The sequence below is a fragment of the Myxocyprinus asiaticus genome, chromosome 4, assembly GCF_019703515.2.
Source record: "Myxocyprinus asiaticus isolate MX2 ecotype Aquarium Trade chromosome 4, UBuf_Myxa_2, whole genome shotgun sequence".
Taxonomy (NCBI): Eukaryota; Metazoa; Chordata; class Actinopteri; order Cypriniformes; family Catostomidae; genus Myxocyprinus; species Myxocyprinus asiaticus.
Window position 1 is genome coordinate 26,439,572 of NC_059347.1, and position 258,461 is coordinate 26,698,032.

General features: G+C 39.0%; 4 protein-coding genes and 3 pseudogenes across 15 annotated transcripts; 4 read left to right on the forward strand and 3 right to left on the reverse strand.

Moving 5' to 3' along the window:
* The first annotated feature begins 261 nt into the window (after positions 1–261).
* Positions 262–20,236, forward strand: LOC127434545 (centrosomal protein POC5-like). 3 transcript variants are annotated; one of them, XM_051687361.1, is made up of 13 exons: positions 263–507; positions 964–1,047; positions 1,182–1,326; positions 1,482–1,571; positions 3,592–3,776; positions 3,860–4,036; positions 8,640–8,744; positions 12,107–12,286; positions 12,444–12,609; positions 18,078–18,223; positions 18,887–19,015; positions 19,230–19,406; positions 19,514–20,236. In XM_051687361.1, exons 2-13 carry the CDS (start codon positions 964–966, stop codon positions 19,658–19,660), a joined length of 1,731 nt encoding a protein of 576 aa, XP_051543321.1. In that variant the 5' UTR covers positions 263–507; the 3' UTR covers positions 19,661–20,236. The 3 variants fall into 3 exon arrangements, with proteins under 3 accessions (XP_051543331.1, XP_051543321.1, XP_051543323.1); XM_051687363.1 differs by having other exon boundaries at positions 12,113–12,286; XM_051687371.1 differs by lacking the exon at positions 19,514–20,236 and having other exon boundaries at positions 262–507; positions 18,887–19,105; positions 19,230–19,360.
* Positions 20,237–24,295: 4,059 nt separating this feature from the next.
* Positions 24,296–28,486, reverse strand: LOC127439725 (ankyrin repeat and death domain-containing protein 1B-like; annotated as a pseudogene).
* Positions 28,445–35,931, reverse strand: LOC127434591 (DNA polymerase kappa-like). The gene is made up of 11 exons (XM_051687429.1): positions 35,399–35,931; positions 35,172–35,291; positions 31,357–31,488; positions 31,093–31,255; positions 30,728–30,925; positions 30,443–30,567; positions 30,195–30,361; positions 30,053–30,085; positions 29,778–29,874; positions 29,316–29,487; positions 28,445–28,514 (listed from the first exon to the last, which is right to left on the reverse strand). The coding sequence occupies exons 1-11, from the start codon at positions 35,531–35,533 to the stop codon at positions 28,489–28,491; spliced, it is 1,368 nt and encodes a 455-aa protein (XP_051543389.1). The 5' UTR covers positions 35,534–35,931; the 3' UTR covers positions 28,445–28,488.
* Positions 35,932–46,207: 10,276 nt separating this feature from the next.
* Positions 46,208–52,965, forward strand: LOC127434575 (uncharacterized). 2 transcript variants are annotated; one of them, XM_051687403.1, is made up of 8 exons: positions 46,208–46,581; positions 46,742–46,853; positions 47,350–47,513; positions 47,938–48,092; positions 48,214–48,361; positions 48,628–48,785; positions 49,412–49,592; positions 52,040–52,965. In XM_051687403.1, the coding sequence occupies exons 1-7, from the start codon at positions 46,530–46,532 to the stop codon at positions 49,550–49,552; spliced, it is 930 nt and encodes a 309-aa protein (XP_051543363.1). In that variant the 5' UTR covers positions 46,208–46,529; the 3' UTR covers positions 49,553–49,592; positions 52,040–52,965. The 2 variants fall into 2 exon arrangements, with proteins under 2 accessions (XP_051543363.1, XP_051543354.1); XM_051687394.1 differs by having other exon boundaries at positions 49,412–49,513.
* A 22,807-nt stretch (positions 52,966–75,772) lies between these two features.
* On the forward strand, positions 75,773–163,797 carry LOC127434489 (electrogenic sodium bicarbonate cotransporter 1-like). 9 transcript variants are annotated; one of them, XM_051687350.1, is made up of 27 exons: positions 75,775–76,229; positions 76,400–76,492; positions 81,039–81,112; positions 88,392–88,565; positions 109,984–110,119; positions 111,734–111,894; positions 114,677–114,856; positions 123,146–123,222; positions 129,850–130,007; positions 130,265–130,352; positions 130,567–130,721; positions 133,866–133,979; positions 138,926–139,100; positions 140,044–140,177; positions 140,601–140,872; positions 143,366–143,436; positions 146,441–146,626; positions 147,661–147,774; positions 148,365–148,526; positions 152,193–152,371; positions 155,723–155,795; positions 155,897–155,965; positions 157,247–157,420; positions 158,324–158,488; positions 159,109–159,202; positions 160,165–160,244; positions 162,210–163,797. In XM_051687350.1, exons 2-26 carry the CDS (start codon positions 76,476–76,478, stop codon positions 160,206–160,208), a joined length of 3,246 nt encoding a protein of 1,081 aa, XP_051543310.1. In that variant the 5' UTR covers positions 75,775–76,229; positions 76,400–76,475; the 3' UTR covers positions 160,209–160,244; positions 162,210–163,797. The 9 variants fall into 9 exon arrangements, with proteins under 9 accessions (XP_051543308.1, XP_051543310.1, XP_051543311.1 ...); XM_051687351.1 differs by having other exon boundaries at positions 75,776–76,229; positions 114,677–114,829; XM_051687348.1 differs by lacking the exon at positions 159,109–159,202 and having other exon boundaries at positions 75,773–76,229.
* An 8,518-nt stretch (positions 163,798–172,315) lies between these two features.
* LOC127439726 (vitamin D-binding protein-like) lies at positions 172,316–216,140 on the reverse strand (annotated as a pseudogene).
* Positions 216,141–252,917: 36,777 nt separating this feature from the next.
* LOC127434568 (uncharacterized) lies at positions 252,918–254,335 on the forward strand (annotated as a pseudogene).
* Positions 254,336–258,461: the final 4,126 nt, after the last annotated feature.

Here is a 258,461-nt window from a genome sequence, read left to right on the forward strand (position 1 = left end):
CTGCTAAATAAGGCGGAAACGCGTCATCACAGTTGTGATAAAGGTCGAGGGACAGAGCTCTTGATATGGGTACTTTGACGGGAGCATGGTTTTACCGTTTGAATGTACCCTTCACTAAAAGTCTTGTGAAAGGGCCCTTTGTGGAAAAAAACGACCCTTCGAGTGGCGTCCCCTTCCTGAAGTGCCCTTCAAGGGCGCATAAATGTCGAGTTTTTGGAACGATACAGCAACAGACGCTTCTGCGTCTCCGTTACCACGGAAACGTTCTATCCAATCAAAATAGCCAAGATGGACGCATCAGATTTCAAACCAATCACGTCAGCTTTTACTGCAGTGGCTAACAGTTTGAAACAGTACTTTTAACAGTAAATTAGGCAGGTTGACGGCTTTCGTTGTGTTGAGGAGCTGTTAACAGAGCAACAGGTCCCTTTAAATCTCGTGTAGACTGTAACGGCAGTACAGTTGTATCTTCCTATCGCGGCCCACATGCTGTAAGGAGGCAGAAAGGTAACGTGGAATTTCTATTGACCTTTGTACTAACTGAGTGAATGGCTGTTTATGTTGTCTTCCTGAGTGACTAAAATGAAATAAAAGATCACGTGTCGGCATTTGGCTGTATTATAATGAACGTAAACATACATAAATGTTGGCAAGTAAACTGTTACTTACGTTGTCGAGAAATCATTGCTACTAATGTTGCTACGACATACGTTACTAAGTACAACTTCTGTTCTTCGAGTTATTAATTATTAGTTGTATTTTGAGTAAAGCTTTTTTTTCTAATAGGTCGGTTCTTTTCCCTATACAAATGATTTGGTAGTGTTAGATAAGTTATGGAGATGTTAAGTTTTAGACATAGAATAGCAATAAAGTGTAAGCTTGTCTCCTTAATCAAAACATGTATCCTGTAGGAATTAATGGGCACTTTTTGAACTCATGTTATAAATCCGTTCTCTGTTTCAGATGTCCTCAGATGAAGGGGAGAGCAGTAGTCCCGTGTTACCAAGAGATTCAGACAGAGGCAGCTCAGTTTCCTCTGAACTTCAGGTAAGAGTTCCTCCAGATCTCCACCATCACAAAAAATGCTGATGTGTTCTGACATAACTGCTTTTCTTTGATCTATGTCTATTAAATGATAGTTTGCTTATTCTTCCCTCTCTTTGTTTTGTTTTTTTCTTCAGGATGAATATGAAGAACTTCTTCGGAATGCTGTTGTGACTCCCAAATGTGTACCAAGCCATCCATCACAGCTTTTGAGCACAACTCAACTCTCCAGGAGTTCACAGCATTCTACTAAAATGGATACAGCAGCTCAACCTCCTGCAGGTATGAAAGTTTCTTTACTAGCTTGCATAGTGCTATAGGATTCTCTCATTAGCAATAAATTGCAGACGATTATTCAGTGCAAAGTGCAAACAATGTTTATGGATTGCATGTTAAACTGGTACTACCATAAGTGTTGTTCCCCTCTGTTATTTCAGATAATGAAGCACACTCAAACACTGAAGTGACATTGACCAGGGAAACTCCTTCCTTAGAGAAATCCAGACCACCAAGTTGCATATCTGAGGGTAAAGTCATGAGACCAAATGAAGTGGAATCTCTCAGCCCTCCCATTTCTTTTACATTTCTGAAAAATGTTACACCTTCAGTTTTAGCGACGACCATTTATTGGGGTATTTTAATTCACAGAATATTTAAAACAACAAGCTTCTAGAGGCCACGTGTTCATGATTTTACCAGTCTTAAATGGAATAGTTCACACTAAAATATTTTAACTCCCCCTCACGTTCCAGTGAGGTTTGATGTTATTGGCTTAGTCACAATGATTTGATTGGAGAGTGAATATTAACTTAAACATCTTTGTGTTCATCAAACAAAGTGATTGTATGGCTTGTAGGGCTAGGCGATATGACGATATACAGTATATTGTGGTGACGATATTAAGTGTCAGTTGATAGAGATTTTGCTAAATCATGTATATCGCGATATGTAAATAACCATGTACGCAGCATGGGCTTATCTATCAATGGGCAGGGCTTCACGTGAGACTGAGAGAATTTAAGAAACATGGACAGGGTTTAAAAAATATTTGGCGGCCGCCCAAGCAAATTCAGTTACATTCATCTCGTGTTCAGGTTCTACGTCTCATCTGGTGCACACATCTGAGTGTTTCATGTGAGCATCGCGTGTGCTCTCTCTGGAGCACACAAGTGCACTCGAGTCCAGCAGGATTCCTGATATTTAAAGGAGAGCGCAGAGCAGGATCACGTGCGCTACTTAATAATTTTTGACCCAGGAAAAACCCTGAGATAAACAACTCTACAGAACGGGACGACTCCCAAACAAGTCAAGAAAATGAAGAGTTGTTTTTTATTAAAACAGGTGCAACATCTGTGGCGTTGGTTCACAAAACCCAACACGGAGCAGAAAAATATAAAATGCAAACTGCGTCGCACGACGAAAGTCACTCGTAATAAAAGCAATTTGTTTACTTTTATTTTATTTTTCTGCAAGAAGTGTTTATTTCTGTTGCATTCTTTTTGTTTCTTGTGTATTATTCTCTGTTGTATTGCTTTGGGAAGATCTCAAGTTTCTTGAGGAGAGTTTATAATCATATTGGTCAACAACATATCAGACTGAAATGTGGCATAATGTGAAATTTAGCATTGTAGTAAGAATGATTTATAACCAAGTTGTTGTTTTTTATTTTTTACTTTGACTATTGTCAAGCTCTAAATAAAGAGAAAATTATATAATAGGAAATATTTGAAAGTATTTAATTCACTGACAGAATTACCCAAAATAGACATTACAATATGGTTATTTAATACATAAGCAAATTTTTGTTGATTTTCCCAAAAAATTGACTATATCATGATATATATCATTATCGTGTGATAAAATTACTCATATCGTGATATAAGATTTTGGTCATATCGCCCACCCTCAATGGCTTTTAAAACAGCACACAAGTCATATTGATTCATTTTACTGTGGTTTTACTATTAAACCATTTTATTAAAACTAATAAAACCAACTTTTATTGTTTTTTATTTTTAATTATTGTTTTTTTTTTTTTTACCTTTTACCGCCCTAAGTCACTATTCAGTTTCATGGTGAAAAGATGTGAAGATATAAAAAAAACGAAAAAAAAATCCTGTGTTTTCCATGGGAAAAAAGAAAGTCATGGGTTTGAAATGACCTGAATACATAAAGTAAATAATGACAGATTTTACATTTTGGGGGGAACTATTCCTTTAATCGTGGTAGAATCACTGCCTCTCGTGGTTATTTTTTTACAATTATTTTTTTATTTTTTTTAAGCAGCAGCAACAGAAATATTGTAAAAGACAACAATGGTCAATAAATTGTTAAAATGATTAAAAAAATATGATCACAATAAAATGGCAATCAGTATAGTTCTTTAGACTAAATGCAGGCTGTTTACAGTTGTCAAAGAACATATCAACTTGCATCAATATAGAATGTGCAGTCACTTGTGCATTTACTTACAATTTTACAATGGCTTCAAATGAGATCAGAATGTAGAGTGGAACTATCTGTTTTGTAATACTGTTTTTACTGCAGGTGAGAGCATAGCAGCCAGGTCTGTTGCATCTGAGGAAAGATCAGAGAGGGCACAGACCAGGTCAGACAGATCAAGACAGAGCAGCCCTGATGGTCTGATCACTGTCATGACTGAGATGTTCATCTCGGAGGAAAACCTGAATAAGATGGAGAACATTTTGGACATCTGGAGCACGAACATAAAGGTTTGCATTACAATAGGATTTTAATTAGTGTTGTACCTTATCATGAAAAACATTGCAGAAATTGTTTTGCGGTCTGTGTGTAGAGTAATGTGATGATGGAGCTGAGGAAGTGGAAACTGGCCTTTGTGGAGCAACACAGACTGGAGCTTAAGAAGGAGAGGGAGAAACATGCTGCCCAAATGGCAGCTGTAAATGCTGAGATGGACAGATTCAAAGATCTGCTCAACACCTATGAGATCTCTAACCAGAGGAAAGATGAGGTAAATGAGAAATTGACACTAACACTTCAGTGTTATGTATTGGAATCAATAGGCCAGTCCAGAGGCACATACAAGGTAACCAGTTATTTCACCAGTTATAATGCTTTGGGATGCATTATATGGGATACAAAATGTTAGGATGATACGTTATGATGGATATACACCACTACCAGTAAAATGTTCAAACTATGAAATAACAAATTGAATTATGGGCATTACGCAGTGACCAAACAATGTAAAAAAAACAAAAAAACAGCTCTCTTATATTTTAGCTTTTTCAAAGTAGCAACCCTTTGCCTTGATTACAGTGTTAGTTTTGTAAATTAATTGATCATACATAGCCACAATTTATATCTGTCTAAAAAAAAAAAAAAAAAAAAAAAAGTAATTTAAAGCATTTAGGCATATGCCTTCAAAGCGTTATTATGATCATGAGACACATACAGTGCATTCAGAAAGTATTCAGACCCCTTCATTTTTTTCATATTTTGTTATGTTGCAGCTTTATGCTAAAATGCTTTAAATTATTTATTTTTTCACATGAATCTACACTCCATACCCCATAATGATAAAGCAAAAACCAGATTTTTGATAACTTGCAAGTTTTTAAAAAGAAAAAAAAAAATGAAATATCACATTGACATAAGTATTCAGACCTTTAACTCAGTACTTGTTTGAAGCACCTTTGGCAGCGATTACAGCCTCAAGTCTTTTTGGGTATGATGCGACAAGCTTTGCACTCCTGTATTTGGGGATTTTCTGCTATTCTTCTCTGCAGATCCTCTCAAGCTCTGTCAGGTTGGATGGGGACCATCGGTGGACAGCCATTTTCAGGTCTCTCCAGAGATGTTCTTGAGGTTTTTGCTCTGATATGCATTTTCAGCTGTGAGAACTTATATAGATAGGTGTGTGCCTTTCCAAATCAATTGAATTTGCCACAGGTGGACTCCAATCAAAGTGCAGAAACATCTCAAAGATGATCCAGAGAAATGGGATGCACCTGAGCTAAATATCAAGTGCCATAGCAAAGGGTCAGAATACTTATGTCAATGTGAAATTTAAGTTTTTTTCTTTAATAAATTTGTAAAGTTATCAAAAGTCTGTTTTTTTGCTTTGTCATTATGGGGTATGGAATATAGATTGATGTGAAAAAAAAGAAATTATAATAATTTAAAGCATTTTAGCATAAGGCTGCAACATAACAAAATGTGAAAAAACGGAGGGGTCTGAATACTTACTGAATGCACTGTAAATGAAATTAAGTGGAGTTTGACCAATATTGGATTTTGCCGATACCAATTACTTAGCTTGTGGATAAGTCTGATAACCAAGTACTTGACCGATTGTTTTTAAAATCGATTTATTGAATGTTTAAAAATGTCTTTGTCTTCTCTTACTGTAAAGGGCACAGACACAGAGGCAACAGGATTCCAAAATTAATAAAATCCCAGATGCAGTTTGTTGTGCAACCAAAATTACAATAGTAATAATAAAAAATAAGATTTGGTGCATAATGCGGGACTTTTAAGCATGAACAAGCCCGAAATACACTGGAGACTCTTATTTTGAGTCCACAAAAAAAAAACAAAAAAAACTATTGGCTACTATCTGTGTTGATTTTTTTTTTTTTTTACCAATAACCGATAGTTCCAAAAAGCAACTATGGCTCTGATTAATCGGTAAAACAGATATATTCGTTGACCTCTACAATCAAGTGTCTAAACTTTAGACTGGTAGTATACACTCACCGAGCACTTTATTAGGAACACCTGTACACCTACTTATTCATGCGATTATCTAATCAGCCAATCATGTGGCAGCAGTGCAATGCATAAAATCATGCAGATACGGTTCAGGGGCTTCAGCCTTCTGTCAGCTAAGAACATACAACCTCATCTTTCTGTTCTTGGCTGACAGAAGTGGAACCCAATGTGGTCTTCTGCTGTTGTAGCCCGTCCGCCTTGTTCAGTGGCCCCCTAAATTGGAGTGGTAGAATGGTGGTATTCTCATTTTCCATTCCACTGAATGTTCAGTGACCCCACATCATAATAAATATACCAAACAATTGATATTTAAACAAAACATCAATACATTATGACTGCATAATAATATTTAGCAGGGTAAAGTTTAATTTAAGTTCAATATTTATTAAATATTCCTTTGTGGTTCATAAGAGATCCACACATTGTCCTAAAAGGTCACTGGTGTCCAAGTGTTCAATGCAACTGCCTTGCATGTTCTGTCTTAAACACTTATTAAAAAAACAAACAAAAAAAAAAACATTTACACATTCTAAAGATTGCAAATTGTATGCATAACTTGCACTTTAATTGAATTAATTAATGAATGAATACTTGGACACCCAGACGGCCCCTTACAAGCGCTAGTTAATGAAAGCTCATCGGAGCATTTTTAGGCATAATTCTCCAGCTACAACAAGCGTTGACTGTTTGAGTTCAGTGTTTATGCCTGTATGATATAGTCACATATTCTTTAACCTAATTGTGCTAATGATATCGATATCGGCTCCAGAGAGCGTGGGTAGGAGAAACCAAATGTCAAACGAATAACGAGCCAACAGTGTGTTAGTTTTGCATCTTTGGACCTGCCAGCTTCAGGTTCAGTTCTACTTAATTTGAATTATACAGTACATGCTAGTGTAAATGTAAGTGTAAGTTAAGTTACTTTTATAGCACAATTTCCCACGTTATTATCATGAAACCCAATCTGGATCTGATCTGAATGCACCTGAGACCAACTTGTTAGAGATCGCTTTCATTTGGCAAGCATTCATTATTCATTATTTTTTCTGTATCTGTCAGGTTTTCATTTCTGGAACAATATACTGTACACACTTATTTTATTTATAATGAGGAATTTTTTTCCCCACTGTCTTTAATTTAATGTTTTGCACTATACAATGCAGAAAAAAAGACAAATGTAGTGCAACAAGTTTGGCAAAATAAACAATGAAGTGACTCTGATGAAACAGCATGCAGGATCAGATGTAAAGTAACAGGTATGAAGAAACAGATGTTAGTGTTATACAGGGCCACACCGCACCTGCAATGGCAAATTTATTATGAATACACTTAAAAACATAAAATTGGAACCCTTGTAAACCACCCCACAAAAGCCCAAATAAAGCCCAACACACTTTAACCTAATAATATATACAGATTAATATTGGTACTGTTGGGTATGGGCGCAAGAATAAAAAGCAGAAAGAGAGAACAAAGATGCAGAGTTGATCCTGCTGCTTCTCTTGTAAACAAAATACAAGAGAAGCACTTAATAGTTTACAGGGAAGATAACAAACACAACGTCCTCTTTATGAACACCATTTATCAATCAAATACTTAACACGTGGCACACCAATCACAAGGGAGAGGCACACATGTGCTTAATAACGGAGAATTGAGCTTAATATTAGAAATTGCATTCTCTAATAAGAGGCTCCCATTAAGCATGCTCAATAAAGAATGCGCATAGACACTCACAGACATAATAATGGTAAAAAAACATATTAAAGCCATCTTATTGATCACTTATAATTACAATGCATGCAACCTTTTAAAACTCATAGTAATTGATATAGATACATTTAAAAATTCACTTGTTACACTGGACCATTTAAAATGAACTAGTGAATTTATAATTGTGCTTAAAAATTCTTAAAAGGATCTTAAAACAAGAACACCCTTACATGCTGATTATAGCCTACTGATTAAATTCTTACCTAAAATCTTTATGTAGCCTATCATTCATTTTACCCAAGAATTTTACTGCATTCTAAGAACAGCATGGCAACATGGCTTAAAATTTGTGGGTAAAACCAGAATGTTAGGGTGTATTATTGACTAATTGAAACAATTGTCATGAGCCTGTTTGTTTATATATTTTAAAATTACAATTTCAAAATTTTTACTCAAATTTGGTGAATCTTTGGTTGTCTTTAAATAATTGCATGTCCGCAAATATTAAAACCACAAATGAGGGGCCTGGGTAGCTTGGCAAGTAAAGACGCTGACTACCACACATGGAGTCACAAGTTCGAATCCAGGGCATGCTGAGTGACTCCAGTCAGGCTTCCTAAGCAACCAATTGGCCCAGTTGATATAAGATGCGCAGACTGACTGTCTCAAATGCAGAGATTCGTCCTTCGCCACCCGGATTGAGGTGAGTCAATATGCCACCACGAGGACCTAGAGCGCATTGGGAATTGGGCATGCCAAATTGGGGAGAAAAGGGGAGAAAATCCCCCCCCCCCCCCAAAAAAAAAAGAAAACCCTCAAATGATGTTTTATATGTGTACAGGGGACATTTAAGGTATAATACAGTTGCCCCGCTACAAGCACACCCAGCCCCACCCTGGGCACCCCCAGTCAAAATGGTCTAGAACCGCCCCTGTGTATACCCCACACAATATGTGTGGCATATATTGTGTGGCTGTCTCCAAATCACAATTTTCAACAAAGTAAACTTTTTTTTTTTTTTTTTTCTGTGTAGGTCTAAATATAACCTACATTGTGAACTTAAAAATATGACCTTAAGTCTTTGCTTTTCAGTTTGTTATTTCCTCTTTGACTTTTGCCATCTTCAGGTGATAATGAATCTGAGCAGGGCGGTTGACAGGCAGAGAGAGAAACTGGAGCTGATGAGGAGTTTCACCCAGTGGAGGTTAAAGCACTGTGCTGCTAGAGAGGAGGTGAGACAGGGGCAGTACAGAATGACAGCACACATACTCACAAGGCAGAGGTTTTTCAGACACTTGTTTACTTGTGTCATATTGATTGTGAGATTTATTCATAGTTTGACAGACTTGTGTTTTCCATCTTGTGTCACCTCATGGGAGTTTATAAGAAATACATTTATTTTCTGTCTCTTTCATTTTTAGAGTATCTGTCACATGGTAATAAATGAAATTAAAAAGTTCTGAGCATCTTTAATGATGCTGCAATTATTATTTGTTTTACGACAATTACTTTTATAACCAGACAGTAGCTGTGTCCGAAATCACGTACTGTTTGGGTATGTAATGTTTTTTATTAAGGGTGCACTTCTCGACTGGGAAAACAGTACGTTCTTTAGGTGTGCATGCGAGTAGTACGAATAGATTCTGGACAAACTTAATCCGGGAACGTGGGCATTATCCCATGACCCATATATATAACGTAATAACAAAAACCCTGAAAGTAGTCTACTCTGGTTTTGTTAAAAAAGCTTAATTTAAGTTCGAATCCAGGGCGTACTGAGTGACTCCAGTCAGGCTTCCTATGCAACCAATTGGCCCAGTTGCTAGGGTGGGTAGAGTCATGTTGGGTTAACCTCCTCGTGGTCGCTATAATGTGGTTCTCGCTCTCGGTGGGATGCGTGATGAGTTGTGTGTGGATGCCGCAGAGAATAGCGTGAGCCTCCACACGCGCTAGGTCTAAGATGCCGCGGATTGACTGTCTCAGATGCAGAGGCAACTGAGAATTGTCCTCTGCCATCCGGATTGAGGCGAGTCACTATGCCACCACGAGGACCTAGAGGGCATTGGGCATACCAAATTGGGGAGAAAATCCCCCCCAAAAAAACAAGCATAATTTAAGACAAGGAGCAACATTCTTGATTATATATATATATATATATATATACACACACAGTGCATCCGGAAAGTATTCACAGCGCTTCACTTTTTCCACATTTTGTTATGTTACAGCCTTATTCCAAAATGGATTAAATTCATTATTTTCCTCAAAATTCTACAAACAATACCCCATAATGACAACGTGAAAGAAGTTTGTTAGAAATCTTTGCAAATTTATAAAAAAATAAATAAAATAAAAATCACATGTACATAATTATTCACAGCCTTTGCTCAATACTTTGTTGAAGCAACTTTGGCACCAATTACAGCCTCAAGTCTTTTTGAGTATGATGCTACAAGCTTGGCACACCTATTTTTGGGCAGTTTCTCCCATTCTTCTTTGCAGGACCTCTCAAGCTCCATCAGGTTAGATGGGGAGCATCGGTGCACAGCCATTTTCAGATCTCTCCAGAGATGTTCAATCGGGTTCAAGTCTGGGCTCTGGCTGGGCCACTCAAGGACATTCACAGAGTTGTCCCGGAGCCACTCCTTTGTTATCTTGGCTGTGTGCTTAGGGTCGTTGTCTTGTTGGAAGATTAACCTTCATCCCAGTCTGAGGTCCAGAGCGCTCTGGAGCAGGTTTTCATCAAGGATGTCTCTGTACATTGCTGCATTCATCTTTCCCTCGATCCTGACTAGTCTCCAAGTTCCCGCTGCTGAAAAACAACCCCACAGCATGATGCTGCCACCACCATGCTTCACTGTAGGGATGGTATTGGCCAGGTGATGAGCGGTGCCTGGTTTCCTCCAGACATGACGCTTGCCATTCAGGCCAAAGAGTTCATTCTTTGTTTCTCATGGTCTGAGAGTCCTTCAGGTGGCAAACTCCAGGCGGGCTGTCATGTGCCTTTTACTGAGGAGTGGCTTCTGTCTGGCTACTCTACCATACAGGCCTGATTGGTGGATTGCTGCAGAGATGGTCATTCTTCTGGAAGGTTCTCCTCTCTCCACAGAGAAATTCTGGAGCTCTGTCAGAGTGACCATCGGGTTCTTGGTCACCTCCCTGACTAAGGCCCTTCTCCCCCAATCGCTCAGTTTGGCCAGGCGGCCAGCTCTAGGAAGAGTCCTGGTGGTTCCAAACTTCTTCCATTTACGGATGATGGAGGCCACTGTGCTCATTGGCACCTTCGATGCTGCAGAAATTTTTCTGTACCCTTCCCCAGATCTGTGCCTCGATACAATCCTGTCTTGGAGGTCTACAGATAATTCCTAGGACTTCATGGCTTGGTTTGTGCCCTGACATGCACTGTTAACTGTGGGACCTTATATAGACAGGTGTGTGCCTTTCCAAATCATCCAATCAACTGAATTTACCACAGGTGGACTCCAATCAAGTTGTAGTTCTCGTGTCAAAGAGTCAAAGACATTCCACTGATCATCAAGGATGATCAGTAGAAACGATGCACCTGAGCTCAATTTTGAGTGTCATGGCAAAGGCTGTGAATACTTTTGTACATGCGATTTTTATTTTTTTTATTATTTTTTTTTTTTAATAAATTTGCAAAGATTTCAAACAAACTTCTTTTACATTGTCATTATGGGGTATTGTTTGTAGAATTTTGAGGAAAATAATGAATTTAATCCATTTTGGAATAAGGCTGTAACATAACAAAATGTGGAAAAAGTGAAGCGCTGTGAATACTTTCCGGATGCACTGTGTGTATATATATATATATATATATATATATATATATATATATATATATATATATATATATATATATATATATATATATATTTATCATTTACAGTTGAAAGAACCATCTGACTTGCTGTTCTCTGACTTTATTTTATTAAATTTTTTATCCAACGTTTGAAAGTGATGTCTCCTCAACTCCTGAGGGATTTTGGGATAGTTAAAGTGTCGATCCGTACTTAAATCTCGCTTGAAATAGTCTGGGTATTTCTCACATACTATTTTTTAAATACTGAGGATTCGGACATTGGCATACTGTTTTTGGCATACTATATAGTAAAGTAATGATATGCAGATGCAGCACGTGACGTCATATTACATTTTTTATTTAATATATTAGCATAATTTATATTGTTTTTAAAACGTCCTTTTGAGTTGACACAGCATCTTAAAAACGCGGTTCTCATGTCAAAGAGTCAAAGACATCCATGTAGTGTATGTTTACATTTGAAAAACTATTAAAAAAACATTGCAAAATGGACACAAAAATGTATTCGGTGTGAACGGCCCGAAGGACTGTATCTGCAAGAGCATTTCATTTTACGGTGATTTGTAATATTTCAGTTGCATATGGACAACAAGTTGTGTTGAAGTTTTGGTAAATCAGTCAAGCCTTCTTTTTTGTGCCATAAGTATGACCATTAATCCATGTTCAGTCACAATTATTAAAAATTATTTCATTCAGAATTCAAACACAAAATTCAAAACCATTTCAATTGGTCTTAATGGCTGTGTGTGCCAGGCGCAGGGTAGCAGGATGGCCGAGCAGCACTATCATTTGCAGCTGAAGAGGAAGGTGTGGGCAGGCTGGCACTCACTCATTCAGAACAGGTGGCGAGAGCGTGTGGAGAGAGCATGTTGTGCCAGGGCAGAGGACGTCTGCATACAGCTCTCTGCAGACTATGAGGCCAAGATGGCACAGGTGAGTGTAGCCCATATCAGGACCTTAGTAAAACAATACATTAATCTTTTAGTTTCGTCAGGGTAGTTTTGTTTTGGATGTCTACTGTTGATGTTAGTGATTTGTGTAACATGATGTGGACATACTAAATATCAAGTTTTGTGTGTGTATTTCTAAGCATGTAGAGGAGCTCCAGAGAGCTCAATCTGAGATCCAGAGGCTGCACAGAGAGCGAGAGCGTTATGAGGACTCAATGAAGAAAGCTTTCATGCGTGGGGTCTGTGCGCTAAACATCGAAGCCCTTAGCATGTTTAACACTGCAGAAGCGGGTAGACTGGACCGTGGTAAGATAATACAGTGGTTCATCTTAAATCATGCGATAATGATCTGATTTTCAAAGGCACAATGTTGATGTGATTGTTGCATAATTAATGTTAATGTTATGAAAAATACCTTTAATAAACGGTGATTCCCATATATTATGATTCATGTTCCCTACTCACAAAACAGTTTTGCATGTAATAAAACCTCTGCATATTAGGGCTCAAGTGTTGGAAAATTATGAATTTGACAAATGGCCATTTCTAAATAATTTAACAAGCCCCAGGTAGGCAACTAACGTTTGAATGGCAGCTAAATCAGATTGATTTCAGGAAAGGTTTTACTAATCAAAAGTTTCATATTCCTGCATCCTAATAAAGCTGTTTCCCTGCAGTCACCCAGAATGAAGCTGTAGTTGCAGCATGTAGCTAATATATACAGTGAAATAAGCAGACAGCAGTTCATTTTAAAATTATTATTATTTATTTATTTTTATTTTTTTTTAAATGTTAAAATAATTTTTCCTAATGTGCATTGACAACTTAAGTAAACCATTCATAGGTTGATAAACACTTATATAAACACTGTTGTGATTTTTGACATTGCTCTGTTTGTTTGAGTGTTCAGTCATATCAACCTGAATTTTAAAAACCTGAGTTTTTATATACACTGGTGGCCAAAAGTTTGGAATAATGTACAGATTTTGCTCTTATGGAAATAAATTGGTACTTTTATTCACCAAAGTGGCATTCAACTGATCACAATGTCAGGACATTAATAACGTGAAAAATTACTATTACAATTTGAAAAAAAAATTCAGAACTTCTTAAACTACTTCAAAAAGTTATCAAAAACTCCTCCATGTGCAGCAATGACAGCTTTGCAGATCCTTGGCATTCTAGCTGTCAGTTTGTTCAGATACTCAGGTGACATTTCACTCCACACTTCCTGTAGCACTTGCCATAGATGTGGCTGTCTTGTCGGGCACTTCTCACGCACCTTACAGTCTAGCTGATCCCACAAAAGCTCAATGGGGTTAAGATCCATAACACTCTTTTCCAATTATCTGTTGTCCAATGTCTGTTTCTTTGCCGACTCTAACCTTTTCTTTTTGTTTTTCTGTTTCAAAAGTGGCTTTTTCTTTGCAGTTCTTCCCAATAAGGCCTGCACCCCTGAGTCTTCTCTTTACTGTTGTACATGAAACTGGTGTTGAGCGGTGTAAAGGGGGTACAAGGGAAAGGAGGCGGCGAGAACCGGCTTAACAATATAAATAATATTTAATTAAATAAAAAGACACACAAACCCATACAGGGCAGCTGCCCATAATTTTCTCTCTCTCGAGCTGCCGTCTTCGGTCGCCTTTATCCCTCACTCGCCTCATCATCGTCATTCCGCCCGGCCCCGCCCTCCTCCGCGCTACTAGCGGGTAGAATTCAATGAAGCTGTCAGCTGAGGACATGTGAGGTATCTATTTCTCAAACTAGAGACTCTGATGTACTTATCCTCTTGTTTAGTTGTATATCTGGGCCTTCCACATCTCTTTCTGTTCTTTTTAGAGTCAGTTGTCCTTTGTCTTTGAAGATTGTAGTGTACACCTTTGTATGAAATCTTCAGTTTTTTTTTTTTGTCAATTTCAAGCATAGTATAAACTTAATTCCTCAAAACAATGATTGACTGACGAGTTTCTAGAGAAAACTGTTTCTTTTTTTGCCATTTTTGACCTAATATTGACATTAAAACATGCCAGTCTATTGCATACTGTGGCAACTCAAAAACAAACACAAAGACAATGTTAAGCTTCATTTAACGAACCAAATACCTTTCAATTGTATTTGATATAATGGCAAGTGATTTTCTAGTACCAAATTAGCAATTTAGCATGATTACTCAAGGATAAGGTGTTGGAGGGATGGCTGCTGGAAATCTGGCTTGTCTAGATTTGATCAAAAATTATTTTTCAAATAGTGATGGTGCTGTATTTTTACATCAGTAATGTCCTGGCTATACTTTGTGATCAGTTGAATGGCACTTTGGTGAATTAAAGTACCAATTTCCTTCCGATACAGCAAAATCTGTACATTATTCCAAACTTTTGGCCACGCGTGTGTGTGTGTATATATATATATATATATATATATATATATATATATATATATATATATATATATATATATATATATATATATATATATATATATATATATATATATATATATATAATATATATATATATATATATATATATATATATATATTATTAGTCCACAAGCATCACCCAACCAACCTGAACATTCTGGAGCAAATCTGCCGTGAAGAATGGGCCAAAATCACTTTGTCACTGTGTGCAAAGCTGGTACATATGTACCCCAAAAGACTTAAAGCATTTATTGCAGCAAAAGGTGACTCCACCAAATATTAATGTGTGGGGGTTGAATACTTATGCAAGCAAGATATTTCAGTTTTTTATTTTGCATTATAATATTTCCCCCAAAAAAACAATGTCACCTTTCAGTTTCAATGTTTTAAAATAAAATATCAATCAGAATGAAATTTCAGTGTACCATTTGTAATTTGGTAATATGAGAGAATTGGTCAGGGGTCTGAATACTATTGCAAGGCACTGTGTATATATATATATACATATATATTTGACCGATCAGCCACAACATTAAAACCACCTGCCTAATATTGTGTTGGTCCCCCTCATGCCGCCAAAATAGCGCCAAACCCGGATCTCAGAATAGCATTCTGAGATGCTATTCTTCTCACCACAATTGTACAGAGCGGTTATCTGAGTTACCGTAGACTTTGTCAGTTCGAATCAGTCTGGCCATTCTCTGTTGACCTCTCTCATCAACAAGGCATTTCCATCCACAGAACTGCCACTCACTGGATGTTTTTTGTTTTTGGCACCATTCGGAGTAAATTCTGGAGACTGTTGTACGTGAAAATCCCGGGGATCAGCAGTTACAGAAATACTCAAACTAGCCCATCTGGCACCAACAATCATGCCACGGTCCAAATCATTCTGATGGTTGATGTGAACATTAACTAAAGCTCCTGACCCGTATCTGCGTGATTTTATGCACTGCACTGCTGCCACACGATTGGCTGATTAGATAATCGCATGGATGAATGTTGGTACCAGACAGGCTGGTTTGAGTATTTCTGTAACTGCTGATCTCCTGTGATTTTCACGCAGGGCAAATACTTTTTCACAGAGGCCCAGTTGGTATTGGATAACTTTTTTGCTTCAATAAATAACATTATCATTTAAAAACTGTATTTTGTGTTTACTCAGATTACCTTCGTTTTATGTTAGATTTTGTTTGAATTTTTGAAACAATTTTGTATGAGACATACAAAAACAGAAGAAATCAGGATGGGGAAAATACTTTCCACAGCACGGTGTATGTATATATATATATATATATATACACACACACACACACACACACACAGTTGAAGTCATAAGTTTACATACACTTAGGTTGAAGTCATTAACAACATTTTTTTTTTTTAACCACTCCACAGATTTCATATTAGCAAACTATAGTTTTGGCAAGTCGTTTAGGACATCTACTTTGTGCATTTACATGAGTAATTTTTCCAACAATTGTTTACAGACAGATTGTTTCACTTTTAATTGACTATATCACAATTCCAGTGGGTCAGAAGTTTACATACACTAAGTTAACTGTGCCTTTAAGCAGCTTGGAACATTCCAGAAAATTGTCAAGCCTAATTTAGCTTCTGATAGGCTAATTGGAGTCAATTGGAGGTGTACCTGTAGATGTATTTTAAGGCCTGCCTTCAAACTCAGTGCCTCCAAACTCAGTGCCTCTTTGCTTGACATCATGGGAAAATCAAAAAAATCAGCCAAGACCTCAGAAAAAAATTGTGGACCTCCACAAGTCTGGTTCATCCTTAAGAGCAATTTCCAAATGCCTGAAGGTACCACATTCATCTGTTCAAACAATAGTATGCAAGTATAAACACCATGGGACCACGAAGCCATCATACCGCTCAGGAAGGAGACGCATTCTGTCTCCTAGAGATGAACGTAGTTTGGTGCGAAAAGTGCAAATCAATACCAGAACAACAGCAAAGGACCTTGTGAAGATGCTGGAGGAAACAGGTGGACAAGTATCTATATCCACAGTAAAACAAGTCCTATATCGACATAACCTGAAAGGCTGCTTAGCAAGAAAGAAGCCACTGCTCCAAAACTGGCATAAAAAAACCAGACTACAGTTTGCAAGTGCATATGGGGACAAAGATCTTACTTCTTGGAGAAATGTAATCTGGTCTGATGAAACAAAAATTTAACTGTTTGGCCATAATTACCATCGTTATGTTTGAAGGAAAAAGGGTGAGGCTTGCAAGCCGAAGAACACCATCCCAACCGTGAAGCATGGGGGTGGTAGCACATGTTTTGGGGGTGCTTTGCTGCAAGAGGGACTGGTGCACTTCACAAAATAGATGCCATCATGAGGAAGGAAAATGATGTGGATATATTGAAGCAACATCTCAAGACATCAGCCAGGAAGTTAAAGCTCGGTCACAAATGGGTCTTCCAAATAGACAATGACCTCAAGCGTACTTCCAAAGTTGTGGCAAAATGGCTTTAGGACAACAAAGTCAAGGTATTGGAGTTGCCATCACAAAGCCCTGACCTCAATCTGATGGAAAATTTGTGGGCAGAATTGAAAAAGCGTGTGCGAGCAAGGAGGCCTACAAACCTGACAGTTACACCAGTTCTGTCTGGAGCAATGGGCCAAAATTCCAGCAACTTATTGTGAGAAGCTTGTGGAAGGCTACCCAGAACGTTTGACCCAAGTTAAATGATGTAAAGGCAATGCTACCAAATGCTAACAAAGTGTATGTAAACTTCAGACCCACTGGGAATGTGATGAAAGAAATAAAAGCTGAAATAAATAATTCTCTCTACTATTATCCTGACATTTCATATTCTTAAAATAAAGTAGTGATCCTAACTGACCTAAGACAGGGAATGTTTTCTACGATTAAATGTCAGGAAGTTTAAATGTATTTGGCTAAGGTGTATGTAAACTTCTGACTTTATATATATATATATATATATATATATAAAGTATATTTTTAACAAGTTGCTTTGTAAGGATTTCAACAGTTGTCAGTTTTGTCCAGCACATACAGTCACATGTTTGTGGTAGTTGTAGTCCTTATGTAACAACTTGTAACCACAGACCTTCTTTAATTCAAATTCAAAACTGCCATTATAAAGGCCCATTAAAAATTCCTGACGGAAACCATGGCTTGGAAATCCTATCTGTCTACAGGATTTTAGGTCTAAAACCTGAACAGCGCTATAGGCCCCGGCAAACTGTCATCATATTTGAGGTCAACACAAAGAAATCTGTTGTCTAATGTTCAAAGCTATAGATTAGTCTTGATGCAGTGTTATCATTCCAGATTGCACCATTAATCTGGTCCCAATAATTTCTTGTAGATGCTCCATATCCAGGGGATGAGCCAAGCACCAGCTCATTGGCCAATCACCCACCAAGGACAGTCTCGTCTGCACGGCTCAGTCCAATAGTCATGGAGACTCCAATACAGCTGGCCCCCTCCCACAGCTATACAGAGGATGCAGAGGCAAGACACAGACTGGCTGGATAGGATTCTAATTGGTTTCTTGTTCACAAGCAGTATCACATGCAACAATATGATGATAATGATTAAAAATCAGCTTATACAAATGTTTATTCGAACATGAGAAAACTTTCATGAGATTTGAAATTATTAGATTTTTGTCTAGTTTTGACATCAAAATGTAAAGAGGCATGTGCACATCTTTTGTGGATATTGGAAAAGCCGGTTGCTACACTAGTTAAGGTGTTTATATGAAAATCAAAATCGGTGTAACGGGCAAAAATTTTGTGTGTGCCAATTGGTATTTGCGTATACCATTTATTAATTTACCTTGATAAAAGAACCATTTCAGAGGTTTACATGACTTTACACATTGTTGGCTGATTACACATAATGGGTATAAGATGGTGCATGTAAACCTGCTAATTGTTGCGAAATGTGTATGGTATGATGAAAAGCACTTTATTTGAAGATCAGGCTTGGAGCATTATTTTTATTAGGTTGCTCCTGTAAAATGCAAATTTGCCCAGCCAATTTCCCATAATCATCCACTTTTTTCAGGACCTTTTCAAAATTACCATATTTTGGGCCTAATTGTATTTTTCCTAAAACAATTAACATTATGCCATAATCTTTTTATTGTTTTATTCGTCTCTCTTTTTATAGGAGCAGTTTGTCTCTCAGTCCGGCTCAAGCACAGTGCCAAGAAAAGAAACTGTTCTTTCAACCACAGTGGTGAACACTACCGTACCAACAGGGGGCAGTACAACCTCTATGAGACACGTACTACCAGATGTAACTGCAAGCATTTTCTATGAATATTTAGTTGGAACCTGCTGGAAGCATTTATTAGTTTTAAAATAGGACTTTGCCCTCTCTCAAAATGTATGTTAATCGTGGTGACATTTATACTTTTATAGACTAAATATGCTGAAATCTAGTTGCTTTTAATGGCATTACTATTGTTTGTTTTTACTACTGCTTGTTTCTAAAATTTTCTCTTCTTTAGGTAAACACACAGATAGTAACAGCTGGTAAGCAAAAAGCCTCTAAAACGGTTACTGCTCGTTTGACAGGACGGGCAGAGCCTCACCGAGTAGGACGGCCCCCTGGCACCCTGCATGTTATGGGTGTGGCCCCTCCTATGAGTTCCGTCATCGTTGAAAGACACCACCCTGTCACTCAGGTATCAGGGAACATGCCTACAAGTGTCTAACTACACATGAGGATATCCGAACATCAAACACAATAGTGAGTTTGATCAGTGCTCATTCCCTTTTTCTTCCTATACAGCTCACAGTTGGCCAGGCAACAGCAGCTAAATTCCCTCACTCCGCTCTTCAGAGTCAGACTGTTTCAAGCAGCAAGAGCTCCTTCAGACAGCCCAGAGGCCCTTCCTCCTCCACCTTTGACATACACTCCATCAAAGTAGTGGACTAACACACATAATCGCTCATTTGTCTGTCAGGCCTAGAGTCTGGATACCTCTTTATACAGTACACATGGTATATGATTTCTCATGCACTAATGTTTGGCTTTACAAGTCTGGAAATGTCAAAGTATCATTAGTTTAAATTAAAAAGGCTGTTTATTCAGCTTTAAATGAGGTTAATACATTTTTAGTACTACATTTTTTTATTTTTATGAAACATGTTGGAAATGAAGGTAAGGTGTTTTGATACTACAATTGCCAAATGTTTTTATTTTAATTGTATTTTTTTTATACAATAGTAATTTGTTTTAATTGACAAAACATTTATTATAGGGTGTAGTTTATTTATTATTGTTGATTGCAGTTGTCACCATTCACTTGATAATGTATTAAATGCAGCTCGAACATTAATTTGTTTGACATAACATAGCCATAATCATAATCTGCAACAATTTATTCATTGTTTCAGATCAGTCAAGTACTGTTTTTGTTTATAGTATACTTTCAATTCACATGTATTGAAAATAAGTTTCTGGATCTCAAAGTCTGTAAAATAAAGCATTGTTGTTGTTTTGTTTTGTTCATAGCAGTCTTTTTATTTTTGTGTAGCATCTTGGACTCATGAAATTGTGCATTTCCGTGCATCAATGTCTGTTCCTTCCATTCTTATTTTTTCTAGGATTAAGACAAAATGTATACAACAAGACGTTGGCTATTTTTTTCCAGCTAATTTAATTGCACTAGGTATATAAAAGAAGCATGTGAAAAACATTCAAATAACTGGACAATTTAAATTACATATATATTTTATAAGCTTTTTTTGCCTTTTGTAAGGTATAAATATCTAGAGAACAGAAAGAAGTTCCTCGTAGAGGCCTTTGTCTGGGCTGCTCCCTCCGATCATGATTCCATGTAGCCAGATCAGAAGCATTCTGTTCCTGTGCTCTTGGAAACTGATAGGACGCACACAATACGAGTAGTTGTAGAACAGTTCACCCCAAAATTTTAATTCTTTCATCATTTACTCACCATTATGCCATCTCAAACTCATATGAATTACTTTTATACGTTTGTTCAAACACAAAAACATTTGTGATGGAGATATGATGTGGTTTTGTCCATACAAAGAAACACTTCCAAGCTCCAAAAAAGGATATAAATGCAGCATGAAAGTAATCCATATGACCCATGTAGTTTAATGCGAAGCTATACTATTGGTTTTGGATGAGAACAGACCAAAGTGAAACTCCTTTTTCACTATAAATCTTGAATCTGAAGTCGTCTAGGTGCGATCATGATTTGAAGCTAGATTACACTTCCTCTCGCTTGACGCACACAAAGAGCACTGTACACGCACTCTGCCCAGAGCTTCTACGTCAAGGGGATGAGCCTTCAAGTTCAGCAAAACAAAGCGTGGCATTACGCTAGCAAGGAGACCAAAGGCTGATCGTTTTGAAGGGGTGCCATTGGAGAAGATGCTTCCTTTATTATTTTATTATGCTGGATAATCTGCTTTTGTGAGGAAACAGTTCATCACTTAATGATCTGACCTGACCACCTGTCCGTTAATCTTAAGTATGTTTTACACTAAGTCCTTTTGCAGTGAACCATGTGTGGAGTTTACATCGATAAAATTTATGTTTTATAAGAGAAGCCACAGACAATTTTGCAACAGGCAGGTATCAGTTTATGGCTCTACCCATTCCTTTGTATAGTATCCGCAAATGGTGATATACTGTCGTAACACCCTGAACGCAGTTCATTGACGTTAGGTCTATTAAATTATTGGATTAGAAGACTCACGTGACCCAAGTTGACCATTCCCTTCACAATAAGCTTCTCTTATTGTGAAGCTACTGAATCTCTGCTCTCCCCATGTACACATGCTCTACACATGCGTCAAGACAAGAAAGTGCAATCGAACTTCAAATCATGATTGCACATTATATTAAGATCTGTGAAGATGATGTAAGCCGGGTCTTTCGGAAACAAAAGATGAGGAAAGCTTCAGGCCCAGATGGCGTCTCACCAGTGTGTCTTCGATCCTGTGCTAACCAGCTGGCCCTCATCTTCACACAGATCTTCAATAGATCACTGGAGCAGTGTGAAGTCCCAGGCTGCTTCAAACGCTCAATCATTATTCCTGTCCCAAAAAAGCAAAAATCACAGGACTTAATGACTACAGACCTGTCGCCCTGACATCTGTGGTCATGAAATCATTTGAGAGACTGGTGTTGGCCCACCTGAAGGACATCACTGGACACTTTCTAGATCCCCTTCAATTTGCTTATCGAGCAAACAGGTCTGTGGATGGTGCAGTCAACATGGGATTGCATCATATCCTGCAACATCTGGACAGACCAGGGACATATGCAAGGATCCTTTTTATGGACTTCAGTTTGGCTTTCAACACCATCATCCCAGCTATACTCCAGAATAAATTACACCAACTCTCTGTTCCCGTGTCTATCTGTCAGTGGTTTACCAGCTTTCTGACGGACAGGCAGCAGCTTGTGAGACAGGGGAAACTCACTTCCAGCACCTGTACAATCAGCACTGGTGCCCCCCAGGGATGTGTGCTCTCCCCACTACTCTTCTCCCTCTACACCAATGACTGCATGGCCAAGGACCCCTCTGTCAAGCTCCTGAAGTTTGCAGATGACACCACTGTCATTGGCCTCATCCGAGATGACGATGAGTCTGCATACAAAAGGGAGGTTGAACAGCTGGCTGTCTGGTGCATTCAAAACTACCTTGAGCTGAACATGCTCAAAACGGTGGAGATGATTGTGGACTTTAGGAGGAACACCCCAACACTGACCCCCCTCACCATTCTAAACAGCACTGTGGCAGCAGTGGAGTCATTCAGGTTCCTGGGCACTACCATCTCACAGGACCTGAAGTGGGAGACACACATTGACTCCATTGTGAAAAAGGTCCAGCAGAGGTTGTACTTCCTTCACCAGCTGAGGAAATTCAACCTGCCACAGGCACTGCTGATAAAGTTCTACTCAGCAGTCATTGAGTCTATCCTCTGCACTTCAATAACTGTCTGGTTTGGTTCAGCTACGAAATCAGACATCAGAAGACTACAAAGGACAGTTTGGACTGCTGAGAGGATTATGGGTTGCCCCCTGCCCCCCCTTCAAGAACACTTCCAGAGTGAGGAAAAAGGCTGGAAAAATCACTCTGGACCCCACTCACCCTGCCCATTACCTTTTTGAACTGTTGCCTTCTGGCCGACGCTTCAGAGCTCTGAGCACCAGAACCGTCAGGTACAGGAACAGTTTTTTCCCTCAGGCTATTCATCTCATGAACAGTTAAACTGCCCTATTGAGCAATAACTATGTACAATACACAGTTTAGTCTTTCTTATTTATCCAACACATCCAACCTCTTCTGCCATTTCATTCCTCTGGAAAAAAAAAAAAAAAAAACATTTGCAAATGTACATAACAGATTGTATTTGCGCTGTACATAACAGATAACAGATTTGTATTAGATTTGCACTACGTATGTGTATGTGTGTATGTGTTATTTTTTATGTTTTATTATTATCTATGTCTTGCTGCTGTTTTTGTATTGTTTTTGTATTGTTGTACACTGGAAGCTCCTGTCACCAAGACAAATTCCTTGTATGTGTAAGCATACTTGGCAATAAAGCTGATTCTGATCTAATTCTGATATCTTGATTGGTTCTCAACTAAAACCGATCGTATCACTACAGAAGACATGGATTAAGCCACTTGAATTGTATGGATTATCGTTATTCCTGCTTTATGTCCTTTTAGGAGCTTGGAAGTGTTGGGACCCATTGACTTGCATTTTATTGATATAAACACATCATATCTCTATCAATCTTCTTTTGTGTTCTGCAGAAGAAATAAGTCACAAGTTTGAGAGAGCATAATGGTGAGTAAATTATGAGAGAATTATCATTTTTGTGTGTATTTCATTGAAATCAAATATTCTACCAAGAGAATTTTAATATACATTAAAGGTAATTAAATCACTGGGCCTCATTCATGAAACATGTGCAAAAGAAAATTTCACATTCAGTTCAATGCAACAATTACATAATTGTTTTCACTAAAGATTACACAGACATTTGTTCTCATGTTGCATGAAAAGGTCCACAGATTGTTTTTCATTCTGTTAGATTATAAGATATTGTTAAATTTCTAAAAACTGATAAGAAAAATAACAAAATGCAAAGACCTGTCCATTGCTCCTCTATGGCAGCCACTTGATCTGTGAACTCCCAGAACACTGCCAGTTTCTTTCAGTTGTTGTGCTTGAGGTGTTTGTATGCAAGATCCAATATTATATCACAGATATAATATATCACGGATATACCAACAGCGCAGAAAATATTGTTAGTTCCGTGTTCATTGTGGTGCTCATTTGTGGTCCAGAATGAACAATGACAGCAATCACTGTTGACATATCCAACCCTTGTGCAAATAAATCTGCTGTGGTGACATTTAAGAATGGAATTATACATGCTTTGATATCACACTACCCCTCCCACTTTGGGTTTAATAGAGAATGACTGAGGTTATGGCAGGGTGTAACAATTATTGGTTGGAACATTTTCTTCCCACTCTTTAACAACACACAGTGTTATTTTTTTACTGTTTCCTTTAGCCAACATCGAAAATCAGAATACCAACCAGTTGAAATGTATGTTTCCATTTGAAATATCTCTCCGCTTTGATGATCATATCCACAATGATCACCATATTTCCCCTGGCTGCAACTCTGAGAGCTGTCTTACGTTGCTATGACAGAAAATATGTACATAAAAACTCTTCCCTCAATGTGGACGTAACATATTTCTCTATTGCCTTTTTGAATTGTTATCAGGTACTGTGAAATGTCAGACACAGTCTGTCACCCAGTCTTGAATTTCAAGATCCACCCCAGCTTTCAGAATCATCTCCACCACATCCACCTTCCCCATCTCAGCGGCAATACGGAGCACAGTCTGCCCCATCTGAGTGTGTTGAATAATAATTCATGCTGAAACACAGGAACACTATGTCAAATGTTACTTCAGATGAAAGTAAGGAACTCACATGATCTGTTACATCTGGGTCACAGCTAGCTTCTTGTAAGGTTTGGATTACTGGAATATGACCGTTCTTCACCGCTACATGGAATGGAGTCTGCAAATGCTGCAATGATCAATCAATCTTAATTGTTTAAGTGGCTTCCAATATGGCTTATCCAATCAGAATTTACAGTCTGAACCATTTGTTTTATAATTCTACACTCTTACCTTGAAGGAAATAAATGATACTTGTTAAAAAGTTCAGTACTGAGACTCAAAAAAAAAAAAAAAAAAGTTCCCCCTTTCACAGACTGGATGTAGAGGGCTGCTTACAGGTAACCATTCTGTAAGAGACGGTGTTAAATGCTGAATATTTTTGTACAGTACTTCAAAGATCCTCAACCTATTCTCAGTGGTGGAAGAGACCCTTGCCCTCAATATCTAATACTACAAAATGTTAATCTAAAAAATATGGTAACATTTAAAGTATATTAACTTGTTTGATTCAAGTCACAAATATTATTTAACATGTCTGAATCAACCTGACTAGATTCCACCAACAAATCTAATTTTAAGGGTTAGGTCTGGTAGAAATAGGTCTTTAAATTTGTAGTGTAGGAGTAACGGTAAAAAGGAACGTTAAAAATCATCATCTCTGCACACAGTACATACTAAGGTGAAGATGTTTGGGCCACAGTCTGCCTCTAGCAGGGTCTGTACACAGTCTTCATAAACTCTTTCTGCCGCAAAATACAGAGCGATCTGTCCAGCCTACAGATACAACTAAATAAATCAAGTGAACACTTTGATTAATGTGAGTGTCATTCTCATTCATGTTATGTATGATTCTGGAAGTGTTGCTTAGCTTGTACCAAAAAGTCTTTATATTACAGTATGTTGGACAGTTTACCTGGTTGACCTCATTGCAAATGTCAAAAGTAGCTGCAGAACTTCACGGTGACCGTTCCTGACTGCCAGGTGCAAAGGTGTGTTCCCAACCTGTCAAAAATGGTTGAGAATGACAGTCAAAACCAGGTCCATTGATATCATAATTTGATTTTCCTGATGGGCAAAAGCACAGTACACAGTATAAACACAGTGCCTGGCATCTCAGTAACGATGTAGGATTTTTTTTGCACTTATGACTTCTACAATGTGCAATGTGATTTCTGCAATATGATCATAACTTACAGTGCATTCAGAAAGTATTCAGACCCCTTCATTTTTTCACATTTTGTTATGTTGCAGCCTTTGGATCTTCTATGAGATGTTTCTACACTTTGATTGGAGTCCACCTGTGGCAAATTCAATTGATTGGACGTGATTTGGAAAGGCACACACCTGTCTATATAAAGTCTCACAGCTGAAAATGAATATCAGAGCAAAAACCAAACCATGAGGTCAAAGGAACTGCCTTCAGAGCTCAGAGACAGGATTGTGTCCAGGCACAGATCTGGGGAAGGCTACAAAAAATTGTTGCAACATACCCAAAAAGACTTGAGGCTGTAATTGCTGCCAAAGATGCTTTAACTAAGTACTGAGTTAAGGGTCTGAATACCTATGCCAATGTGATATTTCAGTTTTTTATTTTTAGATGTGAAATTTGCAAAGTTATCAAAAATCTGTTTTTTGATTTGTCATTATGGGGTATGGAGTGTAGATTGATGTGAAAAAAATAATAATAATTTAAAGCATTTTAGCATAAAGCTGCAACATAACAAAATGTGAAAAAGTGAAGGAGTCTGAATACTTTCTGGATGCACTGTATGTTTCCAACATTACCCAGTGTCACAGAGTTCACCCTCATCCATATCTTATGCACTCAAATTACTTGCTTTCCTCCTGAAAATTGTTACAGCCACAAAATGCACTTTTTTTGTAAGCTGCCTAGTTAATGAGATAACTTTAAATAAACATTTAAATATCCACTACATAGACAAAAGTATGTGTAAACCTTCTAAATTAATGGATTTGGTTATATCTGCTACTCCCACTTCTAGCAGATGTAAAAAATCAAGCATGCAGCCATGCAATCTCATAAACATATTTAGTAGAAATGTTTTTTTTAGAAGAAATCCCCTATATATATATACACTATATTGCCAAAAGTATTCGCTCACCCATCCACATAATTGAATTCAGGTGTTCCAATCACTTCCATGGCCACAGGTGTATAAAATGAAGCACCTAGGCATGCAGACTGCTTCTACAAACATTTGTGAAAGAATGGGCCGCTCTCAGGAGCTCAGTGAATTCTAGTGTGGTACTGTGATAGGATGCCACCTTTGCAACAAGTCCAGTCGTGAAATTTCCTCGCTACTAAATATTCCACAGTCAACTGTCAGTGGTATTATAACAAAGTGGAAGCGATTGGGAATGACAGCAACTCAGCCACGAAGTGGTAGGCCATGTAAAATGACAGAGCGGGGTCAGCGGATGCTGAGGCGCATAGTGCACAGAGGTCGCCAACTTTCTGCAGAGTCAATCGCTACAGACCTCCAAAGTTCATGTGGCCTTCAGATTAGCTCAAGAACAGTGCGTAGAGAGCTTCATGGAATGGGTTTCCATGGCCGAGCAGCTGCATCCAAGCCATACATCACCAAGTGCAATGCAAAGCGTCGGATGCAGTGGTGTAAAGCACGCCACCACTGGACTCTAGAGCAGTGGAGACACATTCTCTGGAGTGACGAATCACGCTTCTCCATCTGACAATCTGATGGACGAGTCTGGGTTTGGCAGTTGCCAGGAGAACGGTACTTGTCTGACTGCATTGTGCCAACTGTGAAGTTTGGTGGAGGGGGATTATGGTGTGGGGTTGTTTTTCAGGAGCTGGGCTTGGCCCCTTAGTTCCAGTGAAAGGAACTCTGAATGCTTCAGCATACCAAGAGATTTTGGACAATTCCATGCTCCCAACATTGTGGGAACAGTTTGGGGATGGCCCCTACCTGTTCCAACGTGACTGCGCACCAGTGCACAAAGCAAGGTCCATAAAGACATGGATGAGCAAGTTTGGTGTGGAAGAACTTGACTGGCCTGCACAGAGTCCTGACCTCAACCCGACAGAGCACCTTTGGGATGAATTAGAGCAAAGACTGCAAGCCAGGCCTTCTCGTCCAACATCAGTGTCTGACCTCACAAATGCGCTTCTGGAAGAATGGTCAAAAATTCCCATAAACACACTCCTAAACCTTGTGGAAAGCCTTCCCAGAAGAGTTGAAGCTGTTATAGCTGCAAAGGGTGGGCCGACGTCATATTAAACCCTATGGATTAAGAATGGGATCTCACTTAAGTTCATATGCGTCTAAAGACAGATGAGCAAATACTTTTGGCAATATAGTGTGTATATATATATATAATAAAACAATTTGACAAAGATCACATCACAAATGCTCAATATCAAGTTAACTGAAGGATCTAACTGAACGAGGTTATAAGTAAACCTTATTTTCCTCCAAGGTGGCCATGTTGTAAGGTTCCTCCATCAGCATCTGTAGCATCCTAACACATCCATGTGCTGCAGCCAGGGCAAAAGGCCTATTACCATACTGGCAGAAATAAACAGCAGGTGCACCTTTATGTTTGAGTGTTTAAAAGGTTGCAAATGTGTATATCATTAAAACCCTTTTTACTCCTTCCCCCAACTGAACCTCTAGTTTTGACTTTTTCATTTATTATTATTGCCGTTTTGGTAATAAGAGGAGCTGGTCGTTCCTTACTTTGCTTTTTTGTCAAGTTCTCGCATTTGCAGGTCAACAACAGTGTGATCCACAATATCAGTGTGGATCACAATGCCTCATGTTCATTCCCTCCTAAACACAGAATGATTTTAGTTGTTACACTCTAATGTCTAACATCTCTAATATCCATTATGCATAACAAACTTTATCAGTGGTTCACAACTGTTGGGTCAGGCCCCAACAATGGATGTCTGTTTTGAGTAAGTCATATGAGTTTGTAAACTCAATCAAATACTTAGGCTTTAGAAGGGAAATGCTTTGACACTGTACCCGGTTGTACATCATTGTACATTGAGACGTTACCATCAACAATTTGGTGACTGTAGTACATTTATTGTGACCGTGGTGTATTTAAAAAATAAATAAAATACTGTCATTTTACTTTTGTCTGCATTTTCAAAATAGCCCAAATGGCCATAAAAACCATGAACCTAGCAACACCATTTCTGGTTTGTGTACAGCGCTCTGCACATGGGTTTGGTCTGTTTCTAACCCAAAGAAATCGTATCGCTTCAGAAGACAAGGATTAAACCACTTGAGTTGTATCTATTACTTTTATGCCTTTCTATGCCTTTATGTCCTTTTTGGAGCTTGAAAGTTTTGGACCCCCATTGACATACATTCTATGGACAAAAACACTTAATATATTCTTCAAAATATTTTTTTTTTGTATTCCGCAGAAGGTAGTCAAACGAGTGTGAGATGGCATGAGGGAAAGTAAATATCAGAATTATCAATGTTGGGTTAACTATTCCTTAAACAGAAACAAATCAAAACATCAACTAAAATCCTAGGTCTTATGTTAGGTTTTCATAAAAAATGTAAGAACAAGTGGAATAAAACTTTGGTAATCATGTAAGGTGTAATGTATACCCATAAGTCTCAACTTTAGTGGCTGAGGGCTGACACTGTCAATCTCAACTTTGAGAAGGTCCTTCGCAGCAGCAAAGATCTCCTCCTCAGTGTAGACAGCATACTGCAGCGTAAACGCTTTGGTCTTCAACTCAAAATTTACATTCTTCAACTTCAAAGTAACAGTTTTGCCCTATAGTACAAACCCAAATATTCTCTATTATTGTCATGCAAATCTTTTGGCACTGTATTAATTATATTTAGGCAGTTAAGAGCAAACTTCCAGAAATCTTTCTACAATAATATGCATCATCTGAGTGTCATTTAAAAACAGTTCCCTAAGCTACTCAAATAAATAGTAATGCATCTACAAAATATATATCAATATTGATCTCATTGATGACCTCGCATACATGGTACACATAGTGCAACTGCAACAGTCACTTCTACGGGAGTTACTGCGGAGGGGTTATACATCAGCACCTTGAGGCCCTCCCTCTGTAAGTCCTGTGCTAGATCATGACAGAGTTCCCTGCATACAGAATACTGCTCCTCTGCATCGCTCATCTCCCCAAAAGTCCTGAAAGAAAGGGGGAAATGTGGTTGACACAAATTAAATATGAGGAAGATGTGGTATGAAAAAGAGAAACAGACTATTGACTTAATATTTACTGAAAGGTTTGGGTCTGTTGCATGTGCTAAAGACACAAAGAGACAAAATCTAATTTATTTTACAACTACAAAAAGGACTAGATTACCTCTCAGTGCTCATGCTTTTTCTTTCTGAGTCCCTGAAACAAAAGACCAGATTCCCCCATAAAATATTAGCATACACTTCTAAATGCACTTAACTACCCCTATGCAAGTTAATATGCATACTTATGCATTAACACTGCACACCTCTCAATAAACGTGGAGCCCAAACCCAGAGATATGTGAAGAAAATGATGCCATGATGTTTCCGAAAAAAGCAGGGATAATAGCGCCATCTGCTGGCCAAGTTGGGAGCAGCTGACGATACCTAAAGCAGCCAGCATCTTCTCAGTTACCTTTCCAACACCAGATACCTGCAAGTAATTACAGATAATATTAGGCCACTTAAATGAGAATCTATGCATACATGTGGACAAATGGAGAAAAGGGTGGACCTTTCTGACTGGAAGATCTTTGATAAAATCCATCACAAGTTGTCTCTCAGGAGGAATTCTGTACTGGCCATTGGGCTTGTTCTTATCGCTGCATACTTTTGCAAGCATCATGTTTGGGGCAATGCCTACAACCGAGATCAAACAAGGGGAAAAAAACAAACAAGGGAAGTGTTCAGGAAAACAGCAATTATTTTTGCCATTCCAATCGCTAGCGGCTCAGAAATTACACACTTTAAGTTTGCAAAGGGTAAAAAACTAAACATTAAGTAATATCCACTCTCTCACCTGCACTGGCTGTTAGAGATGTTTTCTGCTCAATACGAAAGCGCATTTCCCTCACAGCCTCCTCTGCACTCCTTCCAAACACTTCTGCTTTTCCACTGGCCCCACACAAAGTGGGAGAGGAGCTGGGACTCTCCACAAACAGCACAGGGGACAGTCCATCTATCTGTGACTCAACCCTAGACCTGTCTGCATCATTCTCTTCTCATCAGAACAAAGAATATAAATTATGCTCATATAATGATACAAAATAAAAACAGACTTTCATTACCAAAGCTTTTATCAGGTAAAAACTCTCTGGATTCTCTTTTAAGTGCTCTGGACAGTACAAACTGTACACTAATTATTTATTTAAAAAAAGCACAAACCAATTCTCAGTAATGCACCTTTCTTGGCACCACTCATGCAATGTGTTCTCATGGACTCAGGCCAGTGCTTCCGCTGTTCCAGGTGCTCAGTGATGTCCAAATAAGCCTCATCCAGACTCATAGGCATAAAATGAGGATCGTAGTCTGAAAAGATCTCCCGTACCTGTAAGAGAGACCAAAGCATTCAGCAACAGCATTAACTCTGACTACTACTGTTATGATAATGTTTGATAGTTTAAGACTAAGATTAAGATTAAAATTTACCTGAGCACTCACGGCTCTGTATTTGTCAAAGTTGATGGGCATGATGACAAGGTTTGGGCAGAGCTTCTTAGCAATAAAGCCAGGCATGGCAGCACGGACACCAAATCTCCTAGCATGGTAATTGGAGGTTGACTGAAAATGATAAAGATTGTCATAGCTGTCATTACACTAGATGCTCTGTGAGGTTTCACTTTGACTATGTTGACACAGCAGCTGAATGTGGCCCAAATCAGATTTTTTTCACACATAACAGATCTGTTAATTGGATGACATTGTGAACAGCCATTAGCGCATTGAATCTATTCATCCATCCACTTTCGACCGCTCATCCGGGACTAGGTCGCGGTGGCAGCAGACTAAGCAAAGTAGCCCATGCGTCCTTTTCCCCGGCCACATACTCCATCTTATCCTGGGGGATCCCGAGGCGTTCCCAGGCCAGCCGAGAGATATAATCCCTCCAGCATGTTCTGAGTCTTCCCCTTGGCCTCCTCCCAGTTTGACATGCCCGAAACACCTCGCAGGAAGTGCGTCCAGGAGGCATCCTAATCAGATGCTCGAACCAATCAACTGGCTCCTTTCAACGCAGACGAGCAACAGTTCTACTCCGAGCCCCTCTCCGATGTCAGAGCTTCGCACCCTATCCCTTAGGGTGAGCCCTGACACCCTATGAAGAAAGCTCATTTTGGCCGCTTGTATTCGCAATTTTATTCTTTCGGTCACTACCCAAAGCTCTTGGCCATAGGTGAGGGTTGGAACGTACACCACCTGGTAAATTTAGAGCTTTGCCTTCAGGCTCAGCTCCTTCGTCACCACCACAGTCCGGCATAGCGACCGCATTACTGCAGACGCTGCACTGATTTGCCTGTCGATATCACACTCCAACTTTCCCTAACTTGTGACAAGATCCCGAGATACATGAACTCCTCCACTTGGGGCAGCTGCTCTCTCCCTACCTGAAGAGAGCAATCCACCCTTTTTCGGCAGATAACCATGGCCTCAGACTTGGTTGCTGACCCTCATCCCAACCGCTTCACATTCGATTACAAACCTCCCAAGTGCGCGCTGGAGGTCACAGCATGATGATGCCACCAGGACCACATCATCTGAAAATAGCAGGGATGTAATCCTGAGGGCCCCAAACTGGACACACCTCACACCTCGGCTGCACCTTGAGATCCTATCCATGAATATCACAAACAGGATCGGTGACCAGGGACAGCCCTGTCGGAGTCCAATGCCCACTGTGAACAAGCTTGATTTAATGCCGAGGATGCTGACACAGTTCTCGCATTGGTTATACTGAATGGCACGCACTAGCAGCCCGATACCCCATACTCCCGCAGCGTCCCCCACAGGACATCCCGAGGGACACGGTTGTATGCCTTTTCGAAGTCCACAAAACACATGTAAACTGGATGAGCAAACTCCCACGCCCCCCTCAAGGTAAAGGATCCACTGTTTCACGACTGGGATGGAATCCGCAACGTTCCTCCTCAATCTGAAGTTCAACAATTGGTTGGATTCTCCTCTCCAGAACCCTGGCATAACCATCACACCTGTCTGCCAATCCCTAGGTGCCACCCCAGACCTCCAGACAATGCTGAAAAGGCGTGTCAGCCATGATAGCCCAACAACATCCAGGGGCCTTCAGCATCTCAGGGCGAATCTCATCCACCCCTGGCACATTTCCACTTCATAGCTCTTTCACTACCTCAGTGACCTCTGCCAGGGAAATGGGTGTCAAGCCCCCCAAGCCCTCTGTCCCTGCCTCCTCCACAGAGTGCGTGTTAGTCAGGTTTAGGAGTTCCTCAAAGTGTTCCTTCCACCACTCGTCTATATCGCCAAGTGAGGTCAACAGTTCCCCGCCCCAGCCAACAACAGCCTGGACAAATCACTGCTTTCCACGCCTGAGCCGTCTTAACGGTTGGCCAGAACCTCTCTGAAGCTGACCAAAAGTCCTTCTCCATGGCCTCCCCAACTCCTCCCACACCCAGGTTTTCGCTTCCACAATCGCTGCCCCTGCAGTCCTTCTGGCCTGCCGGTACCTGTCAGCTGAGTCCGGAGTTCTGTGGGCTAAACAATCCCGAAAAATCTCCTCCTTTAGACTGATGGCTTCCTTCACCGCAGGTGTCCACCAGCGGGTTCTAGAATTGCAATCCCAACAGGCACCAACATCCTTCCAGCCACAGCTCACAACCCAATCCGTTTGGGTTTGCTCGGTTGACAGCTCAGCTCCTCTCTTCACCCGAGTGTCCAGAACATACAGCCGCATTTCTGATGATACGACAATGAAGTCGATCATCGATCTTTGGCCTAAGGTGCTCTGGTACCAAGTACACTTATGAACAACCTTATGTTTGAACATGGTGTTTGTTATGGCCAATCCATGACTAGCACAGAAGTCCAATAACAGAACACCGCTCTTGGTTCCAGAGACAGAACAGTGTGTAGAGGTGAGTCCAACTATATCTAACTGGTATCTCTCAACCTCACACACTAATTCTGGTTCCTTCCCCTCAAGTGAGGTCACATTCCATGTTCCAAAAGCCAGTTTCTGTAAGGTCTAGTCCGCACAGGCCCCCGCCTTCGCCTGCTACCCATTGGGCACCAGTTCCCTATTTCTCTCCATGCAGGTGGTGGGCCCACAAGGGGGCAGCCCCACGTTGTTTTTTTCGCGTTAAGCCCGGCTGGGCCCCATGGGTCAAAGCCCGGCCACCAAGGTTTCCCTTTTCTGGGCAAGGTCACTTTTCTTCCTGCTGGCCACATCATAGGGGAGTTTTGGATTGAATTTGACATTTTCAAATCCAACCTGGGCCACTTTCATAAATGGAAATAAATCAGAATGGAAATTTTTCCCCAATGTGCCTTCAGTGTGAACAGCCAGGTCAGATTTAATGAGATTTTTACATCAATCTAGCTCAACATTTGTTATTTGCACATTTGATTATACAGACATGGTATTGTTTAAAACTTCTGATTGCAAGTAATTTCTTTATAGTTACTGCATTCCATTTCTTTTTATGGAAATAAAATAAAATTATAGACTCAACTGTTGGTTTCAGTGATTCGTTTAGATTACACTTAGTGAAATGAGCATGAGAGGAACCAGAGATAGATTGGCATCCTGTAAATGGTCTGCTCTCGCAGAAAACAGTTTCTGTATTTCTCAAACTGCATCAAAACGGGAATGCAAGCAAGTCAAAGAAAATCTGAGTATTTAACAACTTTTACTTTACACACAGTATATGAAATGCTGTTTTTCCTGCTGTCCTTCAGTTTTATGAAGTGTTTTGCTCTTAAGTAATATTACACTCTTGAGCTTTTTTTAAATATTGTTTGTGAATAACCAGGTGATGAAAAAGCCCAACACTAATATATTTCATGGTATACTAGGCTAAATTTCACAAAAATATGTCCAGTCATATTTCACCCAAAAATCTAAAAAGAAAAATTGTTCATTGTTTCATTACTATTAAGGACATTCCCCACCCCCAATTATCATTACCATAAAGCTCCATGATGTTTTACTTTTGAGACTAAAATTCTATTTACTCTCAATTATGATTCTGTAAAAGAGTAGGCTGATGAAAGTCATCCAGTCGGGACACTCTTTTATTATTAAAAGCAGTGCAACAAACACTACCATAATGTGTAAACAGTATATACCAGACTATACTTTATATAAAAAAAAATTTTTTTTTTTTAATCTCATTATGGTAGTAAGAATGACATTTTTCACATTACAGTAATGAAAGTTCAGGGGGGAAATCGTGTCTCTGGGGAATCCAATCATAACATTACAATCAGCTGATTACCTCTGCTTGTGCTTGCTGCATTTGTTCTTTAGAGATTTTTGCTTTTTGCTCCATCATCCTTTCGATACGCTGATTCACCTGTCGCTCCTTTTTTAGTTCATTCTCATAAAATTTAGATCCCTGTCATTCAAAATAATTCAAATCTAGGAGTAAAATAAAGATGCTACAAGCCTTGGTAAACTTGTTAAAAAAATACAATAAATTGTGTTAGCATGAATAAATAAAACCTTGGAGGCCTCCAGAATGATCTTGTTGATCTTGTCTCTGTCCAGTCCTTCCATACCAGCCTTATTATCATTGAGAGCGATCCTGGAGAGAAGATGTTCTCTAGTGCCGCTGCTCCCAGCATCCTGAAGGTCCATCTTTCTGCTTTAACAACCTGTTCCACCTTTAACGGGGAAACATGTGCTACTTTCACCCGACTCAATACATTGACAAACTAACCGTTATGGATGATGACAAACTAAAATCTGCGTACAGTGAACGAGTGTCATATTCAACATGGATCATATTTGGTAGAAGTGGGATTTCAGAATGATCTACAAATTACAACTTTTCTATGGCGTTTAGTTCGATGAACATTAAAGGACGAACAGATGTCACAAACATTGTATAGCATTTTAGAGTATTAATTTAGTTACTCGGCAATCTCATGTACGCACATAACCAAAAACGCATTCATAAAAATTTTTTTAGGATTTACGAATTAAACTGAAACAAAAATAAACAGCCGTCAGTTGCCATCGTCGCCATTTTTGAATGTCTCCTTCTGGGAGTGTAAATTAATGTCTCTATCGCCATATGCAGTATATGTCCATAACCTAGAAATGAAATCACTACACTTGTCAGGGAACTAAATCTTTTATGCTCCTTAACAATAGATGCTTATGATTTTTAAAAGAAACGCTTGCATCTAAAACATGATGTAAAGCAGTTTTTCAAAATATAAGCTAGTGGTTAAAAGGATGTAATTTTATAAACTATATGCTGTATATGTATATGTGCATGGTGTTTCACAGTTGCAATTGATTATTCAACCCTCCCAAGACAGTAAGGATTTACAAAGGTAAGCTTTTCTGATGACCCAGAATTTTTAAACTTTACATCTATATCAGTTGAGTGACACATTCAAAGTCATAGTGTGAATATATAACCTAATATCCTAATATTTCTAAATAGCAGGATTTTTTTTAAATTTTTTTTTTTTTTATTTAAATACAGCCATTGTAGCGAAAGGCTACCTTATACTGTTAGAGCTAGCTTGAATCGCAGTGAACCAGGTGTGTCGGTCAGAACACCACAGAGGAAAGTAGCAGTTTGAACAGGTTTATTTTCACAGATGCGGTATAATCAAATCAGAGAGGGGAGTCAGCCTTTACATGCACATCAGTCAGTTCCTACTAACAGGATGTGGACAGATAGACTTGAGGACTGCAGTGGGCCCAAAGTGGTGTATGTGATAGAGACAAGGAGGCCTCCTTGGAAACATCCAGAGGAATGAATACTCTCTGCTCAGTATAGGCTCTGGGACCACTGCTAATAAGCATACACGGGTTGCTGAGAATGATGGGAGGCGTGAGCCAGTTAGAGGGAGAACTTAAGTACTGTCTTTCACAGATCTTGTCTTCTTGAGATGCTGGGTACATATCAGTAGAAGCATGAGATGTATGATTGTGGTGGACGGTGTGGTTTCTCCTGCCAGAAACAAAGAGCAATATTCTAATAAAACCTCCATTACAAGTATTATTATGCATACACAACTATAGGCTGCTCCCCTCTTACAGTAACATAATGATGTATAAACACTTAGTATACCAGTGCATCCACTATTATTAATTATCCAAACGACTTATAGCATTATAAACATTATAACTCAGAACATTGTAAATCAACAGGTGTGTTACAAGAATAGCATGTAGATAATAGAATTATCACGCAACATTGAACTGCTAATAACTGCGTCATCACTGATAAAGCCGAGCATCAATCAGTTAACATTGCAGGTTTATATGTACTCACTCTTATAGGACGCACACAACACAAATTACATCCAAACTGTGGCTGATATTAATGACGATGCACGTCTTCAACACTAGTTTAAGCAGAAAACCCGATCGCGAGCAGTGGCGGAGGCAGTCTGCCGATCTCCGAGTAATGAACAGCGTTTCTTCCGGCTATCCGCGATAAGCGCGTTTTCATGATAAAAGTCCCCATACTGGCTAGCACGACAGCGCTCTGACACTCTCTCTATCGCCTTTTGCACAGCCGCCCCCAAATTGCGTGCAATTTGCTCATGTAAAGGCGTATTCTTAATCTGGAGTCGTTGATAGGCATTCCTTTTCCTCCTCAGCATCCGGTATGACTGGAAGAGCAATAAGCCGAGCAACGGGCCGGGTGTAGACTTTGTCTTTAACTTGTACATCTACAGATCGTACATGCCCATCCACACTGGGATGTACTTTAACCACTCTGCCAACTGGCCAGAGTGCCCGGGGAAACTGGGGGTCCATCAACAAGACTACTGAACCTACTGTCAGATCGGCTGGGGTACCATGCCACTTCTGTCTGCATTGAAGGGTTGGCAGGTAGCACCTGATGAATCTCGCCCAGAAGTGATCTGCTAGGACTTGGCAGTGTCGCCATCTTCGCCGGCTCAGTCCCTCACTTTTAGGGTACACCACTGTAGGTAGCGCTCCATCCAGCCGCCCCATCAAGAGGACATTTGGAGTCACAGCATCCAAGTCGGCAACACTGGAGGAGGTGTAACCCAGCGGTTTCGAGTTCAGTATAGCCTCGACCTCTAGTAGCACTGTAAGCAATACTTCTTCAGAGGCAGGTTGAACTCCAATGACAGTATACAGCGCAGTCTTAACAGATTTGATCTCCCTCTCCCACGTACCCCCGAAGTGGGGAGCTGCAGGGGGATTGAAGCGGAAATCAATCTTCTGCTTGGCTAGGAGTCGTTTGAGGGCAGAGGACATGCTATCAAACCATTCACTGAGCTCCTTCTCACCTCCTTTAAAGTTCGTGCCCTGGTCCAAATAGAGCTCCATTGGACTCCCTCGGCAGGCGATGAACCGCCTGAGGCTCATCAAGAAGGAGTCAGAATCCATAGCGTGCAGGAGGTCCAGGTGCACTGCCCGAGTGGTAAGACATTTATAGATAATGCCCCATCTTTTCTCCGAGCGTCGTCCTGTCTTCACTTGGAAGGGGCCGAAGCAATCGACACCAGTAGAGTAGAATGCCGGCTTGTAAAGACGCAGAAGGGCCACAGGTAGGTCAGCCATCTTTGGGACCGATGGCTTCGATTTCCATCGCCTGCACTCCTGACATTGGTGTTGCACCCTCCGTATGGCCTCTCTTCCACGGAGTATCCAAAAGTTCCGACGCATCTCAGCGAATAATCGCTCTGGGCCCGGATGACAGAGCCGAACATCATAGTCCTGGATAAGGAGTTTCGTTGCGGGATGGGAGGGGTCCAGGACAATGGGATGTTTAAATGCAGGGTCTAACCATTCGGCCCGTCGGAGTCTCCCTCCCACGCATATAATTCCCTCATCAGGGTCCAGCTCCGGTGATAGGGTAAGGAGACGACTACTTCGAAGTACAGCCCTTCCTGCTTTAAGATGACGCAACTCTTCTGGAAAGCATTCAGAATGGATTCTCTGAAAGATTGCCATCTCTGCCTGGCGATAGTCCTCTGCGGTCAAGGGCTCGTCTTGGTCCGGCGCCCTATGCATCTCTTGCACTACCGCCTCGACCATACTCTTCCAGGACAGGTATGGCTGCCCTCCATGAGCCTCCTGTCTGTCAGCTCTTGATATCACTCCACATGTGGCCATCTTCTTATACTCCATGATATCCTGCTCAGGGATCTCTCCCGGTGAGGATGGCCATTCAGCAGGTCCCTTGCTGAGGAAAGATGGCCCTTGGCTCCAGCGATTAGGTACAGCTAATTCTGCCAAGGTCTTCCCATGAGTAACATCATCGGCCGGGTTCTGTGCAGAGCCAACGTAGTGCCAGGTACTTTCTGCCGTAAGCTCCTGGATCTCCGCCACACGAGTGCCCACGAAGACCTTGAAGTGGCATGACTCTGACTGCAACCAGGTTAACACGGTCGTCGAGTCACTCCAAAGAATTGTCTTATCTGTCTTCACCGTCAGCTCTCTCTCGATCGTCTTGGCCAATTGAGCAGCAGTCAGTGTACCGCAAAGCTTGAGGCGGGGAATGGAATGTTGCCGCCTGGGTGCTACCCTGGACCTAGCGGCAAGGAATGCTAGATGGACTCATCCCTGGACATCTTCTGTCCTGAGGTAGGAGACTGAGCCATAAACCCTTTCGGAGGCGTCACTGAACACATGGATCTGCCTGGAAACAACCATCTGTTCAGTAAGGGCTGGAGCATAGGGTCGGGGTACAGAGATGCGTGGTAGCAGGTGTAACTCAGATTCCCAGTCCTTCCACGCCTTCTGCAGGTCTTGCGGGATACATGGGTCATCCCAGTCACGAGGCTTGTCCCACATGCTCTGGACGATGAGCTTGGCACGAGTCGTGTAAGGTGCAATAAATCCCAGGGGATCATATTGTCGGGCCAGTACCTTATAGACATTCCTCATCGTCAGTGCTCCATACTCCAGAGGTCGGCTCTTGTAGCCTAAGGTGTCTGATCCCCAGTGACAGCTGAGGCCGAGGGCCGGTTCCGACAAGCCAGGTTCGTCATGGGAAAGCCATCGCTCCATGCTGTCGGATCTCGCCTCTGCAGGTAGATGTCTGAGTACATCTGGTATGTTGCAAGCCCACTGTCTGAGCTCAAACCCTCTGGAAGCTAGTACCTCCATGAGCCGGTCCACCAGTTCTTTGGCCTCATTTGCTGTGTGCACACTCTGGAGGCAATTATCCACATAAAAACAGCGCTCCACCGAATGCTGGATTCCTTCTCCTGGCCCGCCATGATCTCTTGCATGCCTCTGGAGGGCAAAGGTGGCACAGCACGGTGAGCACGCAGTACCAAATGGTAGAACCTGCCACTGGAAGACTTCAGGGGGGTTATCGCGCTTCATGTCCCTCCATATGAACCTGAGGAATGGCTGGTCTTCTGGTAAGAGCTGAACCTGGTGGAACATGCCTCTGATGTCTCCACTAACTGCCACCGCATGTTCCCTGAAGCGTAATAAAACTCCCAGTAGAGAGGCACCCAGTGTTGGTCCAGGAAGGAGGGTGTCATTGAGGCTTCGGCCTTGGAATTGAAAAGAGCAGTTGAAGACTAAACGACTCTTCCCGTTATGACTCACCAAGTGGTGCGGTATGTACCACGACTCATTGGTGGCTGAGGCTTTGCTTGAGTCGATCCTCCTGACCGCTCCTACTTCCACCAATTTCCGAATCGCTGCGCAATACTCTTCAGCTCGTAGAGGGTCCCGGGCCAAGCATCTCTCTAGACTCCTGAGGCTCGGTAGGACGGCTTCCTTGGGAGCTCTTAGCAGGGGCGTGGCATATCTAAGGATGCCTGCAACCTGTACTCGCCTCGTCCTGGCCTCCAGGAGCTCCAGCGCTTCCTTATCCTGTTTTGACCTCACTGCCAGTTTGCCACTCTGGTATGGCAGGATGTCCACCTTCCAGAGCTTCTCCACGTTCTGCATCAGCTCTGTCATCGGGGATGAGACACTAGTGAGGAGACACTGCTGGATATTCGGGGCCCACTGGGTAAGGTGTGCAGGTCCTTGGAGCGTCCATCCCAGCCTCGTGCGAATGGCCGCCGGACCTCCAGGAGGGCCCAGTCTCACCGGCTCGACAGGGGTAAGTAGATGGGGGTAGTCTGCACCAATCAGCACGAGCGGCTTGACGCGCTCAAATGGCTCAAGGGGGAGGTCTGCCAGGTGCTTGTACCTCCTCTTCAGGCTGACCACGGGTAAGAGTGGTCTGCTAAACCCAAGCGTTGTGAAGTGAAGGCCTCCCCTATCCGGAACGTTCTCTTGGGATTAGTGGGGGATGAGATTTTGAATGAGACAGCGGCGCCCTTCAGGGTTTGAACTTCCTGTCGAATTGTGCGGAGAGCAAGATCTTCAGGCTTCTTATGCAGGCCCAGTTTGTCAACTGCCTCAGGAAGGAGCATCGTCCGCTCTGATCCATCGTCCAGAATCGCATAAGTATCCAGTGTCCTGTCCCTGTTGCGCAGGAGAACTCTGACGACTTTCAACAGAACACAAGAATGGGACGATGGTCTGTCTAGGTAAAGAACTTCCATACTGGTACTTACAAGACAACTTTCAGCTTTCGGTTGCTCAACCTTGGGGCGTGCGTTGGCATCATGCAGTACCCTTAGATGCTTTCCTTGGCACACATCACAGAGCCTTTTGAGGTCACATTGCGCTGCTTGATGTCCTCTCCCGCATCTCCAGCATCTCTTGTTGACTTTAATCCACTCTACGACCTCCTCTCGAGTGAGTTTTTGAATAGCCGGACACCTATTGAGGAAGTGCTCTGTACCCTCGCAATACGGACAGTAGGGTTTCACTTAGCCTTTCCGTCTCAGCGCGGATGAACTCTGGACTTCTTGTCTAGTTGCTTGATTTGATGCATAACTCTCAGCCCCATGTAGAACCGTAGCTATGGGCTTACTGCGACGCTTCTCAGCTCGGTAGCCAGACAGCCCTGGGGCACGGATGTCAGAAGGGTTGTCGTATCCTTGGCACCACGATTCATATCGAAGCCATTCTGCCAGGTCGAGCAGCGTAGGAGTGTGTCCAGGACGATGGAACATCAGACGCCTGAAGTTCGCTCTCATCTCAATTGGAAGCTTGGTAAGGAGACGGGCCACATGTGAGCCGGATTTCAGCTCGACTTCTTCATCTGGGCCTAATGTCTGCAGCATACCTACAAGTGACTGTATGTGCAGAGAGAATCTCTCAAAGGCTGATATATCTCCTCTCTTAATCTCAGGCGAATCCATCACTGCAGCAATCCGCTTCAAGGCTACATGCGGCTGGCCAAACTTCTCCGTCAAGGCTGCCATGGTGTCCGTGTATGGCCTAGGTGAGTTGATGAAAGAGTCGGCAATGAGACAGGCCTCTTCAAGCTTCACATGATCCACAAGTATCTGATACTTGAAAAGCTCTGAAGCATCCGCGGGTAGCAAGTTTAACAGAGCTAATTTTAGCCGAGAGAACTCCATTGGGTCGTTATGAATAAACAGAGGAATCTTTGGCGCCGGCCCCCTATACTCTCCTCCTCCCTGACTCACGGATACTGATGAGAACTGTCTGCCTCTGGCGGGGTGTGGTTGGCTCATATCAGGCCTAGTTGGGTGCTGAGTTGAGGATCCCACATTGGTGTGATACATACTGGGCTGCGGACGTGAGATGGGCGAGTGGGGTCCTGGTCTCAGGGTTGGGGACCAGCCGTCATACTGTTCAGGACCTCGTCTAGGCTGAGGGGCGTTCAGGCATCGAGGTGTCGAATGTGGACGAGTGTGGGCTGTGATGCTGGGTGTCATACTGTCCCTTATGAGCTGTAACTCACTCATCATTCGGTCGATGACAATGACCACTCGCTGCTCCTCGACAGCTGCCGACTCTGGAGGGTAGTCGGAGGTAGGCCATGGCGGAGGGGGCAGCTCCCCGTCACCCTCCTCTTCCTCTGGCACTAATGAGTCCTCTGGTAATGGAAGGGGAGGCATTGGCCAATGCTCGAATACCTGATCACGCTGCGCTGCTCCATGCACTCTGGCGGAGGCCGATAGTTCAAGCGATTCCCTTCTAGTGTCATAAGCTGAGGTGGAACCGTACTGCATGCTCTCTCTGTGTAGCCAGCTTGGCTCGGCTCCCTCCTCAGTGTAGGGCATAGGGGTATGTCGCCAGCCCAGGCTTGTGTCATCATAGCTCTCCTCAAAACTTGGTAAATAATCGCCATGTGCTTCGGGGGGTCTACTCCACTTCACATGAGGCTGTGAGCCCCGATCTTCCTCTCTAGGCGGGTGTGGTGCCGGGCTGGCACGTGAGGGGCCACGGATCTTCGGTCGCACTGCACTGACCTCATAATCCTTCAGATAGGATGGCTGTCTTAACTGACGTTTGGGCCGAGTGGAGGGGAGCCTCGATGCTTCATCACTCCGTTGCATACTCCCAGTACGACTACGATCCGGCTCGAAGGACCACAAATGTAGTGAAGGGCTACCTTATACTGTTAGGGCTAGCTTGAATCGCAGTGAACCAGGTGTGTCGGTCAGAACACCACAGAGGGAAGTAGCAGTTTGAACAGGTTTATTTTCACAGATGCAGTATAATCAAATCAGAGAGGGGAGTCAGCCTTTACATGCACATCAGTCAGTTCCTACTAACAGGATGTGGACAGATAGACTTGAGGACTGCAGTGGGCCCAAAGTGGTGTATGTGATAGAGACAAGGAGGCCTCCTTGGAAACATCCAGAGGAATGAATACTCTCTGCTCAGTATAGGCTCTGGGACCACTGCTAATAAGCATACACGGGTTGCTGAGAATGATGGGAGGCGTGAGCCAGTTAGAGGGAGAACTTAAGTACTGTCTTTCACAGATCTTGTCTTCTTGAGATGCTGGGTACATATCAGTAGAAGCATGAGATGAATGATTGTGGTGGACGGTGTGGTTTCTCCTGCCAGAAACAAAGAGCAATATTCTAATAAAACCACCATTACAAGTATTATTATGCATACACAACTATAGGCTGCTCCCCTCTTACAGTAACATAATGATGTATAAACACTTAGTATACCAGTGCATCCACTATTATTAATTATCCAAACGACTTATAGCATTATAAACATTATAACTCAGAACATTGTAAATCAACAGGTGTGTTACAAGAATAGCATGTAGATAATAGAATTATCACGCAACATTGAACTGCTAATAACTGCGCCATCACTGATAAAGCCGAGCATCAATCAGTTAACATTGCAGGTTTATATGTACTCACTCTTATAGGACGCACACAACACAAATTACATCCAAACTGTGGCTGATATTAATGACGATGCACGTCTTCAACACTAGTTTAAGCAGAAAACCCGATCGCGAGCAGTGGCGGAGGCAGTCTGCCGATCTCCGAGTAATGAACAGCGTTTCTTCCGGCTATCCGCGATAAGCGCGTTTTCATGATAAAAGTCCCCATACTGGCTAGCACGACAGCGCTCTGACATGCTCTCTATCGCCTTTTGCACAGCCATGTCATAATTATTCAGCCCCTATTGCATGTAGCTGTTTCTTAAATATGTAAGGCTACACAAGTAATTGTTTTAAAACAAAATTAAGTCATCAATCTGCAATGGCACTTATTTAAGTTTTAAAATTTAAGTTTAGTGTTGTAAGCAAAAATGTAATTCTATGCAAAAAATGCAATTAAAAATAAGCTGTCTCAAAAGCTAATATAGGAGATTATTTCATTACACAAGAAAGATCATGGCTAAAAGTACATTTCCAAGGCACTTCAATTTCCAATAGACAAAGTTGGCAGCACCATTCATACAGTTTTTAAATATGGTACAACAGCAACCTTCTTGGGGTGTGGAAGAAAGCAAAACTTCACCAAGGGAAATGTTGACTTGAATATTCAAGAAGTAATTAGGAAAGACCTGTGGAGTCCTGGAAGAAGGTTTTATAGACGTATGACACTAAACTGAAAATGAGTTTTAGACCCATGGGTCAGCAGTATGTCTGGAGTAAGATGACAAGGTAATGACAAGAATGACACCATCCCCACAGTCAAGCATGGAGGTGGGTCACTCCTGTTATGGGAGTGTTTTGCGGCTGCAGGAAACGGCTATCCTGACTATGTGACTGACACCTTGGATTCTTTCAGGTATCAGGTCATTTTGGCATGAAAAATGTGATGCCTTCAGTGTGTAAATTGAAGCTCGGTGATCACTGGACTTTCCAGCAAGACAATAACACCAAAGATACATCAAAGTTGTCCAAAATCTGGTTCAGGGATAGGTCGTGGAATGTCCTTAAATGGCCCTTTCAGTCCATCATTAAAATCCTATTGCAAACCTTTGTTGGGATTTTCAAGGAAGCAGTGGCAGCACAGAAACCAAATAATGTCAATGAGCTGTTATTAAGGATAAAGGATGCTCAACAAATGATTGAATTTGGGACTCGAATATTTTTGACATGACATTTGTGGAGAGAATTAGTTATTTTTTATTTTAAAATTTGGGTAAACTGAACTCTTTGTTCTCAAAATCACTCAAATGTGTATTAAAAACTTACTTTGACTGTTTACTGAGGTTTTAGTTGATGTGTTAAATTCACATCACCAGAATGTATAGCTGGTCAGGGAGGTTGAATAATTTTGATTGCAACTGTAGTTGTCATGTTATGGTACAATGGAGCCAATGGCATGCCATAAGGAAAATTTGCCAACAATCATCCATGCGATTATCTAATCAGCCAATCGTGTGGCAACAGTGCAGTGCATAAAGTCATGCAGATACGGGTCAGGAGCTTTAGTTAATGTTCACATCAACCATCAGAATAGGGAAAATTTTTATCTCAGTGATTTGGACTGTGGTATGATTGTTGGTGCCAGACGGGCTGGTTTGAGTATTTCTGTAACTGCTGATCTCCTGAGATTTTCACGCACAACATTCTCTAGCATTTACACAGAATGGTGTCAAAAACAAAAAACATCCAGTGAGCGGCAGTTCTGTGGATGGAAACACCTTATTGATGAGAGAGGTCAACAGAGAATGGCCAGACTTATTTGAACTTACAAAGTCTACGGTAACTCAGATAACCGCTCTGTACAATTGTGGTGAGAAGAATATCATCTCAGAATGCTATTCTGAGATGCAGGTTGGCGCTGTTTTGGCAGCACGAGGGGGACCTACACAATATTAGGCAGGTGGTTTTAATGTTGTGGCTGATCGGTGTAGAAATGAATTCATTATTATTATTGTTATTATTATTAAGTTTTTATTGTTGTTGTAACAACATATTACCCGTCCGCACCAAGTGATATGTTTTTTAGTTTCACTTTTTGTTAGTGGGAGGGACGTGGGAGACGGAAGTGCGTGGGCAGGCTGCGACTAAAAGTCTGTGGACTGTAATGTAACACTGAAATATACGTGATTTCTACTAAAGAACGATGTCTCATATTGATCTGCCTCGACAAGGGTTTAACTGTTAATTTTATCGTTCGGCTCTCTTCCAGAGATCTAGACATTACGCCACATTCACTTCCCCTTCTCTTTGTTTACCGTAAGATAAATGCAGTCGAGATTTCAAGCGAAGGAAAGTGCGTATTTCCTCAGGAAAACCAGCTAGAATGGCGCATTCACGACCCACAGATTTCATGGTGGAAGATATGGATTCAGAATAATCGAAATGATCCGCCACATTTACGCAGTGGCGCATTTCATACTGATGATCGGTCTCGGTAAGATCTCATTACATGATTTGTGGGACTGCACGACGCTTTATAGCAATTGTTATCTCTAAAAAAATAAATAATAATAAAATAATAATAATTAAAAAATAAAGCATTGTGACCTTCATGTCCACACCACAAAACATTAACTATCTCGGTTTTATTTCAGCCAAGACTGTTGACTTACAGCCTCCAGATGTTAGGATAGTGGAATCAGAACTACAGTGGAAGTCTGCCAATGATGACGGTGTGCTGTATTCAGTTCAGTACAAACGTGGCTCGTAAGTATTTGGGTATCTGTATCCCATAATATTACAATAATACAGAGTGACAATCCACTAACCTAAAAGTACCAGAAAGTAAAGTAACCTTTGTTTGTGCATTAATCATCGTAGTGCTGTGGTGAAATTTGAAGTACCTTGTATTATGTAAATAACATGGTTCATAAATATAGTAATCATTTACTTTCAGGGTATATCATTACCTGTATACCAAAATACCATGGCATTACCATCTGATATCATCACTGTACCATGGTACCACCACAGTACGTTCATGTGAGGGTCTTGTCATTAAACAAGTCTTCAGCACAAGTGCATCAACACCATGTAGTTCAGTATTTCTTCCTTTTTTTACTGGTGCATTATTCAGCATGTGCTGTTCTCTTCAAACCACATACTGAATCCAACATGGAGGGAAAAAAAAATAAACGAGCTTGGTCCAGCATTTTAATCTGGTCTAAAACTAACTTATCCTCTCCTGTTATTTCAATTTTAGGAATCCAGCGAATGAATGGCACAATGTGTCAAGTCATACTGGGACAAAATTAAAAACATTATACATCACTGCTGAATTGTATGGAGCAGTTTTCCGAGTGCGTGCAGAGAAAGAAAACCGCACATCAGAATGGCAGAATTCGAAACCAGTCAAGTGTGTAAATAGTAAGGAATGGTTTAGGTGTTTAAATTTACCTTTGTGTTTATCCATGTTAAATCGTTTAAAATGAAACACTTTGTCTTTTCACCTCTGTTTTTGGTATTTCAAACATGCAAACTCAAGCACATACATATACAGGGTATTTACATTTGGTTACTTCAGGCCATTTTACTGATCTGATAGCTATCCAATCATGAAATGACCAAGTGTAAACACCCTCCAAGAAGGATTTGAGACGGATATAAATCTGATCACTCAAACCACCTCCGGAGGGAATTGAAGATCGGATTTATATTCGTTTGGCAGAGACACATTGATGTGGCCAAGTGTAAATGGAATGTGCTTTTTCAATCGGATAGCTATTTTGATAAGTAAAAACGCATGAAGTGACCAAGTGCAAATACCCCCATACATTTCTTTGTTTCACAGTACAGTATTGTGTTCCTTTGATAAATCTGACTGTTAAACCTGGAGTGGCTCACCTGCAAATGGAACATATGGACCAGAGCTTGGTGAAAGAACTTGGAACTGAAATTGCCTTTAATATATCGTACTGGAAAGTAGCTAATGGAGGTCATTCAGAGGTCTCTTGCTTCCTTTTATTTATATTTATATATATATATATAAAAAACCTGTATAAACTCCATTAATTCCCATTTTTAAACTACACCAGTGTAAAGCTGACAAGACTTTTCAATCCTCCAGGTACAGTTTTTTGTAACAAATGGCAAGAGTCAACATTTTCCTAACCTGGAGTCAGGACAGAAGTACTGTTTTCAGGTTCAGTATTTGAGGTACAGTAAGCCCTATGGAAATACCAGCAACCAAAGATGCGCAATTATCCCAGAAACAGGCAAGTCTGAAAGTCTTCTATATTATAAGAAATAGTTGCCCATTTATTACAAGGACAAAAACATTTTACCATATAATACCTTTTATCCAATGTGCTTGTTCAGTTGCTTATGATTAAACCAATTTTTTTTTTTTTTTACTTTAAAGATATTTAGATGAATCACACACTGCAATAAATTATATATTTCACTTCAATGCATTAATTCGGTTTACTAAAAATTATAATGTCATTTGTTGTGTTTTTTTCATTCCTTTCTCCCTGTGTAGCTGAAGAGGCAAAAAGACGCGTTTTGCTCTCAAGTATACTAAGCACAGTTTTTGTTTTGGCCATGTGTGGTGTCTGCATTTTTGCACTTTTCAAGAACTACAAAAAGTTTAAACCGGTCTTTCAACCACCCCTGGAAATTGCTGACCATTATCGAGAGGTAAACATCCTGGTTTTATTGTCATCACATGATTTAAATAAAGTTCTGTAGTTTAATATATCTCGTTGTCCTTGGCACCCTATATTACTGAACTACTTTTAAGTCCATGTTTTTGTTCATTTAATAATACTGTTTAGTTTGAGTGCATACCATTAAATTTATCAGTCCAGTACTTAAAGCTATATGTAAAGAGTCCTTTTAGCAGGCAACAGACATCTTTTAATGTAGGGCAGTGGTGGCTCAGCGGTTAAGGCTCTGGGTTACTGATCAGAAGGTCAGGGGTTCAAGCCCCAGCACTGCCAAGATGCCACTGTTGGGCCCTTGAGCAAGGCCCTTGACCATAACTGCTCCAGGGGTGCCGTATCATGGCTGACCCTGCACTCTGACCCCAGCTTAGCTGGGATATGTGAAAAAAAGAATTTCACTGTATATGTGCAAATGTATAATGTGTGATAAATATAATTAAAAAATAATATAAAAAATTATTTATTATGCATGAGTTATTATATTATGCAATTATTATAAAAAAATAATTGATTATGCATGAGTTAAAACAAATGGGGCATATTTCTGGCTGAAGTTGTTTAGAAAGTATCAATAAAAGTAATAATGCTGTCTCCTTTCAGTTTTTGACAGGGGAGTTTCCTCAGCAACCATGTCCAAGTTCCAGCAGTCAAAGCTTACAGTCATGTGACTTTGTCGTATTAATTGAGGACAACAATATAGAGGTGAATGGCCTTGAGGAGCAACAAGAAAGAAGATCTTGAGTCTGTGTTTGACACAAATACTTTGATTGTCTTTATATAGGTATTTTACACGGTTTGTTTTATATGTAATTTTTTATGAACATACATTGCATGCCACTAACCATCTCACAGATGCAGATCTGTCCTTGGTAGTGATTTCCTTAATGATTATCCTTTAATGGATAAGAAAAAGAACAAGCTAAAGTTTTCACTTGAGCATTAGGATATGGTTGTATTTGGAGTCAATATCTGTTTTTTTTTGTTGTTTTTTTTTGTTACCTGCATCAGCAATATTTGAGGTCTAAAGCACTTTTAACACTAAACATGAGAATCACCATTTTGTGCCGCAACAGATTTAGGACAATATGATAAATCACTCTCTACCATTAATCAGCAAAACTAAATCAGGGGTGTGTTCAATAGTGATTTAGCTCCAGTGAATAACTAAATTCTTGGCCTACTATTTAAAAAAAAAAAGGTACAAAATATGAGATCACAAATCTGCAAACTGCTTTGCTTTTTGTTCGAATTTTAGGCCTACTACCTGGCTGGTATTAAAAGCAATGGGCCATGCTGTTTGAGCCTCTGAAAGGTGGAGTGTGTAATTTTAATCCAATACACTTTTTGTCAGATTCCGTGAATATCTCTTCATGATCCGCTAGCTATCCATTCTGTGTGTGCGCTGAAAAAAAAAATCGGGTGTTTGTACACAGCCCTGGCTCTGTAAATGGGAAAATAAAAAAGTTGATTGGACAGATCCAACACAACACTGTTGTGATCACACAGCATTGGCAATGGGCGTGCATGAATTTGGGGGGGCGGAACTTCTGAAGGAGCACTGAAAGGAGGGGTGTGTTTGTTTGTCTGTTGAGTTCAAATATCAACAGTCTTTTGCAGGAATCACTTACTCCACCTTTAACATGAAAACCAGTTGAACCGTAACACCAGCAATATTATCGGACAAGCTGATTCATCTGCAGTGCTTTCTGTCTGGTGTGTTTATTTTATAGTGGTCTTTTTTTATTACGACTTTAAACGTTTATCATCTTTTACTTAGAATAGCCTATTTGTTCATAGGGAATCAGAGAGTGTGAAAGGGCGTAATGAGTCTGAGGGGTGTTGGCAAATGTTTGAATAAATACTTTTTTTTTTTTTTATTATTCACTAGTAGTGCAGAAATTAGACCTTATTCACACTAGCGCCATCTTTGATTTGAATGGGAATGACAGTGAGGCTGTGAGGAATGGACTTAGGGGCCGTTTACACGACAAATTTTCAACTGAAAACGGAAAACCTTTTATGTGTTTTGGCTGTTCGTTTACACGACAATGCTGTTTTGGGGCCTGAAAACGGCAAATTTTGAAAACTATGCCCTTATCGTCTCCGTGTAAACATACCAAAACGAGAATTTGTGAAAACGATGACGTCCTGCGCACGCGTATTACATGTTCAGTCTATAGGCATGCGCGCGAGCACTTCAAAACAATGCACAAGACATTCAAAACTACAATGGCGGACTACAGGACTGTGTTTGTGCTGCTCAAGACTTGTAGTAATAAAGCTGCCTCATCGTCCGTCCAGACAAAATTGCTCGATTCTTTCGCCATCTTCATTGTTTGTATTCACCGCTCTGTGGAAAAATGCTTATGTGCGCAGGCACGTAGTGTTTCTTTACAAAGTGACATCGCCAACTACTGACCTGGCATGCATAATACAGCGTTTTTAGTCATTTTCGCGTTTGAAAGTGCAACTTTTCAAAAACGCAAAGGAAAAACGTTTCCATTTTTAGTACATCGTTGTCGTGTAAACGTACCCTTATTCTCAAAAAATGTCTCTTCAATGTCACAAACGGTATAAAGCTCCTAGATCACATCTGGTTTTCCACAACTCATGTTGTCTTGAGTTCTTTGTATACTGAATGTACTTGGACAAATGTTTTATCAATGTTTTGTCCGTGGAATGATCCAAAAACACTTCAGACTGCAGTACAGCCCATTGAAGAAACTGTAAGTTTATCCCTTACAGCCTCGTTGTCATTCCCATTAAAAATCAAAGATGGTGCTAGCGTGAATAAGATCTATTATTTTTATATTTAAAATTCCTTTTAATTACCCAGTCAATATTGTCTTTTCCTGTGTATTTTATGTATAGTATATGCATACTGTATGTATATTCTCTACATACAGTTCAAATGAATGACCTTTTTTGTAATCTTCAAATGATTGCCATAATTAAAAAAAAAAAAATGGGATGGGAACTTAAACTTCAGAGCTCAGTTGAGTTAAGCGAGGATAACAGAATGTTGTTTAACTGTATCTAGAGTAAACATACAGTACAAATTTCATATGGACAAACAATGCTGGTCTTGCAGGGGTTTGCATGATGTTGGTTAAATCTTTTTTATGTTCTAGAAGGAAGTTATGATAAAGGATGCCTTTGTTTTTGAGGCAAATTAACGGGAAATAGTTGTGATTATATATTGTGATATATTTTTTTTTTTTTTTTTAGGCTGCTCTTAAGAAATTATGTAGAGTAGATGACATATCTGTGGTTTGAGCAATGATTATCATAGTCTTTGTCATTTGAAACATCACTGCTATGAGAATGGAAATGGTTCATAACCTACTGAGAGAAAAATTAATGTTCTCACAGACATTTTTCCCAACCACAAGAGGGCACAAGCTTACTTGACAAGAACTAGAAGGTACTATTCTGATCTTCTGTGCAATAGCCAACTTCAAGCTTTCACTTAACACCCGGTATCTCATAGAACAAAATCATATTTTTTTCAGCATCATGCATCTTTTTTTTGCTTGATGAAAAGTCTCATCTGACCCCTCACCATGGAGACTTGGGAGTAAAATTCCAGGATCATTTTAGACTGGTCTGTGAACTTTTGCACCCTGGATTTCTCCACAGAACATCCTAGCACAGCATGAGTCTGAACCAAAGAATGTGCCAGCGGCATACAATACGTTGGATGGCTTTAAAGATGACAAGGAACAGTATTATGGCCCTTAACTGTTTCTCAAGATGCCATTTTCTCAACATCTCCATCCAAGGAATGTTATTTAAAAAAGCCTCCATGCAGACCCACAGAGAGGAGGAAAAAGCTTCAAATACTTAGTGGCAGACAGATGTTTATGCAGCTGATGCTTGGACCATGGATGTTTTGTGACCTGCTAAAGACATGCTTCCATTGTTATCCTGTAGTTGACAATTTTGAAAACGTATACACAAAAATAAGTACACATTTACACATCTCATTGTGATTACAATAATGGCTATTTCAAACAGTTGTCTACTGGTAAATAGTGTTTCTCTGATTTAAAAAACAAAACAATGTATATGTAAATGGTGTAAAAACCCACTCTGAAATACTGAAGTAACCTTTGAGTTCAGTGAGTCTAATAAAACCATTCTTGTGTGCAAAGGTTGAGCCCTCAAGAAACTTGTTATTTATAAAGAATTTAAAGTTGCACGTTTGTCAAGCTTACTTGTTAAAGGCATGTTTTTGAATTTGGTGACAATCTGCTTCGAGTCACATCAAAGGCCTAATGTCACACTGAATTGACTTACTCTGTAAGTAAGGAGAGGTCTGCTTATAGTGTTTTGTCATTCACGGTCAGAAAAAAATTAGCAAAAATTGCACCTTTAGGGGTAGAACAGCTTTTCACTGGGCAGAGCCCTTGAAGGTACACCCACTGTACACTCTTTACATCTTTGGTACTAATGATTATAGTACCCTTTAAGGACAGACAAGGTACAAATTCTTTCTGACTGACATGCAAAATAGTGGGTGTACTGTTGAAGGTACTACCAGTGATAACCTGCTGTATTCCTAAAGATAAAAATTTTGCACAAAAAAAAAAAACAAAAAAACTCTGACAGCAGGGCAGTTTCTAGATTTAAGTGGTATAAGTCGGCGTTTAGGGCCCCGAGGCACCAGGGGGCCCGCAAAGCATATATATATTTTTTTTGTTTTTTAAATATACTAAAAGCTGCGATTAAGACTCGGGTATCTGTTATGGTTCAATAATAGGGGGCCTCCTTGTGGCTCAAGATGTGTTGCAATGCATTGTGTCCCATAAGATTTGTTTGATGCGTTTTTGGCCATTTTAGCCATATTGTATACTTTTGATCCTGCTGTTTCTGTTATGCATTAACAATGTCTTATTTACAGCCTAATTGCAGTTACACATTACAGTAACACATGCAATGAAGTGCTGCAAAAGTGCCACCCATGGGAAAATACTTTGGAATCAAAATGTTTTAAGCTGCAAAACACTCTACTACCATAACTGTCTAGATATAAATTCTTATCTATGACAAGCTTAGGCATTTATGTTATCGAAATGGACTTTCAAACTAACATGAACAAAAGGGTGGCAATCAGTGATTTATGTGGTATGTACAACAGATCAGTCACACAAGATTCAAACTGCTTTAATAGTTTATTCATTTAACAAATCAGGTTTGAGTGTTGCCATGTTGGTGTACAGTACATGTACAGGCTGGTTTTTGAGTTCTTGAAAAGTCCAAGCTTGTCTCTTTGTTTAAAGGGATAGTTCTCCCAAAACTTAAAATTGTGTCATCGTTTCATTGAAAAAAGCAGCTTGGGCATTCTGCTATAAATATCTCAATTTAAGGAAGAAAGTCAGAAAGATATTACCCTAATGAATAAATGATGAAAGAAATTAAATTTTTGGCTGAACTATTTCTGTAATAGTATGCTGATAGTAATTATAGATTAAACACTTTGGAAGTACTAACTTTTCTAAGGGCTGCCCGCATTTCATAACTGGCAGTGTCTGCAATTATACAACTTGAAGGTAGAACGCAGCAGTGTTTAGGTGACATGAGATCCCTGAAGTCAAAGACAAGGCCCCTCTCACTCTCTTGTTGAGTGTGTGTCTGTGAGTTGGTTTTTGTAGTTTACAAGGACATTTAATTTAGGTTACACACTAGTAATTATGAGGGTATTATGCGATAAATATGGTTTATGAGGTCACCCTTAGTGTCCCTGTTATTCAAACGGCTTTAAAAATCATATATGTCTATGGAGAGTCCTCGTAATGATAGGAGTATCAAGATGTTTGTGCGTGTGTGTGTGTGTATTTTCCTCTTGCCTCAAGGTGAGAAGATGAGTGCACTTGTTCTGTATGTTTGAGCGTGAGACTCAGAAGGAGAGATAGAGAAGAGACGAACTGAACATAGTCCAGGAAAATCTCCACTTCAAAAAAAAAAAGCTTTCTCAAACATGAAACATCACACTAATGCCTCACCAGAAACTCCACAGACTCAACTGAAGCATCAAAACTGTGGCATACCACCATAAATGCTTAAGAAAGCTCTCAGTGTGATGTGTTGGTTCAAAAGAACAGGGATAGATTCTTGAAGGTTGTTCGGTAAGAGACTGTCTGCCAAGGAAATGTCAATGTTGGACAACAGAGGGCTTCAGAATACACAGTTTGTTTCATGAACTAAATACATAGCTTGTTTTGCTCATTAAAAACCCCAATATAGCACCAGACATAATCAACAAGAGTTAAATGGTTGCATTGTATTAATTAATTATTTTATTGCATACATTTCCAAGTCAGGACTTATTTTAAGAGAAATGTTTCCTGACATATCAGTATGTTGATTATTCTGTCCCTTCTTGTCCACATCTAAGAATGATAACCTGTTAGACCCTTTTTGATACAGTTACATTACAGTAATGTATGCATTAATTTCTACATAAATGTGGGCAAAAATCACAGGAAATGTTACTTTACAGTGACTATGTGTGCCTTTAACTATTGTGGGCAACCTGCTGAAAAGACAAGATTTGGGTGGGAAGAAGGCAGAATACAATACAGTTGTGCTCAAAAGTTTGCATACCCTGGCAGAAACTGTGAAATTTTGGCATTGATTTTGAAAATATTACTGATCATGCAAAAAAATGTAAGGATAGTGATCATATGAAGCCATTTATTATCACATAGTTGTTTGGCACCTTTTTAAATCATAATGATAACAGAAATCACCCAAATGGCCCTGATCAAAAGTTTACATACCCTTGAATGTTTGGCCTTGTTACAGACACACAAGGTGACACACACAGGTTTAAATGGCAATTAAAGGTTAATTCCCCACACCTGTGGCTTTTTAAATTGCAATTATTGTCTGCATATAAATAGTCAATGAGTTTGTTAGCTCTAACGTGGATGCACTGAGCAGGCTAGATACTGAGACATGGGGAGCAGAAAAGAACTGTCAAAAGACCTGTGTAACAAAGTAATGGAACTTTATAAAGATGGAAAACGATATAAAAAGATATCCAAAGCCTTGAAAATGCCAGTCAGTACTGTTCAATCACTTATTAAGAAGTGGAAAATTCGGGGATCTCTTGATACCAAGCCAAGGTCAGGTAGACCAAGAAAGGTTTCAGCCACAACTGCCAGAAGAATTGTTCGGGATATAAAGAAAAACCCACAGGTAACCTCAGGAGAAATACAGGCTGCTCTGGAAAAAGATGGTGTGGTTGTTTCAAGGAGCACAATACGACGATACTTTAACAAAAATGAGCTGCATGGTCGAGTTGCCAGAAAGAAGCCTTCACTGCGCCAATGCCACAAAAAAGCCCGGTTACAATATGCCCGACAACACCTTGACAAGCCTCACAGCTTCTGGCACACATTTTGAGTGACGAGACCAAAATAGAGCTTTATGGTCACAACCATAAATAAGCGCTATGTTTGGAGAGGGGTCAACAAGGCCTATAGTGAAAAGAATACCATCCCCACTGTGAAGCATGGTGGTGGATCACTGATGTTTTGGGGGTGTGTGAGCTCTAAAGGCACGGGGAGTCTTGTGAACATTGATGGCAAGATGAATGCAGCATGTTATCAGAAAATACTGGCAGACAATTTGCATTCTTTTGCACGAAAGCTGCGCATGGGATGCACTTGGACTTTCCAGCACGACAATGACCCCAAGCACAAGGCCAAGTTGACCCTCCAGTGGTTACAGCAGAAAAAGGTGGAGGTTCTGGAGTGGCCATCACAGTCTCCTGACCTTAATATCATCGAGCCACTCTGGGGAGATCTCAAATGTGCGGTTCATGCAAGACGACCAAAGACTTTGCATGACCTGGAGGCATTTTGCAAAGACGAATGGGCAGCTATACCACCTGCAAGAATTTGGGGCCTCATAGACAACTATTACAAAAGACTGCATGCTGTCATTGATGCTAAAGGTGGCAATACACAGTATTAAGAACTAAGGGTATGCAGACTTTTGAACAGGGGTCATTTCATTTTTTCCTTTGTTGCCATATTTTGTTTTATGATTGTGCCATTCTGTTATAACCTACAGTTGAATATGAATCCCATAAGAAATAAAAGAAATGTGTTTTGCCTGCTCACTCATGTTTTCTTTAAAAATGGTACATACATATTACCAATTCTCCAAGGGTATGCAAACTTTTGAGCACAACTGTATATGGAGATAATCAAGTAACCATTGCAAATATCACTTTTATTTGTTTTGGTTACTTGATTCTCTTCTTTTTTTTTTTTTTTTTTTTTGTCACATCAAAATGCACATTTGACAGTAAAGCATTGATTTTGAGTTGGGATGCACATGTGAATTTACTGATGTAAACAACAATAAAATTTGTAAACAGTTAATTAACACCTAATTTATATAGGGTTATGTTTAAATATTCTGACAGGAGGATTTCTTTACCAATATTGATCTTTCTCCAGGCTCTTAATTATTTAATTTTTCCATTAAATTTAATTAGAACTGAACATATTTACAGAGGAGAAAAATTCATAGTTTTGTCCTTAATTAATGGTGGTCAAGGATTTAAAGATTTTTGGTAAATTCTGCTTTGAACTTACCCTTATGAAAATCTACCACAGTTCTGGGACAATAAGTATAGTTGTGGTATTAGATCACAGCTAAAACCATGCTCATCATAACCATGTTTAGATGCAGTTATGGTTTCTAAAACACTAGCAAATTTCTGACAATTATTTTTATTTTATTTTTTTTTTCACATTCTGGTGTGGAAGTGACTTTCACTTTCACATTCAGCCACCTTCTGGTTGGGGTTGGTCAAAGGTGAGTTTTTATAGGAAAAAAGGACTTAAATATTGGTCTATTTCTCACCCACACCTATCATATAACTTCTGAAGATATGGATTTAACCACTGGAGTCAAACTGATTACTTTTATGCTGCCTTCCTTTTTGGACCTTCTGAGATCTGGTCACCATTCACTTGCATTGTGATGACCAACAGAGCTGAAATATTCTTCTAAAAATCTTCATTTGTGTTCTGCAGATGAAAGAAAGTCATACACATCTGGGATGGCATGAGGGTGATTAAAAGAGAATTTTCACATTTGGGTGAACTATCCCTTTAATGGGTTTGTCCATGGGTTTGTTGTTTCATGCGAATGCAATCTTAAAATAAATTCACATTATGCATAAATACAGTTAAAAGTACTTTAATTGCTAATTAAGTAAAGTTTTCCTTTTCTGCTTCTTAAAATAAGACCTGCAAGTTTGAATAATCAAAACCTGTTAGACCTAAAGAGCTAATATTTTAGTAAAACTATAATGTTTTCTTGGAGAATAGTCCAGTAAATGTTATGCTACAGTTAAAAAACTCAAAAAGTGCTAATACTATAAAAAATAAACACAACTAAAGTAAATAGTTAACAGTTACCAGCCATGGCCCGTGCATTTTAAGTCTAGGCCTTCAGTGCGATTCATGCCATTAAGAAAACAGTTTCACAATGAATAAGACGTCGCATGCCCCTCATACATTACGTCGCTGCCAACTAATAACAATTGACATTAAAAACACGTCCACGCACGAAAGCCAGAACCAAGGAGGTCTAATACCAAGAAAAAGCTCTCTAATAATATTTCCGATTTACATTTTGCTTGCAATAAATTTTGTTTCGTCAGGGTACACGGTTACTTTTCAAAACTTGATCCGACACTGAATGCTCAAGCAGCCTAATTTACACTTATAAAACTCCTGATGTTGCTATAACAATGCAAAAAGCACTTACCTCATTTCCTGTTAAATTAATCAACCGCACAATCATGCAGAACATTTCAGGTTCTATATCCATAAGGATCTCTTTCTCAACGGCAATAACAGCAGTGACAGCCAACTCGTCAGCAAGATCTCGCGCTCTTCACTTTCAAATTATGTACATCACTTAAAGTGTGATTGTGTCATTCAAAGCCAGCTAGAAGGCCTGGACTGGGACATATCCTAAAGACCACACCCACCAAGAACAAACAAATCAATCTGACTGGCTGGTGAATCTGACAATCTTACTTTAGATGCCTATTCAGTGTTGAGGGATTCTGCAGAAATTCTGAAGGCTTGACGGGGTGGAGCTCAGACTCATGTGCTGCTTCGGCTAATGAGCATGACTTCGGGCATGTGATTTGTGAAACAGTTGTCACACTTTGCTTGTAAGCATCGAGGAATAAATTCTGATTGGAGAATTTCTTTGTTTTTTTCTATTCGTTTGTAGATAAATTAGGAGAGGAAAGCGATTGAAAATACATAGGCAAAAGGTCAATGAGAATGAAAGGATGAAAAAATATTTATCAGGCATGTTACGCCAGCAGAGAAGGCTTTGCTGGCCCTGAGTGGTGCTAGGGCTGGACAAGTCACCTGCCCAACCAGCCCAGTCCAATGTCTTTTTTAGACAGTTCTCAGCTGCAACTTCCTTTGTTATGCCACCGTGCAAAGATTTTGTGTCAGAATTCTCTAATGCCTCACGGGGTATAGTGCGCCTAAGCGGCGGTCAAAGACCGCACGTACGCTAGCATCTATGGCTGAAGCAGATTCCATCGGGGTGGGCCGCGCTCTAGAAAAAGAGCAGCCTGTCGCAGTCCTGGTGGTGTCACCTAACGAGGCCCTACGGGGCAAAGTGCGATGCCCTAATGCCCAATGTGGTCACACAGACTCCCTGCTGAAATTCTGCCTATATAACCCGCGCTGAGAATACAATCTGTCAATTACTCCTCGCTACCACCAGTACATTGAAGTCGGCAAACGCTGACCACTCATTTTCTCAGTTCCTGCAGACAACTCTTCTGACTATGGGCCATGTGACCTGTGAACTAGGTACTCTTACCGCCACACTTCCGGCAGCCCACCTTCAAGTGTGGCTTGCTCAGGCAAAACAGCGTGAGGATTGTAAGAAGACTCTGCGGGACCTCCCAATCGTTCCTGGGCACCTCTTTGGGCCTAATGCTCCAGAACTGCTGGAAAAGAGAGTGAAATTGTCTGAGGCCACATGCCAGCTGACACAGGTGCTGCGCAATCCTGCCTTTAAGGTGCTGACAGCTCAAGCTTGCCATCGCTATACAACGCCAGAACAACGCTTCCGCCAGCATCCTACTCCACAGCCTCAGAGCCCTTAGAGGCCCCGTGCTGCTGACGACGCTCGAGGTTTTCAACCTCATCATCTGCAGTTGCCAGGGGGACCATGCCTGTGCCCCCCCACTGCCACTAAAAGTCACACCCATAAAGCCTGAGGTGCTTGGGCTGGCAGTTGATCATTTTTCAATGCAACACCTACAATACTGGAAGAGCACAACAGTAGATCAGAATCAGAACCAGCTTTATTGCCAAGTATGCTTACACATACAAGTAATTTGTCTTGGTGACAAGAGCTTCCAGTGCACAACAATATAATACAGCAGCAAGACAGAGATAATAATAAAAAAATAAATACAAATAGAATTAAATAAAAATTGAATTGAATTGAATAGAAAATAAAGTATATATAGAATATACAAGACAGTGTGAATATATATATATATATATATATATACATACATACACAAATACATACACACACACACACACACACACACATATATATTTTTACATATATATATATATATATATATATATATACATACATTTACATATACTGTCAAAGAAATTCCAGGAAGTGAATTTTGTTCAATATTAACCCATTCTACATCATTATCCTTAAAAATCCAAGCAACTATAGCCCTAAGTTCAGCAGCCCAATAGTAGTACTTAAAATTAGGGAGGCACAAACCCCACTGTCTTTATTTGACATAAGTACTTTTAGTCATATTCTTGGTCTCTTGTTCTGCCAGATACATTTTGAAATAAATTTTTCAAATGTATTAAATGCTGAGACCGGAACCCACACTGGAAGGGACTGAAATAGGTAATATATTCATTTTCACCATTTCCACCCTACCAAACATGGAGAGAGGTAGTACTTCCCATCTTGCCAAGTCTTCTTTTATATTTTCGAAGAGGCGTGTAATTAGCCAAGTACAAACGGGATGGCATAGGTGTAAGAGTGACACCTAAGTATCTAAAACCCTGACTGGACCATCGAAAAGATACCTCATCGTTCAACTGGGTGGGCCAGTTTCCTGAAATCATCATTGCCTCAGACTTCTCAGCATTTACTTTATATCCAGACACTGAACCATAATCCCTGAGGCACTCTAAAAAGGCCAGGATAGATGAGAAGGGATTTTCAATAAATAACAATACATCATCCACATATAGGGATATCTTATGATATTTCCCTCCTTCATCTGTTATTCCCTGTATTCTAGGGTAGCTCCTGATTATTTCCGCAAATGGCTCGATGCTAAGTGCAAATAAAACTGGGGACATAGCATCTCCTTGTCGAGTTCCCCTACCCAAATTAAAAAATTCTGAGCAATGGCCATTGACTCTAACTCTTGATTTGGGATTTTTGTAGAAAACCTTTACCCATTTGACAAAATTATCATGAAACCCCAAACAGCTCAGAGTCTGTTCCAAAACACCCAGTCCACTCTATCAAATGCTTTCTCAGCATCTAAGCTGAGAGGCATAGATGGCGTTTTACTCTCGCTGGCAATTTGTTGTAAATTTAAAGCTTTCCTTATGTTGTTTGTTCCATACCGTCCATTAATAAATCCAGTCTGATCCGGTTTGACCAATATTCTCATATGTTTTTGGATTCTGCTTGCTAAAATTGAGGTTAAAATTTGTACATCCTGGCAGAGTAAGCATATCTGTCTATATCCCGCACATTGTGTAGGGTCCTTTCCCATTTTGTGAATCATTGTAATAATTGCATCTGACCATGAGTGCGGGGGATCTTGATTGTCCAGTAGATAATTAAACATCTTGCACAGATTAGGAGTCAATTCATCTATAAATCCCTTGTAAAATTCCCCGGGAAATCCGTCAACCCCATGTGATTTGTTTTTGTTATTTTTTTTTTTTTTTTTGTGATTAACATTTTTATTGATTCATCTATTAAATATGAACAGCAGAACATATATATATACAGAATCAATATTTAACCTTTACTACCCACCCCCCCCCATCCCCCACCCGACCCCCAACAACACCCCAGTGGTCACATAATTATAGACACACAACAACAAAAAATAAATAAATAAAATTAAAAAATAAAATAAATAATAAACTAATCACAAAAATCCCCTACACCTCTCTCTCCACTGTCCCTCCCCAAGAGCCCTCCAAAAAACACAGATATCTGTCCCACTTCTTCACAAACAGGTCTAGCCTCCCCAGTCTTCTGGATACCCCCTTCTCAAGAGCTACCACTCTGGCCATCTCTGAACACCACTCCTGAAATGGGGGCGCTCCAGTTGACTTCCAACTCCTTTAAATGATCTGTCTGGCAATCATAATACTAATTAGGACCCAGTTTTTCACGTGCTTATTCTCCAAATTAATGACTGCTCCATCTCCTAAGATACAGAGTCTGGGGCAAAATAGAATTTGAGAGGCCAAAACCTTGCACATAAAACTCTGAATCCTCAACCAAAACTCTTGAATCTTAACACATCCCCAAAAAACACGGGTTATGTCTCCATCTTCTGATTGACATCGCCAGCAGGTGGGTGTGTCTTCAAGACCAAACCTATGCAATCTAGAGGGGGTCCAATAGACTCTATGTAAAATCTTAAATTGCATAAGGTGAACCCTTGCATCTCTAGATGCAGATTTGACATTATTTTTAATCCTATCCCACACTCCCTCCTCCAATGCCAAGTTTAGATCTTTCTCCCATAATCTCTTAAGAGAAGTTGAAGTTCCGTCCCCCAGACTCTGAATTAGCAGGGAGTAATACACTGATGCCTTATGACCTTTTCCAAAAGCAGTAATCACCACTCCCAGAGTATCTGCTACTTTAGGGGGGTGTAAACCACTCCCAAAAACAGTACAGAACAGGTGGTGCAGCTGTAAATACCTAAAGAACTGAGATCTGGGAATCCCAAAAAGTTGAACCAAATTTTGAAAGGATCTCAACACTCCATTCTCATATAGGTCACCGAGTGTAGTAACCCCCCTCCCAATCCACTCTGACCAGTAAAAAGGGGACTTGTTGATGCATAATTTGGGGTTCAGCCATATGCTTGAGGCAACATTTAAAAAAATGTCCATATTAAACAGCCTGGACACTTTTGTCCATATCGAGTGCAAATGTGGGATAATGGGATGTAACTGAACCTCTCTGATTAATTTGATAGAAAGGCTCTGCAATGGCGAAATAGGGGCAAGAACTTCCTGTTCTATACAGAACCAGGGAGGGGCTCTCTCAGGTGGAAGCGACCAATGAGCCAAATGTCTAAGACCGAATGCATAATAATAAATCTAAATCTTGGGTAGGCCTAGCCCACCTTTGTCAATCGGCCTATGTAACTTGTTGAAATGGGATGCTTACCATTCCAAATGAAGGACTTCACTATGCTATCAAATTGCTTGAAATAAGAGAGGGGGACATCTACAGGGAGAGACTGCAGCAAGTAATTGAATTTTGGAATACAATTCATTTTAATAACATTAACTTTCCCAATCATAGATAAATGTAATGAAGCCCACCTGTAAACATCGCTCGAAAACCATTTTATTAAGGGGTCAAAATTAACTAAGTAAATCACACAATTTTGCTGGGAATAAAATGCCCAAATACTTAATGCCCTGTTTGGGCCACTGGAAAGCGCCTGGCTGGAAAGCCTTTACTGGGCAGTACGCTGTCAGAGCCAAAGCTTCGGATTTAGACCAACTGACTCTATATCCTGAAAACTTAGAAAAGGAATTAATAATTCTGTGGAGGCAAGGCATAGATCTAGAAGGGTCAGAGACGAATAATAAAATATCATCTGCGTAAAGGAAAAGTTTATGTGCCATACCTCCCGCCACCACCCCTGGAAAATCATCCTCCTTTCTTATCGCGACTGCTAATGATTCCAGGGCAAGACAGAACAATAATGGGGAAAGAGGGCAACCATGCTGAGTGCCCCTATTCAAAGTAAAATAATCTGAAATTAGTCCATTTGTTTGTACTGCCGCTACTGGGTGTCTATAAAGTAACTTAACCAATAAATGTACTCCCGAACCCGTATATACGGGAAGATGTGAATAAGGCATACTGTATGATCTGACCCCTAAGAACCACCTTAAATGCCTCCCAAGCCACGCCCACAGAGGATACTGAGGACCAGTTGGTCTCCATATAAACACTGATTTCAGTCTTTAACATTTGTTGGAAATCAGGATTTTGCAAAAGGGATACATTAAAGCGGCAACAATATGATTTATTTTTCTCCGTATGTGGCAACATCTCTAAACTCACCAGGGTGTGATCTGAGACTAAGATGTTTCCAATTGAGCAATCCACAACAGATTAAATGAGGGACTTAGATATATATATATATATATATATATATATATATATATATATATATATATATATATATATATATATAAAATCTATTCTAGAATAAATCTTATGAACTGATGAAAAAAATTTATATTCCCTGCAGATGGGTTCAAAAGTCACCAGATATCTGCAAGACCAAGATTTTTACACATCCTGTGAAGTGTCACTGTTGCTCTAGGGGGCTTACACACTTTTGTTTCACTATGATCAAGGACTGAGTCCATCAAAAGATTAAAGTTTCCTCCCAATATTATATCATGAGGGGTGCCAACGGCTTGCAACATCCCTTCAAGATCTATAAAAAAGCCCTGATCATCAGCGTTAGGTGTATAAATATTAGCCAAAATCAACCTTTGCCCCTGAATTTCTCCTAAAACAATAATGACTCTTCCTAATTTATATTTAATCTGTTTGAGACATTTGAATTTTAGATGCTTATTTATCAGTATAATGACTCCCCTACTCTTACTTGAGCCAGCACTAAAGAAAACATGTCCACCCCATATCTTCCCAAATTTTTCAGCTTCTTGTGGGGAAAGATGCGTTTTTTGAAGAAACACTATATCACGTCTTACACTTAAGAAAATAAATAACCTTCCTTCTTTTTATGGGGTGCCCCAACCCATTCACATTCCACGTGGAGAGAGATAACCTACTCATATTAACATTTGACATATTGATATAATAAAAAATTAATTGTGTATCAAAAACAAGATTATACAGACCACATTCCCCATTAGTGCAACAATCAAACCCCAAACTTTCCCCCGAACAAACATGTGTGCATCAACCCCGTGCATGACAGCACCAACTGGCGTCGATCCCTTTAAACTCAAAAGGTCCATGTACACCTACGAAAGCCCCTGCGACAACTTTGCCATCGGATTGCTCAAGTCCAGATAATCGATCCGTTTCTCAACATCTGCCACTCTAGTGACCAATTCAGAGAATTTTGTTTCCATCGCCGTAATCGATGTATTACAGCGAGATCCTCCAAGTCAGCAACAACCTTCGTCAGCATCACCGAGATGTTGGACAGTTAACGCTGGATTTATTCTCCCGTCGCGCTTTCCAAATCGAGTCCCCAACTCGCAGGGCCATCAGAGGTTTCAGCTTGAGCACGTAAGTGTTTTTTAATGTCTCCAGAGTCTGAGGATTTTGACTTCTTTGCCATGTTTACCTCAAAGAGCAAATATATAACTGGGTGTATCGAATCTCACCGGATTATAACATGAAAATAATTAAAATACTAGCAAAGTGCGCAGAGCTCGCCGTTCACACATCTGCTCCTCGGATGGCATCACGTGACTCCCCGTGATTTTTTTTAATTTATTTTTTTTAATGGTCTCCCTTATTTATTCTTCTGTAATAGAGGAAATCGTTTAATTTGCTTCTTCTTCTGTTAATCTATTTAATTTAACTGACCCCAAAAAACTTCTTATTCTCTCCTCCTTGTTTATTAGTTCCTGTCCTCCATATAATTTTTTATAATAAACTGCAAATGCATTAACTATATCATTCGGTTGTGATAGCATTATTGTGGTATCTGGGTGTCTGATTTTTGGAACTACTCTACTAGATTGAGCCTTACGTAGTTGGAAGGTTAGGAGCCTACTTGCTTTATTACTCATCTCATAATATCGTCTACTTACAAATCTGAGTGCCTCCTCTGCTTTATACTTGAGCAAGTCATTAAATTTCTTTCTGGTCTGTTTTAAGCATTCTAGAGTTTTTGCTTCTCCTGTTTGCTTGTGTTCAATTTCTAGCTTTCTAATTTCAATCTCTATCTCATTTTGTTTGACTAATCTTATTTTTTTATTTCTGGATGTTATTTCTATAATTTTCCCCCTTATTACTGCATTGGCTCCCTCCCACAAAATAGATGGGGTGACCATTCCATTATCATTAATATTGAAATATTCAATCAATTGTTGTCTTATTTCCTTTTTGACCTTATGATCATTTATTACTGACACATTTATTCTCCAGTATTTAAATTGTTTACTTTGTCCCAATTGAAATTTTAATCTAACTGGGGCATGATCGGATATGGTTATAGGTTCTATATGGCATTCTGTGTCTCTATATAAGTAAGCTTTAGAAATACAGAAAAAAATCTATTCTCGAATAGCTACCATGTACATGTGACATAAATGTAAAATCTTTCTCTTTAGGGTGTAAATGTCGCCAAACGTCGATTAAACCTAGTTCTCTCATTATCCCTAAAAGCACATTTACTTTTTTCAACTGTGGTCCCCTGTCCACTGGTAGTCTATCAACCTGGCTATTTAAAACACAGTTAAAGTCCCCACCTACTAGATATGTCCCCTCACCCTTATGTACCAGGAGAGAAAAAACATTCTTGAAAAATTGTGGATTGTCTTCATTTGGCGTATACAGGTTAAGAATAGTAATTTTTGTGCTCCCAACTGTTCCAACTACCATAATGTCTCTCCCCTCTTTATCTTGATATACTTGTTCCATGTTAAAGAAGACTGATTTGGCAAACATAATGGCAACACCTCTCTTCCTCCCCTGATTAAACGAGGCACTATACTACTCGTTTTAGGTGTTCCTCCTCTGACAGATGAGTCTTTTGAAGCAATGAAACAGAGAATTGCAAAATCTGAAGCTGATTAAATATTTTCTTTCTTTTAATTGGGCTGCTCATTCCTTTTACATTATAACTAACACAGGTTAACTTATCCATAGAGTTTGTTTTAAGTATTGTCTGTGCTGGTAAAGGTAATGTTTCAGTAATATGAGATGACAAAAAAACATTACGAGAAAGAAATGGCATAAAACTCCAGCTGTCAAGGGTAAATAGTCCACGTAAACAAAAGCAAAACCAAAAGCAAAAACCAAAACCAGAACCGAAACTATATACATGAAATGGACTTCCATATAGCCGTTTGGCCAGGTTATTCTCTCATATATTGTTCTTTTCAAGCAACATAAAACACTGGCCAGATCCCGATGTAGAAGGGACAGGGAGTTGTGACGCTGACTCCCTGGGGTAGAAAGGGTGCACCGAATGAGCACAGCCATTCCATTTTGTAACACAGCCGCTTCCAGATGGAGTGGATGATTTCCACTCAATAAAGTATCATTAAGCATCCGTCAATGTAGATTGTTAATTTTTCACCCGACGTTAACCCAAAAATCAGTTACTTGAATCTGTACGCTTCTCAGCAAAAGGCCATTCACTTCTGTAATTTGACCAGAGTTTACTCATATTCTGAGGCAGAAATAACCAACTTACATATACTGCATACATTTTACAGATGTTTAATCCTTCTGTAAAAAGACTTGGAGATCCGTATCAGACAACAACGCCATACTCCATCCATGTCCCCCTTTGCCCTGCGTTGTCCATCTTGCCTTCGACAGTTCTCTCACTTGCCAGTCTCGCTCATCCACACGGACTTTGACTCCCAGGTCCTGCAGTGGTGACAGAGCATCTATCAGGGTAGGAAAAGTTTTTACTCCTGCTTCCAAGTAGATCTTTATCTGTGCTGGATAAATACACTGGGCTCGTACATTCTTCAACTTGAGCTGTTTAATTATTTCTCGCATCTGCGCTCTTTTCTTTTGCAACTCAGGAGAATAGACACTGTCAAAAAAGATCAGTTTCGTTTTGTACAAGACCTGTTTCTGCGACCAAGCTTGTCGCAGAATGGCATCCTTAACCACATAGTCCATAAATCTCACTATAATTAATAATTAATAATAATTAATAATAATAATTAATAATTTAATTAATAATAATTTACTAATAATAATAATAATAATAATTAATAATCGATCTGGGGGGTGCTGAGGGGTCTTTTGGTTTGGCTGTAAGTGCCCTGTGTGCCCTTTCGATCTTTATATCAATATCATGCGGTAGCTGTAGAACTGCGGTTAGCAAATCCTTAACGAATTTGGCTGTGTTTTCGTCTTCACATCCCTCCAGAACTTGGTATATTCTTAGATTATTACGGCGAAGCCTATTTTGCAGGTCTTCACACCTTTCTGTGAGGTCCACTTCACATTCAAGGAGGTATTGGAGTGCTCTCTCATGCCTCATACCAATCTCCTCCGCAACGCCAATCTGTTCTCCTGTCTCACTGATCCTGCTCTCCAGACCAGTCACTTGAGATTTCAAATTCTCAACTGAGGTCTCCAATTTCGTCAATGATGTTTTTGTTTGTTTATGCCCCTCTTGATTTCTTTTCTTAGCAGTTTCAGTTCTTCCATCACTTCTGAAATTTCAGAGGGACTTGGGCTAGCCTTAGCATGCCTAGCAGGGCTGGGTGACCTTTTTCTGTCATCTGTTTCTCTCAGATTTTCGCTTTTGGAAGTATTCTTGTGTCTCGTGGCTGTGCTCATTCTGTAAATTCCGTTTTTACCTACATTTGCTGTGTCAGTCGGGATTTATTGCAAAAATTCAACGGAGCCGAACTTTCAGGCTGTTACCATGCCTATGACATCACCGGAAGTCGGTTTCCCATATTTCTGAGACTATTGGTGGGCAGACCGTGGCACCTTCCGCTCCGGAAGGATCTGCTATTGCAGATGGATGGCAGCGTTTGGCACCCGGATCCAGCCCGTCTGCTGTTTTGGGTTTGGCCTCAGGGACCAATCCTCTTCTAACTGATTGTGAACCTGCTGTTGTTCATATTATTGCTAGTGCTAGGGCTCCATACACATGTCTGCTCTAAGCTGCACGTAGGAATTTTTTTCTATTCATGGTGCAGGGATCGTGGGTTGGATCCTACACACTGTGAGGTTTCAAGAGTTTTGAGTTTTTTGCAACATCTTTTGGATGCAGGCAAGGCAGTTTCCACATTAAAGGTATACGTTGCAGCCATTTCTGCATATCATGTACCAGTTAATGGTTCTTCTCTTGGTTCCCATAATCTTGTTTGTAGTTTTTTAAAGGGTGTGAGACATTTAAGGCCAGCTTGCAACCCCCATATTCTTGTGTGGGATTTACCAATTGTGCTTGACTTTCTCTGTTTGCCGCCATTCAAACCTTTGCAGATGGCTGACCTTAAGTTGATATCTTTGAAAACTGCCTTTCTGTCCAAGCGAGTCAGTGAGTTACATGCATTGTCTGTCAGTGAGTTATGCATGCGTTGGTTGCCGGATGATTCTGGCATTGTGCTTCAGCCAAACCCATCTTTTCTTCCTAAAGTTCTGTTTCCGTAGTTTGTGAATCAGTCCATTAATCTGGCTGCATTTCAGTGTTCGTCCCAATCAGATGAGTCAAGGGATCACCTCTTCCTGTGCAAGCCTTGAGGTGTTATGTGGATGCTACTGTTTCTCTTAGACAAACAGATTAGCTATTTGTTTGCTATGGTGGTGTCCGAAAGGGTGCCACTGTATCTAAGCAGAGATTGTCACATTGGATTGTGGAGGTGATCACTCTGACATACAAGAAAGCCAAAAAGTATTTCTTATCATTCTACTTGGGCTGTGTCTACATCTTGGGCTGCCTTTAGAGGAGTCTCCATGGCAGATATCTGTGCAGCTGCTACCTGGGCTTCTCCATGTACCTTTGCTCGCTTCTACAAGGTCAATGTTGCTACCCCTCATGCTGTGAGTTCAGCAGTTCTTCAGGGAAAGCCTTGACTGTTTTTCAGGTGGGTGGAATTCCTTATGACTATGTTGGTAGTTGTCATCCACTAGTGCTAAAGCACTGCCTCTGGCGGTCAGGAGGAATGAAACAGAACACTAGTTACGTAGGTAACTGTGGTTCTGTGAATTCCGGATGACCGCCACAGTTATTTGTCACTTGGAATGTGCGAGAAAGACGTACCGAGGCTGAACGCTGAGCTAATGTGGCTATTATCCTCGAGGCTCAGCCTACGTCACTACATGACTTTGTTGGTATATTCTCTCGACCTATCTAGCTGGCGCTGCGATAATCCACTAGTGCTTAAGCACCGCCTCTGGCGGTCATCCGGAATTCACAGAACCACAGTTACCTATGTAACTAGCGTTCTGTTTAGAGGTTGGAGTAGGGTTAATGGATCTAAAATATCTATAAAACAGTTAAAATGTACAAATATATTTATAATCGATTAGTATCAATTTATGTTTCTAATGCTGTAAATACGTAAAAAATGTTATGCTTTAGATGCTTTCGAACGTCTATATTGTACGTTTTAGTGTCCATCCAAAAGTACAAACATGTATGTTTAAATGTTACAAATATTAACGTACAAATAGCTACATATATTAATGAGATCAGGCTGATTTAGGACATTTTAAAGATGATAATAATTGTTCTGTTAACAAACTGAATGATTACAAAGGGTAATTTAGAGTCTATAGATCATATACATACTGTAAATATTAGTTTGCGATCTGGTTTTGTGTTAAATTTACTGATGTTATAATTCTTTCTTTGTTCAAATATATATATATTATCTGATACCCGGCTACTAATATTTGACATTTTGGTTTTTTTACGCCTATGTTAAAGTGGATATTCTGTCTTTTCAGTGGTCAATTTTTTTGGAGTATGATTTGTTTTGTAATATTTTCATTCGAATGTTGCAATGAGCCGTTCATGTAGAAACTTAACATTGATATTCTTAATACAAAATATCACAGCTTTTAAACTATTTCAATGTTATCAAGAAATTCAAATAATGTTGTGGTTTGACAAATCACTGGAATCACTGTAAGCTTAATACAAGTTGTAGCAAGTTGTTTTATATGTTTAAATAAATCTTCTGTCAAATAATGTCTTAAAATGTAAAGGTGTGGAGCAGAAACATAACAATTAGCCTATTTCATTAGAAAGCTAGGATTTCTTTTTAGTTTACAGAATAAACTCAAAATGTGTTGGCAAAAGTGACCAAACAGTGATTTAAAAAAAACTAAAAACTATGAGCCAAAATTGTCAATTTTCTGGGTCTGAGGAGGGTAGGTTAAAATCTTTGCTAGTGCTGGAATTAAGCAATTAATCAGTGTAATTTTTTTTCTTTTTTCTTTGCTCAGCAGCCTAATATTCCCAGGTTGAGATAAGCTTGTTAAAGTATCTTAAGTCTTTACTTAAAAGCTAATATTACAAATTAATCTTACAATATTAATGTCTTCAAGAATAGAAAACAAAAGACGAGTCTGCACAATTGTGCTAGATTTGAAAAAAAAAAAAAAGCTGGATTTTGTGGTAAGCGTAAGTAATAATGTAGAAAACTATATCCACACAATTCACAATTATGAAAAATGGTTGCTGGCCAGTAATTTACTTATTTAACATTAAACTAGAGATACTAGTGGACTACAAAACAGCTATACATGCAGACACGTGCCACAACATTTGGCAAATAATGCTTTCCTTTCCTTTGTTTTTTTTTTTTTATATAATTTCCTGTCACTTCCGCAATGTCCTGTCCCATTAAAGGTCTAAAATAAAATAAAAAGCAGGCCTTTATAATTACTTACTTGAAATTTGATAGATGTTGAAATAAAATATGTTTAAATATAACAGAATGTGCAATTGTAAGGGGAAGAACATGATTATGATTATACAGATCTGTTTCCTCTGAATTTGACTGGGGCTGGGGATTTCAAAATTCATATACACTACCGGTCAAAAGTTTTGAGACGCTTGACTGAAATGTTTCTTATGATCTTAAAAATCTTTTGATATGAAGGCATTTGCTTAAATGTTTGAAATTAATTTTGTAGACAAAAATATAATTGTGCCACCATATTCATTTATTTCATTATAAAACTAAAATGTAATTAAAAAAATTTTTTTTTAGGAAATTGATGACTTGGACCAAATAATAAAGAAAAGCAGCCAATAAGTGCCCAACATAGATGGGAACTCCTTCAAAACTGTTTAAAAAGCATCCCAGGGTGATACCTCAAGAAGTTGGTTGAGAAAATGTCAAGAGTACATGTCTGCAAATTCTAGGCAAAGGGTGACTACTTTGAAGATGCTAAAATATAACACAGTTTTGATTTATTTTGGATTTTGTTTAGTCACAACATAATTCTCATTGTTCAATTTATGTTATTCCATATTTTTGATGACTTTACTATTATTCTAAAATGTGAAAAAAAAAGAAAAAAAAAGAAACTATAATAAAGAATGAGTAAGTCTTTCAAAACTTTTGACCGGTAGTGTACATAATCCTGAACACAACACTGCAAAATAACTCAGAACAGTTTTAAACACTTTTAATCTGACTCAGCATGTAGACTGACCCACACGCAGTCATGGACACACTCTGGATCTGCTCATTAGTAAGGTTATGAACATTTCATCCAATTTTATTAAGGATGTAGCACTATCTGACCATTTCTGTATTTTCTTTGAAATATTGATTTCTCCTGCCACTGAAGTTACATCTGTCTCTGTCAAAAAGAGGTACATAAATGAGAATACTAGTGTGCAATTTATGAATGCTGTATCTATGACACCAAGTATTTCCACAGACTGTGTTAACGTTCTCCTCGATAACTTTAATTCAAAAGTTAAAAATGCTATTGATGGTTGTGGCGAGCAGCGTGTTGCATTCCACGGAGGAGCAGTGAGAGTATTTAAGGAGAGGAGACAGCAGCAGACGGGGCGAGAGACGCACAAAGCTGTGTGTGTGTCTGCGTAACAGTGACTGCTGAAAAGCAATGCTGTTGGGTGTGTGTTTAGTAAATGTGCTGAAAAGCACTATTATGTACTGTATGTGTACACTGAAAAGTGTTGTGAATAAAAGATTTACGTTGGAGTGTTCACCCGGTCTCCGTTTCCTCCTTCCGTAGAAAGGCAGAGGTCTGCCACAATGGCATTGCTCCTATAAAGGTCAGGAAGATTACTGGCAGGCATAAAACACTATGGAGAATAAAAACAGCAGTGAAAAACATGAACATTTTTTTTATAAAAAATGCAGGAAAGCAGAATGAATGTGGCGGAAAACACAACTTGAAGTCCATCATAACATCTATAAAGACGGCCTTCATATTTTCAATTTGGAACTAGGCACAGCTAGGCAGACTTTCTTCTCAAACATTATAAACAGCAATATAAACAACACCCCAACACAGGTTCTCTGTGAAATGCTCTCCGACAGTTAAAAGGTTTGCATAATTTTTCATGAACAAGATCAATGATATTAGAATGACGATCAGCTCGTCCACGTGTTGCGCTGAGATCAGACATCACTCATGACAAAACTTCAGAAATTAGTCCTGATTTTGAGGCAATTGATGGCAAAACCCTGGAAGAAATAGTGCAGTATCTTAAAACGCTGACCTGCAATAATTTTTCAAAAATGTGCTTTACTGTCTGGAAAAAGATCTCTTAGAAATAATCAATGCCTCACTCCTTTCAGGCACGTTTCCAAAGTCCCTGAAAACTGTGGTTGCCGTTCTAAAAAAAGAGCAATCTGGATAACTCTATATTAAACAACTACAGACCAATCTCAAATCTTACTTTCATAGGCAAGATTGGTTGGTTGGAAAATTTTGTTTTCAATCAGCTGAACAAATCCTAAAACTCAAATGGCTACTTGGACGATTTCCTGTCTGGTTTCTGACCACATCACAGCACTCATAAAGATAATTAATGATATTTGGCTAAATACTGATTCAGGCAAAATATCAGTGCTGGTATTACTGGATCTCAGTGCTGCCTTTGACACTCTTGACCACAAAATTCTCCTAGACAGTGGGTAGGGCTCTCTGGGACGGTCCTCAGCTGGTTCAAGTCTTATCTAGAAGGGAGGGGCTCTTATGTGAACATAGGCAACTATGAATCTGAGTAGACATCCATGATGTGTGGAGTCCCACAAGGCTCAGTTCTTTCACTGTTCCTGTATATGCTCCCACTAGGCTAAATTATGAAAAAGAACCAAACTGCATATCATAGCTATGCAGACGACACCCAGATCTACCTAGCCTTGTCACCAAATGACTATAACCCCATAGACTCTCTCTGTCAGTGCATTGATGCAATTAACATTTGGATGTACCAAAACTTCCTTCAGTTAAACAACAACAAGACAGAGGTCACTGTATTTGGCAACAAAGGCGAAATTCCCAAGGTGAAAACATACCTTGACTCCAAGGGTCTAAATACAAAAAATCAAGTAAGGAATCTTGGTTTCATTTTGGAGTCAGACCTTAGTTTCAATAGTCAAATCAAAGCAATAACTAAATCAGCCTACTATCATCTCAAAAATATAGCGAGAATTAGATGTTTTGTATCCAGTCAAGACTTAGAAAAATGTGTTCATGCATTCATCACCAGTAGGGTCGACTACTGCAATGGACTCCTCACCATTAGACAGCTGCAGCTCATTCAGAATGCTGTTGCCAGGATTCTGACCCGAACCAAAAAATATGAGCATTAAAGTACTATTACTCAATTATAAATCACTCAATGGCCTTGAACCTAAATTCACTGCAGATATGCTTGTTGAATATTATAAACCTAACAGACCTCTCAGATCATTAGGATCAAGTCAGTAAGAAATTCCAAGGGTTCACTCAAAACAAGGTGACACAGCGTTTAGCTATTATGCCACCCGCAGCTAGAACCAGCTTCCAGAATAGGTCAGGTGTTCTCCAAGAGTAGCCACATTCAAGTCCAGACTGAAAACACATCTGTTTAACTGTGCATTTACTGACTGAGTACTGTGCTGCACTTACTGATTGCACTGCATCATTTTATTTCTGTATTCTTTTACACTCATTTTTAATAATTTATGATATATATATATATATATATATATATATATATATATATATATATATATATATATAATTTAAATAAAGATGTGATTAAATCACAAATGTAATTAGAATGAACAGAAAATGGTTAGCCCTCTTCTGAAGTGGTTATTTTGAATCTTAATTTGTTACACATAAAAAGGATCTTGCTGTTTTAAAAGAATTTGCACAAGTTGAAATATTTTACCCCAAAACTATTGCCTCTTTAACTACACAATATCACTGTAATCCCCCAGGGCCCCCCACACCTGGGATAAAAGGCCCCACCTCTTAAAGAAGAAGAAGAAGAAGAAAATTATTTTCTCAAATATGTTGTTCAATAATTTTTAATTTATTTTTACTAGCCTAATACATGGTTTTTGGTAGTATGATACAATAATTACAATACCATTGTTATATGTATTCATTAAGATGATGATCTACGACCCTGTGTTGCATTTTTACTCTTCAAAGTTTACACTGGCACGTTTTGATTATAACTGGTTAATTTGCAGTAGCCTAAACGTAACTTAATATTAACAACATTAAAAATGTTATTATATACATTAAAAAGATTTTAACCACAAACTATAAGAACACGAAGAAACAATGGGTAATCAAGATGTGTTGCTAAGGCATCATGAATAAACAAATGTGCTCTCCAAATGTGTCTGAAACTTCGTCTCGCAATTGCTAAATGTTGCGAAACAACGTTCCTACAGCCTTCTCGTGTCTCATATTTCTGCGTTGTTCAGCGTGGACAACACGTAGCGAACAACGTTGCAATAGTAAAAATGAAACTTGGGGATATATCTGCACAAGGTGCGCACTACCTGTTTTGAACTGACCGCGAAACGTTCTCCGGATCCTCTGCCCGAGTATGCAGCTCATATTAGCACACATTACTGGATACTACACAGAGTGGTTACTATGTGTTTACACTCTCAAAAGAGTGTTTTTTCTGTCTCTTTTCCAGTTAATGATTCGAAGTTTTCTGCGAAAAATAGGTGTCACTATCGTTTGACTCAAGGTAAACGCACTTTTAGCGCAACTCCTTGACCTCCCACTCGTGCTGTGACGTGATCGCAGCAGCGGCTGGTAATATATGTAACGCGCATTTTGAAGCGTCAAGTTGTTCTTCTACTGCAGCAGGCACGCGTTATCTCCTGCCACATGTGGCGGAGCACATTAGGAAAATCAAAGACAGAAAGGACTGAAGGTATTCTTTGACAGGTTTTTGTAAAGACAAATGCTATTAGGAAGAGTTAAGTAGCTTATTTATTTTATTTGTAAGGAATAATGAAATAATGAACGACGACGTGTCATCGTTGTGTTAGCGGAGCAGTAACTGAAACAGTAACATTTATACATTTCGCTTCTTTGTTGCAGTTGTTCCATTTGATCACGCTGGACAGGAGTGAAACAAAACCACTGGAAGAAATTATAAAGGGTACAACTTCACATCATGAGCGCCGGTAAGAGGTAAAAGCCCATAACTTTGTTCTTATTTATACCGGTTGTGTGATTTGTGTTAAAAGAGTTCAAATGTATGTGGTTAACAAGTCCCATCCAGTTCATTGTAAATAACAAGTACTCTGAAAACCTCCAGAATAGTAAATTGTGTGTGTGTACAGTATATGAATATGTGTGTGTATATATATATATATATATATATATATATATATATATATATATATATATATATATATATATATATATTTATTTATATATACGGTATACACACTCACACATGTATAAGTAGCCTACGTATATATGTAAACCTGTATGTTTTAAAGTATGCAGGCTTTTATCTCAAACAGTGAGACACATATATTGGATAAATATTCTATGCATCCCAAAGTGTACTCAGAAGTAGGCGATACATGGATAATCCAAACTGTCTGTACTATATACTCATAGTATACTAAACACTTTAATGCATTATAATTATTTATTTATTTATTTATTTATCTTTTACATTAACAATAAGCATGTATAGGCTTCAGTTAAAAGATGAGAGGTAATTAATTTCACTGCCTTCATTAGATTGTACCCAGATTAGGGATGTTTTTTGTTTTTTGTTGTTTTTTTTACTGCAATTATATGGCTATTTATATTGTGGTCTTGCATGTACCTGTATTGATGTAATTTAAGTGTTGATGCAATTGCCTCGAAGACTAGTTTATCAAATTGTCCTTGCATTTCCCTTTGATATTAATTCTATATCATCGTCAGTTGTCCAATAAATCTAGCACATTTTAAGGCACCTCACCCCATTTTATTGTGTTAAACCAAAATATTTGCAAGAAAATGCAGTGTTCTAAATGTGGGAAGTGAACCCATCTCCTGTGAAGGAGTGCTGCTGGTGCCTGCTGTGTCAATATCTGTTCTGTAGGTGGCAGAGAAGATTGGGGGTGGAAGATGGATAGTTTTATATCCAGTGGGACAGAGTCAGAGTCATCTGAGTTTTAAGGATTATCTTTCTTTCTTTTTATCTTCTTTTAAAATGTTTTTTTTTTTTTTACCAACTTTATAATGGAACACTCCGAAAGTATTTATCTATATATTTTTAACCACCCCTTAACCATTTAATGGCATTTTGCTTTATATTTAGAATGAAGATAGACCCATCTTAACCCATTCACTGACCTATTAGTCAGTCACCTAGCATTAAATCGTGCCACAGATAAACTAAGTGCTATGCAATAATTTACACCTCTGCTTACGCAGTAGTGAAGCCATATAGTTATTGTGTAACTACATGTATAAGTTTCACATTATGTTAAATCCTGCAGGGCTATACAAAACTTTTTCAAAAGGTAATTAATGTACTAACTACTACATGCCTGACGTAAAAGTTAAATGACCCTTTGGTTGTCATACAGCTTGACATTTGATGTAGAACGTCACTTTGCCAGAATTGAGTGGTTAACCTTGGCATCTATTCAGCATGCCTGATTGCATCTAGTTGAGATATGCTGTGACACTGGGCTCTCTGGGAGCTATGCACTGTTATCAGAGGAACAAGCTCTATCCTTCCTGTTTGTGTTTACGTCTTGGTTTGTATTTATGGTTTTATAGACAAGCAATTCATGACCATTAGTGTTGTATGAAGCCCAAATAGGAAAAGGAAATAATTTACTAAAGTGTTCTCTGGTTAATTTCTTTTTTTTTTTCACATGTACTTTATTCACATAAAGTATATGTGGAAGTATTCTATTATCAAACTGAAAGGATGATTGATCAGAATAACCTGCATTATACACACAATTACTGCACACACATAGTCACACCTTTATCCCTGAAAGAGACTGACATTGCCTGAAAATGTCATGCCATGTCTGAATCGTTTAAATCTGGTCTTTGAACTTCTTTCTTGAGTGACAAAGAGCAATGTCCTGTGCAGGGAGTCACACCTCACTAGGAAAGCAATAATCTTTGGGCTTTGTGTCTAAATGGCTACATGCTCCTCCATTTGCACCTATAAGGCACCTTTCATAGACTTAACAACAAGCCTTTTACATGCAGATCATGCTCTGATCTAAAAGCAGACATTTGTGAATTTCCTTGAATGTGTTTATATTCTAACCTGGAGCTATAGGGACATTTTAATCATTTAAATTATTGTCCCAGGTTCAATACAAGTTAAGCTCAATCGAAAGCATTTGTTTCGTAATGTTGAGTGCAACAAAAATATAATTTAAATTCTCCCCTCGTTTATTAAAATAAAGAAGCAAAAATCGTAGTTACATTAAAGACACTTACAATGGAAGTAAATGGGGCAGTCCATAAATGTTAAAATACACACCCTTTCAAAAGTTTAAAATTAGACTTGAGTCATTATATGTTAACATGATTTAAAGGGATAGTACACCAAAAAATGAAAATTCTCTCATCATTTACTCACCTTCGTGCCATGTGTATGACCTTCTTTCTTCAGCAGAACAAAATGAAGATTTTTTTGAAGTATATTTCAGCTCCATACAATGCAAATGAACTGTGATCAGACCTTTTTAGCTCCAAAAATCACATAAAGGAAACATAGAAGTAATCCATATGACTCCAGTGTTTAAATCCATATATTCAGAAGCAATATAATAGGTGTGGATGAAAAACAGATCGATATTTAAGTTATTATTTTACTCTAAATCGCCACTTTCACTTTTACATCTGTGATGGCATGAGGGTGAATAAATGATAAGAGAATTTTCTATTTTGGGTGAACTATACCTTTAAGACTGATAAATTCATTACCATGACAACAAAGTTGTAATATTGGATATAACTTGACAAAGATATGGTTAGTGAGCAATTTTATCAAACTAAAATCATGTTGACACATATTATGTATGTCTTTATGCTCTGCTTTTAAAACTGGGTGTATTTTAAAGTTGATGGAATGGCTCTATTTACATCCATTGTAAGTGCCTTACTCTAATCACAATTTTTGCTTTTTTTTTGTAATATGAGGATGAGGGATGAGTCAGATTATTTTTTGTTATAATAAACTTTATGCCACAAATGCTGTCGATTGAGTTTAACTTGTATTGAACCCAGAATATTCCTTTAAGGCAAATAGAACTGTAAAATGTAGATTTGTTGTTTTATTCTTGTGAATTTAAATGATAGTTCAACCTAAAGTGAACATTCTGTCATTGTTTACATTTTCTTACAAACCTGTATGACTTTATTTTTTCCATGTAACATGAAAGATGTTAGGCAGAACAAGATAGTTCACCCAAAAATGAAAATTCTCTCATCATTTACTCACCCTCATGCTATCCCAGATGTGTATGGTTTTCTTTCTTCAGCAGAACACAAACAAAGGTTTTTAGAAGAATATTTCAGCTCTGTAGGTCCATACAATGCAAGTGAATGGTGATCAGACATTTGTAGCTCCAAAAATCACATAAAGGAAACATAAAAGTAATCCATATGACTCCAGTGTTAACATCCATATCTTAAGAAGCATTTTTATATGTGTTTGAGAAACAGAACATTAAGTCTTTTTTACTCTAAATCTCCACTTTCACATTCACTTTCAGATGTGAAAGTAAAACTAAACAAGCACTTTTCAGATGTAACTTTCAGATGTGAAAGTGGAGATTTAGAGTACAAAAAAAGACTTACATTGTGATCTGTTTTTCACCCACACCAATTATATCGCGCCTACAAATCTGAGATATTCTTCTAAAAATCCTTGTTTGAGTTTTTCAGAAAAAAGGATGGCATGAGAGTAAATGATGAGAGAATTTTCATTTTCGGGTGAACTATCCCTTTCACTTTCATTGCATGGAAAAAAGATGCAGTGTAAGACTGTCAGTCCCTAACATTTTGTTAAATGTTAATTTAAATAAAATACTGTAAGGAATAACATGCCACCTCTACTTTTATTATTGAAAAATGTCAAACAGGAAATTAGTTCATTTTGGCCAGGCTGTGGATCATATGTTTCATTGTAAGTCTAATCCCCCATATGATGCCCGATAACCATGTGCTACCACACCAGCCTTTTATTAAGAATATATGTGCTGCATAGATCACTTTTAAGTATAATAAACCAGCTGGAGGAAGCTGATTGTCATGTGTGTGACTGGCGGGATCCAATGCTTGGTGTTTATTCCGCCCACATGTAACTTCTTGTATTAGTGTCAGTATCCCTCGTTAGCTGATCTGAAATCTGTGTGCGGCAGCCCGGCTCACACCTCCTGGAACATCAGACTCAATCAGCATCTTACTAGGCTGCCCAGCCTGCCCCATCCCCCATAGACCGGATTACCCTCCCAATGTCTACCTGACCACTATTGTGTCCCCTCAAGGGCAGTAGCCTCAGAACAAGATTGTGTCCCATAAGTTTCACTGCATCCAGAACCAAAGTTAACCCCCTTATTAGCGGTACCTGCTAACCTGGGGAAATGGCTAGTTCCAGCAAAAACACATTGCAAGTGAATGAGCAGCGCCACTATGGCTCCACGTTGTCTTTAGAAGAGAAATGTGAGCAATCTTTCTTCCTCTTTTACTACTACAGGGTGGAAGATGAGGCGGTGCTGGACAGAGGGGCATCGTTACTCAAACACATGTGTGATGAGGAGGAAGTTGAAGGTAAGACCATGTACCTCATTTTTGGTCTTAGGTCACTTATTTATTGGTAAAGCACATTGTTTTGATTGTTTTTTAGTTTGTAACCTAAGAAATGTTTCCTATTGTGCACTTTTGGCTTTTGCATTTATGCAGTTGGAACATTTAATGAGTGGTATGTTTCGTATGTTTACTTGGGGGTGATGAGGATGACACACATATTGGATGACGTTGTGTTGACACTGTCAGTTTCCTTCCGGTCCAAAGATGGATCAGACGTTTAAATGTGACTTAGTGGGTGTTGTTTCTTAGAATTTTGTTTAGGAACTTTTATAAAAGTACTTTTGATTTCTTTGTCAGAGGCAAAAAATAAATAATAAAAAAAGAGGCAGACAGCTATCAGTGTAATCTATTAATATGGACTAATTCTAGACTCAGTAATAACAAAGACACAGATTTTTAGGTCCTCAACAGGTGGAGCTGGACCTGTGTTTCATCATCTCTCTTTGTTCAGATTTCATAGCTTTAAGTCAGGGGTTCTCAATGGGGGCATTTAAAGGATGCCAGGGGGCGCTGAGAGCAAATTAGTAGAGAGGGGGGCATTAGGTTACAAGTGGAGGGCATTTATCAGTCATAATAATCAAATCTATCGTCAAGTTCCTCTTTGCATTAAAACATTTATCATGACTAGGAGTATATCAGTTGGTTCTCAATTATATAGGTTGGTACGCATTTGTACCGCAGTTCATCTGATTTTGAAGTCTAGCGATGCATCTGAAGTATCTGGTTTAGCAGCGTCAAATACACAGGCGGAGGCACAACCTCGGCTAATGCACCTGAGCTCTTAAAGCTCGAGCTCAGTGAGAAGTAAGTCGCGAGAAGCGGAAACCATTTGAATTCGGCACATAATTCAACATCACCACCCTTGAATTTACTTTAGTAACACTAACTGTACTTTTGGAAATAGATTGATAATAAATATTATCATATCACTACTTCAGCTCTATTAAATTTGTCATAGGCTATATTGGGGAGTGAGGGAATATAATACATTTTTGTTACATCTTATAAATATTTATATTTTGTATTTATTGTTTTTACATGTGTTTAGAGTAGGTCTGCTGTTTATAATTACAAAAATGCCATAGTTTGTTTTATAGAAATCACGTTACATCTAACCATGGTAGTGAAGAAGATCCATGTGTTTACTATGGTCTTGTTACAAATACCACTGTTAAAACAATAAAAATCAAGTGTTTACACCCCAACGTGAGTCATGCGTAAGCCCCTTAAGAGTAGTATGTTACTATGCCAGAGTGTTTCCATGTTTTTAGACTAATTCCTTTTTGGACACTGTCTTTTGCAATTGATCTTTCACTAAGCCCCACCTTAAAAGCGCTTCTGACCAATCCTGTCTTAGCAACTGTTGCCCTGCTGCCATTACTCTGACATGCGTTTGCTATTTCCAATGACAGCCTATGTAAGTAAAGTGTGTTTAAGTACTTTTAAGTGGGATTATATAAAAATAATCCAAACAATTTAAAACACGTTGTTGCCGGGTCATTTGTAATAATGACACAATTTACCCAGAGAGGATACCCGCGTGTTTTTCTTTCTTTTTAAAAAAATCTTTAAATAAATCTGGAGAAGAGCATGTTATGGATTAAACTGTGTCAGCCCTCATTCCCAAATTAACATATAACATCTGCAACGACACCCTGTACATTTTCCCCAAGGTAAACTAAAGATAATAACTGAACGTTAATTTGTTCATGGATTGCTTCAAGTCATAGTAAAAGCGATAGTAAATAATCAGTTCACAGCATCAAAAATGAGTATGTTATGAGACCTTATAAACAGTTCTGTTCACTTACACAAATGTTATTAGATGTGTAATCGTTATTAAATGAAGCTTTTCTCTTTTCAAGTGACTGTAATAATCGTTTGCCTTGATTCTGATTCACAGTCTCCACAGTTTTTAATAAATGTACTGTGTAATTTAACAATTTCTTTTACAAAATACTTCAGATAAATATGCATTACAATGTCATTCTTCAATCCAGCCCATGTAAAAATATTATCCATTCCATTTATGACAATATTTTGCCAAAAACAAACAATCTCCCATTCATTCCAGTGGGAAGTTCTGCAGAGCTTGTTAGAGCAAGCAACCATAACCAAGGGGGGTGGAGCTCAGCGAAGGGTCAATTACCCCTCTCTTAGCTTGCAAGGGGGCCACTACTTTTATAGAAATGGCAATTGGCATAGATATTGCTCTAAAATGATTATGCTTACTTTGAAAACAAAAGTAGTCTTATCCAAATTGGCATTACCCTGACCTCAAAGTAAACTAGCAACATGTGCCTGGTAGACAAAGACTCTGTATGTGAAGTTCTTTTAGTCAAAGAGCTTTATTCGCAGCTATATTAGCATGCACAGTGGTGGATCACTATCGTCTGTTCTTGTACCCTAAAATCTCAACAGCTCTGTTACTGCGGTAACACAGAGTACTCAGATGTTGAAGCCCATAGGGCCCAGCCAGAATTTGGGAATAAACTTTATCCAGTGACGAATTGCGTGCCACTCCAATTCAGGCCTCTTTCTATGGTCCCATAAAAAAGTGTTCCCCCGAAAGAACAGGAAACTTGGCACAAAGCTGGCCCGACAATGTGTGGTTCCTCCTCTTAGCTCTCCCTTTCCTCCTCTTAGTCCTGGCTCTTACTCCCCTTTCCTTATTTTGCTCTCGCCCATCCCAGTTTAGGTGGGATGCCTATTCATAAATGGTTCTTGATGATCTTTCAGCTTAATCTTTTTGTTTATTAAAAAAAGCAACCAAACAAAATGTCAACAATTAACATGAGAATGTTTTTAGAACATACTGTATATTGGAAGTGCTCTGGAGCAAACACATCTAACTGATTCTTAACTTTAGACAAATAGATATATAATTAAATCACTTCCTCAACCTAAATGTTTTCTTCCAGCCTTTTTCAATCAACCTCAATTTACATCCAAGTAAGTTTTTTTTCATCCCTTTTTCTCCCCAATCTGGAATGCCCAATTCCCAATGCGCTCTAAGTCCTCGTGGTGGCATAGTGACTTGCCTCAATCAGGGTGGCGGAGGATGAATCTCAGTTGCCTCTGCATCTGAGACCGTCAATCCGCACATCTTATCACGTGGCTTGTTGAGCGCATTACACGGAGACATAGCATGTGTGGAGGCTTCACACTATTCTCCACAGCATCTATGCACAACTCGCCATGCACCCCACCGAGAGCGAACCACATTATAGTGGCCATGAGGAGGTTACCCCATGTGACTCTATCCTCCCTAGCAACTGGGCCAATTTGGTTGCTTAGGAGACTTGGCTGGAGTCACTGATCACGCCCTGGATTTGAACTCGCGACTCCAGGGGTGGTAGTCAGCGTCTTTACTCGCTGAGCAACCCAGGCCCTCCAAGTAAGTTTAAGTAATTATTTACATAACATTCTTGGTATTACACATCAGTAATAATTATTACAATCTCACAATTAAAGGCATTTTCTCAAAATACATATTTATAGTGTTGCTCAGTACTTGTTATTACCTGTAACCTAAAGTACATTCTAATATTAAAAGAACTAATGTAAAGAACACATAATAAAGTTACTCATATCATAATCTTAACCTTAGAATAAGATTAGAAGAATGATGATAAAATAAGATAAGGAAATGATAAGGGAGAGATGAAATGATGAGATAACACACAGCAAAATCAAACAAATAGAGATCACCTTTGGAAAGACAATTGTGACATCATCAAAGGCTGTGATCTCTCAATGGCAGTGAGAGTTTATTGTGGAGGAAGAAAAGAGACAGCAGGGCTGCGAATCCCATTTCAATGGGAGTACACTCAGCATTACTTAAAAGAATGGATCAAATCTTTTATGACTGGAGCTCTGTAAAAAAAACAAAAGGACAAGATTTTTTTACAAAATGAAAAAACAAATACAGAGACAAATAGATCTTTGTGCTCAAATAATGATACAATTATGTAATTACGTGACAAGAAAGAAATCGCTGAACAGCTAAAATCCACCTCCGGTTTGTAGGTTTGTTGAGTTCTGTTGATGTTTATTTTGTGAAAATGACTGCCAGACTGCCCATTATTCAGCCTTTTACAAGACTACTTGCCAAATAAACAAACAAATGGATGTGAAACATTGTATTGTGTTGAAATTATGTAAGTATGTGAAAAGAAATAAATCGCTGAACAGCTGAAATCCATCTCTGGTTGGGTTCTGTTGGTGTTTATTGTGCAATTAATGAATGTCTGAGAGTGTAACTCATTACAAGACTACTTGTCAAATAAATAAATAAAAAATAGCAGGAGACATTGATTTGAGTTGAAATGATTTTATTAGCTTAATTGTAGAGAATGCACAGTGATCCGAGAAGCAGGAAAGATGGCTCGCAAATACCCAGATGAGCGGTCTGATACTTGTATGTGCGGTTGTTACATAGAAATATTAGACCACTAGATGGCGCCATTGACCAATCAGAAAGGAGTATTCCAGAGAGCTGTGTAATAAGTCTTTTTAACCCTTTCATACGTACCGTCACATATAACTGGGCCCCGAAGAGTAGCGTCACGCATATGTGATTCTGCAACAGCCAGTTATGTTACAAGCTGCCAGATTCAAATCGGCTTTCGCGCGACACAGGCTACATTGGTCAAGCATCTGTAATTTATATTTGCTCAAACAGTTAATCATACAGTCTTTTAAACCACAAAATAAGCTTATTTTATATACATACATCCAACTCGTCACCAAAGTACCATGATAAAAATTTACAGCTCTTATACGCACAGTCAATACATCAAACGTGATCTTCCTCCGATGCGTGTTGAAATGTTTGTTTACATTAGATTCATCTACCCTCTGCCCCCTCTACCGGCTGTGCAGTGTCACTTGCAAAAATAACTCACTATAGGGGGCACTGCAGGGGAATTTAGATCCTACGCATGAAAAGGTTAATTGAACCTCTAGGGGGAAACCGAAGAACGCCGTTAAAAGTCTAGATGCACTGATAATTGATAATTTTGATAATTATAATTTTTTTTTGTTGTTGTTTGTTTATCTTGCTGTACTTAACATATTTATCTGGGATGTTATCCTTTCAGTTGGTGTATCTTACTTTAAATGGAGATGTACTGTACAGTTTTACTGTTGATTTGTGATCTATGAAGACTGACTTAGAGTAAAAAGTTTTAAAATAAAGTGTTGTAATGCTTTGTTGTTTATAATAATAAAAAAGCATCACTTTTCTGGTCAAATTTTTCAGCATTCAGTTTGACCACTGAATTTTTTTTCCTTTTCTTTCTTCTGTGGAACGATACAGCCACCAAAATTTTCAGTGTAATCTTTTTTTATTTTTGGGCACAATTTTCAGTGCCCATAATTTTTGTACATCCCTTATTACACCAAAAGCTAAAAAATGTATTGCTTTTAAATAAAGCAAGTCATTATGGTGTTGCATGACAGTGGCTTTGTGGCAAATCTTTTTAAGTAGTATTGGAATGCATTAAAATGTTAAGTTAATTGTAGATGCATGGCTTTTTTTTAATATGATTTGCTTATTCAACAACGTATACCTTTTTTGACAATTGAAAACTTAAATGATCACTGAAGCCTAAACATTTTCTAAACCATAAATTGTTTTTAGTTGCCTAGTGGGCTGCTAATATCAGTCAAGCCTGATGAAGCTTGGATGCCTGGTATCACAGGGCTGCAATTGCACAATATGAAACATGAAGTTTCATGAGTTACATACTAAAACAGTGTTGAAACGTTGATATAGCAGATGGATTTCATGTGACTTGGGGAGATGCATGGATAGTGTCTCTATGATATTGACTAAACAGTGGAAGTTCTGCATTACCTGCTAGTACTCCCAACCAAAATATTTAGTTTGACAGTCTGCTGCAAACTCCTCCGGTGAAGTCCATGGATTTTTTTTCTTGCCATACTCAAGGGTGCTGAGACCATTTCCTGCTTTAAATTGGATTGAGGAAGTCATGCCATTTATTTACTTCTTTACTTTGGTTATACCATATGTCTTACCCTGGTGGGAGTAAAAGGAAACAATTGACACCCAGTTCCTGACCTTAACGACATTACACATTATTTATCTTATTTATCTCATAGCCTCTGTTGAAGTGAGCAACTGGGGAAAGGTCACATGGCTTGTGTTATCTAGAGCCATTTATCTCATGACAATTACAATTTTAGGGCTGACACGTGTTTATCTACATCATCATAGGCCTTTTTAATTTACTGGGGGGAATTCAAAAAGAATGAACTGTGGCCATTGATAGTGTTGTTAACTTGAAAATGCTATGTGTCTACTTTGCAGCCGATTCTCTAAAGGAATTATGCATATTCAGGTAACGTTGCAAACATGGCCAAAATATTAGTACTTAATGCGAAGTGCAGTTCTTAGTACTAGGTTGTGGAGGATGCGACAGACTACCATGATCTGACATACTTTGCTTGGACTGTACAGCATCGCTCCATCACTGTGATTTAGAATCATCTGAAAGTGTGCTTGACTATATCATGCGTCTGGATATATGCCCGCTATTCTTCATCATTTGATAAAAATTGGATGAATAACTGTTGCCATAATCAATAGGAAATGTACACAAACATGTCTTTTAAACAAAGTTCTGTTTAATCTACGTTAATTGCACTAGGCTGACAGCGCTGACTTTTTTAAATAAGGCACAATCTATAATAAGTCTAATTTACACAGAAAGGAGGCATGTTTGCACTGAAAAGAATGATCATGACTTCATTTAAATATGCATTGTGCAGCCCTAAACCACTGCTGTTAGCGCCTGTTTAAACTAGATTGTAGATTGTTAGTCAGTAAAGGCCCGGGTATGCTCTTGTGACCGCAAGGGGCGCACTACAACTGCATTGTGATACTCTTTTTGTACAGTCAACAACAGGAAAATGCGCTGACGATGCACACAGATAAGGACCGTCTGCGCATCAAAAAAATCTGGGCCGCACGCGCACAGTTGGTGCAGACTGTGCTGATGACGAAATTTGCGTCACGTATACTATGTGCGTTCAGATCAGCAATGCGGACAACAGAAGTATACTTTGGCCTTAATACACTGGTGGTTGTGCTGAAATACTGCTTGCGCAACTGTTTAGTGAATTCACCTCACTATCTTTACTGTGTTACTTTTCAATTGTATTATATCACATTATATTAATAGCCTGACTTACTTTCTCAATTGTACTCTCTCAGGTCACCACACCATATACATTGGTGTGCATGTGCCTAAGAGCTACCGACGACGGAGACGCCATCGCCGGCACATCAGCCACAAGGACAGAAAGGAGAAAGTGACCGAGAATGCTTCGGACAGGTCGGACGCTGAGAACAATGAAGAGGCCAGCAACAGCATTCTCAAACCACTCAGTAAGCGCCTGCCAAAGAGCTGTCAGTTCACATTAATGCTCAGGGCTTCTTCATGGAGCAAGTCACACACTTACACACACACACAACTACAAGCCAAGGCTGCTGCTGACTCTACTTAGTCCGAACAGATATCCAGAGCTGCCTTGCCAGTGGATGAGTGTGTTTGGACAGTCAGACGCTAGGGCCTCTGCGTGTAAGTAATAACCATCCAAATAGGTCACGATTGCCTGACGTGAGCCGCTGGAGGAGGGAAGTATGTGTGTCTCTGAGATTTCTAATGGTGAAGGATTAGACGCCCAAGGGAGGTCCACTTAGGAGGCGTTTCTGTTGATTTGGAAGCTAGGACTCTGAATGCTCTCTAATGATGTGATAGCTGAAAGGGAGAATGAGGAGGAGGAGAGGAGCTGAAAGCTATCGCATAAGCTAGGTAGAGGCAGACCCAGAAAAAGAACATGATGATTCTAAGGTCTTTTGAGGAAATTTTGCTCAAAAAAATTGGGCAGTGGCCATGGAGACTGTGTTTGCATACTGTATGTTTTTGTGAAAAAGTAGGTTTAAAGAGAAAGTTCACCCAAAAATAGAAATTTAAAAAAGTAATTCTGTCATTATGTACTCACACTCATATTGTTTCAAACCTGTATGACTTTCTTTCTTCCGTGGAAAACAAAATGTGACATTTTTAAGAATGTACTGGTTACTTTTATCCATGTAGTTTCAATGAATGGGGACTAGAGCTTTCAAGTTTCAAAAAGGACACAAAGCATCATAAAAGTATCATGAAAGTGGTTAATATGACTCATGCACTATATCCAAAGGCTTCTTAAGTCATACGATAGCTTTGTTTGAGGAACAGGTCGAAAGTAATGTAAAAAAGTAAATAATCATAGAATTTTGGGTGAACTATTCCTTTAAATTCTTGAATTTATGAAAGTTTGAAAATCTCTTAGTTTTAGTGCAGTTTTCTGAGCTGACTCTGCAAAGCCAGGTTATTTACCTTACACATATTCAGTTCCTAATGGAAACTCAAGTGCAACCAAGCAGAATCCAGTACTTGACAGTGATGTGGAATAAACTGTGAGAGAACCCAGACCTCACCTGACCTGCCATCTCTGGGCTTTCAATTCATTCTCCTTTGACAAAAAGCGTCCTTTATCAAAACACATGGTTTGGAATAGATTAAAAAATTAAAACTACATGACTACATTTTTATACAATATTATACTATAATGTGGCATGTATATTCATTTATTATACTATATTATTATACTATAAATTCACTTTATTTCCTTATCCTCAAATGTATAGTTTTTTTGTTCTATGTTAAAACACTATCCTATACCAGTTTAATGTGGAGAGAGACCAATAAGTAAATCATTCATAGGTGGACTCCATGGGTGCTCTGTCTTCTTGAGTGGTCCGACATGTCAACGTCTGGCTCAACCAATGCTGTGTGAATTTGAGGTGGGACTACCTGTTTTTTTAACAATGGAAGGTGGGTGGGGCAGATGAAGTGCTTTTAGAAACCTGTTTGGAAACGATCATTACCTTTGGTGCCACAGAAATTAAAGAGAAATGAAATGAGACTTGAGTTCATATTCATACACTTATAAAACTATATATAGTATTTTTGTTCACATACACTGTTGTATAATATGTCAGTGTTGGCTTTTTCCTTGAGAAGGATTGTCTGTTGGAAATTGATATAGTAATCCAACAGAATAGAGCAGGCCCACATGAAACAATGCCCTGGCTCGTTGCCTTTGGCCTGAGCAGCATGAGTACTGACCTTTGTCTGTAGATGGATTACTTCCTGATTGTTATCCCTCATCCGGATGCATGTTTGTTAGTATCAATCTTCCTTTTTATATGCTTTAACAAATAACACAGTAAATCTCTTTTACTGTAAATGTAAATAATATGATGTATAAAAGAAATGGCCAACAGGAAATGTTCTAATTACAGGGGTGGATCTAGGGAGGTGCTAGGGAGGGCTTTGCCAATAGCAGAAACAGCAATAAAAATAGTCTTTGTAAATACTTCTCACTACTCGCAATTCAGTAAACTTTCAGCACATAGTCTATGTAGACTCTGTCAGCTGTTCAGAATCAGAACTAGAGATGTACAATTCATTTGAATCACTTGTTTGAGTCGGTTCTTTTCAATATATTTGAACGGGTTAGCAAAATGGCTTGAAATTGGTTCGTTTGCGTTCAGTTTGAATCACTTGTACTGCTGACTCACATGCTGAATCATGTGCATTTGGAGCGATTGCTCAGTTATGGTGATGGGATGTTATGCTACTTTAGAAAGAAAAACAGTGCTGGATGAAGTGGAATATTTACTTTCAAACACCTGAAACCAACACAGGACTGGTTCCAGATCAAAATCACTGAGGGTGCTTCTGAAAATAGTGGGGGTGCTCTGTATAAAGTGGAGATGTATCATAATTACACATTTTTAATAGATTAAATCATGTTTAAATGCTACTTAAACAATGTAAAGAAAAGTTGTATTTTTTTCATGTACAAAACATTTATTGCTTCTGGGGTTTTTTTTCCCCATGATCCGAACCGAACATGTGACCCAGGGAACAAGAAAACTGCTCTTTTGTTGAATTTTTGGGTACCGCAGCCTCTTGGACATGCGGCGAAATTAAATGAAAATGAAAAAAAAGATTCTCTTCCCGGCCCTCCACCGGGGGATGGAGTGGTCTGCTCACCAGCTCCGGAGAAGCGGGTCTCCTTGCCCCTGGGTCGCCCGTCTCAGGGGCGCTAAGCCTTCCTCGGGTTCTTGGTGGCTGCTTTCATCGCGCTGGGCTCCACGGCGGGGCCGGGCCACAGGGGCGGGCTGCGGCAGAGCCGGTGTTGTAGTTGCAGGAGGACACCCTTGGCGACGAGCAGACGGGATGCGGAGTCTTGAGCCGTGCCGGGCAAGGATGTGTTGTATGGCCGCCGTCTGCTGCTTCACCACCGAGAACTGCGGGGCAAAGTCCTCAACGGTGTCGCCGAATAGGCCAACCTGGGAGATGGGGGCGTCAAGGAACCGTGCCTTGTCAGCCTCACGCATCTCAACCAAGTTGAGCCAAAGGTGGCGCTCCTGGACCACCAGGGTGGACATTGCCTGCCCGAGAGACCGCGCCATGATCTTCGTCGTCCGGAGAGCGAGGCCATTCGCCGAGTGCAGTTCCTGCATCAATCCCGGGTCAGAACTACCCTCGTGCAGTTCTTTGAGTGCCTTGGCTTGGTGTACTTGCAGGAGAGCCATGGCGTGCAGGGCGGAGGCGGCTTGTCCAGCGGCACCGTAGGCTCTCTACATATACATACATACATACATACACACACACATACACATTCGTACTGCGTATGTGCACACGCACTATACGTGTACACGTGTACACTCTGATTGGGATGTTGCATATATTATCTGGCAACCCTGAGCATATTAAAAGCTTGTGGATGCATGATAGGTCCAAAAGCCAGCTAAATGAAAGATCTAATAAAAAAACATTCATCTTAAATCGACTCGCGGGCAGCAGTTTGCCCTGGTGCTCTAAGTTTCATGCACCCCCGTAGAACCAACACCACATCTTTTTGTTTGCCATTGAAAAAGAAAGTCTTTATTGAACTCAACCGCTGCATGTGCAGCTTTAAAGAACACTGTGCTGCAGGTACGTAAATACATTTCTACCCTAAATGGTATCAAAGCAGTACATGAAAAAGTAGTATGATAATACACTGGTTTGACATGACATGTACTGTGGTAGTGCTATGGTATTCTTTGTACCTTGTACCTTGTAGTAAAATGAAAATATACAATATGAATGGAACTAACTTAGTACCAATGTGTTTTTTAAAGTACTATTACCATCTGATACCACCACATTGTACCTCTTTTTGATATGTTTTGGTTTTCTCATAAAAAAGCATAAAATCAAATTGCAGCTGATATTTTTAGTATTGCATATTTATAAATAATATGAAGTAGCTTAAATGAAGCAGGCTACTTTAGTCATGTAGCTTGAAGTGGACTTAGCTTTCTCTATTAGCTTACAGCTTGTCAGTTTTGGTTTAGCTATTTCTTTCTTTAGAGTTGGTACCTTTGCTAGATTTCTGAGTAGCTTTCCCAACACTGAATAGATTTTATTAGACCCTATTTTTTTGATCTGCTAAATGTAAAACATGACTGGTTAGAGTACCCTGTGAAGTGATACTATATAAGACAGCCAGTAATTAAATAAGTTAGTTTGACAGGACAGTGTTACTTTACATTCTAACTGTCATCATTCTATATGGTTTAATATTTAAACCTTTTTTTAAAGTTGTGCCCCCTCATTTTTGTCACCCCTGTCTTCTTCTTTTCTCTCCTCCTACATCCATAAACTTGCCATTTTGCCTACTATTCAGCACTGTTGTTAATTTTCATGTTGCCAAATTAGTCTCCTGTGTGTTGTCTTGTATGAAATCATTACCACTGATCTGAAGTGAGCTTTACAGTTAGAGGTTACAGTTACACTTATTTAGTCTTTCTCTTGATTAGACGGTCAAGATGGATGAATCCTCTCACATTCCGAATCCTCTCACATTATAATGATTCCTTTTCATTTACATTTCCTCACCGCTTATTTCCCTCTTCACATGATAACGATTTTTTGTTCAGTACAATTTATTCAAAACACAACACTTTGTAGCCAGGGTTCTGAATATACTTTTCAGGATAAACACATAATTACTTTCACTTAAAACAATACATAGACTAATGTAAAAAAAAATTCACCACATGGTTGACAAGCAATGTAGTCACACTGGTATTAGAATGTGCAGTCAAAGGTGTAGGTATAGGTGTTTTACAACTGCTTTGAACATAGCTTATTCAATCAGAGTTCAGATAAGATCTATCCATTTTATAAGAGACATTTCCTCAATTATTAAAATCTGGGTAATGTATCCGATATGTGTATATATATATATATATATATATATATATATATATATATATATTTGAAGCTCCTACAGTCTTTGAACTGTAATAAATTATTAGACATCACATAATCATTTCAAGCCACAGTAATGTTTTAAAAATGTTCTAATTTAATGCAAGATTTTCAATATACGTAGATTATATTATAAGCATAACTTCTTGAGTGAAAGTTGAATTGTTAACATGAGTTCCAAAATTTCTTAGTATGTCTTTGGTATGTTTTTTTCTTTAATGACAGCATCCACAAGTTTGTACAAAACCTGATGACCCATGTTATCCCTGTATGATTTGAAAATGTTCCAAAGAGCATTCTGGAAGCAAATCTGACCTTTTGTATGTTTTTACATGGTCAATGCCAAAAATAAATTCAAAATAAACATTATTTTCAGGTTTAAACTAGATTTATTATTGATTAGATTATTCAATTCATATATACAGTATATTTTATTTTTGCAAAAGAAGAGTCCAAATAGTTTATGTTAAAACAACAGCTCTGAAAACATAAAGCTGTTCAGTTTTAATTAAGAGTATGATGCTCCTTTTTACTCTAGATGTCTCTTGCTCATTTAAACTGTATCAATGGGAGCCAGTCAGACCCAATGCTGAGCAGGATGTCCCACAGGCGATCCCTTAAACCCAGTGGCAGGAGGGCGAGTCATTGTAATCCTCTCAAGTGTAGTTATTTTTTCCCCTCCACTGCAGGTTATAATTAGTTAATCTAGCCTTCTTCCTAAATCCAAAGACATATGTGAGCACCAGCTTTAACAAGACTTTAGGAAAATGATGGGGCAGTTTTCTTCCTAGTTTGAGAATCGGAGACATAAACAATATAATAGTCTCTGTGCCATTATGACAGTATTGTACTATCCAGGTTTGCATGTGTATGTCTGGAAACAGTATGTAGAGGGTTGTTTAGGATTATCGTATTTTAGTGTATAAGCTTTTTAAGTGAGTATACTGAGTGAAAGAAATACGGCAGTTGAAATTGTAGCGTACTGAATGTCTGGGCATGCTGCTTCCTCTGACTGTGCTTCAAGGGATGTTTGGGATTAAAGGTTCTTATAGCTGAGCTCATGTCCACCCACACTCTATTCCCAGTGACCAGGAAGTGACCAGACCACAATTTTGTATGTTAATAAATAGGCCGACATGGTATATTATCTAGACTATGTATAGTTTTGTTACATGCAATTAGCAAACCCTGTTTGTAGTCTGAACTGGTGAAAACTGGATGTAACTTATCTTTCTTTGAACTTTCACTGGTTAGGTTCAGCATTTTATTAATCACTATAATTAGACAATAAGGTACAAGAGGCCATGCTATGTTATGAATGTAGTCAAAGCTAATGGGTGTTGTTTGGCACAACGTTACGCACATGCAGTGGAGTTCCAACCCTTCAGCCATGTCTATATTATCAATATAGCACTGCCTCGAGTGATTTATTGTTAGGAAACAGTTACAACATAATAAAGATTTTAAGGTCACAAATTTTCATGACAGTGTTTTTATATAAAGCAAATTCATTTAGTGCCGTCCTTCAACTAGAAGATCTAATCCCTGACATAACAGAACGTTTCTATGCAACAAAAATAATAATCTGCTATGGTTGCTGTGCAGTGCATATAATGTATACAGCAGCTAAGTGAATGATTGTTTCATGTTTCATAGCTGTTACTACAGTATATTGTGTGTTTTAGCACTGTATTTTAGAATGCTGTATTGACCAATCAGAACTATCCATTTTGTTAATAATATAACATTCTCGTAAAGGGTAGAAATATAGAGAGTGTTTTGGTGCTTTGCGCAGATTTCTCTGTTCTTTATTAGTTTCTCAGGGCAACCATAATGGATTCTCTCTCAAAACATTTGTTAGTCAGACCCAAATTAGTTTATGGTCCTTTGTTGACTTTGCTCTAATCCAGACTTCTGAGGAGGATCAGGAGTTGAAATTAATTTTGAGACTATAAAAGAGCTTCCTTTTGATTTTCACCAAATTTGAATTGTATCTATGGAGATCAACACAAATAGTTTTGTGATGTGTGAGTGGTTGGAAAGAATGAGAGAAAAGTGCAAAGTTAGGGTAAAATTATCCAACCAATTTGTGATAAGTGGGGTGAAGTTCTAAACTTTTGGCATGGGTTCTATTATTCCCAGGAATCCGGGTTAAATAGTTCAAGTGTGGGTGTTAGTGCAGGTATTTGGTGTGACAGATGCAGAGAGTAGTGACAGAGCGTTAAGTGGCCCAGTCTAAACACTTGAAGAGAAAGGGAAAAGAGACATAAGAGTCCTGCTTGTGACACTACTCTTTTTGAATAGTGGGGTGATTGGGATTCTTTGTAGGAAAGTTATCTTATTCTGTCCCCTCATTCATGTTTTTCTGTGAATTGACATTGCCAGGCTTGTTATCACATATTAATAGCACATAGGCAAATGTTTTATTTTAGCTTAATGTGAAATATTGGGTCTGTTCTAAAACCTAGTGAGCTGCCTTTCTGTCTCCCGTCTTTATGGCAGCATCCTTACTGAAATGAAGCCTCGTAAGAGACTGATATGGAAAGCTCTTCATAGGCGGCAGCTCCGCGCATCATTCAAATAGCACTCTTCACGCACAGCGCACGGAAGACTTGACTAGCAACTGATTTTAATACAGGTGAACTGAGAGGAACGATGTGACACCCTAATGAGCATAAATACGCATTGCACAAACACATTTCGGGTAAAATAATTATTTTTCTATGATATATAACTATTTTGTATCTATACTTTTCAGTTTTTAATGGATTGTAAGTATACTTATAATCAAAATTTATCTCGCTTCCTCCATCATGTTTCATTTATTTTTCCACTGAGCTCATCGCGGTACATTCTAGGATCACCTACCTGGTGAAGGATACATACGATGATACCTTAAAATTTGGCCAAAAAAAGATATCTTAGGAGGCAGCATAGTTAAGATACCTACCTTTTGGAAAAGCCTTCGTGTTGGAAGTGCGTCTATGATGTCTTAAAGTGCTGCCTACAGAGGACGTTCACTAGGTTTTGGAACACACCCATTGTAAGCCAGAAAATTTAACTGATAAGCAGGGACAATTCTGCAGAACTCTGCAGAAAGCTCCAGGCATGTTCATTTATTAAACAATTTGCAACCTTGTCTCTTAGAACGAACGTTACTCTATATACATTTTTGCAAACTGACTTGTACGTGCCGCTCTCAACGTTTCGCTGCAGTTTCCTGGTGAGATGAACACTAGATGCCCTACAACAAAGGTGTGGTTTATTCATTGTCAGACAAATCACATGTACAGTTGCTGATTTTGTTCTTATAAAAGCTTATATAATATTACTTATATGACTTATTCCCCGCTATGTTATGATATCAAAACACTTTTACTTTAACACATGATTTGAAAAATGAAACATTTTAACATTTACATTACAGATCCACCTACATATACACACTTATTCCTATGTCTTTAACTTGCTTGGTAGCTCACCTGATAGAGTGTTGGACATTGATCTCAACAGCAATGGTTTGAATCCAGCCAAAGATGCACGAAAGTGAAAGTGGCATAGAAGTGATACAAAATGACATGGTTGCTTCAGTTATTGTGTTTCCTTTTTTTATTTTTTATTTTTCGAATTTGCATTATAAAAAAACTATTGATTAGGGTTAGGTGTTGGTAAAGGGTAAGGATTCCTGTTTTGTTAAACTCTCATTTATCTTTTCAGACACTATTGTTTAGGTTTAGGGTAAAGTTTTAGGTTAGGGAGGTATGTTTGACTTATCACAACCTCCATCTAAAATTCACCTTATAAACCTCATGTTGTTTCATGAGACCAGGCTGACATTTTGGCTAATTTGATTATGCTTTCAGCTACTAATTAGAGTGTGGTACTCTCAGACCCCTTTTAACAGATTGTAACAAGATTTCCATTTTACAGTAATGTCAGTACAGTACTTTAGGATGCTCACAATTTATTTCCTCAAAGCTTATTTTACTTTTAATTTTAATTTTACAACATTTATATTCTTCGCAAAATTCTGATTTCATCTAAAAAAGGCTTTTTGCTCTGGAAGATGAGAAAGAAATCAAGCAGATGATGGCTTATTTGTACTTTTATTAAGCTTACAGTATGTTTGACCCAATAGCTGTTCAAAGAATCATTATGATGTGGACTTTTTTGGAAGTTGGTAGAATAACATAGCTGTTTTCTTTGGTGAAGCTGGGTATCAGTTACTGTCAGGAAGTCAGTAGGAGACGGCAGGGGAGGCAATGAAGTGAAAGAACAATAGCTGTTCTGAATAAACCTCTTTTGTGCCTCAAACAAAAGACAAAAGCCACTCATCACATGCATGTGACTCCTCAAATGTTTTTAATCACTGTTTTGCTCCTCACTGCTGGAAACACATAGCAGTGATACTCGGCGTTAGACACGCTTTTACTAGTTTTTTTTTTCGAGCACTACAAAATGACAGACAGTAAAACCTGAACAAACATTACACTTGACACAAGTCATGCTGTCAATAAAGTTGGTTTTCAGATTACATTTTTTATGAATGTAAATCTAACTGCTAAAACTATCACAACTGTTTATAGTGGTAATCAACTGTAGTCCTTTGAAAAGTCCAGCAGAGTGGATAAGAACTCTGCTTATATAACAGATACAATTTGGATTGAAGTTCTATAGCTACTTTGTGCACCAGTGAATATGCATAGCAGCCAAATGTGACAACTGCAAATGCTGTTTCACTGACGAAATGCTTTGAAAAAATATGATGCAAGGTTTTGTTGCTAGTTTAATGGGATAGTTAACCCAAAAATAAAGAGTTTGTCATAGTTTACTTACCTTCATTTAGTTCCAAACCCGTATGACTTTTCTTTCTTATGCAGAACACAAAGGAGATGTTTTAATGATGACTGCCCTCCATTATATCAGGCAGAATGTTAGCCTCAGTCACCATTCATTTTCATTGCATCTCTTTTTTTATATAATGAAAGTGAATGGTGACTGAGGCTAACATTCTGCTCAGAATTGCCTCTTGTGTTCCACAGACAAAAGAAAGTTATACAGGTTTGAAACAACATGAAGGTAAGTAGGCTAAAATGATGACAGAATTTTCATTTTGTGGTGAAATATCCCTTTTAAGTTAGTAAGATATCTTCCTAACTTAAACTTTTATCACTGACCCTATTCCTTAGACAACAAGCTCTGAGTATGCATCATGATCGGAAGTTGACTTCAAGTCCTCTTTGTGTCTTGATAGGTGGAGAGTCGTGTGTACCCTGAAAGTGTCTGTTGCTAGGATAACATGCAAAAGACAGCATCCTCGTGATAGAGAGAACATGATAAGAGTGTCTGAGCCAATGAACTAGTGAGGTGTAAATCTTGTTGCCCATTAAAAATACCACAAGCCTGCCAGGTTTACTCCTGAAGCATTTAAAATTTATTGATTTTATTTATTTAATTCATTGCAAGAGTTGCAAATTATAATGTACAGATTCAGTGCACTCATTGGTACATCAACTGTGTTTACATACACACGATGTATTGACATGGATTCAATAGCATAGATTTTGTTTGAACATTGGGTGGGTATCCCTTAACACACAATTTGACTTGATCACTGGTCTTTTTATTAGTTTTTGTTTGCCTTAGTTTTTTATTTCTTGAATGACATCTTTACCTTATCAGCTGTTCCTCCTCTCCCTCTTCTCACTGGTCTACATTGCATGCAGCTACATTCACCTCGGATCTGAAATAAGAACATCTCCAACGCATATCCAATTCAGATGTACACTTTCTACAGTAAAAGTGGAAAAAAATACATGGAAAATAAAAAGTAAAAGTGGCAGCTTACAGTGTCCCTTAGACCTGAGGATGTTCACGTTGAAAGCTTCACGTCACCTCAGAAAGTTTAGAAACACGGGGCAGATATCAAGAACAGTACAGTTGGTATCTAAGCTAGAATCGGGGCATCTGTCAGTTGAAGGCATGATGCAGTGTGACACGATGCAAAGGATGCTTCCAATGTGACAACTTTGTTGATTATAATGGGAGCTATTTAGTTAACATAAAGTGACAAAGTAATGTTGTGATTTTGCTAACTTTTATATTGATAATTGTGGGACTGAATTGCAGTGAAATAGCTAACTAGGCCACGTTCACGCAGTCAGTGTTTGGGAATGACAATGTCCTGGTTACTTTCATAACCTCTGTTCCCTGATGGAGGGAACGAAACGTTGTGTCGATGTAGTGAAACTAGGGGTCAGTCTTGGGAGCCCCAAACACCTCTGCTTTTTGAAAAAAGGCCAATGGGAATTGGCGAGTGGAATTTGCATGCCACTCCCCTGGACATACGGGTATAAAAGGAGCTGGTATGCAACCACTCATTCAGGTTTGGTGCTGAGGAGCCGAGACAAGGTCCCGGCCATTTCAGCGGGTAGTTCAGTGTTGTGGCAAGAGGGACACAACATTTCGTTCCCTCCATCAGGGAACGGAGGTTACGAAAGTAACCAGGACATTCCCTATCTGTCACTCACTCGACGAGTGGTTGCATACCAGCTCCTTTTATACCCATAGGCCCAGGTCGAACAGTCCTTTGGGAACAAGTCGACTGCCCAAAAAATAGGGACAGGCTAGCCCAGCCATGGCCTCTTTTCCTCTTTTTTTCTCCCCAAAAAGAGTGGAATTTGTTAACAGACTGGGGGCCATAAATGTCTACGTCAGGGGGGTGTCACCTCCAAGGGGAAGACACCACGGAGACCACACCCCACCCAGAGAAGGGGGGGAGGGGGTATTTTGAGTGGAAATACGTCACATGGTCTTACCGGGTCTTGTCGGAAGTATGTCATGTGGAGAAGTCACATGGTAGGTCCTTCCCGAGGGGGGAGGTGTTTCTACAAACATGGTGACCGGGGGCAGAGGGGTCTCTGCCCAAGGAAGACGTAGTTTACCGACAGGGAAATGATTTAGCGGAAGATATCACATGGGGTCACCTACGGGGAACCAGCACATGTGGAGCACCTACCCCAGTACAGGGCTTAGTTAGCACATGTACTGGGCCTGCAGCGAGTTTCTCAGCAAAAGAAACTTTTTTCTTAGCCTGCCACAGGGCTAAGGAGGAAATTCATCCAGGGATCACAACTTGTGGACACGACTGGAAGTCAAAGGCGCACGTCTTCACCTCATGGGAGGGGAAAGGTGCTATACGCAAGCAGTACACTTGGCCAGCTGTCCCGGAACTTACCTGTTCGGACCTGACAACACACAGGACAAAACCGGCTCAACCCGGAGATTATAGAACCTCACAAAGGTGTTGGGTGTTGCCCAGCCCGCTGCTCTGCAGATGTCTGCCAAAGAGGCGCCACTGGTCAGTGCCCAGGAGGCTGCTACACTCCTAGTAGAGTGGGCTCGTAGCGCCATGGGGGAGGCACGTCCTGAGCGTGATATGCCATCACGATGGCATCAATGACCCAGTGGGCGATCCTCTGTTTGGAGACAGCGCTTCCTTTCCGCTGTCCACCAAAGCAGACAAAGAGCTGCTCGGAGCTTCTAAAGCTCTGTGTGCGATCCAAATAGATGCGTAAAGCACGCACCGGACACAGCAATGCCAAAGCTGGGTCTGCATCCTCCTGGGGCAGCGCTTGCAAGTTCACCACCTGATCCCTAAATGGGGTCGTGGGAACCTTGGGCACATAGCCCAGTCGGGGTCTCAGGATCACATGAGAGTAGCCCGGACCGAACTCCAGGCATGTTTCGCTGACAGAGAATGCATGTGGGTCCCCTACCCTCTTGATGGAAGTGAGTGCAGTCAGGAGGGCAGTCTTCAAAGAGAGTACCTTAAGGTCAGCTGACTCCAGGGGCTCGAAGGGGGCTCCCTGTAGAGCCCGAAGGACTACAGAGAGGTCCCATGAGGGGATTAGATGCGGTCTGGTGGGATTCAACCTCCTAGCGCCTCTCAGGAACCTGATGATCAGGTTGTGCTTCCCTAAGGACTTACCGTCCACTGTGTCGTGGTGTGCCGCTATAGTGGCTACATACACCTTCAAGGTGGAGGGGGACAGCCGCCCCTTGGTCATTCCAAGGGCTGAAGAGGCGGCGACAGATCAGCGTGATGACCAAGCAATATGTCCCGAGGCGCCATGCGCATCTCGGGACTTGAGCCTGAAGCCAGTGCTGAAGCGGTCTCATATGCATCAACCTGAGCAGTGTGGCAACCGCAGAGGATGCCATATGCCCCAGGAGCCTCTGAAAAAGTTTCAGTGGAACCGCTGTCTTCTGTCTGATCGCCTTCAGACAGTTCAGCACCGACTGTGTGTGCTCGTCGTGAGACGTGCCGTCATCGAGACTGAGTTCAACTCCAAGCTGAGAAAAGTGATGCTCTGAACTGGGGAGAGCTTGCTCTTTTCCCAGTTGACCCGAAGCCCTAGTCAGCTGAGGTGCCTGAGCAGCGCACAGTAACTCTCGAGAGTGAGCTAGGATCAGCCAGTCATTGAGGTAGTTGAGTGTGCAGATGCCCGCTTCCCTTAGCGGGGCAAGGGCTCCCTCTGCGACCTTCGTGAAGACGCGAGGGGACAAGGACAGGCCGAAGGGAAGGACCTTGTACTGGTACGCCCGGCCCTCGAAACCAATCTTGATGCCAGACGCTCGCTAAAATGCGTTTTTGCATCAGCATCTTGAACGGGAGTCTGGTTCAGAACTCGCAGGTTCAAGATTGGCCGCAACCCACCGCCTTTCTTCTGTACGATGAAGTAAGGGCTGTAAAACCCCTTCTTCATCTCGGCTGGAGGGACAGGCCCTATCGCACCCTTCCATAGAAGGGTAGCGATCTCCGCATGCAATGTAGTGGCATTCTCTCCCTTCACCGAGGTGAATCGGACGTCGCTGAACCTGGGCGGGCACCTGGCGAGTTGAATCGCGTAGCCGAGTCGGACAGTCCGGGTCAGCCATCGTGACGAGGACGAGGGGGACCATGGGGACAATGGTGTTGGACGTACCGGCGGATGGGGCCTCGCGGCGGGGTGGAACCTGAGGTGCCACATCGCGGGGGCTCGAACCCCGTGGCAATGCTGAGTCCAGGGACATTGAAGCACTTACCTGGCTCCTGACGCCCACCATAAGGGAACAGGGAAACCACTCTTTTGTTGAAGTTTTGGGTTCCGCAGCCTCTTGGGCATGCGGTGACAAAAGATGGGGGATGGAGTGGTCTGTCTACCAGCTCCATAGAAGCGGGTCTCCTCGTCCCTGGGTCGTCCGTCTCAGGGGTGCTTCGAAGCCTTCCTAGGGTTCTTGGTGGCCGGCCATGTGACGGGTGGCGTCTGCTTCCTGCGGTGGGCTCTATGCCGGGGCTGGGCCGCGGGGGCGGGCTGCGGCAGAGCCGGTGCTGTTGCTGCAGGAGGATGCCCTTGGCGACGAGCAGACGGGGTGTGGGGTCTTGAGCTGCTTCGGGGCAGGATGTGTTGAATAGCCTCCTTCTACTGCTTCACCGCTGAGAACTGCTGGGCAAAGCCCTCGACAGTGTCACCGAACAGGCCAACCTGGGAGATGGGGGCGTCAAGGAACCGTGCCTTGTCAGCCTCTCTCATGTCGACCAGGCTGAGCCAAAGGTGGCATTCCTGGACCACCAGGGTGGACATCACCTGCCCGAGAGACCGCGCTGTGACCTTCGTCGCCAAGAGAGTGAGGTCGGTCACCGAGTGCAGTTCCTGCATCAATCCCTGGTCAGAATTACCCTTGTGCAGCTCTTTTAGTGCCCTGGCATGGTGTACCTGCAGGAGAACCATGGTGTGCAGGGCAGAAGCGGCCTGTCCAGCGGCACTGCAGGCCTTAGTCGCCAGAGACGACGTAACTCTACAGGCGCTGGACGGGGGTCTCAGGCGGCCCCGCCAGGTGGCGGCGTTTTAACTGCCTTATCCACCAGGGGAATCGCCGAGTACCCCCTGGCAGCCCCACCATCAAGGGTAGTGAGAGCAGAGAAGCTCAGAGACCGGGTCCGAGCAGTGAAAGGTGCCCGCCACGACCTTGTGGGCTCCGGGAAGAAAGGGACCAGGCCAGGCGTGGCCGTGAGCAGCGCTCCGGGCCCAGGAACCAATCATTAGGCTGCGAAGGTTCAGGGGGGGTGGAGGGTTCCACTCCAGTCTGACACACACAGCCTCCCAGGCAAGCATGGCTGCCAGCTGTGCATCAGGCTGCGACTGGGCGACCGCACCCAAAGGTGGGAGCCCAGTCGAGTCCTCAGCATCAGACTGGACAGCCCGCTCTCCGATGCTGCAATCGAGAGCTCATCCACTTCGCGAGCACTGAAACGAGATATTGAACTTGCCCTGAGACGAGCCGGCAGTCTCATCCCAGCGGGGCAAACGAGCATACTGGGGAATGGGAGGTCCGTGGGGAGTTACCTGGCGGAGTGGCTCCCACTGGGGTCCCAAATCGCCCCCAGTGCTAACCGACGTGGCCTCAAACCCGTAGGTAGAAGGACTGAGGCGGGGAGCCGCTGGGGTGGTCTTTCCCTCTAACTAAGGAAAAACCGCGACCGCAATGTTGCCATGGTCACGCTCTCGCAGTGAGAACATGACCCGTCCACGAACGCTGTCTCTGCGTGGGCAGCGCCCAAGCACGTAAGAAGCGGAGAGGTAACGACCGCAACCAGGAAATAAACACAAATGGAGAGGCATCTTTAAAAAGATGCTCTCCGTTAATGCCACTCTTTTAGAAGGGAAAATATACTCTTTCAGTAGGAAGAATATACTCTTTTAGCTGCTGAAGCACCCAGGGGCGTTCTCTGCACTACGCCAGTGCAAGAGGGGGAGAAGCCGCTGTAATGTGCCGTAAATCCAACAGCTTTTCGAGGTGAATGGATCGGCAGAGTAATTCAGTTCGCTGAACACAACCGCTCGGCTCCAAAGAGAAAATCTGAATGAGTGGTTGCATACCAGCTCCTTTTATACCCGTATGTCCGGGGGAGTGGCATGCAAATTCCACTCGCCAATTTCCATTGGTTTGGGACTCCCAAGAGTGACCCCTAGTGTCACTACATCGACACAACGTCGAGTGAGTGACAGATAGGGAACCATATTTATTAAGTCTCCAAATGTTGTGTCCATACAACAGCTTACAGTAGTGGCTTGAAAACTGACTGTATGAACAAATAATCAAAGTCGCAACTGTATTCTGTTCTCCCGATAGCTTTGAGTAACACTTGTAACCATAGTGACAGACTGAAGTAAAGATCAAAGATGCCAATGTCCACAATTAGGTCTAGAATAGGATATTAAGGATTATATCCAATTTACCATTTGCTGTACATGTATCAAAACTTCCCCCCAAATTTTGAATATGAGGGGCACTTTTGATACTTTTTGTGATATTTTTGCCCTAAGCTCTAGTTAATTTCTGCCCCCACCCCTCTTGCTCTTCTGTGGATGTGGGGAATTCAATGCAGTGTTTGCATTGTTGTTCATAACAGCCTAGCACTGAGTTTGTAAAATTCCTGAAATGTACCGCCACCATCAACAAAAGACCTAGAGAGTAAGACTTCTGATGTAAATATTGTGGATTACTGTGAAGCCTGCAGGTTAAATTTTATGCTAAATATGCACAACTTGCATGTAACAAAGTCCAATAAATGCACTACAGAACGCCATTGAAAACATATTGTAGTTAGAAGCTTAAAGGAATAGTTTATCCAAAGATAAAAATTTGGTCAACATTTACTCACCCTCATTGGAACACAAAAGGAGATATTTTTTTTAAATGTATCTGCTGCTCTTTTCAATGCAATGTTTGTGCATGGCGACTGGAGTTTTCATGGTTAAAAAATTATGCAACATTTCACATTTTGTGTTCCATGGAAAGCCATACGGGTTTGGAACGACATTAGGGTGAGTAAATGATGACAGAATGTACATTTTTGTGTGAACTTTTCCTTTAATAACTGTCTCAACACCACAATTCACAAACTCATGAGAATTCAGATGTTTTTTGTCTAGTCTGTGCATGGTGTAAGAATGTCATTAACATCTAGTGAGAGGAATTTGGTTTGGGAAACTTTGAATTTGGTTTGTATGTGTGATGTTACACAGTGTTGCTAGTGACACTGAGACTCTCCAGCATGAAGTGGCAGCTCTGCAAAGTTCCTTTTTAGGTGCTGGGCATACTTCCCCCCTCACTTTTCCCATAAGCCCCTGGTGCATATACAAAGTCCCCTTTGTGTGAGTCGTAGCTCTTGGCGAGGGAAACCACAGCTTTGAAATTTGTTTGAACGATGCGATTTTCATTTCTATCTGTCCTTTGCTCTCTTGCCCATATGAAACCCTCTTACTCTCCCTCCCGCACTTGTCCCTTCTTTCCCGAACGTGCTTAGCAACAGCATGCAGTGAGTACCCACTGAGGCTTAGTGCCTGGTATCCATAGCAGAGTTTTCTTTATGCGTATCAGGATCACTTTATGTTTGGACTTTGTGGAAGAGTTGGGACAACGAACCAGCCCAAATGAGCTATGACACTACTCCGTAGTCAGTTCCTGTAATCTAAACAGTTCTAAAAAGTTTTAATAATATGTACATTTATACTTCAAACTTTGACATTATAAAGTGACATCATGTAATAGGAGTTTTTAGTCTTAATATATCCATATTACAGTAAAAATGGCCTAAATTTTTGCAGAGATATTTTTCAGAATTCACCAAAATTTAGAGGAATCATGTCAGACTCTATCCAGGCAAAATCTCCAGATGTATAATCTTACACTAGATTTTAGTGGATTTTTATAGATTTAACTGGTCAGTGTTTTTAATTGCATGTAAACTTAAATCAGATGGTCTGCAATTACATGTAACTGTAATAATTTTGAAGAAGGTAGATAATGGTGTTATGTAAATGTTGGAATTATTGATGTTTTATGGCTAGTATAGTTTAAAGGTTGGTTCTCATTCAGTTAGCACTTCAGGGTGTTGATAACATCTCTGTCTTGTCCTTGACCATACCAGAAGATGTAAAAGTTAAGGGATGTATATTGGCTTTTGAAAGCTAGTGTTGTGCAGTAATGCTTCCATCTAATTAGATACAGTAGTTTATTTATTTTCAAAGTAACACCAATGTTCTATAGATAGTAATTCATTCTAGAGGTTTTTTCAGAAATGGTTCAGTACAGAGCTTTGCAGTCAGATTACTCATTTAATAAAACGGCATTGTATCCATGATGTTATCAAGATTAGAAGATGTCAACTGAAGCCAGTGACAACAATGAAAGAAGTTGAATCAGAGGACAGTCTCTCTTTTATTACAGTGTACAAAATGCCTGTGTGACAGTTCATTCACACTAAATACGTCATTTACCCAATTATTTGTGTTTGTTGCTCAGTAACAAAATACATCTTTTGCAGTTTGCACAGTGTCTATAGGCTAGCATTAGTATGCAATGCTTTGAACAATACTGTATACGTCTTTTGATAAGTAACCTAAAATGTCCTTGATGTGGTATAGGGCTGCAACTGACATAATCGATGAATCTAACGATTATTAGAACGATTATTTAAGTATTGTGATTATTGCAACGATTAATCATTAGCTCTTAAACGATTATTCAGCTTGTGCCCCGACTTAAAAGGTTGTATTAAACATGCTTACTAACAATAAGAGAGCAAAATCATGTTTTAAAAATACCTCTAAATGACATTCACTGAATTAAAGGGGAAAATATAACTTTTTATTAAGCTTAATTCAGTAAAGAAATGCACTGCAAAAATTCCGATCGGTATCAAATGTTTTTGTCTTGTTTTCCATTTAAAATGGTCTAAAAATCCTTAAAACAAGATACATTACTTGAGAAGCAACATATAAGATATTTAGACTTGATTTAAGAGAATGTATCTTAATATCTTATATGCTGCTTCTCAGGTGAATGCATCTTTTTTTTTAAGGATTTTTAGATATTTTAAAATATCTGTATTTTTAATATTATATTAAATTTTTCTTCTGCAGTATAGCTGCTAAAGTAAATGTACGTTGTTTTAAAGGAGTTTTAGATATTTATATTGGAAAACAATTCAAAACAAAAACAAATCAAAAACTTAATTTTGTTGCAGTGTATAATGGGGTGAAGACTACCTCTCTCACCTTTCTGTTCACTACAATCAATCTTTAACTCCCAAAAAAACAAACTGTCTCTTATTAATAAAGCTGCGTATTGCCAATTTTCTTCACGATAAGAAATGCACAGTGACATATATTATGATTCAATAAGTCACGAGCCATCACGTTATAATCTAGCTGCATTAAGCATGTGTGCTCGAGGGATGAGCGTCCCTGCGACAGAGTGTGCGTCAGCTGGGTGCAGTTTCAATCTTTCCCCCTTAGATAGGGACATTCACGCAACTCATAGAAGAGGTGCTGACCACACGGAGAAATGCCAGTTTGAGAGTTTGTAGTTATTTAAATGATCTGCTTCCGTATTATTTTAACTTTAATAAAGCTATAGCGCATTAAATATAGCTGCATTTAAGATGTAATGATGGGGTGTTTCCTTTAAAGACACTCGACACGCAAGTTTTGCTTCAGCGTAGTGGCAGCTCCAGCTCCACTTATTCCACAATGAGAGTGCTTCTGTATTTACTTATTTTGTATTTTTGCATTATAATTCACTCATACTTTGCAATCTACATCACCTGAAGCTGTTTGGAAAGTTTAGAGTGCATCTGGACTGTGAGCTGTGTAATAGTTTCTCTCCTCAGTCAGGCGCGAGCTGCAGTGCTGCTCTCACGTGTCATCATTAGAATTTATTGTGATCACGTTACGTTAAATGAGATCAAATGACTATTCGACAACGGAAATTTTTGTTGACAGTTATTTATTGTCGATGTTGTCGACAATGTTGACTAATTTGTTTATGTTTTTATTCAAGTAAAAAATACGATTTAATATGACCAAGTCAACCTAAAACATTTGGTTACACCAATGACAGTAATTGTAAGGGTTACATCAGGTAGAAATACAATGACACAAAAAAGTGTTTGGACATTTAAACCACAAAACAATTATGAATGTTTTTGCATTATAAAACAAAATATCACACAAAGTGGGATTTATTTTAAAGACATACAGCATACACAGTACTGTGCAAAAGTCTTAGGCACATTAAATCTTAAGATGTATTTTATATCTTCTGCTTTAGTGGGTCAATTGGAAATATACATTTTATATTTCCTTCTGCAAATAGAATAGAATTAGAACAGGGAGTCTTACAACAGATGTTATGGCCCCCACAGAGACCGCATCTCAACATCATTAATTCAGTCTGGGATTACATGAAGAGACAGACGCAATTGAGACAGACTAAATAGCTAGATGAACTGTGTCAAGATCTCCAAGATGCTTGGAACAATCTATGTGGCAGCAACCTTGAAAAACTGTGTAAGTGTACATACAGTAGGAGAATTGGTGATTTTTTTTAAAGGCATCGGATGGTCACAGCAGATATTTATTTTGTGTTTTAGGTTTTCTGCACTTTGTATGAAGTTAATTGATAAATAAAAAATATTTATGGCATTATTTTTTTAAAACATCCTCACTATACAACATTTTTCACAACAGCCAATATTTTTTGCTGTACTTTTCAAGCTAAACATTTTACAAAAAGAAGTAATTGCAGATATGGATAAAAAAAAAGAAGTTAGTTCTAAGAAAAGGTCTAGCATAATTTGGTTGCCAATGCCACTTGCTTTGATATGATATATCTAATGCAATGGTGACTTAAGTGTCCAAAAAAAGTCCACAAGCACTAATAAATATTCAAATGAGGAAACAAGGGAGAAGGAAGGTGAGGCCTTCTTGTGAAGAATGAACAGCTTGTGAAACATTTCCTAATTGTTAATGAGGGGACCAGGGCAGGGTGCCAAAGTCGGAGGGCCAATGGCGAGGGGGTACAGCCAGAGCAGCCGATGGGCGGGCTGTTTCTCTGGGGTGACAAGAGGGATCCCCTTTTAAACTACCTAGGTGTCACTGCATTAGAGTGGGGTGTACAGGACAGCAGACAACACAAATGACTCTAATGAAGGTCTAAGTGCTGTTTGACTGCGCGGGGTCTCGTGTTTGACCTCCCTCCCTCTCTCACCCATCCTCACCAGCTTTGATCGCTCTCTGGGAACAAAGGTTGTTTTTAAAAAGGGTTCTGGGATGGATGCATCAGATAGCAACCTGGAGAACATGCCTGAGAACAATAATGTAGAGAAGAGTGAGGTTGGGGAGGAGAAGATGGAGTCTGAGTCCAATCAAGATGTGGATCCAGACTCAGACTTGTCTACGGTGAAGATTCCGCCTCCTCCAGAGCCAACTCCCTCCGTTAAGTCGCATATCAGGCCTAATGGCATAAGTGATGATGGAAAGCCGAAAATAGGCAGGACTGTACCTCAGCCTTTGACCCGCAGTATTTTTCCTGTTGCAGTCTCACCTGCAGCTGAGCGCATCCGATTCATCCTGGGAGAGGACGATGATGGTCCAGCACCTCCTCAGCTCTTCACAGAGCTGGACGAGCTGCTGTCTGTTGATGGCCAAGAGATGGAGTGGAAGGAAACTGCCAGGTAAGAGCCTCATGGCTTGGCTGGGACTCTCAATGTAGCATGAAAAGGGAGCAGTGTTAAATTCTCGTTGGCTGAGTGAAGAATGTTTTTGGTTGTTGCAGAAACTAGATTACTTATTACTATATATTACTAGATTCTCATAATACTCTGTTAGTATTGTTTTATCTCGTGTTTATATATCCCCACATTTTTATTTAGCTTTTCTGTTAGCTTGCATTGTCATTTCAGATTTGTAATTTCAGTTTGTGCATTTCATTCCACCAGTTTTGTGGGCATTAAATCACAAATTAACTTTTTTGATGTTGTTGTACTTCATACATTTACAAAGGAGAGATACAGAGATATTTTCTATAAAGATTGTTTTAAGTACTCTTGTTGACTTGTTATACAGGCTCCATACAGTTAATCAAAAGAAGATTCAAGTGTACTGGCCCATTGCCTGTGGCTGTTTGATGCCAGAATGCAAAGACATTTAAAACACTTTAAAACAGTTAAAAGAGATTTTAAATGAGTTCCCCACCTTTACCTTGATTAATCTTTAGGGAAAAGTGTGAAGTGTTCTTGAAATGATATACATGTTGCTTCAACTGTCTTAATATCCATTATCAGCACCACCCTGCATTTAAAAAACACTGTTCCTTTAAATCTCGTGATCATGAGTCCATTGGAACAAACAGTTTGGTCTCTGATGAAAAACAAGTTTTGCACACAGCTCACATCAATTATGGAGCTGTGTAGCTCTTGAATGGGTTTGATCATTCAATGTGAGGGGCAGTTTCATGTTAAATTGAGAGGCACTCCATGTGGTCCCTAATCAGTGTCCATTATCATATGCCACAGCAGGCACTTGATGGATCACTTAAGACTGGTACAGGAATGATTACTGCTGATCTTTTCATTTTTAAAGAATTTAGTAGATTATTTTCAGAGATAAGATTAGAAACCTTTTGTGTATTTTAGGATTAAGGAGTACATGCATAAAGCTTTCAAGCAGGGTCATCAAATTTAATAAGCAAAGTTGTACAGGAAATAAAGGTCAGAGTTGAATTTGAGTACTGTTGGAACTGGTATTCATCTCAGGCACAGTAAACTTAAAGGGATAGTTTGCCCAAAAATGAAAATTCTGTCAACATTTACTCTCCCTCATGTTGTTCTAAACCCATATGACTTTCTTTTGTTGAACACAAAAGGAGACACTAGGGAGAGTGATAGCCTCAGTCACCGTTTACTTTCGTTGCATCTTTTTTCCATACAAAGAAAGTGAGTAGTGACTGAGGCTAACATTCTGCTAAGCAACTTTTTTACAGAAGAAAGGCAGTCATACAGCATTGAAATGTCATTAGGGTAAATAAATGATGACATAATATTTGGGTGAACTATCCCTTTAAGAATATACAGTATATTAACACAGATATCTTAAATATACTTTTCAATGACATTTTGGTGCACATTTCACTGTCTCAAACATTTTACAGTGACCAGGAGTAAACAGTCTCTAATTTGCACATCTTAGATAACGCTAAGTTCTTTTGATGCAGTTTCAGGCAAACAGAACTGCTTTCAGTCAAATGAGACTTTCAAAACCTTGAACTCTCTGTTCTTGCTTCTTTTAAGGTGGATCAAGTTCGAAGAGAAGGTGGAAAAAGGTGGAGAGCGATGGAGTAAACCGCATGTGGCCACTCTGTCCCTACACAGTCTTTTTGAGCTTAGAACCTGTATAGAAAAGGGCACCATCATGCTGGATCTAGAGGCCTCCACTCTGCCAGGGGTCGTTGGTGAGTTTCTCTTTAACAGCCATTTTGGGCTTTTAAGGTGAAGGATGTAATGTTTTGATGTTGAAATTCTTTCTCCTAGCCCTGCTTAACGTGCATAGATAATTATAAGTAAGCGATTCAGAGGTTGATTCCCCTAAAAAGTGTAATTTATGTGGCTTTTTGGCTATTTAAAGGTATAGTTCACCCAAAAATGAAAATTCTCTCATCATTTACTCACCTTCATGCCATCCCAGCTGTTTATGACTTTCTTTTTTCTGCAGAACACAAAGAAAGATTGTTTGAAGAATATCTCAGCTCTGTAGGTCCATACAATGCAAGTGAATAGTGACCAAAATTTTAAAGCTCTAAAAAGCACATAATGGCAGCATAAAATTAATCCAGACCCAAGTGTTTGAATGTCTTCAGAAGCTAAATAATAGGTGTGGGTGAGAAACACATAAATATTTAAGTCCTTTTTTACTATAAATTTACACTTTAACTTTTACTTCCACATTTTTCTTCTTTTGTTTTTTTGGCGATTCACATTCTTTGTGCATATCCCCACCTACTGGTCGGGGCTGTTCAAAGGTGGAGATTTTCAGTAAAAATGACTTAAATATAGATTCTAAAAATCTTCATTTGTGTTCTGCAGAAGAAAGAAAGTCATACACATCTTGGATGGTATGAGGGTGACTAAATAATAAGAGAATTTTCATTTTTGGGTGAACTATTCCTTTAAAAGCATTGCTCTATATATTTGAGCATCCTGACCAGCCCAATAAAGCAATATTGACTCCAGGCCAGGTCTAAACACATTTTTCCTATTTTTATTTAGCCAAATCTCCAATGTTGCTTGAAGTAGGATAAGGGTTCTGCCAGTAGGGGCAGCGAGGGTCGGCTCGGCATCTTAATACATGTGCCAAAGGGCCTCGCAGAACCACAAACCGGCCCTGTGTCTCACCAATAGATGATGGGAGGATTGTTCGGAAAACAGTCATTATTTGTTCAGGTCCTTTTGGTGATGCTAGTGGTACAGAAATCACACACTTCACATCTAAAGCAGGGCACTATCTACAGTATATTCCTGTTGTTGGAGTCCTGTTCTACTCAAAGGATGCTCTGTTTGCTAATTTGGAACCTATAGTAAAGCATAAAGTCACTATAATTGTAACTGCCTCTGTGGCACTCATAAAGGCATGCTAAAGATAAAGCTTTCCTACCACTTGAGAATTGCATTTAAATAAGATCAGACTCATAGAGAAAAGCCTTTCAAACTGTACTTTAAGAACTGAGTGGTAGCACAGGCCCACGGTTGTGCAATGCATGCCTTGTCACAGCTAGAGCAGCCCATCTATTTATTTGGTTTCCAATTGCTTGCATGTCAAGATATATTCATAGCTCTTTTTAATACAGTCCTCCCTCAACCCCTGCATCAACTGTGAGCTCAGATGCACGGGTGGCTGCATCCATTCAGGGCAGGCATTTCTTTAATGCTGACTTGAGTCAGAGCACGATGAAGATCAGGCTGACTGTTATAGAGCCATTAAGCACCTAGTGCATTATTATCAAATATAAAGTACGTGGTCTTATGATTACTTCTTCAGAGATTTCTTAGATGATTGATTGCAGAAGGCTTTGTTCAATAAAAAAAAAATTAGTCATTTACAGAAACTCTTAGAACTGATTTATGATAACTACATGTGATTGGATGGCAGATTAGGGATTGCAACCACAGCTGCCAATCAGGTGAGAATTATAAAGTCACATTTTTAAATCTCCTGTTTCTCTTACTCAGAGCATTGCATGTAACAACTTATTATCAATTTGCAGTAAATCTTACATTTTGGCTGAGTTAAGCTCAGTCAGCCTCATAGAGCTCCTTTTGAGCTAAAAATGAATTGAAGGATCAGCCATTAAGGGCCAAACCATTCACAAAAAGGGCCTGAGGGTCTTTGACCCTCTTCTATAAAAATAGAACCTTACAGGAACCACCAGACAATCTCATGCACAAGCCACTGCCTCATCAGAACTCCACTTCTGACGGCTAAGAATAGAATGCAATGTGTCGCTTCACTGACACTGACTTCAAGTTCCCTCCAAGAGTTCAAGTTTGATGAATATTGTGGTCATCGCAGTGATTTTCTTTCTTTGTAAGCCCAAAGTTACTGTGTAAATAAAAAGATTGCTCAGTTGCAAAAGAAGTTAAATAAGCTCTTTACTATAGCTTTTCATTGAAATAATTACTATGAGGCAGGTCTTTCTTTGAGCCTTATTTTGATTTCTTACATGCCAGTGTTATCGTTTATGAAAATGAAAACATTTTTGTTAACTGTAATAAAAATAACAACTAACATACAGTAACTGGAAAGCAGAAACTAAATTAAAATACTAAAATTTCATGACTTCAAAACTGACTAAAACTAAAACTACATTGAGTACAAATTCATTTCAGTTTTAGTTTTTGATACACAATGTATTATAAAATGAAACCTTTACAACCTGAATTCATTAAACATGAAAATGTCACTAGATAGCGATAATAATAGAGGGTCCAGATAAATGTAACACTAATAAACATATATAATAATCAGTTAACGCATTAACTTTGGCCTGTTCAAAATACTAAAATTAAATTAAAAGCTAAATATCAAAAGCTGAAATACTGAAAAACTAAAACTAACAGGCATAGTAAAAACTATTGAAAACCAAACTTAATTGCAAGGACAGCTTGAAAATAAGATAAAATTTAAAACCATTACACTATCACTATTTCTGTTTCTCATTCTCCCCTTGTCTTTTTCAGAAATGATCACTGACAGTCAGATTGAGACTGGACTCTTGAAAGCTGACCTAAAAGATAAGGTCATGTACACGTTGCTGAGGAAACATCGTCACCAAACCAAGAAGTCCAATCTTCGCTCCCTAGCTGACATCGGCAAGACGGTCTCCAGTGCAAGTAGGCTGTTTTCCACCCCGGATAATGGTAATATGGGTGCCAGTTTGGTGCAGTTATTTTAACCCTCCTTTTTCCTTTGTTTCTTCTTCATTTTTTTATGATTTTTGTGGATTTTTTGTTTAATAATAAAGATTTTAATTGTTCAGTTTAGAGCTTTTGCCTCTATTGATATAAAAGCGGTAAAAGCAACGTTTTTTGCATACACTTTCAGCGCTGGCTTAGCACCCGATTCACTAAAGAAATGATACAGATTAGATAACAATGCAAACGCTGACCACCGCAATCTGGCTCACTCTCCCGGGATTTTAGAGCATCACCCCACTATTGTGTGATCCAGACACCTGAATATTCTCTTTATCGTGCTGAAAGTGCGCTTGACTAAACCACGTTTCTGGATATATGCCAGGTTATTATAAGTTAACACTCTTTTCCATCATTTGATCCTTATTTGATGAATTACTTCTGATATGATCAGTAGAGAATGTACATAAACATCTCTTGAAATAATACATAAAAAAACATTTTACAGCCTGCTTTCTTCAGACAGGAATAGCACAATGTAAATTACGCTGGGCAATTTTTTGAAAGAAGCACAATTATTATGAGCCTAAATTACATAGAAAGGAGGCATGTTTGTGTGGAAAGGAAGTAAAGTGATTTAATTTAAATACTAAAGACGCAGTGCAATTTCAGTGCTGATTGCGCCTGCTGAAACAGAATCCAGGTGGTTACACTGGTGAATAAGTACAAAACAGGTTTTTGCACTGAAATACCACACGCAAAAGTGTTTAAAAATTGTTTAGTGAATTCGCCCGAAAGTTCTTATAAAATTGAACCAAACTTTAAATTGTTTTGAACTATACTTTCCAAATTGTATATTGAAAGCTTTGTTACACATTAAATACAGTAGTCATACAGTTTTTTCTAAGACCTACAGTATACAGCAAGCATTAAGTGACTTATAAGTGAAAAAGAGCTGTCAATTAATTAATCAAATACAATACAATTAATAAAATAAATTCATTTAATTAAATTCACCTACATTAGGTGGACATCTTTGGTCATTGCGGCATCTCGCACCATGAGCATCGTGTTTCAAAAGGCCATCTGAAGTTTAAGTAACCACATAGTCACAATTTTTTTTTCATAATGAATTGTGCTTAACTAATGCATTAAATTGAGAAAAAGTTTCATATAAATAAGATATCTGCTGATTCACTGTTGACTCAGCATAGTTAGCCTTTCTGTTCTCTTCCTTTTTCTGTGTGTGTTTGTCAAAGCGTGCTTGACATTACTCCCTCCTTGTGAGTCCTTGTCATTGTTTAGTCTGTCCTGTCTCAGTCCGCAAATGTTTCTCAGTGATGCTCTCAATATGTGCTTGCATTACATTTTTGAGAATTACTGACCAAAGGAACTAATCTGAAAACAATGTGTAAAGGATAACACAAGAAAACACAACACTTCAAATAAGACCATGGCCAAGAAGATCATTTGATTTTAGGCACTAATATTTGCATACCCGCATTGATGACAATTGGAGATTTCTTAACAAAAGATCACAGAAAGATTGCAACGTCTCGGTTACCTATGTAACCTTGGTTCCCTGAGGGGAATGAGATGCTGCATTTGATCGCTATGGGGACACCATCTGAGTGTCACATGGTCTGAAGCCCTTATACAATCACGCTAATTTAGACTGATGGATCTTAAGCAACGCCCCCTAGGGAGCTATGTCACAGGTTCAATAAAGGTGCTCACTTTGCACCATCGAGTCAGATTTTCTGCAAAAGGCACGAGCCTATGCAGCTGCTAGAGGTTATGGCCAGCTGCGCAGCATCTTGTTCCCCTCAGGGAACCAAGGTTATGTATGTAACTGAGACATTCCCTTTCCTGGAACTCAAACTGTGTATGATCGCTATGGGAATGAAATACATTCACGCTATGCGAACAGTAGCTACCTAAGCCTGTGTGGCAAGCATATAGCGGTGTACAGGTGAGCTAAAGTGTCTGAATAAAAGGAATTATGAATTTACTCCTGTTCCAACAGAGAGAATCTGGGAAGCAGGAGTCAAACCATAGTCCAGATTATAAAGTCTAACAAATGTATGTGGAGAGGAACACCCTGCTGCCATACAAATGTCCTCCAAGGACACACCTCTAGCCAAAGCCCATGAGGATGCCATGCTCCTCGTAGAATGGGCTCGAATACCCGAAGGCAAACCATGCACTTCGTAAGCACTCAAAATTGCAAGTCTTTTCTTGGACACCGAAACACCTGTTGTGGTCACCAAACTCACAAACAACTGCTCTGACTTACGGCACTGGCTAGTACGGTCAACTCGTAGCACCCGAACTTGGCAAAGCATATGCAACCTTTCACGCTCCTCCGACTCAAATGGGGGAGGAGAGAAAGCCTGAAAAATAATGGTTTGTGAGTGAAATGATGTAGAAGTAACCTTGGGCAAATAGCCCAAACGAGGTCTTAGCACAACCTTTGAACACGCTGGCTCAAAATCCATGAACAAGGGATTGACCGACAGGGCACGAGAGCGCACCCCTCCCTGGTGATTGTTTTCTGAACAGATGAGGACATGACTGTCCTGAATCTCCTGAAGGAAAAACCTTAATGCCAGCAGCACCGTGAGCATCTCCAGCCAGTTTATGTGCCAGTATTGCTGCTGGACGACCTTCGTGTACAGTGCTCCAACCCGTGGAGGAGGCGTCTGTTGTTATCACCTTGCGGTGACACATCTGTTCCAACGGAACACCCAACATCAGAAGGTGGGTCCGTTTCCATGGCCACATGCATCAGTGGTTGAAGTCCCTTTGTGGAGTTCATCCAGCACTGAAAAGGTCTCGCATGCAACATGTCCAGGGGAATGACTGCGGACACCGCGATCATGAGCCCCAAAAGCCTGTAAAATGTTCTCGCAGGGAGAACACATCCCACTCTGAACATCGCTAGACACTGGCATAATGACAGAATGTGATCTGGAGACAGGCACGCCTGCATTGCCTGCGAGTCCACACCTAGAAACAGAGTCTGTTGCCCTGGCAATAGGATGCTCTTGTCTAGGTTTACACACAACACTAGATTGCTCAAATGGCTGAGAACGACATCTCGATGTTGGGCAGCCAAAGACTCTGAGTGAGCTAACAACAACCAATCATCAAGATAATTGAAAACGTGGATCCCTTGAAGCTCAGAGCTGCATCCATGCATTTTGTGAAAGTGCCAGTGCAAGTCCAAACGGAAGGATGCAAAATTGGTATGCTTTGTCCCCAAAAGTGAATCTGAGAAAACGCCTGTGCTTCGGCGCAATCTGAATATGGAAATAAGCGTCCTTCAACTCTATTGTCACAAACCAGTCCCCCGGCTGTACTTTTGACATTATTTGTCTCTGCATCAGCATTCTGAATTGACATTTCATTAAGGTGAAATTCAAACATCTCAAATCCAGAATGGGATGCAAGCCGTCATATTTTTTCAGGGCCAGGAAATAATGGCTGTAAAAGCTCTTCTATAGCCCCTTTTCTAAGAGAGAGTGAATTTCCCAAATCAAAAATGGGGCTTTCTGAACAGAGACGTCTGTCGGAAAAACCCCATTTATACTGGTGGAGCCCTCCTAAACTGAATGGCATAACCATGCTCTATCATCCGAAGTACCCAGTTCGAAACACCCTGCAACTGCTGTCAATCCGCTAGATGGGCAGACAGAAGAATTAATGCATGGCTCTTGCCTGTAGCGCGACATGTAACCAGTAGATGGCGCGCTTGGCTTACTTTTGGGGACTGCCCCACAACCAGCGGCACAGCGGAGGAAGGCCTTTACGCCTCTACTACTGTGGCTGGTTGAATGGGATTTAATAATGTTTCTGCCTTTATTGCATTCAGGCATAAATGATGAGTGCCCTGAAATGCATTTACAGCAGGGACGCTGACAGAATAAACCTTTTCCCTAATATTTTGAACAGGGAAGAGTGTGTGAACATTGGGGGGAAAGTTTATTTGAGAAAACTGGTTCGCAACAACAGCCCCAGCATTCTTTATGGGGGGACTACATGTGGTGCTTACATTCACTGTGTTTTGTGTACACTTTTGCATGATGAACATCGAATTCTGTTTTGCATGTCTTGAGACCCTTGGTCATGGAGACAGAGGCTGAATTCTGGAAGCATTTTTTTTATGTTTGCTCCCCAGCACAAGCTGTGGGGGGAAACTGAACCTTTTGGTGGTCGGGCGTTCAAGGCGTGTACAATGGCGAACACATCCCAATACTGTCCGAAGGGCAAACAGGAGAAAAACTGATACGTTTGTCGGTCTAGTTTTGGTCACTGAATGGGGGTTCACCCTTTGTTTCACCACAAGTCCGTCAGGCTCGCTTCTGGTGTCCTGCCGGCGGTTTACAAGGGGCTGGGACAACATCCAAATGCTTACATGGATGTGCCCGTGATGGCAGGAACGTATGAGGACCGCAATCCCTCTGAGTGGGTGTAAAACTCGTGTCCGGTGCCTTATGCAGCTCTCTGGTGGGACGTTGCAAAGATGCCGAATGTGAGCGTACCGGAGCTGCAACAGGCTTTTCTCTCTCTCTTCGAGGAAGCATCTGACTGGACTGTATCACTGTACAGCCCAGTTTGTGACACAGAGGTATTCATTAGGAAGGTCTTGTCCTTGTCATGAATATCTGTGAGCATAAGCCACAGATGGCGTTCCGCCGCCATGAGGCCCGCCATATTTCGATCAACAGCATGAGCAATGTGTTTGGTAGCTCTCAGCACCAAATCAGAAGCCTGGCATAGTTCCATGATGGCCTTTGCATCCAGTCCAGCTCCCTCATCTAAATCCCTCATAAAATGGACTTGGTAGGCTTGCAAAACTGCCAGCGTGTGCAAAGCCAAAACCGCTCGACCAAAGCCAGGTAGGCCTTGTTCAACAAGGACAAAGTCATTGTCATCTAGCAGATGAGGGAAGAGTAGGCTTTCACTTCCATGTGGCTGCTGAAGGAGGAGAGAGATGGGCTGCCAGAGTCTCCTCCATCGCCAGGACCGAAGTATATCCATGGTCGGAAGCTCGACACACATTTGAAAACTCAGAGGCCAATTGGTTTGTAATCCTGGCCGAGCAAGGTTGATCTCAGGGCTTCAAAATCTCCCAATGGATGTCCAGGGAAAAAGGGATCAGCCTATGAAGCTTAGCTGCACGTTGGCCCGCTAAGAAGCAGTCGTCCAAAATGGATTTACGTTCCTCTGACTGCTTTTCATCCGGCCAGTCCAGGTGCAGCTTCTCCACTTTAAGTGTAATAACCTCCAGCAACTATGTATAAGTTACTGAGGGCCTGGATATCCGTCTGCTAGGAGGCAAGGCCTCAGACTGGCCGCTGGCAAAATCCTCAGAATCCAACGCCACCGTAGACATGGGTTTTTTGTCATCAGCGCCGAAGGAAGCCGCTGTGCAGGCCTCAGGGCTAGGACGCAAAAGCCCGCATGTAAACTCAACGGAGAATGTCGAGCCAAATCCAGGGAGAGTGACAGAGAGAACCGAAGGTCAGCCTGCTGCTCAGCTCCCAGCTCCTCGGCATCCGCGCCGGCCTCCCACGAGTCACACGGCTGTGCGCCGCAGGCAGACACGTGGCCAGAATGAGCACACAGCTTGACTGAATCCCTTCCAAAAGAGGCAAGCCTTTCATGGAGTCTCTAGACATTCATCAAGTCACACTGCAGGCAATCCGAACCCTCCAACGTGGCCTCCGTGTGGCAAAACGCCAGACAGGAAACACACATGTTGTGGGAATCTTCACCGACGATGAACCAAGTATACGAGGTAAGCACTTCTTTTTTTTTTTTTTTTCTTTTCACCCAATTTGGAATGCCCAAATCCCAGTGTGCTTTTAAGTCCTCGTGGTCGCGTAGTGATTCGCCTCATTCCGGGTGGCGGAGGACGAATCCCAGTTGCCTCCGCGTCTGAGACCATCAACCCATGCATCTTATCACATGGCTTGTTGAGCGCGTTGCCACGGAGACATAGCGCATGTGGAGGCTTCACGCCATCCACCGCGGCATCTGCGCTCAACTCACCACGCGCCCCACCGAGAACGAACCACATTATAGCGACCACGAAGAGGTTGCCCCATGTGACTCTACCCTCCCTAGCAACCGGGCCAACTTAAAATCCATCCTGTGTTGCCACTCAAAAGGGAAAAATAATAATCCTTGCTTCAACGTGAGTCACTAGTACAACACTGGCCAGGCGAGATCGTGCACTGAAGAACAGAAAATCTGATTCAATGGCGCAAAAGTGAGCGCTTTTATGGAGTGCATGACGTAGCTCCCTAGGGGGCGTCACTTAAGCGCCATCACCCAATAAATTGGCATGATTGTATAAGGGCTTCAGACCACGTGACACTCGGATGGTGTCCCCATAGCGATCATACGCAGCTTGAGTTCCACAAAACAAACTATGTTTTTGTTGCTGATAAGATTCATATTCTTGGGCTGCATATTCCTGTTCAGTTTTATGCCATTAATTCTGTGATTCATTGACCGTTAGACATTTTAAATGTGAAAGACAATTAATGTGCTAGAACTTTTATATGTCCTGAACAAATTTGGATGCTGTGACTGCTGAAAGCTTATCTGCTTCCTCAACTAAATCATGTCTATTCTTTAGCAATGTGTAAGATTTTACTGTAGTCTCACACAATCTTTTACAAATCTAATTCTTTATGCTTAAAACCACTGTTATGACCTCTGTATCACCTTAACAATCTTTCTTTTCACCCTTCTTTTTATCTATCTTTTCCCCTTTGGATGCTTTGCTGCTCTTGTCACTCTAAGCGCGTAGTCCACTAGAGAATTCAGTGCCTTGTCTAACAACTCGCACCTCTGAGGAGGTATTGCGAGCTCCTGGAAGTCCAAGCATGGGATGGCCTAGTAAGTCAAAACATACCAGTTGCCAATACATATGTGTATCTTTACCCCACATAGTGTGTAACATAGCTATCATAGCAGAGCTTAAAGAGGTCTTATCATGAGGAATCAAATATTTCTTAATACTTTGATATAAAACAGTTAATTGTACTATAAAATCATATTGTAACTTTGAGAACGCAAAAGGTCTTCCCCAGTCCAAAAAGACTAATTTGCAAAAAAATTTGCTTGTTTCTTTCTTACGTGACTTTCTAACATCAGAGAGATGAATACATTTGAACACATGACTGTCCACATTTACACGTAAAGTGCATGCACCTGTATTCAGACACTTGGCCCGTCCAGTCACAGTGAAGTAAGGATAAAGCAGGATAGATAGTATTGTTTTGGCCCATTTATTCAGGGGAATAAAATAAACAATAAAGGTGTATGATATGACCACTTAAACCTTTTACCTTATAAGGAAACTTCAGTTATTGTTATTGTTGTGGCCATCTACAGTATGTCTAGCTAGTCAATCCCCTGTGCTCCCTTCACCATTGTAGAGTTGGTAGTTATGTCATGTGTGGACCATCTCTCTGAATATATTTTTTTATTATTATCATGTATACTGTATAATTTTACAAAATGGTGATTTTCATCAGTTAAATAGATTTCCAAAGACTTCTAAAAATAGCAATAGGCCAGTTTCTGTGGAACATTCTACAAATCCCCACGTGATTTGAAAAATCACCATATCACACTGAAGATCATAAACGTATCAATAATCATTAAAGAATGCAGAACTAATGAAAGTGGATGTGAAATCTTGTGTTTTTGGAAATTCAGTTTTTGTTTTTTTATGAATGAAGGGGTTTTAACCTCCCTGTTCCTTTTTCAAAGTCTTTTTTTCTTTGTTTGGCTGCATTATTTCTTTTGGCTGCATCAATCTGTCATCTTAGCCATTATCACAAAATAATTAATTTAGTTCTGGCAGGTTTTCAGTGGCACTGGGAATACTCTGCTTCTCTGTGCTGGTCCTGTTCTCCTGCTTTTCACAGCATGATCACAATGTCTTGGGCCCAGAAAGGTTAATAGTTAATCTTTCAGTGGGTCCTCTTCTTGACTGGCAAGTCACCTTTCCTAATTTAAATTCTTTAAGTTTTAAAAGCATAAAATCAAACAATTCAGAGCCTATGAACAAATATTCAAGAGACAGAAAAAAAGTTCTGACTGACTGACACAAAAGCTAAGTCCAGTTTCTGCTTTCAGGTTATCTCTGCAGTGTTGTTGGTCACAATGTTGGCAAGACGCCCTTTAAACTTTCCATGCATAGTGGAAGAGGCCACAATCCCCTTTGTGGTAGATCTTTTTCATTGTATCATTTTTTTCATAATTTTTTCTTAGGTAGCCCAACCACCGCACATCGGGACTTGACATCAAGCAGCCTGAACGATATCTCAGACAAGCCAGAAAAAGACCAGGTGAGTCCAATTCAGATTTATCCTTGTGATCCAAATTTTAAAAATTTCCCAATGTTGAAAGATTCTTTAGGGCTGTTAATAAATCTGTTGAATAAAAATGGAAATCTGACAGTGGTGGAGTTTCAAGAAGTGGAAAAGCCACAAAATGCTGTTTTAAACCACACATTGTATGATAACAGGATAACTAAAAGCATAATGATGTCAACATCGAAGTCAGGTTTATTGTTATTTTTTGCATGTTGCAAAAAATAAAATTTTGTTCCTTGGTCCATGCAGTGCAGACTTTAACATACAGCAGACATTCGTATATACATATATACGTTCATATCCATATACAAGCACATTCATATATATGAATATCTCCAGACAGATATGTGCCAATATTGCCTCTGGCCCATCCAAACCCTGTAGGCTGGATGACCCTCGTACACAGCGCCCCAATCCGTGGAGGAGGCGTCTGTCGTTATAACATTGCGGCGACACACCTGTCCCAACGGAAACCCCGACACTGGAAGGCGAGTCCGTTTCCATGGTAATAGCGTTCGGTAGCACCCATGCATCACTTTGAAGAGACTGAATGCATGCGTCAGTGGTTGTAGTCCCTTTGTGGAGCTCATCCAGCACTGAGAAGGTCTCGCATACAAAATACCTAGGGGAATGACTAGATCATGAGCCTCAAAAGCCTGTGAAATGTTCTCGCAGGGAGAAGGTGTCCCCCTTTGAACACCACTAGACACCGGTGGAATGACAGAACGTGAGCTGGAGATAAACGCGTCTGCATCGTCCACGAATCTAGCTCCACCCCTAGAAATAGAGTCTGTTGCCTTGGCAACAGAACACTCATGTCAAGGTTTACACACAGCCCTTTGGATTACTCGATGTTGGGCAGCCAAAGTCTCAGAGTAGGCTAGCACCAACCAATCATCAAGATAACTCAAAATGCGTATGCCCTGAAGCCTCAAATGTGTCAAAGCAGCATCCATGCATTTTGTGAAAGTGCGTGGTGCTAGCGCAAGTCTGAACGGAAGGATGCAAAATTGATACGCTTTGCCTCCGAAAGCGAATCTGAGAAAGCACCTGTGCTTCGGCGCAATCTGAATATGGAAATAAGCGTCCTTCAAATCTATCATCACAATAGATTTGCCAGTCCCCCGGCTGCACTTGTGACATTATTTGCTTTTGCATTTCTGAATTGACATTTCATTAGCTTGGAATTCAAGCGTCTCAAATCCAGAATGGGACGCAAGCCGCTGTCTTTTTTCGGGACCAGAAAATAATGGCTGTAAAAACCACACTCTCTCTGAGAAGGGAGAATCTCCTCTATTGCCCCTTTTTCTAAGAGAGAGAGAATTTCCCGACTCAAAAATGGGGCTTCTCAGTTCTGTCGGAACAAACCTGTTGAACACCGTCGGAGTTCGCCTGAATTTAATTGCATAACCATGCTTTATCATTCGAAATACCCAGTTCGAAATGCCCTTCAGCTGCTGAGGGATTAATGCATGGCTTTTGCCTTCAGCACGACCTGTAACCACTAGATAGCGCGATTGGCTTGTTTTTGGCGACTGCCCCTGAACCAGTGGCAGAACCAGAATAAACCTTTTCCCTGGTATTTGAACAGGGGAAAATGTATGAACATTGGGGAAAAAAACAGGTTTGCCACAATGGCCCCAGCATTCTTTATGGGGGGACAACGTGTGGTGCTTATGCTCACTGTGTGTTTTGTGCACATCAAATTCTGTTATGCATGTCTCAAAACCATTGGTCATGGATACAGTGGCCGAATTAGATCAGGCAATAAGAAAGAATGGCCGCTCTGTATTTACAGCAGAGGACGGCAGATAAACCATCTTCCCTAGCATAGAAACGTGTAAGAATGTGAACATGGAGGGGAATTGAGAACAAGTGGGCTCGCACATGGCCCCAGCATTCTTATGGGGGGACAACGTGTGGTGCTTATGTTCACTGTGTGTTTTTGTGTACACTTGTGCTTTGATGAACATCGAATTCTGGTACGCATATCTCGAGACCTTTGGTCATGGAATTCGGGAAGCAGGGTTTATTTTATGTTCGCTCTCCAGCAAGCTGTGGGGGAAAACTGAACCATATTCTGGTTGTCGGACGTTCGAGGTGCGTACAATGGCGAATTCATTCCGATACTGACTGAAGGGCAGACAGGAGAGAAACCTTTACGATATATTTATATGGTCCAATTTTGTCCACTGAATGAGGGCTCATCCTTCGTTACACAGCAAGCCCATAGGCTCATGTGTAGACCTATTTTTATTGTACATTGACTTATATTATGCATGCCCCGAGACCCTTCGTCATGGAGTCAGAGGCAAAACTCAAGCTGAAAATATTCAGTGTTCGGTCGCCAGTGTAATTTATGTGGAAAACTGAGGTAAATTAGTGTACTGAAAAAACAGGTTAGACACTAAACCGGGCCCAGCAATTAATGAGGGAAAAACGTGTAGTACCCAGATAGCGCGAAACATCCTTTTGGAACCAAAGCACCGCCTTGACCAACCCATTCCCCAGTGCAAGCCGCTGGGGGAACACGAGGGAAATTCTAAACAGAGCCGATATTAGCTCAAAGTCATTCCTTTATGTGATACGCTTGGTTGGACTACAAAATCATCATGTGTAGATCCAACAGCTGACTGAAAAGAGCGACATCCATGCCGCCACCAAAAAATCGAGCAGAGATGGCAGTGCGTGTCTCCTGTCTTGCCAGAAAGATAAAGAAAATGAGTTAAAATACCTCGCATTTCCTGATAGAATCCCAAAAGAATAATGGCACCTACAAAGCACTCGCACGTTGGTTCGCCATCACTCCGCTGGGGAATGTTATCTTATTCCAGCCTCCTTGCTCTGCGGCCGGCCTCACCGGTCCATGCATGATCCCCTTCACGGTAAGCAGTGCGCTACAAATGGGGAGGGGAGAGAAAGAAAGGCCGAGGCGGCTCCTCCATTGCTTTATTCATGTGCATTCTCCCAGAACAACACAGATAAAGGACAATGGGCAAATTTATTCCTTACCTTCCGACGACGAATTCTCTCATACAGCGTTTTTAATGCAATGGCTCAAGACGCGCATGGTAACTCTTTCGCACGCTTTGTTTATTAGAAAATGGCAGCCGAGCTAGGCCTCAGAGAATGTGACTCGCGCTCTTGCCCCAGGGGAATGTGACAAACATGATGAAGAACTCAATGTCCACTCCAACTTCTCAGACACAAAGCCGAAATCCCAAACGTTCTCGCACACGGAGCTCCAAATCTGGAGGCCGTGGAACTGGGACACATGGGGGACAATGCCTCATGGTTAGAAATTGTGAGCCTTGAAAAGCACAGCTGTCTCCATCAGATCCCTGCAATTAGGAATCCTCGTTTCGACGTGAGTGGTTGAAACAAACACGTGCTTAGACAAAATCGTGCACTGAAGAACAGAAAATCTGACTCGATGGTGCGAAGCGAGCGCCTTTATGGAGCTTGTGACGTAGCTTCCTAGGGGTGTTGCTTAAGCGCCATCAGCCAATAAATTGGCGTGATTGTATAAGGGCTTCAGACCACGTGGCACTCAGGGCATGTCCCCATTGCGATTACGCAGCTCGAGTTTCCTCGAGAGGGAACTAGTTATTGCACAAACAGCTTGTGTAATTTGCAGTATGTGTGTACACTAAGCATATAAACACAAACAGTTATTGCACATGACTGAACCATTATTACACATCATGAGGAGATTGATAAAAAAAAAAAAATGCTGTGCAGATTATGTACACAAAATCTGGCCTTGAAACGTCTTCTGTTATAACACAAGACTTTGTTTGTGTATTATCACAATCCGCAAAGTATAATTTTCCCACCAAGCTGGATCTTTTTTGTCAGTCTTCTCATTCTGTGCAGGTCCTGTGTTGCCACAAAGACACAAACTACATTTACATTCATCTTAATAATATGTTAATAATCCTACTAATAGTGAGTATCAGCATGACCAGAATGAAATTTCTTTCGAAATGAAATAGGTGGTGCAGATCTGTTCAATATAAAAATACTTGTTTAAACCATTGAAACCATTTACATTTACATTTATGCATTTGGTTTTGTTTGGAGTACATTTGATGCACATGTAAATTAATATTTTAATTGAATTTGAAAATATCATTTTGAGTCTGCAGCTGGATTAAATTTAATTTGGATTGCCAGATGCATATAAACATAGTTAATATCACCCATGACAAACTTATAATGCCACTTCAGACTTCAGCAACAAAATTGAACGTTCATTTGGTTACATACACAACAGAACAGAAGGAGTGGAGTGTGTAATCCAATGACATAGCTGGTAGGAAAATCACACTTTTATTCCTAATAGAAAGAGCTTGGACTCACCTTGAGGGATTACCAAGAGGTCACAAAGGTGGTGTCAATCTGTGACAAACCATAAAAATTAACTCACTTCACAGAAGTTCAGGTCAGAGAAATCATAGAATCTTTCATTTTACATGGGAATCTATTCCTTCTTGCTGAACTCAGCGGTATATGTCCTTAGAAAGCTGGCCAATGTTTGACAGTATTTTTATGCAAGCTCTCCATGCAGAATAAACCAGAGCTGATGTTATTACTGGAAGGCCTCAGCTGTTGACTGACTCTGAGGAGATGCCCCCTTGCCCCTTTTGGCAGAATGCTGGATTGAGAGACTGGTTGTCTCTTGTGGTCCAGAGACATGGACAGATTGGAATTGTAAGCACAGACTGAGGTGTAGTTCGCTTTGTGTGAAAACCTTGTGGCTTGTCAAACTTTTTTAAAAGGCTTTTTTTTTTTTTGCTCACTTGAATGATGATGTCATCCCTGCTTTCTAAAATTAGGTAAATTAATTAAGATTTGTTATGGTGGTTTAGACCAGTTATGCATTTTTATCGATTTCATATAGATAATTATTGTTCAAGTGGCATCAATCACTTAATTGTATTTTATATCAATTTATTAAGATTTTATGTCTTCTTTCACAAGCTTTAAGGCTTCATTTTTGTGTTACGTTGGACAAGAATCCCCTTACTTTTTCCTCTCTAAAAGAGAGCTCAGAGGTAAACATTAGCATTCTGTCAGTCAGACACAAACACTAGGGGTTGCTTAAGATGTGCCCTGCTAATACTTTAATCAGCCCTTTACACTGCTCTGGTAATGCACTTCAGGGTCTATAATCTGGTTTCCATTTAACATTAGTGACCTCACTTCACTCCTCAATCATGACCTCAAACACTCCAGAAAACAGTCTTGTCCATACGATTTCTCAACTTCATGATTAACAAAGTAAACAATTTGTTAAATCTTAAATCTGGTGTAATGGCTCATCTCCAAAAGGTGACATTTTATCCCCTTTATTTGCTACCTAAAGCTAAGCAAGACAAACATTGTAATCATATTAACACAGTTGTTAAAACATCAGGATTGTTGCTTAATTTAGCTGACAAGTGTAATACAATAATAACCATAAGACCAATGGAAGATTTTCCTATGGTATAAATGTTAAAGCGAATAAACAAATATACAACATACAGATCACAATATAAGGGTTGTTGACATGAAATAGTTTTGGAAGAATCAACTATACACTTTCTTTCATACATTCAAATACATTTTAATCTAAACCTTGATGCTGAAACATCAAGACATGTCATGCTTCAACCACTCATAGATGATCAATGGTGTTACTGATGAGTGAGAGGTCAGTCCCATCCTGTCAGTCCCATATGCTTGGGTGCTCCAGAGTAAATGTTTTTCACTGTGCTTGCTTGTGGTCTTCTTTTTTCAATGGTTAACTAAACTGCTTTCCCTGCTAGTTCAATAAGGCATTTTTTTGGTTTATGTATTGTCAGTATACTGGGGAACTAGTTTATTAATCATACATGGTAACTTCTTTTGATGAGGTTTGTAAACTGTCAAATCAGATTTACTAGCTTCCTACTTCATTAACATGTCAATTAATGGATCTGGAGATTTTGAATGTTTGTATTATTTTAACTATTAAACTGAGTTCAAATGAGTTAAAATTGTTTTATAAACCCACTAAGCTTTAGGCATTGTATAATTACACTTTTAGCTGCTAAAATGGCATTTGCAATGATGACCTTGGAGACAGACACCAGTTGAAGTTTCTTAACAACAGTTTATGGTTATGTGAGAAGGGTGTGCTAATTATCTTTGGCTTGTAAATTACACATTTGGCATAACCTCAAAGGCAAATGACACTGCCTTTGAAGTTGGCCAATCTATCATGTGTAGGAACAACAACAACCCTTAGCAGTCACTTAATTTACCAGTACTTTGTACTGGTAACCACTGGTTCCTGTAAGTTAAAAGCAAAAGAATGCAGGACCCACAGTTGGCGGTTGTTGAACCCCAGAATGAACAATCCTGCATATAGTCATCAATCTTTGTGATTTCCATTTCTTGGACAGTTGTGGTTGTTAGTTTCATCTCACCTCATGAAGGGATTGGCACAAAAGCTTGCTGGGCAGTCTGTTTAATGAGGTCATTCGTTGAAGCTTGATTTGTACACTTTGTTCATCTATTCTGCCTCTTTACTGAGCTTCATTAAAATACCATCCTCTTCTCACTTGTGTCCAGCTGAAGAACAAGTTTATGAAGAAACTACCCAGAGATGCTGAAGCTTCCAATGTTCTCGTTGGAGAAGTGGACTTCCTAGACAGTCCTTTTGTGGCCTTCGTGAGGCTGCAGCAGGCTGTTATGTTGGGGGCGCTGACTGAAGTGCCTGTGCCCACTAGGTATGATCTGCCTCCTCCCTTAAGGCCAAAGACCAAAGAAAATGTTGCGTGAAAGGGGTTTTAAGTAACTTGAATAACTTGAATCGGAGCTGATCAAGATCTGAGCAGCAGCACACCCCCACCTCAACAGGCGCTCCGCAAAACAGCAATTTAGATTTCATGGGGTCTTTAAAAAAAATGCAATTTTTTACTGTAGGTATACTATTTATTTATTTATTTATTCATTATTATTTTTATTTTTTTACTGTCTTCCTCAGATTTCTGTTCATTCTTCTTGGGCCCAAAGGCAAAGCCAAGTCATATCATGAAATCGGCAGAGCAATTGCTACCCTGATGTCTGATGAGGTATGTACAGGCAATCTTAGCTAATGTTCTATCCTAGTTTGCGTCATACATTTGATTTGATTTGATGTCCTAAATAGAGTGCCTGCACTGTTCTAAATAGAGTCCACTGTGCTTGGAATGTTCTGTTATGCTATTAAATAACATACAAATGGTTTCTGCTTGGATTAGTCAAATTAGGAAAAAGTTAGCCAGTAATCATCGTTCTCTTATCAAGGTCTTCCATGAAATTGCATACAAAGCCAAGGACAGACAAGATCTCCTTGCTGGCATTGACGAGTTCTTGGATGAGGTCATCGTCCTCCCACCAGGAGAATGGGACCCTGCCATCAGAATAGAGCCTCCCAAATCCTTGCCATCTTCAGATAAAAGGTAATTAGTATAGGGAGTCCATGTATGCCCGTAATCTTTTCTTTTAGCCGAAGCACCGCCAATATCCCAATTTCTGTCATGTGGAATTCTGTCATCATTCACCATCAAGTTGTTCCAAACCCATATGACTTTCTTTCTTCCATGCAACACAATAAGGAGATTTTAGACAGAATGTTAGCCTTGGTCACCATTTACTTTCAGTGAATGTGGTTTTTTTATGTATATTTTGAAAGTGAATGGTGACCGAGACTGTCAGTCCCTAACATTCTGTTTAACATCTTTTGTGTTCCACAGAATATGAAGTGTCACACGGGTTTGGATTTATGATTTATGATTGAATTATGATTTTTAGAAGAATATTTCAGCTCTGTAGGTCAGTACAATGCAAATGAATGGGTGCCAAGATTTTGAAGCTCCAAAAAGCAAATGCAGGCACCATAAAAGTAATCCATGCGACTCCAGTAGTAGAGAATTGTCATTTTTGGGTGAACTATTCCTTTAAGGGCTCTTGTCAGATCTGGATGAATTTGTCAATAAGAAGAGAGGTTTTGAAACATTTCTAGTAATTATTACGGTGAAAACATGAACAATGCCCACAGGGACATTATATATAATGCTGAAATATAAACCAAAGCAAGATCATGCTTTATTAATGCCTACTTTCGCTATTTCATAGCTTTTTATTCTTATTTCAGTGTAGTTACAGTTTTCAGTTTTGAAATCATTTAGAATATTAGTTCTCTACACAGTACCGCCGCTACCTAAACGCAGAGTATGCCGCCTGCATAGTGCACCTCGCGCAGAAATGCTGTCTGTTCGCGCTCCAGTTGTCAATTGCACATTCGGCAGAGCAAAAGGCATTCACACTTAATGTGGATGTTTACATGGATTTATACAGTTAATCCGCCCGAAATAGCTGCAATAGTTTCCAGTACACCCGAGAGGGTGCGGGGTACATGCGTAAATACTGTTTATGACATGCGGGATGCGGGACATAGCACACTGATATATTGCTGCAGATTTAAAATGTACACTTAAAAACTGATGTCATAAGAGCCCATATTTACAGAATCACCATGAAAATGACCATCACCATGACAGAAAAGCCTGCATTAGCATTAGAGCCACAACTTACCTCAGCGTTTTGCCTTAAGTTGGAGCTGCAATTTTAATCTTGAAATACCCACTTTTCTTGGTTTAAAATGGTGTTGCATGACGAAACTATTCTTTTTTCACTGTGCGGAGCAAAGAAAGTGTTTCACTTTGTATGAAGAGCTCGATGCAGCAGCAGTGATGGACTTGGCTTGAGTGACAGTATGTGACAGCAAGCGCAGCTGTGTGAACTTCCGCTGTCGTAAAAGTCCCATTTGGTAATCTCTCAATAATTTATGCATGAATTAAAATTAATCCCAGTAATGTAACGAAAGGAACGCCACCCATTGTAACGAAGTAAAAGTAAAAAATTTTAATTCGAAATTTACGAGAGAGTAAAAAGTACCCACTTTTAAACCTACTCTAAAAGTACATTTCTTCCAAAAAGTTACTCAAGTAAATGTAACAGTGTAAATGTAGGGTGTTATTACCCACCTCTGGTTCTGTGTTAACAAAGACCAGCCATTCAATTAAAGAGGAGTTGGAAAAAGAGCAGAGCAGCAGTTAATTAGAAAAAGTATGTCACCTCTTTTTGGCTTTAGGTGAATTGACAGCTGGCTGCGGTATTAATCTGCACCCACACTGACAGCACAGTGCACTGGCTATTCAGCCCACACCACCCCTAACACAGAATTATGTACACTTGTCATGCAGTCACACCAAAACACAGTGTACACAACACACTACATGCAAAAATTCCTCATAAAACATTCATGGAATGTTGAATATGATGATGGCTCAGTTATAATATCTATCTGTTTATCTAGCTGTCTGTCCGTCTAATTAATCATGTTGTTGCGATTGTGTCACATGGCAGTACCATGGTACTTTGATACAATATATACATTGGCACTGAATGATTACTATATCCATATACTGTACCATGGTATTTACATGGTACCCAAAGGTACTTTAAATAATTCCATAGTATTACCATGTCCAAATATATGTATCTTGTCTTTTCTTTCATACTGCATAAGTAATTTGTGTGGGCCACCAATATCCAAGCTCACAATATCATGTGTTTTAAAATGATAGATAACTTAAAAATCAAAATAAATTACTGAATGAATGTATGGAAAAAGATGCAAGGAAAGTGAATGGTGACTGAGAATAACATACTATCGAACATCTCCTTTTGTGTGCCACGGAAGAAAGAAAAACATGAGGATGTGTAAAAGACTAAATTAAAATTCTCTCATCAATTAACCGCCCACCCCATGCCATCCCAGATGTGTATGACTTTCTTTCTTCTGCAGAACACAAATGAAGATTTTTAGAAGAATATCTCAGCTCTGTAGGTCCATACAATGCAAGTGAATGGGTGCCACAATTTTGAAGCTCCAAAATGCACATAAAGTCAGCATAAAAGTAATCTAAAAGACTCCAGTGGATAAATCGATGTCTTCTGAAGCCATATGATAGGTGTGGATGAGAAACAGATCAATATTTAAGTCAGTTTTTACCATAAATTCTCCTCCCTGCCCAATAGGGGGTGATATGCATGAAGAATGCAAATCACCAAAAACAAAAGAAGAAGGACTTAAATATTGAATTAATTCTTACCCACACCTGTCATATCGCTTCAAAAGATATGGATTTAACCACTGCATTCTTATGGATTACTTTTATGCTGTGTTTATGTGCATTTTGGAGCTTCAGAATTTTGGCACCCATTCACTTGCACTGTGAGGACCTACAGAGCTGAAATATTCTTCTAAAAATCTTAATTTGTGTTCAGCAGAAGAAAGAAAGTCATACACACCTGGGATGTTATGAGGGTGAGTAAATGATGAGAGAATGTTCATTTTTGGGTGAATTATTCATTTAAGTTATTCCACTTCAGGCTGGGAACCTTAAAATGACCCATGAAGAGTCTCTCTTTTGTCCTGTTTCTTTCTCTGTTCTATTTTTACTCCTCTGCAACTGTCATTTGAGCACTTCAATTACATTTACTGTCTTGTTCAACTATCTCTATTTTATGTTGTCCAGAAAGAACATGTATGCTGGAGGGGACAGTACACAGATGAATGGAGACACGCCTCACAGCGATGGACACGGGGGTGGGGGCCACGCAGTAGGTGATGAGCTGAAAAAGACGGGGAGGTGAGTCTTTTAGTCTTCATCTCTTTCTACAAACTGCTTTCTGTCCTCTGTAATCCCACTACCCTTAAGGTAATGTTTGTATAAATTCTTCTGAATTTATTTCTGATTATGCTGAAACTATGAACACCTTTGTTTATTTCAGATAAAGGGTTCATTTTGACCTCCATTCAAAATTAATAGGATTGTCTTAATGTTAGACAAACATTGAAGTCAGCATGTGCTCTGTTCACTAGAAACAGTTATGGTTTGATTTAATGTTCCTGTTTCAGTACAGTCCCACTGTTGGTTTTAGAAACACTCTGACCTTTGGCAAAGAACTGTTTTGTAGTCTTAGTTACAATTTATTTCTAATGTACAGTACACCTGGATTTGTGTATATTAATTAGGGCTGGCCCCGACCAAAGATTTTCCAAGTCGACTAGTAGGGGTTAATTTAAGCCATTAGTCGACTAGTCGCGTGTTTATGATATTAGTTTAATTCATTAAATATATATATATTGGGGGGCATCAGAAAATGGTTTGATTTCCAGGGCTGAGAAAGAATGTTATAAGTAACATTGCTAACACTGTTCTACATTACAGAGAAATACTAAACTGTAATAATGAGCCTTTAAAATATAAATGTTACAACCGCATGCACGAAGCGAGCCGCAGCGACACTGGCAAAAGCGATAATGATACTAAATGTGTCTGAAAAACCAGTATGGAGACTGTCTGAACATTTTGTTAATTTATAGAGAGAAATGGACATTAGGGTTGTGCCGACAGACGATGATCTCGGGGATCGACGATGGTCAGAGTGATCGCCAATACCTGATGACTTTGACCACGTTAAGACGATATTTGGCTTGTTTTCCCATTAATGTATAACATTATTATTATTATTAGGCTATTATTATTATCAAATTAATATTACAAATAATTTGCTCGTAGACACACAGACACGCGCTTGATGAAACACACTTTATTATATAATTTAGAACAGATGACAGAAAAGCATCTATGCACATGTAGGGCACGCTGTTTGTACGGTCTTGTGGAACACGCGCATGTAAAAGATTCTTACTCTTTCTTTGTTTCTGAAAGTTTTTTTTTTTTGCAAGAACAGTATCATCTGTAAGTGCTGCAAATAATCTCAGACACCTCAGCTCAGGAGGTGCTTTGAGTTCAGTTCTCTTTATTTCCACAGAGCAGTTAATTGTGACCACAACTCTGCAGCTTATAGCCTACATCTGTGATTAAAATATAAAATAATAAAAAAACACATTTACCTCAAACCATGATTTATATTTCAGTGATTATTATTATCATTATAATTGTTATGTTTACATTTAGAATTGTTTTTATGTCTACATTTGTGTAAGTAATTTTCCACCTGCATGTTTAGACAGATACTTGGCTGACGGTAAATGGAAGGTTACTTATATACATATATTATTTTTTTTTGCTTTTTCGTTTCGTTTGGAGTGCAATTTGAATTTAGAAATGTATTTGATTTAAGTTTTTCGTTGTTTCAATAAATTATTGCAATTTTCAATGCAAAATCACTAAAGCAAGAATATTCACCAATCCCTCAGCCCCGGGGTTTCCGATAAAATTGGATATTGCGATATATATATATATATATATCGCAATATCCAATTACATATATATAAACTCAGCAATAAAAGAAATGTCCCCTCACTTTCAAATGCTTTTATTTTATTTTCATTGTAAATATTTGTATGAACATAAAAAGATTCAACAACTCAGACATAAACTGAACAAGTTTCACAGACATGTGACTAACAGAAATGGAATAATGTGTCCCTGAACAAAGGGGGGGGTCAAAATCAAAACTGGTGTGGCCACCAGCTGCATTAAGTACTGCAGTGCATCTCCTCCTCATGGACTGCACCAGATTTGCCAGTTCTTGCTGTGAGATGTTACCCCACTCTTCCACCAAGGCACTTGCAAGATCCTGGACATTTCTGGGGGGAATGGCCCTAGCCCTCACCCTCCGATCCAACAGGTCCCAGACGTGCTCAATGGGATTGAGATCTGGGCTCTTCGCTGGTCATGGCAGAACACTGACATTCCTGTCTTGCAGGAAATCATGCACAGAACGAGCAGTATGGCTGCTGGCATTGTCCTGCTGGAGGGTCATGTCAGGATGAGCCTGCAGGAAGGGTACCACATGAGGGAGGAGGATGTCTTCCCTGTAACGCACAGCGTTGAGATTGCCTGCAATGACAACAACCTCAGTCCGATGATGCTGTGACACACCGCCCCAGACCATGACAGACCCTCCACCTCCAAATCAATCCCCCTCCAGTGTACAGGCCTCAGCGTAACACTCATTCCTTCGACGATAAATGCGAGTCTGACCATCACCCCTGTTGAGACAAAACCGTGACTCGTCAGTGAAGAGCACTTTTTGCCAGTCCTGTCTGGTGACGCTGTTGCCGGTGATGTCTGGTAAGGACCTGCCTTACAACAAGCCCTCAGTCCAGCCTCTCTCAGCCTATTGCGGACAGTATGAGCACTGATGGAGGGATTGTGCGTTCCTGGTGTAACTCGAACAGTTGTTGTTGCCATCCTGTACCTGTCCCGCAGGTGTGATATTCGGATGCATGATCCTGTGCAGGTGTTGTTACACGTGGTCTGCCACTGCGGGGATGATCGGCTGTCCTTCCTGTCTCCCTGTAGCACTGTCTTAGGCGTCTCACAGTACGGACATTGCAATTTATTGCCCTGGCCACATCTGCAGTCCTCATGCCTCCATGCAGCATGCCAAAGGCATGTTCATGCAGATGAGCAGGGACCCTGGGCATCTTTCTTTTGGTGTTTTGGAGATATATATATCGTGAAGGGGGGAACAAAACAAATTTATTCACACACATGATGTATTTTCCCTGACAATGAAATACCCATCTGGTAGAGAATGCAGAGATAAAATAGGTTCTGTGCCAGAGAGATTGACAACTGTTGTAAAGCCATCTTTCAAAAAGTTGAACAACACACATTTTAATTGCACTTAATTTTTTTCCAGTTTCATTTGAATTTTTTGTTAAATTAAATAAAGTTCAAAGTTTTAAATCGAGGTGTCTTGCTTTATTGTGCAGGCTTATCCCTATCCCTGCTTAACGAAAATTACCCCCTAGTACCACCTAGCGACCAACAGACCAATAAAAACTTGGTCGACCAAGACTCTTCTCATCGACTAACATTTTGTCGACTGTCAGGGGGCAGCCCTAATATTAATAATACCAAGAAACATACTACTGTGTAAAATATTATTTTGTCTACATATAACTTCGAACTTCAATTAAAAATACACATTTAAACAGAAGATGACAGATTAAAGGGATAACTTACTTAAAAAAGAAAATTCATTTACTCGCCCTTAAGTGACTTTCTTCCGTTGAACAGAAAAGCAGATGTTAGTCTCAGTCACTATTCCCATTCATTGTATGGAGAAATAATGCAATGAAAGTGAATGGTGACTAAGGCTGTCAGTTCAATTATGTCACATTTATTTTGTGTTCCTCGGAAGGCATATGGGTTTGGAACAGCATGAGGGTGAGTAAATGATGACAGAATTTTCATTTTTGCCTTTAAGAACTAATGTGTAGATATTTAATGAAAACAAATGTGCCATCTTTGACATATGCAAGGATCTTTTTTATGGACTTCAGTTCGGCTTTCAACACCATCATCCCAGCTATACTCCAGAATAAATTACACCAACTCTCTGTTCCCACGTCTATCTGTCAGTGGATCACCAGCTTTCTGACGGACAGGCAGCAGCTAGTGAGACAGGGGAAATTCACTCCTTCACATGTACAATCAGCACTGGTGTCCCCCAGGGATGTGTGCTCTCCCCACTACTCTTCTCCCTGTATACAAATGACTGCACCACCAAGGACCCCTCTGTCAAGCTCCTGAAGTTTGCAGACAACACTACTGTCATCGATGACGATGAGTCTGTATACAGAAGGAAGGCTGAACGGCTGGCTCAGTGGTGTAGTCAAAACAACCTGGAGCTGAACACGCTCAAAACGGTGGAGATGATTGTGGACTTTAGGAGGAACACCCCAAAATTGACCCCCCTCACCATTCTGAACAGCGCTGTGGCAGCAGTGGAGTCATTCAGGTTCCTGGGCACTACCATCTCACAGGACCTGAAGTGGGAGACACACATTGACTCCATTGTGAAAAGGTCCAGCAGAGGTTGTACTTCCTTCGCCAGTTGAGGAAATTCAACCTGCCACAGGTGCTGCTGATACAGTTCTACTCAGCAGTCATTGAGTCTGTCCTCTGCACTTCAGTAACTGTCTGGTTTGGTGCAGCTTCGAAATCGTATATCAGAAGACTACAAAAGACACTTTGGACTGCTGAGAGGATTACTGGTTGCCCCCTGCCCTCCCTTCAAGAACTATACACTTCCAGAGTGAGGAAAAGTGCTGGAAAAATCACTCTGGACCCCACTCACCCAGCCCACTACCTTTTTGAACTGTTGCCTTCTGGCAGGTGCTACAGAGCACTGATCACCAGAACTGTCAGGCACAGGAACAGTTTTTTCCCTCAGGCTATTCATCTCATGAACAGTTAAAACTGCCCCATTGAGCAATGATTTATAGTCTATTTAACTTAATAACTTAGTCTATTTATATTTATCCAACATACCATACCTCTTCTGCCATTACATTCCCTTGCTTCTGTATATAACATATTTGTATTTGTATATTGTATATACGTATATATATATATATGCTTTATTTTCTGTTCACTTTTTATTTTTATTCTATTTTTTCTTGTTGTTGTATTGTTTTTGCACTGGAAGCTTCTGTCACCAAGACAAATTCCTTGTATGTGTAAGCATACTTGGCAATAAAGCTCATTCTGATTCTGATTCTGATCTTTGAGAGTATAACTAAGAATGTATATAATTTTTTGTTCCTCAGGTTTTGTGGAGGCCTTATACTTGATGTCAAAAGAAAAATCCCCTTCTTCTTCAGCGATTTCTACGATGCACTACACATCCAGTCTTTGTCTGCCATTCTTTTCATCTACCTGGGAACAGTAACCAATGCCATCACTTTCGGAGGATTGCTAGGGGACGCCACAGAAAACATGCAGGTGAGGATATTTATGCTCTGTACCCAGGCCTTTCTAAATAAGATTCAAACCAAGCCCACCATGGATTATAGTGTAATTCAATCATGGTGAATCTTTAACTTATGCAGATTTTGAGAACCTTCTTCTCTGTCCTCCTTTTGAAATGTTACCTCAGTTCACTGGCAAGTCATGCAAGGAAGTTAAATTCTCACAGTTTATAGACTAATCTGTCTTGAAGAGGAATTCGGAGGGGCTGGTCAATGTTTTAGCTCAGGGGAGCCCTTCAGGCATTGTCGAGTAGCAAAATGGCATAAATTTGAGAGACCTAAAAGTAATTTTGAGAAATTTTGCATGCAGACTGCAAAGCAGAACACAGAAGTGTCTGTGATTAGAAAACAGATATATTTGTGCAGACTCATAAACACAAAATCTTTCTTAATAACTCTAAAACTTGAAACAGTGGTTACATTTAAATATTTTGTGATGGTAGGCGGTAGAGGGCTTTATAATCTCATACCTATATTGACTAGCTAATTATAAAAAGTATTTCAGCAAAACATTCATTGTTATGCTGCTGTTTTGGACATTATTTACTGCTACCTTTGTATTTGATGTTGACTTGATTTTTAGTTAATTGTTCAGATAATTTATTTCAGTTGTTTCATTTATTTGAACTGTTCGACATAAATGGACGTCATGTTGTGTGTTTTATGAGGTTAGAAAAACAATCAGCCCTGATAAAGGCAAAAATTGCCCCTAAAAAAAATTCCAGGGTTGCAACTAAATAGAATAATTAGGTTCTGACACTGTATCAAATGACTTTGCAAAAGCAGTTGGCACAACAGGTCTTTCAAGCACAGGGATCAATAAACCAGACTTTCTCCAAGGAATATGATGGTGTTTAAACCAAAGTGGGGTTTTGCCCAAACACTTTTGACTCTACCTCTTTGTGTATTGTATGAAGGGTGTGCTGGAGAGCTTTCTGGGTACAGCGGTGACTGGAGCTGTCTTTTGTCTCCTAGCTGGGCAGCCTTTGACCATCCTCAGCAGTACAGGGCCAGTGCTTGTGTTTGAAAGGCTTCTCTTCAACTTCAGCAGGTGCTTGATCATCTTTTTTCACAGGGTTCCCACAGTCATGGCAAACCTGGAAATCAGAGAATTTTGTTATCGTGATTACCAGGCCTAGTGAATATACAGTGGCCCATACAGTGGACACTTAAGTCACATTTAAAAATGTTGATTTCATAGATTTAGATAATAAAATATCAAACCAAGTCATATGATGCAAATTTTCTAACTGTACTTTTCACAGTATTTTATTTTTCTCCTTTTTACTGGTCCCAAAGTGTGATTTTTACTGGATGTATGAAGTCAGTTCTCCTTAATTTCTATAACATGAATATGTTCCACTAAAGTTGGCAGCCATAAAGTGTTTAAATACCTTGTCTTAGTTTTAAACAATACAGTACATCTATAGGTTTTTTTAACTTAATTTCCTATCTGCACTATCATCCTCTACAGGGATAATGACTTTGACTACCTAGAATTCCGTCTTTGGATTGGCCTGTGGTCGGCTTTCTACTGCCTAGTCCTAGTGGCCACTGATGCTAGCTTCCTGGTGCAGTATTTCACACGATTTACAGAAGAAGGATTCTCTTCTCTCATCAGCTTCATCTTCATCTATGACGCTTTCAAGAAGATGCTGAAATTAGCCCATTATTACCCAATCAACTCGGACTACAAAATCGATTATGTCACGCAATATGACTGCATGTGTATGGCGCCCCCTGTTGGTAAGTCATGAAACAGCCCTTTGATGCTCATATCATGATGGAACCTGCAACTAAATTAAGGTTTAGTCACAGGTTGCATCGTGATCTGACGTTTATACAGTTTTGTATATTTAAAGGGATAGTTCATCCAGAAATTTAAATTATGTCACCATTTACTCAAACCAATTGCAAACCCAGTTGACTTTCTTTTTTTAAGGAACACAAAAGGAGATATTAGCCTCAGTCACCATTCATTTTCATTGTATGAAAGAAAGATGCAGTGAAAGTGAATAGTGTCTAAGACTAACATTCTGCGTAACATCTCCTTTTGTGTTTAATGGAAAAAAGAAAGCCATACAGCCATAATTTTATTTTTTTAGGGGTGAACTATCCCTTTAACTGAATTTGTACTTTCATTTTAAATTACTTAGTGCCTTCGTAAGCCTCCCACATAGTGTCTACATCAAATGCATGAAAAGACTGGTGCTGACCAGACAGAAAAAATCTTTTACTGATGCATATATAACATGATTTTGCTTACTGAAGCAAACATGATGTAACACAAAGTGACCTTTTTTCCCCTTGGTTGGCATCATAATGAGTGAGATGTTACTCCGTCGAGAGTTGAGCTAAAATGCAATGAACATTCTTTAATTCCCCTGCTCGGTTTCACCTTGTACTCTATGATAGTACTTCTTCCTGAGTTTATATAATGAGTGTATAAAAATACAGAGTTATTTAATGCTGCTTAACTGGCACTGATACTCAAACAGTGGAAGCACAAAGTTTGGATATGTAGGATGTTTTTCTCAGTAATAGCTAGATTTGAGGCCTGTCCAACTGTTGTTGAAACATGTCTAGTTCTACATCTGGCAAATAATTTCTAAATATGGCCAGCATAAATATTTTAATATAATTGTCCCTTTTGTTGTTCTATTTCTGGTGTTCAAGCGATAGTTCACACCCACATGTTTGTTTATGTGAGTTAAAAACTCAATACAGAGCCTGTAGCAATGAGCAGGTGCATGAAGTTTCCAAGCCACTGTGTTTTATGGATTTAACTGAAGTGGTCATCAGTCATCAGTTACTCTCATGTGGTTCCAAACCTGTATAACATTCTTTCTTCCATGGAACACAAAAGGAGATGTCAGACCAAATGTTAGGGACTGGCAGCCCCAGTCACCATTCACTTTCATTGTATGGGAAAAAATGCAATGAAAGTTAATGGTGACTGAGACTAACATTATGTCTGGCATCTTTTGTATTCCATGCATGGAATAAAGGAAGTCATATAGGTTTGGAACAACATTAGGGTAAGGAAATGACAAAACCGTAATTTTTTATTTAACTATGCCTTTAACTCTCACTTGTGTCAATTCCAAAACCTACAAAACAATTATATTGTATCTGCATCAGTCATTAATGCAGATTGACATCTATATTAGTTGACTACTCATGCAGTCTATACACTTGATGTTTTTGCTTTCAGGTTTTATTTTGGAGTGAAAGTATTTTTCAGTCAGTTATCATACCGCTAAACAATGTCCCCACTAAAGGCCATTTGAGATCCAGACCACTATACAATTGCAAAACTTGTTTTTGAAGTTTTAAAGTAATAATTAAATCACTTATTTGTATCAGTGTAATGTTTTATTGCCTAAGTTAGCAGTGATGTTGACATTCACTGGTGCTTCACAGATGAAAGATGTGTTTATTGTGCTAGTGAGAATTTGTGTGTGGAGTGGCCTGAGTAGAATGAAGGAACAAACTAGGGGGGTGGATGCAGACGTGATGTGGTTTGAGGTTAATCTCCTCCATGCGTGTGGTGAATTAAGACAGTACAGAGAGGGCTGGCGGGTGGGACCCTCATCAGCTCACACTGTTTTCCTCTAAACCGCTGTTTGCTCCACTTCGCCCTCCCTTGGCTTCTCTCCAATCCAGTGCTGCAGAGGGAAACAACAGCTGTGTGGAAATGAGGTCTAGTTAGGGGGAACCCAGCAAAGAGACTCTTTAAAGATTAATGCTGTGGAGAAGTGGTGAATGTTTACAACAATCATTGCAGGCTTGCACGTATGTTGTGCTTGACTTGCCCACAACCGTGATAAAATGTTTGCTCTCCAGGAGATTAATTCACAGTCTTCTGCCATTTGTGTTGAGAGTTTAAGTGGCCATTTAAACACATTAAACCATTATCTACTGACACCCCAGTGTAAATTGAGCTAAAATAAATTGAAGTTGCCACCAATATGATTAAGTCACTTGTCACAGAAGCTGATTGTTATAAGATAATGAGAAATTGATTATTAGTCTTGAGTCAAGACTGTGTGGGACAGACAGATAGATAAACAAACAGACTATAGCACAATGGATGGATGGATGGATGGATGGATAGATAGAGAGTCACTTTAGAAATGAATGCATGAATTTATTATCACTTATTAAATGTTAAACAATTTAAATGTGTATGGTTCTTTCTGAGGTCCACTTTTGAAACATTCAACCTTTGTTTTTCAGTTAACACTTCAGACGTATTCATTGATCCACTTGATGAAACATCAATCTGGATTGTAAATTACACTGATACAGTAAGTGTTTCCAATTACATCACTGAAATACAGTACTGTGCAAAATAGTCACATCAGATGTTTTACAGAAACATTTGTCTTAAGATGGTTATTTAATATCTTCTGCTTCAGTGTTTATAGAAAGGGAGGAAAATGCACGCACATCCAATAATTCTACAACAGGTGCTGGATCAAGGCAAAAAGCAGTGAAATAAAGCTGAAGTGGATCCGCACACTGTTTAACTATTCACTTTTATTAATTTAAAAACAACAGCAATTATCTCATGATCACTCAGTCTCACTTAATAAGAACAATTAATTAGAGATAAGTTCAAACGTCAGCAAAACATACATCAGTATCCCACAATTACAAACAATTCACAAACATCAGTGAATCACATGAATGAAACAATGTCATAATTTAAGTTACAACATTTTAAATAGCAGATATCAGACACAGGTCAAAGTCAACCAAATACAAACACGGTTACAAAGGTAAACGTTATCCCAAAATGTCAATAAGTCACAAGAACAGATGGATATCAAAATCCAAGTTAAGACCTTAAAGATACAAAGTGTTAAGTGTAGCCTCTCTTTTTAATACAATTTTATTAACATCACCTCTTCTGGGTGATTTGATATGTTCAATACCAATGTATCTAAGAGTTGAAAGATTATGTCTTTTCAAATTAAAATGAACTGCCACAGGTTTCTTTTGTTCATTTGTACGTATACTACTTGGATGTTCTGCAGTCCTTGTTTTTAGAGCACGTTGTGTTTTTCCAATATAGGCTAATCCACAAGGACATTTAATCATGTTAACAACGTTCTTCGTAGTACAAGTGATGACACCCTTGATTTTGAATTCTTTACTTGAATGAGGATGGGAAAAAACATTCGTTTACAACTATAATTACCAAATGGGATTGGTGACAAAAAATGAGGGCCCCCCCCCCCCCATAGTCCATAGTCAAATCAGCTCTCACGAAAAGATTATAAATATTAGGGGGGCTTTTATATACAAATCTAGGTGACACTTTATAAACATCACGAAGAACGGGATCTGAATTTAAAATGTATCATTGTTTGTTGACAATCTTCTTTGAGTCTCTACAAATAGGAGAGTATTGGAATGAGCAAACAACTTTATTTTCTTCAAATTTAACCTGTTTTGTGGTTAAGCATGCATCCTGATTTTTATTTTCAAATCTCCTAACAGCAGACTGTATCCAATTTTCGTTATAACCTCTCTTTCTAAATCTTTTCATTAAGTCAATTAAATAGACTAATAGGTAAACTACGCTTCAGAGGGGTAGGATGATAACTTTGTCCATGTTGGAGTGTATTACAATCAGTCAGTTTTCAGTACAGATCTGTAGTAAACTTATCTCCATCCCTAATAATCAAAATATCAAGAAAATTAATTTGGGATGTGTCAAAATTGACAGTAAATGGAAGATGTTCATCACTGTTATTATGAAAGCGCTGAAACTGTAGCAGTTCATTTTAAGTACCAGGTGATGTTAATAAAATTTGATTAAAAAGAGAGGCTACACTTAACTCTTTGTATCCTAAGGGTCTTAACTTGGATTTTGATATCCATCCGTTCTTGTGACTTATTGACATTTTGGGATAACGTTTACCTTTGTATCTGTGTTTGTATTTGGTTGACTTTGACCTGTGTCTGATATCTACTATTTAAAACGTTGTTACTTAAATTACGACATTGTTTCATTCATGTGATTCACTGATGTTTGTGGATACTGATGTATGCTTTGCTGACACTTAAACTTATCTCTAATTAATTGTTCTCATTTAGTGAGATTGAGAGATCATGAAATAATTGGAGACTGCATTTCAACATCATTAATTCAGTCTGGGGTTACATGAGGAGACAGAAGCAATTGAGACAGCCTAAACAGATAAAAGAACAGTGGCAAGCTCTCCACGATGCTTGGAACAACCTCTCGAAAAACTGTGTGCAAGTGTACCTACTGTAGGAGAATTGGTGTTTTTTTTTTTTGTTTTTTTTTTAGGGCATTGGTTGGTTACAGCAAATATTGATTTATTTGTATTTATTTAAAAAAAAAATTTTTTTTGTTTACTGCACTTTGAAGTTAATTGATAAATAAAATTATTATGTTTGAAATCAATACAGCTTAAACACTGTACAAAACAGCTTAAAACTTTTACACATTACTGAAATCACCAAATGGAATCTGGTACTTAAAGCACAAGAGAAAAGGCATTGTGCATTTTAATCCTTAAATAGTTGGCTGCCCCCTAAAACATTCTCTCCAGACCTTGCTGAAATTTATCCCTCATTTCACTCCATGCTGCCACGTCATCCTTTGCCAATAATAGAGAGAGATCTCTATGACTATGGCTTATTCAGATGTTGCCCTCAGATTGAGATGACTTAAACAAATTGACCCAAAATACAATCGGTGCCAACATCTTTGTGACTTTCCTGAATGATACATAGGTATTGTTTCACAACCTTTGTGCAATTTTGAAAAGAGACAGCCTAGGTTGAAGACAGAAAAACACCTGACAATGCATGTGTAACATACTGTACCAGAATATGGAAGGCATTTAATGTTTTGCAACTGTATTTAAAGCTGAAGTGTGTAATTTCTGCACCAAACGGTATAGCAAAAATAATGAAACGGGTTTAAACAGGTTTTCTGAGCACACCCCTGTCAGTCATTGGTTTGATGAACAGATAGTCCCACCCCGGTTGTTTTGTTTTTTTGTTTTTTGTTTTGGATGCTCAAACAAACACAGCCACAGTGTTTAAACTTTCTAGGAAATCAACCTACAAATGACTTTCTTATAGTTTTCTTTGCATATTAATTTGGGAAATAAGTATTCAACTTGGAAAAAAGTACACACTTCAACTTTAACATAAATGTGACAGCTTTAACAACAATCTTTGTTTTACATTGTTCCAAACAGTTGTTGGATTTTTATATTTTATATTCTAACAATGTGTTTGAAATTATGTTTTGCGTCATTTATGCAGCATTCAAATACTAGCTGGTCATCCCTATCAAAGAAGGAATGTCTAAAAAATGGTGGGGAACTCGTGGGCAATGCCTGCGACTTTGTGCCCGACATCACCCTCATTTCTTTCATCCTTTTCTTTGGCACCTACACCTGCTCCATGTGTCTGAAGAAATTCAAGACCAGCCCTTTCTTTCCTACTACTGTAAGTAGCCACACTGCTATAATGCCTTCTCTGTCAACCTGTAGCATATTTGTTATAGATTTGCCAATAGGGATGTACATTTTCAGATATTTTCATAATCGATTGTCGTGTAAATCAGAATCAGCTTTTTTTTAAAATTACTGATCAATTAATTGATTAGTCGTTAACATTAATATGTGCATGTAGCCCACTGTTTAAATATAATTTAAATTAATACATAGTATTGGCATTTTCCTCTTAAAATATTCGTAGTTAAGTGTTTTTTAAAACTTACGAATTAGTACGAATTTTTTAAATTGTTTAATTACTGTTAATGAATTACTAGTAATAATAACTTGTATACAATATGCATATGAGTTCATTAAAACTTCACATTGTGAATCATGGGATATATTGGACCTTTGGATAAATTTTTTTATTTGAAATTAAGTCAAATCATAACACGCTGCGTAAACAGTACAAAACATACTGCTTCTCTGGTGATAGTGAGATGTCAGGTAAATGTACCTTCATGCTCTCCCGTTGATCACTGACGTAATTGTAGGTTGGGATGAAACAAGGAGACCGGCAGCTCAACAGTGCTTATTGTCATGTTGTTCTTTCAAACACTATTACAGTGTATGCAAAAACATAATGTTAATTTGTAGAGAAATGCTCCAACACTGATTACAGTGTTCTTCTTCTGTGATGCGGAAAAGATGTGACAAGCAGCACCCAAGTGCCCTCTAGCTAAACTGAAATTAATTAATCAACGATCGATAAGCTAAATCGATCAAATTATTAATGACAAATAATTGATTATCAATTAATCATTAACCTACCTATTTGCTAATATCTGGCTCTAATCCATACTGTGCACATAGAGGCAGTCATTATTTAGCCAACCTGCCTCTAATCCATATTGCTAGCATGTCGGTGGCGATTGTTTTACAAATATAGATTCTAGTCTTTACTGCAGTTGAAGAGGCTAGCTAGGCTAGCAATGGATATGCTTCATTCTTTTTGGTTCCTCAAAAAATGTTTTTCCATCTTAGGTGAGGAAGCTCATAAGTGACTTCGCCATTATTCTGGCCATTTTGATCTTTTGTGGTGTCGACGCTCTGGTTGGGGTAGATACACCAAAGCTCATAGTGCCAAGTGAATTTAAGGTAAACTTCCTGTCCATATTGTCCTCACAGTTGCTTAGTCTGTTAAACAGGCTTCCCATTGTTATGGAAAATCTGGAGAAGTCGACTTTAAAAGTACATTTCTATCAATAATCAATATGCATTTTTCTTGTTATGTTCTGCTTGAAAATATTTGATCTGCTTATTATTTTTCTTTGATAAGGTTAAACTTGCTTGCAAGCCAGAATTATATCTGATATGTCAGTGAATCGTTCTTTTGAAACAGACAAAAAGTATTCACAAATCAGTCTAAATGATTCATTAGAGAATCTTTGAATTTAAATGATTTTTAAAAATATGGCATTAACAAACAACTGGAAAGGTCATGGAAAAATCATGGAAATGCTTTGGCCATAAAGTATGGGAACCCTCATGAAAGCATACTGTAGCTGGCACACTACCTTTTTTGCATCTTATTTATAGAAACACATGAGTCATTGCTTATTCGCTCTCCATAAATTCAATGCAGTTTACCAAATCTGCTCAGGACGTTACTGTTTGTTTCCTGTAAACATTTGCCAAGTGCCTTGACTAAATAACTAATCCTCAAACTGCACTCCTCATGTCTGCAGCCAACAAGCCCAAACCGTGGTTGGTTTGTGCCACCGTTTGGAGGTAACCCCTGGTGGGTGTACCTGGCAGCAGCTCTGCCTGCTCTGCTGGTCACCATCCTGCTCTTCATGGATCAACAGATCACCGCTGTCATTGTCAATCGCAAGGAGCACAAGCTTAAGGTAGGCCTGCTGTGTAATTCTCTCCCGAGCCAGATGGTTTATCACGCTCATTTTGAGCCACCCAGGACCACAGGAAACACTTGCAGCGCCGTGGGCAACTTACTAGAAACACACTTCAATACGGGCATATTTATAGAAAGTCTCTTTATGAATAGAGCTTTTTATAGCTTTTGTCTGGATGATGTGAGTCGACACTTTGAGTCAAAAATAGATTTAAAGTATTCAAACAGATGGTTTTTTGAAACTTGTGCCAGCCATGAATACCAAGAATAACAAATTCAGGAAGTAATATCTGTAAATTTGGGAAGACTTTATAATAAGGTTGTATAATTAACATTTGTCACCACAATTGGTAGCATGAACTGCAATGAACACACTGTAAAAATTAAAAACGTGATTGTTACCTTTAGGCAGGGACTAAAAACAGTTCAAGGAACGAAAACAAAAACCAAAAACGAATTAAATGTTTAGCGTAACGTAACCAAAAACCGGAACAAAGTGATTTTCAATTGTTCCAGATTGAAAACGTTATTTTTAAATGCTGGTAATCGGTTATAACCGGTTAATTTTGTTCTGATAATTTTTTCATGAAACTAAAGGCCAAAGTGTTTATCAAAGTAAATTTCTGGAGCTACATCACTTCATGTTGCCTGAAAAAAAATGAAACGTGCTTTGATCCTGAAGGAAACTGCTGCATCACACATTTCTTTGCCTAATTGCCTGTTGCATTCTGTGAATAAAGACCTTTTTAACAACTATGTATAATTACTAAATATACATGCACAGCTAATCCAGATACAAGGAAAACATTATTAGAGGTAAAAAGAACTTTTCTCAGTTGTTTCCAAGTCTTCACTGAATTATTGTTAGATATGATGCATTAACACAGATTTGATTGCTGCCATGTTTTGACTTAGAAGCAGATCTGTAAATAAAATTATACTTAACTGTTAATTAACTGCTTGTTATGATTTCTGTGCCGATAAATCCACCACACAGGAAAAAAACAAATTTAACATATTTTAGCTTATTTTGGTGAGGCAAGTGGCTTAATTTGTGCTTGTTTTACCAGACCATGTTGCTTGTTTCTCTTGCGAGATCTGGCAACACTGCAATTGGTATTTCACCCACCCCTTATTGCAGAGTACTGTAATTTTAAAAAGAACGTTATTAACTGTTATTTTATTTTGTTCTAACCGGTAACCTTTTGGAAAGGAGACTGCGGAACTTCTGAACCGGAACGAAAATATACTGTTTTTGCTCAGAACGAACCGAAATGAAAAACATTTTGTTTTTAATCCCTGTCTTTAGGAGCAATTTCTATCTGATTTAATCTTTAAAAAAAATAAAAAATTGTTGTTGCAACCTAATGCATTCAGGTTGATTTGGTGATAATAAATAATATTTTTGACTTGAATAGAAACAATTAATTTAGATGTTACCACATGAAACACATTTACAGTAGGTAAAAAAACATTTCTTTAGTGCACAAACTTAAACAGCATCTGTTAATTTTGGTTAATGTTACTTTCTACATACATACTGTATACTAATATATTTTTGACATTAGAAGTTGTATATGTTAATATTAGGTAGTGCATTGTGACCTAACATGAACTAACAAAAACAAATATTATCATGCCATCCCAGCTGTGTATGACTTTCTTTCTTCTGCTGAACAAAAATTAAGATTTTTAGAAGACTATTTCAGCTCTGTAGGTCCAAACTATGCAAGTGAATGGGTGTCAAAATTTTGAAGTTCCAAAATGCACATAAAGGCAGCATAAAAGTAATCCATAAGACTGCAGTGGTTAAATCTATATCTTCAGAAGTGATATGCTAGGTATGATTGAGAACAGATCAATATTTTTTATTTTTTTTTACCATAAATTCTCCTCTCTGCCCAGTAGGTGGGGATATGCTCAAAGAATGCAAATCGTCAAAACTAAAGAAGAAGAATGTGAAAGTAAAATTGGAAATTGATAGTAAAAAAAAAAAAAAAAAACAATCTCTCATCATTTAACCTCATGCCATCCCAGATGTGTATGACTTTCTTTCTTCTGCTAAATACAACTTGAAAAGGAGTTATATTTTGGTCTGTTCTCACCTAAAAACCAACTGGATCACTTTAGAAGACATTGATTTAACCTCTGGAGTTTTATGGATTATGCTTATGGTGACTTGATCTGCTTTTTGGGGCTTCAAAGGCCTGGTCACCATTCACTTACATTGTGAGAACCTGCAGAGTGGAAATATTCTTCAAAAAAATCTTTGTTTGTGTTCTGCAGAAGAAAGAAAGTCATACACATCTTAGATAGCATGAGGGTGAATAAATGATGAGAGAATTTTTGCTTTTGCATGAACAATTCCTTTAACAAAGAGGTAAAATACTGTTGAAAATTGTTAGTTCATGATAGCTCATGCATTAACAGGAAGAAAGTGTTGCTGTGTATTTGAATTAGTAAGGAAGGAACACTACTTTTCTTTCAGTTCATTTTTGTAAATATGTAAGATGATGGCTAGGCAGTCCTTGTGGAGAGATAAGAATGATTTTCCATCATTTCGCAAGAATAATTTTTCTTCTTCATATTTATATGTTTAAACATTAAAACCCATTGCATTTCGCTAAGCGTTTTTACTTGATCACTGCAATGTTGTTCCAAATGGGAACAAGTTCTGAACAGTGGAACAAAGAGAAATCATGAATCAGACAAAAGCAAGCCATTCTTTCTCTTGTGAGACAGTTTTTGAAACATTGTGTCCTCTTACTATAATACCTCCTCATGGAAGAACTTTTATTGTAAAAGTCACGAGTCTCTGTGACATACTGTATCTGTATCTGTGCTTTTCTATTGAAAGCCACATCTGGGTGGTCTCATTATAATTGGTAGTACTTATTGTGTATACATGCATTTTTCTACATTTGGATTGCCACTGAAACATAAAATATCAACGGCAAAGTATATACATAGAGTTTCTATACGTAAATGCTTTTATGTATGTGGAACTTTTTAGTGAAATACAAATCTTCATTAATCCCCTGATAACTGGTCAAAACTGACATTGCCAGAACCTTAATAAAGATATACCCCATGTGACAGAGTACAAAACTCAAAGCATAGTGGGACTCTCATTTATTTAAATGATGGGGAAACATTGTCAGAAAAAAACCTTTTAATAGCAGATGTATTTATCCAAATGGGAAGACATTGCACTCTATGTATGACTGAATCTACTTACCTTAAAAGCTCATCAATGAAATATATGTGAAATGTGTATGTGGCATTTATCATAAAGACATGATTTCAACTTATGAATTCAATATTCTATTAACCTCAAAGGATTTGTAAACATTTGTACATCTCTGATGTTGTTCATACATTTCTTTACATTTGCTGTCAATGCATTGATATTGTAGGTTTCAGTGTCTATTCAAAAATAAAAAAAATGCGTGTCTGCTAGAACAACACTTTACGTATGAATACCTATGAATACTAATGAGATCACATTGTCAAGCTGTATGTCAGTATCTAGCACTCAATAAACTTGATGGATTTTTTTAAGACTGATGAAAGAGTCAGCTGTTGAGTTGTCATTAAATGTTCTTGATTCCCAATAATAATATAATTCTTTGTAACCAACCTTCTTTTCTTTGGTCTTCATCAGAAAGGTGCAGGCTACCATCTGGACCTGTTCTGGGTAGCTGTTCTGTTAGCAGTGTGCTCTTTTATGGGTCTGCCCTGGTATGTAGCTGCTACGGTTATTTCCATTGCTCACATTGACAGCTTGAAGATGGAGACAGAGACATCTGCCCCTGGTGAACAGCCCAAATTTTTGGGTGTCAGGTAAGTTCTGAAATATAGGAAAGATAAAAAGTAACTAAATAAATAAAAATTAAGTGATTGTAAAAATTTCTTGTATGGTTGTACAACTATTGTAACTGGCACTTTAGGTTGCAGGTCTGGTCTGACAGCAGGGTAAAAAACAATACTGAATCAAGATAAAAAAAATGCAAATAACCATAAAATTGTGCATAGGATAGCAAAATCCAACATAAATAGGTTTATTAACTTTTTAAAGGGATGAGGAAACACTTCCCAAATCTTTTATTGTTGACATCAAAGGCTGTGCGTCTAACATGAAAAGGATGCGGGGAAAAAACCCATAAACAAAACTATACAAGATAAAAGAAAATACAACCCAGAATTCATTAAATACGAGCTCACTTGAAACAAGGATAAACTGTTTTGTACCGACAACGTATTTTGTGTGAGATTAATATTATTTGAATTATTCAATCATAATTTATATTTAAAATTATTAACATTAGTAAATGTCATTGTTTCGTCATTTTATTTTACTTTTGTAGAATAAGCAATTTTGTTATTGTGTTGGGTCATCACTTCTGAAGCAAAACCAGTTGAGAACCACAGCACTAGTAGACGTATTTTGCGCCATTCTTTGACTACAGAGTTCACCTCACAGGGGCAGCTCTTAAAAGGCTGCTTGTTTGATTAATCTCCAAGGGGATTTATTGATGCAGCTGTAAGCTGAACAAATGTATACAGGCATATTTCTGCTGAAAACACAACCACCAGTATTTAGGTCATGTTTTTAACACTTTTGCACTTCAGTTAACCAATCAGATATTTGTTTACTTTCCGAAAAGTATGATAATGAAAATTAACAGTATATTTCATTGCTGTTATTTTAGTTGAGTAGCTGTTTAAAATGAACTTTGTCACTGCATGTTGATATCAGGTATAGTGAAGATGCTCTGTGAAGTCTTTGTACATGCTTTTCCATTTTTTCCAACCAGACAGGTCTTATAAAGCCCTACAAAGTGTGCAAAGTTTAAAAACCCTTAGTTTTAGCACAGTGGTTGATTTGCAGGTGAATATTGGGTCCTTAGTTGTTGTCTTGGATGCAATAGTAATGGATTAGCATTTACACTACAAATACAATATGGTCACTGCCAAGTGACTTATTATTATAATTACAAATTAATTCATGAAAATTTGTTGCAATCATTAGCATACATAGACATGTTAGGGTTCCCACGGTCACGGAAAACCTGGAAATATCAGGGAATTTTAAAATTGTTATTTCCAGGCCTGGAAAAGTCATGTAAATCAATAAAATCATGGACTCCAAAAGTCATGGAGTTTTTTTATAATTAATATATTTATATTTATTATGTTCTGTCCTAAAATATTTAACCAGGGTGTTACGTTACACTGGATTAAAAACCCATGGTGAAGAGTTATATATCATGTTATTTACAGGGTTGGGGAGTAACGGAATACATGTAACGGGATTACGTATTTAAAATACAAAATATAAGTAACTGTATTCCACTACAGTTACAATTTAAATCATTGGTAATTAGAATACAGTTACATTCAAAAAGTATTTTGATTACTGAAGAGATTACTTTGCATTTTATTGTCATTTGTATCATTTAATATTTAGTCCTTTCAGATGGAAAACATTTATACATATAAATGATGCGATACAAAGTGCATTTGAACAGCAGTGAAACACTTTCTTATGATGTGTTACATTCATACGAGCAGACAGAGAAGTAAGTTTGAAGTAAGTTTGGAGCAGAAGAAATAGAAATAAACCTTGTGTAAATTGTCAGCTTTACTCTAAGCTAAAATGCTATTTCTAGCCAATTTACATGCACGTTACCAGGCACGATCATATTTTTTTATATTATATTTTTTTTTTTCAAGAAAATTCACTTTGGATCATAATTTCTTTTTTCTAGTAAGACCTTTGATATTAGGGCAAAAATAGTATTCTTGATAATAATTTTTGCATCGTTTTCCTGTAAAAATATCTAAAAATCATTAAAACAAGATCAATTTGATCAACTTGTTTTGAATCTTGTTTTAGAAGCAACACTGCATAAGATATTTAGGTTTTTCAGAGAATGTATTTTTAACATGTGTATTTTGTCTTACTGTACTGGCAGAGTTTTTATAGTCAAAACAAGTGAAAAAATCTACCAGTGCTGAAGAAGTAATCCAAAATATTTAGAATACGTTACTGACCTTGAGTAATCTAACGAAATACGTTACAAATTACATTTTACAGCATGGATTCTGTAATCTGTAGTGGAATACATTTCAAAAGTAACCCTCCCAACCCTGGTTATTTAGAATACCTGACCAATTAGGGTGCTTTCACACTAGAACTTTTGGTGCGCACCTGGGTTAGAATGATGTCAAAGTTCGTTCGTTTGGATCATGTGAACGCTGTTTACCCGTGAACCACACCCTAGTCCACTTGAAAAGGTGGTCTGGGGTATGGTTCATGTGAACTCCAGTACAGTTCGCTGCTGATATGAATGGAATCATATCAAATCATGGAAGTGAACCGCTTGTGATGACGAATAATTCACGTCTTTGCAGGCTTCCGATTGCAAATATTATAGTATAATGCATTTCTCACGCCTGCTTGTGTCCAAATAAATCCCCTTTGGAGAGCAGCTCACATTCTTCACATCTCTTGCAATGCATCCACGGGCTCACGGCAGACAAACGGTAATATTCATCACATCATTGCACATTCAATGCATCAGCGACAGATAAACAGAAGTGTCATTCTTTGCATGTAAAGTTTTGGTGGTAAATCCAAAGAAATTAGTACTTTAATAACACAGCAAAGCTGATGTCTTCTTGAGTTGTAGCCTAGTTACAGTGGTAAACAGCTGCCGCTTGTACTCACATAGATGATGCAATCAGAACACGGTTCAGACTGAAATAATATGACGTGAACAGAGACCAGCAGGGGAGGGGGGAAGAAACGAACCCGGGTGCGGTCCAAGCCATTGAACCATGTGTGAAAGCACCCTTAGAGACAATGATGTGCTGCTAATCCCAGCCCATTTTAGGATTCACACAATGTGTTTGTATGGATTAAATTTAAAATGAAATGTTTTTAGTTTAACCTTTATCAAACAATGGTGTGGTTTTGTTTTGTTTTTTTACAAATTTGCGATTATGTGATTTCAATGCCATTTTCAGAATGGAAGGCTGAATGTTTGGGCATGGAAATTAGCTTTCAAATCATGGAAAAGTCATGGAAATTCATTGGTTGAAAAGAGTGGGAACCCAGACATGTTTTTTTTTTTTTACCATAAGATTTAAGATTTTGTGTAGCATGTTGTGTAATTCTCTCCCCTTTAGGGAACAGAGAGTCACTGGTGTCATGGTCTTCATTCTCACTGGTCTGTCAGTCTTCATGTCTCCTATCCTCAAGGTAATGATACATTCAGTAGTATCATGCTTGTACCATGGTTTTATTTGTCTGTTCTTAAAAGCATGTCACAGTGTAACATGGCTTTGAATTGTTTCTCATAGTTCATACCCATGCCGGTGCTGTATGGAGTGTTCCTCTACATGGGAGTTGCCTCACTTAATGGAGTACAGGTTAGTTACCAAAGACATAGAGTTCATCCAAATGGACACATCTGTAAGTGTTGAAATATAGGTGTGTGAGGAAGATTTATTCTGGATCAATCCACAAAAAAAAAAAAAAAAATGGAATTTTGAATTAATTATTAAAATCACATAGGACAAAATATTACAGATACATTATATGGCCAAATGTTTCTTGACACCCCTTTATAGTTAACGTTTTTATTTTCCATTAATTCCTGTGAAGACAAATCTTAATGCTACAGCATACAGTAGCATTCTAAAGAATTGTGTTTTTCCAACTTTGTGGTATCAGTTTGGGAAGGGCCCTTTTCTGTTCCAGCATGACAATGCCCCTGTGCACAAAGTGAGGTCCATAAAGAAATAATGGACTTAGTCTGGTGTAATAGAACTTGACAGGCCTACACAAAGCCCAGACCTGAACTCCATTGAAAACCTTTGGGATTAATTGGACACCAGCTGCGAGTCAGGGTCCATCACCTAACATCAATGCCTGACCTCACTGATGCTCTTGTGTCATAATAGAAGCAAATCCATGCATTTATATTCCAACGTCAAGTGGAAAGCCTTCCAGAAGAGTAAAAGATTTATAATAGCTAAGAGTGGGATCAATCTCTGTCCTTTTGAAATTAAATGTTCAACAAGCACATATGAATGTTGATGTTCAGGTGTCCACAAACTTTTGCCCATATAGTGTGAGTGTCATGTGGTGTACTGTACAACCTTTAAAAAATGGCACGGAGAGTGCACCTGCAGTGGCACTGTACTACGAAAAGAGCACTTGCACTGTGCAAACTGTACATAGGAGCCTTGAGATAAGTTTAACTGTCAATGACCCAGTCTGCATCATAAAATATTTTTAAAGGGAATAAATATAATTGCAGGAACCACAATTGCTGAACAGTCATTCTTTACTCGAAAGTTGTTCTCACGTACAGCCAAGGCTGATTGACACTGAGAAAGTGCAGTATTGATGCAGTATTTCGTTTATACAGAACGAAAGCCACAGAGCAAACATAAGCTGCATTTCTATTGGCAAACCAGAACAGATGTATTTTAGTATGCCTTTTATGTATCTTTACATAGAATTTGGCAATTAGCCACCTTATCTGGCAAAAGAGAAGCTGTTCTTTCTGAAATATTGACATCGAAAAAAATTTCAATTGGATCATGACTATCTTAATCAAAATAGATTTGAACGATGAGGTACCTAAAGATTCCCATCCCTACTGGGAAATGCTTAGGCCTTTATTTTTGCTCTTTTGTTCTCAGTTCATGGACCGGCTGAAGCTGCTACTCATGCCTGCCAAACACCAGCCAGACCTGGTCTACCTGCGACATGTTCCACTGAGGAAGGTTCATCTCTTCACTTTCGTCCAGCTGCTCTGCCTAGCGCTTCTCTGGCTCCTCAAATCCACTGTGGCGGCCATCATCTTCCCTGTCATGGTTAGTCACATGCTGCCATCCCCTACTCTCAAGGAGTGGCAGTAGATTTTGATGTATGTCTTTTTGAATCCTTTGAAAGTTTTAACAAAATTAAATGTTGAAAGCAACTGTGACTGAGATACTAAGAGCATCTGACTCACTTAGAGCAGGGTTCCCATGGTCATGGAAATATTAGGGTCTGCTGAAGTTGTGATTTCCAGGTAAATGTCATGGAAAGTAAGAGAATCTTGGAAATATCATAGAAGTTTATATAGTCAGTATACATTATTCTAGTTACGCTCACCTCTAAAACATTTAATTAGCCAAAAATTGCTCAGTGACTAATACAATCTTTATCCTTATCCAGTATTCATGAAGGACTGCATAAGTTATGAAAATTCATTGGTCAAAAGGACAGGGAACCCTATAAAAGGAAGTTTAGTCTAATGCAGTTTACTTGATCCAATTCTTTTAACCCACAATAAAATAGACTAAAGTTAGAGAATGTGTTGTCATGATGTCACCAATAATATCAACAGACACTGAACAGCAAACTGCCATGCATTTTAAAGTTGAAGTGTCTAATTTCTGCGCTACTATCGCCACCAAATGGAATTGTAAAAATAATTGTTTTCAAACATCTTTCTAAATATGACCCCTGTCTGCTGTTGATAGAACCAACAAATAGTCTCACCCCTGTCTCACGCCAAGGTTTGAGTCAATGTTGTTGTGTCAGGCTGGATGGGTCGCTCAAAACAAAGAGAGGAATGTTTAATGTGCCAAAGAGTCCTTCAAAAATGTACCTACAAATGGTTTACTTATAGTTGTCCCTGCATATTATGCTGGAATAAGAGAAATAGGCAAATTGTATCTATTTCTTACTCTATAGTGCACATTAACTGAAACTGTATTTTCATTGGTCAGATCTTGGCTCTGGTTGCTGTGAGGAAGGCATTGGACTATGTCTTCTCTCAGCATGACCTCAGCTTCCTGGATGATGTGATACCTGAGAAGGAGAAGAAAAAGAAAGAGGATGAGAAGAAAAAGAAAAAGAAGAAACAAGGGAGCATAGAGAGTGACGTGGAAGATGTGAGTGTTTGTGGCTAATATAATATCAGTAATTTAAAGACTTTGGACTCTGCAAAGCAGTTAACTTATTTGGTATATTTTTAATAGACAAGTGTGCTTTTATTTGATTGATTTATTATATTTATTTATCATTGACATGAAAAACTTATCAGATCTTTGTGTCTATAATTAAATAGATACTATCAATAATTAACGTATGCACCAAAGTGTTCGGGTTTATATCCAGGAATAAAATTCCTCATGCAGGAAAAGTGAGCCCCCATTTTAAAAGCACTCTAGGTCTTTAGATATTTTTATCTTATACATATTAGCTCAGGAAAAAGGCAAAAAAAAAGCATGAGCTTTCTTATGTGCCCTTGTTATTTACTGACAGAAATGCGAATCTGATTGAACTGGTTTTCTTAATGGTGTCAATACTCTATATCACACTGAGTAGTGTTTATTATAGTAAAGCACTCAACAACTAAAAAAGGCCAGTCACAGTACACATCTTTTAACAATAGACTATGGAATGCTCAATAAATATGTTAAGCATTGAAATGTAGAGAAGGGGTGTGAACTATTATGGTGCATGTAGATTTAGCTCCTAAAGCTGTTTTTGATGGTTTCTTCCTGTGCAGTCTGATTACCCTTTCAATGAAAACGTCCCCAGCATTAAAATCCAAATGGACATGATGGAGCAGGAGCCTTTTTTAGGAGATAAGGCCTCCGACAGTGAGTAGACCAGATGTGGGACCTCCCATCAACTTCTAAGATCTTTAGAGAACCCAAGGAGATGCTCTCTAACCTCCTTTTTAATTCAGCATGACTTTTTAACTTTTGTGTGCAGTGCACAATTCCACTGGCTCTTGTCACATTATGTCTGTGGAGTTTGTCATTCATTCATGGCCTTTGACAGCTTCATAATCTCTAACTGTCCTTTCACAATCCCCTTTTCTTTAGTTTTGCATTTCAGTTTACTGTGACTGTTGAAGTGACTGGAACATAAACTGGATTCTGGGATGCTTTAACCTTTTTAAATCTCTTTGAATATTTGTAGCTGATTTGTTCACACTTTCATCTGTCTTTCCAAATGCTGGTCTGTCAGTTCTCATCATGTAAAGGGATAAATGCAGGACGTACCACTTCTTTTACAATTACTAAATCAAAGTAATCAATTTAAATCAGTTGGAATCCTTTAAAACAGGGGTTCCTAACCTTTTTTGTCACGAAACCCCTATATTAAAAAAAAATGATCTACTTAAAGCAACGCTATTCTATCAAATGAATATAATTAATTTTATAAAACCTTGCTTTAGGATAGATAAAACCAGTTATTTCAATGTGCATTTTTCTTTCTTCTTTCATCTCAGTACAAGAAACTGCTTGCTTTTTATTTGCATTGTTGGCTCAAAGGCTTCTATGACTTCTAACATCTGTCTTAATTTGTTGTAGTAGATGAGTATTAACATGAATGAATGAAATCCTTTAACACAAATGATCAGACCATATTCTGTTTTTTTTTTCTTTTCTTTTCTGCATGTGTCTAGGTATCTGGTGCCTTTTGGTTTGTCCTGAATGTGTGTGTGTGTGTGTGCTTATGATGTGTGTGTAAATGCATGATGCTGGTGTAGGGTCCTTGTGTTTAGCTGAGATCATGAATGCACAAATAATTTCCTGTTTGTTTTATCTTCCAGGAGAAAAGTCCCCTTCCTTCCTTGACCGATATACATCATGCTGAAAAGCAGCACTACTTTCAGACCAGCCCAATGTCAAGGTAAGCATCTGAAGTTAGTGTAAGTTATTATGCATTTTTAGAATGCAGAGATGCATTGAAGTTTGTCAAGTGTGCACATAATGGGGCCTCTTAACAGGTTGTAGATATAGGATAATAACAGAAGATGGTGAAAAGGTTCAGCAGTGCTCCCTTCAGTACTCAAAACCAAAACTATAATATCCATGTTCAAACTTTTTAGACAGTCTTGTAAAGGCTACATTGTGCTGCCTCTAAATTTTGAAAGACAACGCTGTAAAAAGCCATAATAAAATATGCCAGCTCTGACACACCTCCACCCCTATTATTAAAGGCTGTTCCGATGCTGCTTTGGCTCTGTGTAACGAAATGCAGCATCAGTGCTGCATTAAACATGGTCAGTGTTATGATAGAGTATACATTTTATCATTTATAATTTTAATATTTTAAACAATTTCATGACATTATTTCTACAATTGTAATTCCTGTGCAAACGCATTTTTGTTGCCTCTCTGCAGCATTAAAGGGGACATATTATGCCCCTATTTTACACTATTTAATATAAGTCTCAGGTGTCCCCAGAATGTGTCTGTCAAGTTTCAGCTCAAAATTCCTCACAGATCGTTTATTCTACCATGCCTTTATACCCCTGTTTTGTAGCCCTGTTCCAAACAGGCTGTTTTAATGTCTGTAGCTTTAAATGTTATTTAATACATTGCTGCTGCTCCCCACACCCCTTTCTGGAAGTGGGCTGTGCCTTCTGGTGCCATGGATTCCTCGGCAAAAACAATGCAAATAACACGGAGAACACACTAAGTCAATCATCTTACTGTATTGTGCATAACAAAGGTCGAGTTATGAAATATGAGAAACAGTTATAGTTGTCATTTTAGAAATAATAACCAGTTTTATTACACCGAAAATCTTCATTGCATGACCACTCAAGCGGGATTGTGGAGGACGCCAATCAGTTTATATCATAACCGAAACAGAGCTACAGCTTCATTGTTATGGAATAAGGTAGTTAGGGACTAGTTGCTACGTTACACAAAGCACAGTGTTTCCACAACAAGCGTTTTTCTCACAATGTGCAAACAAGCAAATTCAGAAAGCCAAATTGCAAACATTAAAAAAGTATAAATTGCGAAACTTACGACTTGCAAATCTGAAGTTGGGTCACGGAGAGTTGGTATCGATCCATCCTTGATCCTTAGCTTTGAAGCAAATCCAGCCTTGTGTTGGCCATCATTGATGAAGCAGTCCGAGTTAGCACAAGCGGCTATAGCGAGGAGATAAACATGGCGGACGGTGCACTGTTTGCTCATGTTTTAACGAGGGAGGATCTAAGCTGCTCGGGTGGATCTCTATGCCAGCTGTGGGCGGTACCTTTCCCCTTTTGACGTCATAAGGGGCTGCAAACCTGAACGGCTCGTTCAGAGACACTGTTTTTTATTGATGGGGAAAGGAAAGAAACAAGGGGATGGTCTTTTACCATATTTTGTGGATGTCTACACACTGGGGACACATAATTATGTAAAAAAAAAATTGAAAAAGTGGATTTTGCATAATATGTCCCCTTTAAACAGTCTGTGTAAATCAAAGGGTATATACTGTGTGACTGTGCCATCTTTGCCATGCAAAGACGACATAATATCAGAATACTGAATTTGAAAGTCACTTTTAGATAATTTAATAATAATTGATAAAAACCATAATAATTGATCGAGGCTTCATAATTACATCATGTCCTCATTTCTTAGTTGTTCAAAGAATGCATTTAGTTAAATTGTCTTGGTTTTACAAAAAAACAAAAAAACTAGTTAAATTGTGTAGAGGAAATTATTGTGCATTATTGGGAAATAAATTGCTTAAAAACTTTTTAGGAAATTAACTATTCTCAGGTTCTAATAAAGTTCAAAAATACATGTTAACAAATAACAGCTAATTAAATTATTTTTTGTCTCGGAATCTTTTACCTATATTTTTCAGTTCAGAGAGAGTGCCATTAAATGTGCCTCAGATTCAAATACATATGGACCCAGACGACAACAATGGCTACTACTGGAGGAGTCGAGGGTCTGAGACGTCCATATAACTCCTCCTCGTGCACTTGTTCGCCAATCTGCAACAGATATTATTAAGCTCTTTGATCACACTACGTTCTTCCAATTTGCAGAAAGCCATTTGCCAAGGGATATTTTTGAAAACTGTTCCCCATCACGGATACTTTCTGTGAAAAGTAAAGAACGGCTTGAGAAATGCTTATCTTCCATTTAATCACTATGGTTCACAGGTTATAATTCCTAAACTACTATGCAAGTCAGTTCATTGTATCACATGAACTGAGCTGTAGAAAAATGCTGTTGCTTTTTTCCTCAAAGGTGAAAGGACTATGCCCTTTATTATTATATCCAATATTCCCTCCATTATTTCTACCAATTTCACATAACATGTCAATGTTTTCCATGTTCTTTATGCTGCTCTACCTCTGTTTTACATTGTAGGCATTATGTAAAATACAGACTTAATACTTTTTATTATTATTTGCACAGCATGAGATTTTAATGTTGATCTTTTTTTAGTGTACATCTTGAACAAACTTTAAAAGAAATTACTTATGAGAGAACACCTGTGAAATAGTATATTATAATATTTAGCTGTTGATTAACATTTGAATGATATTTAATGTTATTGATCTTGATCCTGCTGTTTTTCATAATTTAATATAAATTGGTATTACATTTAATTTCTGTCCTTTAACAAACTAAATGTATGCCCAATTATCAAAAAAAAAAAAAAAAAAAAAAAAAATCTAAACATAATAATTTTGAGTTACAAGTGTTATTTGGCATTTGCTTCTGTATTTAAACCATGAAAACCTGCAAGTCTACATGTATAAACCTACATGCACCCCAGGGTCTGCTTGTCCTGCAAATGATTTACCTAAGTGGCTTAAACCTGAATTGCAATAATACATGAAGTTCTTTTAAATTCTAGTTATTGTCTCATGTAATTCAGATTACGTGCATTATTTAAGTGATCATTATTGTCTAGTCATTGAAGTCTAGTTGTTGATTGAATGTCATACTGCAAGTTTTGTCTTTTGTAGAAATGAGTGTCACAAAATGTCATCAGTGTGATAAATGCACGGAGAGGGAAAAGTTTCATACAGTTCTCCAGATATAGCAGATGTAGCGTGCATGCTGTAAACATCCTTTATACCCTAAAGAACACAATTTTCCATGTTGATTCCTACTAATTTGTCACCATTCGTTCACCATCTCATAATTTTTCAACAACAACAAAACTGACAGATCTGTACAGGATTTTCAAATTCAACTTCTTTTAACCTTGTATGTATAAGATTTAATTTGTAATTTATATTTTTGGGGGTACCTATGAAATATATTGTGAAAGCATGTCTGGGAAAATTCTTGAACATTTGAACAATGCTAATGTAGAGTGTGTAACACTGATACATTTTTAATCAGGTTTTGTGACTGAACAAAACACAGCTGAAATTATTTTAGAATTTATATTTTTCAAAGGAAATGAATATTAAAAATGAACAGAATGTATTAAATTGTCTTGTTTCTTTTTCTCTGAATTAATGTGAATTAATGACATCTCTAATGTCATTTTATCTACTACATGAAGTATTTTGTGACATTAACTGCCACATTCTACAAATACATCACTATTTGGTAACACTTTAGTGTCTCATAAATGTTTTTAAATCATCAGTGGCACAAATACAATATTTTTGCTGTGAAATCTAGATATTATTGTAACAGGTTATTAGTTCGGGGCAATGGAGGAGGCAGGAGACAACGAAGCAGGTTCAAGGTCAGTCCTTTTATTGTTCTTCTGAATCAGAATCAGAATGAGCTTTATTGCCAAGTATGCTTACACATACAAGGAATTTGTCTTGTTGACAGGAGCTTCCAGTACACAACAATACAAAAACAGCAACAAGACTTAAAAAATAATTAAAATTGAATAAAAAATAGATAAATATTGAAAAGAAAGAAGTATATATAGAATACACAATATACTGTGTATATATATATATATATATATATATATATATATACACATACATACATACTTACATACATATATATATATATATATATATATATATATATACACACACACACATACATACATATACACATATATATATATATACATACACATACATAATCGTACACACAATCGACGGTAACCGTCGATAACAAAGGAATAGGATTTCTTAATAACTGAAAGCACTCTAAACATAAACAAACACAATCTCTCTCTTGGTTTGGGCTGTCGTGCTTGCCAAACACTCCCTCCCCATTTGATGCTTTCGCCGTGCCTTTTAAGCCTCCCTCCGCCATCACTATAATGAGAGACAGGTGTTAGAAATAATTATGAGCCAGGTGATGAACCTTTCTGCTCTCCCGCAGACTGACGCATGACCACGCCCCCCATGCCCCCAACGCTGACTCAGGCCGGGGCAACATCTGGCCTGCCTACTCCCCCCCCACATTTCTGGAGAGAAAGTCAGCCACAACCATCTGTGCCCCCGGCCTGTGGATTGTGCTGCGCCCAACCGATTGAGTAACTCGTCAATTCGTGGCATTGGATAAACGTTAAATTTGGACACCGCGTTCACTTTTTGGTACTCAACACAGAAGTGGACCGAGCCGTCGCTCTTCGGTACCAGCACTACCGAGCTGGCCCAATCGCTGTGCGACTATTGTATTACGCCCATTTCGAGCATTGCCTCTAATTCTTCCTGAACAACCTTTTTCTTGTGTTCAGGAAGACGATCGGGGCGGCTATGAACCACCACCCCGGAGTGGTCTCGATATGGTGCTCTATGAGGTTTATGCGACCAGGTAGGGGTGAAAACACATCCGCGAATTCCGCTTGCAACCTGGCAATATCTGTAAGCTGCGACAGTGAGAGGTGGTCTCCGCAAGGGACCGGGGTGAATTAACTTGATTTGGGAGATACCTCCAACCCGAGCTCTGCCCTCTCCGGAACTACCATCGCCAAGGCTACAGGTACTGCCTCCCTCCATGGTTTGAGGAGGTTGAGGTGGTAGATTTGACGTGCCCCAACCCTATCCGTTCGCCTAACCTCATAATCGAGATCTCCGACTCGTTGTGTGACCTCAAAGGTTCCTTGCCACTTGCTGAGTAATTTGGAGCTTGAGGTGGGCAGCAATACAAGCACTTTATCTCCCTGTGCGAATTCCCAATGTCGAGTGCCCCTATCTTACAGTCGGCGTTGCTGTTCTTGCGCTTGGAGCAAATTCTACTGTGTTACCCGCCCCAAAGAGTGGAGTTTTGCTCTAAGGTCAAGAACGTATTGAATTTCATTTTTACTATTCGAAGGTCCTTCCTCCCAAGCTTCCTGTATGAGATCAAGCACACTGCGCGGCCGGCGCCCATACAGTAGCTCAAAGGGGGAAAACCCGGTGGAGGCTTGCGGGACCTCTCGTACTGCAAACAGCAGGGGTTCAAGCCACTTATCCCAGTTTTTAGCATCTTCTTGTATGAACTTACGAATCATGTTTTTTAAGGTCTTATTAAATTGTTCAACCAACCCGTCGGTTTGCGGGTGATAAACGCTGGTGCGAATCATATAGTTTGCGAAGTGTACGTGCCATGAATGTTGTGCCTTGATCAGTGAGGATTTCCTTTGGAATCCCCACTCGGGAGATAATTTTGAAGAGTGCCTCCGCAACACTACATGCTGAGATGTTGCGCAGGGGCACTGCTTCCGGATATCGCGTTGCATAGTCCACCAGAACTAATACAAAGAGATGGCCACGTGCAGTCCGTTCTAATGGCCCGACGAGATCCATGCCAATTCTCTCGAAGGGGATCTCGATCAACGGCAGCGGGCGCAATGGCGCTTTTTGGGGTGGCCGGTAGATTTACCAACTGACATTCACGGCACGCCGCACACCACTTGCGAACGTCCCCGTGAATGCCCAGCCAAAAGAAACAGGCCATTATACGGTTCAAAGTCTTTTCATGACCTAAGTGCCAGCCATTGGATTATAGTGAGCCGCCTGGAAAAGTGTTTCCCGACGGCTTTTTGGTACTAACAGCTGAGTTGTATTCTCTTTGGTTTGAGTGTCCTGCATCACTCGATACAACCGCTCTTTGATAATAGAAAAGTACGGGTATGTGAGCACAACACCGGGCTGGAGCTGTTGACCATCAATTACTTTCACTTCGTCAAAGGCGAGCTTGAGGGACTCGTCACGTGAGTGCTCTAGAGGGAAATCCCTCTCAGGGAAGCCCCTGAGAATGGAAATTCCCTAGTCTGCATCATCCCGACGTGGAGCCGACATTGACGGCCCAAGCACCACCTCACCAGCCATCGTATTGCACGTCACACCACTATTTTGCAGGACCCATCCACACACATTACCCTCAATAGATTTTTAAAGCCGGGCCAATTGGTTCCCAGATTTAGTGGATGGGTGAGGCGGGGATTAACCGCAGCCTCGACTCTATGCCTTTTTCCCCTGAATCGTATCTCAGTGGTAATCACCGGATACTTGTGAATGTCACCATGCACACACCTCACCCTCACCAGTTTATTTTTATCCAATGCCCCGCCTTGCACCAACCGTTGGTGGATTGAGGTTTGAGAACAACCTGTATCCACCAAAGCTTGATGTGTATCCCCTTTTACTCTTACCGGTATCCGATACTCCCCTGCCTGATCGGGGGCAGCCTGTGGAGCATCGGGGATCCGGACCAGTGTCCCCACCTCCATTACTGGACACCACTCCTGGCTGTGTCCGGTTTCCCCACAGCTCCAGCAGACTGGCCCAGGTCTTCCTTCCACACTCATGGGGTTCTCTCCAACCTGGAGGGGATAGCGGAAGGAGACAGGGGGAGTAGGAAAGACAGACAAGGGGAAGGGTCCTATGGACCGGGGGCAGGGTTTGGGCAGGACTGAGGGGCGCGGGGGGGGAGGGAACATGAGGCACAGGGGGTGGAGAGAGAGAAAACAGAGAAGAAGACACTGCTTCATCGCCTCCTGGGAATGCTGCCATGTAGTCCTCTGCCAGCTGGACGACTTCCTCCAACGACGCCGGGTGGTGGCACTGGACTCACACAGACATGCCTCAGGGAAGTTGAGAGACGAACTGCTCCAGTACCACCAGATCGACGACTTCCACGACACCGCGGTTTCCCCCCACCAGCAGCCATTTCCGGAAGGCGTCACGGAGCTGCAGCGCAAAAGTGAACATGCGGCCGTCCTTCCCGAAGCCCAAAGAGTGGAAAAGCTGTAGACTCTGCTCTGAGGTCCGACCATCCCGTTGCTGGATGACCTTTCTTAGGTGGCTGTAATCCAGGAGGCTGGCGGCGGGAAGTTGTTGTGCCACCAGCTGCACCTCCCCGGAGAGCAGGAGCAACAGGCGGGCCGCCCACTGATCAGGAGGCCACCTCCACACCTCTGTGGTCTTTTCAAAGAGGTCGAGGAAGGCCTCCGTATCGTCATTCAGCCTTATCTTTGTCAGGGCCACCGGTAGAATGGGCTCTGATATATATATATATATATATATATATATATATATATATATATATATATATATATATATATATATATACCTAATAAATATAAATAAACAGAAAATAAAACAGTTCAAATAATATTTAGTTTGACCACTTGAGATTGACGATCTACATTTTCAGGCCTTATTTTGTACCCTTTTAGTGGAAAGTGCCACTAAAACTTGTCACAATTCTTAATGAGCTGCATGAAGGAGTTGTGTTAGCTATGATTACAAACTTATGCACAGCCTGATCTCGAAGATTTCAGGCCAAATAGTGGAAGATCAGGTAATTTACAATCTACTGTGACTGTTGTGTCCTTCAACATGGTTTTGCAACAGCAAATGACAGTTGCCCGATTTTTACACCAGCAAAACTTGCCTTTCATTGAAAATGACACAACCTCACCATCTAGTGTTCAAAATCAACATTGCATAGAGTTTGGAGAGAAATCCCTCTTCCACATCTAAGACAAGGGCCTCACTTAATTGCTTGGCGGGACATTTTATTGATCAGAGGTGCAGAGGGTACATCAGTGGTCTAGAATCCAAAAAAGAAAGCCTATCATCTGATAGCCAAAAACACAGTAATTTGAGGTAGAATATGGAAGATGTTTGTGAAAAGCAGGAAAGATAAAAAAAAAATAATAATAATTCTAGGCTTATCCTCTTTAAGTTTTTGAATTGCTACAATATGAGCTGACAGTCATCTAAGTCAGTATTGTGTTGCCCAACCATTTTTCCACTGTATGTACCCCCATTAATAAAGTCTTTAGTACACATTCATCAACACCAAATGTGAAATATGCTCATATTATACTGGAAGGCATTGTCATTAACATTAATCCACACAAACTGGAAACACTTTCACATACACAAATCATAATTTCTGTTTGTTAAATAAACAATTTTAGTATTGTGTTGGGTCTCCACTTGATGTTCAATGTAAAATCTGGGTCCTCAAGCAAAACTAATTGAGAATCACTGTAGACCATGGTTTAGTGTCACATCCAAGGAGCTCTAAAATACCGGTCTCATCACAAGAATGCATCACCATCAGTCACACATTTCATTCAATCTACTCCCTAATTCCCATTTAATTGCAGTGGGAACACTACTGTTATAAGTCCATAACACTCACAGTTTAAAAGCATTGGAACTCAGACAAACAGCTTTGAAAAGCTAATCTTCAGCCCCAGGTCTTTTGAGATCTATTGTAAATCATAAAGTTTATATTCACATGACCATGTCCAGTAGCAAAGAGTACTTAACAGAGTGCATGGAGCTAGGTATAGGCAAAAGGTAGAACTTATGTCTACGGAATTCCCTGAAAGGTAAACCTTGCACATTCTTGTAACACAGTGAATTGCTATAGGAGGAGGTTGTAAAAGACTTCCTTCGCTTTCAGTTTTGTTACTTAAATGCTCGTTTGTTGAGAAGGACAATTTCCTCTTTCAATATATGGTCTACATTATTTGACACTGTCTTTGCCTCGACAGTGAGGGGTGTGATGTAAACTCTCAACTGCAATCAAATCCTGGTCAAATGCCTGGAAGGCAGCTATGCTCACCACAAATACAGGTGGATGGGGAACCTATTAACTGACCCATGGATTTTGGAAAAGTGCTTAGTAACACAATGGCCAACACGTAGCAATACTTGTTTTAACCATAATGAAAAGCTTCAAGTAATAAATCTAGTATCAATAAATTTGTGTTGAATGTCTCATTTTTTCTAAAAACTTGATTTTGCCATCATTATTGCTGTTAGCAGAGCTTCCCAAAATCAAGAAAACTTAATGCTCCTCCCCACAGAAATCTTTAGTGAAAAGCTAACGATTTATCGATAATAACGAGAAACTCTAGCTGTACTGCTGATTCCTGCTCGGTGCTCTCCCTCTACCATAACATATCATCATGTTCACTAACATTATCTTTTTGACTTACACATAGCAGTAATATGAACCATAAAGAAAAGCCTCAATTATTTAACCTAATATCAATACATTTATTTACAAATGGACAAAAGTTTTTATACATTTAAAAGAAAAAAAATAGAACTTCATTTTGCCATCACTAGTGCCATCAGCAAAGCCCCCCAAAATTGAGAAAATTCGCAAAGCTCCTCCACAACCACAATCTCAATTTAAAGGGATGTCGGATGTTAGGTATAAAGTTAAGGTTGGGGCTGGACCAAAAGTGTTCAAAAACACAATGGCCAATGAAAAGTGCAGTTTGGGTCCCCCTATTAATAAAATGTCCAATTTTAGGATACCACATTACTTTTCTTGGACGAAAAAGTTATCTCTTGAATTCTAGGTCATCCTTGCCATCATGCTGTTTCCCAAAGATTTGAAATTGTGAAAAAAGGAGTCACTGCTTTTGATGAAATTACAATCAGATCATGACTAGCTGCTTTATTTTATACCACTACAAATACCTTGCCTCCTTTAGTGAAACTTAAAATTAGGCATAAACATGCAATGACTTCTATAAAATCACTATAGTGCTGTGAATGTCAAAGAATGTACTTGTTTTGGAAGTCCATGTTACAAGGTTGTCTGTGTTGTAATAAACAGGTGGAGGTGTTTTAATAGCAGAGACCCCAAAACAGAGTAAACATAAAAAGGTTCTCTTCCACGCAAAATATTAGCAACAAGAAAAATATTTTTGCATATTTAAGAGAAACCTGAGCAGTACTTCAATTTATTACCCAATGAACCTATGGTGTAAACTCCTTCCAGCCTGCTTTTCATCAATGGACCATTTCAATTGGGTGGAGAAAAGGTTACAAAACTCCCTTCCATCACCAAATCACCTTAATCTCATTTGGAGGGGATATCACTGAAGCTGAAATTTTGGTTGAGTTAGGTAAAAGGATTAAAATTATTTTAAAATAATTATTAACTAGGTAGCTCAGTGGTAAAAGACGCTGGCTACCACCCCTGGAGTTCGCTAGTTCAAATACCAGGGCGTGCTGAGTGACTCCAGCCAGGCCTCCTAAGCAACCAAATAGGCACGGTTGCTAGGGAGGGTAGAGTCACATGGAGTAACCTCCTGGTGATCACTATAATGTGGTTCCTTCTAGGTGGGGCACGTGGTGAGTTGAGCGTGGATGCCGCGGTGGATGGCGTGAAGCCTCCATACGAGCTATGTCTCCATGGCAACGCGCTCAACAAGCCATAGCAAGCAATAAGATGTGCAGGTTGACGATCTCAGATGCGGAGGCAACTGGGATTCGTCCTCTGCCACTGGACTGAGGCGAATCACTAGGCGACCACAAGGACATAAAAGCACATTGGGAATTGGGCATTCCAAATTGGGAGAAAAAGGGGAAAAATCAAAAAAATAAAATAAATAAATGCCTTGATGCAGATGCGCAACCAAAAGAATACTGCACTGATATTGCACAAAATCTTTGAATTTATTCTCACCACAAACAGGCAGGTAATATATTGAGCGGACTTGATACTTGAAAAAATAATAATATAAAATAAAATGAAAACTGCAAAAATAACTTAAATACACATACTTCCAACATGATTATCACATGAAAATGTCACCTGCAACTTTATACCTGGTCATAAATTAGACAATCAAATGAGACATGCCCAAACACATCTATAAATACAAAATACACATGCTAAAATATCAGCCTGTTGAGGTACACCCCTTTTGGAGCATACCATGAAAATGGCATACCCTAACTAAAATTATTGATGTTTTGGAACCCTTTAATGGGGTTGATATAATTCTGGTATCTTCTGAATGAGGTGTTTCCATCAAGTCACGCACCTGGACCTCATGTCATGCACCTGGAGTTGGAGATTTCCACACAAGTGTCCATGTTGAAAGTCTTACTTAAATTGGCATTCCATTGCACGTTTTCTTATAGGAAATTTGAAATTCGGACTTTCCGACTTGAATGGAACGCCGCATAAACTCATAAAGGGAAAGTTCTTCTATTATGTCATATCCACCCTTTCACTTGTAACAGTGTGAAAGTGCCCTTTGTCTGCTTGCTTACTCTTCCTAGTGCTTTACACATGTGAAGAAACACATCTGGGATGGTATGACCATGAGCAAATGATGAGAGAAATTCATTTTTGGGTGAACTATTAATTTAAGAACCTGTTTCACATAGTAATAATAATTTATTTTAATTGATTTTGGCAAGAAAACATTTGGCAAGAACGTAAATATAAATGAGTCTAGTCATGCAGTTTGTGATCAAACACCATGGCAACAACAGGACTGAAATCATCTTATCGTGGACACTGTTATACTCTAGGTAAAGGTTATTCATACAGCAGCCTAATACAATTACTTTGCAAATGCCACAAGCCTCCAAGAAAGAGCAAACAGAACAGAGGAAAACAATCAAACACTGGAAATTTTATTTAAAGAGAATAAAACATTTCAGATGGTGAGAGGTATGACATTTCTTGTTAGAGAAGGAATGTAGATGATCTCCTTATCTAGTGTAGTTGATGGTGCTCAAAATTAAATCTTTGAACAATGGGTATTTAAATCCCAGTGTCATTGTCATATTTAATGACCTCCTCGGTCTGGGAAGGAAAACAGAAATTAGCTTTAATCAAATGTGAAATTAATAGCTATGCTAAATATAGATTATTTTATATAATAAAGCCATCTTGAAGCCTGAGCTCATTTGAGCATCTTACACATTTAATTACCTTGCATAGGTAATCAGTTTGGTTGGAAACTCTGAAATTAAAGGTAAACCCAGTAATGGTTTCCTTGCAAAAAAAAAAAAAAAGTTTTATCCCAGAAGAAATAGTTCTTTAAAATTTTTTTTAAAAAGGTACACTTACATGATAAGACCACACTCATATCAGTAGCCTGATAAATAAAAGCTGATTCATGTGAATGGGGGCTGGCATGTTAAGATTTCATTACCTGTCAAATCTATCTTTTTATCCTAACAAGCCTACTGTGTTTTAAAATATGGGTGAAATTTCTGATTTTGCAAAACATCACATTCACTTCTATTGGCATTCATCATAAAATTATAAAAAAATGTTTTTACTCTTTTGCACATACACAGCATTGAAAGTCTATGGTATTCATCAACTGAGTTTGAAAGTTTCAGCATTTCTATGTCACCTTGAAAAGCGTCTGATAAATGAACAAATATGGATGTAATATAAACATCACTGCACTCTGTACTTCAACTGCCTTTAGTAACACAGACCCACATGAGCATTTATTAAAAGAATATTCCAGTTTTAATACAAGTTAAGCTCATTTGACAGCATTTGTGGCATAATGTTGATTACCACAAAAACTATTTTCAAAAAATGTCTTTCAAAAATGAAAAAAAAATCAAGGTTACAGTGAGGTTTTCAAGGTTTTCATGTTTCCTTCAGTCCCTTGATGATCGAGGGGTGAGGAGAATAATTTCACCTTTGCTGACTGTTTACAGTCTGCCAGAAGTAACATGTAACAGTAACATGGAGAATTTGCGCAAAGCGCTTTGTGATTTAAGAAAAGGGAATCTCGGTAACCCACCTATCATCTGACAGTTTTGCTCATGGAATAAAAGAATCATGCCTACCTGTGAATAAGGTACAGTATTTCTACAATGGAAAGGGTAACTGGAAATATTTGCTTCTGCATGATGCTGCATCCACACAGTATCTTCTTACTCAGATTTTGTCCAAAACCCAATTCTGTAATTCATATGATATTATATTTTATTGTTCTTTGCAAAATTAACAGGTTCATCCCATTCATTCTAAGATGGTTATTTAATATGCATATTTGTTTTGTTAATTTGCTCAGTGAAGCTTTTCAAAGAGCAGCGATCATTGTGAGTGGTGTGCTTACCATGTTTTGGCAGAGTTGTGCAGGGGAGTGCTGGAAACAGCAGGATGTGGCTAGCTCTACCCATGCTTAGGCCCTCATCTTGGCTTTCTCCCCCTGTGCCTCCCTTTGCATCCTGTAGGAAATTATGAAGCATAAAATTTTTTTCTTTTATGCTGATCTGCTACCCGTCTTAATCTCAAACCCTGTTAAATAACACCTATTGATGATCAGTTTTTTTTTTCTTTTCTATAAATCATTCATTCAAGGGTCAAGTTCAAAAGTAAGAAATGAAGGGGTGCTCAGAGGTCAGAGCAAAAATGCTACCAAAAATTACAACAATGTCCCTGTAATTTAAAATGCATGGGTCAAAAAATGCCTTTGTAATGAATTCTTCTGTTTTTATTTCTAACATCCGATATATAGCTGTACTGTAATATTCTATTATAGTCCTAGTTATTATGACATAAAATGAGTTTATGTTGATTTTATTTTCAGTAATAAATTCTCAATCTTGAAAATTTGTATTAATGAACTGATGAAATAGAAGTCCTGAGACACAGTTTGTTTTAAATGTTAAAAATTGTCCCTGAAAGAAAAAATCAGGGGCAAATCCAGGGGCAAATATTGCCCCTTAATAAAAAAAAATTCGGACTCTGGTTCACTCAAAAAGATGTTATGCAGAATGTAAATGCTTCTTTGAGAAACTGTCAAAGATTAGATTTAAGGTCTCTTTTGCCTTTCTGCATATCTAATCTTGGCTTGAAGTATATCCAAATGTGGTTACACGCAAGAACCTGTGATGGCATTATTGACATAAAACCTGGCATGACACATCTACACATTTTAAATTTGAATATGCACAGGTATGAATCATATATGAGAGATGTTCCTGAGGTAATATTTTCAGCAAATAGTGATATGGTTTGTTCCTCAAACTAAGCTTAAGAAGACTTGGAATATGGTGTATGAGTTAAATGTTCTAAATTAATTTCTCTTTTACGGTGCTTGACAGTCTCTAGTCACTATTGAAAATGTGTGCATGAATTTTCTTCAAAACACCTTTTATGGAAGAAAGAAAGTCACTCATATTTGGAAAGAGACATAAAGGTATAAGTAATTGCTGACAGAATTTTCTATTCTTTTAGATGATAAGTGAGGTTCTTACATAGATTTGAATGCAGCCAGCTCAAGTTTGAAGTACTGCGAGCAAGTATCATCAATCTTGGACAGTAGTGCCATTGTCTTTTTCAATTTATTCTCCTGAATGATAAAAGCTGACAATGAGAAAAAAAGAAAAAAAAAAGAAAAGAAAAAAAAACAAAAAAACACCAGGCTGGTGCTAGTTTGACAAGTAATGCAACCCTTAACATAAAAATGTAATAGGCTATGTATTTTCCTCATCAACTTTCAGGCAAGTCAGGCAAAAGGAGAGAAGATGAAAAAGTATATAGTTGTTGTGACAGTTCTAACTTGGTTAGCATTCAGAGAGTACAAAGAGCACCCTGGTGATGTAAATTAATTGAAATTTTGCAACACTATCAGTTGGTGAGAAAGCTCTGTTTGCTCATAATAATGATGCACATTCTTTCTCTGGGTGCAGATACAGACTGATTTTACTGCCTTCAGTTAGATGTTCACACCAGAAACTCTCCTCACTGTGCCAATTTCTGTATGTGAAAAACAGAGCAAATAATTAGAGGACCTACAAGTGAAAACTGAAAGGATAAATTAACCAAATGGTGACATGGTTCGGATCATGTTACCAGTAAGATTTTGACTTCTTTGTTGATCATGAAAAGATCTGCACATGGTGCTTCAATAAAAGCATCAAAATAGGATGTCATCAAATAATTTTACACTTGTATAATGGTGCCTGCATTAACTCCAATTTTCTCTTGTAATACTGCTAAAATAACTGTGAAATTCATCCAAATAACTCAGCCTGCTGAGAGTTTCAAAAAATACCATCAAAAAAACCAAGATTTGGCTTTATAGAAACATGAAGCACTCCTTATACATCAAGTTATCAAGTAACATTGTGCTGCCCAATGATATAGTCAGGCACAGTAACTCTCTACCCAGGTTTTAAGCCATCTTCCAGTAAAATAAGTAAAATCCTAATTGAAATGAAAATGTGACAAATGATTTGGATGCACATTTCAAACACCTCAAGATGAGATGATGAAAAAACCTGCTGCTTAGCACAAAACAGACTGTTCCAAATGAACATGGTATAGAATAGGGTTGCCAAGCCCACAGTTTTCCCATAGAATTGGGCTACTTTTAAATTGTTATCGTGAGTAGATTTATTTATATATTAGTTTATTTTGCTCAGTGGTTTTAGGGTTTGACATATTGTGCATTAGATATCAATGTACTACTAATAGACAGGTCAACTGTGGTTATGATTACAATACAGTGAATTTACAGGTGAAGCAGTGTATCAGAAGAAAGAAGGCAACAAAAAATAATAGGCCTATAAGCTGCATAAATTGCAAATAAACAGCAGAACTGTACTGTTTGCATTTTTATGACATACATTAATCATGCCCTCCTTCAGATTAAATGCGTTGTATTTTGTTACTTTGCAAGCAATACAATACACTCTTTCAACAATGATGGCATTTTGAGTTTTGGGATGTTTTTATTGGTATCTGGGGTGATTTTGGGCTAATTTTGTTTGGTTGAAAATGTATGACTAACCTGGCAACCCTAGTCGGGAATAGTGATAGTTACACTAAATAAAAATAAAGAGCCAAGAACTTGGTACAGCGTCAGTCCCAGGAGGACTAAATAGGATTATAGAAGGAATAATGTTGTCTCACCTTCTCCATTAAACATGCCGTGACATCAGCAGCCGAGCAGCACGCCGTTATTGTGTTCTTGATTCTATCAAGGACAGTTGTCAGCAGAGAAATAGATGCATGTCTCACTCCAACCAGAAACAAATATCTAGAAACACACATTAACACACACATGCTTTTGGTGTAATTCATACCGTGACAAATGGCAAGATACTTGTAATTCTCCTGCTGTGTCATACAACATCAATTCAGTCTTTTTCCATAGCCACTACAATCCCCTCTATAAATGTATGTACCGAGGGCAGCAGCAGAAGAATTGCTGAAATAGCGGGAAGCTACAATATATCATTGTGTTTTGAGATCAGTTTCTGTTAGTGGCTCTTGACCCCACTCAGAAGACAAGAGCTTCATATTGTAATAGATTCTATAGTATATTGAGGGCTTATCAGCTCAGTTTGTGACTCTGTGCAATCTGCAAACTAAATGTTGATGGCATTAGTTCATCCCCACACATTGTTCAGTTCAAAGTAATGCATTTCTACATTTTAACCCACATGATTTGTTGATATTGAATTGTTTTTATGTCTGGGGTCTCAGACCCCAGTGATCTGCATAAATATTAATAATAAAAGTAATAATAATAATAATAATAATAATAATAATAATAAAAACAGATAGTATTCAGATGCATATCTACTTTTTTTTTCAAAAGTAGATATGCACTTTACAAATGTGCCTGCTATCCATTCTAGTAATGCTGTTTCTGTTTGGGATCAAAGTGACAATGGCAAAAACACATTATAGAAAAATAGATTGCAATGGATCAAAATAAACAGTTGACATTGTGTACACCATTTAGAGAATATTAGCATGTGAAAATCATTGCATTTTTTAAATGTTTTATATCTGGGACTTAAAGGAATGTTCCGGGTTCAATACAAGTTAAGATCAATCGACAGTATTTGTGGCATAATGTTGATTACCACAAAAATTATTTTCGACTTGTCCCTCCTTGTCTTTAAAAAAAGCAAAAATCAAGGTTACGTGAGGCACTTACAATGGAAGTGAATGGAGACAAAGAAAGTGAATATGGCTATTTTTGGAGGGATTAAACACAGAAATGTGAAGCATATAATTTGATAAAAGCACTAACATTAAATCTTCTGTTATAACTTGTGTATTATTTGAGCTGTAAAGTTGCTTTAATCATAATTTTTCATCATTTCAGGTTTTTAGGGTTAAAATTGGCAATAACTTTACACAGAAAAGGTTAGTAAGTAATTTTATCACACTAAAATCATGTTTACACACATATCTTGTGGCTATACTTTTGAAACAGTGAATACTTTAACGTTCCAAAATTGGTCACATTCACATACATTGTTAGTGCCTCATTGTAACCAAGATTTTTGCTTTATTTTATAGAAAAGGAGGGATGAGTCAAAATATATATTTTTGTTAATCAATATTATGCCCCAAAAGCTGTCAGTTGAGCTTAACTTGTATTGAACATGGAACATTCCTTTAAGTGTCAAGTTAAGTATATGTTTTGAGCTATCAAAATGTCCTTAGTGTCTCCGAGACCCAAAAAATCAACATGAAGGACATGGTTTATTCAGTATGTGGGATACAAAAACAAACCTAATGGACTGTAATTATACTCCACCACTAGATGGAACAGTTGGGCAGTGTAATGGCTGAAGAATTAGAGTTTATATCGAGGTCGAGGAGAAGCATGGATTTAAATATTATTAGTTTTCATATTAATGAAAACTAAGAGCTCCTTTAATTTATAAAGGAGATCCCTGTCTCACGTTAATTTCACTTGCATATACACAGAGGCTATAACATACGACCTTGCATTAGCCTTTCAAAGCATGGGGTAGATGTCACCTTAATGACACCAGGCCCTGAGGTAAACTCAGCAGAACTTGCTACCATGCATCCAAATTCCATGTTGAGTGGCTCATCTAATTACAGTCTAAGATAAATTAAACATAGGCTTCTTTGCACGGCTGCCTGCCCCTCAGCAAGAGCTCATTCTTTCTTGTCCACCCATGCACAATGACTCTGCAAGCCTCATTCAGCACAGCATGCAGTGCATACTGGCAACATTTTCACAAAATGAACAAGGCACAAGGTGCTGATCATAGAACAACCATGACTAACTCCTATAATTGAAGCTCACCATCATAGGAGAAAAGGTCAGATCTTTGTTTGAGGGCAACCTGTTCTAATTACAGGTGGTCATGGCCAACATTATTTGCAGGATAATAATTGTGAGCCGGCAAAGGAAAAATTAAAAGAAGGGTGTGAACTATAACCAGGGTTGGGGAGTAACAAAATACATGTAACGGGAATACGTATTTAAAATACAAAATATAAGTAACTGTATTCTACTACAGTTAAAGTTTATATCACTAGTAATCAGAATACAGTTACATTCAGAAAGTATTTTGATTACTGAAGAGATTACTTTGCATTTTATTGTCATTTGTTTCATTTAATATTTAGTCCTTTCAGATGGAAAACATTTATACATATAAATGATGTGATCCAAAGTGAATTTGAACAGCAGTGAAACACTTTCTTATGATGTGTTACATTCATACGAGCAGACAGAGAAGTAAGTTTGAAGTAAGTTTGGAGCAGAAGAAATAGAAATAAACCTTGTGTAAATTGTCAGCTTTACGCTAAGCTAAAATGCTAATTCTAGCCAATTTACATGCACGTTACCAGGCACGATGATATTTCTTATCAAGGAAATTCACGTTGGATCATAATTTCTTTTTTTTAGTAAGACCTTTGATATTATGGCAAAAATCATATTCTTGATAATCATTTTTGTATTGTTTTCCTGTAAAAATATCTAAAAATCCTTAAAACAAGATCAATTTGATTTATCTTGTTTTAGAAACAACACTGCATAAGATATTTAGGTTTTTCAGAGAATGCATTTTAATATGTGTATTTTGTCTTACTGTACTGGCAGAGTTTTTATAGTCAAAACAAGTTAAAAAATCTACCAGTGCTGAAGAAGTAATCCAAAATATTTAGAATACGTTACTGACCTTGAGTAATCTAACGAAATACGTTACAAATTACATTTTACAGCATGGATTCTGTAATCTGTAGTGGAATACATTTCAAAAGTAAACCTGCCAACCCTGGCTATAACACAGAATAGAAACTGGTGTGATCTGCATTACAAAATTGTATTGGAGAGTTAAGACCAGTTGCAAGAACATTGTGAAAATATAGAGGCTGGCCACAAGATGTGATTTCAGGCTCCTCTTAAAAATATATTTCAAACCAAATAGATATTTGGTTTAATTTGGCTATGGAAAATTGATTAAAAGAAGCATTTTGTCAATGAATATGTCAAAGCTTCATTTTCTGGACATAATAAAAAAAATCTGAATCTGTTACACATGTTAATGAAGTCTGTGTTTGTATAGTATTTTCTGCATTTCATAAGCATTTAAAGAATACCACAAATACTTAAATCACGGTTCTCCAACTGCAAGTCCAGCACTATATTAGGTGAGCTACTGCCCAAGATATCTGTATTGGAATAAGTGTATATATGAAGTATTTATTTGAGTGAATGTGAATAAAACACACAGTTGTTTTAGCGCCTCTAGTGTTAATTTCTCCTGGAAACGGCAGGGAATTGTACCTGGAGACATGTTTAACAAGTTTTGCAAAAATGTATATAGAGTCACATTTTCACTATGAGACCAGGTTGTTGTTTTTCCATTATGTTGATAACCACAAAAAATATTTCAAATCGTCTGTAGTTTTCTTTAATAAAAGCAAAAATCTAGATTACAGTGAGGCAGTTACAATGGAAGTGAATGGGGCCAATTTTTAGAAGTTTATTTTGGAAGTTTATTTTATAAAATCACTTCTTTAATTCTTCTGTTAAAACTAATGTATTATTTGAGCTGTAAAGTTGTTTAAATCGTTGTTTTTGCAGCACACTACTATTCTAGGCAGATGAACTTAAAGTTGTTTGTCAACAACAGTACGTTGTCATGGAAACAAAGTTGTAAAATTGGATATAACTTTACACGGAAAAGGTTAGTAAGTGATTTTATCTCACATTGTTTACGCATTGTCTTGTGGCTATACTTTTACAAGATTAAGTATTTTAACGTTTACAGATTGGCCCCTTTCACGTTCATTGTAAGTGCCTCAAAGTAACCCAGACATTTTTTTTTTTTTGAAGAAAAGCCGGGACCAGTCAAAATGAATTTTGGTGGCTATTAATATTGTGCAACAAATGGTGTTGATGAGTTTAACTTGCATTGAACCTAGAACGTTCCTTTAAATTTTTTTTTTTTTTTTTTTTTTTGCATGATTCCCTACCTCACAATAAATTATGCATGTTAAATGTGCGCCTGTCAGTTCCATGAGGTTGGGCTTCCTCGCAGAGCTGGGATGAAAGGGGATTGGTTAAATCTGGAGACAGGTGGGACAGTCTTTTCAAGTCATCCACACAAGGAAGCAAATCCACTGGAGATTTCCTGCAGCACCTTTGAAGTTCCTCAGTCATGACGTCCATTTTGATTCATTGCAGAGAACTTTCTGAAAGTGTGTTTTTATCAGTTGAAGAAGTTTTTTTAACTTGACACAACGTCTAAAAATGCAGCACTCCCACGAGAGATGCTAAAAATACAGTGAAACGTGACGCAGTTGTCAAAAGACATCCATCTAGTGAATGTTTACATGGAAAACGATTTAAAAACAGTGTGAGCGGATGCAAAAACATGTTCAGTTTGAACAGCCCCTTGTTCACATGCCACAGCACTAGCTGAAGTTTCTCAAAGTTATCTCTCAAAAAGACAGCATTTTGTTTCAGCTGATTGTAGGTAAGTTTCCACTGTATCCAGCACTGTTTGTTCTCTGTATTCGTAAATATCCCGATACTGTTTTACTGTGTGAGAAACCGCTCCAGATAATTCAGTAAGAGAGCACTCTGAACGAATTGTACTGAATCACGAATCGATTCAGACCATTTCACAAGCCCGTTTGGCCAATTCACTGAAAAGAACCGAATCAAAAGAATTATTCATTTGCAAATTGGACATTCCATCTAAAAAGAAAATAAAAGAGGTGAAAAATAATTTGCACATCTGCGTATGTGCGAATTAATTTTTCACCTCTTTTAGTTACTTTTTAGATGGAATCAAATTATCAAAATGCACAGTGTCCCGTGTCCATTTTTCCAGTTTCCTATTTTTAACTTGAGCATAAAATTGAAAGTACGAAAAACAAGCCATTATTTGTTTTTTAATATTGGTTTTGTAAATAATTAACGAAATAAGTAGTTTTTCTGATTTGAATTGAATATGAAAAGAACGAATGATAAACAGATTTTTGACAAACACCATAACAGAGTTGCTGTTACTGTCGAGTTAAAGGCATGGTATACGGGTTATGCGCAACAAACTTCCATATTGTGTAAAAGAGGTCTCATTGCTTCCGGTTCAGGTCCTCTGTACGTGCACTGTAAAAAATGTAAGTAATTTTAATGGTAAAAGACTGTAAAAATGCTACAGTAAAAAAAATTGAATTGATTAACGAGTAGTTACCGTAACATATACGTTAAAAATTATAATATATTTAAAAAGACATTCGATTTTTTTAGATGTAAAAAGTATGTTTTTCCCATATAATTAATGTTTAAAATTTATTTTAAGTTTTACAAGAGAGTACTGTACTTTTTACAGTAAAATATTGTTAAAATTATGGTAAAAAACAGTAATCGGGCATTCCCAGAATTCCCTGCGTGACCCATTACATTTAATTATATTTAATAGTTATATTTCTTCAAATTTTTAATTTCAGTCATGTACTTTGTTGTGTTCTGTGTTATATATGATGTAGTTTAGTTAATGTTTACTGCATTATTTAAATTTCACATATGTTACCCTGATGGTGTTTTGTGTTTGTGTGAGTGACTCTGAGCACTGTCTCTACAGGTTTAATGGTCATTGCTCCTGGAAGGGCCACTATTGATGAACTTCATGTCATCATGCGCCCTTCTATAATTACTACGGTGATTAACAACACATTATAAAGTGAAAGCTGATTTTTACAGTTTCAGAAGTTTAATATATTATGTTTAATAATATAAACGACAGTACTGCAACATAAAATATACCATAAAAACAACAGTTTTAAACTGTAAAATTTACAGGTTGTTCAGTAAAGTTGTTTACATTTTTACTGTATTTTTAAATAATTATTCTGGCAACCACAGCTGCAGGTTTTTTTTTTTTTTTTTTTTTTGTAAAAAGAACATAATTTTTTTTTTTACAGTGTGCTACATTGAATATGGAGCTCAAGATGCCTTCATTGAGGTACACAGCACAAATCACTGTAGGATTATCCCACTTCTGGTACTTCATTGGTCTTGACAAAGACATTTTCTTCTTCACACTAACATTCAGACATTAAAATCGAATAAAACGGCAATAATAAAAAGCAATAGCTAGGTCAGCTGATTACCTTAAAGTCCATAACTATCACTGTCAGTTCATACTGCTGTTACCGCCTTCTCCAACAAGCGGATGTGATGAGACCAGTTTTCCGGTTTGGTTGTGTGGAATTTGACATAAAGCCTGTTGAAGCAAGCAATAAAGAATACAGAGAAAAAGGCTATTCTTCAACAGCATTCACTCAAGGACTGCAAGAAATTTCACCAAGCATGGCAACAGACTGAAATTCAGAGCCACTGACTGAGTACTTGTGAAAGTGCCACAGGAGGTATAACGCCTGTCAAGTTAATGGGTGAAATTGTCCATCGTTTTTTGAAGCAGTGAGTATTATGTTTTTCAGTAGTTAGGTAGGGGCGGTTCATGTGTTTTCAACCCCTAGTTTACATAGTTACCCATGAAAATTTTCTTTGTATTAATTCTCTATCATTTGTTATGTCAACAAAGAGAGGGAATAGTGCTCAGGGACTTTTAAAGTGGAACAGGCACAAAATGCACTGCCAGAAGGAACAATGGCAAGGGTCAAAGCAATTTTACCAAAAAGATTCGAAGCTTGGTGTTGTTCACTGTGGTTTGTCTCTCTTCGAGAGACCGTTCATGATCGTTCTCCTCACCTCTTCAATTATACATGCTGGTTGGGGCTAAAAACAGCATTTTTCGAGCCCAGATTGGAAACGACTGGAAAGGGTTGATGCCTCTTCAAAGGATATTCCTAAGAGATTTCCATAATATGCAGACAACCTATAAATATGACATCATTTACATATGGGAGGGAATTCTTGAGGACCTCAATAACAAGTTAAAAACACAACTTTGCATGTGCTACTCTTATCTGGATTACATGTCATTGTGCTATGCCAAACATTATTATCATAATAAAAGTAAAGTAAACAGCTGTCTTTTTGGGATGAAACACAATGTTGTCAAGGACAAGGTCTTTTGTAGGTCAAATCAAATACAAAGCATAGACAACTAAGTACAGGAGTTAGGAATGTTTATTTCTAAATAATAATAATAATAATAATAATAATACAGACATACAAATATGCACATGCTAACCACAAATTCAGTGAATTATTTAGATATAAATATAATAATAATAATGGTGTGATAATATGTCATGGGATATTTACCTATATTTGTTGTATTTCAAGTTCACTTGATTGTTGCAAACATTGGAGAGAAACCTTGAAAAATCTTGAAGCAGCTAGGCTGGAGTTTCTGTAAATAGAGGGAATTTGTATTGAAATATCGTTCTCCACCATCACTCTCATTAAGATCATCATAATAATTGAGATCATTATTGGGGTTTTGACATATACAAAAATAAAACTGAATTTATTTAAACTGAACACCATAATATGCATCATCCTTATCATCTTCATAATCATTTTATTCAATTCCATATTCCAGTTTCCCCTAGACAGCAAGTAGAATAAAGTCACGTAATTACTGGCTGCGCAAAGCAGTGTGGGCAGCAGAAAGCAGATTTTAGCTCCATGAACAGCAGATGTGAGTCTGCCAACACAGGTTTTATTTCGACAACAATATCTTGGAATCCTGTTTGTTCCTTACAAAAGACTGTGCAATAGTCTTCATGCAATCTGACACCAAAGGTAGAATGCACAATGATGGTTATTACTCTCATTACAATCTGGCATATTAGCTCCTACAGTATATGGCAGCATATGGTACTTGTGTGTTATTATCTTCAGACAATACACATAATAATAGCAACCAAGAGGGAACAATTATGCTTCTTCAGGGTATAAGTGCTATATCCTATCATCCAAGATACAAGCATGCATCTCTTTTTTTATAATGATTTGAGTCATCATGACTTGAAACTAGACATGATAAAAAACAGAATGAATGTACTGTATTCATTAAAGAGGAAACATTAAGCAGTTTCTAAGCCACAACGTGTCTTTTTACACACTTGGATGTACTTCATTTGTAATTTTTCATCAGCATTTAATTAGGCAGTGAGTTAATGAATGCATCCCTGCTCAAAAGATCAGCTTTGACATTAATTTCCACGCTGGCTTATGCTGGTTAAATCTGTACTTGTTCTTATTTAACATATTATTTTACCTATCATTAAAGCTTTACTCTCCAACGTATCAAAGTAGATATGTTCTTTTTCAGAAATGCCACTGTAATCCATTATTGTAACGTTGCTTGTGTTTGTGATTCACCAGTTTTCCTAATATTAGGAAAAGTAATGAAGTATCAGCCTGATACTTCAAAATTAAGTGTTTTTGAGAAATGTATGAGGCCTTGAGGGTCTCTAAGACCCACAAAAGAACATGACTGTTAAGCAGAAGTATTTTACACAATACTACCGCTTAACCTGTGATATCAATATTACTTACCCAAAAATGAAACATTATTAATGTTTACATAACTTGTGTTAATGTAATTCCTAATGCATGTAATATCTGAGAAATGACTACCTCTGCATAAAGCTCTGTTAGATCGAGTATTAACTTGTCTGAAGCAATTACACATTTTGTTGATCACATACATATTTTTCTCTCTGTGCCTAATCAGGGGGAAGTTGTAAACTTGTTTTGGGAAGAAAACTGAAATACCTATTCTTGTATCAGCCAGGACATAGCATGGCATATCCATTTAAATCATATCAAGCTAGACACTATACAGAATTATTTCTTCCTATTACAAATAAAAATATGACAAGTGCAAGCTCAAAACATCCCATCCCAATAACTCAGCAACATATCATGACAAAGAAATGTAAGCGCAGCGTAGTTCTATCGGGAAGACTAGCAGCTGTACATCATCGCACCATTAGCTAGTTAACTCCTAGCCAATCACATGTAAGCCATTACTTTATAAGTCTGCTCACAATCTATCACATTGCTGTTTCAGTTGTGCTAACACGGCAACCTCCACCACCCCACCACCACCAGTTGAGTCCCGTCCTGCACGGGGGTAGGCTCCTTGCCCCTGCCTCCTATCTCCGGCAGGATATGACTGTTCCAAGTACAACTTCTTCGGACCGCCAGAAGGGGCTTACGCCAAAGAGAGACATTACATTTCTGTTTTATATTCTTCAAATAAATGTCATCTTAAATTTCACTCAAGTCTACGAGTTTTCCTGATAGTACTATGGAGAAAGTCGCAGTTTGACCAAAGAAGAAATATTACTGGGAATGGGTAAGATTTTTTAATAGTTCTTGTTACGACCCAAGTTTGGGACCAACATAAGAAGCCATCAAAAGTTGAAAACAAAAAGGTTGCAATGGCCATGGTAAAAAAAAAATAAAATAAAGAAACCAACAGGAATTAAAAACATGCCAAACAAGGACTGGTGAGCTGACTAAATTACAATTAACAATTAACTAAAGAGTCAAGGAAGCTTACTAACTCCCGGTAATGAAAAACAGAGAAAAGAAATCTTCCGGATCAGCTTGTTTGCCTACTCTGACTATTATAAACTAATTCAACTAAACAAGACAAAACTCACAAACCTTTTGAAATAAAGAAATAAAAAAACAACATCAAACGAACACTAAATACTGGAGTAGGTTTCCTGGGACAGCATCTCACATAAAGTTCAGCCAGAACCTCTTAAATAGGCAAAATTTCAGGTGTAGATTATTAGAGTCTCTGCCACCCATTTATTTGGTAGCCTCACACAGAAAACACAAAAGCAAAAGAGCAGGGGCTCATAACATTCTACAAAAGTGTGCTAACAAAATAGAAACACACATAGCATTTTCCATTCTGAGCTATTTTTGGACACCACTAAAGAACATATATAATTAGCATTTTACAAAAACATTTGACCTGGGATCAGAATAGTATAAAAATGTTTCACAGAATTCACTGTGTATACCTACTTCACATTCACAAGATAAACTGAATAAATTCACAGAATATGATTCACAAATGCATTACTGAATTCTCATTGAAAAAAATATCATAAATCATAAATGCATAACCAAGTTCACAAATGATTCACAAATGCAATCTGTTTCCAAGTCGCAAAAGACAGATTTTGGTATGGTCTTGGGTGGGTAGAAACGGCCAATATGGCCTCTAGAGACTGCAACATGAGGTGGAGGTGAGTGGCAACAACTTTGAATGCTTGTTCACCATCTCCATTTATAATTTTACTTATATCTTGATCTTTTTTCACATCAAAGGTGATTGTGTCACTTTAGAAGACATTAATTTAACCCCCGGAGTCGAATGGATGACGTTTATGCTGACTTCTTTAAGGAGCTTCAAAAGTCGAATCACCATCCACTTGCATTTTAAGTACCTACTGAGCTGAGATATTTTTCTATTTTTCTTCAAATGTGTTCTGCTGAAGAAAGAAAGTCATACACACCTGGGACATTTTTAGGTGAACTATCCACTTAAGGGAACCAACAAAATTAAAGCAAAATATCAGTTGATTAAAGTCATGTCTGAGTGGTCAATGACACGCAGTGTGTCTTAAGCAGTCATGAAGCAAAGTGGCTGATGTCTCGTGAACACAAGTGCTGCTGCTTCGATCCGTTCAGCCGCCTGCGCCGCCTTTCTCCCAATGAAAATAGAGAACCCGTGGCTACCGAGGAACCATATAAAACCACCTTTAAAGTTTTTATAATTAATGAAAAGGAGAAAATAAGATAAAAAGCTACTACTTTCTTTGAACTTTCTTTGAAAAGAGAGTGTAAAGACGCCACAAAACCTGTCAAATGCATTTCAGCACCAAAGTAAATGAACAGAAACTGATCAAACAAAAACATAAACATAATCTATATTAGATTATATAAGAAGACTGTTTGACTGTTCCACAGAGATCAGACAGATCTGGCAAACATTAACTGCACTGAAGTTTATGCAATTAATTAGTTTTTATAAGCTAGGGTGTGCAGCAAAGCCATTATCTGTATCTGTATTTGTATTTGTTACTATGACAAAATTATTTGTATTTGTAATAATTATTACTGTTGAATTATATTATTGGTATATTGTTTATTTTTTCTCACCAGATGAAGCTACATTAACTGGGGAATGTGCTTTTAACTTTGGCTTCTCCTGGTATTTCTGACATTAATATCTGCTGAAACATAATTTTCGTTTAGCCTAGTCTGTGCAGTGAGCAAGTATAACAATGTTAATCTGGAGACATGAGGTGTCAAACAATTGTAAAAGGTCAAGCACACATTTTGCAGCGAATATTAAATAGCCTAAAAAAACAAACATTAAACGAAATGAGAAAAAATGTATTAACCCAAACAGGTGAAATCACCATAAATCTATTTCAGAAAGTTTTATGGAAGGTTACACTTGAGGCTTATTTTGTGTGTGCACATTTTAACATAATGTGGAGGACATAATTATTTAGTTAAATTACATGTGCAGAATTAGCAAAAATAAATAAATAAATAAATAAAATAAAATAAAATAAATCAGTGGAATAAATAGCAAGAGCGAGCCTCTATATTTCTAGAAGACAAAAGCAGAACAAGTGCATGTTTTGGTTTCTCCACAATCCTCCATGTGCAGGAATATTCTGAATAGATTTACAAGTATTTAAACCTCCTTGGGGCTTATAAACTATTTGGGGATAAAGATTAAACCATGCAATTACCTTCATTGGCGATATGGATTTAAATGTGGTCAGCTTTATGAGATGGGCAGAGGAGCTCTTCTATAAAATCATCACTTCTCTGGTCAGAAATTCAACATCGCGCTCAAGTTAGTTTATGAATCCTTACATGTGAATTGTGTGAAACATTTGGTGTTTATGTATTAACAGGCATTTTAAAAAGTGGAAAATGTATAATATAGTATCTTAGTTAAAATTACTCATGACAAGGTAAGAATTCTGAGACGCGCACAATTAACGGAGACTGAAACGGAGTTGAGTCTGTGGCCATCCGATGAATTTGAAATAACACCATGCACATTTTCATTCATAAGGTTTACACTGTAGTATTGGCTTCACAGACTCATCATTGTTTTATAATTTTCGTTATGTTTATTTTAAATATCGCTTAATTCTTGTGCTTGTTGGATGATCAGTCTTCCAAATATTTTTTCTATTATTCGGATGAATTCGTTATTCATTTTGAAGTCATTTTTCGTGCCTTTCTGAATAAGGTATTCGATTATTGGCACATCCCTAGTTAGTTTTATTAGTTTTTAAACTCCAAAGCAGCCACGGGACGTCGCGTATACCGGAACGTATGTGACTCGATTGGATTTGGACTGACAACATTTAGACATGTTAATAAAGATTTCTGCCACAGCCATTTGTTTGTACATGCAATAATCATTCAGTTTAATTATTGAAGGTACAAATACGTTTTTGGGAGTTCAAATAATCCATTCAAAATCCTCTTAGCTCAAAAATCTGAGAGAACAGACTCAAAGAATGATTTGCTCTCAAACCAGACATCACTTTAGCATGTAAGCAAGATCTACACAAGAGCAGTATCGTCATGGTTACTTTTGTAACCTCTGTTCCCTGATGGAGGGATCGAGATGTTGTGTCGATGCAGTGACACTAGGGGTCACTCTTGGGAGACCCCAAACTCATCTAAAAGGCCAATGAGAATTGGCGAGTGGAATTTGCATGCCACTCCCCCGGACATACGGGTATAAAAGGAGCTGGTATGCAACCACTGTTGTGGCTTCTACCACCTCTGTGAAACATCCCTCTTGAAGTCTTGGGGTTTTGATGCCAGAAGATAGACTTTATTATCAGAGATAAAAAAGCAGAGTTGTTCCCATCACAACAACTACAACAACTCCAGCAAAATGGTTTGCACCCACTTAAATACATATCATCTACCAAGGAGTGGCCAATACATTCCATACATGTCACCATTCCTATTCTTTGACTCCAATCTGTTTATTTTAAGAAGTGGACAGGAGACACCTGTGGAGGAACCTCAACATATATTTTCTCAGCAGACATGAGAGCAGTTTACTATATGTGAGCACATTCCTTTCCTACACAGGCTTCACCACACACACACACACACACACACACACACATACACTAAGATTCATGCTTGAGCAGAAGAAATAATTGTTGAATAAAATGGCTATATTTACATTGATTATACTTGATTAATTTATACTCAACTTGATAAAAATATTCTACACCACTCAATCAGGTTTTGTGCTGAGGAGCCGAGATAAGGTCCCGGCCATTTCAGCAAGTAGTTCATCGTTGTGGCAAGAGGGACACAACGTCTCGTTTCCTCCATCAGGGAATGGAGGTTACGAAAGTAACCATGACGTTCCCTATATGTCACTCACTCAACGTTGTGTCGATGTAGTGACACTAGGGGTCCCTATACAAAACGCCACAACTAACTGAACGGTGTTACGTGAAGTGGCAGTGTGTGATGGGCAGACTGCTGTGTGCCTCTTAGCCAGCGCACCAGGCCGTCATGTAACCTCCCCCAACGCTCTTTATGAGCGTCGAACAGTCCTTCAGGAACAAGTCGACAGCCCAAAGAATAGGTGGACAGGCTAGCCCAGCCGAGGCCTCTTTTCCTTCTCTTTTCTCCCCAAAAAGAGTGGAATTTGTTAACTGACTGGGAGCCCTAAGTGTCTAAGTCGGGGGGGGTGTCACTCCCAAGGGGAAGACACCGCAGAGACCACACCCCGCCCAAAAAGGGGGGGGGGGTATTTTGAGTGGAAATACATCACATGGTCTTTACCGAGCCTTGTCGGAAGTTTGTCATGTGGAGAGGTCCCATGGTAGGTCCTACCCAAAGGGGGAGGAGTTTCTACAAAGCATGGCGACCGGGGGCAGAGGGGCCCCTGCCCAAGGAAGATGCAGTTTACCGACAGGGAAACGATTTTGCGGAAAATATCACATGGGGTTGCCTTCGGGGTACCATCGCATGCGGAGCACCTACCTCAGTACAGGGCCTCATTAGCGCACTTACTGAGCCGGCAGAGAGTTTCTTCGCAAACTCAACTGCCACAGGGCTAAGGAGGAAAGTCATCCAGGGATCACAGTCTGTGAACACTACTGGGAGTCAAGAGCACACATCTTCCCCTCAAGGGAGGGGAAAGGCGCTATGCGCAAGAGGTACACCCGGCCAGTTGTCCCGGAAATTACATGCTCATGCCTGCCACTACTCGGGACGAGACTGGCTCAACCCGGAGATTGTAGAACCTTGCAAAGGTGTTGTGTGCTGCCCAGCCCGCTGCTCTGCAGATGTCTGTGAAAGAGGTGCCACTGGTCAAGGCCCAGGAGGCCGCCACACTCCTGGTAGAGTGGGCTCGTAAACCCGCAGGGGGTGGCAAGTCCTGAGCCTGATATGTCATCGTGATGGCATCAATGACCCAGTGGGCGATCCTCTGTTTGGAGACAGCGCTTCCTTTCCGCTGTCCACCAAAGCAAACAAAGAGCTGCTCGGAGCTTCTAAAGCTCTGCGTATGATCCAAATAGATGCGTAAAGCTTGCACCGGACACAGCAACGCCAAGGCTGGGTCTGCCTCCTCCTGGGGCAGTGCTTGCAGGTTCACCACGATTCGCTGACAGAGAATGCCTGCAGGTCCCCTACCCTCTTGATGGAAGTGAGCGCAGTCAGGAGGGCAGTCTTCAAAGAGAGTGCCTTAAGCTCAGCTGACTCCAAGGGCTCAAAGGGGCTCCCCGTAGACCCTGAAGGACTACAGAGAGGTCCCACGGGGGGACAAGGCGCGGTCTAGCGGGGTTCAACCTCCTAGCACCTTTCAGGAACCTGATGATCAAGTCATGCTTCCCCAAGTACTTACCATCTACCGCATCGTGATGAGCCAAAATAGCGGCTACATACACCTTCACAGTGGAGGGGGACAGCCGCTCCTCCAACCTCTACTGCAGGAAGGAAAGCACCGATCTGACTGTGCATCTCTGGGTTCTTCGTATTGGGAAGAACACCACTTAGCGAACAGACGCCACTTCAAGGCATACAGGTTCCTCGTAGAGGGAGCCCTAGCCTGAGTGATCGTGTCTACCACTGCGGGCGGTAGGCCACTTAAGTCCTCCAAATCTCGTCCAAGGGCCAGATGTGGAGATTCCAGAGGTCTGGTTGCAGGTGCCAGATGGTGCCCCATCCCTGACAAAGAAGGTCATTCCTCAGGGGAAGTTGCTCAGGGGAAGTTGCTGTCACGAGGAATGTGAGATCCGAGAACCATGTCTGGGTGGGCCAGCAGGGTGCTACTAGGATGACCTGTTCCCCGTCCTCCCTGACCTTGCACAGGGTCTGTGCAAGTAGGCTCACTGGGGGAAACGCATACTTGCGTAGTCCAGGGGGCCAGCTGTGTGCCAATGCATCTATACAGAGAGGTGCCTTGGTCAGGGCGTACCAAAGTGGGCAGTGGGAGGATTCCCAGGAAGCAAACAGGTCTACCTGTGCTCGACCGAATCGACTCCAAATCAGCTGGACCACCTGAGGATGGAGTCTCCACTCTGTCCTGAGGGTAACCTGACGTGACAGCGTGTCCGCTGCAGTGTTGAGGTCGCCCGGGTTGTGAGTGGCTCGTAGCGACTTGAGGCGCTGCTGACTCCAGAGGAGGAGATGGCAGGAGAGTTGTGACATGCAATGGGAGTGTAGACCCGAGTGATCCCAAGTGATACGGGGACGAGGTTCCTCCTCCCCCCCCTCGGCCAATCTTATATTGGGCAGCAGGAGCCAGGTAAGTGCTTCGATGTCCCTGGACTCAGCACGGCCACGGGGCTCAAATCCCCTCGACGTGGCACCTCGAGCTCTGCCCCGCCGGCAGGCCCCATGTCGACGGGATTCGAGCCCCGTGGCCATGCTGAGTCCAGGGACATCAAAGCACTTATCTGGCTCCTGCTGCCCACCATAAGATTGACCAAGGTGGGGGGAGGAGGAACCTTGTCCCCGTAGTCCACCGGAACCAACCCTGTGTTGGCGTGTTTGTGCCACAGCTGGGCGCACAGGGGCGGTGGTCGTGGCCGTGGGCGGCGCCCTGAGCCCAGGAACCAATCGTTGAGCTGCGTTCAGGGAGGAGTGGAGGGTCCCACTCTAGCCTGACGCTTGCGGCCGCCCGGGAAAGCATGTCCATCATTTCCGCATCAGCCTGGGACTGGGCAACCATCCCCAAAGGGGGAAGCCCAGTCAAAGCCTCCGCATCTGACTGGATGAGCCCGCTCTCTGATGCTTTAATCGATAACTCATCCACTTCCCGGGCTCTGAATGAGAAGTCGAACTCGCCCTGAGACGAGCCGGCGATCTCGTTCGAGCGCGTGATTGGGGCAAGCGAGCGTGCTGGGAAATGGGAGGTCCGTGGGGGGATACTCGGCGGAGGTGGTCCCATTGAGGTCCCCAAATCGCCCCCAGTGCTAAATGACGTGGCCTCAAACCCGTAGGTAGAAGGACCGGCGTAGGGAGCCGCTGGGGTGGCTTGCTTTCTTACGAATGCAAGCTGCGACCGCAACGTTGCCATGGTCATGTTCTCGCAATGAGGACATGATTCATCCATCTCCGCGTGGGCAGCACCCAGACATGTAAGACAACGATCGTGGCCGTCGGAAGCAAAGAGATAATGACCGCAACCAGGAATAACACACAAACGGAAAGGCATCTTTTAAAAGATGCGTCTTTAAAAAGACGTTCCGTGTGTGCCGCTCTTTTAGAAAGAAAATATACTCTATTAGAATATACTCTTTTAATATGTTCTGCCGAAGCGCCCAGGGGCGTTCTCTGCAAACCACAGATGCAGAGGGGGAGAAGTCACTGAAATGCGCTGTAAAATCCAGTAGAGAGAGGTGAATGAACTCGGCGGATGAATTCAGCTCAATGAATAGAACAAAGAGAAAATCTGAACGAGTGGTTGCATACCAGCTCCTTTTATACCCGTATGTCCGGGGGAGTGGCATGAAAATTCCACTGGCCAATTCTCATTGGCCTTTTAAAAAAAGATCAGAGGTGTTTGGGGGCTCCCAAGAGTGACCCCTACAACGTCACACAACGTCGACAGATAGGGAACTAGACAATTAAATATTTTAAAGCAGAGCATAACTTGAAAAATGTATGTTAATTATAGAAATTTTCATGACATTCAGGCCTGGAACAAAGCATTTTAAAATTCCCTGATATTTCTATATTTTTCATGACCGAGTGAACCCTGACACCTGTATTATTTAATTTGCAACCTGCCAGACATGTCTAATACTGTATATGTGATGAACCACAAATAATTGACAGTTTGCAAATTAAAATTCAGCAATCAATTTGTAAATGTAAAAGCATTCAAAAATGTGTTAACAAACATGTGAAATTATCACTGTAATCATGTTTATGAATAGTATTTTGTGAAGGTTAATTAGGTTACACATATGAGGATTTTGTGAACATATTTATTTTGATACAATTCTGACTTCATATTTGACCACAGTTCCCTTTCATATTCCAATGGCAGTTATTTGAGTTGTGACATCTGATAATAAGGTAGTTTTAGAAGATTGTCCATTGGCTGCTGTGCATTGAGTCCACGAAAAATGGGACAATAAAGTATATTCAATTCAATATCGGGGAGTGCGCTTACCTGAATAACAACTATTATCATTAGAATCATCCTATGGTGGTTTTCGTCCTACCTTGAGAATAGATCTTTTTGAGTAAGGGTTGGAGATTTTTCTTCATCCTCAGCTCTTATCACTTGTGGGGTCCCTCACGGGTCGATTTTGGGACGTATTTTCTTTTCTTTGAATATGCTCCCCCTTGGCTTGATTTTTTTTAATTATGGCATTTTTTCCCCATTTTCATGCCGATGACAGACAGATTTATCTCCCTTTGAAACCTGGTGTATAGATCTTTTCAATTGCTTCTGTTATGTTTGAAGGAGTTTAAAAGTTGGATGGCACAAAATCTTCTCCAGTTAAATGAGAAGATGGAGATCATTATTTTTAGTTCTACTGAATGTGGCAAGGATATAATTAGTAACTCAGGTCCATGGGTGAATAATTTGGTTGTAGTCTTCGATTCAGTCCTTAAATTTGATAAGCAGTTTAAGGCTGTTGGGAAAATCTGCTTTAATCAACTCAGAACCATCACCAAACTTACAATCAATTCAATACAAGAACTGGATTCAATACAAGGTCCATGGTATGGCTCCTAGTTATGTCACTGATCTTGTAAATCTTCATTCTTCATGTTGATCACTAAGATCAGCTAATCTTTTCTCTGGCTTTCAAAATTTGATAGATCCTGTGTGTTGTGATTTTATACTTGTCCTCTTTGTTTATGGATTCTTCATTTGATGGTAACTATGTGATGAGATGTTGTGGTTGTTTTTTATGTTTGATGTTTGAGGGCTTTATAAATAAATGAGACTTGAGACTTGAGAATGATATGCAGTGTCCTTCTTTGTGTGTAAGAGTGTGATAGCAAATGATAGGTGATAAATTATAACTGATGTGGCGTTGACCATAATCAGTATTAAAAACATTCAACCAGTATACCCCCCTCTTACTAGGGTCATACTATATCCTGGGGTTTTCTATGAATTTAATCAGAAATGTGTGGTTCACACTACCTCCTGGAGGAAACAAGAGCTTCTGACAGCAGGGTGGCAACATCTCTCGGCCATTCTCACATGGTTCTGAGTAGCATGAAGTACAAAGCCTGCTGGGATGTACCTGTGCCTCCGGGCAAATTCATAGATGTAACTGAGGGACAGGATTTAATGACTTATTATGTAAACACAACAAATCAAAGTTATCCATGACGTGAGTCATAAAGGGCACAGAATATTCTGCTCCCCATTAGTAACTTCTAATCAGATGAAAGCTACCAAAAGTATTTCTTGATCTTGAGCCTATCAAAACAGCACATAATCCATGAGTTTACACTTGGATGTTTTCACTGAAAGATTTAATTATGAAAAACTGTTGTATAAGATGAGTTTCATTAAGCAGATCTTTGTTCTGGAGAAAAGAGCTAAAAAGGTTTCAGTCATGTGGTCTTTGTAAGATTTTTGAAAGGCAAAGGTTTTTGTAAGGCAAACAAATGTAATGACTATTGCACTATTCTATAGCATCTTATGCCCAGCCTGATCTCATTATTATAGGTAGCTATTCGTATGAAGCAAACATGTATAAACATACTTATTTGGATGTTTTGATAGAAGCTGTAATGTACAATATGGACAACTTGACAGCATCTAAAACAATTTTAGAAACTTCCATTTATTGATTTATTGATGATCCATTTATTATTATATTTGTACAAATATATTTACAATTAATAAATATATTTGTACATTTGTACTACTTTTAGATATTTAACAGTAGATCCCTTAAAGGGATAGTTTATCCAAAAATGGAAATTGTCTCATCATTGACACCCTCATGCCATCCCAGATGTGTATGACTTTGTTTCTTCTGTAGATCACAGATTAAGATTTAAGAATATTTCAGCTCTGTAGGTCCTCACAATGCAAGTGAATGGGTACCAACATATTGAAGGTCCAAAAATCACATAAAGTTAGCATAGAGGTAATCCATATGACACCAGTGAATAAATATACAGCGATATGATAGGTGTGGGTGAGAAACAGATACATATTTAAGTCCTTTTTTACTATAAATACTCCTCCCAGCCCAATAGTTATACAGTATGCATGAAGCATGTGAATTGCCAAAAAAAAAAAAAAGTATAAAAGAAGCATGTGAAAATGAAAGTAAAAGTGGAGATTGTAAATATTGTATAATATGACTAAATATTGATCTGTTTCTCACCCACACTTATCAAATTGCTTCCTAAAGTATGGATTTAACCACTGGAGTCATTTGGATTACTTTTATGCTGCCTTAATGTGCTTTTGGAGTTTCAAACTTTTGGTATCCATTCACTTGTATTGTATGGACCTACAGAGCTGAGATATTCTTAAATATTAATTTGTGTTCAGCAGAAGAAAGAAAGCCATACACATGGAAAATGTGGAAAAGTGGAAAATGCGTAATTCTGCCTGGGAGGGTTCACTTTCCATAAGGCAGAGAACGCTATGGTTTATAAACTTCTTCGGGATGCTTTGATTTTTAAATGATTCAGCATTTAACTTGTGTAATTATTGTCTGCATACCAGAGCAAAAGGGGGAACACACTCACCATTTATCAAGCGCTGAAACTTTACCAGGTGAAAAACGATCTGGAATCATGTGTAACAGTCACATTAAGTCCTCTTTGCTTCATCAGAATGTCGATTTGTGACACCAGCACTGAAAAAGCTTGATGCAGCGCAACAAATGAGAAAACAGAACACAGGTGTCTCAAGATGCGTTAATACTGTAAATATTGAAATTCTTTATAAGTTAACAGTGTCTAAAAAAATGCGACGGTCCTGCACAATGAATTGTAAAACAGAACACAGGTGTCTTGAGATGCGTTTATAAATATTAAAGTTCTTTTAAACTTAGTCTCTAAAAAAAATGCAACGGTCCTGCGCGGTACGCTAAAAAAAGTGAGTTGTAGCACAACTATCAAAGACATCCATCCAGTGAGTGTTAACATGGCCTCGACACATGTGCGAACAGCCCATAACTTGCCCTATAGCCTACTTGAAAAACTGACCCGAACCTGGCCCAAAACCTGTAGGTTTTTCGGGTACCGTTGGACTCAGATCGGGTTGAAGACCTCTAAACACATGCAGAATAACTAAATAGTGATTTTGGTATTTGAATACCATGCACATCCCTATTAATAACACATGATTTTGGATGGTTCACAATTAAAAAGTACATATAACTGTCCGTGAAAGACATTGCTCCAAACTTTTCTTCCTTCAATTTGAAAAATCCAACCAAATCTGGCAAATGTCCTGTAGTGCATAAAGGTGAACTAAGTCACGTGACACGTCATGGGGGGCCTCCACGGTGTTCCGACCCATGGGCCTCTCAGTTCTTAATCTGTCCTTGCTTAAATTGACTTTAAGTAGATGTTCTGAACAATGGAGCTCCCCTGAGACAAACCGGCACGCAATAATCCCATGCCGTCCTGCACCTGTCTATTTAGCATAAATATTTGGTGGGTAAAAAAAAAAAGAAAAGGTTTAACATTGCATGTTTAACCAATAATGTAATATTGACACTAGCATCATAGATACTGTACATTACACACAGTCAAACAAACACAACAGAGCTCAGAGACACAAGACACTTTACATCCTGACTATGGTGGAAAGTTGGCTATCACCGCTCAAATACAAATCAGAAGCTCACTAAAAGCTCCAAGAATATGCAGGATTCGGATTAAGAACAGATTCATGCAGAACAGTTTGCACCAATGTATGGACATGTTATCCAATAAACATAAAGTTCTAAATTAGCAAACATCATACATTTGCTTTACGCTTTGGCAAATACTTTCTACCAGGAAACCAAGGGCCACATTATGTTGCCACGGGGTCCCTGGGCTCACCATTTCATGAGGCTTCCCTCTTTGGTGTGCACGTGGGGGTGAATGTGGAATGTAAGCAGAGATTGACATTAACTTTTTGGCTCACCTGCCACTGTGGCTAGTGGTACTCCAAAGTCACTGGCCACTCAGAATTTTCACTAGTCAAAATCACCCGCCCCACAAAAAGTGATAAAAGTAACTGGAGACTGTAACTGCATGTATTTGTTCAGACATTTTTTTTTTACAAAAATGATATAAGTTCAGCAAGACACAGGCCTAATGGTTTAAGTCATCTCTTAGAATATCTTAAGACCAAATGGTCAATTAGAACAGGATTAGGACAAAACAGGAGGAAACTTGTCCATGGAAGTCCAGATTTTAACCCCTGTAACACAGTTCCATGGAAAGGAGGAGGCGAGAACCGGCTTGACAATATAAATGATAGTTTAATAATAAACTGAACCAAAAAGACAAACACACACACACACAGATGTCGGACAGCTGTCCGTAACTCTCTCTCTGTCGCACTGCCGTCTCTGGTCAGCCTTATCCCTCTCGGGCTTCATCAGCCTAATTAGGGGCCGGGTGTGCGGAATCACAACCCGGCCCCACCCTCCACCCTGCCACAACCCCTTTTAACCATTCTAAATTGAACTTGCCTTCATGAAAGTTTTCCATTGTTCTTTTATTGTCTAACAGTGGCAATTGTAATGATAAGGCCATAACCGCAGGAAAGACCATGTATGACTCCTCATTACTGTGGTTAGGTCATTGTACAAGTAGCAAGAAAAAGTATCTTAACCCTTTGGAATTACCTGCATTTATGTATAAATTTGCATTATAATCTGGTTTGATCATCTAAGTTACAATAATGAACAAACACAATTTGTTTTAACCAATAACACACAAATTATTGTATTGTTCTTGTACATATTGAATATATCATTCAAACATTCACAGTGTAGGCTAAAAAAGTATGTGAAACCTTAGGCTAATGATGTCAACAAAAGCCTCCATGCCTCGTAAAAAATAGATATCAGAAGACCTACGATCAAGAATTGTTGCTTTGCACAAAGCTGGAAAGATATTCATCTGCCCACAGTTAGACAAATTGTCTATATATGGAGACGAATTAGTACTGTGGCTACTTTCCCTAGAAGTGGCTGTCCAGCCAAATAGGACTCAAAGGGCACACTGCAGAATGCTCAGTGAGTTAAAAAAGAACACTAGAGTGACAGCTAAAGACTTGAAGGAGTCACTGGAACTGGTTAACAGCTTTGATCATGAGTCTTCTATACAGAAAACATTAAACAGGCATGGTGCGTATGACAGGACACCATGAAGAAAGATGCTGCTTTACAACAAAAAATGTGTGTGCCTGAAGTTTTCCAAAGACCACCTTGACACTCCACAACGCTACTGGGAAAATGTTTTGTGGACGGATGAAACTAAGGTTGAATTGTTTGGGAAGAACAAACAGCACTATGTATGACGTAAAAAGGGCACTGCATACCAACATGAAAACATCATCCCAACCATGTAGTACGGTGGAGGGAACATCATGATTTGGGGCTGCTTTGCTGCTCTCGGGCCTGGACCGCTTGCCATCATCTAAGGAAAATTGAATTCAAAAGTTTATCAAGATATCCTACATAATTTAATTTCAGGGTAGCTGTGCACCAGCTGAAGCTCAGTAGAAGTTGGATGATGCAGCAGGACAATGACCCTAAACACTGAAGTGAATCCACTACAGAATAGCTTAAAAAACAAAAAAATCCACTTTTTAGAGTAGCCCAGCCAGAGCCCAGATCTTAACCCAATAGAGATGCTGTGGAATGACATCAGGAGAGCCATTCACACCAGATACCCTAAGAATATGGCTCAGCTGAAGCAGTTCTGTAAGGAAGTATGGTCCAAAATATCTTCTGAATGTTGTGCAGATCTAATCTGGAGCAACCGGAAATGCTTGGTTGAGGTTATTGCTGCCAAAGGAGGATCGACCAGTTATTAAATCCAAGGGTTCACTTATTTTTTCCATAACACTGTGAATGTTTAATAGGATGTGTTCAATAAAGACATGAAAGATTATAACTGTTTGTGTGTTGTTAGCTTAAGCACATTGTGTTTGTCTATACTTGTGCCTTTGATGAAACTGAGATGACATTTTATGACCAATTAATGCAGAAAACCTGCTAATTCCAAAGGGTTCACATACTTTTTCTTGCCACTGTAGATAGTCTTTAGTAAAAATAAACTATAGTATTTGTCATGAAAAAATGGTAACACTTCACAATAAGGTTGCATTTGTTAACATTAGTTAACAAAATTAGTTAACATGAACTAACAATGAACAATACTTTTACAGCATTTACTAATCTTGGTTAATGTTTGTTACAACATATACTAATACATTTTTAAAATCAAAAGTTGTTATAGTTAACATTAGTTAATGCACTTTGAACTAACTTGAACTAACAATGAACAATTGTATTTTTATTAACTAACATTAACCAAGATTAATAAATGCTGTACAAAATATATTGTTTATTGTTTGTTCATGATACTTTACTAATGTTAAGGAATTTAATCTTACTGTAAAGTGTCACCGAAAAAACTAATAGCCTAAAGACATTTAGAACCTTTAACAACGTTCACAGTTAATAATTGCATGGAGTACAAAAGGAGAAAGAATATTCACGGAAGAAAGTATGTCCTATGGGTTTGGATCAAGATAAAGGTGAGTGAATGATGACAGAATAATTATTATTAATAAAAAAGTCATATAGATTCGCCATAAACATTTTAATATGAATCTATACCAGTTACCAGTTAGAGTCACTGCAGTAAAAACATTTTAGTTTGGATGATGATGTGTATTTTAAAAACCTTGTAATCGATGTTGATGCATGGCACACTGTTGTCTCTTTACCTAGTCAGTGCTGTTTATAATGTCAGGGCTGTCTAGCAGTTTGAGAGGCTTGACTTCCTCCATATAGCACTTTAAAGTAGAAGATTCTAAGTAGAATTCAAATGGGTCACAAAAGTTTTGTGGTCTCCACTGGCTTCCACGATATCGAATCAAGCCCTACTGAATCCCACAATTTTCGCTCTGTGCTGTCCCAGAGCTCTGGGGATCTTATCTCTGGAGCACGCTGATGTGTGCTGCGGCAGTTTGCGAGAAAGCATGCTTCATTCACCCCGCACAGATGCACATGTAAGTTATGAGAGGCATTTTTAGTGCTTTTAAGGTGCTGAATGCAAGATAAACACAATTGAATTTGCTTCGGCTGTGGCCACTCCACCAAAGTGGCTAGTTAGGCTGATGGAGTTACCCACCACTGCGGATTTCTACCTGCACTTGGCGGGTGGGCTCTTTGAGCAGGTTTAGCGCCCCATTCACAAAAGGAATTATGCAGATAAGCCAACAGTGCAAATGTGCCTAATAATTATTTAATGGTATATTGATTTGGTTTGATTTTGGAGTGTGTTGTGATGCTTTTGACACCATCTTATTATTAATATTTTAAAGAATTTGTCATTGGTGTTCATCACTGATGTTTTAACAAAGTTTTCCTCAACTTCTATGGGTGAAAACTGAAATGGAATGATAACATTTCATACATCTAATAACCAATTTAACAGGGATGTTTTACATTATTGATACTGGTATTGCTCTCTAAGCTTCTGTACTCAGTTCAATTCTGACATCGCTTGTCAAATGTGAAACGCTTTTACTAAATGTTTCTACAATGCATGTTTTGACAACATATTATTAGGTAAGTGATGTGGTTTTTTGTTTTTGATACTAGGGATTCACTGTTCTGGGATTAGTGCTTCTGCGAAGCAGATACCTAATATTCAGTTGATTGAAGCTTCACACATCATGGATCATGCAATGTGTACTGGTTTTGACACAGGTCCTGAGAAAGCTTCGCTATCAAACATCACATCATTACTCACGTTTGTCCTCTTGATCAGCATCTTATTGTATTTGTTATATTTTCCAGATAAAATGTCTTCACCTTTTTTGCATGGGTAACCCTTTTTCGCTAGCATAGCACACAAGCTATGCTCTCTTTTATGAAAAAATAAATAAATAAAAAATAAGTAAAACCCGAATTACAGCATTGTTATCCTTTTCAAGGATATTGCACAAACAATGCTTCCCTCCCTCAAGGCACATAATAACATTGTTATCCTTTTTAAGGGTATTGCACAAACAATACTCCCCTTTTCAGGGGCTCGGACACATAGCTAAGCATTGGTTACCATTTTCAAGGGTATTGCACCACCAATACCACCCTATTCAAGGCTCAGTCAAGTCAAAAGCTTTAATTATCCTTTTCAAGGTTATTGCATAATCAAAGCCCCCCCCAAAAACAAATAATAATAATAAAAATAATAATACTTCGGACACATTGCAAGCATCGCCTATCCTTCACAGGTAGTCACTTCATCAATGGTTGTGCCAAGTATCAGACACTCTTTTGTGCATTTCTTCACATTGATGCTCATACTTCAGCTAGGGCCATCAATTCACACAAGCTAGTCTATGCTTCTCTAGGGTGTGAGTTAAGTCAAGTCATTTTTATTTGTATAGCGCCTTTCACAACACAACATTTCAAAGCAGCTTTACAGAAAATCATGCATTAACAGAAAATGAAACCGGAATATCTATAAAGTGTTAGAGTCATCATTGTGTAGTTTGATTAAATATGATTATGAGGTGTGTATAAAAATAAGTAATTAAATAATAATTGTACTTAGAAAACTAGTGAGTAAGCTGAAGGTGACTGTGGCAAGGAATACAAAACTCCATAAGATGTTGGTTAATGGAGAAAAATAACCTTGGGAAAAACCAGGGTCACAGTGGGGGCCAGTTCCCCTCTGGCTAACAGCATGAATATAATGCCAATATAACATATTTATGTGCAGTGCAAGTCATGGTTTAAAATGATTAAACTAAGTAAGTGTTAAGGGCCAGTGTTTAAACAAAGATTTTGTATAAACTGTAAGATTAATGACTAATGTCTTTGAAGTTCATCCTGGATTAACTGCAGAAATTCATATAGACGCATTGTCCTTTGTTAGTTGGCTGATGAAGGCTTTTGTTGGCAATTTATTGATAGTCTGTGTATTCTATTTTAAGAGTGTAGTCCATCATTAGACCAAGGTGATGCAGGCCGAGATCAGTGAAGTGCTTCGCAGTTCAACCGGCCAGTAATTTCGGTGAGGTCTATCCTAAGTCCAAGGTTCAGGCAATGGCATATGAAGTATCCCATGTCTTATGGTTGGACTTGGCATCAGTTCAACCTCTGAGGTCCATCATAATAGATTGAAGTGATGTCTGGCTGGCACTGGCTGAATTTTGTCATCATCACTCAGAGACATGTAGCAGTGGAGTCCGATACCAAGCAGGAATGGAGCTGGATCCGGCTGGTTCTGGTGATCTCAGGATAGGAGTCCCGAGGTTTAGACATGGAAACAAATAGAATAAAATTAGCGTAGATGCCATTAAATTTTTTGCAGATTTATAGATCATGATCAATGTTTCAGGTTCTGGCAGACCTAACTAAAGCAGCCTAATTGTGTGGTGAAAAATAAATTAGGTGTATGCCTGGCTAAATAGATGATACCCCCATAGTGATGGCTGTCTGCAGGAGAGAAAGCATGGTAAGGCTCGTCACCTGTGTTGTAATTATCTCTAACACCTGTCTCTTGTTATAGTGATGGCGGAGGGAGACTTAAAAGCCACACCAGCTCACCAGTGGAGAGAGAGAGAGAGAGGCACAGACTTGATGCTTGCTGAGTGTATCCATGTTGTGTTTAAAATGTTTCTTTTGTTATCTGATTGAGTGTTTGAATCTACGTGAACAGACTGTGTTAAGAACCTGAGGCAGAGAAATAAAAGGTCTTGCCTGCACTGCTTCGTTGCCTCCTGACTCCTCCATTGCCCAAGAGAACCGAACTTGTTACACTGGTGCTGAAACCTGGGACTTTGGAGGACAATGCCATTATGGAATCTTCACTGCTGGGCGAAGTCATCAAATCCCTTGCCAGCATCCAGAAATCCCAGCATCAAGCCCTCATGGAGTTACGCCTGGAGCAGGAACAGCGGTTCCAACTTTTGCTGCAGGCCCAATCGGAGGACCGGCAGGTGTTCCGGAGCCTAATCGACAGAGAGGGGGCTGGCGCTGCGACCCCCCCCAGAGCCCACTTCCCCCTTGACCCTCATGAAGTTGGGGCCAGACGACGATCCAGAGGTCTACCTCAACTTGTTTGAAAAACCGCTGAGGTGTGGAAGTGGCTGCCAGTGGGTGGCCTGCTTGTTCCCGTTACTCTACGGGAAGATGCAGCTAGCAGCCCAACTACTTCCTGCCGCCAGCCTCCTCAATTACCCCAAATGCAAGAAAACCATCCTGCAACGGGTCGGTTGTAGTCCGGAGCAAAATCGCAGATGGCTGTGGCTGACTTCCTCTCCAGAAATGGTGAGGGAGTTGGCAGGCCAGATGTTGCCATGGCCTGAGTCAGCGGTGGGGATATGTGGTGATGGGGGCATGGTTGTGTGTCTGTCTGCGGGAGAGAGAGAGTGGTAAGGCTCATCACCTGGGTTGTAATTATCTCTGTGGAGAGCGGGATGGGCCGAGCGCCAACTGTGCAGAGAGAGGCCAGGATGGACACCTGCAGTGGATTATCTCACCCAGCTGTGGGTGATTACAGCATTAATGGGCGAGAGATAAAGCCGCGAGAGATAAAGCCGCGACGAGAGCTGTAGCTGGGGAGAGACACAGGGAGAGAGAGAGAGATAGAACGAGAAGATAGAATGTGTGTGTGAGTGTTTAAAACATTTATTTTGTTATCTGATTGAGTGTTTGAATCTATGTGAACAGATGTTAAGAACCTGAGGCAGAGAACCTGCACTGCTTCATTGCCTCCTGACTCCTCCATTGCCCAAGAGAACCTAACTTGTTACAATGAGACTTTAGTCTAGACTTAAACTCATTGAGTGTGTCTGCACCCTGAACAGTGCAAGGAGTTAATAATATTAAGAATTGGTTATGAGATTACAGGGAATACCTCTTTTAAGAGCTTAGTTGGTATTGGATCTAACATACATGTTGTGGCTTTTGATGTTTCAACAAGTTTTGTTAGCTCTTCATGACCTATGACAGCGAAGGATTGAAGTTTCACATGTGGAAAATTATGAGATACTGTTTTCTGAGGTACTGTGACAGATGATTGCATAATTCCAAATTTAATTCTGATTATTTCAGTTTTATCAGTAAAGAAATGAATGAAGTCATTACTATTGTGCTGCAACGGAATATCTGGTTCAGTTGAGGCTTTATTTCTAACCAATTTAGCCACAGTACTGAATAAACACCTAGGATTGTTGTGGTTATTTTCTATGAGTTTGCAAAAATATGCTGACCTGGCAGCTCTTAGTGACTGTCTGTAGCTACAGACACTATCCTTCCATGCACCGCAAAATACCTCTAATTTTGTATTCTTCCTCTTGCATTCCATTTTTCGAGCTGCTCTCTTGAGAGAATGAGTGTGATCATTGTACCGTGGTGCAGGCTTTTTTCTTTAATTTTCTTTAATCGAAGGGGGGCGACATTATCAAGAGTGCTAGAGAAGACTGTATTTATATTTTCTGTTATTTCATCACGTTCTTCAAGACTTTGGGGCTTACTGAGTGTATGAGATAGATCTGAAAGGTTATTAGTGAAGCTATTTTTAGTGGTCGAAAGAATTGTTCTACCTGAACGATAGCATGGTGTAGATTGAGTAACATTAGCTGATCGCAGCATACAAGAGATGAGGTAATGATCTGAGATGTCATCGCTCTGCAGTAGAATGTCTATAGTATCAACATCAACTCCATATGAAATTAAATCTTGCATATGATTATGGCGATGAGTTGGTCCTGTCACATTTTGTCTGACTCCAAGGGAGTTGAGAATATCGATAAATGCACAGTGCACATCCAAACTATGATCTGTAATAATTTCATTTACAATTAGTGCTTTGGCTGAAAGAGATCTAATGTTTAGTAGCCCTATCTTTATATGATGTTTATCTTTAATTATTTTGTTTTTTTCCAAGTTTGACTGTAATCAAATTTTAGTGAGGGGTTTGTGTTTGGTAGTTCAGGGAACAGACACAGTCTCTATATGATATCTAGGTGATACAGTCTCTATGTGTTGTAGTTTATGTGACCTGTGTGACGTCTCAAGACAGCTAGCAGACATTCGGATTAGCCAGTTTGTCTGCTTCCTGACCTGGGCCCCAGTTAGTCAGATGCTATCACTATTAAGACTATGGGCCAAATTACTAGAGAGGAGAGCGGTACCTTCCCTGGAGGGATGGAGACCCGTCTCTCTTTAGCAGGTCAGGTTTACCCCAAAAACTCTTCCAGCTGTCTATAAATCCTATGCAATTCTCCAGACACCACTCGATGAGCAGGGAAGGGGCCAGAGCATATTACAGTGTCTGACAGTTTTTGCAAGTTCACACACCTCTTTAACATTATCTCCAGTGATCTCCGACTGGCGAAACCGGACATCGTTAGTGCCGACATTAATAACAATTTTATAAAATCTACGTTTAGCATTAGCCAGCACTTGTGGATTTGATCTGATGTCAGACGCTCTGGCACCCAAAATGCATTCAGGTAGCTGGAGTCTCTATTTCCACATTCCTTACAATAGAATGACCTATGACCAAGGCTCTTTCAACATGATTCTCAGTAGGTGCATCACTGAGTGGGGAGAATTGATTGGAAACCCTAACAAGAATGGGAGAGTGGTGTCGCTTTGCTGAGCGAGTATGCTGCCAAGATGTCACCCAGATGCCCTGCTGTGGGGGCTCTTCAGCTGGAACCAAATTGCGTGTGTTGCTCGCTGTACTACCCGCATCCAAACAGTATCTACTGGCTTCTCTTTCTCACTGAGCTCCACTAGCGTTTAGATGCAGGTCTCTAACTCATTAACCTTCTCTGTCAGCCTGACTAATTCCTTACATTTATCACATGTGAATCCCTCACTGCTGATGGAAGAAGCTATAGTAAACATGTGCCATGTAATGCAGGAAGCAATAATATGAGCAGATGCCATGACTTACTGCAATTGTTTGTTGTTGTTGGTTGTTTCTGAGCGGCGAGGGTTTGAAATCGATGTGAATCCCTCACGCAACTGTTTGTTGTTATGGTTGTTCTTGATAAGCGGTGTTTTGAGATCGATGCAATAATCTGTGTAACACAGAGGAGAAAATGGGTGCGCGCTGTAAAATGCATGAAGTTTAATCGCGATAAAATAGAAAGCAGATGAACATGGAAAAATGCAGACAGTTGCAAAACCTGATGCATGCTGAAAAATGGCAGATATTAAAGATTAAAAGCTGAAAACAGATAGATTAGTGATGCTAAAAAAGCTAGTAGGCTATAAACACAGGCTCGAGATAGGCGCCAGCAGCAACAGGAAGTGACGTCAAGCCCACCAGACCATTCACGGTTCCATACCTGTGGGAAATGAGCCTGGAATATGACATAAGTATGTACACTTTAGTAGGTTAATGTGTATTTAGTCATATTCTGTGTTATGTTTTATACAATTATTTATTCTTTTTCAGGTAATCTTCACCTCCTTTAGCTGCTTAAATGTTAATTAATACCATTAAGACTTATCTAATACAGGTATCAAAAGAGTAGCAAACTAATCTTCAACAGTGTTTGATGTTCATAATATTGCACTGTGCTTCAAGAGATTTAAAAAAAGCATATAACACAAACAAGAAGATAAAGACTGACAGTCTACTTAACATATCTAATTGTTCCAGTTCAAGCAAATGACAATGGGTTGTCGTAATAACCTACAGTATGTATAGTTCATACTGTATGTGTACTTGTATATACAGCGTGGTCCAAAAGTATGAGACAACCAGTGAAAACGCTTCCATTTTGCGTTCTTTTCTAATTAAATACAAAATATTCAGTTACATTATATACAAAGTACTATATATTATCAGTGTAAAAATTTGAGTGAATATCTGATTTTTTGTATTTAAAAAAAAAAAAAAAATCAGAATTACTTAGTATCTGAAATGTCCCCTTATTGCTTAAATGAAACCATGCACCCAAGCATCATTGTTTGAGAATGTTTCAGAAAGCATCTTGTGTGCTTCAATTGAAGCAATGAAAATCTGACTTTTATGTACAAAGGAATGACATGGTCAGTGTCACAAATTTGTTTACTTTGGTTTGTGACCTAATGCTGGGTTGGTGACTGAAAAATCCTGAATCTTAAATGTTTCTTCTATCCAACTCCCTGTGATGCTTTGCGCGAAATATGGGCATTACTTCCATAAGGACATGGTAACATGTTCCTAAACAACTTGAACAAAGCATAATACAATACTCATTAAGACCTTGTTTACACCTGGTATTAAGATGCATCTATGGTGATCTGATCACAGGTGGTCAGGCGAAACACATCGCTCTTTACACCTGATCACTCAAATGTGTCTCCTGTGACCGACTGTGTTTAGATTTGGAGAAGAGGTTCTCTGACTTTATTACAACATATCATCAAACATTCTGTCAGTGTGCTACTGTATGATAACAATCAGCAAAAAAAAAAACAAACAAACAAAAAAAAAACAATAATAAAAGACAAAAAATGCGAGAAAAAAATGCGTTATGTTTCTTTGAGATGCGGTTGAAATTTAATTAAGCACAAACACAACATTTCCTGCAGAATTCTCTTTTATTTTAGAGGAGTACCTGTCTCAGCTAAGCCTCGAGTGTGTGTCATTGCATTTTGATATGAGACACAGTGAGGAAGATCCATGGAGTTCTCATACTTGTATTTGCTTTTTCAAATGTTCCAATGGTGCGGTTATTTCCTTTTAAAACTTTATGCAACCGGTGTAATGAACAAAATGACAAAATTACAGTAGCCTTAGTTAGCGAATGCTATAAAAAAATTGATGAAAAAAAGAATCCTATATTATCAATGTGGTCTCATACTTCTGGTCACCATTGTACTCACAGAATTTTCCATGGCTTATGTGTTTTGACTTGAAGGAAATACAATGGATGAGTAATTAGAAAGCTCACTCCAGTGTTGCTGAGAACACATCAGAGACAGCTTCTTTTCAAGTGTATGAGACTAACAAAGAGATGTTATCATAACTCATTAGAGTGTCTTGAAAAATAAGAGTTTCATCCTATCATGCTTTACCTGGGAGAGTAGTTTTGAAAAAAAAAAAAAAAAAAAATCATGGCTATTCAGAGGAACTAAATAGCCAGTGATTTATCTGACGTGATGCAATTGGCAAACTTGATACTAATGAATGTATTCAAGAGGAAATGCAGAATTTTAAAATTCATGTAAGAAATGCAGATATACGCAGTTGTTGTGGGAGATACTTGTCTAAAAACGTGACATTTAATAACATGCATATTGTGTATTTACTCAGGGGATATACTCTCAAGTTTCTTCTATGGAAGGCAAAATGAGAAAATAAGCCTTAATCACTTTTAACTTTTATTGCATCTTTTTTTTTTTTCCATACAATGAAAGTAAATGGTGACTGAGGCTGTCAGTTTTATAACATCTCCTTTTGTCTTACACAGAAGAAAGTCAAACAGGGTTGAAACAACATGAGGAATAAATGATGAAAGACTTTTTATTTTTGGGTGAACTATTCCTTTAAAGTTTAAGGTTGTGATATGATAGGCATAGTACTTTAATGACAAACTTGATCAGGTAACTTGGAAATCTGGAATTCAAAATGAAATTTAAACCTGGAATAAATTCTGCAATATTTTTAGGCACTAGAAACCAAATTTGTTTGTATCATTGACCATATTAACTTCCTTGAAGGTTATTTGAAACAGGGTGCTCAAATCATGCCTGGGTAGCATGGATCATCAGGTTTTGCACAAACTTGTAGAGTCTATGCCGGCTTGAGTGCATGCATGTGTCATTAAAGAATAAGGGAACCTACAAAACAAGATGGTAATTGTTCAATTCAACTTTAACTCAAATTACAATTTTTAATGCTTGTATTAAATTAGAAAAATGGAAGTATCTTCACAAGTGCACTTAAACTTATGAACCCCACTCTAAATCTGGGTGGTGCCCTTCAAATGAAACATTTCTAAAGAGTCAAAAATTTGGGTATTACCATTTTATATGTGCTGAAGAAGCAGTCCAACAGCAGATAAAGGTAGACCATTTATATTCACTCTCCATGTAATTCCAATTTTTATTGCCATGATTTTAATGTATTATACAGTATGCTGTCTACAAAAGAAACTCTCACCTGACAGCATAGACATTACCATCTTTTATGTACTGAGTGCAGATTTCATCTTATGTAGGCTCCAGCAGGCAGGGCAGCTCTTCAGCAGAGTACCGTAGTAAAGCCAGACAGAGCTTCCTCTCGTGACCCTGAAGTGTACAACACTGCTCAATGTCTGGATGTTTTGTGAATGGAGAGTCCTTTCCACATGACTTCTCAGAGATCTCTGTAGCCTTGGAGAGAGGTAATTATTATTATTATATTAACATGGGATGTAACAAGGTGTCTAGCAGTATGGGCATAGTCGATCTGAGTTATATCTAATCATAAAATGTAAATTAAAGCAACATTAATGTCATGTAAAAAATAGTCAGGGCTGGATCAAAGGACCATGGGGCCTTGAGGCACAAATGTTACAACAATCCTGGTCCACATCATCATTAAACAACAATGTAAAATCAAGGGCCCCTGTGCTCTTCCAGAGGCAAAGTTGATCCACCTCTCTCTCTCTAACCTCTGCCATCACAGACCAAATCTGTGTGGAAAGACACTGCAATGGTCTGGCTAACAAACCAATGATATGCACTTACAGAATGAAATTATGTTTGATGGCAGGAATAAACGACAACGTCTAAGCAAATAAAATATAATGTAATAAGTTTGCTGTAGCTGATGAAGAAGATACAACCTGAAAGATTTAGCAAGATGAGCTTCAAACAGTCAGGATAATGAAAAGCTCACCTGTCAATGAGAAGATAATCAAAGGTGAAAGACTTCTGACAAGATGGGCTATGAGAGATGGAATTAAAGTACAATTTACAGAGTTATTATAGTGTGAGCATAATTCTAGTTGAGTATGTTATGCTACATTTAGCATGTGATTCTTGTTCCAGTTTTTACTTTTAAGCCTTACAATATGGTTAGGATTATGGATGGGGGAGGCATTAGGGCCTCTGTTGCCTGGCAGGAAAAATTCCAGGCACCTTTGTACAATGGGCCCAAAACAACTAACAAATATTACTTTGATAATCTGAGACCTTTAACAGTTTCACTCCTATTCATTGAAATCTGAAGTGAAAAACACCCTGTGTCCTATTGTACAAACCTCTGATTTAATGTATATCAGTCAGTGGTATAAACCCATACATCTTATGAACAGTGCTTTGTGATGCTCTAAGACTAAAACAGGGCCCCCTGTTTGGTTTGCTGCTAAATTGTGTTTATTCAGTACATGTCCGTTTCATTTATTACTTACTCCTTTGTCATAGCAGTCAGGACTGGCATCATCTTTGCGGCATTTTTCTGCAAGTTTGGCCATTTCATTCGCTACACAATTCACTTCTTCAAATGTGCCATATGGGAACTTTTGACTGCACTGGACAGTGACCCTAGTGGAGGATCAAAGGTAAGTTAATCAAATTCACATACAAACCATGTTCAGCACAACCCCACTAATTAGATTAAACAAAAATAAAGGGACTTTGTGCAGACTGAAAGTTAATATAAGTAAAAAAGCAGAACTGCACAGTATTAATTTGTGTTACATAATTCCCTTAAGTCAAACTTAAGAGAAAATTATATTTTACAAATATAGAAGCGCATTGTCACAGTTATTCACCGTTCTGTTCTGTGGACTCTTATTTTGATATGGTTTGTGTCATCCTTAGTTTCCCTGGACTACACTTCCCATAATGCACTGCCCTCATCACTGCCATCTGTTCCCAATCTTCCTCACCTGTCCTCCATTTCCTCATCAGCACCTGTGTGTATAAATGCCCTCCATTTTTATTCATTCCCTGTCAGTTCTTGTATTGTTATGTTGTGTTGTTAAAGTGCTATTTGGATTGTTAGCGTTATATTTTGTTCCACTCCAGCAAGTTTCCTTGACTATTCTTTGATATTTGTCTCTCCAGCATGCTTCCTTATTAAAGACTTGAAAGATACTCCTGCGTCTCCTCTCTTCCTCTCCACTAACTAAATGTTACAGAAGAACTGACCTAACAAGATGGATATACCTGCAGTGAGAATCCTCCTCGAACAAGGAGACCATCCAGTTGAGGACCACGTGCGTGAGTTTCTCCATCTAGCAAATCCGGTGCACTATGATGACCACGCTCTGGTGAGTTTCTTCAGGGCTGGTCTGAATAGTGCACTGAAGGAGCTGATGCCTCCGATGGGTCCTCAATGGATACACTCTGACTACTTTGAGGAGGCTCTAATACTCTGCGGCTCACCTTTCACTATGGGTGCAGAGGATGAGGACCTTGAATCTCCTCCCACAGTGGACGCCCTCAAGCCTTCCAGAGCCGGCGCCTGCCGCGGTTGACGAGCCGGCGCCCACGCCTGCCGCGGTTGATGAGCCATTGCCCGTGCTTGTAGCCTCGACCGTCCCAGAGCCTATGCCTGTAGCCTCGACCGTCCCTGTAATCACACTCCCTGCGGGCCAAAAGAGAAGGAAAATGACACCTTCTCTCCAGTCTCTGCCCATATTCACGACCACGGAGGTCATTCCCCAGTCTCTGCCAGTGCTCTCAACCACAGGACGTTCCCCGAGCCCTCTCCAGGCTCTGCCTGCCTTCGTCGAGCATCTCCCGGCTCCGCCTGCCTCCATCGACCCTTCCTTGGCTCTGCCCTCTGTGTCTCCGACTGCTCTGCCCTCAATCCCTGGATCTCCCCCTCCTATGGCTCTGCCCATTCCACCATGCTCTCCACTACCTGTGTCTCAATACCCCAATCCTCCTGTGGCTCCACCAGCTGCTCCTCTGTTTCCTCCCCTTGAGACCCAAATCCTCCATCCTCCTGCGGCTCTGTCTCCAGACCCGGCTCCGCCATCGAGAAAGGTAAAGTCCCTGCCCTGCAGCTGCCTCCCAGGCCACCTGACCCAGTCCCTGCCCTGCGGCCGCCACCTGACCCAGTCCCTGCCCTGCGGCCACCTACCAGGCCTCCTTACCCAGTCCAAGCCCTGAAGCCGCCCCCCAGGCCTACTGTTCATCTTCCTTGGATCCTTCCTCACCTTCTGCGTCACCCTACTCTCATCCGTCTTTGGGGTGCCAGGAGTCACCCTTTTAAAGGGGGGATGTAATGTCACAGTTATTCACCACTCTTATTTTGATATGGTTTTTGTGTCATCCTTAGTTTCCCCTGGACTACACTTCCCATAATGCACTGCCCTCATCACTGCCATCTGTTCCCAGTCTTCCTAACCTGTCCTCCATTTCCTCATCAGCACCTGTGTATAAATGCCCTCCAGTTTTATTCATTCCTTGTCAGTTCTTGTATTGTTACGTTGTGTTATTTGGTTGGTTAGCATTATGTTTTATTCCACTCCAGCGAGTTTCCTTGATTATTCTCTGATATTTGTTCCTCTCCAGCATGCTTCCTTATTAAAGACTTGAAAGATACTCTTGCGTCTCCTCTCTTCCTTTCCACTAACCAAATGTTACATGCACACTCTACAATTGCAAAAAATTTTGAACTATGGCTAAGGTTAATGCTTAGAGAAAGGAAACTAAAATGTATACTTGCATTACTATGAATTTATCAATTCCAATGGTTCTGAGCTCTTGGCAAACATTTTTCTTTAGCATAATTCTTGCCTGTAGAGAAACAAATTATACAAATAACAATTGAAAATAACTGTGCATATTCCTTAACATTAATCAAAATCCTAATAAACTTCCTGGGTCTATATTAAAGACTCTAATTGATATTTAATATTGTCTTTCGGAGTGTATATAGTCTTGCTGCATAATTTCAGTCATTCCATTCTTGTATCACAGAGGAAATAATGTGAAATACTCCCATTTAAAGAAGTCTGTTCTTCCTTCCTACCTTTGTCAGCCACCAAAGCAGAGATTATTAAGGCAGAAATTAAAATGAGATCTGTACCTAATTTTTAGTATATATATATGTATAAATATTTTTTACCACAGGTTATTACGTGATGATTTCAAGATTAGTTCAAATTAGGAACTGCCTCCATATTGCAGTTTTACTGGAGACAGATGTATACAGGGTCAAAAATTAACTAGCGAAAAAACAGACAGTTATATAAATGTTAAAATGCCAACAAGACTCTGGCATTTCCTTGGTCCCCATGTCATGGCATGACAGTTCACCAAGTTACTTGGACAATTTACTAAAACGTCATCACAGCAGTGACTCACTGCATCAAACTTTGAGAAAATAATGGTCAGCAACCAACAGGAACAGCTTTTGTGAACGTTTTAAAGGTTACACCCACAACTTCACATAAAGCTATTAAGGCAAAACTAAAAATAGTTTAGATCTGACTTCAAATTGGAGTCTGACATTAAGATGTGGGACAAAAAGCTATTGAAAAAAGGGGTTGTTTGTGATTTCATATTCAAGAAAGCTTTCTTTTTTATCTGGCAGGAACTAAAGTTAATAGTTATAAAATTACTTAAATAATAGCAGTACTCTTTGATATCCTGTTTTAGAAGTGCACTTCAAAGTTTTGGGAAGCCACCAACAAGCAGATGAGTTGTTATACAGGTTACCATCATTAGCCATTTATGTCCCAATTTAAGTTATTTCAAGACCATAATGCAGAAATTCAAAGTTGAGTTGTACAGTAACCATACAAAATAAGCTTTTATTTAGATAAATGACTGTCAAATTATTTAGGCAAATTAAATAATAATAATAATAATAATAATAAAACATAGTGAGTCATTATGAATCAATGTTGTAATTCCAAATATTATAATTACTGACTGGCTGCTGACTCAATACTGAGTGGCCTCAATATGGGCACTCTTGAACTCAGCAGAAGATTGAGCAAAAATGGCATATGCATAAAAAAAGAGATCAAACAAACCTTGGATGAGAGCAATGGGTTTTAAGTATCTGCCCTATATTTTCCACAACAGCCTGATCTCACAGTGAAACTGGAAAGAGTAGACAGACTTTTCTTTCCGAAATGTCGAAACACTGCCCCCAGTGGCCAAAGTGGTAAGTGTTGTAGGGCATATGGGCACGTGTGAGCTCCATTTATGTCCAGGAGAGATCACCAAAAGCTAGTAGTGAAGCAAGTTTTTTCAGATTTACAGGACATTATACCATGAAGAGAAAAGCATTTATTTATAGATTCTGTCCCCCAGCCCAAACCCAAACCTTACCTTAACCATTAGTGGAGTAAAAAATGTAATGTTAGAGGGATGAGTGAAACCTCCGAATCATGCTCATTTTTGATTATTCAAACGTGGTTACTGCCTAGCTTTGAACCCTAGCATCCCATGCCGCTGATACAACGCGCTACCAATCCCACCAGATGGAAAGGTAAATTCACTGAAACCACTGCAAGCACGTCTGATAAGAATGCTGCATATCAGCGCGTCGGCATATAGTCGCCAATCCTAGGGTACCGGAAATATCGGAAACATCATGCCGACTTCACGTGTGATGTTGCCCACAAAGAATTGTTAAAAATAAGACCTGAGTACATTAACCTTTCAGTTCACCTGGGACAGCAAATTTACGGTCCTCTGTCATGAGGGTGATACACTAAGGAGGAGGAGCTGAGACAAACCAAAATTACATGTTTTTAAACAAAACAGTCAAGGGCTGGGTTTCCCGAAGCGCTAAGTAGGACATTAGTAGCACTTCCCAAAAGCATCGTTATCTTAGTAGTTAGTTCGTAAATTAACAAGAGCTTTGAACCGCTCAAGTCCATAAAGTGCAACTTAATTTATCTTTCTAGCATCTTTCACATTTGATCAAAGACAATGGGACATTTAATAAATTGATATATTTTGATAATTGGAAAGCCATTGTAAACTATTTCAGAGGATAAAAAAGTGTCGAAAAAATCACTATATCTCCGCAGTATGCGTATACAACGTGATCTAAATGACAAGACGTTAATACAGTATAACGTTATGTTAGCCTTCTTTGATAAGCATAATTGTAATGGCAATAGAAAGACGATATGTTCTTATTAAACAGATTATTTAAGAAGACATAATGTATGTGAGTAATGTGACCATGCAGTTGAAAACTTAAATAAATATGCCGAATAAATAATTAAAATATAATTAGATTGAGTGTACAATGACAGATTCCCTCTCTCTCTTCTCCTCCTCTTCCTCCTTCCTCCAATGGATGTTTCAAATCAGCTCGCCTACAGTCTTTTTACAAGGCAGTAACAAATTGCATGATGCATAATGGCAGTAAGGCTACAAGTAACCTACACAGTTCCTAGCACTCTAACCAGATGATCTATTAATATTAAGGTCTATGAGTAGTTCAATACTGATGCTTGTCATTTTAATCCTGTTCTGTGTGCATTTGTTCAGTTTCCAGGCAAAGGAACAAAGCATTAGGCTACGTGAGAGCCCCTTATACAGGTGCATCTCAATAAATTAGAATGTCGTGGAAAAGTTCATTTATTTCAGTAATTCAACTCAAATTGTGAAACTCGTTTATTAAATAAATTCAATGCACACAGATTGAAGTAGTTTAAGTCTTTGGTTCTTTTAATTGTGACGATTTTGGCTCACATTTAACAAAAACCCACCAATTCACTATCTCAAAAAATTAGAATACATCATAAGACCAATAAAAAAAACATTTTTAGTGAATTGTTGGCCTTCTGGAAAGTATGTTCATTTACTGTATATGTACTCAATACTTGGTAGGGGCTCCTTTTGCTTTAATTACTGCCTCAATTTGGCGTGGCATGGAGGTGATCAGTTTGTGGCACTGCTGAGGTGGTATGGAAGCCCAGGTTTCTTTGACAGTGGCCTTCAGCTCATCTGCATTTTTTGGTCTCTTGTTTCTCATTTTCCTCTTGACAATACCCCATAGATGCTCTACCATGGTCATTTAACCAACTTTTGGTGCTTTTGGCAGTGTGGGCAGGTGCCAAATCCTGCTGGAAAGTGAAATCAGCATCTTTAAAAAGCTGGTCAGCAGAAGGAAGCATGAAGTGCTCCAAAATTTCTTGGTAAATGGGTGCAGTGACTTTGGTTTTCAAAAAACACAATGGACCAACACCAGCAGATGACATTGCACCCCAAATCATCACAGACTGTGGAAACTTAACACTGGACTTCCAGCAACTTGGGCTATGAGCTTCTCCACCCTTCCTCCAGACTCTAGGACCTTGGTTTCCAAATGAAATACAAAACTTGCTCTCATCTGAAAAGAGGACTTTGGAACACTGGGCAACAGTCCAGTTCTTCTTCTCCTTAGCCCAGGTAAGACGCCTCTGATGTTGTCTGTGGTTCAGGAGTGGCTTAACAAGAGGAATACGACAACTGTAGCCAAATTCCTTGACATGTCTGTGTGTGGTGGCTCTTGATGCCTTGACCCCAGCCTCAGTCCATTCCTTGTGAAGTTCACCCAAATTCTTGAATCGATTTTGCTTGACAATCATAAGGCTGCGGTTCTCTCGGTTGGTTGTGCATCTTTTTCTTCCACACTTTTTCCTTCCACTCAACTTTCTGTTAACATGCTTGGATACAGCACTCTGTGAACAGCCAGCTTCTTTGGCAATGAATGTTTGTGGCTTACCCTCCTTGTGAAGGGTGTCAGTGATTGTCTTCTGGACAACTGTCAGATCAGCAGTGTTCCCCATGATTGTGTAGCCAAGTGAACCAAACTGAGAGACCATTTTGAAGGCTCAGGAAACCTTTGCAGGTGTTTTGAGTTGATTAGCTGATTGGCATGTCACCATATTCTAATTTTTTGAGAATTGGTGGGTTTTTGTTAAATGTGAGCCAAAATCATCACAATTAAAAGAACCAAAGACTTAAACTACTTCAGTCTGTGTGCATTGAATTTATTTAATACAGGAGTTTCACAATTTGATTTAAATTACTGAAATAAATGAACTTTTCCACGACATTCTAATTTATTGAGATGCACCTGTATATTCACATCACGTGCATTCACATTACATGCATTTATTGCATCACTTCATTAATCTATATGACTGAGCATCAGTACATCTGAAACTCTGTCTTACTAAAGCCATCATTATTTCTTTAATAAAATTCTGTAATAGTTAATACAATTCGGCACCTCGACAAGGTTACAAACAATGTCCATGTTTTTCCATATTATTTTCAAGTTGAGAAGACAATCTCCTGGACATACTGGCCAAAGTGATCAGCACAAATTTGGACCGGACAGCTCCTGTAATGAAGTACAAAAGTTCAACTTCATAACGAGCGATCTACGGGCTGGTTTGAGAAACAGGCGTTACTCCGTTATAAAATAACGAGCGACATTAATTAAGATGATCGTAAGCTTAAGTTGCAATGTTATCGGGAAACCCAGCCAAATGCAGTTTGTAGTTGTACATAGGCTATTAACAACAACAACAATACAAAATATATATATATATATATTTTTACATTTTATAATAATAGTAAAGTCATCAAAACTATGGAATAACATAAATGGAACTATGGGAATTATGTTGTGACTAAACTAAATCCAAAATAAATCAAAACTGTGTTATATTTTAGCATCTTCAAAGTAGTCACCCTTTGCCTAGAATTTGCAGAAATGTACTCTTGACATTTTCTCAACCAACTTCTCGAGGTATCACCCTGGGATGCTTTTTAAACAGTATTGAAGGAGTTCCCATCTATGTTGGGCACTTATTGGCTGCTTTTCTTTATTATTTGGTCCAAGTCATCAATTTCAAAAAAATGTTTTAGTTTTATAATGAAATAAATTAATATGGTGGCACAATTATATTTTTGTGTACAAAACTAATTTCAAACATTTAAGCATACGCCTTCAGATCAAAAGATTTTTAAGATCATGAGAAACATTTCAGTCAAGTGTTTCTAAACTTTTGATATTAGATTGAGGTAAATATCCAATCTAATGATTGTAAATGCTCAATGACAAAAGAAAATATACAGAAACAATATGTGATAGATTGAATAAATAAATTCTAAAATCATTTTTTTTTTTTTAATTATTATTATTTTTATTTTTTTCATTTGCATCCAAATTAAGGCTGTGATTTATTTTTTATTTTATGAAATAATTTTTTTTGGCTCATTAATAAAGTCTGCAGTGTTCCAGCCTTTGTTAGCTATTTGTGTCATTTTGTATTAAAGTCTGTGTGAATAAAATGTCATGTGAGAGGAGAAAAAGCATGCACTGGGCACAACAGATGTGCTCCATTCGGTTCCGTGTACTGAGCGCTTCATTTTTAAAGTGCCCCAGATTCACTTTAATCTCGTTTTTGCACACTTCCAAGTATGTTTGACCACTATAATATACAAATACAAATAATTCACCCCATGACATTTATGTACAGTTGAGGAGATGTTAATATTTGTTTACTGTGGGTGAAAAGGAAAAACAAGGAAAAGTAATTTACGAAATCCATGGTTATGACCATTTTTAAAAGCTAAGCTATATTAAACAAATGTCTCAGTGTAATATTTTAATACTAAGTAATAATGTGCTCAGTGTAACTCATAAAAACCAAAACATCCACTACGTCACCAAATTCCACTACGCAGAGGATTAGATCATTGTGCTACAGTCTGCAACGACGATCCTCTCATTGTTTTTTGTAAAGAAATAACATAAAGTCCGTAATTGAGCAAGTACATAAAAAAATCTGTGTTCAAAACCTTGTCTTTGTCTTATTCACTATGATGAGCATATTTAATATGTTTCATTGTGAAGTTATTGCAACATTTTTACTAATATTCATGACTTGAGTATTTTATGACATTGCTGTATTTTCGAGGCTCTCTAAGTGTGTGCGCGCTGCTGTTTTTTTTTTTTTTTTTTTTTTTACCCCAGTAACAGAAATGTTGTATCACTGTCCATTGCACTTTTAGCAAATAGTCAGTTTAAATGGAGATGACAGTTTGAAATTACATCTATAAGCCATTGCATAAGGTACTGGAAGGTAGTTCCCCATGAATGTATACTTATCTTAAGTTGTTTATAATGTATATGTATTTTAGCACAGTATTATACATATTTCTTTAGCATGCAAACATCTCTCTATTATAATTTTACTGCTAAAGAAACATTTAGTAAGGAAACTGGGTAGCATTTTATTTTACAATTCTGTTCTGAATTTACGTACTATATAACAACTACAGTAATTACTAGGTATTAACCCTAATCCTAACTCTGAACCCTAACCTTACCCAATATTAAGTACATGTAGTTACCTAATATTACTCAGTACTTTCTTGTGTAAGTTCACTGTAAGTATACTGAAAGTAAACGTACTGTAAAATAAAGTGTAACCTGGAAACTGTTTATCACTGTAATTGTTATGTTGCATATTTGTGCATATCATTTTCATATTTAATAAAGTATTTTTCATCCACATCATTACTGAATCATTTTACAATAACAGTCAATAGTTAATAGCATTAGTTAACATGAACTAACAATGAACAATACTTTTGCAGCATTTATTAATCTAAGTTAATGTTAATTTCAACATATACAAATAGATTTTCTCCCCTTTTCTCCCAAATTTGGGTATGCCCAATTCCAGTGTGCTCTAGGTCCTCGTGGTGGCATAATGACTCACCTCAAACCGGGTGACGAATCTCAGTTGTCTCTGCGTCTGAGACAGTCAATCCGCACATCTTATCACATGGCTTGTTGAGCGTATTACCGTGGAGACCTAGCATGTGTGGGGGCCCACACTATTCTCTGCGGCATCCGTGCACAACTCACCATGTGCCCCACCAAGAGCGAGAGCCACATTATAGTGACCACAAGGAGGTTTACCCAACGTGACTCTACCCACCCTAGCAACTGGGCCAATTGGTTGCTTAGGAAGCCTGACTGGAGTCACTCAGCATCGGTAGTCAGCATCTTTACTTGCTGAGCTACCCAGGCCCCATACTAATAGATTTTTAAAATCAAAAGTTGTACTGGTTAACAGTTATTAATGCACTATGAACTAATATGAACTAACAATGAACAATTTTATTTTTTATTAACTAACATTAACAAAGATTAATAAATGCTGTAAAAAAATATGTTGTTTGTTGTTTGTTGTGTGTTCATGATACCTAATGCATTAACTGATGTTAACGAATGGTACCTTATTGTAAAGTGTTACCAAAACCTCTTTGTTTGTTTTATTTTACAGTTTTATTGATCACATAGGCCTACTATTGTAATATTATGGTTTACTTTCATTGTCCACTGAGGCTGTAGATTGTAATAGAAAAATAATTAAAGGTCTTCCATTGAACTCATGTCAGCCATATGCAAGTTTCACTTCTTAAATCTGAGATATGTGTAGTACAATACAAACATTAATATGTGGCTGATAAAACACTTGAAAAACCAAAATAAAATATGTAAATAAGAGTGTTGGGTAACACTTTTTATGAAGCCCATATTTATAATACCTTGTAAAGGCATTATACATGCATTATACTGCATTCATAATGTCTCATAATACACCTTATAATAAGTTATAACTTCTCATAAATAACTAGTGTTTTATTCATCATTAGACTTCCCCTATTCATAGTTATACCTTAGAGTATAATGCATTATAACACATCCAGCAACATCCAGTTTTAATGCAGCAGAAGCTAATAAAGTTAATCATATTTTTTTTCTTGAGTGAGAGTTTCTGATGTATTTTAACCTTATAGCTTGTAAGTGTTTTTCGTAATATCTCAAAATTTACATTGAATGGGTGTTATTTTGTATGTTATACATGTGTAATGTATATAATTTCCAGCATGAGTTGTAATGTATTATAACCACTTAAAAATATCTTATGGATGTTTAAAAGAAGACATTGCTTTTGTCACTTTGCTTAAAGCATACCTATTATATATATATATTACAAATACATATAATACATTATAATTTCTGCAGATAAAATTGGATGTTGCTGGTATAACAAAGAATATGAAAATATTATAATGTATTATATTTGTGGTTACAATTAGTTTTTGAGAAGTTATAACATATTATAAAGGTGTATTATGAGACATTATTAATGCATTATAATACAATCCATTATAAATATGGGCTTCATAAAAAGTGTTACCTCAAACCATGAGATTCATCTGTGCAGAAGAGCAGTGCCGAAATGTTTCTCCGCAAGTTACTTGCAATTTTTGGTTTCAACCACCAGTGTCAATAGAGAGCCCAAAGTACTTTACTGAACAAGGCTTTATGAAATAAGGAATAATTGAAGACAGACCACTGAATTATTGATAAATAATGTTTATTGCATTATTTTTCAATAATTCAATGGGCCGGAGTCAATTATTCTGCTTATACCATGGTTACCATACCTTAAGACATTGTCCAGGATTTTATCTCAAAATATTTTTTGGTTTTCGTCCCTAAAACACTCTTGTGAGTTGAACTGCTTTCTTTCGACATGGATCCAGCATCTTGTTTTAATACAGAAAATGGGATTTTGGATTTAAATGTTAGACAAAGGATTTTATAGACACTGTTTGTCATTCTAATCATATGTACTTAGCCAGTGTCTTTGTGTTAATTGGCTATTTTGCTGTGGTAGCCAGTACTCCTCTTTGAAATAACTGAAATAATTTGGCGAAGTGATATGGAACCGTTATGTGCTCAAGACCCGGAACTACTTCATAGCCATGCATTTACTGAAAAATAATTGCACACCTTACAACGTCTGTCAACCAATCAGTATCAAGCATTCAACAGATCTGTGGTATAAACAAGAATAATGCTGCATCTTACAAGAAATGAAGTGCTGGTGTGCAGTATATGATAAGGAATATACTGAACATATTTACATGTAAATACATATTTTATTTAAAGCAATAGTTAACATGAACTTACAATGAAAAATACTTTGACCACCTTTATTGATCTTGGTTAATGTTCATTTTTACACTAATAAATGTTTTGCTAAAGCATTTTGTACTACCATGAACTAAAAATGGTCAATAGTTTATTTATAAATTAAAATTAACCAAAATTAGTAAATGCTGAGGGGGAAAAAAGTTGTTAATTATGAGTTCATGATACCTAATACATTAGTAAATATTATCATACAGAATCTTATTGTTAAGTGTTAACATTTGTATTTAGAACATATCATGAACATTAGAGTCAATGTTACTATAAGATAACAGAGAGAGCATAATTTATGATTTGCAGTTTTCAAGAAAGAAAGTTTATTTCAACAGGCAAGACAAATCTTTAGGGTCCATTGGATAAGTTTATTTAGCTGCTTCAGGAAGTGTTGCATTTTCATGATTCTTCACACTTACCCAAGATATCTATTTAATCCCCTCTCCAACTTTCAAAAATAGAATGATTCTTTCCACAGGCCATTTCAGTTTTACTCAAATGACCCCAAAATACCTACGTGCTGCTATCTCTTGAAGATCCATTTCTTGGTAACTATGGTTGCAAAGACTCTGAGCCTTACATTGGCAAGGGTATAATCTATATTATTGATCAACAATTCCTATTCCAAACCAGCATTTTAGGACTTTTATGGTCCAATAATCCAAAATTTAGAGGCACATTATTGGTTAATTGTTTTCAGCTGTGTTATGAAATCAGTTTCTTCTGCAACACGCAGTTCACAATCTCAAAATGAAATGAAATAAATGTTTCAGTCCAGGTAATCAGTCTGCTTCAGTTGAGAGGCTGCTCTGCTTTTCATTTGGAAGTCATTATTACATTGCAGTTGGCAGCATTTTCCAGACTTTAATATAGAGTTTCTTTTTTTTTTTTTTTTTTTTAGCTTTACTGTTTCACAAAATAGGGAAGGACACTTTACTGATTTTAAGTATCTAGTTGACTGCAAAGTCAAGTTGGTTTCATCACTCTTTCAGAGCAGGTCAGATCTGAGCACAGTAAACTGATGTAATACAAATAATTAATATACTAACAGAGTTCATAAAGTCATGGTCAAATGGAGTTTAGTGCAGAGAGGACATGGTTGGAAATATTCTTTCCTTGTTTCCTTATTCTCTTGACAGAGAATAACTGTTCACTTTTGTGATTGCATCAATTACACTGACCATGCAATGTAGGGATGATACTTTGTGTCAGTTTACAAAATATTGTCAACAATACTCAGTCCAATCCACATACTATTTGGAGGCCAGACCTGACATTTTGTCCCATAAACCAGCCAAAAAATTGGTAACCAAACAAAAAGTAATTTAATGTGATACTTTTGGAAGAGGTGACATCATATGTGCTCATTAAACTATCAAGGGTCTGCTGGGATACACAACACTAATAGTATATGTGTTGAAATGGTTTGTGTGTAAATGTTCTGCGGATGTTGCAATGGCGTGGAAATTGTAGTTAAATATACTTGCCGCATGGGCATGAATGGTCTATAATTACTTGGTAAATGAAGGCTTACAATGTAATTAGAACATCATGACGCATGGCATCTCAAATGTTTTCTTTTTTTTTCTTTTTTTTTTTTTTTTAATGATTAAGATAGACTCAATAATTTGAATATCAATGATTTGAATCATGAGCTGAGAGATGATCTGTGCATGCATAAGAGCCAATCAGAATGAAGAGATATTTGCAATTGAACATTCAAAAGAATTAAATGACATCACAATGGTATTTCACAACACCATACACATTTTATTTGGCAATTAAAAAAATAATAATATTTTTTTAAAGAAAATATAAATGGGTATAGTCTGCATTGAAAATCCTCAAAGAGAGCAAAGTGAATTTAAGTCAGTAATTTTATGTATATCTTTTTCAGTAGTAATGATATAGTAGAGAGATAACAGGAGCTTTTATAGAGGATGGACACTTTGTTACTGAGAAACCAAAAAAATTACTTAAGATACATATAATAGTATTTAGGGTACCCAGGAACTTGGAGCTCAGGATAATGTATGGAAAATTAAGACTAATTCCCTTAATGCTTGAGACTGATGGATGAGTATGCAAAAGAAGACACGCACAGTAAGACATTATAAACTCACTACTGTTTTAGATGCATGTCCCATCATGCAGAAGCAACATGCAGTGTTATCGCAGCTTATCAACTGCAATGGTGAAAAAAATAAAATATATACAAAGTAATCTATAAAAGTCAACCAGTTCTTGGTGAGAACCCCCAAGGGTACATGGGGCATTTCACAGATATACATCACTGCTATAAGTGACATGAATAACAAAAATCATGCCCACATTTAGTTCAAATTATTAAAGAATTAATGCAGAGGGGTTTTTGAATGGAAAAGTGGACACGCTGTGCCTTTCAGGTGACATCCATACAAATGTTTCATTTGTATGATATCTTGCAGATATACACGGCTGTAGTTCCAGCTTCAGCCACTGAGGCATTCAGAAAATTCAGGAAAGCATCCGATTTTAGAAGAAAAAATTAACTGACATCAAGCCACCTGTGTCTGGTGCTGGATGAAGTAAACCAGAATGTTTTGGCAAGGCATGATCCTTGCACTGTAAAAAAATGTACATAAAATCAACAGTAACTTACTGGCAACAAATAGCCAGCAAGATGCTGTATTCCATACCACAGTAAAATTACTGTAAAACTATCTACAGCAGTTTAAGCATACTGTATAATGATTTACAGTATGTGCTGTATTGTAAAATTAATTATGGTAGTTGTTTGTATGATGTACAGTACTGTGCAAAAGTTTTAGGCACTTTTGAAAAATGTTGCATATTGAGGATGTCTTCAAATATAATGACATAAATAGTTTTCATTTATCACTTAATGTCATATAAAGACCAGTAAACATAAAAAGCTAAATCAATATTCGGTGTGACCACCTTTGCCTTTAAAACAGCACCAATTCTCCTAGGTACTCCTGGACACAGTTTTTCTTGGTTGTTGGCAGATAGGATGTTCCAAGCTTCTTGGAGAATTCGCCACAGTTCTTCTATCTATTTAGGCTGTCTCAATTGCTTCTGTCTCTTTATATAATCTCAGACTGACACGATGTTCAGTGAGGGGCTTTGTGGGGGCCATGACATCTGTTGCAGGGCTCCCTGTTCTTCTATTCTAATATTTTCTATTTGCAAAAGTAATGTTTGGGAGTCTAACATTTATATTTCCTATTGACACACTAAAGCTGAAGTAATAAATAACCATCTTAAGACAAATGCTTTTGTGAAACATCTTATGTGCCTAAAACTTTTGCACAGTACTGTATATTAAAATACAGTTTATTAGCTGTAGAGTAAAATTCATTAAGGTAATTGTTTGTATGTTGTATATTAAATTGCAGTATCCATACCATAGAACTAGTTACAGTAAGCACAGCTTTAGCTTACAGAGTTAGAGTAACTAACTTCTATCTATTACAAATAAAAAAATAAATAATTGAAGCCTTTTAGCAAACTTAAAATTTATTACACAATAACAACGAAATAAATCACATAAATGTTACTCATAAAGGTAAATTATGACTACACACATAAAAGTCTATTCAAAAACGTCAGTATTAAGTTCACCAGATGTTCAAATGACTGAAAGAACACTCTCCAATTCTTTGCCTGTCCAGACCTAGAGAACAAAATACAAAAATCAATTCATATCATAACTTCAGTCTTGTTTTTATATCAACATGACATTTAAGCTACAAGGGAGAGAATACTGTACACTCTCAACAACCAAGGTTGTGCATCATTCAGAAAGGACTGAGAAAGAAGTTACTTACATACATATTGAATAAAATTCACAGCAAAACATTTACACATGTTTTATTTGTACATAACATAACTTTATTTTAGATGGACAAGTCAAATAAAGTGGCCTGTATAAATCTGCTTCACATCAAACTAAAAAATAAAAAAATGGGGCGTCCAACGAGTTGCACACATTCGACCAGTTTAAAAACTAAATTTGTTCACACACAAGGTCATTTGGTTAGTTCTTCAAAACTTGCTTAGTCCAATACTAAACAGAATGGCCATTATAACTAATGCTAGTATCTGTCTGAGAACATAAACTTTATCGTTACAAAGCTAAATTAAAAACAGATCTTCATTGTCAAATGCTGAATGTTTGAAAAAAGTATTATAAACTGCTAAAAGATGTTTTGTGCCATTTTTGATGCTCACATGGTTCAGTCGAAAAGAGATCACTTTGCTTCTGCTCCTCTCAAGGCTGAAGTGATGAGGAGTCGAGTAGAGGCTCAACGTTCTCAGGTTGTCAGGTGCAATTCCCATACAGTTCTACTTTTTATGCGATTGTATGAGTCAGTCCAATGCAGAGAAGAGACCTCCAGGGTTTCGTCTTTTTGATAATAGATAACTGAATAATACCACAAATATCCCCTCTAATTTGTGTATGTGCAGGTTTGAGATTGGGCCAGTTCTCATGCAATTTAACAGTAAATTACTGTAATTATTTTCCCGCACATTATTCCCTAAAGAATACAGCTCAGTTTGACAGTAACATATTTTAAACAGTTTCTACAGTAAGGCATGGTGGAAAATATAGCAATAATACTGTAAAAACAACACAATTGACAGCAACATACTGTCAACAGTATCTACAGTAAGTTTCAGTTGGAAAAACAGCAATAACACTGTCAAAACAACAAAAATAATTTACAGTGTAAGTAATACAAATCATACATTTTGCAATCACTGATATTGTTGATGGACTGACCATTATACCTGTATATGTAATGTTTGATTAATGCATAAATATGAATAATGATAAATTCATTATTCATCATAATGAAAAATGCATTTAACAATTTTTTCATTTTCATGAGAAACCTTTTTTAACTGATTTTCTTGTTATTTGTTATTTACTTGTTCTCTGAATCTTACCTCTCTCTCCCTCTCTCTCTCTCTCTCTCTCTCTCTCTCTCTCTCTCTCTCTCTCTCTCTCGCTCTCTATCTCTGCCTTCAGACTCTTGTATTCTCTGGCTATATGGTGCATTAGATTATCTCATTCACAACAGCAGCTTCACAGAGAGGGTGGTACCCTAGCGCTCTGTTGAGGTTGCTGTGATCAAGGCCAGATGGCAGGTCCACACCTTGGCTTAGTAGATCATGCAGCCTCATGAGAGATTATATGCCTGTTTATACCTCTTGTCATTCTCATTCACATTCTTGATTCCAGGAAACTATAAAAAGGATTACTAAAGAAGCTGGTTTTTCATTGGCATCCAACAGAGATGCACCGATGGAACAACTCTGCCTCTTTTACATGATATAAAATTCTTCCTATTTACCATCAATTGATAGTTTTCTGTTTCTATATCATCCTTATATAAGCATACATGTCCTTATCATTGGTTTTGGAAAAATGTCAAATTTAATGATGTGACTATTTGCACAGTGTAAATAGCACTGGCCACACAGTGTATATTTGCAGTCAAATAGATTGGTGGAACAAAAATTTGATTTAAATGTCAGAGAAGTGGCTTGGAAGGTAGAGCACAGGTATGGGCATTGTTGTGCAGGCAACCCAAGTTCAAATCCGGCTTGTGATTTTCCAGTCCAACTTTTCTCCCCTTTGTTTCCTGCCTCCAATCTCAATAATTGTATTTATTTATTTATTTAATTTTTTTAAGTGCGAAATGTCATGAGCAGTTCTGTTCACCTAAAATGACTGAAGTTAAGCAATGAAACTCTACATGGAACAAGCTGATAGGTTCTTTGAACTTGTTGTTAGTTAGCCAATTGGCTCGCTAACAAGGTGTAAGCTGATAGGTCCTTTGACATGTAATCGGGTAGCCAATCAACTTGCATACTCTCTCTTTGTCTAACATTTAAATTGCTCAGTTTGCAGGTAAGCCAGTTTCACTACAGTGTGCTGCAAGAGTTCTTTTATTCTAAAAAATTTTTTTTCGTGGTTACTGGAGCAGTGTGATTCATTAGGCCATAGGTTAAAATAAATCCATGTATAGTTAGACCAATTTTACAACTTAAACACTGGTCTTTTGAGGTCCAAACGTACAATACACCATTTTCACCTGGTATTAAGATGTGTCTCGAGTGATCCAATCACATGTGGTCAGGTGAGACACATCGCTGTTTACACCTGGTCATTTAAATGCGTCTTCTGTGACCAGTTGTGATCGGATTTGGAGGGGAGGGACTCTGTTTCATGACGACATAAATCAATCAATGTCAATGTGTTACTGCATATCATTAAAGCACAAAAAATTCAGAAAAGACAAAGAAAGCCTGAAAAAATGGCACGCTATTTCTCCCTGATATAGCTGAAATGTTATCTAACCACAAAAGTAACATTTCGAGCAGAATTGTCAGTTATTTTAGTGGATTAGTTGTATTAATCTGAGCTGCAGTTGTTCATGCTTCTTATAGTAAGTGTCCCTGCATGTTGGTATCAAACACACTGAAGAAGATCCGTAAAGTTCACATGCTCCTGTGTGTATCCACTTTTTTTTCCCCAATCGGATGTTTTTCCCTTTTAAAGCCACTCATAACCGGCAAAGTTGTTTTAAGCACAGCGGTTGATTGACAGGTGAGGGGCGGTGCTTCGCTGCTGCCATACAGGACGGATTAGCATTTATACTTCAAATGTGATGCGTTCAGATGCGTTTGACCACATTTGTATGTGGTTTTTGTGATCCGATCACAAAACTTTTTAAACCCCGTTTAGACCTGTATTTAGCGCTGACCACATGTAATCCGATCACCAAAAAATAAAAATCTTAATACCAGGTGGAAACGGGGTCTTTGAGTCAGGTCACTAGTTGTTCAAGCCATTTGGCCAAGCTGGCTCAGGCACACATAGAGATTTAGTTCATTAGCATTATGCTATTCGGCCAAGCTAGGCACACTTAGCTAGTATACACTTTGTGCACATGGCTCTTCAGAGCAGTAGCAGTACTCAAGTCGTGGTGGTAATTTGCATTGTTTTTTTTTTTGTTTTTTTATGTGTTTGTGCAGCTTGCCTGCTTTGTTGGGGCATTGTATTTATGCTTGTGTTTGTCTAATTGTGCAGCAGCAGCAGCAGTAGTGTACCAGATATTCCACCAAGATTAAAATCCTATCAATATGTCATACACAAATTAAAGGAATAATTCACACAAAAATAAAATTCTCTCATCATTTACTCACTCTCATGCCATCCCAGATGTGTATGACTTTCTCTCTTCTGATGATCACAAACAAAGCTATTTTTACTATAAATTCTCCTAACTACCCTGTAGGTGGTGATGCCAAACACCTTAAAACAAAAGAACAATCAAGTCAGCACCAATCAAGACCACACTAGCACACAAGCAAAATGTCAATATTATTCCAAGCAGTTCTATGCTTCATTCAGTTTGTCCAAAATTCTTTGTGTGTGTTGGTGCAAATTCCAAAAGAATTATGCTTCCACCAATGTTAGAAGACTGAAAAAAATGGGCCACTCCTATATCTTTGTATTAATTTATATCTTTATATATATAATTTTATGTGATTGTATGCCAGTGTGAAGAAGTGCTTCTATTCTTTTAATGCTTTTTGTAGCATGCATCTAAGCACTTAAAATGCTCCCTAGGCGAATGTTTAATTTTATATTGAGTTCCAAATGAGCTAGATGTGCTAAATGTGCTAGATGTGTAGTAACATCTGATTTTCTGAATAATTTTGCAGTTTGCTGTCAACCTGATAAAACTGTGGTTGCCTCTTTTGGTGCATTTCTGTCTTATATGTATGTGTGCACACTTGGGATTAAAAATACTTTTTTAGATTAAGTTTTCATTAGCTATTCACACAATTACCAGTCCACACAATCTACCAGCTCATGATATCACTGGCTAATTCATAAGAAGTGGCATTTGCTGTATAGATGGAGGTCAGTGTTGTTAAATAAACACACAGAAGTTCTACTGAATTTTAATACGTATGCATGATATAATCACTGCTTGGATTAAATTTGTATCACAGTGTATGGAAAACTATTTCAGAGTTTTCAGTTATCAAATCAACAGACGTGGGTCAAGCCTTGAGGAAATATATGATATTTTCCTTTTAAAGAGCTTTAGCTGTAAAACATTAGCATTACATTCATGCTATTTAGCCAGAGGGGAACTAAGAAAATTTAAGAAAACTGTAACTAATTACTCCCCTGTTATTTCTGTTCAGTGTCATGTGGGCCATGTGGAGTCACATTTAAACATTTACAGTGACTGCATTGAAAAGGACAGAGAGGTCTTGTTAATTATCCTAGCTACACGTGAATGTGAGAAAATGCGAGCATCAGTCATTTTTTTCATGCTTGTGCTCAGGCTGCACTCAGAGGCCCTTTTTATTGAATAAGCTATTATTCATTTCAGGTCCATTTTGTTCTCTACCTTTCTAATGGCCTGGCTTTGATGCTCAGAAGGCTCTTAAAACATATAACAAAAGAGAAATATGAAATTAACCACAAGAAAAACCTCAGAGAACCCAAGTGACACAAAATATTAGGACTAACAGGACTAAGATTTGTAATGCATATGTCCACTCATATGCAGAGAGACAGGAAAATAGCAACACATTTGGAAAATAAATTTCTGGCAGTTCCTTGGATTGCACATCCAATATATCAGAATCCAACTGACACATGATTTACTTGAGTTGTGAAGCATGTCAAGCAAATTATATACAAAAGACAACTGTTCCTCACCCAGGTAAAGTTATTAAAAGTTTTAATGTTCTGTTTTGCCATTGGCTGTCAACCGTTTATGCGTTTTTCCACTGGACCATGAACTGTGTGAGAATAGATCATGCACAGATGGAACCAAGGATCCTGTGTGATCTGGCACGAGGGTCAGAGTTTATCATATGCTGCATCTGTTCTTGGCAGAATTACATCTGCTCAGAATCAACAGAGTCTCCTGAAAGCAATAATAGAGATTTTCATGGATTGCTCTTGGTGCTGACTTCATACATCCAACTCCTCGAACAGATCTAGGAGGATTTTTAGTGTGTTCAGTCACGCTTTTGAGAAAAATATTATGAGATAACCAAATGTCCAGGGAAGTATTTTAATAGGCTGATGACTCACTCATGGTGTGGTACATGTCACACAGCTCCATCTCTTTTCAAGGCTCCCTCCTTGCTTGACGCCTGCTGTTGTATATCAACTGTAGGATGTTAAAGCTGGATCTAAATCATAATCTTATAATATCTAATGTGTTAATGCAAGTAGGAGAGACAACCTCTGAAAAAAAAAAAAAAAGAAAAAACATCTACTAAAAATGCTCAGCAGGGGCGAATACATTCACACTGATGATTTGTCAAAATTATAATTTCTGCTCTATATTTAATATGAGATGCTAGAAGGATCCAGTATAGGCTGATCTAAAATACTAGTATAGATCATACAAATAAATAAATAAATTGATGACAAAATGACCAAGCTTGTTCAAACAAGTTCACTGTAGATGCCCCCAGAGCCATGCAATCATCAGCAAATTCAGCCATATTAAATGGTAGAATTTTTCAATGGGCTGTCATTTTTCCCCATTGGTGAACAAAATGAGCAAAGAACAGTTTTGCTATAATTTTTTGGGTTTTTAGCCAATTTTAAATGTTTTTCAAAATGGAGAGATGTCAGAAAATGATGGGGAGAAGAGGGGGTAATGACACTTGAGAAGGTTTACAGTAGATTTGATCCTGCATCTACAACATTAGCACCACAGCTCAAAACACTTATTGCTGGTTATGTGATAACCACTAGGCCACAGCTCCAAAAGAAGTGCAGATATGTTTGATGAAACAATCCTGAAAATGTCCTTGAATTAATCAAGTGACAACAGAGCCAACATGGTGCTACTCTAAATTAACAGTGTTCATTCAATTCCAAAGTACTCATCCCTATGCCTTAATCCCTTTGAAGGGTTTACCCTTCATACTGAGAGCTTCAGAGGATTGAAGGGTGTAGAGCTCAAAAATATTGATAATTTGGAACACCCTTCAACAGCATCTTTCCAAACCAAAGTGCAGCTGTTACTGTTGCACAAAGGCTGATGCTAATGAACATCCTAAGATGTACCTAATCAGAAATCTTTACACATGATTTTGCCCAACTGTTGACTGCTTTCAGAAAGCAAACCAAAAATAAATAATTGAAAACACTTTGTTTAAATATTTGTTTTTATTTATTTTAATGAAAAACTTTGAACCAGTAAACAAATATACCATGTATGTTTAAATATCAAATAAATAAAAGGCCACTGTGCTTATTTTTTTATTTTATTTTTTTATTTTATTTTTTTTGTTATTTTTTTTTGTAGAATAACAGATCAAGCGAATGTACAATACGATAACACAAGAAATAACAGAAAGCCAGGGGTTCAAATTGGTTATAAAAAGTGTATTATTATAAAGGCTTTGATAAACCACACAAAGACAGTAAGGGGTTGTCACTTCAAGTCAAGTCAAGTCAATATTTATTTGTATAGCGCTTTTCACAACAGGTGTGTGAAATGTTACAACATGAAATTTTGCTGTAACAGAAAATGAATGAATATAATGCCAATATTAGTTATGTTTAGAACTATTAGTGGTTCAAATTAATAAATTCTGTAAGTGTTGTGGGTCAATGGTTAAACAAAATGATTTTGTATGAACTATAAATATTAGTGTTAAAGTCCTTTAAGTCATCCCGAATTGAGGAAATAAACGTAAATGCATTGTCCTTTGATTTTGGCCGATGAAGGCTTTTGTTAGTGGTTAATTCATTTTCTATGTAGTAATTTATTATTGTTTTGTTATTTTTAAAGAGAGTGTTGTCCCTCTTTTGACCAAGTTGATATAGGTATCATTCAGTGAGGAGCATCGCAGTCCAGCTGGAAGCGTATGGCAGGTAATTTTGGTGACCTCCATTCTGAGCCCATGCTTCAGACAGTGGCTCATGAAGAATCCCATGTCTTTGAGTTTGCATCAATTCATCCTCTGTGAAGTCCATCTTAGTAGACCAGTGGTTCTCAATTTTTTCGGGTCACGCCCCCTTTGAAGCAAGAAAAACTCAGTGTGTCTGAGTTCCAAACACTGGTAGGAAGACTATTCTATAGTTTAGGAGCCAAATATGAAAATTATCCCCCTCCTTTTGTGGATTTTGATATTCTCTGTATTGTTAACAGGCCAGAGTTTTGCAATTGTAGTGAGTGTGATGGATTATAGCATGATAGAAAGTCACTTAAGTACTTTGGAGCTAGACCATTAAAAGCTTTGTATGTAATTAACAGAATTTTAAAATTAATACGAAACTTAACAGGTAGCCAATCTATCACTGATAAAATAAGGCTGATATGATCATATTTCTTGTTTCTAGTTAGCACTCTAGCTGCTGCATTTTGAACCATTTGAAATGTATTTATTAAACCAGCAGGACATCCACCTAGTAATGCATCACAATAATCTAGTCTTGAGGTCATGAAAGCATGAATTAGTTTTTCGGCATCAGAAACAGATAGCATGTGTTGAAACTTAGCAATATTTCTGAGGTGGAAGGTCACTTGTTTTGTTCACAGAACCAGAGAGTGTGTTGCAGTTGGAGTTGGTTTAATTTACATTAAACTTGGTAACTTGGATTTATGAAGTATGGTCCAGTTTCAGTCCGCTTGGCAGCGAAGTGTCCATCAGTTGAACCCTACGGAAATGTTTGTTTCGATGGGCCCTTCAAAGCAGCTATTTAAGAGCACTTCAGAAAGTCTTGCGAGAGTCGCTTGCGACATTCACACACTGTGTTCATGGAGTCCCACAGAAACCCTACACCTACCACTTAACCTAACTCTAACTTTAACTCTACCACTAAATGCAACACTAAACCTAACCTTAGTAACAGTGAATGAAACTCTCATGAGACCTTGGCTGCCGGAGGGTTACCTTCTAGACACAGTGGAAAAATCAGGATTGTTGCCCTTAATACACAGTGAATAATGTCACTCTTCCTAGTGTTAAATTGGTTGTTGGAGGTTTGAAACATGAGAAGTAAAGTTTTTGAACATAGTAAGATCAGATTTTGGACATCAGAAAACAATACATAGGGGTGCAGTTCTGTTTAGGTCAACTCGTTTGACAGCTCACTATGGGACACGCCTCTTGCGTGGTCATCCATGAAGCCCTATGTAATCTCACCTTAAAGACTATTGGCCAGTGCAACAAGAAATCCCTTTTCCTTCCATATATAATCCACTGCACTGGCCCAAAATTGTATTCTACATCTCTTCACTCGTGGCATCCATTACAAGCCCTTTTTCAGCGCACCTAGTGTTGCACCTCCAGTGTTGGAAACTGTTTGCTATATTTAACTTTCTGAAAGATGAGCTACCACTTGTTGTAGGACGTCAAGCCAAGTAAAACAAGAGCTGTACCGAAGGAAAAAAAATGCTTTACCAAGCAAATATAAATATAAATAAGATTTCAACTTACCAGTTGAATATGGCTTCTTCCAAGAAGTCTGGTAAGACCAAACTGTCGTCTCACACCTATCCTGGAGAGTGTGGATTTTCTATTTGAGCCAGAGATCCACATGTTATGTGTCCAGCATGTCTGGCCGAAAGTTCTACTAGATGATGATTCCGTTTCCATCACTGCTTCGAGAGGGCTGTCGAACGAGGATGATGGCGATGGCATCGAGGAAGATCCGTTTGTCTCCCAAGCGGATTCACCTGGATAACTTACAGGGTCGGAAGAATAACCATTGGCAGCAGGGTATGCAACTCTGCATGATGCTTGCTGATGGACAGTGATTAAACTGGGCATCGACTGGCCAATGGCTCTCCTCGCCGCAAAACGATCAAGACTAGATGGGAGAATCCTCCTCCCCACCACCCCGGTAGCTCATCAAACACTCCCACATTTCCAGGACTGCATGGAGGATCTGATGAGATATTGGGAGAGACCACTTTCATCTAGAGTTCCAGTGTATGGCTTCTCCTTGCTTGACATGACAAGTATGGAGGAGAAGGGATGGTCTCACATGCCGCCAATGGAAGCGTCTTTGGTGGGCCATCTTGATCCTCAATCGATTTTCAATTTATCCATGGTTGCCCTTAAGCTGCCTCAAAGATCTGATCACTTCTCAGCCTCGATTTTTGAGAAGATTTACAAATCTGCTGTGCAAACAGGGCATGCTACCAACTCGGTCATTCTGCTGTTGGCCTATATTGTGGAGTTAGAGGAGGATATGTCTATAGCTTTGTCACAGGGAAAAAACATCACAGAGCATCGTATGGACAGAAATTTGCACAGTAATGGACCTTATTTTACATTCTTCACGCTGCCTGGCTCAGTCCACAGGAAGAACTCTGGGTTTGTCGGTGGTGGGCCAGAGAAGTCTGTGGCTGAATATATCCACGATGGCATAATACCCTGTCTGAATCCAGATGATTCTTTACATTTCCCATTAAAGATGATTCTTTTCCTCAAAATACAGTAATATTCAAGCACCCTGTAAAACCCCAAAATACGGATGAAAAACCCTGCGTATTCCCAGGTATCGCCACTAGAAGTCTCTCTAAAACAGAAGAGATAAGGAATTTTTCAGCCCATCTGCAAAACTGGGCAAAGTGTACAGACTCCAACACCACAAAAGGGTACAGAATGCAATTTGTCAGAAAACCCCGCATTTTTCAGGAGAAAAGCAATCAAATGTTCAGAGGGAAAATGGCAAAATTTTGAGAGAAAAAATAAATACTCTTCACCTCAAAAAGGCAATTCAAGAAGTACTGATAGAGGAAACAGAAGGGTTTTTTTCAGCCGGGACTTTCTCATTCCCAAGAAGTGGGGAAGTATCCGCCCCTATTTTAGACCTCAGATTTTTAAACAAATACCTGAGGAAATACAAATTAAGAATGCTGACACAAAAATCCCTGCTTCATTCAATACAGAGGAAAGATTGTTTCACCTCAATCAATCCACATCCAGATCCATCCTCAACACATTCAAATACACAGTTTACGAGATCGGAGTTCTTCCGTTTGGCCTTTCTCTAGCGTCCTGCCTTTTTACGAAATGTGTGGAAGCAGCCAGAACACAGTTAAGTCAAGAAGTCATGAGAATTCTCAATGACTGGTTAATTTGTACTAGGTCGAGAGAAATGTCAGAAGTGCTTACGATGACCATATTGGCGCATTGGAATGCTCTGGATTTTGTGGTGAACCACAAGAAGAGCTTGTTAAACCTGACACAATCAAATGTGTTCCTGGGGTTGAATCTAAACTCTGTAACTTATCAGGCATCCCTATCTGAACAGAGAAGAGTAAGTCTGTGGAATTCTGTGGATCAGTTTCATCTGAGAAAAATAGTCTCTTTTCACCTGTGTCTGAGACTGTTAGGTCTTATGGCATCTGTTATAACAGTAGTGCCACTGGGACTGTTATTCATGAGGGATTTTCAGAGATGGCTGACTTCTCTGAAATTGAATTCCTCCAGACATCTTAGCACAAGGGTGCGTGCATCAGCCCAGTGTCTCAGTGCACTGCACATCTGGTGAGACAAGAACCTACTGAAGGAGGGGCGTGATTTCAATCAACAATGGGCGCGATATCAGATCGCAAAGTTGTCACCGCCAACGCATCCTCCCATTGCTGGGGAGAAGATATGGAGTGACATCCTGTGAATGGAATATGGAGGAGGTTGGTCAGATTGATGTTTATAAACTGTCTGGAGATCCTCATGGTTTTCTTGGCCCTCAGACATTTCCTCCCTCAAATACGAGGCTGTCATGTGTTGATTAGATCATACAACATGACAGTAGTCGCATATATAAACAGGCACACGGTCAAAAAAATTGTGGTGAGAAAATTTTTATTATGAAGCAGGAAACACCTGCTATCTCTCAGAGTGACACATGTCTCGGGCATTTTGAATATCGGGGCAAATCTGTTATTGAGGGGAAACCCTCACCCAGGAGAATGGAGGCTCCACCCAGATGTGATGCAGCAGATATGGCCAGGTGGCCATAGATCTGTTCGCTTCAAGGGAAAATGTGCATTGTCCGCTGTTCTTCTCACTGGGGGAACAGGATGATTCATTAAGGGTAGATGCAGTGAGACTCTGCTGTATGCTTTTCCACCAGTCAGTCTGATCCTCCCCACTCTGTCCAGAATCATATCACAGAGGGAGACGGTGCTTTTAATCACACCACTGTGGCCAGGGAAATAATTCAGCTGCTATATTCGGACCCATGGCTCCTTCCTCAGCCAGAGACCTCCTCTCTCTAGTGAGAGGGATGATCTTCCATCCATATTCACAGAGGTGAAATCTCTGGGTTTGGCCCATGAGAGGTCTAACCTGAGCACTCTTGGCCTGCCCCAGAAAGTGATTTTTACTATTCAGAGCACTAGAGCGGGCTCCACTAGGTTTCTGTACGAGATGAAGTGGAGAAAATTTGAGGTATGGTATCAAGTGAAACAAATGTTGCCATTTCTTTCCTCAGTAACAGACATTCTCACTTTTCTTCAAGAGATGCTGGATGAGGGGAAGATATTCTCTAATATTAAGGTCTACCTGGCAGCTATTTCATCTTGTCATGTAGGGTTTAATGACAAGACAGTAGGAACACATCCTATCATATGCAGATTTATGAAAGGTGTGCACCATCTTTGGATGGTCATTAAACCCATGTTTCCATCATGAGATTTATCTTTGGTTTTAGAAGCATTCGGGGAAGCTGCATTTGAACTATTGGAGGAAGCAGATATAAAGATTGCCTCATATAAGACAGTTTTATTGCTTGTAGTAATTAAATGTTTACAGTGACTTAATATAAGAAATATTTATGATTCCACACAATTTCGTGATCAGTCATCAAATTAGCAATTTTGTGACTTTTTTGGCACAGCCATTGACCAGGAAAATAAAAAATGGCACTCCATGTCAAAAAGGTTGCCGACCCCTGCCCTAACCCAAAGTATGAGCAATAGTGCAGTAGTCCTTAGCAAGCACAATAGTTCTTAGCAAGCACACTAATAAACATATAAACTCAGCAAAAAAAGAAACGTCCCTTTTTCAGAACACCGTATTTTAAAGATAATTTTGTAAAAATCCAAATAACTTTACAGATCTTTATTGTAAAGGGTTTAAACAATGTCTTCCATGCTTGTTCAATGAACCATAAACAATTAATGAACAAGCACCTATGGAACGGTCGTTAAGACACTAACAGCTTACAGACGGTAGGCAATTAAGGTCACAGTTATAAAAATTTAGGACACTAAAGAGACCTTTCTACTGACTCTGAAAAACACCAAAAGAAAGATGCCCAGGGTCCTTGCTCATCTGCGTGAACGTGCCTTAGGCATATAATTAAAATTTAAAAAATTAAATTAGGCATGCTGCATGGAGGCATGAGAACTGCAGATGTAGCCAGGGCAATAAATTGCAATGTCCATACTGTGAGATGCCTAAGACAGCGCTACAGGGAGACAGGAAGGACAGCTGATCATCCTCACAGTGGCAGACCACGTGTAATAACAATTGCACAGGATCGGTACATCCGAATATCCCACCGTGGGACAGGTACAGCATGGCAACAACAACTGCCTGAGTTACACCAGGAACACACAATCCCTCCATCAGTGCTCAGACTATCCACAATAGGCTGAGAGAGGCTGGACTGAGGGCTTGTAGGCCTGTTGAAAGGCAGATCCTTACCAGACATCACTGGCAACAACGTCACCTATGGGCACAAACCCACCTTCGCTGGACCAGACAGGACTGGCAAAAAATGCTCTTCACTGACGAGTCGCAGTTTTGTCTCACCAGGGGTGATAGTCGGACTGAGCGTTAACCGAGGCCTGTACTCTGAAGCGGGATTGATTTGGAGGTGAAGGGTCCGTCATGGTCTGGGGCGGTGTGTCACAGCATCATCGGACTGAGCTTGTAGTCAATGCAGGCAATCTCAACGCTGTGCGTTACAGGGAAGACAACCTCCTCCCTCATGTGGTACCCTTCCTGCAGACTCATCCTGACATGACCCTTCAGCATGACAATGCCACCAGCCATACTGCTCGTTCTGTGCGTGATTTCCGGCAAGGCAGGAATGTCAGTGTTCTGCCATGGCCAGTGAAGAGCCCGGATCTCAATCCCTTTGAGCACGTCTGGGACCTGCTGGATTCCCCCCAGGAATGTCCCGGAACTTGCAAGTGCCTTGGTGGAAGAGTGGGGTAACATCTAACAGCAAGAACTGGCAAATCTGGTGCAGTCCATGAGGAGGAGATGCAATGCAGTACTTAATGCAGCTGGTGGCCACACCAGATACTGACTGTTACTTTTGATTTTGAGCCCCCCCTTTGTTCAAGAACACATTATTCCATTTCTGTTAGTCACATGTCTGTGAAGCTTGTTCAGTTTATGTCTTAGTTGTTGAATCTTTTTATGTTCATACAAATATTTACACACATTAAGTTTGCTGAAAATAAAAGCAGATGAGAGGATGTTTCTTTTTTTTGCTGAGTTTATTTTAAATCTGGAAACCAAAGTGAGGCGATAAAACACTTCTTCATTACCCACCATTAGTTATTCAACTGTTGAGTTGCTTCAAAATCCAGCACTCCCACCAGCCCTCAGGTAAGGCATGTTAACGTTCTTCATTTAGAGTAAGACTGACAGTTAGCTCAATTAGCCCTTCATAATCAAATTTCATTTGAGGTTCAATAAATTAATTATGCCTTTTCACAGAGGGTGTAAATGCCAAGTCCTGGGAGATGGCCTTTAGAACATTTTAAAATATAATAAGCCAATTAATAGATTTTGTCACAAAGTGTTGTAAATAATGAGGTTTCCAGTTATTCGACCTTACTTGCCATAATAATATTCAAAAATTAAAGGTGGACAAAATATAGAGTAGAGTTTATGTATTAGAAAGAAACCTTATTCATGTACACAAGTATTACAGTTTTTCTGAATTGCTAAAACACTAAACCCCATTCTCTGAACCAAACGGTCAATTGCCTGAACCCATTTGTCGAACCGAGCACTCTTTTGGGAAAACCTTAAGCCATATTGGCCTACTTAGACACAATTTGCAGAACTCCGAAACATTTTTTTCAAAACTTCAAGCACATTTTCATACTTTAAAGCTAATTTTGCATGGAGATGCTTTTGTGATGCAAAATTATAAACACAGGCAGAAAAAGTTAAAAACAATTTCAACACAGTTGTCATCATTTAAACACAACGACTCAATTGTTAGCACTTGTTTCTAATGATTAAACCAATTAGTGAATGGCATATAAGCCAGTGCAAGTGACAGAGGCCAGTTGAATATTGATACCAATAATGGATGGCAACTATTGACAAGGCAGAGGAGAAAGAGTTTGCATCAGAGGTGGCGGATGAGGAGGAAGGGTACGTGTAAGAGGTGGTGGATGAGGAAAAGGACAAGGAGTTCCAAGAGCACCAATTGACGATGAGGGAAGCTGGACAAATTCAACCAAACCTAAGCAGGTTCTCAGTGTCAAGCATAGTGAGGACTTTAAGACAACATAATAGATACAATACAGTAATTGGGTTCTTGGTCCTTGAATATATACTGTATGCAAACATTTCAGTACAGTACAACACATTTCCAATAGTAAAGCAACTGGAGAACAATCTGTATCATCTATGTATCGAAGTACAGTAATGGACTTGACTATCTTCACCGTACTGTGTGTATGTAATTCCATCTTTGCTTTTTGTAGAACTGCAAGATTGCCTCAAGGAGGTGGCAGACTGTCGTGAACTGGCCATGGAGTTGGTGTTAGGATCCACGTGCAGGAAGTTTATTAGAGAACACAAGCAAACAATCCAAATCGGCAGGCAGATAGACGTAGTCAGTAAGCAGGTGGTTAAATCCAATATACCAAACAGTCCAATCAGGCAAACAAAACAAAGGGTTAGCCAAAAAGCAGTAAAACAGGCAATAGTCATAACATGAGAACAAACCATAAAGGCAATGGAAAAACGCTTGATAAAGCAGGGTAAACTGGCAATACTTTCCATAGAAACAATGGAGGTGAATGGCTATTTATACATGGTGAAAACAGGAAATGAGCAGAGAAGAAATGGGAGATGATCAGTATTTGGGAGAGGGCTCCCTCTGGTGGTTGGTTGGAGGGGTAACAACCTAGGATGTTATACAGATGTTCCATGTTTGCGCTACAGCACGAGGCTCACATTGATGATATGGTCCTTCAAAATAATGCTATCCATCTTAGAGAAATACAAGACCAAGTAATCGAAGATGATGCCGATTTTGAAGGTATCAGCAGAATGAGCCTCTCCACTATTGATCATATCTTGCAGAGGAACAGGGTACGCATGAAACAAGTGTGTGTGTGTGTGTTTAAATTTATTTATTTATTTATTTTTTTAAATGCATTTGGCAATAGAGAATGCAAAAGACCTTCGGCACAATAAATCATTATTTCTGTACCTATGTCCTGAACAGGCTTTTTTTTTTTTTTAAACAGCGAACATTTTACCTGGATTCAATAGAAAGGCCCAATGAATATTTATATTGATGAGGCTGGTTTCAATCTGACAAAAAGGCGAGGAAGGAACATAATTGGCCAGCGGGCCATTGTGGAAGTCCCTGGTCAGCATGGAGGCAATGTGACCCTTTGTGCGGCCATCAGTAACCAAGGGGTTCTCCACTGCCTTATAACACAACACCTCCTTGCATTCCTGGGTGGTCTTTGGGATCTCCTGTTTGACCGTGAGCTCCAGGATCATGGCCAGGCAGAGCATCCAGTCCATGTGGTTGTTTCGAACAATGTGAGCTTTCACCGTAGTGCCCAGGTCCAGGAGCGGTTCAACATAACAAACGTTTCTTGAATGTTTTCCTTCCACCCCACTTTTTTTTTTTTAAATCCAATTGAAGAGTTCTCAACATGGAGATGGAAGATCTATGACCGGAAACCCTACACCAGGAAAAATCTTCAGCAGGCCATGGAAATGGGGTTTTTTTTTTATTTTATTTATTTTTTTTTTTATGCGTGCTATATTCTGAACGTGCACTACTGTAGTTGCCACTTGCTGTATACAATGCTGTAAATATTTATTGTGAAAACAATAAAATGTGTCTTTGTTGCAACTGGTCTTTTTTATTTATTTATTTATTTTTTTTAAATGCATTTGGCAATAGAGAATGCAAAAGACCTTCGGCACAATAAATCATTATTTCTGTACCTATGTCCTGAACAGGTTTTTTTTTTTTTTTTTTTGTGTGTGTAGTGTCTAATGGTTGCTCAGTGTTAACATTTTGACTGGCTATGTTTACGATCTGAGAGCATTTTTTGGTTTTGGCCAAAGTTAAAATGGTTTTGAGGGGATTGTTTGATTTGGCCAGAAGTGTCAGGAGTTTTGTTACTATAGTTTGAAGATCTGGTTTTGTTTACAGTTGTGAGAAAATGGGTGAACGTTTCAAGAAACGTGTCCTAGCAATTGTGAAAAACTGTTCTCTACTATCCTTTGCTGGGTGGTAGTTGCCAGAGCTCATGAATTCTCATTTTATGGCACTGATAAACTGAACTGTGCATTTACTTCAGCTTTTAGCACCTGCCTGAAAGGGGCTTCCAGCCTCTCTAATTTCCAATTAAATCACGTCTTCACATGAGGAACTGGAATATTAAGAATTTATGATACTCTCAATAGTTATTTTGCAGCTTGTTTGCAGTGTTCTAATTAAAGGGCATGAACACCCAAACCAGCACTTCAATGTCGTACACAGACCACATAACAAAGATTGGGACACTGGAGGATTTGCAAATATTATGATGCTTTTTATGTCAAATAAATTAAATGTTGATCTGTCTCATCCACTGCTGACAATAACTGCTGTAAAATAAAAAAGATACTTGAACTCACAAGACTGTTAACGGTTATTCCAGTAACCCCATCATAGGGGAAAGGTTTGAGGTTCCTTGGTAGGGTGTAGCCATATGGAAACAATTTATTTTCTTTCCCTTTCTCACCTTTCAGAAAAGCTAAAACATAATGCATTGTTGGAAATAAAAGGAAAGTCAAAGTAACCAATAATATGCTGTTTTTATGCAGTATGTTTTTCTTCTATATGGGCATTTTTTTATTTTTTATTAATGAATCTTAAGTTATTTAGATGCTGTTAATGATAACTGATCAACTTTATCTAATACAGACAATTGAGAAAATATGGGCATTGCCATATGGCAACACTGCCACAATGGAAAAATTGCTGTGTTGCCATGGGGCAACTCTGTGATACAATGAAATTACACTGATGTATTTTTTATTTGGGAATTTTATAGATAGTGGCATCTTTTATTTTATTGCATTTATTGATATATTTGGAAATGTATACCGTAACATAATTGCATTTATGCTTAGTACAATCATGATTTCTGACACAAATATGGATGTAAAATCAAGGCACTGAGGCATCATAAAAGAGGCTCTTTGTGCACAAGCAGAAAACATTCTCAGAGCCCACTGCTGGTTGTGGGGGGTCCAGATTAATACAAGGGAATTATGACTAATTTGGGGAATATTGAAAGAATTAATGTTTATGTCTGATCACCCTGCGGCCAGCGGCCAGAGTTGATGTGAAGTATCTGTTAACTCTTTAGAGTAATTCTATTCTTATTGCATTGAAAATAATATCACAAATATGCTGAAATATTGTTTGAACAGGTAGCTTTTTGGATCTTTTAGAGTCAAGGGACAAATTAATTATCCAAAATATACTACAGTCAAATTCTCTTTGAATACCAACAAACTTTACTGACTAATCTATAACATAAAACTAACTAACACACATACAAACATAAACACAGTTTAATGAATGAGTTTTGACATAGAATGAATGAAATTATCTGTAACAGGAAAATTAACTTTATGGAGTCTATAGACCATGCCTTAAGAATCATTAATGCTTCATTTAGTACGGCGTGATTTGAGATTGGGTTACTCAAATTATATTAAAGGAACACCAGCACTTTCAGCGAAAGTTTGGAGGTACTTGTACTTGCGTTAGGTTGTTTGGCATCGAAGTCCTTGACGTTCTTTGGTTTGGGTTGTGAAGTTTTGTTTATTTCGATGGCCTTGAAGTTCTGATGAAGCTGGAATGTTGATTTCAGCAGAAAGAAGTGCATGCTGGATTGATGATGGAAAGACCAGCGGAGTCCTTGAGATGGCTGCAGAAGATGTTTGCAACTTCTACATTCTAGAGACTTCGCTGACTGAATGAGGACACCCGTGCAAGGCCTTGTAGTCTCAAGGGAGTTTCCCTCGGAAATTACTGTGATGGTAACATGCAGGCTCATCTGGTTGGAACAAGATAACTCTCATTTGGTGGTGAAGCATGGTCTTTTAACCCTTTATGTTTAGTTCAACCCTAAAAAACCAATCAGAGTTGGCTTTTGAGATAGCATGTTGTCATCTCTCACCTCCCCTCCAGATATTTAATTTATGACCTTTGTTCTGTTTCCCACTCAAACATTTTATATTTTAGGGTACGTTTACATTACAACGATGTACTAAAAATGGAAAAAATTTTCATATGCGTTTTTGAAAAGTTTCAAAAATTATTTAAAAAAAATATTTACAGTGTAAAATTATGATAAAATGAGTCTTGTGACTGTGCCAAAGTTCTTAATATATTTACAGTTTATGCACTGTTTTTGTGCATTTGGAGAGATGAGAAAAGCACTGGTTTTTTGTCCTGCTAAAGGGAGTTTGAAGGGATCGATTCAAAGCTGTTCAAGCTGTCGTCTTAGATGATGGGGTTTAGCATGTGATGGTTAGACCATGCAGGCCTCATGTAGTCATTTGGTCTAATGTTTAAATGTACAACATTGTTCATGTTGGAAGAAAGAAAGCAGGCCTTATTTCTGAGCAGGTTAGCCACGTAGCGTAAGTTGCTATGGCAATGAACACTGGTAAAAACCGACCCACCTTCTTGAGCCCGAAAAACAGAGTTTGCTCAAACTAAACTCAAACTTACCTGGGTAGCCACTGAAACCGGCTTTGTGCAATAGGCCTCTGATGGGTAATATGAAAGAAAGAGCCACTTCTGGGTCCCGAACGCATGTTCGTGAAGTGTAGGTGATTGGTTGATGTACAGGGCCAGATGTAGGCATGAGCAAGGATGGAATGAGCCAACACAAATGTGAGTCTTGCCCACCCAATCAAACATTTGGCAAACACAGTATTAAATAAAATATAATTTTTTTTATGATTTGTGCATTGGTTAAAAGCAATTTGGGGGCAGACTGTGTGTTGCAACACTGAGGGTGGGCTGTAGACCGCCCAAACCAATCACAAAATGTCAACAGAAATTTGTAGTATTTTTCTATTTTTGTCATTGGCCTAAAGCAATGACACACTCAAGATGCAGCTGCTGCAAACCAGAGAGTCAGAGATATCATGTGAGTGAGAACAGTGATTCAAGATATTTTTGTGCAATGCATAGGTTTTTGGTACCCATAAAGAATCCTAGTAGTGTCTTTAGCTGTGACCTGACCATGTGGCTTCTGTTAATGTACCACAGGCTCGCACTTCACCAGCTTCCGCTCATCAAATATCTCCCTCCATCTCAGCTCCCCAAAATCGCAGCACGGGTATTAGAGAAACACTGGACCTGAATTGTTAAAGCACCATCCCAGCCAATATTAGCTGATGGTACCGTTCACGATCATAGCTGGATACTGTGTATTGCCGGACACCTGCTTCTGTTTCCCCTGTTGTAAGTTTGGTGTTGCTGAGTGACGCCGTCTTCACCTCAAGTCTTACATCTATTTTACATCGTTTTACAGTGCTATAATAGCTTGTTGTTTTTTGTAATTGCGCTTTAAACTACTCTGTTTTTCCATCTAAATTCCTGTATATTTACCTAAATGACTTTACACATGTTTAGTTTCACTGGTAAAAAAAAACATAATGGGCCTTATGATCTAAACAATTGCACCATGTTACGCCAATTACAGACATGAAAATAAGTAGTCTGAGTAACCCCCCTTCCCACATGCCTACCTATGACATCTTTCACCATTACATAGCTCACAGGAGCTGGGCCTGTTGATGTATATCTTGTTGAATAACTTGCTGAATGAAGTCATACGATTCTTATGAGACTATGTTGCATAAGAAGAGTGTCATGATCCTGCCCGGACTCGTGCATTGGTGCGTGTGTCTTTGTGTTTACCTTTTCCTCGTGTGTTTACAGGCACCACATGGAGGACACAAACGGCGTTTCCTTAACGCTAGTTCATGCCTCTCATCAGTTGATGAGTGGCACCTGTTCCCTATCACCCTCACCCTACTTAAACTCCCTCTGTGTGCTGTTTTTTGCTGGATTGTTACTGTGCTCCAGTCTTACTCTCTAATAAGGCCAAAGGCCAAATTATCTTTTAATCTGCTCTTCTCGGTTTTGTTTTATGTTATGTTTCTCTAGTCTATGTTCCGCTGGTCAGATGTGCTATGCCTGGTTCAAGTGCATTATACTCTGTTTCATCTATACTCACCCCGTGGACTTGCCTGTTCTCCTGACAAAGAGTGCACAGTTTGTTCTTCTGGTTGACAACAGAATAAGATCAAATTTAGTGACAGTGAAAATGACACTGATAATCGAAAGATATTAAAGAACACATCATGATTCACTCATTTCTTGTTTGTGGTAGTTCTATATTTGTAAATACATATTAAAGGGGTCATGTGATATATATATATATATATATATATATATATATAATATTATTATTATTATTATTATTATCTTCCCTGAGGTCCACTTATAATGTTAATAACATTTTTTTTTTTATGTTTCTCATGAGCAAAATCTCCCAGCTCATTGAAATTCTTTGGTTTCTGTACAGCCACTGCTTCCTTGAAATCCCAACAAAGGTTTGCAATGGGATTTTAATGATGGACTGAAAGGGCCATTTAAGGACATTCCATGACCTATCCCTGAACCAGATTTTGGACAACTTGGATGTATCCTTGGTGTTATTGTCTTGCTGGAAAGTCCAGTGATCACTGAGCTTCAATTTACACACTGAAGGCATCACATTTTTCATGCCAAAATGGCCTGATACCTGAAAGAATCCATGGTGTCAGTCACATAGTCAGGATAGCTGTTTCCTGCAGCCGCAAAACACCCCATAATAGGACTGACCCACCTCCATGCTTGACTGTGGGGATGGTGTCGTTCTTGTCATCACCTTGTCATCTTACTCCAGATGTACTGCAGACATGGGTCTAAAACTAATTTTCAATTTTGTGTCATACGTCTATAAAACCTTCTTCCAGGACTCCACAGGTCTTTCTTAATTACTTCTTGAATATTCAAGTCAACATTTCCCTTGGTGAAGTTTTGCTTTCTTCCACACCCCAAGAAGGTTGCTGTTGTTTGGGGGGTGGGGGGGCTGGATTGTTTATAGCAGACACTAAAGAATTTTGATGCAACAAACAATAACAAATAATACTACTACAGAAAAACAAGATTCAATGATTCCGGGCTAATAGGGTACATAACTGAAATGCACGTTACTAAATCTTTCGCTTTATACAGTTATACAACAACGCAAGCACAATTAATTCCATGAATTTAGAATGAACAAATCAAATGCATATAAACATTTTACGACAACAAGCACGAACAAACAATCACAATCCAAATCATATTTACCACAGAAAGTATCTGTGGATTTACTGGCCTATAAGTTTTCTTTCTGTACTCTTACAAAACATAACCCATCCCCCTCCTCCCAAAACACTGAACTCACACACACATAGGTTAAATGCTGACAGTATGATCAACCTACACAAACAAAGTCATTTAAACCAGCATATCAACAAAGACTGGTGTACTGTACTCACATGTCACACAAGAACAATCCGCCTGTTGTTGTGATTTGCAGCAAAGTGGTCAATCACTGCATTAATGTCCAATTCTTTGGTCCTTCTGGAACTGATTGCCAGCACACCCAGAATGCTGGTTCGAGCTCTCCGCTTCTATTCTATTCAGATAGGTCTTTAAATGGCGAAAGCAAGAAAAGCTCCTCTCACACGCAGCTGATGTGATGGGCAGTGTCATGGAGATGCACACAAGTTTATATAAATCAACAAAAGCATCCTTGTATGGTTTTAATAGCACCAACACGTCATGGGTGGTGTTGACGATATCCTTATTTTGTTTTTTCCTTTCAATAAGTCGCTTTGCCTGGTGAAGTTCTGCAGAGAGGTTTTCCTCCATTACCCCATAGTGTTTAGCCATTGGCAAAAGGCAATTTTTGTCCATGAATGTTTTGTGCTTGGGGTTGAGGGCTGTTGATCCTCTCAGAATGTGACAGCTTTCAGACGAAAAACATCTGTTCAATTCACTAACCAATCGGTCGATTACTGGGAAAAAACAGTGGTTACGATAGTCGTCTGAAGTTTCCAATCGCTCTCTTGACCCTGTTTGGCTGTTTACCACAAACTCCAGCAGGTGGCGAGGCTGTGCTTTTCTCCTCACCTGTGGTCGCTGCATTTTAATGCCCACCAAAGCACACTGGTCACTGGCACACTCCCAGATTGCATTCCACGTTTCAACGTTGCGTTTCTCGTTGAGGGTATCGACAACTGAACAGACCAGATCAGTGGCAGATGCCAGCTCCAAATCTGTGGCCTGTAGATGATCGGATATGGTTTTTGTGAGGCTGAATATGCTTTCCAGCATAGTGACGTGCAGAACAAACTGTCCATCAATCAGTCAATCCAATCAGTGATTTTGCTTTGGTCACCCTATGAGCATTTGACTGGTCGCTCACATCTGCTAGATTCGCTGAAATACAGGGAGAGCTCTTTTTATTGCCCACAGTATAGAAAATTGTCAGGCCCATCGTGTGTCTGATAATCTTTTCAGTTCCACTACCAGTTTGGTGGGCTCAAGTTCTTGCTGCTTCTCCACAAACAGTTTGTGAATAACAGACCCGGAAAAAAAGTTGTAGAGCATCTGCGCTACTGCAAAACATTCTGCGACTGGTTTCACATTATGCACACAGTCAACTAAAACCAAGTTTAGTCTGTGTGCATAGCAATGGATGTAAAGCACGTGTGGCACTTCTTTGCAAAATCTTGCCTGGACACTGTTGTTGCACCCAGACATAACTGATGCTCCGACGTAGCACTGGGCAATACATGCGTTTTTGTCTATGTTACACTTTGCCAACGTCTGTTTAACTGACTCAAGTAAAGACTGTGCATCTAAACCATCTGCCGCAATAAAGTCCAAGAATTCTTCATGAATGTTGTCATTTTGTAGGTAATGCAATACAACAGCTATCTGCTCTTTCTTGCTTATGTCTTAGGTTTCATCAACCATTAATGCAAAGTTCTCTCCCAGCTTAACCTCGTCGCTTACTTGCCCCCTTATCATGCTAGCCATAATGTCAATCAATTCATTCTGAATGTCACGGTGCACATATTTAACACTGCCAGGACAACTAGCTACATTTTTTGACACAGTACTGTCAAACTTTCCAAGCAGGTTTAACAGTTCAAGGAAATTACCACTGCTGGTGAATTGCTCGTTTTCTCTCTGCTCTCGCTTACCAATCGTTTGACAAGCTGTAAACTGTAGTGACTCAACTACTGCTCGCATATACTGCCTGTTTTCTTGTACAATCTTGGAATGTCCAACGTCAAGTTGTGTTAAAATCTTCGACCCACTTTTCGATTGCACCTTAAATTCACACCATGCTTCCATGGCTAGTTTATGGGAACCACTTGCATTGTGTTGGGCCAGGATTCTCTGCTCCTTTTCTCCAGTTTCGAAACCCGGCATGGGTGAAGTTCTTTTCGATATGACCCGGCACATGGTGGAAAAAATGTCTACACACATAGCAGAAAGCAGCATCAACTGAGAGTGAGTATTCCAGCCATGAGTATTGTTTGAACCAAGAGTTGTTAAACCCCCTTGATTGAGATCCAAATTTTCGAGTTGGGTAAGACTTTAATTGAGGACGCCTCAGTCCCTCAGCTGGATCTTGGCTTAAATCCACAGGACCACCAGGTTTCTTGTCAGTGATGGCAGCTATGGCAGTGGAAGCTAACTCTTCTCCCCCCCACTCTCATTATTGCTCTCCGAGTCTTCTGCCAAAGACGAACCCTCCGCTGCCACTAACGTTACCCCCTCTTCCTCTTCTTCATTGTCCTCCTCGTCCTCATTATCCTCCATGTTTGTCATCACTATGTCCTCCACCGCATTAGCATTCACATTGCTGGAATTAGGAATCTGTGGATCGCCAGCGACATCATCCACTCTCCCTCATTTTTTGGGACAACTAAAGTAAAGGGGTCCATAATCACCTAATAGATCACTAGAATATATGAACGTATTGTTTTTCACCGAATCGATTCAACACTTCGAAACTGCTAGACTAACCTTAACGTTATCACGCACACGCAATCACACTTGCAATGATATGAACCAACCAATCAAATCACACACAACAAGCAACAAAAGTCAACGGTCATCATCACTTACTTAAAGCTAGGGAGTACAATCTTTTCCAGAAACATTTTTTGTTATACTGGTTGAAAGTCTGTTCACATCCTGATAGCAATCAATAATTTAAGTGGTCTAAATGTAAATATATATCTTCTGTGGAAGGGACAGGACTAAAAAATGATCGAACAATCATTGCATTCGGTCCGAATGTAATGATAGGATGTACTTCCTCTCTGTCAATCTATATTTGTATACTGCCCCGCAACTTGTCCACGCACTCTCCCCGTGCACTCTGTGGCGTGAGTTGGGGGCAGGACTATCTGACTGTTTGAACAACTGCATGCAAGGGGCGTATTCAGAAAGCTGTTTTAAAAACACTGTTTATTTTTTCAATTCCGTTCGGTGGCGCTAGTGTCGCAGAAATTACATACTCCAGCTTTAAATGAAAAATATGATTTCATAGTTTAGTTTTGTTACATATAAGTCAGTACAATGTCTTCATATATATATTTTTTTCCATAAATATTTTTCATCACAAAATGACTGGGGGTTTGGGGGGCTTAGTGGGGGCTCAGCCTTTTTTAGGGGGTGCTTAAGCCCCCGCTAGCCCCTCCTTCGCTGTTGCCACACAGAAACACAAAACACCACACACATAAGCTACACAGAATATCAATTCAATTTAACACTATACAAACCCTATGACAATAGACCAAAAACCTTCATCTGAACTAGCCAAAAGGAAGGAATTTATTGTGTAGGAAAATGTAAAACTAGCAAGAACAATTTCACTTGCCCACAAAACTGTTCATGAACTGCCAATCACTGTTTTAATTTAACCACCTGTGGGTATGGTAAACCAAAGCAATGCCCAAAGCTATACCCAATCCCTTAATAAAACTCTACTTCATGATGTAAATTTAGTGATGACTCATGTAACGTACAACATATCCAATATTCTATCTGCTTATACAAAACATTGTAACAATGATGACAAACATATGCATGGCTACAGGCATGAAGCGATGATTTAATTTCTGATTACAAAGGCAGACTTGCTGTCAAAATACCATACACCTGTTCCAAACGAGATCTGCTTGGAAATATTGCAGGCCTCTTCGGTTCAGTTAATTCCATAGTCAACAATTTCAAAATAACTAAATAATCTCAATTTTCAACATGGATGGCAAATCAGGTGGCCACTGGTTTCCAACATATCACCAATACCAATGAAATTATAATCAAAATGGTTAGATCCAAAGCGCAGGCACATCTGTTGGACAGCCATGCATTGTTCAATCAGACCCGTACCATCAAATGTGACTTAGCCTGCAGATCATATGCACAAGATTTATTTACTGCTGCTAGACAAGATCTTTTAGACCTCCGTCTCCATAAGACACCTAGGCATGTTCTAAATGATCTAACAGAAATCTTAGATTTGAACAGATGGCATGCTTCAGACAAAATGAAAAATATAAATTATTCGGAGTTATTAACCACCATTATGATGTATACTGGAAATTAATGCATTGGTTGCCTTGGGTTTTTTGCCACCTTTCCTTTAATCCATCCAGACTATGTATTTCCAAATTCCACTACCACATGCTCTAGTGGTGTAGTAGTGAATGATCAGATCATCAAATGGGACCACTTTACTGGGTACATGACCTTGAGGGGTACTGAGACCTTATTTACCAGTCGCACTTGCTGTCATGAAACTCATAACTATGTTGTTTGTACATGTAACACCTTACAACCTTTTTCTCCTTATGACACTAAACTCATAAAGGTTCAGTCATTGCATGGTCATTCTGATGCTATTCAGGTATCTCATACACAATGGTGTGTAGTCAGTTAAATGAATTCCTTCACCTCCAGGGGATTGTCCTGCTCTGCCAATCACTATTTTTGTTTAGAAGTAACAGAGGACTTTTCCATGGGACAGCTAAACATTCTGGGGAGAGTACCACTGGACGCAGAGGCTTTGCCATGGTGGGATGACACCTTCTATGAGCAAAGCACCCAAGCTGTGGTCGAAACGATGGAACTGGCACAAAGAATCATCCAACAAACTGAGTACCACCTTGCTCAAGCACAGGTGGAGGCTAACCTAGCCCGAAAGACTGCAAAAATCCTGTCCATCTCATCCACCCGCTCTGCACAATACGCCTACACCTGGTGGGACTGGATAATCTGTGGATGCACTGTCGGCATAATCTTCACTTTTACACTGGCCCAGTGCTGTTACTTCTGGTACCTCATCCAATCCATGAGAAGGTCAACTGAAGTTGCCCTGGCTCTTAGCCCGTTACAACTGCACACACTTCAGAGACTGAGATAAAAAATAAAAATAAAAAATAAAAGTAAGACACAATGACCCCACAGGTACTCTTCGTCCCTGGGGGCCAAGCGGAGGAAACTGTAAGGCTGGCATGAGAATGTCTACACCCAAAAGGCTCTGTGAGAGCCAACATCATAAAACTCTCACACAGAAGAGCATCTCCACCTGTGCCAACACACCCTACTGATTAAGGACCATAAAATGCAAATCTCACTCACATCTGCCCTCTCTCTCACATCAGTTCACTTTAGGGTCACCAGAAACTAAGTTATGACTTTATTCTGTTCTGTAATGTAAAAGGTTTTCTTATCATACATGTTTGGTATCATTCAAGAGGTCTCAGTGCAACTGGTAAAACAGTCTCATTCCCTCTCAGCAAAGTCAAATCACAAGTAAGATTTAAGAACTTAGTCAAATACTGTATTTTCTCTGGGGCATGCCCCCCTCCCAGATCTCTTGTAGGAACCATCAGATTAGGTGCATTCTTTGTAAACATCAAACGACCTACTCAATCACAAGTTTCGAAGGTCTACTTACAACCCCTTAAATTGTAAACCAATTCCTGAATAACATCAAACAAACACATCTGAAATAACAATAGAATTGTTTGGCATTTAAGGAGGGTTGGCAAGGAGCTCGGGGAATCTGTAGTCAGATCTCCTGCACAATTGCTGTGTTTCACTTTCTATTGCCAGGTATGTTTCTTTGACTTGTCTTTTATTTTTAAGAATGTTTGTTTATTCTGATCATGTGTGAAATTGGCTTTAATTGATTTTGTAACTTATGTTTTAAATCCTACCTGGCAAATAAATTGTTACTTTTTGATTCATTCTGTATTCCTCTGAAATCATTTATCACTGATAGATTCGAGGGATGCCTTTTGTTACCGCAAACTTATGTCCAGGATAATGATCAATACTGGAGCTTATGAATAGGAGAAAACCACGTAAGACTACCAGTCACTTCTTATCACCGTCTTAGCAAGTTGTATGAAACGTGACTAAATAAAACTTTCATCTGGTTATGAGCAAGCAGTAGGCGGCATACTACAACTGCTGACTATGAACAGGACTGGCAATTTTGTGTCCATGAGATCTATGTAATTAATCAGCCGGCATATGACTCTGAGCGACAATCGGGACCCGGATGAAAGGATAATGAAATTTAGAACAATTCAGAGTAATCAATAACTTAAAAAGATTAAACTAAAAGAATGATCAGAAATCAAGTAGAGCTTAAATCTAAATTAGAGGTTCAACTTAAATTGGAGTCAGATTAATATAAAATTGGAGTCAGATAAAATTAAAAATGGAGTCAACTGATAAAGTACAAATTAATACATGTTTTTGGTTCAGCGCTCAGAAAAGATAGAACAACGCAGAAACCTTCAGGGGGCATTCTATTGGAATCCAACATCGGACCAATAGGTTTGGCAATACCCCTTTTTACAATGATTAAACTGCTTGCATTTTACCATGCGCACCCGTTTTCTCCTCTGTGTTACACAGATTATTGCAATGATCTCAAAGCACCACTTATCAAGAACAACTATAACAACAAACAATTGCGTGAGGGATTCACATCGATCTCAAACCCTCGCCGCTCAAGAACAACCATAACAACAACAAACATTTGCGGTAAGTCATGGCATCCGCTCATGTTATTGCTTCCTGCATTACATGCCACGTTTACTATCGCTTCTTCCATCAGCAGTAAGGAATTTACATGTGATAAATGTAAGAAATTAGTCAGGCTGCGAGGAGAAGCTTAATGAGTTAGAGACATGCATCCGAATGCTAGTGGAGGTCAGTGAGAAAGAGAAGCAGGTAGATACTATTTTGGATGCAGACATACAGGCTAATCCGAATGTCTGCTAGCTGCCTTGAGACACCACACATGTCACATAAACTACAAAACATAGGGACTGTATCACCTAGATATCATATAGAGACTGTGTCTGTTCCCCGAACTACCAAACACAAAACACTCACTAAATCATTTAGAAAAAGTCTGATTAATGTAAAACTTGAAAATGACAAAAAATTGAAGATAAACATCATATAAAGGTAGGGCTACTAAACATTAGATCTCTTTCAACCAAAGCACTAATTGTAAATGAAATTATTACAGATCATGGTTTGGATGTGATCTGTTTGACTGAAACCTGGCTCAAACTGGATGAACATATTTATTTAAATGAATCTACTCCCCCAGGTTATTAAAATGAGCCTCGTCTGAAGGGTCAAAGAGGAGGTGTTACTGCAATTTACAGTGAAATTTTTGGTGTTACTCAGAGGACAGGATATAAGTTTTAGTCTTCTGAACTAATAATGCTTAATGTGACACCGTCAGATACACATTAAAATCTTTTGCCTTTGCTACAGTATATAGATCACCCGGGCCGTATTCTGATTTCCTTGGTGAATTGGCAAATGTTCAATCTGATCTAGTAGTTACTGTGGATAGAGTTTTAATTGTTGGTGACTTCATCATTCACATTGATAATAAAAATGACACATTGGGATTAGCATTTATCGATATTCTCAACTCTCTTGGAGTTAGACAAAATGTGATAGGACCAACTCGTTGCCATAATCATATGCTAGATTTAATTCTGTCATATGGATTTGCTGTTGATGCTATAGAAATTCTGCCGCAGAGAGATGACACCTTAGATCATTACCTTGTCTCTTGTATGCTGCAATCAGCTAATGTTACTCAATCAACGCCACGGTATCATTCAGGTAGAACTATTCTTTTGACCACTAAAGATAGCTTCACTAATAATCTTCCAGATTTATCTCATATACTCAGTAAGCCAAAAAGTCTAGAAGAACTTGATGTAATAACAGAAGATATAAATGCAGTCTTCTCTAGCACTCTTGATAGTGTTGCCCCCTTCGATTAAAGAAAATTAAAGAAAAAAGTACCATGGTACAATGATCACACTCATGTTCTCAAGAAAGCAGCTCGGAAAATGGAGCGCAATTGGAAGAATACAAAATTACAGGTATTTCACGGTGCATGGAAGGATAGTGTCTGTTGCTACAAGTCAGCATATTTTAGCAAACCCATAGAAAATAACCACAACAATCCTAGGTATTTATTGAGTACTATGGCTAAATTGGTTAGGAATAAAGCCTCGACTGAACCAAATATTCCGTAGCAGCACAATAGTAATGACTTCATGAATTTCTTTACTGATAAAATTAAAATCATCAGAAATAAAATTGAAATTATGCAATCATCTGTCACAGTTCCTCAGAAAACAGTGTCTCATAATTTTCCTCTCGAGCAACTTCAATCTATCACTGTCATAGTTCATGAAGAGCTAACAAAATTTATCGAAACATCAAAAGCCACAGGTCACGTGGCGCCATGCAAGGAGCGGACGTGTGAGCGATGAGCTCTGCGCACTTTGCTGAATTTTCGATTATTCTCATGTTATAATCTGGTGAAATTTGATACACCCAGTTACACATTTGCCCTTTGTTGCAAAACATGGCAAAGAAGTCAAAATCCTCGGGCTCTGGAGACATTAAAAGACACTTACGTGTTCAGGATGAAAGCCCCGACAGGCCTACAGACCAGGGACTCGATTTGGATGGCGCGGTGGGAGAAGGAATCCAGCGTCAGTTGTCCAACATGTCGGTGATGTTGACGAAGATTCTTGTTGACTTGGAGGATCTCACTGTAATACGTCGATCGATTACGGTGATGGAAACAAAATATTCTGAGTTAGCTACAAGAGTGACTGATGTTGAAAAATGAATCGATTTTCTGGAATCTTCGGAGAGGGAATTAACCGCTAATCCGCCCGCGACCAAAGTTGATTTGGAACATCTCCTTGACAAGATTGAAGATCTTGAGAATAGAAACCGCAGGAATAACATTCGAATTGTTGGAATTCCTGAGCATGAGGAGGGCAGAGATGTGGTGAAATTCCTAGACGAGTTTTTCCTGAGTCTGCTCGACATAACAGGCCACAAGCTGGAAATCGAGCGAGCTCACAGAGCGCCGGCTCGGAGATCTGCTGAGGGAGATAGGCCCCGATCGATTCTGGCCAGATTTCTGAGATCATCCGATAAAGATCTTGTGTTGCGCCAGGCAAGGAGCAAAGGGAAGC

What these genes read in the sequence shown, in the direction of transcription:
- LOC127434545 (XM_051687361.1), top strand. Translation starts at nt 964, where the DNA reads ATGTCCTCAGATGAAGGGGAGAGCAGTAGTCCCGTGTTACCAAGAGAT. An exon ending in AGCGGGTAGACTGGACCGTG is followed by an intron (nt 12,610 to 18,077) that starts GTAAGATAATAC and finishes AATTTCTTGTAG; the next exon opens with ATGCTCCATATCCAGGGGAT. An exon ending in TGAGACACGTACTACCAGAT is followed by an intron (nt 19,016 to 19,229) that starts GTAACTGCAAGC and finishes TCTCTTCTTTAG; the next exon opens with GTAAACACACAGATAGTAAC.
- LOC127434591 (XM_051687429.1), bottom strand. Translation starts at nt 35,533, where the DNA reads ATGGACCTTCAGGATGCTGGGAGCAGCGGCACTAGAGAACATCTTCTC. An exon ending in ACAGAGCCGTGAGTGCTCAG is followed by an intron (nt 31,256 to 31,356) that starts GTAAATTTTAAT and finishes TCTCTCTTACAG; the next exon opens with GTACGGGAGATCTTTTCAGA. An exon ending in AAAAGCATGAGCACTGAGAG is followed by an intron (nt 29,875 to 30,052) that starts GTAATCTAGTCC and finishes CCTTTCTTTCAG; the next exon opens with GACTTTTGGGGAGATGAGCG.
- LOC127434575 (XM_051687394.1), top strand. Translation starts at nt 46,530, where the DNA reads ATGATCCGCCACATTTACGCAGTGGCGCATTTCATACTGATGATCGGT. An exon ending in ACCAGTCAAGTGTGTAAATA is followed by an intron (nt 47,514 to 47,937) that starts GTAAGGAATGGT and finishes TTTGTTTCACAG; the next exon opens with TACAGTATTGTGTTCCTTTG. An exon ending in TTGAGGACAACAATATAGAG is followed by an intron (nt 49,514 to 52,039) that starts GTGAATGGCCTT and finishes TTTTTTTTTTAG; the next exon opens with GCTGCTCTTAAGAAATTATG.
- LOC127434489 (XM_051687314.1), top strand. Translation starts at nt 80,926, where the DNA reads ATGGCTAGTTCCAGCAAAAACACATTGCAAGTGAATGAGCAGCGCCAC. An exon ending in GCAAGGAGCACAAGCTTAAG is followed by an intron (nt 148,527 to 152,192) that starts GTAGGCCTGCTG and finishes GGTCTTCATCAG; the next exon opens with AAAGGTGCAGGCTACCATCT. An exon ending in CCCAAATTTTTGGGTGTCAG is followed by an intron (nt 152,372 to 155,722) that starts GTAAGTTCTGAA and finishes TCTCCCCTTTAG; the next exon opens with GGAACAGAGAGTCACTGGTG.